Source organism: Lates calcarifer, linkage group LG15, assembly GCF_001640805.2.
Source record: "Lates calcarifer isolate ASB-BC8 linkage group LG15, TLL_Latcal_v3, whole genome shotgun sequence".
Classification (NCBI taxonomy): Eukaryota; Metazoa; Chordata; class Actinopteri; family Centropomidae; genus Lates; species Lates calcarifer.
This window is the reverse complement of record NC_066847.1, coordinates 9,015,703-9,237,456: the sequence shown is the minus strand read 5'-3', so window position 1 is coordinate 9,237,456 and position 221,754 is coordinate 9,015,703. Positions and strand designations below refer to the sequence as shown.

Sequence of the window (221,754 nt, the reverse complement as noted above, 5' to 3'; positions counted from 1 at the left end):
TAGAATTGGTTGCCTATCAAGGAGTTTTAATAAGTGGAAGACTGTGGCGCTATAACACAATAACTGAGTAGACTAGTCATTTGATTTTCTTTACCTGGCTTTAGCGTGAACACATACAAACACTTATCTTCATTTTTGTTGCCACATTTGTCTCAAACCAATCTGACATGACAGATTAACTCAGTATATTATATTTTTGATGATCAACATTGGTTAAAAAAGCAATGTCCTGGTTAAAAAAAGAGGGCAAAAAAGGGGCAATGATTTGCATTTAAATATTTAAACTAAACCACAAACAAAATTATATTAACAGTGCTAATAGACAGAAAATGGTAAAAATATAAACTGTTGTATCAATGTAGCATATCTACCTGTTCTCACCTATGACTGCTATATGAGCTTCAAAGATAAGATTACAAAGATAAGCTTCACAGTGACTTTCAATGAAATAAAGATTTTATGGTCCTGTTTTAGCATCATAAGAAAACATAAACTCTGCTTGTCACAGTCAGTGGTCATATAGCACATGTGGGGAAGCAGGTTGGTGTGGACTAAGCTTCATCATCTATTAAAGACATCATGTCAAATTAGGCAAGAAAATCTTACACTGAAACACACTGCTCATCAATCATCAATGATCCAACATCTCAACACCTGCCTTGTATTAGGTAAGAATAGATAAGATTAGGCTTCAATGACTTGAATGGAAAATAACTCAGCACACAAAAAACAAGCAGCCCACAGCTGAGGGAGGTTAACCTAGTTTGCCAAAACCTTAAGGGCAGATGTATGTAATTATTCTTAGTAAACAACAATAACTATGAACGCAAGCTAAATCCTGAACATGCATATTTATATCCATGAGCCTTTCAAGCTGTTTGATCATTATACAGCATTTGTCTACTGAGATAAGATGAATCTACAACCCAATTTTTAGCCATTCTGGTGGCACGTCTATAGAGATGGCTGGTCTGTTTGAGTCATCACTTTGGTCCAGAATGAAATATCTCAACAATTGATGGATTGATGTGAAATAAATGAATCCTAGTGACTTTCTTGTAGCACCCCCCAGCAGGTAAAATCTTTAACTTATTAAATATCTCAATATCTACATGATGGACTGGCACAAACTTTGGAACAGACAGTTATAAATTAGTTCCAAGACAATGCACCCATGTGACTGTGGTGATTCCCTGACTTCCACTAACACCACTATGACGTTGACATTTGGGAGTTTTTAGTGAAAAGTCTCAACAGCTATTTGCTGAATTACCATTAAATTTGGTACAGAGGTCCATGTTCCCCTCAGGATGAATTGTAATAACTCCATCATCGATTCATATTGTCATAATTTTTGTGAAGTCATAGACTGATGTCAGTATTATTGTTGAAAACACAGCAAGTGAGGGCAGTGCAGTGCTGAATCTGCAGATATGAGGCATGTTCCTGAGATGAACTAAGCTGCACTGAGGTGAGGTTGACATATAATCCCAGTGGTTTACTTCACCTGAAAATAGTAAGAAGATGATGAGTGATGGACGGTCTTAGGTTTTTGTGGATTTGTGGTGATTAAACTTGTTTATGTTTGCCACTGTATTAGTTTTCATGATAACTGAGTCCATCTAATCCTCACCTTGGATTATGGCACAAGTGATAGTAACATCTTATCATTTGTACTGATGAATATTTAACCAGCCCCCCCCCCCCCCCCCCCCCCCCCTTTCAAAAGCAGTGATTAAAAAGACACTGGGCAAACAGATGGTAAGTCTTAAGATGTTTATTAATAAAAGAAATTTTCCATCTCTACATTTTAAAGATCTCTATAAATGAATAGAGAATTAATAAATTAATAATGAAAATCAATTACAGTATTGACAGTTTTTTTGTAATATATTACCAATACACAAGTTTTAACTTTGAAATCATTCTTGCAAAACCATGAATAGTCATTACAATTCACCTAACATCAAACTCAGCACAGTGAATTGTAATGTAAAAGAGGCAGAAAATGGTTGAGTTGAATAAATAAATTGAAAAAACAAACAAACAGTAACACTGATGTTTTCCTTTGAGACTGCTGATCAAGGAACATGTGGAAATCCTCTTGTGTGTAGTTTCACACTTTACTTTGCTGCAGGAGGAAATGTTTTCACATGAATAGAGCAAGGAATGTTTTAATATAGTGCATAATGTCTACAAATAAAAGCTCAAACTCACCTTCATAGGAAGAGAATACAAGTCCTCACCTAATGATCCTTTGGTCTTATACACATCTGAACTCCTTTGCTTTACACTTAATTTTTCTAAGGGGTCAAAACAGAGGTTTGTTAAATCTTATGCTTCATTAGGTCATTTTTATGATTCAGATAATAGTCTTCTCAGATGAACACTCACCTTTTCGATGTGCTGGATAATTGTTGTTGCCACATCTGTCACAGGTATATATAACATATAAATGAATTAATTCATAATTCATGATGTATATTGCATTGCATTACACAGAGAAATGGCAAACCTAGCCTGTCTTGTGCTTACCTTTTCATCCTTTTCAGACAGAGCATAATTATTCCACTTGCTAATGCAATAAGGACACAGCATATAGCTGTTAATATAATGGCTCTTGTACCAGCAGCTGGGCAGTCACATTCTGAGAGATCTGAAAAAAATAGACCTCTTTCAAAGCAGATTCAAAAATATATCTCATATATCTCATTGGTGTTTTTAATTTGATACTGATTTATTTGTGCCAGTTTGTCTATTTTTGTCACATACCTTTGACAGTTAACTCATGTTGTGCTGTCTGACTCAGCCCTGTGACAGTATTCTCAGCAGTGCAGGAGTACATCCCACTGTCAGAGCTGCTGCTCGACTGTATGACGTACACAGCCTCATAGACATTAGCTGGCTTTCCTTTAAACAGCCAGGTGATTTTTGCTGATGGAACAGACATAGTGGAGCAGTAGAGCATTGTCAGATCTCCAACACGTACAGATTTGGGTCCTACAATGGTGGTGCTGTCAGGTCCATCTGTAACACAATGAAAGAATCAGATTGTATGAAATTACTTTAGTTTGGCTGTATTTTTGTAGAGGTTTTTGGTTATGTTGATGTATCCATACTTGTTTTCAGAGATTTAATTTGATCATGCGCTCTATACTTAGGATGGGGTTTGTAGCACAATTCCCTTTGCCATAAACTCACACTGGATGATGAGATTCACTGACTGGCTGATTCCATGACTGACACCATTCGACACGTTGCATCTGAATGGTCCCTGGTCATAGCGGGTCATGTTGTGTATGGTAAGACTGGAGCCTCCATTAGTGAGCTGAACTCTGTCACTGGCTGTAACCTCAGAGCTGCTGTTCAGCCAGAGGAAAGAGAGGGAGGATCCAGAGGCAGAGCAGGACAGACTGACAGAGCTGCTGAACTCCAACATCTCTGTGATGTTTGAAGTCACCACCACATTGAAAACTGGTACTGTGGAGGGAAAACACAACAATGTTCATTTTGTAAGTTTATTAAACTATGCAAAACTATTAATATCATCTATTTACAGTGACAAAAGAATATTCAATGAGATATGATTTCTTTGTATTTAGGGAGCAAAATATTTCTTTTCTGTTTAACTTATTGAACTTTAACTTACCAAGTACAGACACAGCTGTAGGCTGAGATGTTTCATATCTCAGAGTTTTGTTGTTGAAGGCCTGACAGCTGTAGTTTCCACTCTGACTCTCCTGAAGGTTCATCAGTCTGAGTTCTTGTCCTGTATCAGGAAGCTTGTCTCCATTCAGAAACCAGTAATACAGAGCAACAGGCCTGGAGACAGCTGAGCAGATCATGTTTAAATTTGATCCTTCTTCATAGTATTGTTGTGATGGAAGCCGCTTCAAATTAGTATTTTCTGGGCCGACTTGGGAAAAGGCATAAAACAGTATGGTCACCAATAAAAGAAGAGTGGTAACTTGAGGAAAGCCGTATATTGTGTTCAGCTTGGCTCAGTGTGAAAGGGATATTACTGTTAAGTACGTCGTCAAATGCAGAGCTGCATCATTAAACTAAATACTGCTATCATTTACTCAGTACCAGTCAAACACTGCAACAGTGAAACTGCAAGGAGCACAATAAAGAGGTATTTAGATTCACGATGGTGGTAATAATTATGATTCAAGCTGCAGGTTTAAAGATCTACATGGCATCTGAGTGAAGATGCTATAACAAAAGACAAAGCATGTATGGTAGGGTTTTTACTCACAGTTGATGGAGAGCTTCACTGGATCACTGGTGTAACTGCTGAAATTGTTGAACACATGGCACCTGAATGGTCCCTGGTCATAGCGGTTCACATTAATTATAATAAGAGTGGAGCCTCCATCAGTGAGCTGAACTCTGTCACTGGCTGTAACCTCAGAGCTGCCGTTCAGCCAGAGGAAAGAGGGGAAAGATCCAGAGGAGGAGCAGGACAGGCTGACAGAGCTGTTGAACTCTGACAAGTCTGTAGTGTTGGGGGTTATCACCACATTGGACACATGTGCTATGGGTAGAAAAAACTATGTTAGGAGTCATCAACTGAAAAAAGACTGTAAGTGCAGGGTGTTTCTTATATTTGCCTTTAGCAACCACAAATCATTCACTCCAACTTACTTTTCAGAACAGTTAAACCTGCAGGCTGAGATGTTTGATTTCTCATAGTTATGTTGTTAAAGGCCTGGCAGCTGTAGTTCCCACTCTGACTCATCTGAATGTTCATCAGTCTGAGCTCTGGTCCTGTATGAGGAAGCTTGTCTCCATTCAGAAACCACTGAAACCAGGCAGCAGGACTGGAGAGAACTGAGCACATCAGGCTGATGTCTGACCCTTCGTCGTAGTACTCTTGTAATGGAGACACTATCAGATTAATATCTTCTGGGCCAACTGTAGTAAGAAATATAAAAAGGTATGGCCATCAGTAAAAGAGAGGAAGAAGAACCAAAACATCCTTACGGATAATTAATACTAGTGGCTTGAGGCAAATGGTATATATGACATGTAGCTCTAAGTCTCAGTGTCAAGACTTATATCTGCATTATATCAGTCAATGCAGTCACACTTCTTCAGAATCAGTAAAAACAAAAGATCCAGGACAATAGCAAAACGTTACTCAGACATATGTAGCTGGAGATTTTAACAGCCTGGGATTTGAATCAACATGATAAACACGTCGATTTGTAACTCACAGATGATGATGAGGTTTACTGGTTCACTGGTGACATCACTGACAGGATTGAAAACACGACACCTGAATGGTCCCTGGTCATGGCGGGTCACGTTGTATATAGTGAGAGTTGTGTTTCTATCAGTGAGCTGAATTCTGTCACTGGCTGTAACCTCAGAGCTGCCGTTCAGCCAGAGGAAAGAGAGGGAGGATCCAGCGGAGGAGCAGGACAGACTGACAGAGCTGGTGGACTCCAGCATTTCTGTGGTACTGGCATTTACCTTTGTATTGGATACTGGCACTGTGGGAGAAAAAAATATTGATTATCACTGTATTTTTTAAATAATGAAAACATTCCTAATCTTAAAGATTCACTAAGGACAGTTGTGACTTGGTATAAAGACTCAAAATTAGATTCTTGTTCATAAGACATAGGCTGCATAAAAGTAGTTGTTGCACACTGTCGTAATGAAATAGACAAGCAGAGTTAAATTCTACACAACCTTATTTTAAACTTACTTAGCACAGACAGAGGTAAGGGCTGAGATGTTTGAATTCTCATAGTTTTGTTGTTAAAGGCCTGACAGCTGTAGTTCCCACTCTGACTCATCTGAATGTTCATCAGTCTGAGCTCTGGTCTTCTATCAGGAAGCTTGACTCCATTCAGAAACCACTGAAAATTTGCAGCAGGTCTGGAGACAGCTGAGCAGGACAGGATGACGTTTGACCCTTCCCCATGATATTCTTGTGATGGAGATAGTGTTAAAGCTGTGTTTTCTGGGCCATCTACAGTGTGTAGCAGAAGTGTAAAGACAAAACCAGAGAGTCACCAATGAAAATGTAAGAAAAAAGGAAAAATGCTTAGACAAAGCTGCTACCATTTGAACTTACACATTGATTTATATTAATGTGAAAATGGATAACTCTAGGATTTGAGGGTACGCAACTGACAATATAAGTTTGTAACTCACAGCTGATGGAGAGTTTCACTGGGTCACTGGTGCCATTATTGACAGGACTGAACACATGACACCTGAATGGTCCCTGGTCATAGCGAGTCACATTGACTATGGTGAGGGTGGAGCCTCCATCAGTGAGCTGAACTCTGTCACTGGCTGTAACCTCAGAGCTGCCGTTCAGCCAGAGGAAAGAGAGGGAGGATCCAGAGGAGGAGCAGGACAGGCGAACAGAGGTGGTGGACTCAACCAAGTCTGTACTGCTGGCAGTAACTATTATGTTGGATACTGGCACTGTGGGTTGAAAATATGACAACAATGTTTGGGGGGAGTCATAAATGGGGGAAAAAAGATTGCACAAATCAGTTTCTTTGACTTTTCTACCCTGTTTCTGTAGCAGGAAAATCCCTAAAAACAATGGTTATATTCAATGATGATATCAAAATATGCTTATTATTTTACACATTTACAGGATGAGAAAATTACATTCAGAATCATAATTGTAGAGTATATATATTGAGATGCCCTACCAAGATTCAGTTACTCCAGTGATTTGACAAAGGCCACAGAATTGCTGTATGAGGGCAGCAACAAGTTTTCAATAGCTTCTTCAGTGAAACAGAGATGTGTCAACATACCATGTAATACCAGTCTGCAGGTTCCTCTTTGTGGTTTTCCATCATTTGTTATAATGGTCACTGTGTATTCTCCGTTGTCACTGATAACCAGATTTCTGAGTTCCAGAGATCCAGTAGATGTGAAAAGGGTGATCCTATCTGTATATCCTGGTCCAGTTATGTTTACAGTACTTGAGGTTATTAGATTAAAACTGTTGCCATGGATATCTGAAAAACCCCAGGTGACAATCAGGAACGGTGTTTCTGGTGGAACCATTGTTGTGGTGAATATCACCGTCCCTCCAACAACTGCAGTCAGACTGTCTGGTAGCACACCAGCTCCATGGCTCACACCTGGAGGAGACAGGTGCAGCAAGTTTGGAATAAATTTGACTGAAACTTAGTTGACAAATACAAAGTGCATCACAATTTTTAGAATATTTGAAATACTAGACACAAGCATTAAATCAAATCCAGTCTTAAAAACTATCTATGCAAGAATGTGCAACTTGGACATGTGCAACTTCTTCACCGTTACAAAGAGTATCAAAAAATGTTTATACATTAAAACACTGCTGGCACAAGCAGTCATTTCACTAAAAGCAAGACTTGGTCTTAGGTCTCTAAAAGCTTATCTGTGTATTTCAGATGTCATATTACATAACAAAGACATGTGAACTCTGCTCTCCTGCAAGGAAGAACATTATCAAATTATATAAAAAAAATGATGGCTAAAGCATTTAAAATCACAGTAGCTGAATCCAATGCTGCAAATGAAATAAATATAATTTGTGGAAAAAGAAAGTAAACATTGGTTGAATAATGTTTATGAATAACCTGAATAATCATGACCTGACAAGAATTGTGTGTGAAAGTGTTATTTGAGATATTTATTTCTCTATGCAGAAATGGTAAAAGCTCACCTGAGATGGCTCCCAGGATGATCAGCAGTACCACAGATGTTTCCATATTGACTGCAGCCTCCAGGCACGTATAAAGTGTTTTCTCAGATCTTGGTACAGTAAATAAGTGTATCTGGGGGGAGGGACCATGGAGCACCTGGTACAACCTTTACTTTCTTTGTGGTGCTTTGCTCAGGACACTGATATTCATGACAGCAATAAAAACCAATGAATAAGAGCCTTGCAGATAATGAGCTGGGTGGGTGTCATTATTACCTTGTGATTTGTTATTATAAATCAAACCAATTAACAAAATTCAGGTACACTCATCAATCAACAGCAAAACCCTCATAAAATCAGATGGTGGAAATTGTTGTTGATCCCCTAAAACACCTCATTACTGACTTAGAAAAGGGTAGCAAATAGGCTAATATGTGTGCGTGCATGACACATATTTTGACATTATGTCTAATGTAATACCTACATGTATCTCACATAAATTACAGGGAAAACTGCAGTATGTCTTTCATTTAGACTTCATTTAGAATTCATATAGAATTACAGAATTTATTGTATTTTACATATATACAGTACCATGTATAGTGTCATGTATAGTACAACAAATATCTTCAACAACAGCTATGTTTATTCAAATCTATCATGGCTGAATATTCCCAATAGACTTAAATTTTAAACTTAAATTTTAACCTATTTGCTATAAATGTGTCTATTGCGGATCTATGAGTAGTGATAACTTTGACACAACAGAGGTGAGGTGACTTTTCGTCACCTCTGTTGAGGAGAGACATTATGTAAGTGACATTGTGACTTTATTTTTCAGTCTTGAAACAAAACAAAAGAAAGAAAAAAAAAAAACTCTTTAAAACTGTAGCCGCTAAACACGACCATTATGCTACATGCAACATCCGGGCCACTTGCTAACCCCGGAACCTGGATATTCATTTCCACGTGCCAGATTTGTTTGCAGGTGTACGGCCAGCTCTAGGTGCAGTTGCGTGCGCTTAAATTCAAACTAAAGAATACTTCCGAGGACAAAACTAAATGCAATGGCGGCTTATTCCATGGACTATTATGAGTAAAAGCCACTGTGACTGGTTTATGGTATTTATCCGAACCGGAGTAAGCAAACAAGGAGCTAACCAAACGGGCAGAAAGGCAGCAGGACCTTCTTAAGAGACAACAAAAACTATTGGCGTTCTCGCGGTTATTGCTCTCCACAGCCGATTGAGAAGGAAAACTTCTGCTGCTAAGGGACATGTTGATTCCAGACTTGGAGAAATGGACGTATCTGCGGATGATAGCTAACAGTGTATCTGCAAGAGGTGACTGAGGCTGGTTCGGACAAACGTTCAGCTCTCCATAAGGTAAGAGAAGCAATTACAACACCTGTGAGAGATTACAATATGCGTGTGTCACACCAACAATAAACATTAGCATCATGTTATGTTCCTGGACCCACTATGAGCTGAAATTATAATGGAGGCTGAGAGGAAATGGTCGTAATTTTGTTGGGTAATAAGCCCCGGGTGATAAAACGTATTCTAATGTAAAAAGACTGTGACATCTCAGAGCATTGTTATGAAAGGAAGGGTTAGGGTTAGTTAACAAGTTTAACTGGATTTTGGTCCCGTAGTTGGAGTAATGGCAGTTCCTGCCTGCTACAATCTGTGTTCAGTCAGTCAGACTCAATGTGTGAATATGTTCGAGTGTTTGAAATGTTTCATGTTAAAGTCATGTTTATTTGGAAAGCTGTAGGACATATTTCCATGCAGCTGTTAGGATTCAGCAACATTTTTTTCTGAATCTAATGACAGTTGTCAGGCCGTTTGCACATGTATCCAATCTAATCTATCTACACTACACCCACACAGACCTGATAACAGAGTAGCTCAGGTCTTGATAGTAAAACTAATAAATAATACCTAAGGATTTTTTTATCCTGAACTTCACCTTTGATTGTTGCATATTTAGTCATTGTAATGCTACAGAAAAATACATAAGATTTAGACAGTTTTTGGGAGCTTTTAACGACCTAAAGGGAGCAGAAGAATGGCAGTGATTAACAGAAATGAAAGCAATAACGGTATTGTTGTGTTGCTGCCTCTGATGACTTTTTAAGTTTTCTCATTTTCTGAATTCCTCATGCGACGTCTGAGCTTTGTCATACTCATGTTTGTGGTTTTGCTCCAGGTGGTGAAACAAATGAGTTGTGTTGCCACCTTTAGCTGTGACCATCTTCTTGCAAACTTGCAGAAAACTGTGGCATGCTGAAGGTCTGATCTCTTAGAGCCAAACCACTTAAGTTCTTAAATTTATTTTATAGTCTTTCAACCTCATAGTAGAGTAAATCTGTTACTGCAGTTAGAGCTACTTGTGAGCTACTTGTGAGAAATGATTCTGAGATTTTTTTTCATTTAATTTTCATCTATTTTTCATTTGGAGTTTAATTATATATACATTCACTCTCCTGCAGCTCTGCCTTTGGTTTCTACCAATTCCTGTATTCCTGCATTTTTATGATTACAATATATTGTAATCATAAAAATGCTTAATATAGCCTGTTTTAGGTGTCTCACCTGTTTACTGACTAATACAGTTCTGTTATTAAGGTATTCAACTGAGCGTGACATTACAAAGTGCAGTAACAGATTGCTGCAAAGTCTGCTTACAGATGAAAGTAGACTTCACCAGGTTGATGCTTTATGGCAAGATATGGGCGCCCCCTTGTGGAATCCAAAAAATGCATTAACAAACTACAGAATGTCTTACAGAGTTTTAATGAAAGTTTATTATAGTGACAGTATGATAAGACATTATCAATCTGTCAGAGAACATTAAGCACTTTATCATACCTGTCAAGGTTCAATGACACAAGAACAAAGTGTGTCAGGTCAGTTATACAACACCGAAGAGGTCAAGTAGTGTCAAGATTAATTTATTAAAGTTGAATCTGTCATGAGACCAGTCAACAGTCATGAGACCACAGCTGCTGTGGAGACTAATTGTACTTGCTCTCTTTATTGAAAAAAGAAATTAAGTATACTTGATGTCATTAAACATATTTAAACACAGTAATGAACGTTACAGCTGTATATTACTGAAGAAGATGATGAAAATACTGTAGGGACTAAAGCAGATGCAAAGGCGTTTTTTGTCACTCATCATTCATTTTATGTGAACATAAATTTTGAGACACAGCAGCAATGTTAAATAAAGAGAGAGAGCCTAAAATACACAGTTTTCATAGCTCTAAATGACTGATGAAAAAATGCAGTCTTTAGAAAGACATGAGTCCCACCAAGGTCAGGACAGTGCAAACCATCATGGACATAGAACCACTGATGGCAGTAGAGGAGTCTGGATCAGAAGAAAAAAACATTACTTTGTCTTCTCTGTTTACCCACATCAGTACAAACAGATAAAAGACATATGAAAGATAGAAAGAGAGCTCAAATACCACGTAGTATGTGGACATCAGAGGCCTCCAAACCAGTAATAGCATTACGGGCGGTGCACGTGTATTTCCCCAGGTGCCAATCTTCCATCTCATGGATATAGTACAGAGGCCCATACATCTTAATGTTTCTGAATGTCCAGAAGAAAGTTGCTTTTGGTAGCGAGTCAGCAGAGCAGTGAAGAGTGACACGGTCTTCAAGTTCTGCTCCTATTGGTCTCTGAACAATGGTTGGTCTGTCAGGTCCATCTGAACAGATGAGGAAGAAGAAGGAGATTGTTAAGGAGATAATGATGATGAGATGCAAGAAAAAAGCCTTATTGAACAATTGTAAGACGGAGCTCAAAATGTATATGAGTTACAAAAAACATGCTGTGGTATATTATGGTACAATTACACAAGTACTTACAATTCACCATAAGTCTGCATTTGGCCGATTCAAAACTGAAAGCATTGCTGACATTACAAAGAAACACTCCAGTGTCTGTCCTGTCCACAGGGTTGATAGATAACACTCTGTTGCCATCGTGAAAGCTGAATCTACCTCCAGAAACCAGAGGTCTGCCGTCTTTTAGCCACACTCTGGTAGACACAAAGCCATCAGCATTGCAGGTTAGGTTCACAGAGGTTCTACCTTCTATTAAGTTCTCTGTGGGGCAGGCCATGGTGGGTCTTGACACTTTGGCTGTGCACAAAAAAAGACGTTAAGAGACTGAATGACACCATACATAAGCTATGTGATAATGTAATAAAATTCAGTGTATAGTCTTAAAAGAGACATTTAAAAAATGATAGGTGATTTTCAGATTTCTAATTCCAAATACATTGATGGCTATACACAAGAATAATTTTGAGTTCATTCTTAGCATTAAAATAGGTGTCAGATTCATAAATCATACTTACTCTGAACCTCCAGCTTAGCAGTTCCCGGAATCTGCCCTGCTCCATTTGGGATGATGATTAATTCATACTCCCCACTGTCTTTTTCTGTCAGATTTCTCAGTACCAGAGATCCAGTAGTTTTATCCAGAGTGATCCTGTTCTCATAGCCTTGTCCCACTATGTCCACACTGGTTGAAGTTATTACATTGGTGGTACCATTGACGCTCCAAATCAGTGCCAGAAATGGTTCAGCTGTTGGTTTTACAGATGTTGTGAAAGTCACACTCTCTCCAGCTGCCCCACGAAGGAGGTCAGTGGTGATTATACCAGCTCCATGGCAAAGACCTGCCAAAATATAAACATAGTTAAGTTTCAGAACTTACAGTTCCAATGATGATTTGATCATCACTTCTGATGTATTCCTTACCTGAGGAGAGGAGCACAAGTATGGCTGAACTTAGAAATGTATATTTCATGGTGTATTACTCAGTTTTAGTCTTAGTCTTTGTCTGATGTTATCTGACCTACTGCTGCCTGTGTGAGTGCAGCAGTGGATTAAGTGTCCCTGAGACAATCTGCAATAAATGAAACATGTCATCAAAACGTCCGCAGGCTTGGCATGCTTAATGATTACCTCCACTAACCTTTGGTTATTTATTGTGGCTGTCCAGACTTACATAAGATAATAAAACATAATTGAATTTTCCAAATATCAGAAATGATGATTAGGATTCATTATTACCTGATAAAGTGGACAAGGACAAGAGTTTACAGCCATGCTAGAGACTCTGAGATGTACTGTTAAATGCTAATATCCACACACTAACACACAGTGACCAATGTTAACAATAATAATATAATAATAATTCATTTCTACAACAAAACAAAATGTTTTACATGCTCCGCCGAGATTAAACATTTCAGTACTGCAAATCAGACAATTAGAAATATTACAGATATAAAACAGAATAAAACACCCAACAATAATATAAGATAAAAGCAGTGATAATAAAATGCCTAGCACATGTTCAAAACTAAACACTGCATGGGCTTTAATATAAGGCTAGCACAGGTATAATAGATATACTGTTCACCATGGTCACTGTCTTAGTTTACCATGTCAGAAGTTTGCAAACATTTGCAAATGACCAAGTTATTGTACCAAATTCCATGGCAATCCAACTAATAGTTATTGTGATATTTCAGTCTGGACTTGAGTGGTGTGTATGAAGTCAGTGAGTCCTTAATTAGTGTAAACTCATGAGATGCATTAATTTAAAAAAAACAAAAGAGTTGCGCATACTGTACTGAGACCTACCAACACATCTACTCACCTTTGCGCTTAGAGTTTCTATTTTAGTTCAGCAACAACAAGATTGGTCCAAGTTATATCTAAAAACTAACTGTCATATTATTGGACAATATTTTTGATTTATGCACTCCTATAAATGTTAAATAATGGAATTATGAAATCATTCTGTAAATTTAAAGGATTTACTTTAGCTCCCCATTCAGATATTTTACAGTAGGGCACGTAGGTAGAGTTTCAGTATTTACCTGGACAAAATTCAAATAATTACAACAGCTATAGGACCACATTCATAGAGAGGAATGTCAAAGTTAAAAATTGAATTGTGATCCATGAAGTTTAGTCAACAATTAAGACTGAAATACAGAGGCACAAAGTCATGGAAATATATATATTTATTGTTTACAAGTAAATCAAGAAAAGCCAAAGCATCAGAATACACCTTTATTAAGACTGTCAACTTAAAAAAATCAGGTGATGAGTCTGCTATATTTTGAATTAACAACAAAAAACAATTATGTCACAATTAACAAATAATAAAAAAGAGACATCTTACACTTGACTTGAAATTTTATTTGAAAGACTCGCATATTCAATTATGCTATCAACAGATAATTTGCAAGCATTAGATATTCACTGTTGACTAAAAAAAATCTAGAAAATCACGAGTCAATTGATGAACATTGTGAAGCACTAAGCTACTTCTCTGACTACTTCTCTGTGAAAGAGGTCAAATCATAGTAATAAACTCACAGAGAATTATCACCCAATTCTTTAGTATTTATAGGGTCTCTCGGTTCATTATTTTTATTTTACGGCTCGCTACTTCACTGTTTTGGTTCACTCTCAGTTCTCTCTCTCTTATCAGCTTTGTTTTCAACTACTGTTTTAAGCAAGTAGCCAAAGTACTGACAATAAATGCAGAAATGCTACTTTTGTTCCGTAACAAATGTGTAAATGGCAGATGTTTTCCAGCACATTAGCATAAAACTTAATAAGGCCACAATAATAATATGTTGCTACATCTGTCATCTTGTTGTGGAGCTCTTCTGCCTCCAAGTGGCCAAAAAGTCAATTGATGTGACTTGTGAAATGTGGAAAAAAATAAAGTGGAAAAAAAACTTGAAGGTAGAACAGAAATTGTATTGATTCTTAAAAAACAAACAAAAAAACAAAACAAAACAACAAACAAACAAAAAAAAAACAGTGGTGTCTCCTCTTTTCTTGGTCCAGTTGAAGACTTAATGAGTATTTATTTTCTGATAATCTGCAGGACAAAAAAAAATAAACAAATAATTGAAGAGTCACTGTTTTGATGCTAAAATTAGTCTTCAGTAATTGTTGGTCTATGTTAGTTTTAACAGATTTAGGCCAAAAATGAAAAATGCTTTTGCCACACTCTCAAAATACATTTCTCCTTTTTCATTAAATTAGAGTGATGAGATCAAACTTACCTCATAAAGAGAAAGATCGTTGAATTGAAATGCTGCCTTGCATAGTAGTGTCTTGTCCTAGGCAAAATAAATAAATAAAATGTTTTGTTAAAGTGCATCTGATGATCCATAAGCCCAATTAATATGATTGTGATTTATTTATGTGATAGTTTAAAATGTTGGATGAGGTTAAATCATACGGTAACTTACTTGCTTTATGTAGCTTGGGATTTTTGTTAACTCTAAATATAAGAAATAAAGTGTTGTTAAAATGTGATCAGTCAAAAAAACCCCTAAAATTAATAATGAAGGAAAAAGAAAGAATGTTCAGTATTTACTTGTAATTCTACATGTCACCATGACCAACCATCACTTTTAATTTTACCACCGTAATTTGGAGGATTATCAAACCGAGTTTTGAAAGGATTTCATAACACTAACAATGGTTTTGACTCATGATGAGCCATGCAGTATAATCCCATGCAGTCTATTATTTTCACATGACAACAAAAAAAAGTTAAATTATTAAGTCACACAGAGACAAGATGAAGCGTCACTGAGGACAAACACAAAAGTCAAAACTTAAGTCAGAATATATAGAGATCATAAATTCTCAGACCAAAACAGCACATTGGTTAGTGACATTTGGCAAATATCAGCCTTTTTGTAATGTTTATTGAGTTTTGTCAAAAGTCAAAGTTTTATTGGGATTGATTTTTTTTTTTAAATTAAGACCAATTACTTACCACTTACTTTTTTTTATTATAATAGTAGACTCCACCAGCAACAGCTCCAACAACAACAAGACAAGCGATTACTATTCCAGCAATGCAACCGGCCGAGCAACTTGAAGGTCTTTCAGCTGAAATCAAATAGGATAGCAACATAATTCTCACATACTCATCATTTCAAAACTATAATAATTTCTCCCTTTTGTGATTTCTCACCAGTCCCTGGGGACTAGTGCAATTACATACTTTTTGAAACTACATAAACACTTTTTTAGCACTTTATTCTCTTTCTATATATTTTTATATATTTTTTCTTTCACGTGCATGTATGTATGTATGAATGGGCAAGTAGAGTAAATGGAATACAGTTTTTGTTGTAACCAGAGATGACAAATTTTGTTGTATGTTCACATGCGTAGACAATAAAGTAATTCTACTCTATTCTATTCCATTCATAGTTGACCAGATATCAGTACCTACAGTATTTACTTGGTATGAAAACTGAGACCTTCATATCCGCTTTTGGCTGCAGAATGTTTCTGTTTGGCAGTGTTTCATAAGCTTAAAATAAACCTGTTACATGTCACATAATAGGTAAAGAATGATCTGTGAGTAAACTCTTCAGGTAGCCTGCTACTCTTCAAATTATAATAATCTGGTATAATGTGGTATAATGACGTGAACTAATTGCAGAAAAGAAAATCAACAGTATAGAAAAACAACACCATTAGGTACCTTTTACAGTCAGTTCATGTACTGCAGATGATGTTCTGCTAGTTATACTATTCATCGCTCGGCAGGTGTAGTTTCCACTCTCAGAAAGTTCAGTGATGACTTTAGTGAGCTCAGCAGAATAGCTTATTATCTCTGTCTTATTCCACATCCAGGTGTAACTAGCAGATGGTGTGGACTCAGCAGAGCAGGTTAATTTTAAGGTCTCTTGCAAATATATCACAGTTTCACCTGTGATTTTAACATTTTCTGGTCCATCTGAAAAAAACAGAGATTTGTAGTGTTATTACAGAGCACAAATAATTTAATGTTGTTCATTAATATACTACTAAATCAAAAATCTTATGTCAGGTTTACAAACAAAACATAACAGGAGTACACTGTCATTCATGGCACTCAGCATTTTGCCACCCTGTGTCTGAAAAGTAAACACACTGTGCAACATGTTACTTACAATTAACAACCATGACGTATTTAGCTTCATCACTGCTGACAGGGTTGCTGATTTTACAGGAATATTCTCCACTGTCTTTTTTCTTCAGAGGTTGAAAAGACAACACTCTGCCCTCATTGTAAAGCATCATGTTGTCAGTCAGGATCAGATCTGAGCCATCCTTCATCCACTGTCTGGTGAAGACAGAGCCAGCAGCCTCACAGGTTAAGTTGACTGAGTTTCCATCAACTGGCTGGTTTGTTGATGATTTGACAGAAGCTCCTGATATTCTCTCTGTTAGACAAAAGATAAAGGATTTTTGAGAGAAATATGAAAACAGGAGCTAAAGTTACTCAATTACTGAGAGCTGACTGAGGAAATAAATATGACAAATAATCACTGCACACTTGTTGCCTGTGCAGATTACTCATCTAGGATATATCTTCTGGCCTTTGTTCACTCTCCTTTTAGCTCTATATTTAATCTCCACCAACTCCTCATGGAAACATCTGTCTCTTTGGCTGCTAAATGCTTCATTATATTCACTAGCTAGTTAACTTTGTCTGTCTGAACAGGTAGTGAACAGAGGGGTTTTAGAAATTTTAGCTGAAAACAGATGCCTGCTGTGGCCAGAAATGATGAGACTGACAGTGAATCGAACCAGTAAAGCTGTTGGCTGGAAAAACAAAATAATGGGCTGAAAGATCCTAAACAGGTTCACAGCTCAGGAGAACTGCTGAGACAGGCGTTAATTCACCCTAAGTTGATCACTGTGAGTGAACCCCTCCACATACAAGAAGTCATATAATCCACTGATAATGTAAAGATATTGATTATAATCAATGTACATCATTGGTTAGATTAAGGAATTGACCAAACTGGAGTTATGTTTTTGCATTATTATCTGTCTTGTTTTGTGTTTGTTATTAATTTAGCATTAAGGCACATATAGTACACATTTTGTCAGTGCAGTTTATGCAGGTGCTGTCTCGCTGACCCATTTTTCAACTATATCCACAAATCCTCTTGAATCCAACTTACCCAGTACAGAGACAACAGAAGTTTGAGATGTCTGAGTTCTCATAGTTATGTTGTTAAAGGCCTGACAGCTGTAGTTCCCACTCTGACTCATCTGAATGTTCATCAGTCTGAGCTCTGGTCCTCTAGCAGTCAGCAAGTCTCCGTTCAGAAACCACTGAAACTGGGCAGCAGGTCTGGAGACAGCTGAGCAGGACAGGATGATGTTTGACCCTTCCATATAGTATTGTTGTGATGGAGACCGCTTCAAATTTGTATTATCTGGACCAACTGAATGTAGGTGAAAGAACAACAGCAGAAGAGAAAAATCACAGAGATTAAATGTTAGTTACATGAAAAATTAAAAAGGCACATTGCACTGGATTCCATTAAGTTGAAATGGATGTGAAGCTGTAGTGAATGAAATTGAAGTTGAATGTGTTGCTATGTTGCTTTTAGGTGTTGTCAGATATAAGACTGAGCATATAGGTTAGTAACTCACAGCTGATGGAGAGGTTTACTGGTTCACTGGTGACATCACTGACAGGATTGAAAACACGACACCTAAATGGTCCCTGGTCATAGCGGGTCACACTGATTATAGTGAGGATGGCCCCTCCATCAGTGAGCTGAACTCTGTCACTGGCTGTAACCTCAGAGCTGCTGTTCAGCCAGAGGAAAGAGAGGGAGGATCCAGAGGAGGAGCAGGACAGGCTGACAGAGCTGTTGAACTCTATCAAGTCTGAGCTGTTGGCAGTCACTCTTACATTGGAGACTGGCACTGTGGGTGAAAAACACAATGGCCAGTTTTTGTTTTGCTTTTTCCCATCACCTAACATTGTTTGATAGAGCGCAGCAATGCAGAGACTGTGAATAGTCCCATGTTAATGATAGCGTGATAAAGAGCCGTGGCTAAACAGTCAAGGTGTGTCCTGATGATGTAACAAATTTAGTTAATCACAATGTGATAATGTTAGCACACATGCGACAAACCAACCAAACAAATTACAGAATTAAAAGCCTACAAGTAATCACTACACTAAGTTGTACAACACAGCATCAACCTGCAGAGTTTTTGGAGCTTTCCCTAAATCCTGCTAAAAAACTATAGAGCTTTGACTTGGATAGTGGACTCTAGTTAGATTTCACTTCTGAAATAAGGGCCTGAGACTTGACCTGCATTTGTTGCCATGTAATTTGACGTATTTTAAAATGAATCACCTTACTACTGTTGTGGGTTTATTTTTTCTTTCTGAGGAAAACAGTGGTTCAAAGTTTTCAGTTTAAGAACATGTTAACTTAGGTCTCCAGGAAATCAGCACAGAGACCTTTGAGCTCACAGTTAAAGGTTTGTCACAAAACTTACACACTATAACACTCTCTGTCATTATTATTATTATTATTATTATTAGTAGTAGTAGTAGTAGTAGTAAATGATATTCTTTGAATATTGTCTACTCAGCATTAATACACTGATTCACCATGCATCAGCTCACCATATACATCCAGTCTGGTGTGTCCTGACAGACTTCCTCCAACAGCTGGTATAATACTAACTCTGTATTCTCCACTGTCACTGAGAGCTAAATTCCTGAACTCCAGAGATCCAGTAGATCTGAAGAGGGTGATCCTGCCTTCATACTCTGGTCCAGTTGTGTTTGAAGCTGTGGTTGAGGTTATTATATCGTTAACACCAAAGGTCCAGGCCACTGACACAAACTGAGTTTCTGGTGGAGTCAATGTTGTGGTGAACATCACAGTGCCTCCCACAGCTGCATTCAGAGAATCAGCTGGTAACACACCAGCCCCACTGGTTAAACCTGGAGGATAGAGGCACAGATTAAAGGACAATGAGGGCACACTGTGATCATACTGCATGCTTTATCACGTTTCATTAAGATAAGATAAGATAATGCTTTATTAGTCCCACAATGGGGAAATTTACAATCACAATTTACAATTAGAAAGTCTTGGACTGAATTTCACACAGAAATCCCAAACTTTCATTTTCTGAGAGCCAGACACTTTACCCAGGTAAATTAGGTCATTAAATCATGCTGTTTGTTGAGCCTTTATACAATTTTTTAAAAATTTAGCCATGTTCTTAAAAGATGGTGTGGCCCCAATATTATTAAGTGGTAGAAAGTATGGGCAGTAACAGTAATAGCTGCATGACACATAAAAATACAAGAAAAATATGATGAACTCTGTTGTGAATAGTTCACTTTTTTTTTCTTAGCATTATTCTTATGCTGTATTGTGTTTAAAATGTTTTTGTTAGTTGGCTCTACTTGCTAAATCTTTGTTAGCTAGCAGCACCATGTCGATCCACAGAAATGTTAAAAAGTTTGTGGGGAACTAGTGAAAAAAAAACTGTATTGTACTGTATTTACTGTATGAAATGGTGATAGCTCACCTGAGATGACTCCCAGGATGACGACATATATCACAGCTGTTTCCATGTCATCTGCAGTATCTTCAAGAAAAGAATGATTTGTCTTGTGCTCCTTAACTTTCCCTCTGCTGATATTAGTATGTTGTGGCAGGATAAGTTAAGTAATCAGTGATTTCCTATCTCTGAAAAGTTCCTCCCACCTGCGCTGTTGATCATTAACAGTGTACACTCTGAGCAGAACTTTAAGTTTATCTCTTAGGTTTTATGTTGTCAAAAACAACATTTTTTCAAAGGGGTCTTAGTGTGGTTGCAGGTTTGGTCTGTATTTCATAGCGCGATGACAACAGAACAACTGATGGCAGGTACTGAATATCCTGCTTCGTAATATTTGCTCAGTCCAGTTTAACTTCCCTCAGCTCCCTGATCACAATTAACAGACTATCATATACAGTGTCATTAAATGTAAATGACATCCTGCATGTTGTTATGGATTGAAAATACCTGTTGTAGTTAAACTGCAGCCTGTTGTGTGTTGAATTTACAGTTTTACTTAGACAGAATGCTTGGTAACATCTTTTTGGGAGATTTGGAGAAATCTTTATTTTTGTTTATTTAAACCATCTACCTGAGAAATTAAAACCGTGGCCATAATGTGTTTAAAATATAATTTTAGATTAGTAAGTCACGTTCTCATTGTTGGGAACTTCAGCATCTCAAAGTCCTCCCAATATGGAAAACTTTCTAATGCAATCATGTCGTAAACATCCAGCAAATAAAATCATAAAAACGTCATCTATCACAAGATATGAAAACACATACAACATTAATTTCAATATCAGAGCTTTTATGGACTGAATGTGAAGTCAAGACATTACCCACAAACAAATGTTCATCAATTTTTTACAGTATCTTAGAATGTAGCCCAAAATTAAGAATAAAAACCAGAAGCACATAGTCATTGAAAGCCCACATGGCATAACAGCCAACTTCACACAAGTATTTATTGTTTGATGCTAATAAAGGAGAAGTGCTAACAGATAAATATAACTTTACAGCTGACAGGATGAAGCAATAAGTCTTACCTGTTAGATTCTGGATTAATCAAACTGAACTATCTGCACAAGACAACACTTTGTTCAGTGTCCTTATCCAACAGACTTCCAGCACAACCCCAGGTACACCACAGGAGGGCAGCTTACCACAGCTTTTGGCAGGAAGAGAGTATGTAGGAAGGTTTTCAATATTTACCAGGACAAAAGTCAAATGATTACAGTCTGATGGCCATCAGACTAACTAATTATAAATTGCTGTAAATGAAGTTTAGTCAACAATTAAGAATGTAATCAGGAGGCACAAAGTCAATGAAAGCCAATCCTAAAGTTTAACACAAACAACTTCACAGCAGTGATATAAATCTGCTATTATATTTATTGATTGTTGCAAGTAAATGAAGAAAAGTCAAAAGTATTACAAAACAGCTTTCTTAAGACTGCCAACTTCAAAAATCAGGAGATGAGTCTGCTACATGTTGAATTAACAAATAATAAAATATATATATATGAGAGACATCTGACACTTAATGACTTGCAATTATATCTGAAAGACTGTTACATATTCAATTACTTCATTGACAAATACATTACATATTCATAGAACTACATATTAGCTGACATATAAACATTTAATTTTAAGAGACTGAAATATTAATATTCTGATGCTTTTGTTAAAATTTGAATTATGTCTTTTCCAAACCCAGTATGTGTTTAAAAAGTTGTGGTTGTACGCAATAGCAGAGTAGAATAAGAGCAAGCATTAGATATTCACTGTATGTACAAAAATATTGAAAATTGTTGATGAACATGGTGGAACAAAAGCTTAAAGTTTAAAATGGATCACATGACTACTTCTCTGTGAAGGTGGTCAAATCATAGTAATGAACTCACAAAGAACTACCACCCAACTCTTCAGTATTTATAGTGTCTTTCAGCTCATTGTTTTGGATTTACAGCTCAGAACTTCACTGTGTTGGTTCAGTGTCTGTACTCTCTCTCTCATCAGCATTGTTTTCAACTATTGTTCTGACAAAGAGCTCTGACAAAGCTACTTAATGCCTCCTGAATGTCTGCTAGCAACTTTGCCAGATCAACTTAAAAGGTGATAATGTCAGTTTTGTGTTTACAGTTTTTTCCCCTGCCCAGAAGCAGCCAAAAAATATAGTAGCATATTACACTGTAGGTATTTTTCTTCAAGAGCTGATCGAGATCAAACCAGAACTAAAAGCAAAGTGAATAGTGGACCAGAAGTGCAGCAGAAATGCCACCGTTGCTCTATACTGAATGCATTAATGGCAAGTGTTTGCTAATACATTGGGCATAATATTTAGAAGGGCCACAATAATAAAATCAGTTCCTATTTATCAGCCACATTGTTATTGAGCTCTTCTGTCTCCAAGTGGCCAAAAAGTCAGTTAAAGCAGCTTTGAGCATATTTACACTGCTGAGTGTCAAACTGCAGATACATTTGGTAATCCTGTAACTTATGTGTCATTTCATTCTAATTTACTAATCTATTAAAAAAAAAACTAAAGGTAGACAAGAAATTGTATCTGTTAAAAAACAAAACAAAAAACCCAGCAGTGGTGTCTCTTCTTGTCTTGGTCCAGGTGAAGACCCTACAAGTGTTTATTTTCTGGTCATGTGCAGGACAAAAAATAAATGAATGATTTAAGAGTCGCCATTTTGTCTTGATTAACTGCATGCTAAAACTACAGTAGTTTTATCAGATTTAAACAAAGAATAGAAAATACTTATGGTACTCTCCCTTCAAAATACATTTATCCTTTTTCATTAAATCAGAATATTGAGATCAAAACTTACCTCCTAAAGAGAAACACAGTTGTTTATTTTACGTTCTCATATACCACTGACATGTTCTCATATATATTATCTTCTCGTTCTAGGAGAAAAATAGTTTTGTTACAGTGCATCTGATGAGCCATTAGATCAATATATGTTACTGTGAAATTATTTATGTTGTGGTAATAGTCTAAAGACAACTTACCTGTATTTTGTGGCTGGGGATTTTTATTGCGTCTAAATTTTAAAAAATATAACATTGTTAAAACTTGCATTGTTACATGTTACACAAAACTGTAACACTAAAGAAATAAGACTTAAGTATGTTAGGTTTGGATAATTTAATTAAAAGCATTCCCAAATTTTTGTTAATGTTTGTTGAGTTTTATCACTGGACTCACAAAATTAAGTTTTGCCATAATTGTAATTGATATACTTTTTTTTTTTTTTTTTTTAAGGAAAATTAATGTCTGGTTATATTTCAAATCCATTTTTTACTTACTTGTTTTTATAAATATAGTAGCCTCCACCAGCAGCAGCAGCTCCAACAATGACAAGACAAGCGATTACTATTCCAGCGATACAACCAGCAGAACAACTTGGAGGTTGTTCAGCTGAAATGAAACAGGATAACATCATGATTTTCACACCATTTTGTAAACAGAAATCACCTCATCCTCTCATAACTGTATATTAATTTCTCCCAATGAGTGTGATTTCATAGTTGACCAAATATCAATAACTGCAGCATTTATTTGGTTCAAAAACTGAGACCCTCATATCTCCTTTGGCTGCTGAATATTTCTGTTTCAATGATCAATTCACCGCGTTGCTTAAGCAAGGAAAGCAAAGATCCCCTGAAAAATCTTCAGAAAGCCTGTTACTCTTCATATTATCAGAGATATAATTATGTGAGTTAAGTGCAATATCAAAGAGGATCAATAATATAAGCAAACAACACCATCAAGGTACCTTTTACAGTCAATTCATGCACTACAGATGATGTTCCGCCAGTTACATTGTTCATTGGCACATGTTATGCTGCTGCTCATTGACCTTGAACTCAGTCATACAGGCTTTTGCTCCTTCTTGGCCACTATGTGCCTCCAATGATCATCATCTGGCACTGGTATCCCTGCACACTAGGAATTTGCAGTCTAGACTGTTCTCATTTGTGGTTCCCTGATGGTGGAACAAGTTCCCAAATGCTATCAGAGCAGGCACATTCCTCCCTATCTTCAAGAATCTCTTGAAGACTTAGCTCTTCTGAGAGGGCCTCCTCCTCTAACACCCTGACATGCTGAAATAGCACTTACTATGCACTTGTGGTGCACTTCTTTAATTTATGTCTTCTTTGCCTTATAGATTTAACTTTGCTTCGAGGTCTCCTACTTCACTGAAGTTTTAGTGTTGTCCCTCATGTAAGTCATTTGGGAAAGCGTCTGCTAAATCAGTAAATGTGATGTAATATAAAGGAACAAAAGATACTGAGTGGCTGAGAACACCTCATCCTTTCGAGAGGTAAACTATTGCTTTGAACTGTATGATGTGTCACGTGTATTTGATTGTCCACACTCATCTGTTATTTTAACATTTACAGTTTGAAATAAGCTATACTCCAGCTATATCGTCAGTATGAGCTAAATCTAGTACAAGGTCAGGTTGAAGATAGTGTGTCAATTCACACACATAACAACGAAAAAGAAAAATGTTTTATTCCAACTACAAGACTATAGTTGCAATCTTTGCCATGGAATGTGCTTTCCATTCAGCAGTCAATTGATGGCAGTGGAAACAATCTGTGAACACAGCACATAATCACTGTTTGAGTTGTTGCCTGTTCAGGTTACTCATCCAGGATATAGGTTCTGGTCACCTGTTGAAGATAAATCCAATATTCACTCGCCTCCGTGTTTGGTCTCCACCAACTCCTCAGGGAAAAATCTGTCTCTTTAGCTGCTAAATGCTTCATTATGTTCACCAGCTAGTTGTTAACTTTGTCTGTCTGTCTGAACAGGTAGTGAACAGTGGGCTTTCAGAGATTTCAGAGAGTGTGTTGGAAAAACAAAATAACGAAAAAGATCCTAAAAAGGTTCACAGCTCAGGAGAACTGCTGAGACAGGCGTTAATTCAGCCTGGGTTTATCACTGTCACTGAATGCGCATAGTCATATAATCCACTGTTAACATAAAGATATTGATTATATCCACTTAACATCATTGGTTGAAATAAGTAAATTATCGGATTAGAGTTATGTTTTTACATGACATTGTCTAATCACAACTGTGTCTCTGAGGTCAAGCAATCGTGTGTATTTCTTGTCTGTCTTTAAAAAAAAATAATTTAACATTACAGCACACAGCATTTTGTATATAGATTATGCAGGTGGACACAGTAGTGCTATCTCTCTGAACCATATCTCAACTTACCTAGTACAGAGACAACTGAGGGCTGAGATGTTTGAGTTCTCATAGTTATGTTGTTAAAGGCTTGACAGCTGTAGTTCCCACTCTGACTCATCTGAATGTTCATCAGTCTGATCTCTGGTCCTCTAGCAGTCAGCAAGTCCCCATTCAGTAACCATTGAAACTGGGCAGCAGGTCTGGAGACAGCTGAGCAAGACATGCTGATGTCTGTCCCTACCATATAGTATTCTTGTGATGGAGATGACTTCAAATTTATGTTGTCTGGGCCAACTGAATGTAGGTGAAAAACAACAGATGCATGAAAGATAAAAATGCATATGGCACGTACCCTGACTCATCTCAACTGATTAGTATGCACATCTACATCATTATACTACTATTACGACTATACATCATGTGTGTACATATGTGTGTGTGTATATATATATATATATACATATATATGTTGTATTTAGATTATGTCAGATATAAGACTGAGTGTGTAGGTTAGTAACTCACAGCTGATGGAGAGGTTTACTGGTTCACTGGTGACATTACTGACAGGATTGAAAACACGACACCTGAATGGTCCCTGGTCATAGCGGGTCACACTGATTATAGTGAGGATGGCACCTCCATCAGTGAGCTGAACTCTGTCACTGGCTGTAACCTCAGAGCTGCTGTTCATCCAGAGGAAAGAGAGAGAGGATCCAGAGGAGGAGCAGGACAGACTGACAGAGCTGAAGAACTCTACCAAATCTGAGCTGTTGGCAGTCAAAGTTATATTGGAGACTGGCACTGTGGGTGAAAAACACAATGGTTTAGCTGTTTTTTGTTTTGTTTTGTTTTTTCGATAAAGGGCAGCAATGCAGAAGCTTTAAATAGTCCCATGTTAATGATAAAGGAGGAGCAGAGGAAACACTATACAACAAAATGTCAAACACAGTAATACTAGCCTTGATGCAGAAACCTTTCAGCATGGTTGAAATCTTAAGATACATTTCCCCACTGTGACCCTGTTATATCTTAGATCAAAGAGCAGCAGAGGAGACTTGTAAGGCTGTGACTCATGCGCACATCCCAGAGTACAGCTGACCTTAACTGAAACTGAAAATGCGAGTGTTTATTTATTTTTGGTGACTATTATTTGAAGTCATAACATAATCTAAATGATTTTCTTTCAATCTTAGGGATTTCTCAAATATGTCACATCTATACATATTACCAAATGCAATTATTTTAGGATACTGTATGAATGAGCATTAAAACACATGAGAAACATCTGCTCACCATATACATCCAGTCTAGTGTGTCCTGACAGACTTCTTCCAGCTGGTATAATATTAACTCTGTATTCTCCACTGTCATTAAGAGTTAAATTCCTGACCTCCAGAGATCCAGTAGAACTGAAGAGGGTGATCCTGCCTTCATACTCTGGTCCAGTTGTGTTTAAAGCTGTGGTTGAGGTTATTATATTGTTACCATTAAAAGTCCAGACCACTGACACAAACTGAGTTTCTGGTGGAATCAATGTTGTGGTGAACATCACAGTTCCTCCCACAGCTGCATTCAGAGAATCAGCTGGCAACACACCAACCCCACTGGTTAAACCTGGAGGATAGAGGCACAGATTAAAGGACAGTGAGGACACACTGTGATCATACTGCATGCTTTATCACATTTCACTAGAAAGTATTGGACTGAATTTCACACAGAAAAGATTCTTTCTGCAGAGCTAGACACTTTACCCAGGTCATTTGGTTAAGTCATACTGTATGTATGTTGTTGAGTATACATCTAAATGCAGTGTGTATCTAAATGCTTGTTATTTAGTCTCATGTTCTTTAAAAAGGATGTAGGAGGAGAATGAAATTTTGGAAATACAAAAAAATATAATGAACTGTTGTGAATAGTGTTTTTTCCTATGCTGTATTGCAGTTTAAATGTTTTTGTTAATTGGCTCTATTTGCTGATGGGCACTGTCTAACAAGCTGTCAACTGGCTGGAAAATGTCCATCCACAGAATCTGTGAACCAAACTAATTAGTCTGTCAGCGTTAATATGACTATCAGTGTGAGAACATGTAAACTATCCATTTAACCCATCTTAACTTCCTAAATAAGCACAGCCCCAAAAGCAAACCAGGCAAAGTATAAAATATAAAACACTGATAATATATGATAATCATGTTAACATAACGATAACACTGCAACAGTTGAACAGTCAACCAAATAATAACATTCTGACATAGAGATGATGTGTTAAAATGTTTGTGGGGAACTAGTGAAAAACACTGTCTTGTATTTATTTTATGAAATGGTGATAGCTCACCTGAGATGACTCCCAGGATGACGACATATATCACAGCTGTTTCCATGTCATCTGCAGAATGATCAAGAAAAGAATGATTTGTCTTGTGCTCCTTAACTCTACCTCTGGCAGAATAAGGAAGTAATGAATGATCTTCCATCTCTGAAAAGTTCCTCCCACCTGCACTGTTGAGCACATTTGTTGATCATTAACAGTGAACACACATTTAATTTTAGGTTTATCTGTTAAGTGTTATAGTTCTATGTTATGAAAAACATGAGGTCAGGGGTTTGCTCAGAGGGCTCTTACTATGGTTGCAGGCTTTTTCTGTATTTAAGTGAGATGACAATATAACAACTTAAGGCAAGTGCTGAGTATCCTGTTTTATGATATTTGCTCAGTCCAGTTTAACTTCCCTCATCTTCCTGATCATAATTAATGGACTATCATATACGGTGTCATTAAATAACATCCTGCATGTTGTTATGAATGTGTGAATTTACAGTTTTACTTAGACAGAATACTTGGTAATCTCTTTGTGGGAGACTTGGAGAAATCTTTATCTTTCTTTTTGTTTATTTAAACCATCTACATGAGAAATTAAAACCTTATGTAGCCATTATGTGTTGGAAATCCATTTTTAGATTAGAAAGTCACCTCTCTACTTGTTCTCAGGAACTTCAGCGTGTCAAAGTCCTCCCAATACGGAAAAATTCAAATGCAATCATGTTGTAAACATCCAGCAAATAAAGTCATATAAACAGAGGTACAAAGTCACTAAAAGCCCATATGGACCAACAGGCAACTTCCCATAACAATTGAGATTCTGGAAATATTAAAAGTATTTATTGTTTGATGAAAGTAAAGGAGAAAAAAGTGCTAACATTTCGATGGTCTGCTACATTCTGGCACAAGACAACTAACTGTACTGTATTTGAAATATTGCATATTAAGTTATGGTATTCAATGCCAACGCATAGCCACATTACGGAGCAAAGCTGAGCTCATGAGATGCATTGATAGAAAGAAAATAATAATAATACTGATTCACCATTGCTTTTAGAGTTTCTGTTTTAATTCAGCAACAACAAGATTGGTCCAAGTTAAATCTAACAACTTACTGCCACACTATCTGGACAATACATCTGCTTTATGCACACCTGCAAATTTCAATATTAGAGATGATGTTAAACTTAAGAAACAAGATTTAAATGTGCCCTGTAGCCTCAGTAACACTTTGTTCAGTGTCCTTTATCCAACAGACTTCCAGCGCAGGTACACCACAGTAGGGCAGCTTACTGCAGCTTTTGGCAGGAAATTATTCTCTAGATTCAAATGATTTACTTTAGCTCTTTATTTAGACATAGGTAGATATTCAGTATTTACCAGGACAAAAGTCAAGCAACTACAGCAGCCATAAAACATATTCACAGGGAGGACAATCAAATTATGATAACTAACTTTAAATTGCTGTAAATGAAGTTTAGTCAGCAATTAAGAGTGAAATCAGGAGGCACGAAGTCATAGAAAGCCAATCCTAAAGTTTAACACAAACAACTTCACAGCAGTGATATAAATCTGTTATTATATTTATTGATTGATGCAAGTAAATGAAGAAAAGTCAAATGTATCAGGATACAACTTTGTTAAGACTGTCAACTTCCAAAATCAGGTGATGAGTCTGCTACACGTTGAATTAACAAATGATAAAAGAAATAAATATGAGACATCTGACACTTAATGACTTACAGTTATATTAAAGACATGTTTATTAATTTCATTATCTCTAAGTACATTACATATTCATAAAATTCATTAAAAGGATTCATGTGTTTACAGACTGTTTCCACTGCCCCCAAGAAGCCAAAAATTAGTTACTGCAGGTTTAAGAGCTACATACAGTAGCATATTACACTGTAGGTATTTTTCTCAAGAGCTGATAGAGATCAAACCAGAGCTATAAAAAGAGTGACTAGTGGACCATAAATGCAGCAGAAATGCTACTGTTGTTCTGTACTGAATGTGTAAATGGAAAATGTGCAGAATATTTGATAAGCCCTCAATCATTTTAAGCCAGGACTGCTACATCAGCCATGTTGTCATGGAGATCATCTGCCTCAAAGTAGTCAACAAGTCAATTAATGCAGCTTTAAGCACATTTATACTGCTGGGTGTCTGACAAACTTGCAGATACACTGGTAATCCTGGAACTGTAAAATGTCACTTCACCCTAATTTACTAATCTATAAGGAAAAAAAACCTAAAGGTAGATGAGAAATTGTATCTGTTCTAAAAAACAAAACAAAAAGAAAAACAACAACAACAACAAAACAGCAGTGGTGGCTCCTCTTTTCTTGGTCCAGTTGAAGACTTTGTAAGTGTATATTTCTTGGTCATCTGCAGGACAAAAAAGTAAACAAATGATTAAAGAGTCACTGCTTTGATTAACTGCATGCTAAAACGAGTCTTAAGTAATTGTTGGTCTATAGTCGTTTTAACAGATTTAAGACAAAAATGAAAAATGCTTTTGGTACTCTCCCTTCAAAATACATTTATGCTTTTTCATTGAATCAGAATAATGAGATCAAAACTTACCTCCTAAAGAGTAAGATTGTTGAATTTATTTGACGTTCTCATATACCACTGACATGTTTTCATACATCTTGTCTTCTTGTTCTAGGCAAAAAATTGTTTTGTTACAGTATGTCTAATCCATAAGCCCAATATATATGACTGTGATTTATGTGTATGATAGTTTAAAGTGTAGGGTGAACTTAGATCATATGACAACTTACCTGCTTTATGTGGCCAGGGATTTCTGTTGATTCTAAATGTTAGAAATAAAGCTTTGCTGAAATGTGATCACTTAAATGCTACTCAAAACTGTAACACTAACAAAGTGTGTTATGATTGGGTTATTTAATAAATTACATTTCTAAATAGGACATAATTGTAGTTTTTCTCAAATGGAGCTGCACCCTTAATTTTATCACCTAGGAGTTTAAATGTTTTTGAGAGGATTTCATAACAATAATGGCAATCTGACACAGTTAAATATTTGCACATGACAGTGTGTTAGTTGTACAGAGATGAGATGCAGCTCCAATGAGGAAAAGCATAAAAGTCAAAGCTAAAGTCAGAATATGTAGAAAACATAAATTACCAGACCAAAACAAAGCACACTGGCACATTGTTTTATCACTGGACTCTCAAAAAAGTTGTTGTTGTTTTAGAGAAATGGCCGCCTGGTCATATTTCAAAGCAATTTTTCACTTACTTTTTTTTATAAATGCTGTAGCCTACACCACCACCAGCAGCTCCACCAATGACAAGACAAACAATTACTATTCCAGCAATGCAACCAGCTGAACAACTTGGAGGTCGTTTAGCTGAAATAAAACAGGAAAACAACATAATTTTCACACCATTTTGTAAATAGAAATCAACTGTATAATAATTTCTCCCTTTGTGTGAATATCAATAACTACAGCATTTATTTAGTGCAAAAAGTGAGACTTCATTTCTACTTTGCCTGTGGAAGATTCCTGTTTGGCAGAATGATGTTAAGTTGCTCAAGCAAATATCCTACTAATATTATATTAGTATAATATATTATATATTATATATTATATATTTGTTAAAGGGCTATTTAGGAGACTTTTGCTTTTCAAACTAGTGTTGTCTCATAATCTTAAAATAAATGTGCCACATGTAGCCTGCTACTCTTCAAATTATAATAATCAGCTATAATGTGGTATAATGATGTGAGCTAATTAAAATATCAAAGAGTATCAACAATATAAGCAAACAACACCATCAAGGTACCTTTTACAGTCAATCCATGCACTGCAGATGATGTTCTCCTAGTTACATTGTTCATTGCTTGACAGGTGTAGTTTCCACTCTGAGAAAAGTCAGTGATGACTTTAGTGAACTCAGCAGAATAGCTTATTATCTCTGTCTTATTCCACATCCAGGTGTAACTAGCAGATGGTGTGGACTCAGCAGAGCAGGTTAATTTTAAGGTCTCTTGCAAATATATCACAGTTTCACCTGTGATTTTAACATTTTCTGGTCCATCTGAAAAAGACAGGGAGGTTTGTAGTGTTATTACAGCAGCACAAACAACAGTATTTTCCTCAGCACACTGGGCAAAAGAAACAAACAGTAATATTAAAAATGTTCAATAATTAATTTAAAAATCTAAAATGCTGTTTCAGGGCTACAAACAAAACATAACAGGAGTACACTGTCATTCATTGCACTCAGCATTTTGCCACCCTGTGTCTAAAAAGTAAACACACTGTGCAACATGTTACTTACAATTAACAACTATGACGTATTTAGCTTCATCACTGCTGACAGGGTTGCTGATTTTACAGGAATATTCTCCACTGTCTTTTTTCTTCAGAGGTTGAAAAGACAACACTCTGCCCTCATTGTAAAGCATCATGTTGTCAGTCAGGATCAGATCTGAGCCATCCTTCATCCACTGTCTGGTGAAGACAGAGCCAGCAGCCTCACAACTTAAGTTGACTGAGTTTCCATCAACTGGCTGGTTTGTTGATGTTTTGACAGAAGCTCCTGATATTCTCTCTGTTGGACAAAAGATAAAGGATTTTGTGAGAGAAATATAAAAATATGAACAGGCCTTCACGGACAGTGAAACTAGTGCAAATGGTCCAAAATGCAGTAGTGCGTCTAGTCTTTGGTCAGTCTAAAAGGACACGTCATGCTGCTGCTCATTAACCTTGAACTCACTCATACAAGCTTTTGCTCCTTGCTGGCCACTATGTGCCTCCAATGGTCATCATCTGGCACTGGCGTCCCTGCACACTATCTGTGAACAGCACATAATCACTGTTTGAGTTGTTGCCTATTCAGGTTAGGTTCTGGCCACCTGTTGAAAATAAGCCCAATATTCACTCTCCTTTTAGCTCTGTATGTGGTCACCACAAACTCCTCAGGGAAACATCTGTCTCTTTAGCTGCTAAATGCTTCATTATGTTCACCAGCTAGTTGTTAACTTTATCTGTTTAACTTTATCTCTTTAAAATGTTTATGATCAAACACATTATACAGTATAATGTATGATCTTTCCAATTAGAAAAGGCTTGATTTAAAACTTTGAGGACACAAACAAACCTATTTGCTACTGGATTTTAACATCTGCTCACCATATACATCCAGTCTGGTGTGTCCTGTATGAAATCCTCCACCAGGTGATATAATGCTAACTCTGTATTCTCCACTGTCAGTGAGGGACACATTCCTGAGCTGCAGAGATCCAGTAGTTTTGTTGAGGGTGATTCTGCCTTCATACTGTGGTGCAGTTGTCTCTGAAGTTGTGTTTGTGGTTATTATATTGTTAAAATCAAAGGTCCAGGCCACAAATTGGTTTTCTTGTGGAGTCAGTGTTGTGGTGAACGTCACAGTTCCTCCAACAGCTGCATTCAGAGAATCAGCTGGCAACAAACCAGCCCCACTGGTTAAACCTGGAGGATAGAGGCACAGATTACAGGACAATGAGGACACACTGTGATCATACTGCATGCTTTATCACATTTCATTATAAAGTCTTGGACTGAATTCCACACAAAAATCCCAAAGATTCTTTCACATTCTACAGAGCTAGACACTTTACCCAGGTAAATCAGGTCATTAAATCATGCTTTGTTGAACATTTATACAAATGTTATTTAGTCTCATGTTCTTAAAAGATGGTGTGGCCCCATCATTAGTGAGTGGTAGAAAGTACAGACTGTAGCAGTAATAACTGCATGACACATACATGTCTGAGAAGACGGTGAGGTTTTGGAAATACAAAAAAATATGATGAACTCTGTTGTGAATAGTTAATGTTTGGGAAGTTCTCTTTTGCACATAGGTCACACAGACACAGGCATTGATATGACCACCAGTGAGAAACTAATGTCATCTTTTGTAAGAACATATAAACTATTCATTTAACTCAACTTCCTAAACAAACACAGACAAAAAAGCAAACCAGGCAAAGTATACAACATCCTAACACAAATAATTTATAATAACTATGTTAACTTAATGATAACACTGCAACAGCTAAACAATCATCCTGATTATAACATTTTAACGTAGAGATGTGTTAAAGAAATTTCTGGAAGTGAAAAAAACAAAACAAACAAAAACACTTTCTTGTATTTATTGTATGAAATTGTGATAGCTCACCTGAGATGACTCCCAGGATGACGACATATATCACAGCTGTTTCCATGTCATCTGCAGAATGATCAAGAAAAGAATGATTTGTCTTGTGCTCCTTAACTTTCCTTCCACTGGTATCAGTATGTTGTGGCAGGATAAGGAAGTAATGAGTGATATCCTATCTCTGAAAAGTTCCTCCCGCCTGCGCTGTTTTGCATTTGTTGATCATTAACAGTGTACACTCTGAGCAGAACAACTTTATTTATTATAAGTTTTTCTGTTAGGAGCTATGTTTTTAATGTTATGAAAAACATGAGGTTTGTTCAGAGGGGTCTTACTATGGTAAGTATGTATTTCATAGTGAGGTAACAAAATAACAGCTCCCTGATCACAGTTAATAGACTCATATACGGTATGTCATTACACATAAATTACATCCAGCATCCTGTTATGGATAACATGCTGTGTGTGTGTGTGTGTGTGTGTGTGTGTGTGTGTTATTTTTATGATCATCTGTAGGACAAAAAAGATTGGTCAGTATTGGCCCATTGTAGGCATTGTATGGTTCCCCAGAGAGCTCAATGCAGAGCAGCTCAAGAAAAAAAACATACAAATAGTAAAAACACAAGTCAATAAAGACAACATTTTTACCACTTCACTAACACAATATTTAGAAAAAAAACTTCCAGTCTCAGTATTTGAAGTTACTCAAACTGGCAAACCTGATGTAATTAGTCAAGATGAGGAATACCAATGAAAAACAGTCCACTTATTTTAAAAAGTGAAGTTCAATTGCTGCCTTAAAAACATGAGTAAACTTGAAATGGCTGTAGGTGTAGACATAGATAACATAACATAGATAAAGTTATCTTAACTTAAAATTGTTAGTTGAAAAAGTGTGGAATTGTTGTTCTTGTTTGTTTGGCAAGATAAAGAAAGTTTTATTGAATGAATAATGTAATATATCTAGTTGGCTTAACTCAGTGTCAAGTTTAAATAAATGATCATTAGTTAAATATCTTGTACAACTTAAGTTGAAACAAAAGTTACCTTCAAGTTGGGTTTACTTATATTTTTAAGGAAGCAACAGTGCTTAAGTTTTTAATTTGAACCATATGAATTGTATTTTACTGTACACGAGTAACAACCACAGCATCAACTTCCCTGCCCCGGAGTGTTCATTGTGTTTTAGTGTCACATTGTTGTCATATAGTTCAGTTTTTTTGGGTGACTAGCAAGGTTTTTGTCTGGTTGTGTTGTTTCTATTTGGTTATATTAACTGAATTTGCAGTACATTTTCTTTACTTGCATCTAGGATGTATCTAATTGATGTATCTAATTGTGATTTTTCTGACAGTTATTGTGATTTGATTTGCAATGCAGTCTTGAAAGTCAAGCACCTTCATGTAAAACGTGATGGAGCATTACCATTTAAGAGATCAATTAAATATTAACTGCTCTGTGTACTAATCCAAGGATGAGAATGAAAATATATGAATCCAAAATGTATTTATTCCAACAAAAAAATGATATACACATACACATAATGAACTATAGAACAATTCTCACAAAACAAACAGTAGCACTACATTCGCTTGGCCTCTTTGCAGTAAATTTACACTAGTCATCCTGCTGCCTGTGGTGATTTTTCAAATGCTGATACACTGAGGGGGAATGACAGGAGAGTGACGGGCACACAGAGAGCCGATAGAGACAGACAAAGCTGATTAAAACGTTACAGGATTTGTCTCGGTAGAAAATACAAAATAGATACAAGCCTACCTTCATGTAAGCTAGTTTATTCTGCCATTTTCTCTTCCTTCTCTCTCTCCTTCTCGACTCAACGGGGTATTTTCAACTTTATAATATCAGCGCCGCTACAAAATATATATATAGCGGAAACACTGCAGACTTGTTGGCATCTTGGTCACAGCTCAGTTATCTCAAAATATGTTATAAATTCTCTACTGGCCTCTTGGTGTGGACTGGTGTTAAATAATCTGTAAAATATCGTCACTCCTACATTTTGTCTTGGTGATTTGCAATATTAACGTTCATGTTTCCTTTCGTCAGATTGTTTGCACTAACTCATTTTCACCACTAGAGGGAGACGTGTGGCATCTTTTGACCATGGAGCTGAAGGGCCATGGATTCAGTGGGTTGTTCTCGTCCTGCAGATGAAACACGTCAATACTGTTTCCGTGCATGAGTCACTTATTTAGTGATCGGTCTCAGTCTAATGGTTTTTCTCACCTGCACGTCTCAGGAAGAGTGACCAATGGATGTGTTATTTTTACTGTATGTTGTCTCTGCGACTTTTGCAGGTAAGAAACACGAATTTAAGAGCTTTAACGTATTCAATAGTACTTCTGTTAAAACTGCTCATCTAATTTAAGTAAAGTCAAATTTAGTCGGCGGTTGTTGGCCAGGGAGTTTACCTGTAAATCTCACGCACAAAACCACGAGTAATCTGCATACGCTATGTTCTAAATGCCGCTAATAAAGACTTAAAAACAAGTAAAATTAACATGTGAGCTGCTTCAGTTGGTTGGCAGACTATGACAATCACAGCTTTTTTCAGTGGTTTTGTCGCTTTTTATAAAAAATAGACATCCACAATCTGGAAAACTGTGACTACATCTAATGAAAATGGTTTCAGGTCTTCTTCAAATCCACGAGAACATACAGAGAAAACAAATTGCTGAAAATCTAATTATTTTGTGTTTTAAGTAGTTCATACTTTACATGTAGTCTTTCTCGTGTATCAGTGATAAAGTAAGCCGTGACCTTAGTTACAGTCCATCTTAAACTGTAATTGTGTCCTCCAGGTTTGTCTGAAGGAGCTGGTGTGTTGCCAGCTGATTCTCTGAATGCAGCTGTTGGAAGAACTGTGACGTTCACCACAACACTGACTCCACAAGAAAACCAATTTGTGGCCTGGACCTTTGATTTTAACAATATAATAACCACAAACACAACTTCAGAGACAACTGCACCACAGTATGAAGGCAGAATCACCCTTGACAGATTTACTGGATCTCTGCAGCTCAGGAATGTGTCCCTCACTGACAGTGGAGAATACAGAGTTAGCATTATATCACCTGGTGGAGGATTTTATACAGGACAGACCAGACTGGATGTATATGGTGAGCAGATGTTAAAATCCAGTAGCAAATAGGTTTGTTTGTGTCCTCAAAGTTTTAAATCAAGCCTTTTCTAATTGGAAAGATCATACATTATACTGTATAATGTGTTTAATCATAGACATTTTAAAGAGGCCTATTTGAGCTGTTATTGACCTCTAAAATTCCACTGTATAAATTATGGGGCGAGTTTTGAGTCTCACAATAGCAAAATCATATTATTTCACTTAGCTACAGATGCAGGTTTACTATGTCTTTATTTCGCCAGCTATGGTCATGAGAGCTACAGTACAAATACCTTAAAAAGTTTTGCCTGTTTAACAGTCTTACCTACCTATCTTATCCTACCTTTACAGGCTTATCATAATTCGCTTGTGTGAGAAAGGAGTTGATTTAACTGTTTTTGAAGGTATCAAACTGAACTGCATTATATTTAAAAGTAAGACTATTAAGAACTGACTGGGGATATCATATAGTTCAATGACAGGCTCTGGGACACAGTGTGAACAACAACAGAAAATAAACTTTAGAGTGTATAGCATAATGCAATTGCACAATGTGCTTGGTCTCTGGCCATATGATTATTGTGTGCATGGTTTAAATGAAAATTCATTCCTCATCATTGTAGTGTTACTTTGTTACCATCTGTAACACCTACCCTTTTATTTTATGCTGGCAACTACAGTATAAAACCATTGTGTTTTTCACCCACAGTGCCAGTCTCCAATGTAAGAGTGACTGCCAACAGCTCAGACTTGATAGAGTTCAACAGCTCTGTCAGCCTGTCCTGCTCCTCCTCTGGATCCTCCCTCTCTTTCCTCTGGCTGAACAGCAGCTCTGAGGTTACAGCCAGTGACAGAGTTCAGCTCACTGATGGAGGTGCCATCCTCACTATAATCAGTGTGACCCGCTATGACCAGGGACCATTCAGGTGTCGTGTTTTCAATCCTGTCAGTAATGTCACCAGTGAACCAGTAAACCTCTCCATCAGCTGTGAGTTACTAACCTACATGCTCAGTTTTGTATCTGACAACATCTAAAAGCAACATAGCAACACATTTTCTGCTGTTGTTTTTTTCACCTACATTCAGTTGGCCCAGATAATACAAATTTGAAGCCATCTCCATCACAAGAATACTATGTGAAAGGGTCAAACATCAGCCTGTCATGCTCAGCTGTCTCCAGACCTGCTGCCCAGTTTCAGTGGTTTCTGAACGGAGACTTGCTGACTGCTAGAGGACCAGAGCTCAGACTGATGAACATTCAGATGAATCAGAGTGGGAACTACAGCTGTCAGGCCTTTAACAACATAACTATGAGAACTCAGACATCTCAGCCCTATGTTGTCTCTGTACTGGGTAAGTTTGAATATAATGTTTTGTACAAAGAAATATGAATAAATGAAACATGTACCTGTGATAGTATCAGATAAAAGATTGTTAAATGTAAAAAAGTAGTACAAAACATTTGTGTAACAATAAGAAACAGTGCATGGATACACTTGCACTCAAGATACCTCTGTCATTTTGCTCATGCAGAGATAACTGAGAGGTCTCTGAATAAAAAATATTTAAAGTCATTCTAAATGACTTTCTGATGTGGCCAAGAGCATAGAAATTTTGTTAAAACTGCAAAGTCTTACCAAGTTTGCACATAGACATCTGTATTGCCACCTACATCTCACCTAACAGAGCAATCATAAAACCTAATTTCTTTCCTCCATTTAAAAATGTTCCCTTTTGTAGGCAGTGGCAAATGTAAAACCACTGTGTTTTTCACCTACAGCACAAGTTGCCAATATAACAGTAACTATCAACAGCTCAGACTTGGTGGAGTTCTTCAGCTCTGTCAGTCTGTCCTGCTCCTCCTCTGGATCCTCCCTCTCTTTCCTCTGGCTGAACAGCAGCTCTGAGGTTACAGCCAGTGACAGAGTTCAGCTCACTGATGGAGCCGCCATCCTCACTATAATCAGTGTGACCCGTTATGACCAGGGACCATTTAGGTGTCGTGTTTTCAATCCTGTTAGTAATGGCAGCAGTGATCCAGTGAACCTCTCCATCAGCTGTGAGTTACTAACCTACATATGCATACTCTTTATGCTGCACTATATACTAGCAAATTATAAAGCTGCGTTTTTTAGCTTTAGCTTCATAGTTGATGGTGTAATTAGGCTTCTCACTGAGCTAAGCTGCATGTCACGTAGCATTTTTTTTCTGGCTACTAACATCACTTTTTTGTGATTTTTTTTTTTAAACTCCCCATTTACTGCACACTGTAGATGGCCCAGACAATATTACTTTGACATTATCCCCATCACAAGAATACTATGTGGAAGGGTCAAACATCATCCTGTCCTGCTCAGCTGTCTCCAGACCTTCTTCTCTGTTTTACTGGTTTCTGAATGGAGACTTGCTGACTGCTAGAGGATCAGAGCTCAGACTCATGAACATTCAGATGAGTCAGAGTGGGAACTACAGCTGTCAGGCTTTTAACAACAAAACTATGAGAACTCAAATATCTCAGCCCTCAGTTGTCTCTGTACTGGGTAAGTTGAATTTAAGAGGTTTTGTGGATATAGTTGTGATATGGGTCAGCTAGATGACACTTACGTGTCCACCTGCATAATCTGAATTGGTTAACATGTGTACCCTGTGCTCATTAATGTTAAATTAAAAACAAACAAACAAACAAACAAAAGAGCAAGACAGACAATAAAATACGATTTTGTTGATGTTACAGGCACAGGTATCAGTAGACAATGTCATGTAAAAACATAACTTTAATTATAAATAGATAATTTACTTAATTCCATCAATAATGTGAAATGGCTATAATCAATATCTTTATATTATTGATGGATTATGTGACTTATATGAAGGGTTCACTCACAGTGACCAACCCAGGGTGAATTAATGCCTGTCTCAGCAGTTCTCCTGAGCTGTGAACCTGTTTAGGATCTTTCAGCCCATTATTTTGTTTTTCCAGCCAACAGCTTTACTGGTTTGATTTACTGTCAGTCTCATCATTTCTGGCCACAGCAGGCATCTGTTTTCACCTAAAATCTCTAAAAGCCCACTGTTCACTACCTGTTCAGACAGACAGATAAAGTTAACAACTAGCTGGTGAACATAATGAAGCATTTAGCAGCTAAAGAGACAGATGTTTCCCTGAGGAGTTTGTGGTGACCAAATACAGAGCTAAAAGGAGAGTGAACGTTGGACTTATCCTCAACAGGTGGCCAGAACCTATATCCTGGATGAGTAACCTGCACAAGCAACAAGTTCACTATGTCAACTTAAACAACGATTATGCATCAGTGTTAATCTTGTGGTTGTAATAAAGCACTTTTCCTCTCCGTTATTCTGTGTGTGAACTGACACTATCTTTAGTCTATTGTATCATGTATTTCACTCATATCAATGATATGGCTAGAGTATAGGTTGTTTGTTAACTGTAAAAATGTTAGAATAATGGATGAGTTTTGACAATCAAACACTTGGAACATTATACAATTTGGAGCAGCAATTAACCTCTTGCGAGGATGAAGTGTTCTCAAGTTCTTCATATTTATTTCCTCAGTCAGCTCTCAGTAATTGAGTAACTTTAGCTCCTGTTTTCATATTTCTCTCAAAAATCCTTTATCTTTTGTCCAACAGAGAGAATATCAGGAGCTTCTGTCAAATCATCAACAAACCAGCCAGTTGATGGAAACTCAGTCAACTTAACCTGTGAGGCTGCTGGCTCTGTCTTCACCAGACAGTGGATGAAGGATGGCTCAGATCTGATCCTGACTGACAACATGATGCTTTACAATGAGGGCAGAGTGTTGTCTTTTCAACCTCTGAAGAAAAAAGACAGTGGAGAATATTCCTGTAAAATCAGCAACCCTGTCAGCAGTGATGAAGCTAAATACGTCATGGTTGTTAATTGTAAGTAACATGTTGCACAGTGTGTTTACTTTTCAGACACAGGGTGGCAAAATGCTGAGTGCCATGAATGACCATTGAACATTTTTAATATTACTGTTTGTTTCTTTTGCCCAGTGTGCTGAGGAAAATACTGTTGTTTGTGCTGCTGTAATAACACTACAAACCTCCCTGTCTTTTTCAGATGGACCAGAAAATGTTAAAATCACAGGTGAAACTCTGATATATTTGCAAGAGACCTTAAAATTAACCTGCTCTGCTGAGTCCACACCATCTGCTAGTTACACCTGGATGTGGAATAAGACAGAGATAATAAGCTATTCTGCTGAGCTCACTAAAGTCATCACTGAACTTTCTGAGAGTGGAAACTACACCTGTCAAGCAATGAACAATGTAACTAGGAGAACATTATCTGCAGTGCATGAATTGACTGTAAAAGGTACCTTGATGGTGTTGTTTGCTTATATTGTTGATACTCTTAGATATTTCAAGTTCTGAAAGGATGAGATGATTTCTGTTGGTAATGTGAAAATCATGATGTTATCTTGTTTTATTTCAGCTGAACGACCTCCAAGTTGTTCTGCTGGTTGTATCGCTGGAATAGTAATCGCTTGTCTTGTCGTTGTTGGAGCTGCTGCTGGTGGAGGCTACTATATTTATAAAAACAAGTAAGTAGAAAATTGATTTGAAATATAACCAGACATTAATTTTTCTTTTTAAAAAAATATTGGTTATCAATTACAATTATGGTGAAACTTAATTTTGTGAGTCCAGTGATAAAACTCAACAAATATTAATAAAAGGTTGATATTCAACAAAGGGTCAATGTGCTGCTTTGACAGTCTGGAAATTTATGTTCTTTAGTTAAGTCAGTTTTATTTATAGAGCACCAAATCATATATCTCAAGGCATTTTTCCATGTAGAGCAGAGGCCTGTACTATGAAGCGAGGTTACTGGCTTATCGTAACTTCAGGAGTAACTTAAAGATGTCAGTTGTAACTTCCCAGTTAATCCATACTGCAAAAGCTGGGTAAATTTTATCCGGGGTCTGCTGCCATGGTAATTTATGCTGCATCTCCAGACTGCTCTGAGCAGGTTATGATCATGGTTAACTTGATTTTATCCTGAATAAGTACCCCAACAGGTGGAGGAATCAATGCATATTGACACAAGGACTGAGAGAGGCTGACTCCGCAGGACAGGGTTGTCTAAAGACTGTCAGTCTCCAAAGAAAAAAAATTATGAAGTGGATGGTAGAGATACAGTATATGGACCAAAGGATGGTGTGTTTTATGCTCAAATTTCAGTTATTTTACTTTCTCTTTTTTTCCTCACAGTCAAGTGGCAGAATTTAGCATCATAATTAAACAGGGGTGGGGGGGGCATTATTGTCCAGAAAGACAATATAAAGCGACAGGCTGTTGCAATTGTAGACTACATACCAAAATATGCAGTAGGCCTATTAATGATGGGAAATATTAATGCGTACCACTTTACAGAATGCTTATATTTCATCCAGGTTCAGATTTCCACTGGTGCTGCAGCTGAAATACTGTTAAAATGAAGTTCATACTGAACATAACAGCACTACATTCATACATTCATACAGCCTGAGTGTTCCAGGCAGATCATCATTAACAGTGAGTAATAGCTCATTTTCAGAGATGTGACCCACGTGTTGAATGTAAACAAAGAATATTAAGAGAATATTTGACAAGTGTCCCTGGCTTCGTTGGCAGCCGCAGTTTTACATTTTGCCGCTACAGTCTCTTTAAATAAACCAACAGAACTGACGTGCGCTCTTCATCTGAGAAATACAGTGCACGTCCGTTTTATATACCCATACAAACTCCAATTAGGTTAACACTGACTCAATTTACCAACACCTTAGCCACCATCATAGTACAGTTTTACACAGACTGAGGCAGCCAGGGTTGGTCTACCCTGACTTTCTTTGATAACCCAGTTAAATCAGAGCAGGTTAAATTCCCTTTGTAGCACAGGCCTCAGATCTATACAATACTCTTCATAATATTTACAGAGAGACCCAAAATATATTCTTTATATATATCCTGACTTTTGCTTTGATTTTTGTGTTTTTACTTAGTGGAGCTATGCCTTGTCTCTGTACAAATTGATAATTTTACTTTTGTTGTTGTTGTAATGCAAAACTTTTAAACTGTGTTGGATTATACTGTATGGCTCATCATGAGTTGAAGCCAACTCTGTCATTAGTGTTATGAAACTCTTTCAAAACTCTGTTTGAAAATCTTGTGAGTGAAAGGTTGCAGTATATGCTGCAAATAGTCAGATAATTCATGTCTAATGTGCAATAGTAATGACTCATTTTCTCTGTAAACAGAAAAATGACAAAAAAATCTAATAGAGACACCGACACCAGAACAGGTAAGTTAGTTACAAGTGTGTTGTACATGTGAGTGTGTGTATTTATTCAGTATTATTTACTCCCTTGATTGAATTCTTCTAAAGTTGTTTATTCCTCATGTTTTAAAGGAGGTGGAGGCCAGAACAACGCAGGATTCTCAGGAAGTCAGGTAAAAGTCATCAGTGGGTTTACATGCACTCAAGTGACCAAGTTACTCAGCAAAATCAGGCTTCAGCAGTATCTGGAATACATAGTACATATTATGCTTTTGTTCTGTTTTAGAAACATAAAATGGCAAAAGTTTCAATTCTGCAGTTCATACAAGCCTTTATTCATTATTCATTACTCAACATCATTAACAGTAGTAACAGTGCTAATAATAATAAATAATGAAATTTTAAATTATACTGTTATAATAATTATACTGTTAGTTCTGCTAACTGAGTTAGCAGAGTTAGCAGAACTCTTTTTACAGTTTGTTATTATACATTAGTGGCCAGTCTGTGATCAGGTTTGTGTAGGATGATTCAAAAGGCTCCCTCCCCCATCTTGCAGTTACCACAGTGCTCAACATCAGACTTTGAACCAGGAAGAAGGTATTCAGTTGACACAATGGAGTGGAAATATATGTGTCTTAATCCCACGCAACAGCTTGACGCAGCTTTTCCCATTCATACTTATGATTGGTTTTGGCAATGCCAACCAACTGTTTGATATTTTATCTGTTGTGATTTAACTGTAAATGTATATTTTACAGAATTTCAAACAGAGATGATGAGATTCCCTGAACTTTACTCAAAACAACTACCTAATACTTTTCCCCCTCTTTTTTTAATTTCTAGGAGCTGAACTATGCAGACATCAGGTTTTTCCAGAACAGCAATGGTGGGGCAGTCCAGCTGGGGCCACAGAGTAACCCATCAGAATATGCTCAGGTCCAAGTAAACAGCGGGTCTCCTGCAGTATCTTCCCTTCCTACCTATGAGGTCCACATGCAGCGAATGCAGATTCCTGCTGCTCAGTCTGGTACACAAACTTATTCTCAGGTCCGCAGGAACTGATCACATTGAATACAGTGGATCAGCTGGTCAGGTTAGACGAGGCCAGAAGCAGCTAATATGTTAGAGTAACCTGCACTTCCTCTCACTTTTTTATGGAAGACTAATTTGGACTTAGTTTACTGACTCAGAGCACTTCAGCAGTAGTTAATAATCAACCACCTCTGACGGTTATTGCCATGACTGAGGTCAGAAGACACAATGTTGCCCCATTTATATATAAATATCTTTCTTATTCTTTTGTTTAGGATTATATCTGTACAGTTGATGCAGACTCCAGTTATAAATATTCTCTTTGTGTGATTCCGTTGTTTTGCTTGAGTTTGACACTGGTCTGGTGTAAAATTTGACTGTATATTTTGTATACTTTGTATACTGGATGATTTCAGTTGAGGTGCCAGTTTGCAGCTTGTCCGTTCTTAATTCATTTTATATCTATTCAACATTTTAAACACAACAACGGTTAAAACAAAATGATGATACACACATACACGCACATATACATACGGATACACCTTTTGACATGTACGGAGAGTTGTAATTTGCCATTTGGGAGGGTTCTTGTTATCTGTCAGTACAAAGAAACAGTTGAAAGAGCAACAGAGACTGTAATTTAATTCCATGGTGATAAAATTCAACTTCTTTTATTATCCCATAGAAGTAAGGTCTAGCAGCCACAATAATCCACAATAATTAGCATGCAAATATAAGCAATAACAAGACATTTTCTCTCCTGTTGCACTTGAAGCCAATGAATTAACAGTAGTTCATAGCCAAAGTTGTAAAAATCAACATGAGATGTCTGCTGGTTATTTGCTGGATATCTACAAGTGCAATAAATGTGTAAAGTCTTAAAGTTTGTCCGGCAGGAATGCGGAAACTATGGCCTTATTCAAGTTTACAGTAAATGTTAGTTTCTATGCGATAAGATGATAAGGTTCTTTCTTTGCAGCATATCTAAAAGTCTCAAAACAACAGGGAACTAATTCAAATAAGTACTGTATTAGAGGCAGCATTTCTGCACTGACATTTTAAAAAAGGGTTTCATTTGTTAATAAAGCAGAAGACTCAGGGAAGGGAAGTTCAGTTCATAGCTGTTGTTGATAATGCCATGACATAGGATGAAATCAAGAGTGTTACCATTTCCAGAAATTTTCATTTCTTTAACACACTGAGTGAATTGAACCAACAACAACCAACAATCATGAAAATCTTCATCATCTGTATTATTCTAATCTTCACCTTAAATTGTACGAGGGAACTGGACAATTAAGCAATGCAATCTAGAGTAAAAAGGAAATGGGACTGTACCCGCATCTGCAGGCTATAGTGCATCACGTGTGAAAAGCATCAGACAACTACAGGAAAGTCAAGAGTACATGCAATAAAGATGTATTTGTGTTTGAATATTTATTTAGTTTAATAAATAGAGCCACACACTGTTTGGCACGCTCTACTTCAAAACTAACTATTAGCCAGCAGGCACTGATGCTATCCCCGTTGGAAGCTCCTTTTTGCAACATCCGGTAACATGCAAGGCTTCAGTTCAAGGCACAGAGTCATTTATCTGAAGCCTGGCTCCACATTAACTGCATTAGATTAGTTCCTCTTACTTTGTTTGACCAGCAATGCTGTTAAATAAACTGTCCATAATCTTCATAGTTTAGTGTTGCACAGTACATATTACTGAATCAGACTGTATAATTTAGTTATTGTATATAACAATGATTTGCTTTCATTTCAGAACAAATGAGACAGTGAAAAGGCTGACTCCCAACCCAGTCTGTGTCTTTGTCCTGGTTTTCCATCCCCCATTAGTTACTCATTACTAAAGATCAAACTCACTGTGACTTATTCACATGGTTGACTTCCCCTGCATTTTAAAAAAGTATTGGTTTACAAGTGTGACTTTTTCTAACCTTTTATCCTAATTTGTTGACCAGTAAATTCTCATTGGGTTCATCTGTTTGACCAGAACATAGCTTCTTCTTTTTTTTTTTCCTGTCACATGCCACACCAAAGTGAATGTGTGATGAATGATCAACCGGCTTGCCTTTTCGCCAAAGACAGAATTTGTAATTCTCAGGTCTAGATATTGATATTGTAATAATTGAATTGCTTACTCAGAAGAATAAACTATTTTTTTTAACTTACTGAAATGTGCAGCTCATGTTCCGCTCTAGTGATGTTTGTTCATTTGCATGTCCACACCCATCACAATAGTCTCTTTCTTTTCTCTCTTTCTCTTGTGCAGAGAAGGCACTGTGTCTGATTCTGCAGTAACTTATTAGTGCCTCTGTTTTCATATTTGCAGAGGTTCTGGTATGTTCCATAAATACAGTGAGCATGAAAAGAGTCAGATGAAACAATAGCTTGTGGTTGTTTTTTCAAGATACCTGCAATAATAGTGAACCATAAATCCAGCAAGAGTTTTGGAGAGGAAGTTCAGTGCACGTACATAAAAATGACTTCAACAAGGCAGTTGTTTTACCTAGTGCAGGGTAGTCAGAGTTTCTGACTAATAACTGTCTTGACTATAATGTGTTTGATATTGACAATTACTATGTGTCTTTAAAATACTTTCTAAAAAAATAGAGACCAAAGAGGAAATAAGAAACACTTATTTTACTCTTTCTTTATTAGTCCATGCAAACTGGTAAAAGTTGTTTTCATGTTTGCATACCCAGCAATGCTATACATTCAAAAAAAAAGTCAGCAGGAAGCAAAAGGAGGAATTTTTTTGTTGGCAAAATACATGCAAAATAGAATCCATTCCCAGAAATGATCCTGCATTTAAATTACAGCCATAAATTCAAAGTTCAGTATGAGTAAATATGTTCCGTCAATCTAACTTCATCACAGAAATACAACCTGAATAACAGTGCAATAAAAGTACTATTTTAATTTTAATGAATGCTGTAAATTATAGATTATGATGTTGTTCCTTTGTGCTCTTTAATGTCTTACTTACAGGTAAATGAACACTGCTACTAAGAGACAGGTTAGAGTGTTTGACTCGTCAGCTTTCACTGTTTGTCCCTCTAAGTCTTTCACCAGAAAAGCTGCACCTGTTTGGATGCAGACAGTATTTACTGACTTGTCTTATCACAAGTGAAAATGGGCTTTCAATGTAATAAAAAGTAATACTTACTGAAATAAATATTGTTTTAATAGGGATTTATATTAGGTGCACTTTACATTGTATATTTGCCAGGTAATAGGAGTCCAATGTGACACCTCTCCAGCCAAATAATGTCAGATGACTTGATAGAAGGTAGAAGAAAATAAATGACGGTGTTAGACTTAAGAAACTGCTGCTTTATTACTATATAAATACCTGTTTCAAGGTCTGCTGATAGGCTGCTGTGTTAATCAAACAATTCAGGTCACTCACTATGTATCCCACTTTACATACTGGCCTGTTTAAAGGAGGAGCAAACTATAACTGAGAAACTGCTGTGAGACAGTGCCATCTAGTGTTTCATGCAGTGATCTGTCCAACCCAGCTGTTTCTTCTGGTCTTGTCACTGTTTTTCCTGATCCATATTCATAGACTAAAAATTTCTACTAGAGTGTCAGATTTCCTGTCATGGTTTAGGTAAACTTCCTTTGTCATGGATTGTGCAATGATTTCATCATCAAGTACATTCTGGTGTTAGATGAAATTTGGGTATGACTGATCTGAACTATGGTGTCGTAATAGGTTAAGAGGATAGCTTCTTGTATAAGTGGTATAAAAAAAAGGAGGAACTTTAGGTTTTGAGTAAACCCACCATGGAGTCGAACATGAACAGCATTACCATGATGTCCTACTGGAAGAATCTTTGCTGTGTTTTGTTGGTGGTACTGATGGGTAAAGGTACTTCATTTTTTACATATACAGTTATTACAGTGATTCATTTAAAAGTCTTATACATGAACAATTAGATAGTTTAGTTTTATATTAAGAAAGCTGGTAATGTGATAGCTAAGGTGTTTATGAGGATCAGAAAAATTATCCTGTGTGCTAATGGGTTATTTTTTATTCTGCTAGCAAACTGACTGTGCTCCTTGTGTATCTTACTGCATATAACCATATTTAATCTTCAGGAGTCAATGATGTATTTAAAGTTTGAAGTGATGTACAAGTTAAAAAATGACAAGAGAGGATTTGCTTCTCTTTAAATGAAATGTGTTTAAATGTTAAGGATTTCACCCAGAATCTTCTAGAACACACAATAGAAAACCGTTTCTGTGTCGGAACTGATAGATGCTCTATTGGCAGGCATTTGTAACACGGGGGAAACAACAGCTTATGGGAAAGCAAACATGTTGTCCATCATAGGCCAACAAAAACTAAATGGTACATCATGCATTGTCTGATACTGACTCCTCCTCTCTGCCAGGTGTATCAGGTTTGGGGGCCAAGGTGAGGATTTCCTGGAGTGGCGAGGTGACCGCTGGTACCAGCACCACTTTCACCTGTTCTTCTTCTTGTTTCCCAAACTGCATCTACACCTGGTCCTTTAAGGGCCGTACAGTCAATGGGAGCAAATTAGCCTGGACACCAGATGGACTAGACAGTACAGTTGAACTGCAGTGCACTGTCCTCAATCCAGAAACAGGACTCTCCAGCAGTGCAACCTCCATTTTGGAAATTAAAAGTCAGTACAGTAAATCGATTGTTATACCAGTTGCACAGTGGTGACCAATTACTTTTACACATTTACTGTACTTCTTGAGCGACTTGTGCTAGTTACTTATTACTTTTCAGATTAAAATTGTAGATAATTAGCATGTGATGAGTTTTTAAAACCCCTTCATCTCACAATCCTTCCGATTTATCTTGTGCCCCTTTAAGGAGGAACTAATGATGTCATGATACTAATATGTCAGTCTTGAACTAGAACAAGTACAAGTAAATAATCTGAATCCAACACTGTAGCTGTGTCAGAATCCACTGTTATATATAGAAGCTACAGAGTTTGAGTTACACATAAATCCTCTCTATCTGATATCCTTTGTTACAGATCCAGTGTCTGTGAAAGTCAGTCCACCAAACAGTGTCCCATCTCTCAACCACCCACTGAATCTGGTCTGCCATGATGCGACATCAGGTGACCTCCATCACCCATCGGACCTGGTCTGGTACAAAGATGGACAGAAAGTGAGCCTGCGTGAGAACATGCGGCTGCTGCAAAACAACCTCACGCTTCACTTTGACTCACTGTTGCCGTCTGATGCTGGATTCTACCTCTGTGAGACCTCTCTACAGCAGACAAGAGTTTCCAGCCTGGGCTACCTGCTCAACTGTAAGTATTTAAGGACAGAGAAATAGTCTAAGCAAACAATGTAGAAGAAAGAGTTTATTTTTGCTTTTCACATGCTTGAGTGAACTTTCTAATTTTTTGTAGTTGATCCATGGAATGTCAGCATCAGCGGACCTGACATTGTGTTTCCCGGCAGACTAAGTCAGTTCACCTGCCTAATGAGCTGTACCTTAAATGTTGAGTGTACTGTCAGATGGCCATTTAAAGGAGGTTTCCCCATTGGAACCTTCTTGTCAATCCATGCAAATGAGCTCAAGTGGACCCCTTCTATACCCGGTACTTTCCAAAACTTCACCTGCGTTGTAGAAAATGTAGCTGCTGGACTCTTTGCCGAGGCCACCAAGACGGTAGAGGTTAAAGGTACTGAATGCTCTTGAGTCTACTGTCACATCCTTGCCAAATTTTTCCAGTCTTATGACTTGTTTTGTTCTGTTTGTCATCTTCACCCTGATACAGGCATTCCTGTCTCTGGATCTGAAGTGGTGCAGCTTCACAGACTGTTTGCAGTGATCCTCAGCCTGGGCCTGCTGGTACTGCTGGTATTCTGAACTTACTGTTTAAGCTTTACAACACAAACCTTTTTACTTATTTCTATTACACCCCTGTTCTTATTCATAAAAAATACCTGTTAAACCTTGTCATGTCAAAATTAGACTGCTTCACCAAAATCTACAAAGCCAAAGAACACAGAAAAAGTTTAGTGACCACATCTTCATTTACTCATCAGTTATTGTGCAACATTATAGGTGTAATAACATATTTGTTTTATGTGACAGGCAGAGTCAGAGCTAACGCCCATTCGACAATAAAACCTGATAATTTCCCAAATTACACCAGTACGTGTCGTGTTGTTTCATCATGACTTTGAGGTAATCTGAACACAACGTTTCACCCATCGTATATACAGACACAGTAATTCTGTTTGTATGAGGGATATTGCAATATTTGACTCCACTGATTGACTCCAGTTTTTCAGCAATCAGCTTTCATCACATAATTTCTTTTACTTATTTTGTTGACTACTTCTGTTTACTTGTTTGTTATTTTACTGATGCTCTTACTATTGTTTTATCCCCTTTGCTGCTATAACACAACAGATGTCCCAGCTGTGGGAATAATAAGGGATTATTTTATCATGTTGAAAAATGTTAAAATATAACTCATTGTATAATTAATGTTTCTGATGGTCACATGTTAATTCAGAACTGTCTGTCTGATGACAATGCCCATTCTTGGTGTTTCCTCCTCAGCCCTCACAAAGTGGATTTAGCATAATGAGGCTTTGTCTGACTTGAAGACTTGTCTGACCTTGTGTGTGTTACTGATTCACTCACACATTGAAAAGAGGTTTTTGTGAAGTCAGCTTTTATCTAGAGAATAAAATGTGTGAACCCTGACTCATTTCCACTAATGTGTTTGTAAAGCACCACGGTTTACGGACTCACCGGTCTCTCTCTTACCTTTCTGAAACTGAACAAATAAGACTGATAAGAGAATCACACAGAGCAAACAGATGAGGGAGCCAGAGGCCTTCAGTGTGTTTTGTATTTACAGTTGACTTGTGTGATACAACAATATTATCCATCTTCTTTGTGTTTCTTTTGTCTGGGTGTTAATTTTAGCCCTGTGTTTCAGGTGAAATGGGGAAGCAAAACTAGGGGACAAAAATAGGGAATCATTCAAGTTTCACTTAAATATTGCAATATCAACCAAATCAGTCCACACAGCAGTTGTATAATGGCCCCATAGAAGACACTCCATCGCATACACACACATAGTAAGACATTTCGGAGACTATACTTTGATTCGGGAGTTGTAGATTGGAATGAAAAACAAACTGTTTCACTGATAACTTGAACTAGTTTCCTGTTTTCTGTTTCTTGGCCTTTTCCTGCTTTACTTTGCATTTGTTTTTGGTTTTGGCTATACTGTATAATGTCCAAAGGGGGCACTGTGATCTCAGATACAAGAAAAACTCTTGCCTTTAGTTTAGTTTAGTTTAGTTTACACCTCCATTTTCCCCTTAGGCTCTTTTATGAAGGCAGTCTCCAGCCTGCCTTGTTTACTGTTATACATTCCATACACACATTTCCATACAAATTTGCCACAATTTGAATATGACACGCATTCAAAACACAATACATCAGACCACATAAAACACATAGTGGGATGATGACAAAACAGTACATTGTATATGCTCTATAAATAACCCAATCTGGTCATCAGTCTCATCTATTGTATGTGAGGTACATAACACAGGTGTGCTCAGATAGTGAACTTTGCACCACCACAGTTCAAATAATGCCACAGGTGTTTACTGAGTGGTATTGTGTAGTTAAATGGTTTGCCTGCTAATGCTTCAAAAGACAGATTTCTCAATGTCTGAAACAGATACGAGGTGCATTGATTGAATGTTGAAAATACTGTCTGTCTAAAAAATTAAGATTATAGATGGTTGTCATTGGTTGCTGTGTCACTAATTGCAAGATTCAGCACACTGAATACACAGAACGCCTCAGTAAATATGCAGTAGACAAAGCTACTGCGGGTGTGGGTGTTTTCATTTTGAGTGTGAAACTATTGAAAACGTGCAGTATCAATATGAAATCTCTGTCTTTGACATGCACACACACACATACAGAAATAAAACTGAGCTGAATGTGTCATTTTCAAAAAAAAAGTGAAACAGAACAATAAAAAAAAAAAAACACCCGCAAGCCACCACTCCCAAATCATGCCTCACATACCCTCTGTCATAATTTGTCATTGTCCTGATTGCCCATTTACAGAACTTCACCCAAGATGGTAAACGAAAACTGTAATGCTTCTTTTGTAAGTTTGATAAGAGTGGACCCATAATAACCTACAACACCTGCAGATAAGAACTTGGGTTGCTACTACAGGTATTTATGGGTAGGGGGCTGGACATGTAATGGACATGTATAATAGGGCAAAAACAGTGAGGATATTCTCAGACCATCGATAAAAATGGAGAAGAAAAGTGAAGGAACTTTGGTTATTATATTGCTGGCTTTAATACAAGGTAGACTCTTTACAGCTGCTGAATTTGTGATGGTAACAGTGCTGATTAAAAATGGAAGTGTAATGGTGTCTTTTGTGTTGTTTATATTACAGTAACTAACAAATGTTGCTCTCCTCCTCAGGTTTTCTGGCCTCTGGTGCTGTGGAGGTCCAGCCCTCTGTCAACCCTGCTGTAGTCGGGGACACAGTGACACTGTCTCTGTCTCCACTGGCAAATCCAAGGAGCGGAAGGTGGGCAGTGGGAGAGTCCCTCATCCTCACCTGGCTGGGGGACCAACAGGCGGTTGTCCCCACTTACAATGGCAGGGCATCAGTCAACGTCCTCACTGGTGCTCTCATTCTGACCTCCGTCACTGTGGCCGACTCAGGAGTCTACGTGGTGCAGAGCGATGACCCCCAGCTTAGGGCCAACGTTTCCATCACTGTTCTGGGTGAGACTAAACAGATGGCTGATGTTCAAGGCCGAGACTAACTGATTTTAGTGGTGAAAATACTCCTGATTTAAGTCATATTTTATAAGAGCAATATATCTCTTAGAGTATGGTATTTTGGAACTCGTCCTTTATTTTTATAATTTTTCTTATTAGTAACAGTATTTGATGAAAATGTAATATCTTTTTAAAGTAGTTTTCAGTGGATGAATGCTTTCTTTCACAGAATCCTTATTCACCGTGAATGTCCTGCATTATATTTAACCTCACCTCACCTTACTTTACTGGGTTTCATTTTGAGTTAGAGTTCTGGAGAAAGCTTTGATGAAACCATAGACATTGTTGAGTAAATACCATAAACTCCATGTGGGTGTATCTCCAACATTTACCCTACCTAAAAAAACAGCACAGTTTCTGACAATGTCACACAAAACTAAATCTGTTTTACTGGTAAAAAGAAAATGTAATAAAATAAGAGTCATAGAGCAGGACAGGATACGATCAATTTTCTGAGCATAGAAAGTCCTCATGACAGAAAACAGAAAAACAAGTACAATTATAATAACAAGCGTGACATTAAGAAAAGTAATCAAAACCTAAAACCAAACTGAGGAGGAGCATCACTTCACTTTTGCAGTTCTTTGCTATGAACTAGCAGAGCTAGACACATAGGGGGAGAGAAAAATTTGCTGATGAATTGTTTACTCTACCCTTTTTACTGAAACAGGTTCCTGGTAATGAAAAAGGTGGATTCCAAAACAGTGTTCAGACAGGACTTAGAGAGGTTCATGTGTCTGCCTCGTGATATTTGGACTGACAACCAGAAATATTACATAGCTGACCATGTACTGTGGCAGCCTGCATGTGTTTTGGTATTGCTCACATGACCTTGTTCTCTGGTTAGTCTGTATCTGTATCTGTCAACTCTCACCTCCATCTTGTCCTTTTCTATTCCCTCGGTTTCACAGAGCCCGGTTTCACATCACTGTTTACCCATACAAAAGAGTCACAGTCAGTATGTTATAAAACCTAGAACTATATGCTTTGTATATAAATATACCATCCTTTGTATTTTGCTAACACTTTTAGTAATGGTTGATACTTTGGTTTGACCTTTTGCCTCTGTTTGGCAGTCAGTGTACAGATACAGGAAAAATGAGGAGACAGAGGTGTATTTCAATGCTTTATAGATCAATAATCATCCTTGGTAAGAGTATCTTTTGTCTGGGGTTTATCCTCCAGCATGACTCTTGCTGTTCCCATCTCATCAAGCTCTTTGATTCAAAAGGAGTATTCAAACAAAAATGCTTTGGGCTGCAGTCTGTAGAATTGTCAGTTCAATAATAGGTCAAATGTGCTGTTGTAGATACAGTATTTATTTGATTGGAAAGTCATATCAAATTATCACCAGCTGGTCATAATCAAGTAAGACCCCAGTGCATGTAACTGCTTATACACTCAGTGTCCACTTTATTAGGTACACCTGTCCAGTCTAATGTAAGGACCATGGAGTAATCCAGTGAAACATTAACATTAATTTTTTGTATGGATGTTGTTCCTCTATTGCTTGCCCACAAACCTGCTCCATCACATCACATCTCCATCCTTTTCTCGTCCACTTGTCTTCCACAGAACGCATCACAGATGTAACACTGAAGGCAAATCAAACCGACTTTGTGGAGTTCAACAGTTCAGCAGTCATTGTGTGCTCTGTCTCCTCCGGATCCTCCCTCTCTTTCCTCTGGATGAACGGCAGCTCTGAGGTTACAGCCAGTGACAGAGTTCAGCTCACTGATGGAAACTCCACTCTCACTGTAGTCAATGTGACCCGCTATGACCAGGGACCATTCAGATGTGGTGTGTTCAATCTTGTCAGTAACAGCACCAGTGATCCAGTTAACTTTACCATCAGCTGTGAGTAGGACAATGTCATCTTAATCATAATTCACATAACTGACCCCTGTATAATCCTCCAGCTCCACTACAGAGCTCTAATCTGCTGCATGCCTCTCTTCTTCTGTCTGGCTCTCTTTCTGTTTCTCTCTCAGACGGCCCAGATAACATGGCTCTCACAGTGAACGGACAGAACACAACTTCCTTTTTGGTTGGGTCCAATCTGACCATGCTCTGTTCAGCACAGTCAAATCCTCCAGCTCAGCTTCAGTGGGCTTTCAGAGGAGAGTTAGTGAACACCACAGGTCCATTGTTGGAGCTGTACAGCGTCACCGAGGATCAAAGTGGTCCATACTCCTGTCTGGCCTTAAACAATCACACTAACATTAACAGCAACGTCACCTCACACGTCATGATTGCAAGTGAGTTTGTTAGTATAGTATAAAACAATCAACTTCCATATTTCTCAGTTTGTTCCCGGCTTCACCCTCCCCGTGGTTTGTCTCTACAGAGTCTCCGTTCTCAGGATCTGAACAACAGGCAGTCAGTGTGTGGCTCCTTCCCCTGCTGCTATTGGTGGGATTCCTCCTCTCATTGCCAGGCAAGGTGTAGCATAACTACATGTAAATACATTATATTTTACATTATACAGTTCATACTCCTCAAAAATATTTTCATTTATGGATTGGACATTAAATTCTCCATATTGATTATTTCATTATTAATTAATATGACTATTGTTTTCTCAATTAATCAATTAACCATTTAGTCTAAAAAAAAAAAAAGGGGGGGGGGGTAAGATAACAAACATAACTAATAATTTGAATAACTGCTTCTCTTTCACAGATGTTGGAGGCTCATCCAGTCCATGGATGACTTTGATGCAGTGAAATAAATTGGATTCAATCACATTGCAAACGCATTACTGATATCAAATGATATGCCTTTGTATATTATAATATAATTGCTAATCAAACAATGTCCTGTGGTTGATAAGGAGCTACAGGGCATTGAGCAGAAAATACTTTGCATAACCACAATCTCAACCACATACCTCAAAAAAGATTAACTGCACTTAACTGCCAAAAAACAATTTCATCATATCATTAATTACAGCACAAATGTGCTGTACTTTCAGGTCTTTGTTTGCCATCCACGTCCTGCATAGCCTGTCCATTATTTGAGTTGTTCAGAACAAAGCTGAGAAAAGTCCCCTTCATGTAGCAGTGGTTGATTTTTAGTCTCAGACAATAAGGAATTGTTCCGTTTTGTGGCTGAGCTCAAAACAAACATATCAAAAGCGTTATCTACTCCCAAAACAGGAAAAAAAATGTTACTTTCCAATGAAAAACACCCTTGCTATATTCTTTAGAGTTAATTTGCATATTTAAGAGTTTTAACTCTCATCTAATGGAAAATAAGAAAAACCTTCCTATTTTGTATTTTGTTCATGAAGAAATAAAATATTTATGCTTTGGGTCTATGGTTACATTAAACAGAATAAGAGGAAGAGAAATGTGAAGGAACAGATGGTCTGTTGTTCCCCTTTAAATCATGCCATTATTGTCATCATCAAATAACTCCAAGGTCAAAAATGTCTGATGGAAACCTAAACACATTAGTTAATTTTTTTTTCAAATATGCTTACACCTACACACTTACAGTATGGGAGGAAGTTCTGTGTACATTGTGCACCAGAGAACACTGTTCAGTAACATTTTTCAAGAGTGAGTGATTCTGTTGAATTGGTTTTTGATCATCTTAACTTCCAGTCATGCAGTGCACTTAAATATCCCCATGCCCACCTATGGTTTACAGAAAGTTGCAGAATGACAGAGGTTTACAGTAAATGAACGCACCTTGGTCTGTACTGGTAAAACCTCAGAGTGGATGAGGGCAAAACAAGGTGTGGCCAGGAAAAAAAAAGGTGCGTGAGGTGGCACGGTGATGGTAGACTAGGGATAAGAATTTGCATCAGAAGAACAGAAAGCCAGAGTGATGCAGAGCAAATATTTGTGCATGAGAAGGCAGCTGTGACCATACAATATCGCCACATCTGAATCTACCACAGCTAGAGTCAAGTCATTTAGTCATTTAGCCGAGGAGGACGTTTCCCACCAAAAAGAATGAGTAGGATGAAGTCTCCATTGATGTTTCTCTTAATTCTGACCACAATCACCTTTGCAACAGGTAAGGCTGAGATATATTAAATTTTAATTCATTTTACACTTTTTTATTATATTGATTCTCAGTTCAGATACTGAGGGCCTCAAACAGTTTACAGATCTTGATGATTAAAAACATTTTTACATGTATTACTTCAATTAATGTTTGTGTTTTTATGAGTTGTTTAACCAATATTTGTGTGTGGATGATGAGTACATTTCAGGGTGAGTGAACACATTGTCTTTTCCTTGCTTTTTGTCTCTAGATCATGTGTGCTGCCAGAGCATATATGCCTCTGAGAACCCCTTACCCGTGGGCAGCAATGTCACACTATACAGCCAGGCCGTTGTCACTACAGGTGTATGGATGTTCGAGACCAACCTCATTGTGATGATATTTCCAGGAAGTATAATCATACATGACACTTGGCGTGACAGGGTTTCGTACAATTCAACCAGTTCAGCACTGACTATAAAGTCACTACGACTGGGAGACTCTGGATTGTATACATTACAGACAGTGAATTCCTTTCGTGGTCAGCTAACGCTGTCAGTCCAAGGTAGGAACATTTTTTCCTTCATTTTTCATGTTTACACACTCACTCAACTACATGCTTACGTTCTGCAAATGCACAATGAATACAGTTCAGTCTCTACAAAAAACAAAACCTGTTAACCTGTTAATATTCAACAGACAACAATGAACAGACAATATTTGCATAATGCAGTGTCTACTTCTATGTTTGCAAAGCTCTGATTTGCAAGACAAAAGCATAGAGCAGCATGGGAGTTTGTTCCGGTCACCTTGAGTTTGTTTACAGCTAGTAGAATGAGTCAGCTTTGAGTCAGCCTTTGAGTCTTTGAGTCAGCTCAAGTTGGTCTCAGGTCTTAGTTTGAGTTTTAGATTTGAAGATGTTTTGTGATAAACCAAAATGTTGGCACCAGATTGACTGTCAACATGACTACAGTATATTCTCAGAGGCACATGAGCTGTGATCCCACATTTCAACAAACCTTGACAAGCAGCTTGTTATTTTCCTCTCTGCAGTGCCTATTTCCAACGTGACCCTGAAGGCAAGAGCAACCAACCTGGTGGAGTTCAATGACACAGCAGTTCTCATGTGCTCTGTGTCCAGTGGCTCGTCCCTGTCTTATGTTTGGCTGAAGGGCCACCATGAGGTGACAGCCGGCGGGAACGTACAGCTCAGCAATGGAAACGCCACTCTCACCATAGTCAGCGTGACCCTTTACGATGAGGGGCCGTTCAAGTGCAGTGTGTCCAACGGTGTCAGCAACGAAATCAGTCCCTCTGTATATCTGAACATCAGTTGTGAGTTTTAACGCAAGAAAGATTACATATAGACCTGTTTTTTTAAAAAGGAACTCCAATCCTAACATTAATTTTCCCTCTTGTTGTGTCATCAGATGGTCCAAGTAACACAACAATGATAATCATGCCCATGGTATCACCCTACATCTACAGGACAGGGTCTAATATCATGCTGTCATGCACAACAGTGTCCAAACCCCCAGCAATGATCCAGTGGATGTATAATGGGATGTACCTAAATGAATATGGCTCACAGATTCAGCTATACAACATTACAGAGAGCGACTCAGGAAGTTACAAATGTGTGTTTCACAACACAGTCACATCCAGGTTCAGCAGTGTGAGTTCAATGCTCTGGATGTTAGGTAAGGTTGGATTTGTAGCATTTTTAGAGGGGCAATTTTTTTGTTCCTTCGATTTTGTTTCTCCAAAAAGAACAGGATTGATACCACTCTCATATTTGTCCATTCAATATGGAGCATTATGGGGTTAGCTTAGCTTAGCATTAAGACTGGAAACAGGAGGAAAGTATGAGGCTGGATTTCAATCAGCCATAACTCTCATATTTCATTTGTTTAATCAATGCACACACATAGAAAATCAAGGAGTTGTGGCTTAGGTTGTAAATTGGCCAGGCACATATTTAAATCTTGCCATCACCATGACATTGCCAGGAAACCAGCAGAGATTTTATTGTCTTTGAGAGTAATAAACAAGATATAATGTGGTAAGTAATGAATTTAAGAGGTGGTGGATGGAGTTTGTTATATTAGGAGTGAGACAACCAGCTGCTGGTTGTGGTTGTTGCCTTATATTTAATAGGCAGATATGAGAGTGGTATTAGTCTTCTCATCTAACTCTCTGCAGTACAGAAAATAAGCTTAATTCCTAAAATCTATTTCTTCAGATTTTCTAGTGGCATATGTTGTACTCACTCAGCCTAAATACTGTACATATGTGAACTCAAAGTGCTCAATTCACTTCTCCTCCCATAGATCCACTAGAAGTAGTTGTGGTGAATCATACCGGTGGACCACCAATACTTCATGAGCCATTCACTCTGCATTGTGAAGTGACCGGAACTGTTGACAGAATTCAGTGGTGGAGGAACTGGCAGCTTATTTCCCCTAATGATACAATCATATTCAACATGAACAACAAGACAATGACGTTCAACCCAGTCCAATATTCAGATAATGGACAGTACAGGTGTCAGGCTTTTAATTCTGTAAGCAACATGACCAGCAGCCCCTACACAGTCGACGTAAAATGTAAGTATTTCATTTTCTGTTGCTGTCATCAACTAAAGAGGAATTAGATGAGACATTAGAAAATGTGGCCACATCATCACAATAATTCTGCATTAACTGAGTGGCTGTAATAGTCATGTGAAGGTGATTTAAGGTCATATCCATGTGTTTAGATGGACCGGGGATGCCAACTATCATGGGACCATCTGTGGCGAAGACAGGATATAGCATCACATTCAGCTGCCACGCATCATCAAACCCCCCCAGCCACTACAGGTGGTACTTCAATGATTATCCAGTGGCCAATACATCTGAGTATGTAACACCTCCTCTTACCAGAAATATGAGTGGGATGTACACTTGCCTGGCCTACCACGACATCACCGGCCAAAACAAGACTGCATACACGATGCTCACTGTTGTTGGTGAGATTTTGCTGGCTATTTTTATGCTTCTGTAAAAAATATTCTTATTCTTATTCTAATTATTCTTATCTTACTCACAAGGAGGACAAGTGGCTTAACTAACTAACTTGTGGGTTTTTGCTTTGTTTCAGACCCAATAGAAGATGTCCAAGTAGAAACAACAATGTATCCTCCCAAAGAGGGTTATCCATATATGCTGACATGCAATGTGACTGGACCTGCAGACTATATTTACTGGATGAAGGATGGTATGAAACTGCACAAAGACAACAGAACTGTTTTCAACATGGATAACAAGACAGTCACCTTCAACCCACTAAAACGCAATGATACAGGATACTACAACTGTATGGCTATGAATGCTGTTGGAAACATGACCAGCCCTCCTCACAAGCTCCTCGTGTACTGTAAGTATTTATGCTACTGTATGTGACACATTTTCATAACTGACAGTTTTATATAATGTAGAGCCATTTAAAGAAGGAATATTTATAGTTGCTGAAGCACAATATCATAAGAACCTATATTTCCTTTGCTGTTGCAGTTGGACCCGAGACACCCGTCATTCATATGCCAAGTTTTGCTGAGACAGGACAATTCGTGACCTTCACCTGCTCTGCCATGTCAGTGCCTCCCAGTCAGATCAGCTGGTGGTTCAATGGCACCGAGGTGGCCAACACATCAGTGTTCACAACTCACTGTTTGTCTTTAAACATGAGCGGAGAATACACCTGCATGGCATACAATAATGTGACGGGAAAGAACAGCACAAGTTTCAAGATGCTCACAGTTATTGGTAAGAAAACTTAAGTACTGGGAGGAATTAGATGAGACTTAAGCAAATGTGGCTTTTTCAGCTCAATTTGTGTGACTGTGTAAATGTTGTAATAGGATGACACACAGTCATGGTGCCTTACCTTCTTAACTCACTGTTTTGTGTCCACAGAGGCCATAGAGTCAGTGATGATCAAAAACAACACAATTCCAATAGACACTGAAAGCTTTACTCTAACCTGTGAAGTTGTTGGGCCCTACGACATGATCTACTGGATGAAGGACGACATGTACCTCAACATAAACAGCTCTGACGCTAACCCACACATGCACTACCACATTGAAAACGACACGCTGCACTTCACTCCGGTGACAATGTACAATGACGGGTCGTATCGGTGTGTCGCTGCCAATCAGGCTGCTAAACATAAAAGCCCCACGTACATGCTCCTGGTGAATTGTGAGTATTGTAGGAAACAATGTTAACTGGTTTATGAAAACTAATAAATGCAAAGAATGATGGCATTTTATTTTATATTTTGTATCATCATTTGGGTTTATGATAATTTGTAATACACAAACATCACCTATGATAATAACCTATGCATGTGAATTGTGTAGAACAGCATTCCATGTTCACATTCAGCAATCATATTAATTTTTGTGATAAAAGTGAATGAATGTATAATATTTACCAGAATAGTGATTATATTGTATGGTTAGAGTTTAGTTATTTAGACCTGTAAAAGTGACCATTTTGTGCCATAGCAACATGCTATAATAATATTCATCATGTTACTGTGCATCATTGTGATCAGCTCTCCCTGTCTGTTTGTAGATGGCCCTCTGAGTGTGACCATCACCGGTCCATCCCTAGGAACATCAGGCCTCAGCGTGTCTCTGAGGTGCTCTGCTGATTCCCGACCAGACTGCGACTTCTACTGGTTCATAAACAATACGTCATCAGAGGTTATAGGGAATCATGCTGTTATCACTTTCCCTGCAACAAAAGAGAATGAGGGGAACTACATATGTAAAGCGAGGAACCCTGTGACCAACATCACGCTGTACAAGACTAAAGCTTTCAGTGTCACTGGTGAGTGAGCAGTAGGTGCTGTACAATTCCAGATTTGCAACTATGACATACATTTCTAATAATCTCTCATCTTTTCCATCGCTCTCTCCCTCTTAGGTCACGCCTCTGCCATCCACTTCCCATGCAGAGGCAGTCTGATGTTGATTGGTCTGTTTGCCTTGCTGTTCAACTGAGTCATCAACACTGAGAAATCCAGTCAGAGTTAAAAGGCCTCTTGCGCCCTCTACAGTCTTTTTTTTAAAAAACAAAAAACAAAAAAACAACAACAATCTTACTGTAAAACTAATGCTGATTGCATGCTGACATTGAAATGGCAAAATTATCTTTTTATTGCTGTTTCTTCTTGGCTTTTTATGTTAAATGTTTTTATTATTAGCATGTAAAAATAGCTGTCACTGTCCTAGAGTTAGTTCAATAAAAATCTTTTCATATACTTTTCATAGTTTAACAAGGGGAAACAATGAAAAGTGTCTTAATCTAAAATATCCCCATTCTCTTTTGAAATTTTTCATGCTGAACACCTGTAGTTTTTTCTGTTAAGCATGATAATATTAAAAGTGTAAGCAAATGTATGTTTATCATACTTTGATTCACTGCATTTATTAATTAATCAGCAAAAAAACATCATCAGTTATGTGGGAACTTTATTGTGGAGAATACAGCGAGTCAGCGAGTTGGTGAAATGTTGCAACATGCATGATGGTGATCATTACAAAAACACTGTATGTATATATATATATATATATATATATGTGTGTGTGTGTGTGTGTGTGTGTGTGTGTGTGTGTGTGTGTGTGTGTAAGGATAGACATGATATAAGTCTAATGTCTTCTTAGTGTTGTTCACATGGGGGTACTCGGACGCATGTTCCAGGCGTTGCGAACCTGTTTGCACTTCCTCCGCTTATTACTTTTCTTCAGGTGGTTCCTTTTAACTTGTGGTTTGGATAATCCCAGACGGATGAAGCAATAGGGAAAGAAAAAAAACAGATTAAGTTCACTGTCCAAAATATTTAAAAATCTGTAATCAACTCTTATAAGATTATAATCAGTTTCAGTTTATATCAGGAATGTATAGTCCAAGATTTTCTTATCTCACTTATTACTATTTCTTATACTTTATTAGTTTTTAAATCTCACACACATGACAGAATGACACATGAGGACAAAAGAGCAGAATGGGTTAGGAAAATGCACTCTGCTAACACTGAGGTTCTGATTACATATAAAGCGATGAGACTCTGATTATATGTGTAATGTTGATAACGCTTATTTTACCTTTATATTTACATGGCCTGTTGTGTTGTCCTGGGGCGTTGGCTGGCTTTGCAGTCATCAGTGGTTCTCCAACAGCAGACGCTACAACATAATAGATATCAAACTTGAAACTTACTTAAAATAATATTATTAATAATTATTATAATAATAATATACACATAATAAGAATAACTAAATTAAATACAATTATGAAAATTTAACTCAACTGTGGAAAATATATTTTGAACAGAAATCTCACATACCATCAGTGACTGTGCTGCCAACCAAAGATTGATTGTGTGTCTCAGGAACACCTTTAAAAAAAAGAAAAAGAATACAATGCACACAATATAAACTTACTTTACAACTCACTGTAATATCTTATTTTGATAAAGTATTCAGTACCTTGGCTGTGTCCAGTGAACATTAGGAGTACAAGAACCACAAGCAGAAACATCCTTGGTCCCATGTTGTAGTAAAGCCAGTAGAGTATGTCCAAGTATGTGCACTTACTTCAGTCCCAGTGAGCGAATGAAATAGCTGTTGCAACTCTTTATAAAGGTTGGTGTTGATGTCTGAAGTTGGGATGTGGCACATTCATCAACTGCCAGTTGCATGGAATATTTCTTGCCCAACCAGCACCTTTACAGCGGGTAGCCGGAAATAAAATTAAAAAAAAAAGTACCTTTGTCAGTAAACCTAATCGTGATTTTGAGTGATAGCTCATTGTTGTGTGAAGGTGAGGGACCCAGTTCATACCCTTGTTTTTTAAGACTCCACAGCAACTGAGATGCCACTGTCACATGTAAAATAATGCTTGCTAACATCCAGGAACCTAATAGAATTTTATTTTAGGTGTGAGATAGTATAATATGTATAATAACTGTTTGGAAAGGTGTCAGTCTTATACTAATGTTGATATGGCTGGATGCACATAAGGGCAAAACGAGACTTGTTTCCCCATCTCGAGTTTCAGGAATGCAGCTCTCTACCTTCAGCCATGTCTGAGACAGGAACTAAACCATTCAAACAAAAGCAATACATCTCCTGTGGACAAAGTCTGTGTATATGCACTCTGGATGAACCTATTTGTCTTTGACACATGAAAATGTAACACTGTAGCAATGACAATAAATCATTACCAGCACTCAGATCTGATCAATCAGTCAAGGAATACCACAGCTATTTTATCTTCATGTTTAATGCATTCTTTCATCACTTACACAATCAGCCAACCTGAAGCATAATTCAGAAGCATTTTAGTGTGACATTAATCCTTTTAGATCGTGTAACAGGCCATTATGTTGCAAACAAGACTGAACCTGACACACAGGCAACTATAGATGTCTCCATGCGACTTCATAACCTACTCAAACACATCCATGTTTGCAACTAAACACAGCCTCTCACACCAGAATCTGTTGCTATTACAATGAGTGAAGCAAAAAGGTACGAGGACAATAGGGAGATAACATGACAGTAATGGTCAATCAAAAACATTTGGTCATTCAAATTAATAATGTACAAAAGACATAAGACATCACAACAGAGTAAATAAAGCTACTGACAAATAAACTCATGAAACTTAGTGAAACCGAGAAACCAAAGTGACAATTTACAGGAATGTCTTAGCCAGGGAAATTATTGTATCTTCATTTTTGTTAACCAGGCATATCCCTGCACCTAAAGAGCCACAGTCTCAAACCTTACCCAAATAAACCGTTCCAGTAGCCTCAGTCGGACAGTATGTTTTGCTGTAGCAGGTTTCTTCTAAAAAGCAGTTATCTGTTTATTTTCTAAGGTAAATCAAGCTGCTCAGATAGACTCACGAGAGCTGTAGCTGAAGGGATGAGATCTGGAGCGGATGGTTATTAATAAAGTTTTAAATAAGGTGCAGCAACTTATGTTTTGACCTACAGTATGTCTTCATTAGACTTAAAAGTTGCTACATCTTTTTAAAAGCTTTATTCATAACCACTGGACATGTGGATTTGTTTACATATTACAGATATCATTCCTTCAGGTTTAATTTCATTGTCCTGACTGTTAAATCCCTGGCTCTGCTCCCCCTGAATGATGCGCGGTTTTCCCCTTATCATATTCAACAGTTGTATCAAGTAGCATAGAAATGAAATAATCCTTTGGTAGGAAAAAAAAAACACTATTAGAACCAAAAGCTAACGGAACTGATGCTTACCAGGAATTGAGGCAGGACTTTTTCTCTATATAGCACAGCACATTTAATTTCTGACTGTTTCATAAACACCAAAAACTTTATGGTCCCATTACCTCTAACAGTGGTCACCAACCCTGGCCATGGAGAGCACTCGCACATAGTTTGTGCACCTCTTAGCCCTTAATAATTGACTTTATCCATCATTCAAGGTCTTTAAAAAAGTGTGATACTCTCTGGAAACAGGGACGAGGACCACTGCGGTAGTGTAAGTTTGTGCCCCTGGTTGCTCAGTTCTCAGCAGGTTTATCCAGCATGGACTTGAGATGAGCATGCAGGGGTTCGCACACAGCCTGGTAGCCCTGGGGAGTCAGATGAAGGTAGTCATACATGTCCTGGTGGGAGATGCTACCATTGGAGTGGACAAAGCCGGGGTCCACGTCGAGGAAAGAGGCGTGAGGGAGGGTTGACACGGCCTCCTGGACCAGCTCATTCACTTTGGCATTTCTATCCCGCAGAGGGTTTGGCAATTTACCTCTGGGCAGTACAGACTGGAAAACAGAAGTATGCATGATATTGTTAAAAAAAAGAATGGAACAATCGCTGGACATTTTTGAAATATTTTTACAATTTAAAAAGTAAAAGGACTGCTTCACTTTGAAACTCCTCAAATCAAGGTCACCTATAGTACAATTTAAGCTTTCTCCCAAACAAATGCAGCATGTTTTTTTTAAAGAATAGGTTCATCCTAATAAGTCCATCCTAAAGCAACACTCAGGTGCCAACGATGAAACTGTTTTTTCTTGCGGTAACCATTCCTCTTATTCACTCTTGCCATTAAAAGATCAATTTCTAATGCAAAACTACAATCCTTGCTCTGAGCAAAAGTTCATCTGGAGTTAATGTGAGGCTTCAGCAGTCTGCATTAGACAAATTAAGCAAGTATCTTCTAAAGTCAAAGTCTTTTTGATAGAAAAATCCTTCTTTTCATTACTATGCCTCTGCTGCAGCTCAGCACAAAAATGCTGTCTGGGAAAACACAAGGAGGAAATGTTGTATTTAAAAGACTATTAGTCTAAAAGACTTCCACATGATTTGATTACTTCAGACAGCTTCATGTTATACTATGGAAAATGTTTTTGCACAAAACGAGGACTGCTGATTTTGTCCCCCATCACTGCCATTGGAAACAGACAGGGATCTCTTGACTGAATGAAAAACTGTTTTCATTTACAAATGGGTACATAGGCATTGAGTTTAAGAGAGACCTAACCTCAACCTATTCTCAGAAAACTGAAATGAAACTAAAAGGGGTGACGTGACCGTGCACTGTGTTTGATGGTTGTATGAACTTCATTTGTCATCTTCAGAAGAAGAACAATTCCATCAAGGAATGTTTCAGAGAAAACCTACAAGTATAAGCGTGTGAGCATGGGGGAGCTTGTTCTTGATGACTTGGACGATAGCCATGATCCCTCCACAGATCTGTTCAGGAGTGTGACCATGATTGTTGGTGCCTACCCACAGCACCACAACCTACAACAACAAAAAGAAAGAGAGATTGCATGACTAAGCAGATGTCATTGACAGTTTGGGGTCAATGTACCTGGAATTGGAATCACTGCACAAAGTTGAGCACAATGAGCCTACTGTATGAATAAACAAGTATGATCATGTTCTCTATTTCTGGCAGCATTTTGGACCTTTGGGCTGATGTTATCCAGTTCACCGTTGCTCAGTCTCCAGAGCACATGTTGTGTTGCATCACCACCAACCCCAAAATTGAGGGCATGGAGAGGAGAGAACAGCTGCCTCCATATCTGCAGACAAACCACAACACGTCCATGTGACCAACACTATTTGAAGGTATGCACAGATATCAACAAGAACATGACAAGCTGTTAAACACTGTATGCAGAACAGAGACATATAGGACTGTGATCTGTGTTTTACCCCAAACTGGTGCATGAGCTGAATGAGAGAGTCTCCGACAAACAAGACATCTGGTTCTTTGTCTTTGCTGTCAGACACAAAGCGGTTGTGCTAGAGGGAGAAAAAAGGAAAAACAAATGTGACTTTTCCATTTTCAAAATCAAACATCCCACTAGATGCAAAATCAAAGGTTACTCTCAAAGATGAGACATGTCAGTTGAGGATAGGATAATTGATAATATTTTTTTTAAAGCAAACCTATAAAATATTTGTTCGTCGCAACTTCTAAAATGTGTGATACTCTAGTTAGTCATACATGAAAAATACTATATTGAATAACCATTTTCCGCTATGATACTTCCCTCATATCTACAGTCATCAAGTTATAAATTCATGAAACAGCGACAATGCAGACTGGGAAAACCCGACAAGTCATGGCGGTTGTTATGTTGTAGTTATGTAAAACTCAAGGGAAAAGTAAATAAACGGATAATAATAATGATAAGTTAACACACCAGAGACATCCATCGTCCATCTCCCTGGGTGTCCACACAGGGGGTGGGTGTGGCGGCTGGATTAGGGTCTTCTGCACTCATGACTTGACTCGGTCTGTGTTGGAAAGCAGTCACGTAGGGGTTTTGGTACTTTTGACAGCGGAAACAAACCGATAAATCAATATCCTATAGCTATAATTCCTGCCTAAATCTATGGAGCCTGGTAGTATTAGCCACAGTAGCTAGCTTACTTGCAGAAACACAAGACAGTTTAACAGACAGATAACGGTCACACCCTGGTTGTTATCAACGTTAAATCATGCAAGCCTGTATTGTGTAAAGTTGGAAAAAGCAGCGTTTCATATAGCGGTTACAATTAGAGATATTACTAAATATAGACTACCATCAAATCAAAATATCGTCAATCTCCAGTTCAGTTTCAGGAAGTAAATTTTTACTACAGTTGCATGTACCATTATGCTCCATAGGCAACAACATGTATATTTTTCTTTATGCCAGTATTATATAACATTTTATTAGTATTATGTGTTTTACAATCGATTTTAAAGCATACGATACGAATGAAGGATAAGTAAAGAGTGGCTCGAGTTTAGAGAAATATAAAAAAAATGAGATGGCTTTACCTCCTCACCCCTGGAAGTGGATTCGCCCTAGTCGTTGGTGTTCGTGGGAGTTGCTGCTGCGCAAAGAACTCTGCGGCCAATGTTGCCAGATTGGGCGGGTTATCATAATCTGGACGATTTGATGTGTGGTTTCCAACTATGAAAAGTTAGGCTATATCATGAGGTTATCAAACTGTAGGAAAGGGGTGGACGGAGGGAAGTGAGGTAAAGATCCCATATGAGGTGCGAGGGGTGATGGGAACGTGTGCATACAGGTGCTCTAAAAGCAGCTGGAAGTTAGTGCAGATACAAGTCAGAAGCTCACATCAGAATAGAATAAGTGTGATCTCAATGACTGACTATGGCATGATTGTTGGGCTGATCTGAGAATTTCTGAAACTGCTCAACTCTTGGGATTTTACTCAGAATGGTGCAACAAAACAAACAAACAAAAAACATCCAGCTAGCAGTAGTTCAGCCGATGGGAACACCTTGTTGATGAGAGAAGTCAGAGATAAGGCTATGGTAATTCAGATAACCACTTTAAACGTCTGTGGTGAGCAGAAAAGCATCTCAGAATCCACAACACGTTAAAAAGACGCTTCAAAACTTGCTTGAGAATCATCGAGTTTTTAGGGTTTCTTCAGTTTAATGGTAATCCAGTGACAGTTGTCAGGACACCCAATTGTACATAGCAAACATGAACTACCAATAGAGAAATCGGCGCACATAATTACAAAATGCTAACTAACGTAGGCTAAAAAAAAGCCCACCCGCAGTGTAAGTCAACGTCGTACGCCCTGTTTCTCAAATCTTTTAATTATACTCAAACTTAATATCATAATAGATGTGTAGAATGAAATTTTAAAATTAGGTTACTTTGACCATGGTTGTGCGGATTCTAGGCTCTGATTGTGCTACGTTTTGACAGTCAAAACTGGTAACAAAGTCTTCGGCATGTTGCCGAGCAACGGCAAATGCGACAAGAAATGACTGCAAACAGTTTCGGTAAGTTTTTCATTAATGATTTTAAGTTTGCAAAAAAATGTCTTTACAACAGATTTTATATTGCTATTGTCTCGTATGACGTGCATAACGTTAAGGTTAGTTACTCTGTTTAACTGCGGCTGGATACTGTCACTTCAAACAGGTGTGCTTAAAGTTAAATTGCACCTGGTGGTTGACGTTATTATCACCTGTTGGCTAGCTAGCTAACAGTTAGATTGAATCCAAACGTGTCTGGAACCGCAGAGACAGTTGCATGCATGTTGTCACACTCTCATATTTGGTTATATTATATTATATCAGTTTTACTCAGTCTTTAAAGAAGGTAAGTGAAAGTGTTCTTATATTTCCAGGTAGTTTGCTTCTGACACCTGAGCGTTTTTATTAGTGTTGGGCCATTATTAAGATATGCCAGACAAAAGACCAAGTATTTGATATTATATTGATTGTTTGCTTTCAAATTTCCAGGTAGGCTACAGTAGGATCACATTTGTAACCTTGGAGTCAGAAATTGCAACCTCGAGACATTTTGTTTATTGCTCACTTGTAGAAAGTGTGAGGATGCTCAAGATTCAGAGGACTCAAATATTTCCAAATACATCATAGTAAATGTCGTAGTTATTAATGAATTTGACTCAGTGAGGTCTGATACTGTATTTCTATCACCTTTTGCACTAAGAAAAGACTAGATGTCAACAAACCAGTCTGAATATATTATGGCGATGTAAGTTCTGCATAAGCCTGTAATATTAGCTCTGCCTGTAATGGTAAGTAGATAAACTATGTGTCAGTCAAGAGGGGCGAGGCTAGCTCTTACCACTGTGGCCTTTTCAAATTTAGTTCACAGTAAGAAATAGAGACTGTGGCTGTGGTAAACCAACATCTGAAGTGCTAACATCTTAATATAAGGCTTTATTGCAGCGCATCAGCTTCTGTGAGATATAAATAAAGGGTTTAACATGTCATGTTGCCGTAGACATGTGTGACACTGCTGGCTGAATCTGTTTTACAGCGGCTGAAGACTGTACATTAGTAATTTGCTTTAAAATCTAATAGCTCTTTGATGTGCAGCAACATCCTGTAGTGGTTACCTCACTCTCATCTATTTTCTACATGCATCATATTTCCTTACAGATGACTAACTGTGGTTATGTTTTCACAGAATTGGGTGCAGCATGCGCCGAATGTGTGGCAGGGCTTCAACAGACAGAGAAAATATCTTACATATTTTCAACAAACACTCAGAGCCAACAGATAAAAACTGTTGCTCAGTGAACAGATTCACTGCAGGCTGCAAATGTTTAAACAAGACAGATGGGCAGCACAAAATGAAACGACTGAGGACCCGAAAGGAGAGGAGTCAGATGAGAGGTGGTGAGAGAGAGGCCTCAAAGACCAAATTATATCACCATCACTGCCGTCGCCAAAGCAGTAAAGACACAGCACATTTCCATAGCTGTTGTCATAGTAGTTGTCATTGTCCTTCAAGAAGAGATGTGCCATTTCCAAATGTTGTTCCTGCTGCACAGGAGCCCAGCATCATCACAGACAGCCGCCTGATAGGACACCACGGCCTGTTCAACCATGAGGTGAAGTCTGTTCACATTGAACGGTTGTTAAGTGAGCAGCGGAAGCAGGAGAAAAGTGGACAGAAAGCACAGGAGAAGAACCATGCTATTTCACACCCATCCTTAACACCTCACATTCCTTTTCCACTCCCCAGCAATGATTTGTTGGGTGCTGATACTGATGAGGTTGTGCCATTTGAAAAGAAAGCAGAGTCTGCTACAGACACCCATGATGATTGCCAGGAGAAAGAGAAGAAAATCAGTCATGGATCAGATATTACACCTGGGCAGAGACCACAGCAACAACCTGACCTCCCATCTGGAAGCTACAAAAGCCTCAATGTAGTGATAATCAAGAGCATGAAGGCCAATTCTGTCATGCCTGAAAAGTACAGAGAGTCTCAGCTGACTCCCACTATTTCTCGAGACACTGTGAAGATGTTAAACAAGAACATAAAGACACGTATGGCTTCTACTCTCAAACCCACTGCAAAGAACCAGGAGCCTCCTGCTCATCAGACACAAGCTCATGGTCTGAGCCCAAGCCCACTTCAGCTCTACCACTCACCCACTGCTGACAACTTCGGCATACAGCACAGAAGGCAAGACCCTGGCTCTGTATCGAAGTGCGTCAGCACGGTGGCAGCACGCTTGTGTGACGGTCTGCATTTCCCACTTATGAGAAGGAGAAACCTGGTGGCAGAGAGCAGGGAGGTGCTGCTGAAGGCTCTGCGAGAGAGGCACGGACCCCGGCTTCAGGAAAACCTTTTCAGGCAGCAGCAACACCTCAGCTCTGGTACTGATCTCACAAAGGCAGTCCGGGATCACATTCTGGAGCTATCCATGATAGATGAAGATGAGCTCTTGCCCACAGGTAGGCACTAAAATAACAGTCAGTTGTTGGTATCCACATTGGTATTATCTTTTTATCTTAATATTCATAATGCCATTATTGTGGAAATTGTACTCTGATAATTGTCCATATTACCCATCTTTAAAGCTGCCCTGTGGAGTGTTTTTGTAAAGAAAGTTTTGTTTACATTCAGTGTTATTTACTTTGACACACTGAGTGTATCTTTGAGGCCTGACAAATGTGTTGAGTGTGTTTCTTTCCTCATAAAACATTTGCAAGGCCAGTTTTTGTTTGCATTGTTTACATCCATGTTCACTAGCTTGAAGTCTTCTTACTTGGCTTTTTTTGGCACGTTATTTTTGAAGACAGGCTTGAAAAATTTCTTGTTTTAAAAAGCAGCGATAAGCACTGCACACAAAGTTTCTGGCCTCTTTCTCAGTTCTATGTTCTTCTTTTTTGATATGTCAGCGTTTCAAGCCAAAAGTGCACGTCAGCCATGTTTTGACACCCACAAAACCACATCTTTCAAAATGAGAAGTATGCGTTTTAACTGGAAGTCCAGTCTACAGCCACATCAGAACATGGAACAGGTAAGTTTTTTAATTTACAGTGCCACCCCCTTATTTATGTTAATTTCATCCTTTCTTTGATCATCATCCGATAGTTTAAGATTCCCTTACTCTGGAATAAAATGCTTTCTGATGTTTCATGTGAAGATTTCTGAGTGGCTAACAAGTCCTGTGGATACTTCTGCCAGTCTTTTGGATGATATCCTCAGACCTAGTTGCTCTCCTCAGTTCTGCATGGACTTTGAGCCCTCTGGAGCTTCAGCATGTGATCATTTGTCTGCTCTCTCTCCTACTTCATGCTGGGGAGAAAAAGCCTCAGCATCTCAACTCTGGGACAGTTCCAACAGGCCAAAGAGCAAAGAGTTGTTTACGCTTGATTCCTTTGACAACAGCTTTATGAACCACACCAGAGCAGCTAGAGAGAGGAGCCATGGGCCTCAGCACAATGACAGCAACATACAGCCCTTCTTTCCTTACCAAACAGAGCTGCCAGATAGACACTCAGCAGAGCCAATGCACTTTGCTCAGGAGAGAGACCCCTCTGAAACTGACAGATACTCTTTTACTCGCACCTTCCCCACCCAAAGTCATAATCCTAATCAGAGCAACCGTTTCCAGACTTCCAACCAATTCAGTCACCCTGCAAGTTGCCCTCCCCTCAGGTCCTACCACACTGACATGACATTTTACCCCCCATCTCACATGCTTGAAAGAAGCCCAGCACCTCCCCTTTCATCTTTACCCAGCCCCGAGCTCTGGTCCTTCCCTCCTATGAGGCTGTATTAATGTGCAGTGAAACTCATGCATGTGAACATTTCTTTGGTGAGCAACAATGCTATCTTAATTCATCCCATTAAGACTTTTTGTTCACAGTCAGCAAAAATATGTGTTGTGTACTCATATTTTATTAAAAACTGGGTATTAAATGTAGTAGCAATAGCTGCATCTCCAGAGTTACCTTTTTTATTATTTAGTGGCATTTATTAGATAAAAAAGACACAATTATGTATTATTTGCATCTTTGGAGCATTTCTAAATTTACAGAACTGTATATTAACACATATCTCCATTAACACAGGTGCTGTAATGGGACTACTCCTAGCTAAGGATATGCTATTGTAAAAGCAGTAAATTTGTTTGTGTGTGCATATCGGCTATATTTAAATACAAGAAATCACATTTTTACAATTGTGCAGCAGAGAATTGCAAAGTATCAAGCATTGCTAAATATAAAACTATACTGATCACAAGATATTAAATTACACTGCTGATTCATGCTTGTATAAATGATGTTACTGTTACTAGATGCATCACACTATACATTCACACCATATTTTCATGACCATCTCCCTGCAGCGGAGAACTGAATTATTCATTTAACATACCAAATTTATCTCAACTAAATCACCAATACAATTCTCAAATTCTTCTCTTATGGTAGCAAGTAATAGTTTTCATCTGATGTCTCGAAATGTTCAGTTTCTTCACTTTTGGTAGTAACACAGTCTTTACTTATGACATTTCCTTCAATGACTCTGGTCCCAGTTCTCATTGCCCTATGTAGCTGATTCCAAAACAGTTCTTGGGCCTGCACTGGGTCAGTGCAGTCTGAGCCAGGCCACTGCAGATAAGTCTTTTTTAACATGACTTTCCTCATGCGGTGATAGGATGACAGTTGCCTCTCAGAGATAGGCTCCAGAAACACAAGCAGAAGAACATCTCTGTGCTCATCGAAGAGCCGGTAGCTGGCGAGCTGGATCTCCAGAGAACACCACTCACTTTGAAGGAAATTCCTGCTTACCACACAGATAGTTTTACGGCTGCTGTACACAGCAGAGACAATGTTGTCCACAATATCACGGCCCAGTTCAAAGTCCCTGTGATGTAGACAAAGTTTAAAAGACGCATTTCCCTCCATGTTGGGCACCAACTGGTCCATGACCCACTGTTCATCAGAGGAGTTGTAGGAAATAAATGCATCATATTTGCAGTTTTCCTCCTCTTCTCTGAGTCTGCGCCACTGCTCACTAAACCAAGAACGGAACACATAGTAGCTGTACTTCAATTTCCAATAGAGTTTGACATAAAGTAAAGGAGTGACTGTGAACAGGAAGATCACAACCGCAGTGCTAAAGAACAGGTACTCCCCTAGATCTATGTAACAAACCTTGGTATCAAAGTTGTAGAAGTTTGATTTTGCATTATGTTGGCATGGCAGATTGTAGAGGTAGACTACCTGGACATTTTGGTTATTTCGTGTCCAGTTTTGCAGCAAGCTGTTCTGGCAGGTGCAGCTTAGAGGAAGACTACGTATGTCAAGGTAGAGGAGTTTAGGTAAACTTTGTAGTGCATCTACATCCATGCTTTGCAGCGCATTGCGGTTGAGCTGCAGTTTTCTTAACTGTGTAAGATTCCCAAAAACCTCCTTTGAGAAGTTCTGAATGCCCATATTTTCTGCAGCCAATGCGGTCAAATTTCTTAGATTCTTAAAGACTCCTGGTTGTAGTTGTGTCACCCCAACACAACAGGTATCCAGGGTGAGGAAACGCAAGCCTGTCAGATCGTCAAATGTATCAGGAGCAAGATAAAAGATTTTATTGTTGGTGAGATACAGAAATTTCAGTGAGTAGAGGCCACGGAAAAGAGTGCGGGGTAAAATGGTCATGCCATGAGGCCGTTGTCCATCCAATTTCAGATCACTGAGTTTGCTGAGATTCATAAATGGTGACTCCATATTTTCAGTTAAGAAGCTAATCTTATTACTTTGTAAATCCAGCACTGTGAGTGTATCTTGAAATACATGATAGTGGGAACTGTCGATCTGTTTGAGGTTGTTTCCATCTAGATAGAGTTTGGACAGATTTTTTAGTCCATCAAGGCCTAATGGCTCAATGTGAGTGATCTTATTACCTCCGAGGTCCAATACACTCAGATTGCTAAGACTGTGGAAGGTCTTATTGAAAATGACAGAAACACGATTGTTGCGTAGGTTAAGGTTTTGCAGTCTAGAATTTTCTTCAAAGGTTTCAGGGAACAAATCAGTCAAGAGGTTATTGTCCAACCGGAGTGTCTCAAGCCTTTTTAGCCCTTTGAGAGCTTCTTGATCAAGATAGGCTATTGAGTTTATGTTAAGTTTTAGTGTCCTGACATTTGGTATATGACAAAAAGCATGAGGACCCACTGAGAGGATGCGGTTGTAACGATAGGACAGCTCTTCCAGATTTAGTAAAACCATATTTTGTGTTTTACAGGATTGGAGGGAGGTGAGATGGTTATGTTCTGCATTGAAGCTTCTTATATCTGTCTGTCTATTGAGAAAGTTAAGACAACCTATGCTTTTCAGTTCACTGCGGGATAGATCCAGAGCCCCTTTGATTTTAGGACAATAGTACAGTGTGTAGTTTGTCAGTTTCTCAATCCCGTTCATACCCAGGTGCAAATTTTTAATCCATCTCACCTTTTTTTTTAACAATTTGCATAGCTCCATTAGCAGGCTGTCGTTTTTTAGACCCGTGCCAGAGAAATCAACAGCACCTGCTTTGACATTGCTTATGTTTAAAAACGCCACGACCTTGACACTTGTCGAACGCAAACGCAGATAGTTTATATGTCTCAAATCCACTCCTTGAAAAGCCATCGTAGGGAGCCTAAAATTGTCTGACAAATCAAGCACCTTGAGGAATCCAAGAAATGAATGTTCGCATCCTAATGTAGACAGATTATTTCTACATATATATAAAGTAGTGAGGGATTTGGGTAGCGACACATTTGAGTGACTAAGGGAGGCCAAATTGTTATAGCAAAGGTCTAGTATCCTCAAATTCAATAGATGTGACACAGACTCAGCGATCCCTGAGAAATTTGTCAGAAGGTTTTGCCTCATGATTAAGGTGTTTAGTTTGGGAGTGGCAGAGAAAATGCCCAAAGGAAGCTGCTTTAATTTATTGTTTGCCAGTGAGAAAAAGGTGAGGTTGTGAAGGTCCTGAAACAGAGAAGGGTTGAGCTCTGTTATGCTGTTAACAGACAAATTTAGAGACTGAAGTTGATGCAACGTTCTGAAAGCAAATTGATCGATGGTCACTAAGTGGTTTTGGTCAAGTCTGAGGTATTGAAGCTCTTGTAGATGAACAAAGCTGTCGTTGGGAATGCACCCCACCTCATTCATGGAGATAGTGAGATTGATGACAGATGGCGGCAGGTCATGTATAATGGTAGACATGTTCTTTTTCTTTCGATTGACGCAGTTGAAACATGTTGCATTTGAGTACGGGTCTTCAATGCAGTTGTCAAAGCTGTAACCACTGATGAGTTGAACGGCAGCAAGAAGAGCTGTAACTGACAACAACTGATGAATTAGACCACCCATTTTGTCTTGTTGAGCTTTGTTGGTTTGGTTTGTTTGAATATGTTGAAAAGACCCCTGGGTTGTTCATTAGGTGAATGTGGTACAGGAATCTGAGGATAGAGAGGAGGATATAACACATATCACAAGTGAATTTGTTTTTCAAATCAGGCTAAAAGCAACATTCTTGTCAGCAACCTATGTATGAAAATTCTTACTTTCTAAGCAGAAAAAGCCAAATACTGACCTGTTATCACAACTCTTATTAAAAACGAGATGGTGACAGTCTGTCTGATAAAAGTTTAAGAGGAACAAAACATAATCAGATTTTATAGTTGAAATCTGTTTTTTATGCTCACTAATATTTCTTGCTTGATATGGCATACAAATTTGACAAGACAATAAAGATTACAACAGGACATTATCATTCATATTTGATTTTTCAGCTTTCTGGATCTTCATTCATCATTTTAGTTACAGACAGAGTGAGTGCTGCTGTTTGTAGCCCATTAGTAAATGTTATCAGAAATTGATACAGGCCAATTGGTGTGACACTGTTCCTACAGACAAAAGAGTTTGACTATTGACCAATCATAAGACTTTTAGATGTATGGTGTTGTTTGCAGTTTTGTTTTGCACAGCCATGTTTAAGCATTGAAATAAACTGTTTTATACACCAGTTTTGTTATACAGTAAAATAAACCCATTGTCCCCATATGGCAACTTCAACTTTTTTTTTGGATAATGAGGTCCTACTAAAGCCAAAAAGCTAGGGAAAACTATAACTGCATACAAAATCAATGCTTGGGTCTTAGGAGGTTAAAATAAAACTGACATGGAGCACCAAAGTACAATGCTAGTATATCTAGTGCTGTAAATTCCTACACTAAATCAAGTGGTTTTGTGTTGATGGTGTGTCTTACCAGAACCAAGCTCCAGTTTCTCCTTTAATAGGTTGAAATCAATGTATCCTCTCCTGAGGACTATACCCAATGTGCGAGGTGTTTGCCAAGAAATTTGAACCTTTAAGTGACAAGGATAACTCAGTTCCTCTTTCATAATAATTTCATATCCTTTTTCACTCTTGTGGTCCTCCTCCACCTGACATTTGTTTCATACATGATGCAGTTAAAAACATGCCATGTAAAGGTTAACGTTGGCTGATAAGCAAATGATTTGGATTTTAATCCTATGGGAATGGGAAAGTAATTATAGCGACATTTTGTGACAATCCTCTTGAGTAACAGTGGCATTAACACAAACAGGAAGACTTCTTAAATAATCCATATACGTTTTCTGTCCTAAAAAAGTAATTGCCAAATATCTTACCATATTTGAAGTTAAAGTTGATAACAGTACTTTGTCATGACAGCCTTACCTGCTCAAATGCTCATCTGGCCTTGCCTTTTCAGAAAGCTTTGTTGTAGAGTGACTGTCTTAGATTTGCACTAAATCAGAAAAAGGAAGTTGGTGTGACCCATTCTTTCCCTTCCACATTCAGTTCCAGCTAGTCTCACATACAAAAAAAAGCCTAAATCACAACATGATAATTCCACAAGGTTTTATTGAAATACTGTTGCTTGAATGCATTAATTGAACATACATAAAATACTCTTTTTTATTAAATGAATACAGTGATGAGTAGGTCACTGAATAATATAGAATGCAAGCAATATTCAGGTACAATTACACTCCAAAATAAATAATGTGTGTAAATTCATTGCTATAAACTTGTTGGTTGACTGTAAAGGGAAAGTCATTGTTGCTCTCAATCTTAGCATTTCCTTCTTTCCATGTTCCATTTCGATGTATTCACTAACTTGTTGCATAATGGCAATTTCAACACAGTGAGTCGCTGTTTAACTTATAATGAAAGGCAAAGGTTGTTGTCTTTTCTGGTCTATTGAAATATTGAATTATTTCTAAGTTGTCATTTTCTTTCACCTCTGTGAGTTTCCAAATGCCTGCCCACATATCTAATTTGTTTGAATAAATATATTATAGATATTATATACAATATTGTATAATAGTATAGAATAATAATGTGAAACAAAATGGCAGTTCAGTCTGATTATCTGGTTGTTATTGTTACATTGTCAGTCTTGTTCTACTGTATATACTTTGCCAATCCCATATTTAATTATGGTTAAAGCAAATTTGAATGTGAAATACAGAAATGGTGCCCAGACCAAGAAATGTAAATTTCCACACATGCTCTTGCCTTTTAATTTAAAAATTAGATGCAGTATCTCTTCTTTTTTTTTATCCTCTCATCTTCTGCTCCCGTGCCATCTGACACAGTCCACACAGAGGCAGGCAGGCCATGACAACCCAGTCATCACACACTGAGCCCTGGGGAAAAGCACAGGCGGAGTAAACTGGTGACAATCATCATGCATCTCATGATGAATCTCATGCATTTCTAGCTTATTCAGTAGTTGAGCACACTTACCTCAATGCGGTATCTGCTACGTATACTTGTCCTTAGAGCAATCATGGCGCCAGGAAGGAAGGGCAGGCAGCAGCTGTCTCCATTATCCTGAGCCACCTTACAGCCCAGGATACAGGGGACAAATGTTGCACAGAGACCTGGAGGTGAAAGATGTATTGTCATATTGGAGTTTGTTAAGGTGTTCGTTCATTCTGCTTATGTACATAAAATCGCGTACAGATGCCGCAGTCTTCACAGCAGTCGCACACATTTGAACTCCAATCTGATAATCCAGAGGAGGACACAGTGTACTGTGTTACTGTAACCTGAGGCTGCGAGTTGATTGCATTTGACTGGAACGCCATCGCTGCAAGTAAAAGAAACATAATGTGAAATGTAAAATGTCACACAGATCACATTTGTTAATCATGATTTGTCGCAACAATTGCGTGGTTATACAAAGTCACAATATCATAAAAAATGTAATGTCCAGTCCTGTGTCATTGAATCTTCGGCAGGTTTTCATTCTAGCCAAAAACAATTTAGCTTATTTCACTGATTGTGCAACATAAATCAGAGAGAGAGGCATTAAATTAGTGGTATTATTTAGTGTAATTCATTGTAATGAAAACCTGAAGACATTTCCGTGTAGCAGGACTGGACAAGTTTTGAGGAAACGTTGCTTCTCACCTGATCTCTCCTCCTGATCTGACACTGTAGATGGCCAAATGCTAAATCCAGAAACAGCCCAGCAAGAAAATGGCCACAGCTCTTATACCCGGCGTGACATCAGTCATACATCTGAGCCCAGTTTCTATGCTGATATGACAGGGCAAACAATAGCCATTTTGGCTGATGGAAACATGTGAGGACAAAACTCAAATGTTTAGTTTTGGGGCGTAGCACGCCTTTAAAAAGGGTGCACCTGGCATGACGAGGTTTTTATCAGCATACAGAAATTAAAGAACAAAGCAGGCATATAGTGCATATTTGTATTTTAGCAACTTATAAACTAGGTTTTGCCTTTAGTGCAGGTGTGGTGTGTGTACACACTGTGGGCCCAACTCTATGAATGGGAGCTGTGACCCTCAAGCACAGACCTGATTTTACTGCGACAGGTTAGAGCCACAATACATCTAATTGTCAGTGCATATGTGTTATTTGTATATTTCTATGGCATGTCCAAATGTACGCATGGGTCAACAGAAAACACTGGTGAACAGCACCTGACACGTGCATGTCAGTGTTACGTAAGAGAGCCTCCTTAAGAAATTTTTTTGTAATGATGTATCTAAGAACCCTCACTGCCTGTAGACTCAGTAATTATCTTAATGGAGTTCATACATAAACCACAAGACAGAAAAGTATGAAAGTGATCAAAGTAAAATAATAGGACATTGATACATTAAATCAAAACAATGGTTAAAGATACTAAAGAAATTGTAGATAAAAGTAAATTGGCCTGTAAGTAGTAGTAGTTCCTCTTTTTGGGGTTTCAGAGATCTCTGCTGTGAAACCTGATTAAATACAATGTATTTTCATATGCTTTTTATCTGTGATTGGTGTTTACATAGCACCGCCCTCCTAAATCTCAAATATGTCTGTCAGATTTATTGTGATTAGAGATTGTAACAGTTTGTTCATGTGAGGTCTGACAGGGATATAGACCTTTCTGGGGTATAACTGACCCTAAACATAATTTTATGTCACTATATAGGATAATATAAATTTCTATGTCTGTGAAATATTTCTTTAGAAGCAAATTGAATATGTATTTGTTTATACATAGCCTGTGTAACCTACTCAGCTATTTCCTTATTTTGGTATAGTGACACTTTACTGTCACTCAGTTTGCAAGCCCAGTGTGAGGAGAAGGGTTATACTATACTATACTGGGATCTTATCTTAATAAGATATGGAGAAAAAAATGCAATAACTGAATATTTATTTTTTTTTCGTTTTATTTGTACACATAGAGCCGACACAAATAATGTTGAATTAAAGAAAATATCAACAAAACACAAGGGTTAAACATATTAGCAATATTTAACCTTTAGGTAAGTGGGTTCTTTCTTTTTTAATTTAACATATGTATTATATAATCTCATCATGTGCACAGGTTTAGTAGATTGTGGTGATTGAAATTACTTAATTACAGAGTCACTTCTTGGTTGTACCATTAACCATTATTGGATTTCACATTTAGGACATTTTTGGCATAAATTCCTGATTTTTTTTTTTTTTTTAACCCATAAAATAACCAAATACATCCAGATCAAATGGCCCTGAGTTAGTAGGGTTGTCTTAAATCATGCTCTCACCACAGCTGGTATTGAGAAATCGGCATAGCAGATGATATTAAGGAAAAAATCTCAGATTGCAGTAGCACCTGCCAACACAGGATAGTACAGATACCAGCTGTATTGTTATGCTCTGCCATGACTCATGCCCTGCATGCATAATTTCACCTGCCTCTCGAAGATTAATTAACATCTCAAATGTACACATTTGAGCTTCTCAAGTGCATGTTTTTGACTTTTATCTCATGGTGCTCAAGTTTTCAGTCAGATCTTGGTTAAAACAAAAGAAAGAAAGTACTTTTTTAAAGTTTTCCTCTGTAGGCTAAAACAAAATTTCATTTCAAAACACCTTTGGAACAGAAGATGTCATTATGGTTGCTGATGAGAAGGCAAATGCCCCACAGGTAGAACATATCTTACAGATTTCGTTGAGATACATGACCTTTTAATAGAACAGGACAGATAAATTATCCATGTTGATCTATCGGTAATTTAGAAATACTGTCTCTATTTTACAGTTTGTCCACCAGAGAGCACTTGATGCTGACATATCTTTTTTACATTTTTCAAACTTCCAGATATCAAAAAGCAGCCTCAAAACTCTATATTTTCTTATATAAATTAGTATGTACACACTTTCTTAGGAGCAAAGGCAAGAAAGAAATATGTTTCTGCGAACTGTTCACATCATATAAACAAGATGACTATACCAGAGAGCAGCAAAACATCAGTGATGTTGCACAATAGTATAATTTACCAGAAGACCCTCAGTCGGGACAGAAGTAACCACAAGTTTGTTCAGTTCCTCTCACATTCAGCACATCACTTGTTTTTGAAAAGACATATAGTAATACTGAAAGGGGATTTTGCTAATTCTGTCCACCCCATCTCTATCTGGTCTAGTTTGTGGAAGTAGCAAAGAAGGGGCTTCGTGACGCATGTCTGCACTTCATTTCTTAAACCAGTCGTCTCGGCGTCAGCCTGTTTAAAATACTCTCTTAAACAAAAGTTTTCATCTTAACCTCCTTTAAATTTCTCCCCTAAACCCTTCTAAAGTTTTGAGGAGAAAAAACAAGTTGCAATGCGGAGGCCTTTGATTCCACTGCTCTGAAGCGTTTGCTCATGTGCACAAAGGTGTGAGGTCAAGAAATTATTTTGACTTCAAATGTGTAACCACACATATTTCCTGTTGTAGTTCTTCTTATGTGTTTCTAATCATCTATAGCATTCCATTCTGTGCCGGCCCCTCAGTCTGCATTCTGTCTTCTTTGCAAGATCTCAGAGGGTAAGTAAATCTTGTCCACCATAATAAATTGATTTGTTCATTTTGGTTTCTTGATTGAGAAAATTTTACTGCATATAAATGGTGAAATAGTTCTAGTTCTCACCTCTTCCAAGCTCTGTAAAGAAGATTGCTTTATACAGTATCTTGACAGTATTCTGACCTGAAAAATTCTGAAAATTTTATGATAAATAAGTTACTATAATAATCTGGGTATAATGCTTTATATCTCAAAACAAGCTGAATGTGAACATAGTGGAGACTGTGAAATTCCTGCCAACCAAGCACTTTCACTTCTCCTCCATTTGTGGAGGATTGTTTTCTAGTTTCTGCTTCTTATGGGTTGAATTCCCAAAACCTTTGTTCCCTATAAGCATTGTACATGCTATAATATAAATTGGGTCTGCATGTAGGTGCACAATCCTGAAAATAAAATATTTTTTCCATATGGAGTCCACCAGTCATGCGCTGTCTGTTTGTAAGAGCTGGCTGCAACCATGTTTTAAAAACATATGTCATAATTTCCTTGACACAGTCATCGATTCCTACTATAGCTGTTTGCGTCTGTCTAAAATGTGCAAGGATTCAGTTCCTGAAATGCCAACTTCTTCTTTCTGATTCTACCTCATCTGGGTGAGTGTAGACTGACAGAAAAAAGATGTTTAGCTAATGTGTTTATGAGAGGATTGTGTTCTCTTGACTCTTGGGGGGATTCAGGTGTTCTGCTGCCTCCTTGTTTGCTGCAAATATGAACGTCACGCCAACCACAGAAGATTACTGGGTGAGTGGCTGTTTCTATCATATAATATGTGCATCATTGGCCAGGAGACATAGTGTAGTCTGAGACCTCTGAAAGTTGTTATGTTGTAACATGAGCAAGTAAACCACCATGGAAGATAACATATTCCTCCACCAGATATTTTTAGATGATATTAAAACAACTAGTATATACAAGAATGATCTTTTAGTGTTTCTTTATGATTAGTCCTAATATAGAAATAAGACTCTTTTGACCTTCATGTTAAAAGTTGCCCTTAATAAGTCTCAAGTAAATTAATACAAAGGTTGTGAAATGATGAGACGTGAACTAAACTTGAATAACCCATCACCTTCGAGTATCTGACAGTTTCTCTCGTCAGCAGGACTATGAATATGAGGACAATTACACCACGTCCCACGAAAAGAGCAGGTCTGATGCAGCCCCATGCTTTCAGGAGGACATCTATGGGTTTGCACAGAAGTACTCCCCTGTTGCATACTGCCTGGTGTTCCTCCTGGCTCTTGTGGGCAACGTGCTAGTGCTGTGCGTGATCCGCCGCTACCGAAACTCACAGAGCGGCGGCGCCTGCGCCTTCTCCCTCACCGACACCTTCCTCCTCCACCTGGCCATTTCTGACCTCCTTCTCGCCTTCACCTTGCCCCTGTTCGCGGTGCAGTGGGCTCACCAGTGGGTGTTTGGCTTGGCTGCTTGCAAGATCTCTGGTGCCCTCTTCTCCCTGAACCGCTACAGTGGCATCCTCTTTCTGGCCTGCATCAGCTTTGACCGATACCTGGCCATCGTTCACGCCGTCAGCTCCGGCTGGAAGCGCAACACCTGCCATGCTCAAATTGCGTGTGCCATCATCTGGGTGGGCTGCCTGGGCCTGAGTGGGGTGGACATTACCTTCAAGCACGTAGCTTCTGTCAACACTGTGGGCAAGCACCAGCCGCTCCTGTGTGTGATGTGGTTCCCTGATAACTCCACACAGTGGATGGTGGGCCTGCAGCTGGTCAGTGTTATCCTGGGGTTTGGGCTCCCTCTGTTGATCATGCTCTACTGCTACATCCGCATCTTCAGGTCTCTGTGCAATGCCACTCGCCGCCAAAAGCGCAAGTCTCTCCGCCTCATCATCTCCCTGGTGTCTGTGTTTGTCATCTGCTGGGCACCGTACAACTGCTTCCAGCTGGCAGACAGCCTGCACAGGTTGGGCGCGGTGGCTGGAGACTGCCAGTTCAGCCACGCAGTCGACATCGGGACTCTGATCACTGAAAGCGTGGGGCTGTCGCACTGCGCCCTGAACCCTCTGCTGTATGGTTTCGTGGGGGTGAAGTTCAGGAGGGAGCTGACAAGAATGTGTAAGGGGCTGCTGGGGCAGAGAGGCTGGCTGGGGATGGAGGGATGGAGGCAGAGGAGGCTCAGGAGAACCACTGGCTCTTTCAGTTCTGCAGAGAGCGAAAACACATCCTTTTCTGTCATGGCTTGACACTGGTTAGAGAGACAGGAAGAGAAGAGGGGAATGTGTTGTTGTGTGTGAGAGATAGAGGTTTAATGTGTAGTGAAGTGTGAAGTGAAGTCAGAAAAAAGGAAGAACTGAATGAAAAATGCATGTTCAGTTTGATTAAGACTTAAATATGTTCTCAGATAGAAAGGTTTCCTGCCTGTTTCAGCTACATCAGGTTGTTGGTATAGTGCATTTTACAACACATTGTTTTCACGAATACTGTAGTAAAATTCTGCAATGAGGGTGGAGCACAGAGTAAAACAAAATGCAACATCCTGCATGCAGATGCTATCACGTCATCTTGTCATAAGAACTTGTCCATCGGTCAAATCCTGAGAAATATGTAGATTTCTTCATACTTAGAGAAACGCTTGTTCAGCACTTAAGATGCAGCCTGTGGCTTCAGTAGGTCAGACTCATTTCTCATATCCTCACTCAGTGGGTTTTTCTCATCAGATTCCACTTTCAGATAGTTTGCAGTAAAACAAGTTTCAGCTTATGAAGCAGTGAAAATGGTTGTATAGTTTGAAAAGTTGCCTGTGTTGAAATTCTTGTTTTTTAACATTCCATTTGTTTCACCTTTACAGTTGTCCTACCAGCTGTGTACTTCAAAAATATTACTCTACTGCATTACTACAAAAGAGGAAATGAACATTATCATTTAAAAAAAAAAATGTATGTGTTGTTAAAACCCAACCACTTTGTAAAGCATTTTTTAAATAATATTTTGTAATAAAAATGTCATGTCTATTATGCATCAACATCTCATCTCATGTTATTTCCCTGCCTGTTTAGTCCTGGCAACTTTCATCCAGCACAACATGAAGCTGCCAAGTGCACTGATAAATCTCATGGTAAATGCAAACATCAGTGAACATAAACATCCGTTAAAAATAGATTTAAGATGAATGGAGTCAGAATAAGAGTATAAGGAGTGGTGGAAAAAGTGTTATATTCTTTTACTCAAGTATCAGTACTGATACAGTATTAGTACTATTAGTACAGTTGTGTTACAAGTAAAAGTCCTGCATCAAAAATATTTAGTAAAAGTACAATGTATAATCAACAAAATGTATGTAATGTCTGACTTTTATTTTGACATAATTAGCATGCAGAATTATTTTGTTATAGGTGCAGCTTTATATACAGTTAAGTAGTTTAGTCCACTGTTTCCCAACCTAAAGTTTGGGTCCCTCCAAAGGGTCGCAAGATACATCTGAGGGGTTGTGAGATGATTGATGGGAGATGAGAGAATAAATGACAAAATGATACACATATTTGTGTTATCACTTTCTTTTCTCTCATCGCTAATCTAATCCTTTTGTGTGTTTGTTCTCTGTTTTCTTTTGATTTTTAAGTGAAATATAACGGAAACCTCTTTGGGGAGAAATGTCTCTTTGGTGGAAACAGCACAACTAACAACTCACAGATATCTGAAACACGATGGTGGTTAAAAACTGTACACACCTTTTTTACTCAGACATGTTACCTTTCTTTAGCTATCTTTATAACTGAGTAAAGCCAGAGCCCTACTAATATGTCTCCCTCATACACTGGTGTTAAAAGCCATCTTTCGGATTTTATTCGGTTTAATTACCATGATAACCGGGTGCTGGAGCAGGCCTCAGCTTTTATCCATTGTTCACTTTCGGAACACAAACACAACAGTTCCATCTAGTGGAGAGCGGCTCTCTGTGCGGCGCATTGTCTGACTTTGCTTTGTGTCCAGCGCTCTGTTGTGTGTGCGACATAGTTGCGTCAAGTCAGGCAACATGAGAATACGGAAATGCGGTAACTTGGCTTTCAAAATGAAGCACCTGTTTTCCTCCCTAATGACCTAGGCCATAGTGACCGCGCCATTTTTATCGTATCCTGTGCTTTTCACTACAAAGTAAATAGAGTTATAGATTTTCCTGCCTATTTATCTCGGATTCGTGTGTGTAAGCGCTGTGGTGACGTTGATGAAGGGTTTTATTTTGAAAAACAATCAACAGTGACGCTGTTTTTAATTGTGAGTTGGGGGATTTGGCAGAAGTGGTAACATGCGAGCAGGGTGACGGGTGGTCAGACGAACCAACAGAGTCCAGCGGGGCAGCGTCGGAGGTGCATGTAAGCACATTGCGATCTCTACTTAGTCAAATAGGCTACGAGATACAGTCGGTGTGCGCGCGCGCACTGTGTCCGTGTCGTAAAACTTCCAGCTGGTGAACGCCGCTTTTTACATCGTCGTTTTTAAAGTTCACCCTGCGGCTTTTGTTTTTGCAAATCACCCACCAATTCTCCCTGAGGTAAAAGCTTGGTGTCGTTACTAAAGTTTGCGCGCTCACAGAGAGTTTTTGTGCGTTTTCCGACTGGACCGTGACAGGCACCCGACAGTTGCAAGCGCTCGTCCGTCCTCCCTCCAAAAAACACATCGATCTGTCCAAAGCGGGTTGACCCCGGTGTGAAGAGATACGTGCAAGTTTCTGTGTTTGTTCCTTTTCTTTTAGTATCATCGGTTCCCGGCGCACAGACACATTGTTGCTCTCTGACTGTGCAGCTGAAGTCCTTTATGGTGAGTGAGTTACTAAATTTGCATATTTATTTGTTACTAAATATATTGTCTTTATAATGCATTAACTTTCTTATTTTAGTCGTAGCCATTATTGCAGTATTAATACTATTACTACTACTACTAATAATAATAATGATAAAATTAAGTTTTTCCTTTCTGTTTCCTTTTCGTCTCCGTGTCTCAAAACTCCTCCCTGCTGTAGAATATCGTATATTGATCCTTATCTCTGCACCTATCAGTACTTTTGCTTTTGTGGCAACAGATAAAAATGGCAAAAGTCTATCAAAAAGTCAGTTCGATTGGTGATTTAGGTTATGGATAGGGTAAGTCTTCAGGAAATGAATGCTATGTGATATCTAGATAATGTCCTTAAAAGCAACTAACATCAACATATGTATGTGTGTGGGTGTGACTGCATGGCCGAGGGGAACTGTGGTTTCCGTTTAATATCACTCCACAGTTGCTTCATCCAGTGACATCACACCATGTGAGTTATGTGTGAGCATGTTTATAAAGCTTCAGCTGGACTTCCCAAGGGGAGATTTTGAAGAAACTACTTAAGCTGATGATACTGAGAGAGAGACAGAGAGAGAGGAGTGAATAACCTGATATTTCTGTCACTTGGCCTCAGAGACACTGCAGTATTTTTGATTTCTCTCTGTTTTTAACCTTTTTGTGTCAGCAGTAGAAGAACATGGATGTGGACGTCGGTGGATTTCTTGACCAGAACACCACCTATGACTATGGGGACTATGAGTACAAAGAGGACTCTGAATCAAAAGGCAGCAAGGCGGTGTTGATCCCGGTTCTGTACTCCGTGGTGTCGGTTGTGGGCCTGCTGGGCAACGTGCTGCTCCTGGTCGTTCTGGCACGGAAGAGGCAATCTTGGAGTATATCAGACATCTTTATCTCCCACCTGGGTGTCGCAGACATCCTTCTGCTGCTGACTCTGCCCTTCTGGGCTGTACAGGCTGCCCACCACAGTGGATGGTCCTGCGGGGGATTTCTCTGCAAGTTCAGTGGAGCTGTTTTTGATGTAAGTACTTGATGTCCTGCAGATCAGGCAGAGACTGAAAGTGAAATCTTTTCAGTGCAGCCATGAGAAAGTTGTTTTTGGATGGATCTGCGTGTGGGTGTTTGCCCTAATTTCCTGCTAAATCAAGACTCTTGGCAGATAAAGCTCTCATTGTATTTAATATTATTATTTTGTTGAGCAAGTGCACTGCCCCAGTTACATTCACATTCTTCCAGGCAATTCAGCATTTCTGGGAAAAGGCGAGGGGAGAAGTGAAAGCTTAATGAAAAACATGGCTGAGGGTTTCTGTGTTACACAAGATTACAGTTTGAAGTTTTCCTTTTCTTTTTTTTAGATCAACCTGTATGTTGGGATTTTTCTGCTGGTTTGCATCTGTCTAGTTCACTGCCTGTCCATCGTCCACACTACCCAGCTCCGCTTTCTCAAGACCCCTGTGTTTGCTCATATCAGCTGTGCGTTGGTCTGGGTTATCTCACTGCTTCTCACCATCCCTGACTGGATTTTTCTAGAGGCTTGGAAAGATGAGGCAAAAGGGAGAACACTGTGTGCTCACATCTACTCTGGCTCACAGCTGCTTTCACGTCTGCCCCACCACATACTGGGCTTCCTGCTGCCCGCAGCCATCCTGATCATCTGCTGCTCCTGTATGCTGATATCGCTGCAGAGCAAATCTAAAAGCCCCCAGAAGCAGAGAGTTATCACAGTCATCCTGCTCATGGTGGTGGTCTTCTTTCTCCTTTGGATGCCATACAACATCACACTCATTGTGGACACCTTCAGGAGCCGCTCTAAGGAAACCCAAGGTGGTTCATCGGGGAATCCTTCAGAAGGTTCCCTGAAGGCAGCTCTGATAGGCACGTCTGCTCTGGCCTGCGTTCACGCCTGCCTCAGGCCTCTGCTTTACCTCAGCCTGTGTGGGAACTTCAGGAAGCGGATCCTGGCCACGCTGAGATGCACTACAGTCGAATCTAAAAGTTCGCTGTGGGAGTTGGGTGTGGGCGAGGAAGCCCTGCCTGACCAGAGTCATGAGAGGGAAGAACTGAAACAGATGACAAATGCAAAGACTCAGGTGCCATCAGCTCAGTGCTGATGAACAGACTGAATTGCAGAAGTGATCTGAATAATGTTCCACCTCTGTAGGAGGTTAGTGTTAAGTCATATCATGGGTTCAAGGGGTGGAGGACTGCACTGTGTGATGATGAGAAATCGATATTTATAGAAAATGACTCTCTCGCATTGCACTTTAATGTGAAGGTTTTAGAGCCAAGTCATGGTGACATATATTGTTGTACTCTTATTTTGTAATCACTATTGCACAACTTTAGCTTGTTACCCTAAATCATGAGTTTTTTATTCAGTTGTGTGTATATTGTGCATTGTTATTAGTATTATTATTCTCATTATTGAAAACAAACAGTTCTACAAACTTCAGATGTTAAACAATCATCATAAAACTAATGCCATAATCATTGATTCTAAGGAATATAAGCTCTTATCTTTGCCAGTGTTACTGTGCACTTGCATTAAACAGTCCGACACAGTTTATAACTTTAATTCTGATAAGGTAGCATAAACCGTTTCACTTTTCATTTGACATGTTATCTCAGACTAGTAAAGACTGTGTGGATTCCATGATTGCGCAGTGAGCGTATGGATTTCTATGTTTGGCCGTTATGCAGTGAGGGAATTTCCCCCTCCCGGCGAATCCCAGGACTCTTTTTAACTTTTTAGCTTCATTGTTGCAACATGGATGTGTGTCAACTGTGGGACACAAGATGACACAAACAGGTGGTGATGTCATCAGTCAGGTGACAGAGCGAGTCAGAGAGGAGGAGGAAGAGAAAAAAACACTCTGTTGTTCATAGCTCTCTGTTTATTCTCATCTGAAGACTGCTGTGTTGGGTGGAGAGAGAACTGTAGCTTGCTTTGTGTTTAAGAGAATAAAAAAAGAATGTTGTTGGTACATGGAGGGAAGAAGAGGAGTTGGAGAAGATAAAATCTTTTAGATCTCTGGTTTTACCACCACACTGTTGTGCAAGTTATGGCCTGCCAGGAAAACCTGATTTCTGGGCTCATGGGCCTGAAATAAAGTATTCTGTCACAACTAGGTATTCCTTCAGAAACTCTCCCCACAGTCATTTCACTCTTGAAACTGTTTCCCTTCCCTTAGTTGACATATTTTCCTTCCTCTTTCTGCTAACAGCAGCAGCACATCACATTTATATCATGATTTGTTAAAATTAGTCCTGAGTGAGTGTTATTTCCTGCTTCAGCTAGAGCTGGCCTGTCAGTGAAGATAGAGATAGAGACAAGTAGCTAGATGGGACTTTTCTTCAGTGAATGACAAACCCATCACCAGCATAAACAGAAATGTCGTCCACAAGACAGGGTATAGTGTGCTAAAAAAATCAAGGCACATGTTGACCACACACCACACAAAGTGTGATGTGTCTGAATGGGTTTGAAGCCAAGCTCTTTAATCCAAAGAACTGTGGAAGAGTTTGTGAAGCCATGGCTCACTTTGTTCTCAGCCACAGTGTCTCAACCAGTAGAGCTTCAGCCTCGTGACTGAAATGTTTAACCTGCCAATACACTGGTTGCTGCTGGGATGTTTTTTCACACCATCACCACCGATACCAACATCACTACCCTGTAGTTAAATATTTGCCTCTCATGCAAATTATCAGTAAGACATATTTTAACAGACAGTAGTGGTGGTGCATTGTGTTTCCTATAATAATCACATACATATTGATTGAATTGGAGACGTTTGCCACAAGGCGGAGCGTTTCTCTGCTCATTTTTGTTCATTCATTTCTTGTCACATATCCGCTTAAACCATAGGTTTGAGGATATGTGGCTGCTTTGTCTCACTTTGTTTCTATTTCCTGTCAGAAAGATGTAAGCTATTTCCACAGAAACCGCTACATGTGGGTTTGAAGTTTTGATTGTTGTTCCTGCATGTATTCTATGTGATCACTCAAGCTTAACCTCAGCTTAATTTCAACCTCATTTTAAACAGATGGAAACTCTTAGAAGGTTCTGTTCACAAGAAGAGAGAGAATAGAAAGGGATGTTGCGTTATCAGACTTCTCCTAAATTGACCTATCTATCCTTTATCTGCCATCTCTGTTAAAACATTCATTACTCATATGTAGCACACTTCTATAACCATGCTCCTAGCATTATAGGGGAAATTATGCAAGACTTTTTCATATGTGTTTAGATTACACAGTAAAGTAAGTACATAATTACAAAAGAAACCTAACACAAGAAATAGATAAAAACCCTGTATGGCATCTTGACTGGCTGCTTGCCAGCAGTAGAATCTACACATTGTAAGACTGGGGTTGTTAAAAAGTCCACATCACTATATATCGTACCCTTGTATGTACTCAGGTGGCCTTTTTGACAAGCCCCTAACTACACTTTCTTGGTAAATTTCAAGTTTTTTATTTTATCTTTCTAAATTACAAAATTTCACATTTTATTTATTAGTGATCTGTTTGACTAGTGTGTAAATTTACAACATTCCCTAAATGTTGTTTCAAAGCCCTCTCTACACTGTCAGGTATGTTTTCTGCCCAGAACGATGGCATGTTAGGGTGTTTAGCCTAAAACATACCAGAATCAGACTTAACACTTCTAATGTGTAATGACACATCTTCCTCAGAAGATTTTCTAGAAAATATCACTAGAGTTTGGTGATACACAATCCTGGGTGGGATCCAAAATTCACTGGAAATCCCTGCAGCCAAAAAGACTGCTTTAATGAGCAGCCTGCCGTAATGAGCACTGTCTGTACGAACTAGTCTACAGGCTTCAAATGGAAACAGAAACACAATTACACTTGACTGACTGTCTGTATCTGCAGTTTGATATGGTTTAGTTGTCTTTCTGTTTTATTTTTTTGTTTTAATGTGTGCCTAAGACTTCCTGGGAAACACTGTTGAAATTGTGTGGAGTCTCCTTGTGAAATATAGAAGCCTGTACTGAATTGTCACCTCATACCCTGTCTGTCCTGTTTCTGTACTGTAATGTTGGGAAAACCCTGGTAAATTATTCAGAAAATAAAGCTGTATTATTTATTTCAACATTCCATATAAAAACATGTTGAAAAATATCAAAAAATATACAGTAAAAAATATGGTAGAAATACATGTAAAAAAAATTAGCAGTAACAATACAGTAACAATATTCACTCCAGTATACGTTGTTAAGCTGCCTTATTTATGATAAATGCCTGGCAATCAGAAAAGGGAAATGTTATATTTCTACTGTACAAGAAAAATAAATCTGCTGCCCACAAACACAGGTGTATGACCTTGAGTTGCAGGATGACAATATTATTTTTGTTCTGCGGTCGTCTTCATGCACAGCTACTAATGCACTATAAACTACAGAAAATTGAAGGTAAGCATAGTCTCTGTCATTGTGTAAGTTTAAGTCACATTGTAAGCTTGTTCAGTTTTATCAGTATGCTTGTTAATATGGTCTTGTCTGTCTCAGACAGCAATGGAGTTGGAGGTGTCGGCAGACTCAGACCAGAAAGAGCTTTTCCTGCTGCTGACGGCAGATTGGAATTTGGCGCTTGTCTTCAGCTTGCAGCCCAGAGACCTCAGGATTTCCAGGAGCTGACGCCGGAACTTCACACCCACAAAGGCGTACAGGATGGGATTGAGGCTGCAGTGGAGGTAACCCACTGACGTGGTAACAGTCAAAGCATTATCCAGAGATGTTTTGACTCCACAGGTCTGGTTGTTGTTCTTGGAAAGAATCGTGTCCGTCATGAGTGTGATGTTGTACGGTGTCCAGCAGAGAAAGAAAACCACCACCACAGCCACGATGACCCTGAAAGCTTTCTGCTTTTGGAGGCCCTGGGTGCCGCACCGTAGCCGCCGCAGGATGCAGGAATAGCAGAAGATCAGGGCAGCTGAAGGAAGCAGGAAGCCCAGCATGTGGTAGAGCCCGCGTGTTCCCAGTCGCCAGTAATCTGATGACTCATGGGAAAATTTTAAGTAGTTGCGAATGCACTCTGTTGTGTCTCGTCTGTCATCTCTCACAGGCTCCAAAAAGATCCAGTCAGGGATAGAGAGAAGCAGGGAGAAGAACCACACTCCAAAGCAGCTGGCCTGAACAACCCAAGGATTCCTACGGGAGTACATCTGAGTGGCATGAACGATTGACAGGTAGCGGTCCAGACTGATGCAGACCAGCAGAAAGATCCCACAGTAGAAGTTGATCTGAGGGCGCAAAGAAATCAGTCAAAGAGAAGTGAAAAAAACTTGTTGCAACCTCTGTTTATATACTACAAAGAACTTTTCTATGATGCAGGTAGTTTTAGTGCATGCCCCTGCTGCATGCCTCTTACCGTGAAAAGAGTTCCAGTGATCTTGCAGAGAGGACCCCCAAATGACCAGCCCTTAGTTTGAGCAGCCTGCGCTGCATACAAGGGCAGCGTCACCAGCAGCAGGACATCAGCCACACCCAGGTGGAGGATGAAGGTGTCTGTCACGCTCCAGGTTCTCCTGCTCTGAACCAGAACTCCCAGCAGCACTCCATTTCCCAGGATCCCCACAACAAATGCCACAGAGTACAGAATCGGGATGAACACAGCCCCAAACTTCATGCCTTCCTTCACGTCACATACATCACCCCCCTCACAACAATCAGGACCGTAGAAGCTGCTGTTGACGTCATATAAGTCTTCAAAGCCATCAAAGAGCGATATATCTGTTCCATTCATTATAATTTTGGCACCATTCTCCACCAGTGAACCCTGCAGAAAAAGAGGAAGAAGAAATCTGCATTCATTTGGTTTGAGCATTCGATCTGTTCAGTCTGTCAGCCACATGGTGGTGCTATCTATCTATCTATCTATCTATCTATCTATCTATCTATCTATCTATCTATCTATCTATCTATCTATCTGTCTATCTATCTGTGTCAGTGTTTGATGAAGGGAAAGTCCAGACTGCTCTGTTTTATAAGCACAATCCTGAACATACTTGATTTTTGAAGACATTTAGAGAAAAAGAATTCTGAAGTTGGATTTTTTTTTTTATTTGTTAAAACTCTCCCAGCAGTATTTTGGACAAGCTGCACCTTGTTAATGACCTCTCAGGAGAACAGAAAAGAAGTGCATTACAGCAAATTGAACCAGCTCGTGACAAAGGCGAGCATTTAGTAATTTCAGTGCCCTTTGGATAGAGAAGTGGCACGAGCTAATATATTCTTGTGGAAGTGAACATTTTTAAGGTCTGGTGATAGGATGTCTGACAAAAATTTACCACTTTGTACCAGTTATAATGATATCAGTTCTCTGTTTAGATCAATGACAGTTTTGACCATTTCAGTCAAATTGTAAGGGTATACTTGCAGATGGGGAAGAGAAATTAATGCATGTGTCCAAGAGGAAGCATGTATAGATTCACTATTTACAGAGAGTTAAAACCCTTGTGGAACTAAAATATTAAACACAATGTTAATTAGCATCTATTCCTTGTTGCATAATTATGCTTTAGTCATAGTAAGTGGTTCAAAAGCCTTTTATCAAACAAAGCTGAGTGTAGATCCATTGCTTCAATATTAACAAAATACTTTTTATTGAATGGCACAATATTGTATTGGCACACTGTCAGCCTACAAACCACATCACACCGTGGTGTCTTTCTGTGAGTTAAAGGTGTGAGCACGACAAAATGTGTGAACAAAGAAAGAATAGAATAAAATAAAATGTGCTGCATCAAAGTTCAATTTAAGTTCATCTGTAATTAGCTAATCAGGGTAAAGATAACATACACAAAACAGGCGCACAGGGGAGCACTGAAGCAGGTGAAACACGTAGTGTCTGTATGATTTGCAGATGTGAATTGAAATAATCAAATAATAAAGAATACTATGCACCTGAGGATGAAAACCTTCCACGTAAAGGATGGTACATGCGTTAGCTAAGACTTAGGTAATAAATTATGACATAACTTACCCACTCATAATTGTCCGACATTGTGTTCTCCTCAGCAACTAGATTCATGAGGCTACACAGCAGAAATGAGCTGTTTCAGCGTTGCCAATAGCAATATGTCTCGAGCCAGAGAGGAAGGAAAAAGGAACCCCCTCAAACCACGCATGAAGATTCACAAAGTAGAAGCACAGTCATGCAGTTTGATGTTTTTAATAAAGAAGTACTGTAATTCATTCCTGACTTAAATATTTCTAGTTTACTTTTTTTTATCACTCCTTAAAAAACCATTATCTCTTTAAAAAGGTTAATTCATTGAAATGGTGAACAAACCAATCTGGCCACTAAACTAAAAATGATGATTATGAATTGCATTTATTTCAAATGCTTGGTTTAAATGACTAAGACTCTAGTGACCTCACATCAAGACATGAATATGTTAAAGACATAAAATACATAAAACACTCAAGATGTCACAGTATGAGTAGGCTGGTACTCTTTCCAAGAAGATGGGTGAATAGCATTTCTTTGAATTTGAGCAGACTGTGTCTAAAAACATTCGTCAGTTTCAGTTGGTTTGAACATTGTGGTTCAGAAGTGTTTAAAAGAAACACAATGTGCTGACTTTATAGAAAATTAAAGTGTACAGTATAGTGACACCAGCAACTACAAGAGAAGGTCTGCTTTTAGTCTGATTACTGAACATCAGCCTAATGAAAGCATTCACCTTTTTCTTAAAGAAATGACCTTCAACTTCCTGTATGAACCGCATGAGAGATGAACAGCCGTCACGCAAGTTGACCAGGTTAATTGCATGAGTGATCTCTCAACCTTGAAATCACTGGTTGCATTTCTGAACCACATGTTTAGATTAGATTAGATATCATTATTAACCTCAAGATTTGTCATCACACATAAGGTCAGATAACATATGAAACTACCAGTTAAGTAGGAACACCAGCACACAAACAAACACAAATTCAAAGTCAGCATTAGTTTAGCTTAGGAGCGTGCTTTGCCACCAAATTAAAAGCTAGCGTAATTACAAGAGCAATAAAATAAGCAATGTAAATGAAACTGAGCATTAGTATTTATAGTAAGAAACCACAATACTAGTATGACTCTAAAAATAATAATGACAATGATAATCTGACAGCACATCTGATTTGACAATTCACCTGAAAAAAGACAGTGAAAACTGTTCAACTGCATGACTGAACAGGGACATTAGTGTCTATATTCTGTGGTCATCCTGGTCATCTTTATCTTGTGGTTTTAATACCTAGATGTATTGGAACAATACGTACTGACACACTAACACTCACACCCATAATATGTAGCTGTGAGTGAATGAGACTGGAAATAATGAATGAACTTCTTGCTGCAGTTTAATCAGCCCCTCAGTTTGATATTAACAGCCTTATCTATATTATCGCAGCTATAGTTCCTCCTGCTGCTATTTATATATCATATCAGTGTAAAAATCTCTCAGATTGTTTTCACTAACCATTTCATAAGAGTATTTATCTTCTTCAAACCTCAAGATTTTTATCACACTTTTTTTTCCCCAGTATCACTCTTGTATGCACACAAGCATACAAACACAACACCTGCGACAGCACAGTTTGAAGTCTCATCTCCAGCGCAAAAAGTTCAGTTTGTGTTCCTGTTTTTTTTCACACCTTTTCTTTCCTCTTTTGCTTTGCAGCCTCTGTGCAATGTATGTGGTGAGAGGGGCTGATGGAAGTGCAAGCATCTGGTCATGACAGTCAAATCACTGACTTTTGCAGCCCACGAGCAGAGAACAAACAACGCAGGGACAAAATTGAATTGTGATTCACAAAAGCATTTTGCATTGAATGGAAACTGCATGCGTGCCTGATTTTTATTTTTTTTTTACTGCACATCTCTCAGTGGAATACAATGTGTCATAGTTTTTTCAGTTGTTTGGAGAGGGATAATTTATGATTTGAAAGCGTAAAGGAAACATCTTAGGGAACATAAATGATAGATTCAGTGTGACCTCAGACACAGCCACCGAAGTGTTTCGTTTCATTCTGATATCGATGTGTTAGCTGGATACCAAAAAGCAGAGAAATTCACCACAATTATGTGTGACTTCTTCCTCAGATTTTATCTTTGGTGAGGCCTTCCGTCTCAAGTGCCAGACAGGAAAAGAGTTTTTTCACTACCTGTTGAACGGCTGTCTTCTACAGCACACTAACAACATGATATCACTTTTTTCACAAATCTCTTTCAAAAACCTCTTTTGGCTATAAGAGATTTCTAGTTAAATAAAGTTCAAGTCTGTATGTTTTTCAGTAGGTGTGTGAGGTTGTGAGTGTACCTCTAAATTTAAACTTTGTTTGAAAGTACAACTGTGAAACCATGGAGACGTCACTTGAGGAAATGAAAGCACAACAATACAGAAAAATAAAAAAATTTCCATATTCTGGTTTTGATTCCTATAATCATGTAGTTTGGTTATTGCGTTGCCAAGTTTGAATAAAAATAATAAATAATAATTTTATCCAGCTGGTTGTGATCAGTGTACTAACTCAGCAGTTACAATCTCACTTCATTGCTGCATTGTCTTTTTGTCTTGTAATCACTGCAGTAAGATGGATAGAGGAATATAAAATATCAAAGCACCTTCAGATGATTATTTTTTCACTGCTGTTTGAACACCTGCAGAAATTGTTCTGTAGTTAGAACCTTTCCTTCCTTTTGCAACTTCTGGTTTTGACTAAAAGTGGTTAGCACTACCACATCTAGGTCAGAGTTCCACAAACATCAGACCCTGAATATCTCAGAGACCCTACAGAGGTGGCAGCAGTGATGTTTACATTGTATGTCCTGTCACATGAAGTCTGAATTTATTTATTTATTTTTTTTATTTTATTTTTTGTTTAGTACAGTTTTAAATGAGCAATTTGGTTTTGTGTTGCATACCGCTCATGTCAAATATTACGGTAGCTTTTCTGTCTAAATGCATTATGTTGTGATTTGGCCTTAATGCTAACTGTTTTATGTGTTAGTGATGTGGAGTCAGGGAGTTGACTTTGACACACGCACAATTGCCTTGTCCCACATGGTTTTTGCTTTTTACTTCTGCTCATATCCACTGTAATTGTCTTGCTCACTAATCTTAAAGGTGCTCCTTCTGATACAAGGGTTATGAGGCATTTTAGTGTGGACAGAAATGTGGGAAGGGCACTTTCTTATGTTAATTAATATGTTTTCAACCTTTTGGCTTCAAGAGGACTAAAAACTAAGGACTATGTGGCTCAGTGTGGAATACCAATTTTAACTACAGGCTTATGTTCCCTCTCAGGCACTGCGTTTCTCCAAGGATCCCTGAACACACTGCATTCAGAGTCCAGACTGTTCTCATTTGTAATTCCCCAACTGCAGAACAAGCTCCCAAATGCTATCATAGCAGGAGTGTCCCTCTCTATCTTCACGAATCTCTTGAAGACTCATCTCTTCTGAGAGCAGCTCCTCTTCTAACACCTCTAACACCCTGACATGCCTAACTAACCCTTACCAACCATTTCCTTAACTGAACTCCTTGTATTTTGCTTTGCTGAGTAGATTTAATACTTTAAGGTTTCCTACTGCACTGAAGCTTTAGCTTTGTCCCTTGCTGTTATAGTAATGTGTATTAATGTTGTTCTCCTTCTCGGGTTCTTGAACAAACTATGTTTATGTGAGGGGGAGTATCATGACCTTCTCTGAGCAGGCCCCCCTGCCTGGTGGGGGGAGTGAGCAGCAACACCATATGAGCTGGTTACAGTCTTCCTTTCACTCGGTTTTGTTTTGCTGAATTTAGTCTTTTAGTTTTATAGTATGTTTGCCTTGGAAAATAATTTCATTGATTTGCCCACAATGGCCTAATTCACCAAGAGATATTACAGTAATAACTATTCCAGTTGTCCAGAACAGTGGTTTAAAACCTCTGAAGGGTGACAAACGTATATCATCTCATGATCTACTGTCATGCCACTTAATTCTTTCTTTAACAATGAAAACATTTCTTAAATTGTGATTCATCATCAGCGTCAATGTGAGTTTGGTTTCTTTCTCTGCCCTGAAGTTTTACAACACCCACAAGGTCACAAAACTTCCCCCACTGGCTGTAAAACCCCAAGAAAGGGCAAAACTCACAAAACAAACAGGTGATCGCAACTTCATTTGTAAAAAGAGAGAACCCACAGCACCCCTGTGGATTTCCTGTGTGACACTCGTCACATTAACTGTTAGAAACTACATTTTCACCCTTTACATTTTAGCAGCGCAGCAAAAATAGTGATACACAAAAATACCTACCAATTTTTGCTCTATAGAAAGTAGCCTACGTGGCAAAAAAATGTGATTGATGTGCAGCCTCTGTTACACATTTTGTATCGCGTGAAATTCATCCACTTTGAAATAGGAATAAAGTAAGCATTTGTCATAACATTTAACGTTATATATTGGAGGCCTATTCTACTATCAGAGTGAATTTGAAGTCATATACTGCACATGACAACCTATAAGTACCATGAAATGTGCATGAAAATGGGTAGGGGGGCAAAGATAGCCAACAACCGTCATGCTTACACGTGCTGATTAAATGTGATTTTTTTTAAAAAGGTGGAAAATTTTGTCCAATATATAAACTCACAGAACACATGGGGGAGTGTAGATCTGCGTTTGGGCATAGAACTGTATTTTTCTTTTTTTTTTTCTTCTTCTTCTTTTTTTATTTCTTGCTTCTTGCTTCTGAGTTTTTATGGCTTACTGTAGCCATCACACATGTGGTTGATGGTAATGGCCATGCAAAGCTCCTGCACTGTTTTGGTTTCTGTTTTAAATGTTTGCAAAGATCCTTTAAAGGACACACAAACAAAGAGCACACGTCCAACAACATAGATGTCATGGTGAGCTTGAAAGTAGCAGTTTTACTCTTCAAAGTGTAAGAGGCAGTCATGCTAGCCACACTGCAGTGTCTCATATTGGCACAGTGGCTCCATCTGTTGGATGTCCTGACATCATGATACCCCAGAATGGTGTCTTAAATAAAGGACCTTTGTATAATTTAATTCAGTTAGTGATATGTGAGCCAGTCACTGAGAATATGTCTTTTAAAAAGAGGATATACAGATACAGAAATGAAATGAGAAAACATGGCAAATTGATTAAAATAGACACTGTAACTTTTGCTTTTATGTGTGAAATGATGCAATAAAGTTTGTCCATTTCACAACACAAAGTCTTTACAGTGGAGACCACACTGTGAGCAGAGTCCTAATTCCACTCAGCTTGTCAAGAACTGGGTCCAGCTCTACCCTGACATCTAATATCTAAACTCTCAGCAGCCAGAGCAAACAGGAGTGAGACACTGATAACAGAAAGCTCTGGATCCTTCACTTGCAAGTAAAAAAGTCAGGAAAAAAAAAACTTAGGCTCCTCAGAAAGAGGAAGACAGAGAGTGGTCTCAACGCACTCGTGATGCAGCATAATGATACAGCAACTGCTGTGTTATCAGTGACCAACACACATGGTGTCAAGGTCTTTCCAGTGCAGATTAAAAGTGTCATGTTGTTACTACAGCTTAATGAATATGGTATAAAAACTGACAAATCATTTGGCAAATAAATAAATCAAAATGGAAACTGAGTCTAAGAAAGTGTCAGAATCTGTTCAAATAAAGTCCACAATAAATAAAAAGACATAAACTGACACAAACAAATATACCATAACTGATCAGTGAACCTGTGTGCCATGGTGTGTTCATGTAGTCTCGTAGTACAGTATAAGGGAAGTTGGACAATATTAATGTTTAGAAGCGAGAAAAAGTGTGTATTTATGTTGAAGGGCCACAGTTCCCATACCCAAGATCCTGTCCGAGCCTATATAGCTGTATATACATCACTGTAAGAGAGAGGGTGGTTTTCTCACTCTGCCAGATATGCAAACAGGTGCAGAAAGGCACATCTGCACGGCGGCACCGACTGTCCATAATAACTTCTGTTACAACCTCCAGATGCACTAGAGGGCGGTGTTGGATGAACCTGTGACAGTTTTGCTGCCTGTGAGAAGAAACACGGAAAAGGGAGTCTGATTCAGGGAGGAACTTGGTACGCACGGTCTAGCAAGTGCAGTTTGTTGGTTTTCTACTTCCTCAACCTGTTCCCGTAACTGTTTTCCACTTTTGTGAGCGTAAGAAAACCAGTCAAGCCTTGACATATCACTCAAAGACAGGTTACTGTGTGTCTGTGTGTGTCCGACGGTTTGGGTTTTCTCAAAAACGAAAGTTAACCGAGGAGGGCCCGTGAAGCCATGGCTGACATGTCGGATGAGGAAATGGAGGAGCCTTTACCCCTCCAACAGGACCTGACCTGCCCTGTGTGTCAGGGCATCTTCCGAGACCCCGTCCTGCTGCCCTGTACCCACAGCTTCTGTCGGGAGTGTCTGCAGAGAAGTTTTCAGGTCAACAAAAAGTGTCCCGTGTGCAGGGACCTGTATGAGGAAGGGCAGGCCATCGCCAACCGTGCGCTCAGCAGCGCCTGCGAGACCTTCCTCAAACAGGCGAACCGGAGGTCGACCCAGAAACGTCCCAGCGAGGACACCTGTAACCTGCACCTGAAGCCGCTGGAGCTGTACTGTGAGAAGGACGAGGAGCCCGTGTGTGTGGAGTGTGTCAGTCTGCACAGCACACACAGGCTGTATTCACTGAGAGACGGAGCACCCATGTGTAGGGTAAAGTAGCCTGACCTGTTTTCAAAGCCTCAGTTTTACACTCGGAAAGAGCAGAACAACCTTCAACCGTGAAGATTATATTCTTATAAACTGTCCTAAAGAGGTGTTGATTCAACCACAAACTACAGCCTCCACAACCTCTCTTAAAGAGTTTCAACTAAAACTGGTGATAGATTTTAGTACAGGAGCTACTTGGTGTAATAAACTGCCATCTAAGTGTAAGTCACTGTAGGTCCCTCACTGCCAATACTACTGTTTGTTTTCTCTGTTGCAAACTTTTACCATCCATGACAACTTCTGTGAACACCAAAAACCTTGTCCTGTGCATTATTTTGTTAATATCCTAGTGTTCCCTCGCCTCTGGTTTCTCCTTAGGCCCTCCTTCCTGTTTTTTGTTTTCTTAACCTCACCCCTCACCCCATTACACTTCTTTTCCATACTCTTATAGCTTTTACACTCTTTACGCTCACTTTTTTTTCCCAGAAAATAATCTAACAACAAAAGACAATATGGATATCCCATTGTATGTGTGGATACAAGTGTAGCACAACACCAGTCATACACCTACATTGAACATCACCAACATCTTATGATATGATATCTCATATTATGTCTGCTTTTGTTTTTGCTTTTTCACCTTACAGAAGGAGCTCGGGTTCAAAGTCCAGATCTTTGAAAAGAAAGTGGAATCGTACAATAAAATGACACATAAACTCAGCAACGCAGTGGAATATATCAAGGTAAAGTCACTGACACTTCTCATGGTCTTCATTTTACATTTATCTAAGTATAAGCACCCCTTACATTGACTTTTTTTAGACAATGTATTACATTACAAATATAAAGTAGAGACTAAAGAAACTACACACTGCTGGAAGACAGGAAAGAGGTCTCCCCTCGAAAGGCTTTTTTGTGGATGTACACACTACACATAGTATACATAATTTAGTCACCTGCATGTTAGTATAATCTCTAGACTAATTTTCTTCCCTGGCTCAACACAGTATCAAGCTGGGCAGGCGGAGAAACAGATCAAGGCAGAGTTCGAGAGGCTCCACAATGTGCTTTACACAGAGGAAGCTCTGCGTCTGAAAGCCCTGGCTACTGAGGAGGAGGAGAAGATCGCTGCCATACAGGAGCTGATTGCCAGCACTGCCAAGGACATTGTCACTCTGAACGAGCTCATCGAGACTCTGAAGAAGGAGATGGGCAACGAGGACCTACCCCTCCTTCGGGTAAGAGAAGGCCCACGGACCCCACAACTTTGTGGTCTGTTGAGTTTTTTTTTTGTTTTTTTTTTGGTTGTTTTTTTTTGTCTTTGATGTTTAAGTGTGTTACAAGATTTTTACTGCATTAAACTAATTCCAATCACTCTCTTTTGTGTTTTAGAATTTCCAGAATTTGAAAAGAAAGTAAGTAACTGCAAAACTTGGATCTTACATGCTGTGTGCTTTGAAATCTCTAAATCTATTAGTCCACGTATCCATGCAAAGTAGACTTTAGTACATTTCAGCATATATGTAGAAAATATTTGGTTTCTGCTGCATTTTGTTGATGTACAAATGTCTTCACATTAACTTCACATATTGCATCTCTACTCTAGAGCTCAGTGGCCTCACATGGACCCTGGCCTCCCTGATGACTCTCTTTTGAACATGGGCAAGCATGTTGGTGCTTTGAGCTACAACATCTGGAAGAGCATGCAGGCCCATGTCAAATACTGTGAGTAAAGTAATTAAGTGGGAATTTGGAATGGTCAGTGGCATTCAGGACTTCAAATAAAAAAGAAGCAATATAACACAGTTGCCTCTTGTTCTGTCTGTGCAGATCCAGTGTTGCTGGACCCAAACACTGCCTCTCCATGGCTGTCCTTGAGTCCTGACCTGACCAGTGTGAAGGAAAGCTCAGAGCGGCTCACCGCCCCCGACAACCCAGAGCGCTTTGATCCCTGCATCTTTGTCCTGGGTGCTGAAGGTTACACCTCTGGGAAACACAGATGGGACATCATTGTTGGTGACAGCCCCAGGTGGATTGTGGGAGTATGCAAAGAGTCAGTGGCCCGTAAAAAGAAGTTCACCGTCTCTACGAACCGTGGTGTGTGGTCCATAGGACTCAGCAAAGGGGTATACTCTGTCCTAACACCTGAGCGTACAGAGCTGCAGGTGCAGCAGCGTCCCGAAAGGATTCGCGTCAAGCTAAACATAGATAAGGGAGAGGTGTCATTTTGGGATGGGGGAACAGCAAAGCACCTGATCACTTTAACACACAATTTTAGTGAGATGATGTTTCCTATTTTTGGCCCTGGGCTCCATAGTACTCCTATGACTATAGTTCAAGGAAAAATAGCTGTGCACACATCATAATGGGCTAGGAGGGTTGGGTTGTTAACCTAAACCTGTGGAACTAAAAATAAGAACAATAACCTTTTTCAAATCAGAAGCTTTTTAAAAGCATGATAAACTCAGCAACACTTTAGCAATTAAATCGTGATGAATTACAAATCTCATTAGAATGTCAAGTAAAAGATTAAAATCTGACAGTGACGAGAGAGGAAACATGATAAAACTGGTGAAGACAATCATTATAAACATGTTACATGGGGTGTAAAATATACTAAAATGGGATTACTAAAAGAATACAAAAGAGAGTACCATGACTAAAAGCTTCACAAAGGTTTTTGTAAGAAAAGACAAAAGTGGTGATTTTGACTTTTTGGCATTAGAGCCTAATGTCTGAAATGACTTGTAACAGTAGAGTATGTCAGAAATATTGCATAGAGGATAATACACAAAAACAAGCAGGCAGCAAGTCAGGATAGGTAAACCTACCAATTAAAGGCCTTGGAGCTGCATGATCCATAGGTTAGAGGTGAAAAATGGCTTTCTGAATAATGACGGCGTACGAGGAATTTGAAAAAAGTATGTGATAAAAGCATAACTGACTTTCTCTGCGGCAGCAAAGGGAAAATAATTTGATCTCCCTTAGCTGAAGGAAACTGAGTTGACTAATCTTTTGTCACTTTATCATGGAGAGACAGACAAGAATAAAAAATTCTACTGAAATACCTGGCAGCCTGGCTGAAGCTAGTGATCAATACTGATGATGAATTAAACATTCTCTCTTTACTCCTCATAGAGCCATAGGAAAGTGTGACACCCAGTCCTCAGTATCTGAGAGGTCAACCAAAAAACAAAAAAAGTTGAATGTGAAAGTAATTACTTGCTTGCTCATCCTACATCTGTCTTTGGCAATATGGTATTATATGTAAGGTGTATTGTGGTAGTTATTTGTCATCTTTGCAGACATTTGGAGTGATTTTATTCTATCCATGATCAGGAAAGGGCTGCGTTTGTGCTTGGGGAATATGTGCTTTAATTGTTTTATTACTTTTACTTTTTATTACTACTTTTAATGATTCTTGATTATCCTCAAATATTGTAATAAACTGTGCTAGTTATTTGTTTTGCTGTTTATATCTCACTACACAGTGTGGCTAGGAACTAGTCATACTCAGCAGGGCACAGCTTAAACAACTGAAGGATTATATATACTACTACAACCACTCTGAATCTGTACATGCAGAAAGCTAAATATGCTGTCTCATATGAACACTTGCTCAATAAAATGTGATAAAAATCTAATTTGTCTGGTTTCATCAATTAGACCCATATAAAAATATTTTTATATTCTTATATATAATATATTGTTATTCTTATATGAAATTCTGCACTTAAGTAGAGATTACATGGAAATTATATTTAAAGGGAAAAGGATGCCTTTACAGATGACTAGATTGCACTGATGTAGAAAACTAGCTGGTAAAAATTTTAAAACTTACTTACTGAAACTTACTTTGATTTATGTTGACCGTGTACTCAAATTGCAACTGTTATCCATTCGCATTTATGATTAATACAGCATTGTCTCTGTGTGGTCTGTATCCAGATGTTTAAATGTTATTTCCCATCTCCGCTTGAGGGCAGTGGTGGGACATGCCACTGCCTTTTGTGTTGGCAACCACCGGTTACTGCTCGCCAGCCATAAGCACCAAAACAACGGGCATCTGTCCATGAGATGGACCGCATGAAGTGCGTCGATGTTGTTCAAAGGCGTCGTTGTTAGCGGGCAGCATCTCCCTCTTGGGTAATGGCAATAACTTCTAGTAATGTAATCTCGTACATTACATAAAGATAAATTACTCTCAAGAGTGATTTATCCTGCAGCCATTGACGATTGCGCATCTGGATTTGGCTGAGCCTCTACCGCTAGCTAGCAAACAAGCTAGCAGAGCACCGTGCTGTCCCCCCAGTCAGCGGCTGTCCGCTGCGGTTCAATCCGAATCGGTCGCTACAAGCTAACTTCGTTAGCTGTCATTCGTGGACACTCGCTAACGATAAGTTGGCTCATGTGGTCGCTAGCGTTAAAAGGGTCACCGAAAATGTAAATTGCCATGGGACCAAAGAGACGGGAACTGGTGAGTACGATAATGTGAATATGCAAACTAACCGACTAACGGCCCTGGGCTGTTAACGGTATTCCGTTAGCTAGCTTAGCTTAGCACCCCGTTACGTTAGCTTTGTTATGATAGCCTGCGGAGAGCTCCTTGATGCGGGTACTAGTTGGTTTATTCCTAAACTACTTGGGTGTAAGATACGCAATTAGTAAACTCAGCGTTGGTGAATAGCATCTTTTGTGTATACCGCTACATGTATTGAAACATTCGTTTTTCCATTGTTATGTTTGTGACACTGGTGCACAGAGCTAACGCTACTGTAGATAGGGCTAACAGTTAGCTCCATCAGAATTGATTTTTTTCTAGAAGCTGCCTCTGAGACTCGTAACGCGCATTAAGCATTATAACTTGGCCACCTTTAAGTCTGTCCAATTGTGCAGTGTGAATAGCATTGCAGTTTCTAGAGGGGTTGCGCAGACCTCTACTGGGATTTTGCAATGAGATGGTCAGCAAAGACAGAACCGTGTAAAAGGGCCACACAAAGTTGTAGGACCACCAGGCGACATGACTTATTTTCATTACAAACAACCCTCAGCACTCTGTCGGCATTGTTCCTTTGTTTTGTGTAGTAGATGAAGTGGTAGAGCAAACTTAATTTGTACTTTCTGCATATGTTTGTTGCAGATGTGTCGATGACACAGGCTAAATGATTCTCATTCACATTTTGTCTCCCACCACCAAGGCTTTGCCAGTGATGGCCTCTCCCCTCCCTGTCTCCTTCATCCTGGTGTTACTGCTGTTGGCTGAGTCACCTGTGTGCCAGGCAGGGGACTGCAAGGGCCACAGGCAGGTGTTGAGGGGACCACCAGGCTATGTCACAGATGGCCCAGGAAACTACTCTGTCAATGGGAACTGCGAGTGGCTTATCAAAGGTATTATTACCAAGATAAGATATTGTCTTTGGCATGGCAAAATTGATTGCCAGAAACTTTCCTGCAACCTACAGGCAGTCAGTGTTTTAGCATGAGTGAGTGCTAGTTTGAGACTAAACACACTGATATTTACCTCCTGTTTTATATTTTCCAGCTCCCAGCAACAGTCACCGTATTGTCCTGAATTTTACCTTCATGGACACAGAGTGTACCTATGATTACTTGTTTGTGTATGATGGTGACTCCTACCAGAGCCCTCTCCTAGCCAGTCTGAGTGGCAACACTCTGCCTCAGCCCATTGAAGCCAAGTCTGGCAAGGTAACCAATTAAAACATGAGCAATGAGACACTAGCAATGTAAATATGGCAAATAACTTATCTTTGCGTCCATTATTTAATGCCCTTGTTCCAGATGCTGCTTCATCTCTTCAGTGATGCTAATTACAATCTGCTGGGCTTCAATGCAACCTACACTTTCTCTTTGTGCCCTGGAGCCTGTGGTGGTCATGGCCGCTGTGATTCCTCTACATCAAAGTGCCAGTGCCATCAGGACTGGGGAGGAGCATCTTGCACAACCCCTCTGTGCTCCAAGGACTGTTCTGTGAATGGCCAGTGTGACAAGGTAAGTGTAGGAAACTGGAAGACCTATGTAACATAAAGCAAACAGTCTTCAGTCAAATGGTCACTCATCCCCTAAATGCTTAAACTTTTTGAAACACTAATTACTGATCTTAATCTCTACATTTTCTATCAGAAAGGAGAGCGCTGTCTGTGTAACCCAGGCTTCCTGGGTCAAAGCTGCCAGCTTGGACTCCATGATGACGTCGGGGTGGGGCAGTGGTGGCGTGTGAGTGAGGGAAACCCCTACACACCTCCCAGGACAGGTTCTGCTGGTGTGTATCTGTCCTCCACTGGAGCCATGTACTTGTTTGGAGGTGAGAGTAACACACTTTATTTCTTCTGATGCTGTTTTAATGAATGGTTAATGGCTGTAAATAGCTAACATTTAGTGATGATACCCACCTTCCATCCCCCCTTTTAACACACAAGTTAGTTGTGTTATTCCCTTCCTTGGTAGATTTATTAAATTGTAACACTGTTGATCACTTCAGAAGAATTTTTACCAACTATCTGATAATGACAATAGTATATGTTTGAATATTTCTTTTTTTACGCAGGGTTTGATCTGAACAGAGCTCTTGGTGACTTGATCAAATACAATTTCACATCCAACCAATGGGACAGCAGGTCTTATGGTCACTCTCCTGTAAGTGCTTTGTAAATACACTCACACTTTTTTTTGCTTTGTCCTGCTCTTGTATCTCATTTACTGTGTTTCCATGTACACAAGTGACCTGGTTACGGTCTGTAGTAATGTGATCCCAAATATCAAATAAACAAGAAACCTGGTTTCCTTAAACCATGTAAACAGAGCTAGAGTTCTGCCAGAGAAACCTTATGTTGTGGCAGATGTTTGAAAGGAACCAAAATTAGCTGTGGCAATAAAAAAGATCATCCAAAGACTGGCATAAACACAAGCTGAAATATACAAGTCTCATAAAGTTAGATTCCACAGCTGAACAGTAGATCTTTTGTAAAACTCAGATACAAATGCACATTATTTTCACTATCGAGTCTGTCCCCTTGCTGTGTTGTGTGTTGCTGTGTCTTTCAAGATACCATGGCAACAAAACTCCACAGCCCACAGCAAGTGTGTAAATGTAGGTTTTATACTAATAAGGTTATTGCAATGCAAGTAAATGCGTTCTCACATTTTTTACTTGACTTGACTTCTCCCAGTTTCTTGCAATTTTTTTGTATATGTAAACATAGTCAGCTTGTACATAAGCACTCCCATTTATTATTTTTCAATTCAACATAGTTCTCTTCATTCCTGCACTCTTTGGCTCTCCTGTGTTGTCAGGTGGCTCGTCACTCCCACACAGCCGTAGAGTGGATGGGTAACATGGTTATCTTTGGAGGAGAGTTAGCCAATGGCTCCTTGGCCAGTGATGTCTGGATGTATCGCCCACTTAATGATGACTGGCAACAGCTCGGCTTTTCAACTACACGTGGCGCTCCTAAACTGGCTAATCACGCTGCAGCTGTAGTAGATGACTATCTCTATGTCTTTGGAGGTGGGTTTTATGTTATATTGTCATGTTGTAGTCTGTGTTTGGATAGGCATTCATTTGTCTCTTGAGAAATAAATCTTAATTAAACTTTACTTTTTTTCCCAGGTCGCACTGAGGAGGATATGTTTTCCTCTTCTCTGTATCGGTTTGGTCTGCGTGGCTCTGGGCGGTGGGAGACAGTTCAGCCCACCGGTGGTAAACCCCCGGCCACTGCTGGCCACTCCATGGTGTTCCACAGCCCATCCAGGACACTGTTGGTCTATGGAGGCCACCGACCCACCACTGCAAGGTACAAACCCTCTAATGTATGAGTATACTGGAAACAGTAATAGCTTGTTAAATTAAACACTCCAGTAAAAGATAAGAATAGTAAATAATTAGAAATAATTTAGATAATAAAACAAGTGGTAATCACTTGTTTTATTGATTATTTCATAAGAGCATTTTGATAATATTTCAACAAGCAAATCATAAAATATACAGAAACTTTATGATACTCAAAGCACCTTTGCTGTATATTTTTCTAAGGTTTAGTGTGAGGGTGAACAACACTGACGTGTTCCACGTGGACAGGCGGTTTTGGACATCCTTCCGTTCCCGTTTCCCAGCAACAGGCCCCAGAGAGAGAGCTTTCCACTCAGCCACTGTCATTGGGAACTACATGGTGGTCTACGGTGAGCATCGATAAAAATTAGCAGACACAATCTATTCAGCACAGTCCTGTGTATATTTATCTTCTTTTCTTCCTGCCTTTCTCTCCCAGGAGGGAATGTGCATATTCACTACCAAGAGGAGAAGTGCTACGATGAGGAGATCTTTTTTTACCACCTGGGCTGTCACCAGTGGGTGTCTGCTGGGGAGAGATGGTCACTCCGTGAGTTCTTGTAGACCTTTCTGTCAAAAACCTCACACTTTGAGACACACACACACTATTTCATAACCAGTCGTTACATGCACACCTCCACCTACAGTGTCTACAAAACTTTAATTTTTTTTGAAGGGGGGGATGCTGTTCGGGGGCGTTACTCTCATGTTGCTGCTGTGATGGAAGGACGAGTGCTGCTGGTTGCTGGGGGCTACAGTGGTGTTGCCCGTGGAGACCTGGTGGCTTATAAAGTTCCACTGTTCGTCAGTAGTGATCAAGGCGACAGGGTGAGTGAAGGTGTCACAATGTTAGAAAACGAGAACATGAAGTCATATCATTGGGAAGACTGGCAGATTGACCCAACCTGTATAAAGACTGAAAAATGTGCTGAACAAGAGTAACTAGAGATACTGAAATTGTTGTGTATATCTGTGTGTGTTCCTTTACCAGGATGCTGTTTGTGCTGAGGCGCTAGATGAAAGTATGTGCCTCAAGAACCCAGAGTGCAGCTGGTGTGAAGGCCGCTGTCGAGAGTATCAGCCCACAAATCCGGTAACACTTCCCTCAACACAACCTTACAACCTACACCTCAATCAAACAACTTCTGTCTTTGACTAACACATAAATATGTATAACAAAAATATAGTATTATATCCATTAACACGTTCCACTTTGATGTGTGAACTCTGTCAGGATCACCACTGCAATTTATAACTCCTGTTTTGTGTTCACAGTGTGGCAGTACTGGTTGCCTGGGCCTGGCGCGCTTCCTGTCTGACTGTCAGTCCTGTCTGGTGTTCAGTGGCACTCCAGCTTTTCTGGCCCGTGCCCCTGGTGAATTTGGCTGGTGTGTTCAGAATGAGTCCTGCCTACCAGTGTCAGGTGAGACCCAGGGAGGGAGGAAGGAGGGCAGAAGAGAAGGGCTAAGCCTCACACTGAAAAAAAAATAAAGATGTTGGGAGTTGACATGGGAGGGACTAGACTCATGTTGGGCGTGTTTCAGATATGGAGCACAGTAACTTGACTACACCCAGCTGAGTTTGGATTGGCCACTCAGATCATGATTTGACTTGCCTGTCCAATCTCATACTTCTTCTGGTGCAGTGAGGTCATGTGTTGTTACTCCTTTTGAACACACGTCACACAAAAGTCTCAGATCACATCGGTTTCAGTACAGTAGTACACTTTAGGAAACTGCTGTATTATGAGATATGAAGAGGTCAGATGTGTTTTTTGTGTGCTGACCTCTCCCTCTCGGTCTCACAGAGCGAAGTGCGTGCCGTGTGGACCAGATCTCAGGGGCGTACGGCTGGTGGGGGGAGCGTACCCTTTTCCTAACCTCCCTCCACTCCTGTCGCACCGAGAACTATGTCCCGGGACTGCACCTGCTCACCTTCCAGCACCCCCGCAACGACTCCCAGCCTGACAAGGTACGGAGTCCAAATCTCAAGTGCTAACTGTACTAGCTGTGGTTGTAACTACTTCCCTCTCTGCTTATACTTATCCCTCCTTCCTTCCTCCGACATTGCTCTGACCCCACTGCAGTTCTCCACCTTGAAATTCTGATTGTTTCTCCTTTACTATTCATTACTTCTTTGTGCTCTTGGCTTTTTAACCTCTTGATTCCAGTGCTCACATCTTCTCTCTGTTTTTGTCTGCTTGTTTTGCAATGCGCTCATAGAGAAGATTCCCTTTTTGAAGTAGTTTGTCAAACTTGTGGAGCAGTTTGTAGAGAATAGTGCTTCTGTTGATGTGTTTCCACTTCCATCCATCCTCTGCTATCCTCCATCCTCCTCACCCCTCCGCCAGGTTTCCATCCTCCGCAGCACCAACATCATCCTCAGCCCCACCACAGAAATGGACGTAGCCCTGCAGTTTAGGGGCTTCATTCACCCGTTGTGGGGCGCTCCTCCACCGGCACCCCCTCCCACTGAGACTGTCTCCATGTGGGCTCGCATCCAGAGGCTCCATTTTGAGGCTCAAATGGCATCAGGGCCAAACTCCAGCCAACTGGTGAGGGAAAGTGCATGTCAGCACTTCAAATTGGGTTTTTTAATCTAATAAAAAATGTAAAAGTACTGATAGGATTAGTAATTCCAAACAAGGTCCCATAATACAATTTTCACTAGACATAATTTAGTGATTTTAGATGTGGAATAACATTCTTGCTGTTGGAAGGCAGGCATCCACTCAGGAGTAATCAGTGCTGTATACCTGTTTCTTCTATTCTTTACTTGACTCTTCTCCACTTTTTTCTCTCTTGCTAATTCTCAATGCATCTTGTATGAGCAGGAGGTTGTGGGTCGTTGGGCAGCCCAGCAGGAGAAGGAGTTGAAGCTTCTGGCTCGCACAGATGGGAGTAGACTGTTCTCTAACCTAACCAGGGGCAACCATTACCTTGTTCAGGCAGAGGGCTACCTCAACAACTCAGGTTCAGGACAGACCAGTGAGATGGCACTGATCTGGAACAGAACTTTGCCTGGAGGGAGTGTGAGTACTGGCACAGTTAAACTTATGCTTGCATAAGTAGTGAAAGTAAAGAGATAAATATTTAAGTTGTTGTTCCTGGCACATTTATATCTGTTTTTTCTCTATACAATGAGATTCTTTCAAGTGTAAAACAAAAGCAGAAGTCTTATCTCATATTCTCTTTTCCCCACAACTCTCTTTCCTTCTAGGAAATCTCTTTCCTGTTCTTGGAGCCTTACCGTTCAGGCTCCTGCTCAGGATACATGTCCTGTCTGGCCTGTCTGTCTGACCAGTCATGTGGCTGGTGCCCGTCTTTGTCCCGCTGCCTACTGCGAGACGGCCCAGACCTCAAACTTTGCCCTGAGGGTGAGAAGGGTGAAGGCAAGGAAGAAGATCAGCGCCATCTGCTGTTGGCTCCTCAGCAGTGCACCTTGTGCGAAGAATACAGAGACTGTTCTGCTTGTACTCAGGTACAACACAAAGAACACTTTTGACAGTGTCACTATGCTGCAGAATATTATTTAGCTTGATTTGGAGCTATCCTATTCGGGACTCACACAAAATTAACTTTGGCCTGCAGGATCCTTACTGTGAGTGGCAGATAAACTCCAGCAAGAAAGGTGACTACCAGTGCAGTCGACGGGGAAGATTAGATGGATCTATACGTGACCCAAGGGGGTGTCCTAGAGTCTGCAACCAGTGAGTTTGAAAATCTGTATTTTTAACATGTAATTATAGATCATACATGATTTCCCCAAGAACCTACAACTCATCCCCATTGTCCCCCCCTTTCTTGTCATCTTTTTTGTCTTGCAAAGGAGAAAGACGTGTGGTGAGTGCCTCTCTAACTCCAGCCAGTGTGCATGGTGTGAGTCAGCCCAGGCCTGCTTCTATTTTGCTGCCTACCTCACAAAATACCCCTATGGAGAGTGCAGAGACTGGTATGACAGGTAAAATGAGGACATTTTTTCAAACTTTTTTTTATTGTGTTACCTGGGTGTGGACACACATAATAATTATTTGTAGTTGAACATATGGTTTCCTATTAGATTTAGACTCCAGTTAAACAAAAACAAGATAAAGAACTGGAAGTTTAACAAAAGTAATTTGGCATATTATGTCAGTCAGTGAGTAGAAATTAACTTTAGATTAATAATCTGGTATTCTTTATTCTCTTACCCCTCAGTGTTCATTCGGTTCCCCAGTGTAAACAGTGTTCAGCTTTAAACACATGCACAGACTGCCTGCGAACGTTCCAGTGTGGCTGGTGTGGTGACTACAACAATCCCACAATTGGAAAGTAAGTATGGTGAGAATACCTAGACAAGTAGACTGTACAGAGAAAGTACATATAGTGCCAACATACCACCAATTTCTTAAAAGTCTTTCTCCTTTTTATTATCAAATTGCTGAAATGTTAATAGTCGTTGTTTTTATTGTCACTCATCCTCTCAGATGTTTGAGGGGAGACTGGGCAGGAATGGATGATCCCTCTGTGTATAACTGCAGTGTGGCAGTGGCTGAAGCACGAGCTGCCAAGTATGTTATCTCTTATTACACTACTGCGAAATGATACAGTAAGCTATCTGTAAGCATATGACTTTTTTCTTAAAAGACAAGGGCTTTTGTTATAAAGGTAATCCTGTAAATATTGTGGATGGAGTGTTTCCCAAATGTTCAGTATTTGTCATAGTCCAGTCCTTTAATTTTGCTTGAAATCTTCATATATCTTAGAATGCTCACTAACTTTTATGTTGCAAACTATTGGAGTAATAACAACATGGATGGATGTATGGATGGATATACTATACCTGTCCAACTACATGTCTCTTTGTCCTGCTCTTCCAGCCCTGAACCCCAGACCTCAGCCCCACCTCGACCACTGGAAATGGAGATGGAGCTGGAGCACTTTGATGATGAAGAGCAAGATGCGATCTGGTCCTACCCCACCTGCCCTGATGTTGAAGAATGCAGGCTGGGCCTCCACAACTGTCACCCCTTTGCCACTTGCATCAACACTCCCACCTCCTACGAGTGCCACTGTGAGAGAGGATACACGGGAGATGGCACATTGCACTGCAACCAGACGTAAGAGTCTTAGAGTCCTAAAATGTGTCCCTCTGTTGATTCATGCTTCATCTTTCTTAACCTAAACTTATTCTTCACCTTTCCCATGTAGTCATCAGGATTGCTTTTTCAAATCTGCAAAAACTGACATTTTGACCTCACCCCACATTTTCCCCCCCTCCCACAGGTGCTACAATGAATGTCGTGAGGGTCAATGCAGTGGGAGCCCACGGTTTGAGTGTGAATGTTCCCTGGGCTGGACATCTGACCCTGCCACTCTGGTTCTGAGCGGTGTTGAATGTGATGTGGACTGTGGCTGCAACTTCCATTCCACGTGTATTACTGCCCCAGGGATCTGTGATGAATGCCAGGGTGAGACCTTAACAGAAGGATTTCAGTTGCTGTTTTTAAGTGCTGCTGTCCCATCAGGGTTAATTGAAGTCATACTCACATTTCATGAAACTGATGTTGACTTTCCTCCTCTGTCTTTCAGATTGGACTACAGGGCCTCACTGTGAGCACTGCCGTCCAGGTAGCTTTGGCTCAGCCCTGGCTAGTGGCGGTGGCTGTGTGCCTTGTGAGTGTAACGGCCATGGTGACCCTCTGCGTGGCTACTGTCACAACCAGACAGGCCAATGCTACTGCACCCACAACACTCAGGGACCACACTGTGAGTCCTGCCTGCCTGGTTACTATGGAGACCCTAGGTAAGGAGATCTTAATTATACACTTTTAGTGCAATAGCCAGTGTCAATTTCTTTTGTTTCTATACTAATTGAAAACAACTCAAAATCAAGTAGTGGAAAACAGTGAAAACTGGAAATATCTTTGGTTGATTTCTGTGTCTTCAGATTCTGTCATCATGACTTTCCCTTTCCAATAGGAACAACGGCACATGCTACCGCCAGTGCCAGGGCCGTTCTGTGCTGCTCTCCTCCACTACATCCTCCGCCATGCCTCTCTCCTCTTCTCTGGGATGGCGAAGTGGCACAGAGGGGAAAGGAGGACTTTCTCATTGTCTGTGGGTCCTGTCTGTGACTGAGAACCTGGCGCCTTGTCTGCCCAGACAGCTGTGCCCCCCTGTAGCCCTCACTCTTCACCCTGACTCCCACACATATTGTAGAGTGAGTACAAACATGACCTGAGCATACAAACAAATTAACACCTTAGCATCAAAAATTGTCAGTATTCCATCAACTGTCTTCACTACATTCCCTATGCTTTATTTTGCAGAGCTCATATGTCTATGTGTTTGATGGCCTTCCTCGTTTTCTGGGTAATGGAGTTGTACATTCAGATCACAACCTAATTGGAGCGTTTTGTGGCACCACAAGGACTCAGCCTATCACAGTAGAGGCCACTTCAGGTATACACCAAACTTAAGCTCTTAAATTTGTGGCATCAGCTTAACCTGTTAAGTTACTATTCACATTTTAACCATAATCACCATGACTGAGTTAAAGGCAAGTAAGCATACAAAGCATTAAGTCACTTAAATTTTCCCTTCTACCACCAGGTGTGATTTCTGTCTACTTTGAGGCCAATGTCTCCTCAAACAAACCTCAAGGCTTCAATGCATCTTTCTGGGTGCGGCGGTGTCACCAGAGCTCTGACGAGGGTGACGAGGGGTCACCCGTGTGTCCAGGTGGAACCCAGTGCCAGGGTGGGCTCTGCCAGTGCCCTCAGGGATACGGGGGACCCCACTGTGACCGGCCCACGTGTCCTCAGGATTGTGGAATAGCAGAAGGAAGAGGAGCTTGTAACATAGTAAGACTTTTACATTAAGAACTTTGTATTTGCCTTTATTTGATGTGTTCATAATAATCTTAATAGTGAGCTATGGAATAATGTGTCTTCAGCAGTATCAACTCCATTAACTTCAGGAATTTTGAAATACTAAAAAAATAAGAGAGTACATTTTCCTGATTTGCTAATCATCATTTTGTGTGTGTCTCAGTCTCTCGGAGTGTGTGTGTGCACAGACAGCTGGGCTGGCTCAGACTGCTCTGTTCCTCGTGACCCCAACAGCCTGGTCTGGGAAACACTGCTGGACACACAACTGACAGTGGTAGGGGCACAACATAACATAAACAGAAAAAAAATGTTTTAAACTGCACAATTCCTGAATTTTACTGATGCCAACACACAGTCATGTGTACCTTTGCTCCATAGAACCAGGCCCACAGGTTCCTCCACAGGATGGGCCACTCTCTGGTGTCTGGACCACAGGGCAATCTCTGGATGTATGGAGGACTATCTCTGTCGGAGGGCATTCTGGGAAATGTCTACAGGTAGGGACATGTAACCTGAGACTTTTATGAGCAGCATTAATGTCATGTAAAATACGTTTTGCATTCTATTTACTGCTTATAGCACATGTACTGTCTTTATGTGTATAATAATGCATTTTGTCTGTCGTTCATTTAGATACTCTGTGTTGGAGCATCGTTGGACCCAAATGTTGACAAGCTCTGTGGAAGAAGGCTCAACTCCTAGCCCTCGCTATCACCACGCCTCTGCACTGCTCACCAGTCATGAGTCTGGCTCTGGAAGCCATGGAGCTAGTCACAACTTCATGTTGGTGGTGGGCGGTGTCACTCAGAGTGGTGTTGCCATGGATACTTGGAGTCTCAATCTCAGCAGTTTAGTCTGGAGAGAACACAAGGTAAGGATTAGATTTAATAAGGACTTGTACTGTATCTGAAAAATAAGTAGAAGTATTTTTTTTTTTTACCTCTAACAAATGTAATTTTCCTCTCCCTCTGACAGAGCTCAGTGCTGCCCCCGGTGGCAGGCCATACTCTTACTGTACGCCGTGACTCCTCTGTGCTGTTGATTGGAGGTTACTCTCCAGAGAATGGCTTCAACCACCATCTACTGGAGTTCAGCCCTCATTCTGGGAACTGGACCATTGCCCCACACACTGGCACACCACCCACAGGTTTTTAGGCCTTCTGTCAATAAATCACTCACTGAGCACCACCACAAGTACAAAAATGTTTAATTCTTTAGCCAACCTGACAGAGAAATCCAGGATTACATATCGAAAATGGACAACTTAGATGTTGCAATAATTTTTTTCTCTTTAATCAGGTTTATATGGGCATTCAGCAGTCTACCATGAGCAGACTGATGCCATCTATGTCTTTGGAGGCTACCGCTTTCATGTGGAGACAGTGGAGCCTTCAGGCGAGCTCTACAGTTTGTACTACCCTAACCTCACCTGGTCTCTGCTGGTCCCTTCACAGGGTAATAAGGTAAGAAGCTGACCTCATCTCTCACCTCTTACAGGTCAGAAAATTAAACAAGCCAAGCAGTTATACCCTATCAGTCCACTGCATAAAGATGTTTTTTTTGTTGTATTATCTCTTTGCTACACAGCCCCTGTCCCGTTTCTTCCACGCCGCAGCCCTGATCAAAGACACCATGGTCATTGTTGGGGGAAGGACAGAAGCAGAAGACTACAGTAACTCAGTGTCTTTGTATCAGATCAACTGCAACACCTGGATACAACCAGGTGACCATCCTAATGTCTCCCTGCAGCTCCAGTTACGGTGATATCACATTTATCATAGCATTACCTAATCATATTTCATTTGTTTCCTTCAGTCTCAGCTGTTGGTGATCCAGTAAATCGTTCAGTGTCCCTTGCCATGACAAGCTGGGATGGCCGTCTCTTCCTGTCAGGAGGCTTCAATGGTGTCACACTGGGTAGACTCCTAACCCTGACTGTGCCCTCTGACCCCTGTGCCCTGCTGCCTACGCCAGAGGCCTGCAACACCACCACAGGCAGCTGCGTCTGGTGTAGGGGAAGCTGTGCTTCTTCTGACACAGCTGAGAGGTAAATTACCTGGCTGAGGGCAAATCAGTAAATAAATAGCATCTTGAATTTGAAGTTGTGTGCAGCTGCCAAGTAAAGTGCATCCAACTTACTCACTCACTCCTTCTCCATCAGAATGGGCTGTTTCACCAGCCAGTCTCCCTGTTCCCCAACCCCTCGCCAGCCAGACCAGTGTCGCAGACTGAAGACCTGCAGTGAATGTCTAGCCCGACACCCTAAGACCTTCTCAAGTCCATCACAGGTAACATACAACACACCTATTCAACCACTACCACCAGATCAAAGAGAAACAGTGACTGTCCAGCAACTAATATCTGTTCTTTATTGAATTTTCTAGCCTGCTCTACAGTGTAAGTGGTGCACAAATTGTCCAGAGGGGGCCTGTATCAGCAGCTCTGTTAGCTGTACTTCTGAACATGACTGTCGAATCAACCAAAGAGAGATCTTTCTGTCCAGCAACTGCACTGAGACCAGCTGTGAGGCCTCTGACTGCCCCAAATGTACTGCTTCTGGGAAATGCATGTGGACTCGCCAGTTCAAACGTACAGGTATGGGCAATAGTGTTGAAGAGGGAAATTGTGAATTTATTTTATTTTTAGTTGCATAGATAAGATGTCTGTGTGATCACCACATGTAGTAGCATCGATGACTTATTATTTTGGAGATATTTGTGTTAAATAAATAAAATGGTCCTTGAGGTTTCAGCTGAGTTTTTGAAATCTAGATTTACGACATTTTCATTAAGTGTTCCACTGAAACACATTGATTGTGTTGTGATTTCTCCAGGTGAGACGAGGCGCATCCTGAGTGTGAACCCCACTTACGACTGGACATGTTTCAGTTACGCCCTGCTCAACGTCTCACCCATGCAGGTGGAGTCTTCTCCCCCTCTGCCGTGCCCTCCGCCTTGCCACAGTCTGCATAACTGCAGCCTCTGTCTGGGCTCGAGAGGCTCTGACGGGGGCTGGCAGCACTGTGTGTGGAGCATGGCACTGCAGCAGGTATGACTGCCCTGTTTGAGCTTTACACAGTGTTTTGTGTGTTCATTTTTAAAAAGCATGTTCATATGCAGCTAACCTCTCTTCCCTTCTTTCAGTGCATGAGCCCATCTTTTGTGCCCCTGCGATGTGAGGCAGGTCAGTGTGGTCGACTGCTCTCTGGGGGGGACTCTTGCTCTCCCCAGTGCTCCCAGCTCACCCAGTGCTCCCAGTGCATTGCCAGGCCTCAGTGTGGCTGGTGTGCCACTCGGGGGGGCAATGGGGCTGGACGCTGCCTGCAAGGAGGACTTGATGGTGAGAAATATCTGGTGTAAACGTTTAAATGTTACATTATCCTCATACTGTGTTTCTACTTATCTAAACCCTGATCCATTCAACCATTCTTATCTCCCAGGGGTGAATGAGGGTGTTTGCCCCCTGAGAAACAGCAGCTGGTCCTTTCTCCACTGTCCGGAGGAGGATGAGTGTGCTAACGGCCATCACCACTGCAACAGCACCCAGGACTGCCACGACCTACCCCAGGGATACCACTGCACCTGCAAACAGGGTTACATACTCAGCAGGTGAGATCAGGAGTTCACATTTATGCCTGACACACTGAATACACCCGGAGAGTTGAATACTTGTAGTGTTTTTCATAGTAACTGGACAGGTTTACCTAAATCGCCTCTTCTTGGTTCTCTTCTGTTCAGTGTTTCTGGTCAGTGTGAGCCAGTGTGTGCACAAGGTTGTGTGAACGGGACATGTGTGTCCCCCGGAGTTTGCCAGTGTCACTTTGGCTTTGTGGGGGATAACTGCTCCTCTCAGTGCAGCTGCAACAAACACAGCAACTGTGCTGGTGTTAACAAACCAGATGTTTGTCTTGAGTGCCACAATAACACAATAGTAAGTGATTATAGGAATACACATCCACACACTGTGAACATGTTTTTTTTCCCACACCCATCTGTATGTATATTGATTTCTCCTTCCCCCCAATCTAGGGAAAGCACTGTGAGAAGTGTAAGCCACTGTTTGTGGGCTCTGCCAAGGGAGGCGGCACTTGTCGTCCATGCCGGGAGTTTTGCAGGGGAAACAGTGCCGTGTGTCTGTCCCGGGATGAACATAAGAAGGCCCTTGAAAACCCACGGCTCTTCCCTCTGGATCCCAACAGTGTAAGTGTTTGAAGTCCTTGTAGTCTTATTTGAGTTACGTGTAAAAGCAAATACACAAGTGAGCATGCTTACCTTTTCATCTTGAGCACTGTCTTTATTCTAACTCAGTGTTAAGTTTCAGGGGAACATCTCTCGTTTTCTCTTTATCAGATTCAGAACTGGGTGTCTGAGGGTCCAACAGAAGAGAATGCTGTGTGTGTGAATTGCCAGAACAACAGTGTGGGAGACAAGTGTGAGAGCTGCCTCAGTGGCTACTTCCTGCTGCAGGGGAAGTGTGAGAAGTAAGCAATGTTGCTGCTCAGCTGTCAGTTGATTCCCATGCTCTGAGAAAGCAAAATTACAAAGCATTTACACGTTGAATATAATAATCTCTGGCTTTATACAGTGCATTTCAGCAGTGCCCACAATTGCTATCATTTTGGGTATGCTAACATTGGCACAGTGCCATCAACATTTAATGCTTAGTGCATTGCACTACTAGATATTGATTCTTCTTTTTTCTTTTGATTGTTCTTTTAAAATCCGTAATCAGTAAGTGTTTTCAGATGCAACAGACTTTCTCCTTTTTACTGTTTGTATTTCATCCTTTAAAATGCTAGGATTTTTTTAAAACAACTGCTTGCATAACAATCTAGATGTCATAATGTATTGGGAGGAAGTGGGAGTTCTTGTGAAGAGACAGGATGTGTTGTGGTGTTCGTGTTTGTGGGGTTCTCAGAAGAGTCAACATGGTGGTTGTCCATAGAAAAGTTGTCAAGTTACTTCCAGAGTCAAGTGGCAAAGAACAATTCTCTCCTTTTCAGTGTTCACATTTTCTCTTCTTAAGTGTTTGGACTTTCTCCTCTGCATCGTAGGTGTCAGTGTAATGGCCATGCAGACACATGTAATGAGCATGACGGCACAGGTTGCCCCTGCCAGAACAACACAGAGACCTCCTCCTGTCTGAGCAGCCCTCAGAGTGACCGCAAAGACTGCTACAGGCAGCAGGTATGCACATTATAAAAATGATTTTAAATATAGAAGGGTTTCATTTTGCAAAATGATGATAACATATTCTTTAATTTTCTTTCTTTGCATTGATTAAACAGTATTTAAGACTAAGGGGGAAAAGCTTGTGACCTTGTGGCCTTTGTTCAAATTGTATTTGTTTTTCTTTTCCATTTAGTGTGCCAAGTGCAAAGACTCCTTCAATGGCACACCAGTGAATGGGCGTCAGTGTTACCGTCAGTTCAACGTTGACACAGAGTGCTGCTTTGACCCCACATCCCAGACCAACTGCTTCCATGATCCCACCATTCGTAACCTGCCTAAGGGTAGAACAGTGTTCTTTGCTGCCCAGCCAAAGTTCACCAACGTTGACATTCGGGTCACCATTGATGTTACTTTTGGTGAAGTGGAGGTGTATGTGTCCAACTCTCACGACACCTTCATTGTGGATGTGGACCGGTACACAGGGATTCACACCATCAAGATCGAGGACGAATCGGTATCGCGGGGGGCAGGGACTGGAGTAGATAAGGATTCCCCACCGTCCCCCATTAAGGTGTTTGCCAATGCCTCATCCAGTCTTGGGGGTCCTGTGCTATCCCACAACCCACTGCAGCTGCAAGCAAAAGCCCCAGGTGCCGAAAGAGAAATCAGGGAGGAGAGGGCCGAAGGACTCATCACCTACATCACTGTGTGGAAACCACAGACGGTGCTGATCGTCCGGGCTGTTCGAGATCGTGTGGTCATCACCTTCCCCCATGAGGTGCACTCCCTGAAATCCAGCCGCTTCTACATCGCTCTGAGAGGTGTGGGAACTGAAGAGAAAGAGGGAGAGTCCCAGGGTCTGCTGTTTCTGCGTCAGGACCAAGCCCACATCGACCTTTTTGTCTTCTTCTCTGTTTTCTTCTCCTGCTTTTTCCTCTTCCTGTCTGTCTGCGTCCTCCTGTGGAAGGTGAAACAGTTCCTGGACTTCCGTCGGGAGCAGCGTCGCCACATTCAGGAGATGACCAAGATGGCGTCAAGACCCTTTGCTAAACTCACTATATACCTTGAGCCGGAGGAGCCTCAGCTCATCTACCTGCCTTCAGCTGGTGGAGGAGTGGGGGGCAGCACTGTATCGCTTGCTCATGCCCGCACGGGCAAGTTAGGAGGAGTAGTGGTGGGCCAGAGGGGCAGGGCAGGAGCTGTCTCCTACAAACATGACCCAGGCTCTGGACCCACAGCCCACCACCACCATCACCTCACCCTGGGTGGAGGGGGCAACAGCGGTCAGCACCTGCCGCTGCACTACCTGAACACCCACCACTATGCCAGCACCACCGCCGGCACTCCAGCCTCACACCATCACCATCCATCCACGTACAGCGGCTACCAGCATTTCTGCCGCTCCGACCCCTTCCTCTCTCAGCTCATGGGTTTTTCCTACTCCTCCTTTAAGGTGGGACCCATCACCCTAGAGCCCACAGATGATGGCATGGCTGGGGTGGCCACTGTCCTCTTCCAGCTGCCTGGGGGCGTTTTGGCTCCAAATCGTGCCTGCCTGGGCTCTGCACTGGTTACTTTGCGTCAGAACTTGCAAGAATACTGCGGCCACGGCAATGGAGGGGGGCACCCAGGGGCGGGAGCAGGGCGCAAGGGGCTGCTAGGGCATCAGCACCTGACCACTATGGCGATGTAGGGAAACAAACAGAAGATATAAATGAAATACGACAGGGATAAAAGAGATGGAGTAAGTCTGTAAAGTGTTTGATATATAAAAAATTAATTTTTTGAAAGAAACATAGCTGCAAGGTAAAGACAAAGTCCAAAAGAAAGTTATGTCTGAGTCAGTTAACATGAGCATTTTGAACAGAGATGTACATACACTGTATAATGAATTATTAAGTGTCTTTTATTGTATTATGTATTGCTATACTGTATTTCAGTGCTTCACATGACCAAGCCAGCTGTCACTAGAATGCACTACAACTGCTATACGTATCAACGAAACAATGTTGCATCCTGTCTGTGATCACTAAAGAGGTATGAGCACGTGCGACAGTCAGTCTCATACAAAGACTGAAGCTGGATTGTTGTTAAAAATCTTCTCATCGACCAACAGAGGTGTTAAGAAAGACATCTGCTTCACTTTGGAACCAACATGTGCTTTATACCCCAAAAAGTGACAATCAAAATTGCCATTGAGAACAAAAGACTATTTTAATTGGTTCAGCGTAATGTGCAAGATTTTGATTGTCAGCTCAGCGCAGGAAAAAAAAATTAAAAGTTGCTTGTGAGATGGTTTTTATATCATAGTCGATATGAGTGATTCATAATTGTAACTCAGTACATGGCAGGCTTGTAAGCTATTATGTTTATGTTAAACAGACTCCTAAGTATGTTTTTGCATATTCATTCACCTGCTATGTTACATTGTTAGTAGTTTTTTTTCTGCTCATCTGCCTTCACTTCTTGCCTTGTCTGTGAGTCAACTGGCTTACACTTGTTATTTGTGCTAATAGAAATGTGTGGTGCAGCTCCTGGAGGATTTAACAATGACATATTTTACATTTAGTTTCATGAATTGTTTTTGTAAAAGAAAAAAATGAAGGATGTTTTCAATATTAGTTCCTGACACTATAATAATTTAATAACTCAACAGAACTCGTCCATAAAAATGAAGGTTATGTGTCCTTTTGAAACATTTAATTACATTTTGTTGACATGTAATGTATGTTGGTGTTTGGCTAGTTTTACTGGACCTTTTTTCTTTCTTCAGGCAACCTGCCTGCTTAGGTGATTGTATCAGCCAATCATAGCTACAATTTGATCAAAAAAAAAAAAAAACAGTATGAAAAATGTTACTCTGTTGAAATTACAGTGGTAATGGAAAGTGTCGTATAAGAAAGTTCTCCTGGTGAGAGGTTTTGGAAAGACATGACAGCAGTTTTATTTGCAATGAGACTGAATTACTTGTTCACTGGTCGGTGTTGACGTTGGTATTTTTTGTTTTCTCTTTGTTTTTCTTTTTGCACTGCATGGAGGCAATGAGCTCCATTATTCATGTGAAACACTAAAGAGTGGACGTCGTCCAGCCTCAGATGGCACACAGTGTCATGGACGACCTCAGAGTGGTGCTACTGGCTTCCTATCAAATGAAAAAAAAATCACGAGTGGTTTTGTCATGAACTGAATACTCACAGCATTAAGCAAACTAAAGCTCAAACAAATATTGTCACTATTTATAGCAGCCCTCCACAAATAAGCATTAATACTGTTTTGTTTTTGTCTTGTATCTTTGTGTATGTTTTTTTAACATACTTTATTTTTGTACATAACTTTTGTTGTGTTTTTTTCTTTTTTTGTTTTCAAAGAAGGGAACAGTGTTGTACAGAAGATTGCGTGAAGATTCTCTGTCCTGAGTCGGCTGAAATAAAGTCTGTGGAACAAGACTGTGTTTATATTTTGCACCGAAGAGAAAACCATGCTGCTCGTACTATTAATGCAATTTCAGAACGGTGCTAAAAACCTTACGCCCAACAGCATGTTGAGGACATGAGATCCATTGATGTAAAAGCACCAGTAGCTGGCTGAGGTAAAGGTCATTTTATAAATTTTTAAATGTTTCTGCACATCATGATTATTTTCAATATGAATGAATCTGCTGATTATTTTATTGATTAATCAATTAATTGTATAATTTGTATATATTCTGAAAATAATTCCATCACAATTACCCAGAACCCAGTGACACATTTACACTGGGCTTGTTTTGTCCAACCAACAGTCAACCCCCCCCCCAAATGAGTATAAATAAATGACAATTATTGAAATAATTAAAAGGAGAAAAACTACACCTTTTAGTTGTATATACTGTTCGGTTGTTTAAAACAAATCATCATATATAATCTTTATATGTTTTGTTTGTCAAATCCAAATTTGCTAAGTAACTAGTAGCTAAAGCTGTCAGACATTTGTTGTTTGTCCATATCCCTGCTTAATGAATGAACACATGGTAAACGACTGGCAGTGTGGTGTGCTGCATGTTATCTGAGGATTTTTGCCGCTGTCACTTTAATGTCACTGTGGGCTGTAACCTCAACATGACTGGACTGATGTGGTTGGTCAGAAACAGAGGAAGTGTGCTGCTCTTCCTGTGTTATTATCGCTACACTCTAATGTAGCCATTTAGTAAACGACAGCTTTAATATTTAAAAGCAGCTTTGGCTGAATCGTGTCATTAAAAACGGTAAGTGTTTTCTTTACAGCAGACAAAAGCCGAATAACGCTGACAGCCGTGCGGCTGCGAGGAAACCTCAGTAAATGACCCACGGTGCTAGCACTGCTGCTAGGCTAACGTTGCCGTCAGTGTAGCTTAGCTATGATGCTAACGTTAGATAACAAAGATTAACAAAATGGAGATGTATCTGTCTTTGCCCACTAAGATATTCACCTCAGTAATGTGCTCCTCTGGTCCACAGCAAACTAAAGAGGTGAAATCCTCATGGTGACAACATGAAGATGAAATCTGTCAAGAAGAAGTCTTTGCTGAACAAAGCAAAGAGAGGGGAGAGGCAACACGGTCTGGTCATAGTCAAAACTGAAAATCAATCAGAGCTGAATGGTGAGGTAGAGGAGGGCTCCAGTGAAGTTTACAGTAACGGAGATGGTCTCAATGTCCAAATCAAAGAGGAGCCGCATGCACAGGAGATCTGTGGGGAGCACAACGGAGACACATCAAGCTGTCCAGACACTAAACCTGACACTGTGACACTCAGGTCAGATGTTCACCATCCACAGGGGCACATAAAGGAGGAGTGTGACTCTGACCATCAGCCAGAATATGAATTCACTGGAGCTGCTTTCAAGGAGGAGTCTATAAAAGAGGAGCGAGACTGTGAAGAGGAGGCAGAAGATGTAGGAAACATGCAGGAGGATTATGGGGAGGGGGAGGAGGTCTGCACAGGTAGGAACCAGTTTATTAAAAAACACACAATATGTGGTTATCCTATCTTTGCTCACATATTCCTTCTTTGTATTAAATAGCCAATTTTCATTCTAAAAACATGTATACAGAGCATGTTGTTATAAATGTGATAGAGAACTCTATTTTTAATTATTTTATCACTACTGGAAGTGTGAAAATTACATTTGTATTTACTTTCTCACATAAAGGCATCTTGGTGTCTTGAGAATAGTTCAGAGATCATCTCAGCCTGACAAATGTGTATGTCTGGTATCTACAATAACTCAACTTTGGTTCTCCTAACTATTAATGATTATATTTTAAATTGCTAGTATAACAGGTAAATGTAAAATCTTAAAATTCTTCCTTTTTTCCTTCTTCCTTCCTTTCTTTCTCTCCTACTTAGAGTCATCATCTGACTTCTTTCCATGTCCTCACTGCACTGTCTCCTTCACTGACCTGGACTTCTTGGAGAAGCATGTCAAGTGGGTCCATCAGAGAGAGTATCTCGACAAACTGAAAAAATGCCTCTCAAGCCGCACGCTAAACCTCATTCCCAAACACACCTGCACCGTCTGCAACAGCACCTTTAACTCTAAAGTACACCTTAGGGTCCACGTACGCGAGGTCCATCCCTCCGCCCCACCTCGCCGGCTCCACCCCTGCCCAACCTGCGCACGCAGCTTCCAGTACCTGAAGAACCTGAAGAATCACTGTCAGCGCTGGCACAACATGTCTGTGGTTACCAGAGGAGGGCATCTCAGCTGCGCAGACTGCGGGAAGAGTTTCAAAGCTACCTGGGGCCAAGGGCCTCATTTGTGTCATGAACCAGATAACACAGAAACTGAGGATAAGCCAATCTGTCTGGACACTGGCGTGCAGTGTCCAGAATGTGGTAAGAAGGTACGCACACCTCAAAGCCTGGAGGATCATATGCGCACCCACACAGGTGACCGGCCGTTTGTGTGCAAAGACTGCGGCAGGAGGTTCGTTGAGCGCAGTGGTTGGCGGCAACACATGAAAATACACACGGGTGAGAAGCCATACAAATGTCAGGTGTGCGGGAAAGCCTTTCTGAGATCACACCACCTCAAGTGCCACCTCACAACACACTCTGGCAAGAAGGAGTATTCCTGCTCCGAGTGCGGGAAGGAGTTTGGATTCAAGTCAAGTCTGGATCTCCACCTGAGGACACATTCCAGTGAGAGACCGTTCCACTGCAATGTGTGCGGGAAGAACTTTAACACCCAGAGAAATCTGAGGGTTCACAGCAAACTGCACACCAATGAGAAAGCTCACCAGTGCGGCGACTGTGGCCTGAAGATTGGAGATCTTGGGGCTTTGAAAATACACCTTCGTACACACACCGGAGAAAGACCTTACCACTGCACAGTCTGTGGAAATAGGTTCATCCGCCTTGCACACTTGCGAAACCACCAACGCACCCATACCGGTGAAAGACCCTACAAATGCACTGAATGCGACAAGAGTTTCACTCAGTCTGGCGACCTGGTGAAGCACAAGCGGATACACTCTGGGGAAAAGCCGTTTGAATGTCCAGACTGCCACCGCCGGTACACCTCCTCCGGCGATCTGGGCAAGCACAGGAGGAGTCACACTAACCTGCGTCCCTACACATGTCAAGAATGTGGAAAAAGCTTTCGTTTGTCGGGACATTTGAAAACTCATATGTTAACTCACACAGGGGAGAAACCATATTCCTGCCCCAAATGCCTCCGTAGGTTTGCGCGCTCTCACCATCTCTCTGGGCACGTGGCTAAATGTCGCTGAGCTTTTTTCCTCAGAGGATTGTAAATAAGCTAGTCCTGATGTCATATGATAATCATGGAAGCTGTATACAGAGTACTACTAGATTTTTTAAATGAATGTGTTAAAGTGAAAACTAATATTGTAGATAATTATTTATATGAACTTTCTGTAACCCTCTCGACTCAGATGACTGTTTTAACTTATGACTCGTTTATTATTGCATGCAACTTTTTTACAGCACTATCTCAGCTCTTGTATGATTATGATTATTTTTTGTTTCTTTTCCAGAGTAGTTCTAGACTGGTTGCGCAAGACACTATCATAATTATGGAGACTTGAGGACAGGTTATGAGATAATGGGTTGGGTTTTTTTCTGCCACTGATCAATGCTGTACTATCTGTAAAAATGAAGTGTAATAAATTATTTGCAGAATGCATGAAGACTGTGTGAAATGCCACTGTATGTTAAGTCAGTGAGAGAACCCAAAATATTTGAAGCATCTGTGTAGAATGTGTGTTAAATGCTCACAACAAGGATGCCCGAGTATCACTAGAAACTGAAAACTGAAGAAGTGGCTTGTATAAAAAATACCTAAAAAATGACAAGAATGACATTTTTTAAAATTAATAAACTTATTAATCATGCTGTAAAGAGCAGCAGGATTAATAACAAAACAGTTATCAGTTATTCTGTTACCTTTTACAGTAAACATTTTTGCAGTTATCGTGGAAAAGCAAGTGATCTTTTGTTGGTCCTCCCGCTATGAATTTATGTTATTCTGTATTTAATTGGTTCAGTGTCTTACTTAAAATGAGCACGGTAAATGTAATTGTGTATAGCAGCTGTAATGGTGTATAGTATAAAGTTTCTCAACTTTGGGATCAGGAGTTGATCAATATTTATAACTAAAATTAAATCCATCATTACCATCTGCAACATTAGTTATTTTTATATGCTAATATAGTATATAATAATTTAAAATATATTTTATTCTGAAATGGGCCATTTTACATAATGAGTACTTTTACTTTGGTACGGTTAGTATCGTCTGATGCCAATACTTTTGTACTTGAGTTAAGTTTTGAACGCAGGACTGTACTTGTAACATAGCACTTACACACTTTGGTATGAAGAAAGTTTGCACGCTGCTCGGTTTGTTTACATCGTTGCTGACTTTTGCGTTGATCTATGGAACGGTGTATCCCGGCGGGGCGGATCAGCCTGTTAGCCCGGCGTTCAACGTAGAAGCTCCGCCCGCGAGGAGCAGACGGATATTCAAAAACATGCCCACTCTTATTTTAGGAAGAGTGTGTACGTCTTTCAAACTTGACAGTACGCGTTAGTGTTACAGAGTTTGTCTGCATCCCCTCAAATTCGGGTAAAACAGTACACGATTTGTCAAGTTCAGAAGTTTTTCTAAATCATTATTTGTTTGTTTATTTTGTTTGTTTTTGTTTCCCTGGTTAATCGTTTAGTCTATAGAATATTGATGATATTGAAAGGGGAAAACACAATTTTCAAACCACGCTGATGAGTTAAGTTTGCTTGTTTTGCCAGACCAACACAACGTTTTAACATACTGTCATATATAACAACAACCAGCAGCAAACTCCCTCTTTTCAGAATACGAAATCAGGGAATATGTGGTATTTTTACTTGATAATAACTGCAGTGATTTATTGACCATCAAAATAGTTGCCTGTTCATTTTCTGTCCATCGACTACTTAAAACAGTAGACCTCTCTAAAATACTTTACCCTTGATCGGAAGGTATTTCGAGTATCCTTAAAAACTCTACAAGCCGTCTGAGTTGGAGAAAATATTATTTGTATCTGAGTATGATTTAAGAAAAAAAGACATTTAACCTCTTTCCCAAGTTGCGCTCTGGTTCCCAATCAAAACAAAGATGGCGGCGGCCCACCTGGATAGAGTCACAACTTGGGAAACAGGTGAAAAGCGTTTTACCGTGTACCGGACGGTATATTTTTCTATCAGGCGGATAGAAGAGTATTTGAGGATTAAGAAAATACATTGAGAACAGTGGTGAGTATTAAATTACCTTGTGGGGTTTTCGCAGGTTAATTGTCTGATTGCCTCCGTAACCCACATGTATGCTAATAGAGACTGTATGCTAATACCTAAGGCACAAACTGGGCTAGCGCTAACGTAGCTAACAACAAATATTAACAAGCTTACTGCTGTATTATTTAACCCTTAGCATTTTGACAAAATAAGCAACCTTTAAATGTGTGACAGTGTGTGTGCAGGTCTTTAATTGATAAAACTCTTTAATATTTCATTTTGCCTACTCTCGGTGACCATAGTTATAAGAAGTGTTTTTGTATTTTGCTGTCTGTAGATATCAGATGGTTTAAAACTAAAGGTGAAAGTCAGGCTCACAGCAAACACTTTGACCATTGCCACAGCTGCAGTAACTTTGAAGCGCATTATTTCACAAGTGTTCAATAGTGTTGATTTGTACAAAACGTTAATTCACTTAAAGAAATCTCTCATTATTTTTGGTTTATCTCTCTCGTCCATTTTATGTTGCTAATCTGGGTCCAGGTCACAATGATTTAATTGTTTAGATCGTTAGAAATTATTGTCATGTACTGCTGGGAACTACTGAAAAAATATGATATAGCCATGAATAATTTTAAGGCATATGGCCCCATCTGGATTTCCATCACATGTTCATACCTTCACCAGTATTATGGCGAAATAGGTATTAAATTGCATTCTGTGTATCATTACAAAGGTCTGAAAAAGTCTTAAATTTAACTTGAAGAAAACTGCAGACAAGCATAAAGGGAAGTCAGAACATTATGCACTTTCAATCTCAGTTAGCCCTCATAAACCTGCTTTTACGGGTTACCTGTAAAAATATCTATACATACATATAATTCACATGCTTTATTGACAAACTAAGTCTAAGATTCTGTTTGTATGTCCTAGACTGTGGACATGCATTACATGTTTACTGTGAACTAGTCTTCTCCGTTGTCATATAATCAATAACCCTCTCTCTGTATTTAAACTGAATTGAGGAGATGTGACACATTTAATTTTATAGTGATACGTTTAGTTCACACTTATGTCAGAGTGGCCTTCATATCTGAATGCATGATGTAACATATTATCTTGTAAAATATCAAAATGATTTCAGCAGTAGTAACAGAGTTTAAACCTTTAGATTCAGAGACCTCTAGTGGCATTTAGGTAATTTCCACAAAACACACCAAAGAGGAGATGGGCATTGAATCACAGTCTCAGTTCTATTTAAGAGACTGCGTGATTTTTTATTTTTCAAACAACATTTGGTTTAAATTTGTTTGAGCTGCTGATAAGTTTATGACATAGCAGCCTCAGCGTGTTTGCACAAAGCATTAGTCAAACATTGTTAGTAATTTAAATATTTATTTATTACATTGACTGATAATATGAAGTCAAACTCATTGCTTAATTGACAGTGAATAGGTTAAATGAAATAAACATGAAATAGACTTTTCATTTCTCTGACTATAGATAATTTCTTCAACACTGAAGAGGAAGGCAGCAGGTACTTCCCAGTCTTCCAAGATGGGACTTCATTGTCCTCAAAAGACTGCAGAAACCAAGGAGAACACTCCTGCGTTGGGTAAGATGAAGATCCTGTCATTCAAAAGGGAACCAGGTTACTGTGGAGGAATATCCCCTGAGAACTCAAAAACAATATCTTACAGCCTGATGAGGGACACGCCCTTATTAACAACACGATCAAGAGAAAAAGGACGTCCTAAAACTGCACTCCACAAAGTGCAGAAGAGTTGAAAAATGAACAGGAGAGCATGAGCTGGAATGGTGTTGACTGTAAACAAGTCCAAGAGGAGCCAGCAGACCCTCAGATGCATGAAATCGGCCATGTAACAAAGTCTGGGAATTGGTAATTTGAAGGCCTGGAGGCATTTGTTAAAGGAGAGACTGAGCCACGCTTAACTGGACACTATGAGGCAACACACAAGCTGAGGCAGCGGAAAGCAACACAGGTAAGCCACCTCACATCTAATCTTTCACTAATCCTCCTCAGTGCAGCTGGCTCATTGAGGAGTTCCTTAAGCTTGTTTTTTTACTCATTAGAATATTAATTTCTTGCTCAGACCAGTGCAGATTTGTTTTAAGGATTCAATTTTTAAAAACTATTTCTATTGATTATTAAACCTTACAGGGATGTCTTCGTCGTTTAAAAAAATCCTGAATCCTCTAATACTGATAACTACATGTTACAGTAACCTCAATATCCTGTAGATAGTCACCACAACCCAACCAAGGGTTGTCCTTAAAATTCAACAGTGCAAGGTTGTTTTTTCAGTGAAGATTCAACATGGACTGTGTGGAATGTCAAGTGATTTTTCTGGTGATATGCTTAACTTTTGAAAGACTGTTTGAAAGTTTGTTTTGGGGGGAAGCAGCTTATACAGTAGGAACGGTATGATGGAAAATATCAATGATTTTGAAACCTTGACTTTTTCAAACCACGGTTTACCTTGAAATGGGTAACTGTTCCATGCCTATGCACAACATATCAGTTCACATCCTCAGGGGTCACCCTCCAATACTTAGATTGTAGAGTAAGTCATGAGGACAGAGATCTCATACGGATATACACTCAAGATTCTAGCCATATAAGTGTGACGTGTGCAAGACAAAAATCTCCGAGATGAGCTGGCAAGGCTATAGTTGTACAGGATGTGTTAAGCACTTAATCAGCAGGGATAGATTAAAATATTACCAGAGGATCCATTAAAAGATAAACTGGTGTGTGGATTGTGGGCTAAAGGTGGCCAGCTTGCAGGAACTGAAGGTTCATGCACGATGACATATTGAAGAAAAGCCTCACCATTGCAAGGTGTGCAAAAAGAAATTCAAACACCAGGTTCATTTGCACAACCACTAGTGTATCCAGACTGGTGAGAAGCCATAAGCCTGAGGCAGGCTTCATGCAATTTAGCGACCTCCTCAAGCATGAGAGAGGACACTCATGGGAAAAACCCTTTGTGTGCACAGTTTGTAATTTGATATTCATCTGTAAAGGGATGCTAAACACACAGTGCGATCCACTCCTGATATACGTCCATACAAGTGTGAGACTTTCTACCTGAAGTACAACCTAAATGCTTGCTAGAAGATGTGTTTAGGGAAGGGACCATTTCTGTTACTCTGCAACTTCTCTTACTATGGTGGTAGCTTGGAAGATGTTAACATACAACAGTATCATCACAGAAATCTTATGAATTATACCAGTGGTTGGTTTATTCACCCTGGATTTACACAAATACCTACTGAGGAGAAATACTTGCACACAGTTACATAGTTCACTCCTAGTTTATCTGGTTGAATAATAAATAAATATTTCACCCATGCTGCCTTTATTGCAAAGCAAAAATGAAGAAATGTCATTGATAGTTCCGCAGCAGTTTGTTTTTTCTTTTTTTACTGGTGCCTACTGTTTACACAGCATGATAGACTACAAACATTTTGAGTTGTGCTTTGATAGCATACAGCATATATGAAAAACTGTACAGATTTATTGAAAAGTTTTTTTTACACTGAAAGGGTAGTAATGCCTGTCAGATATGGAGATAAAACAGTTTTAGTTGCAGCATATTTACGTGAAGCTGAATTCTGAAAAATTTTCAACAGATAATACTTTATGCACTTATCAAACTTGAGTGACAGGAGTAAGTTAGGCATGGGTAAGTAGTGTGCACAAAAAACACTATTAAAAAAAACAAAGGAAACTTGGGTTTCTCATATAATAAAAGAAACACTGGGACGCTAAATAAATAACTCAAAAGAAACAAAGAAACTAAATCCAAAACGTAATAAATGACAGATCTCTAAGAGGAGGAAAACAGGATTTTAAAAATTAGATTCATTAAAAACAGTAATGAAAAAAAGATGAATTGTTTTTAGTGTTCTAGATTACTTTGAAATGCACTGTGTATTTTTTATTATCTCACTGTGTCTTTCTTTATTTCCTCTTTGGATGGGAGTGTATATCCACCTCTAGCAGGGCAGCCATCAGAGGAAAATCTTGCTCACACATTTATTTACACCCAGGATATGCATCACTAGGACAAGGGCCACAACCAAACCTGTCTCAGTCAATTCAGTGGGAATTGGTCTATTATTTTTATGTCCGCAATTACGAGGACAGAGCAGTAACTACGACTCCGGCACAGATAACAAAGATATATTTAGGAGTAAATAATATTGACTGTACCTTTGTTTAAAGCTGGAATCAATACTTCTTAAAGCGTGTCCATTTTTCATTTAGCCGCGTCATGTCTGTGCAGAGGAGGGGTAGAGAGATGAATGGGTGGATCCTCTAATTCCCCCTGTTGCAGTTATCATAATTGTTGAACAACCACGGTTTTTAAAGATCTGGTTTGAGGAGAGGCAGGCCACACAAAGAAAGTTAATAGATTTGGAAAATTGAGATAGATTGCACAGCAGCCGTTTTTGGAATGTTCCATCGGCGTGGCAGGCAGATGGACAAATATGATCCAGGGATGAGGAGGTGGGGAGGTTTGAGGGAGGGAGTTGGGGGTGGGTGGGGGGTAACGCTGCAGCACACAAACACGGGAGCAGCAGAGAAAGCATCCTGACAAATAAAGGTGTTACTGTTTACCCTTTCTGCACAGCACGTTTGTATCTCATCGTATGATGTGCGATAGGCGGATGCATCACAGTTTGAGGCCTGCATCAGCTTTAGAGTCGGCCGATAAATTCTCCCTGAAAGGCCGCGGTAAACCAGCAGTAGTTCCTCTCTTGCGGCACCAGGGGGAAATGGATAGCTGTGGAAAAGGATGCTTCAGGGAATAGGCGAGCTCAGGAAATGTCTCTCACTCTGAAGTTCGGGCCATTTGCTAGAACTACAAGCCTGTGGTCAGCATTGCATATAGAAAAGATTTTTTTATGTCCCATTGTAAAGCAACACCATACCTCCTCCATCATAAACAGTGTTGTTTCAGCTGATAGTGCTCCCTGTGTAAGACCTCTGACCCTGTCATTTGTCTGCTGAAGATGGCTTTTAGAACCTCCTAAAGGATATTTTACAGCAGTGATTTATCCAGAGGGGCCTACATTTGTTTCCATCCGTTTTGATATCGGTCATTGTTTTCACATTTGATGCATTCAGGGCTTTTCTCTGCTCCTCAGAAATCTTTCCCAGATCCAATTTTCGCCTTTCCCATGTCCAATTTTCCCTAATATTCAGATGATTATGGCGTGATGCTTTCCTTCCCTCCTTTCAGCATTCTACTCTTTTCCTCTCCTGCTCCCTATTTTCCCCTGATTCTCTTTCCCTCTCCTCCTTAGATTCTGACATACAGCTACACGATATGAATGTTTACAGTGACATTATGTTTAATCAGCGCAGATCTAGACACTCTACAGTGCCTGAGATTCCACTGCGAATCATGCACAAATCAAAACATAAAGCCTTACATTTACTTAGCCTTTCCTATCGTAAAGCCAAATGGCAAAAGTATTTTCAATCTGGCCCCTTTGACAGACAGTTGGTAGTGTTTTAGGTTGCAGTCTGAGAATTGAATTACCCCATATTGAATCTTATAAAAGTCCAGTTGAGAGGATTTTCTTTTTGTGATGTAATTTGAGCTATCCAATTTTCCTTGTATTTACTGTCTAGATTTTTGTCAATTTGGCAGAGGAACATATTGTGTGCGTTGGCGCTGGGTGTCACTGGTGTCGTCACGCTACAGTGGTTTTGGTGTTGGCTGGCCTCTGAGGTCAGTGTGTGGGAAGAGATGGTGGCTCTGCAGGGCTTTGCGGCAGCTCTTGGCCTGTCCCTTTGGGCTCCGACGGGCCCACATCCACTCCTCTCATTCATGAAGGGGTCAATGCACGGGTCAAAACACACCGTTTGACTCCCTGCAACACACTGGTGTGTGTGGGCGTAGATGAAACTGGGTATTTTGTGGGCCTTTGGTAAGCTGCAGCTGGTAGCGGCTCTTACTTCTCTCCCTCTCAAGTCCAAATGTGCCTAAAAGCATGGCTCACACAAAGGAAAGGAGAGAGAAAACGCCATTAAATTGTGTTGCATTGAGTGCTGAGAGTGGGCTGCCGAGTTACACATAAAGGGATGGAAAGACACTGTTTATTCCCTATTAGTATCACCACATTGACAGGTTGGTCAAGGGGTAAGGAAGACTTCTCTCTCCCTTGACCACATCTAATGCTAGCGCCGAGAAAACTACGCCGGTCCGCACTAACGCGTTCCCCACCAAGCCGGCTGCTATCGTGGTGACTGCTGGAGTGGATCCCTTGACCACGGCCTCCCTCCTCCTCTCATCTCACTGTAACCTCTTGCTCTCTCTGTCTCTTTAGTGGAGGGATAGAGATGTGGAGGGCGAGAGAGACTGACAGTGTGCGCTCCCCTGCTCAGTAAATATGAACTGCACCCAGCAGACAGACTCATTCATCACAGGGGGAAAGGGGGGGAAGAGAGGGGGGAGGGAGGTGGGGGTGGCTGGAGAGGCAAGGTGGTGGGATACAGAAAGGACTAAGAGAAATGTCCAAAAGACAGAGAGAGGGAGAGGAGGAAGAGGAGGAAGAAGAGAGGTGGGAGGAATAGGAAGCAGATGGAAAGAAGATGAAAGAAAGGAAAGTGTTCTGGGTGAAATGAGTGGGAGAAAGAGATAACAGGCTGAGAAGGGGTGGAGAGAGTCCTGGATGATTGAAGGATAAATAAAGGATAGTGGATGTGCATGGGGAGGAGAAACCTCAAGCATGGGAAAACTGATGAAATACAGGAGGACATTTTATATCTCATCACCAGGAGATCTTGTGTTATGATCGCTGCCTTTTAAGCATCTTGTTATGAGAGCAGCATTAATTTTGCTGCCCTGCAGTCAGGAAGCTCATGTCTCACTCAGACTTGTTGCTTTTCACATTTTGACCTTGTATATGCACATATCCTAGATGTGTGTACTTGGATCTGGAGGTCATGTTGCACCATTGTGAACTCAGTTCTTTTTCTTGCATATTAGAGTATAAACGCCTGAGAAAATATGCTAGTTGTTTTAATTCATGATACTGTTCTTTGAGCATATGGCTGGCAAGACTCTGGCTTTTGTCAAGAAATCCCATTAAAAGACAAAATCAATCAATGCATTTCCCAAGCAGAGTATCAAAACTGAGGCTACAGACTAGAGCAATGCACAAGATGTATTTGCTTATTGAGATACATGCAGTATTTACTGTGCATTGATCATTGGCTCCCCCATCAATTTAGTCTTAATCGAAGAGATTTGTCTCTAAGATAAACACTAGAATTGCAACTTAAATTCATTGAGCTGTTACATATTGTAAATAATGTACATCCAGTTACAGCTGTCCTTCAAATGTACTTTTATTTTACTGAAGACAGTAAAATGTAGTTTTGTTCTATTGAAGTTCCAAATGCACGGCACAGCAAATGCAAGGAGACAAAAACAACAACAAAATATTTCTTGAAAATCCCAGAGTCCTGTGCCCTTTCCGGTCCATGTCTTCAATTTCCAACAACTTCCCCCTCTTCACTCCCACCAAAACCACCTCCTCTCCATCTTTTTTCCACTCTGCAGAAAGACAGGAGAGAGGGAAGATGATGTGTGACAGATGCCATATTTCGACTTTCTGTCAGGGAGATTAATATTGACACAGTGTGTTTCTTACCAGGGGCTTGTTGACTGTGTGTGTTGGGCTTTGATTTCATTATCCTCTGCTCAGCCACTTTTTTCTTAAGAATCAGACAATAACAGATGTGGTGACTGAAATAGAGACACTGATATTGGAGGGGCTGAGTGAACAAGTCATATTGCCGGGTGGGTCGGCCATCAGTCCTGTTTGCTGTGGAACTGTAAACCCCCCAAGGATACCCAGAGCGCAGAGACCCTTCAATTTTATCAACCCCTTTAGCTCGACAGTTGCATGGGCCGCAAGCTGCTGTACATAGTGTCGTGGTTGTTGCCACATATATTGGAATGAAAATATGTTATAGTTAGAGCTTAGCAGTATATCATGATTATACTGTGGAAAGTACATTTACCTAAATACAATTCAAGGGTACTTGTAATTTGATTTGTTTTCTATTCTACAGCTCTACTTAACTATATTCCAGAGGAAAATACTGCACTTTTTTTTTACAAATATACTCATTAATTGTGTTGCATATTAAAACTGTAAAAACCTATTTGAGCATATAATAAATGATACACAGTGGTGTAATGTTGACATATGAGAGTTTTAAAAACTTAAAAAATAAACAAACAAGCATTTGCAGTAAGGATGCCTTAAATTTGTTTTATCTCAGCACTTTTACTAAGTTATGTACCAAGCAGGACTTTTTATAGTTAAAATGTTGTCAGTGCTCTTTGTTGGACAAACTCTAATGGAATCCCTGTGTCTAAATTACCTCAAACATATCTAGCCATTCGACTGTTTGCATGCTCTAATATCATATTGGTCTGGCTCTGATATGATCTTGCTCAGATTAACGCTACTTGTAGCGGGTAAATTAAAAGCTGCTTATACATTCATTCATCAGTAGTTAGGAGTGTTTGATACATCAGTGGCTGATATATTAATATTTGATGCTTAGTAATTTATAAAATGTGATTATTGTTCAGATATTGGAATTTCCAGTGATAATTGCATCCAATAATGTAAAACCTTTTACAATAGTTGTAGACTCTGGGATGTCACCTGAATTTCTGAAAGGGGGTTATACTTTAAGAAAAATAAGCTATGTTTGTATCATTTCACACAATTTTGCAACAGTGAAGGTTCACTAGTGATGTTTCTTGTCAGTCCAAAAAGTGAGTCTTTGTTGTTTTTCTCACATACTTTACAGTTTAGAGTGTTATCAGTTATTTCATTGGTATCAGCCTCAACAGGAGTCATTCTGTCTGTATAATGAGTACATAGTAAGTGTGCAAAGTAGTTGTGCTTCTTTTCCTAAAGGATCTCAACACCTCTCCCACCACTGCTGTAGGAGAGTATCACAGTTGGTGGTTTGGTCATTGTAATGTTGTGATTTATTGCAGCTCATATGTTGACTTCCATGGTCTCAAAGCTTGCGTTAGAGTTAACTGATGTAGTTTTCTGAAATGGTTTGACTAGATGATTGAGAATGATGTTGTCAAATATCAAAATGTTTCCATTTTTAGGTATTTCTGGTATTCCGTTTCTGGAATCAGCCCTGCCCAGGGTATGAAGGATAGATCATGTGTGGTTTGGAGCTGGAGAGGAGACTGGTTGTTGCTGGTTTCAGGATTTATTCCTCAGTCAGATCTTCCTAAACGCATGTGTTGTATGATCCTCTCTTCCCTCATTCCTTCCTCCCTTCATTGTCTTTTCTTGCCTGTTATGGGGCTGTGGACTGACTCATAGATTTGGCAGAGAGTAATAAAATCTGATTGATTCAAATGTAATTCCTTTGTTGATTTGAGAAATCTACAAGTGGCTTCATGTCTCCGGGCCAAAGCTTCACTGGCCTTCATCTCCAACTTGTAAGCCTCTGAGAACTTTTCTGACGCTTATCGAAACATTTCTGAGGTGGATACAAGAGATGGATCCTACAGCTTCCTGATTTTGTAATTTCAAAGCGTGGGGTTTGCTGTTACTGGGAGAATAAAATCAATAGGCCTCTGTGGAGAGGAGTAGGTATAGGCTTGTAGTCCTATGATATGAGAGGGGGAATCCGAAACAGGAAATGCAGCCGAAGGAGGAGGAAATATGGAGGAGCAGAGCAGCTTCAGCGAATAAACAAATAGAAAAGCAAAGCAGGGGGAGATAATGCTAGAAGGAGACAAGAGACCGATGGGGGAAACAGTTGTCGCCAGAGACTTTTATTGACTTTCCCCCCCTCCTTTGTCCACGTGACTACCAGATAAATTCACACAGAGAGAGGGAGAAGGGTAGTGAGGGGAGAGAGAGAGAAATGAGAAAATAAATTACTCTGGAAAGATATGACGATAGGCTACACGCGGCTTTAAATCTAAAAGGGAATTCGCGACACACTCGACCAATTTGTCACTGTGCTTTTTGCCTCTTTTCATTTCTTTTTTGGTACTTTTCCCCCCTATTATTTTTCACCCCCTCAATACCCCGATGCCCCTAATTTACCCCACTTTTCCCTTGTAGGCCTGTCCAATTCTTCTTCACTCCATGTTCTCCAAATCTATTCCCCAGGATCTACACATTGTCTACACAGTGTTTTTTCTTCCTGTCTTCCTAACCTACCTGTCATAAAAAGGTGTTCCCCACACACCCAGCTCTTTATGTGTCTGTTTGTAATTTATGACAAATCCATAAATCCATCCACCTGAGCTCATCCTTCAATAGGTTTCCCTTCATCTGTAACTACAATCTGATCTGTGCCTCCTCCTCTTCCTCCTCCTCCTCCTCTTCCTTCTCCTCTTCCTCCTCCTCTTCCTCTTCCTCTGCAAACATGAGTCTATCAAAATCTGAAAGAAAGGAGGAAATTAGATGCATCGTAAAAAGAAAAAAAAAAGAGTGAGCGGGCACACGTTAAAGGATGGCTGGAAAAGAGGTGGAAGAATGGAATGGAAAAGAGAAAAGAAAGAAAACGCAGACTTAAAGTATACCCCCCTCTCTTTTATTTAATTTAGACGCCAGGCGAAAATCGATCCTGCCATTCGATACGCAATCCGAATCAAGGCGAATTAAGCGGGCGGAAATTAACTCTGAAAATATTTTTGATGGAGTGGCTTGTAGTCTCTCGGCCAAATGGACTGCAAAGTGGAACAAATGACAGGGGCCTAGTGGTGGAGACAGCGCCGCTCCATCTTCCATTAGGCCGTAATGGGATAGGTCCAGCCCCCTAGCTCGACTCGGCTGCATTAATCAAAACAGCCGCTATATGAAGATTTATGGTTCTCCACTCCAGCGAAGCCAGAGCCGGAGCCAGTCCTCGCTGTGTATGTTTGAAGGAGGGGGTCGGGAGTCTCCCTCCCTCCCTCCCTTTCTCTTTCTCTCTCTCTCTCTCCTCTCTCTCTATACATCCTATGGACTTTGCCCCTACCTGTGGGCCTACACGCATCATGCGTGTCGCGCCTTTACGCACACACACGCGCCTTTAATCCAGGGCCTGTAATCGCATCTTGTCATTTTTTGTCAACAGGCGTGTCAAACCCTGATTCTTTTGTTGACTTGGTAATATATCTGTAATAGCCGGTTTATATGGATATGAGCATGGTACTTAATCAAACATTATGTTAAGTGATGTGGTAGAAAATAAAAAGGGCTCTGTGACCTTCAGAGGTAAACCATAAACAAAAAGCCAGATATCTATAACACACGATGTTTTTTTTCATTAAATGTATTATGTATGCTATATAATTATATTTTTTATGAGTTTGATGCCTCATAGATTTAAAATGTCAATCAATTCATCTTCTGATCTCTGTGGGTTTGCCCCCCACAGCCCCGGTTTGATGTTTTGATTTGTTATTTTCTGCTTTTCCAGTGTTTTTTGAGGGTCTTTCCTGTGCAGCTTCTCCCCTCTGAATCTCCTCCCCATACAGCTCGCCTGTTGTCACCTCTTACCCTCCCAACATAACAAACAGCAGACAAACAAAATGGGCATCCTCTGGCGTTCAGCAGCGAGACTTTAGATTACAGCCCCGTATTGCCGCGGCTCCTCTCTCCATGGCAGCCTATTAGGAGAGTATAGCCCGGTGAGCAGGGCCACTGCTGTGACGAGCCAAAGGGACAGACAGGGGGAGACAGTGTGACGGAGAAGAGTGTGGCGGCTCAAGCAGATTGGAGCTGGGATCCATCCAAAAAACTTCAGCCAAGTTTTGATGAGATGAGACTGATCGGACCCACTGCTGAGAGACCCTGTTTTACTTTGTTCTTCTCTCTCTCTCTCTCTCTCTTTATGTGTGTGTGTGTGTGTGTGTGTTTCTTCAGGAGGGGGAGGATGGATGAACTCTTCCCAATAGATGGATCACACCTCTATCTCTCCACACACACACACACACACGCACACACACATGCAATTCTCTATTACTTAACTTTCAAAGCTCTTTCCTATTCTCCTCTCCCTTAACCTCTGTATCTTGTCAGTGTTTTTTCCCTGTTATTTGTGTCCCCTCTCCTTCTCCTCCATCAGCCCCCTATCTTATTCCACTTCAGTCTTTATATTCCCTCATTCCCCATCCTCTGTCCTCTAACTCTCCCGTGTGGATAACGAAACCAGCACGGAGACATCTCTATATCCATCTATCTATCTCTCTTTTCCTTTTGCCCTTGCCTCCTTTCCCCTTTTCCTTTCTTCTCCCTCTTTTCCTTTTGAGCAAAGGGGAAGCTCGCTGCCAGTTTCAGTCTGCCAAAGGGTTTATTTAAATTAGAAACGCTTCAGTCTCCTCACTCCCCCTCTTTTCCTTTTCGTTTTCTTTACCTCATTCGCTTTCTTACCTCTTTCTCTCAGCTGGGGGGTGTGGGGGTGACTCCCACCTTTCCCCACCGACAGCCTCTAGGGTCCCGTCAATGCCAGGCAACTTTGTTTTGTAGATGGAAGTGGTGGAAAGCGGGGTTGGAAGGAGAGAGGAAATGAGGAAGAGGAAAAGTAGAGTTGGGAGTGTGGGAGTTGGAGAAGGGTCAGGGGAGACCTGTTAGTCAGTGTACTTTAGTTCCTTCTTCCTCTCATGGCTCATTCCACCCAGATTAGGACCTGTAAATGGCTTTAGGCTACCTCACCTGGCTTTGGATCTCCCCGTCTCGCAGGTGTACGGGCAAACCATTACCTCTCACTCTTTCATTATTACACTCTCAGAATCTGTTTTGTCCTAAAAAGTCTCTCCCTTCCTGCTTTTGTTTATTTGACATAATTTCTTCCCATTCCTGCACACTTCTTATTGCCACATATCTCCTCCACTGTCTCTGTGACCGAGAAGGGTCAGGCATCACACCTAATCATCTCTTCCGTTAACAGTGACCCATCTCCCTGATAATCCTTCCATCCCTTCCTCCTGGGCTTTAATCCTCCCCTCTCAAACCCACCCCCTACTACCCCTCCTCCTCACCCATTAACACGCAATTATTTTGGGGGGCCGACACGGACGCGGGGGAGGAAACGAGGTGTGGAGAACACAGAGAGACGGTCCCTCTAATGGCTGAGTGACACCAGACGAGCTCATAGATCATGGAGATTATTAATACCACTGTTAAACACCCCATTCAAGAGCCCGGTACAGGCACACACAACCAAAATGTGCACACACCCACACACACACTCTCAGACCCCCCATCATATCTCATTCCCAGCACACATCTTCATATGAGCTGTCATTCATGCTTGGTGAATCGGCATCAATTTCATTTGAGTCATTTAAACAATGCCGGGTGCTCATTACAGCGTGCGGTTGAGGGGTAGAATCAGATTTACAATTACAACTCTCATTGGCAGTGTAGACTATTATTCACGAGGTCGTTTCCTTATGATTCGCCTCCTGTGATATTTCTAATGATGATAATTCCAGGTTTGATCTGATTATCGCATATACAGTGAGGTGAGAGATTCTCTGTGACTTGCTGGTAATGACCAGGGAAATGCGGCCTTCATATATCAGCGGGGGCCCATCTAGGGAGAGGAGATTGAAAGGCAGGAAGGGGGTGTGTGTGTGTGTGTGTATGTGTATGTGCGCGTGTGTGTATCAGTGACCTGTCCGTTTAACCGGTGAGGTTCTAAGGAGATGGCAGGGGGAGCCAGGCGTCCCCAGAGAGTAGGGTCTGGGGAAATCACACTCTCACTTTCACACAACAACCTGGAGGCTGCATAGCAGCTGGCAGCAGCCAATACACACACAGACACACACACACACTCTCCCACTCTCCATATCCTAGTTTATATGCAAAGAGACTCCTAAACACACTCAATCTGTGATTTAGGGCCTGTGTAAAAATACAGAATTCAGCGAGGATCACACATCCAGCTCCTAAACAACCACATGATCTGTTAGTCAAAAACATCAGAGAAGGGAATCTAAAAATAATCCAGGTTTTTATCCTTTATTGATAATATTTATTGATAGTTTTGTCAGGCACTTGAATGATCTTTTGCAACATCCCTATTTTCTACACTTGCACGAACCACCCAATAACAAAAGGAGTTTCTAGTCAAAGCAGGGGTGCAGAATCTTACTTTAGTGTGTTACTGCTCCATTAACTGATCTCAGGTCTCCCTTTGAGCTCTGCTAGTGCCAGCTCATTGATTCCTTAACTAATCGCTCTAATTAAAATGCCTTTTAGTCATTCAGTGGTTTACATGGCAGCCTACTGTTTGCATTCAAGGATCAATTGTCACACAAATATACAGAAATTTCTGTCAACAGTTTCAGTGGATTGTCCACTGTTTTTGGCCACGATCTTCATTTTTTTTTTTTTTTTTTTTTGTGCAGATGTACCTTTTTTCAGAAAGTTACAACAACTCACACTTTAATTAAGCATGATGCTACTGGTTTGAGCAAGTTCAAGGCCTACACAGTGTATGCAGAGGAAGTAGCCACCAGGCTGGCTGTTCCTTAAAATACTTTGTCACCTGAGGAAATTGGTTTCCTGTTTATGCTGCATGTAATAAATCGGTCTCTTTGTCTATGAATGATTCAGGCAGAGAGAATGTACACCCTCATTATTTGAAGAAATTAGAATAGTATAGTCATTAAATAATTAAATAATTCTGCCAAAGAATTATACGTTGTCTCAAGCTGTCTTATTTTGATGGATGTCTGTTTATGACTCGTTCCGCTTAGAAATTCCTACAACATTTCTTTCCTGATAATATATCAATTTATCAGCAGAGATTTTTATGTTAATTTCCTTCCCCCCAAACCTCCCCCCTAAAATAAAGTATCTCACTCCTAAACGATCTCGAACTAATTAAGCAAGCGTTAATTAAAAATTCGAGAGAGGATGAACGCGGTAGAATTGTTATGGAAACGTTGAAGTTAATCAAGCTTTCAAATTATTGATAACATCCTTAGAACAGTGATCGATCGGGAAGACATTAAGTGGCAAAAAATTAAATAAATAAAATGAAAGCAGAGTGGGCGTTCAGATTTGATGGGCGCTCGCGTGTGTGCGCGCGCGAGGCAAATGTGCAAAAACAATTAGGTCCATAATACATAATATTAGTCCGCGTGACAAATAGGATATCTTTTGTGTCATTCCAAACTTGCTTGTGTGCACGGGCGAGTCTGTGGCGCGCGCGTTCGAGCGTGTGAGTGTGTGTAGTAAGTGGAAGGGGGGCGCGTGTATGCTTGGTTACGGGGTGTGCACGCGCGCGCGCGCGTGTGTGTGTTGGGGGGAGGGGGGGTCTCTTTATCACACAAACGCCATTAATCAAATGTGTACGTTCAAATTGCATTGTGAACTCCAAGAGACCGAGATATTGACGTCTGTTGATATGAATATTTCCCTTCTTTGCACGGCTTCGCGCCTATTTTAAAAAGCAGCGTGCTTCCCCTCCCGTGTGTTTACATGTTTCATCCCCTGCCTGCATGTCTGTTTACGCCGGTGTCAGAGCCTGTGTGGCATGTACTTACAAGGCGCTTCATCATCCCACCAGCGATAGGAGCAATTCACCCATAAAGTGGGTCTTTCGCCCATAAATAATATTCAAGTCGCTCTATTGTTAAGTGAAAAGTTGACTGGTGTTTGATTTTTTTTCTTCTTTTTTTTTCTTCTTCTTCTTTTCCGCGGCGACCTCGGGTTAGGACTCATACATCACGGGATGACAGCTATAGAAAGGCCCTAAATTAGCAACTAAATCGAATATTGATCAGCTATGTGCGGCCCTGCGAGTCGCGCCTCCTTGCCGTTTTTTCCAGAGAGAGAGAGAGAAGGGGGGGCGTTTGGTGGAGTGAGGGGGTGAAAACGAGAGATAGAGGTGGGAGGAGGGGGTGGGTGCGGTGAAAGGTGCCCCCCCCCCCTCTCTTTCTCTGTTTGAGTTTAAGTGTTTGTGTGTATTTTATTGTCCATTGCTTTGGACTCAGAGTAAAAGCATCTGTCCTGAAATTGGATGATTATTTTTATATATGCAGTTTTTGCACAACAACAACACTAATCTCTGTATCTCTCACGGGGTATAAGCAGACTCCGTTCATTTCATGCTTAAGCTGTCCATCCATCTAGGTTACAACCTCCATACCTGCCCCTTTCCCCGGCAAGCCAGGTATTGCTCCTTATTGTCTACATAAAGTTCAAATGAAGTCCCTCATTACCCACTTGCCTATTGGCTCCTGTTTATGGATCATTGACTGTGTTGGCGCTGTTGCATCGACTTCCCCCTTATCCCCGCTGCTGGGACGAGTGGGGGGTCGGCGGCGCGCACTTGCTCTCGCGGCGGGGACGCGTTTGATGAAACGATCAAGAGGTTTCTCTCTCTTTCTTTCTCTCTCTCCCGGGAAGCTTTGTGTGTCCGGGGCGGCGATGAACCAAGCCCAAGGCCGGGGGAGTGGGTGGTCAAGGTTGCGCCGGGTCAGTGAGATTAGCCCCGGAATGCTCTATAACAAAGGGCCGGATCGTCAGGTGCCGACAAGTCTGCATCAAAGTATCGGGTGTAGGACAAGTGGGGCGTAAGACAGGGATGAGCTGCGGATTACAGCGGGCTAATTGGAAAGGATGCTTTCAGTCCATTAATGGCTGCTCAAATATAGGCCAAGGTTTCCTAGTTGCACTTGTTTCCTCTCTTTTGACCAAGATTTAGAATTCAGATATAGTCTGTTTTTAGGCTGCGAACCTCGGCCATATCCTATTAGGTATTTTTGATCATTTGTAGGTAGTGATGGAAGAAGTACTGACACTCTTAACTTAAGGAAAAGTAGCGATACAAAGCTGTAACCATACTCAGGTCTTGCATGCAAAATGCACACAAAGTATCAAAAGCAGGATAATGCAGAATGCTCCTTTCACAGTGTCATGCTATTCTATATAATGCTCTATTACAGTAATGGATTACTGTAACTGATATATGAACATGTAAGCAGCATCTTCATGTTTTAGTCGGGCCGAAGTAGATCTCAAGGAAGTTTTAATCGAAAGCAACTGGACTTAGTTGTAGTCTAGGAAGATGTTTCACCTCTCATCCAAGAGGCTTCATCAGTTCGTGTTCGCATCTGACTAGACTGGGACTGGTCCAACTGATACTTTACAGACTGTTGGGTGGGTTCAGTCTGTAACAATGCATAACATTTATAAGCAGTTAATTTTTGTTTTACAAAGCTTCATGTGCAGACTATTAACCATAGTATGTCAAATAGATGTGAAGTACAAGTGCAGTATTTGCCTCTGTCAGTGTATACTAAAGTTCCTCCTCATGCTACAACACCAGTAAGTTTAATTTATGTATTGTTTTTAAGGGGGAAATATGTCTATGTATAGAGGATAACAACATTTCTAAAGCAGTCTCACGAATTACCTAGATTCATGAGTACTATTATTGTGTGTAGCCAGGTTCTACTTGCATCACACACACACGCACACAAAGTCATCACAGCCTTGGACGTGGCCTACGATATGGACTAATACAACTTAAGTACTGTGATCACTGCAGGGCCACTCCAGTGCCGTGTCCCACCGTGTGTGTTCCCTTCGCTGTCCATGGTTCTGAATTTGCCGGTGAATCCACCGTGGACACGTGTTCGCTGTCCAGGGTGCTGAAACCACCCTGCCGCCATCATTCTTTTCGTGCTTATTCAATCAAAAGCTTACACGACTCTTTCTGATGCCCTTTGAACTTCCTTATAAGCCTTCTTCCGTTCGATAGGCTTTAAGTATCACTAATCTATCCATTTCTAGATAGGCTAAGTCAATAAGATTTCCGATCAACGCCCATTCGTAACCAGCTCACCGAAAACCACACGTCGTGCTGGCGGGGTCGCCTAGCAACCGGTCGTTTAGCTCGGCGCTTCCCAGGCTTTGTCATATCAACGACCTGCGAAACAAGCACACATTCCCAAACGACAAGTTTTTCACCCAGACTCGGTCTCAGAGGATTTTTGTGGCAGTAAATGCTACAGTAATCGCTACAGATTATATGACAGTTTATATTGTCAAGAAAGCAAAACCTCTCATAAAAATCTGCATAATTAGACTTTTCTGTAGTACTTTTTCACTTCAAAACGTGCAGTGGGTAAAATAACTCTGAAATTTAGCGTCTTCAACCCGCTTCTGAAGAGCTCTACTGCTTGACAGTATAATTATATTCGGTTATTATTAAGTAGGCCTATCCTTACCGAGCAGGAAGGCAGTGAGAGGCAGATGAAGTTAAGTTTGTCGGAAAGACAACGTGCGCCCCTCCCTCCTTCACGCGCCTCTCGGGCTACTAGCAGCTCCTCAGAACTCCGCTCGAGGACATTCCGGGAACCATCTGTTTCCGGCAGAGCATCGGGCGCGGGGCACGCAGGAAGCGAGGCTCACAAATTTGCGAGGAAAGGTGGTTGTCTGCCAATGCGCTCGTTGTGAAATATCGCCCTCCCCTCCCTCTCGCTCGAATCTCTGTCGTGGCGTACACCTAACAAGAGAAACGAAGTGTTGCCGAACAGAAAGGAACACCAACCTAATAACTCGAGAAGAGAGTGTCAGATTAGTGTACTTTGTAGAGACACATCACTGATGAAGGGACTGGGAAATTGGTTGTGGTACATTTCACTGTAGGGCTACCTGTTCACACCTCCACAATCTACTGTTAATGGCAGTTAGGGCTGGTTCATGCAAACATGAGGAAAGGTGGTTAAATAAATAATATTAAGGGAGAAATTAAGAGCTCTGTGGTTTAAATGCAAGAGCAGCGTGACACTGTTGGTGGATTTGGGGCTGATCCAGAAAAATGATGAGATCTCCACTTTCTCCCACTTTAGGGGGTGTGTTCTCTCCTTCCCCTGCAAAGGTGAGATGATGGGGCCTGCAGATGCATCACCTGAGACCAAATGAACCTGCATACACTTCACAGTGAGTAAAAAGTGTTAACAGGGTTGTAGCCTGAGGCCAAAGGCAGAGGTCTTTATTCATGTGCAGACAGAACACTACCTCTCCTAAAAAACATTTAAAAAAATGTACACATGCAGTAATCTTGTTTGACTGGGCAGAACAGAATTTAAAAAATACAAGAATTCTTGATACATAAATGAAATATATATATATATATATATATATATTTTATTATTATTATTTTTTTCCCTACAGTTCTGTTCGCAACATGGTTGACTTTTCTCTGAGCATGGAAACGACAGAGTTTAGATGAAATAATGTAACTCACAATTACAGACACTGCTACAAAAGTGTATCACGTTAGATACAAGACCAATTAGCAGCTAGAAAACAGGTCTGGCAATTAGCGCTTTGATCTGTGAATTTTCAATGTAACATGAGGCAACTAACAGAGCTCAAAAGTGGGCAAGTTATTTGTGAAAAAAATTGCATCAGTCAACAAAAGTGCAAAATGATTTAATCACTCAAACTCAATTTACAAATATGAATAATGACCACAAGGTATTGTGAAATGGATAAGATGAGCATATGCAATTCATGCAGCTTTAATAAAAACTTCTAATGGCAAGACAACCTGATGTAAACTACTTTTTCCTGTAAAGGCTTTGATGAAGTGGTGGTTATTTATTCTAACCCTTGTCTTTGTTCACAAGTTTTATGTACGTTTCTCTTTGCCATATTGCAGAGGCTCGGAGAAGAATGTTATCACATTTGGAGAGTGATATTGATTAATGAAAACCTTTTTGTCACACACTGAGGATACGGGAGACTGATCACTAGAGATCAAAACAAAGGAGAGCGCCAGGTAAGTGCAAACAAGGAGGAACAATAAGTACAACTGACAATGGGAGACACAATGTTGTTAGCCAGAACATGACTAGAGAGATAAAGAAAAAAGGAGGGGGAAAAAATCTTATAAGGTAAAACAGAAAAGTACCACCAGGAGGAGAGGGATGGAAGTGGTAGAAAGAGAGGGATAGAGAGGGAAAGAGGAAGGAAAGGAGAAATGAGGGATAATTGCATTAGAAAGAAGAGAGGGCCAAAAGGAAGGAAATGATTAGAGGAGAAGGGACTGATATCCGATAGAAAGAAGGAGGGATGGGTGGGAGAGGAGGGCTCACTTACCGCCCGCCGTTCAATACATACTGACACTCACTCTCTGTGTCAATACACAAACACACTGTGTGTGTGTATATGTGTGTGTGCTGGTATAGGTCTGTTAATCCTAGTCTGGCGTCCTATCTCGTTTGTCCCATCCGCAGTCTCTGAGGAACATTCATGTCAATCTCGCTTGTTCTTTCTGCGTCGCGGGTCGTCTTCTTCTGGTCAAACTTCCACGTTGCCTTCTCCAGTTTCCGATCACACCTATGAGAACTGAGCTGATTATGCACAAATGCTATTTTAACATCTCTCACCTACTATTTAGATGTTTAATCTATCTGTCTCTGATCTCTTTTACATTATCAGAAGCTGAAGGCCTGTAACTTCACAAGAGTCCAAACCATCATTAAATATTGTCTTATTTGGTCCTTCGGAACATAATCCACCTTTTCATCATTTATTCTTTCATCTTCATATTTCTCTTTGTTCCTCTGTCTGGCATGTCCCTCTGTGTTTCTTTTTTTTTCTTTCACCTTCTATTTATCTTGCTTCAAAGTTATATTATCTTGCTGCATATCTCCTGTGCCTCCCCATCTATCAACCTCCTTCCCCTTCTCTCACTTCTCCTCTCTCCCTCCCTCCTGAGTTCCCTCTTTCCAGGCGGCCTACCTTTTTGTCATTGACCCCTGCCCTGGGTGTCTGGGCATTGACTGGCTCTCTCCGTGTCACTGGAGCTCCCTGTCAATACTTACCAGGTTTGGCCACCCTCTGCGCTGTGGTCAGAGAGTGGGGGAGAGAGGGAGATACACGAGATGCTCCACAGCACCGGGAGATAAAATAAAAATGAATGAGAGGGAGAGTAAAACAAAGAGGGATGGAGGAGAAAATGATGGAGAGAGGCAGTGCACGAAACAGCTGGTCAGCAGCCCTATAAGGTTGTTACACTTTAGTAGAGCCTCTCACTTTCTGGCATGTGAAGCTTTACAGTATATGAGCTCATGAAGGGTGTAACACCATCATTAGCTGCCCCAGATATCTGCAGCCTTCACATACCATTCTTTTTTTTTTTTTTTTAAGCAAACTATAAGTCTGCCTTTTCTTTTTCTTTACAAGAAAAAAGGCCAAGAATTAGACATTAGCACATTCGCTAACAGTAATCATTTATATTTCTATATATTTATATATTTAAACTATATCTGTTTAGTCAAGGATATACTGTAGCTCATGAAATGGATCTAGTAAAAATGGTTGTAGCTGTTATAAACAAACATTCATAAAACTTAACTATGAGATCTTACAATCTCACTGACCTCCAGCCTATATCTACAGTTCATATAAAGCACAAACTTGGTTTATCTTGATGGTTGCCTTTATGTGTGTCTGTGTGTGGACAATGCACATTAGTTAACATCTCTGTAAAAATGCCAGTGTTAGTCAGCCAGCTAAATTTCAACTGCATTCTTTTGGCAAGATGTTCTAAAAACCAATAAAACGACAAGTAAAAATCAATACAGTCACAAATATTGCATCACACAACCGTCAGACTCTACAGTGACAGCAATAACAGCAAAATCAGCAGTTATATTTGGCATATGTCTATCACAATAACAACTCAAATACATACACTGGCATGACAAGTTAATAGCACTTTTTTCGACCTAACTCTCTTCACTTTCAAATATAAAATGTAAACATGACATACAACGTAGAATAAATAATTAAGAATGGATGAAAAAAATAAATTTTAACCAGTTTAACCTGCACATATTTTTAATTTTTTAATTATTTTTCCAAATCAATTGGTACAACTAGTGCATGTAAATACTCTCAGTTGGCAGTTTATTAGGTACACTTAGCTAAAAGTAATGCAGGCCTGTAGGAAATCCTGCCCACATGAAGGTTGCAATGTTCAGTTTGTGTTGGAACTGTTGAATGAGCTTTATGTTAATTTTGGAGGCTACAGTTTGTGGACAGGTGTTTCTGTTATTTTGTTCAGACCGGAAGCACCTCTCTGTATAACGTGATGCAGTTCAACAGCACCACAAACTGCATCCTCCAAAATGATCACATTGAAAATTGAACATTACAACCTTCATGAAGGAAGGATTTATTTCAGGACTGTTGTATTAGACTGCGTTGGTTTTAGCTAGGTGTACCTAATAAACTGCCAACTGATAAAATGTCATTTAATCTCCAAGTAAATCTTGGGAAAGGGAAAAGTCAGTTTTAAGGAAATTGTTGTTGAGAACAAGAGGAAGTCAAAGAGCATGATGACAGATTTAGGATTACAGCTAGATACATGATACTTACTGAGAGAGACAGATATATTGCACATTCCTACTGCACACTCAGGTAAACAGTAATAAGTGTATGTGACATCCCAAGTCATGTAGTAGGTTGTCATCATAAATGTCATTCTATACGTCCTCATCCAGAATTCATACAGTATTATTTATAAACTCAACGTGAGCGTCACTCCCTATTTTACAGTCTACTCCATCTGCAGCACGCTCGGCCTCCCATTCCCTCTTTCCCTCTTTCCTCTTTACTCTTTTCATTTCCTCTAATCTCTCACTCCCCCTTGCTCTACCTCCGTGTCACTTTGATTTCCCTATCCACTGGCCTGTGGGATGTGTGTGTGTGTGTGTGTGTGAGTGTGTGAGAGAGAGAGAGAGAGAGACAGAGTGTGTGTGTGTGTGTGTGTGTGTGTGTGTGTGTGTGTGTGTGTGTGTGTGTGTGTGTGTGTGTGTGTGTGTGAGTGAGTGAGTGAGTGTGTTGTCTGTTAAGAGAGCATGACTTAATTGTGTAAAGCAGCTTCACAATCATTGTAAGTGAATCAGTGGTTGTGTCCTTAAGCACATCAGTATATGTGGCATTGGAATTACATGGAATGTCTCATGTAATCCACGTACCTCTGAAACACACGCACACATTTTCTATTTTGGTTGTGAGTGTCTCAATGCATTCCCTGCTTTGTTTAAACTATATTTATATGGATATCAGCATGAGGTTTTTCATGCATACGTATATGGCTGTCTAAGTATGTGATTGTGCATATGAGTGTGTGTCCATGCATGTTTGTGTGCTTGTCAGTGTGCGTTTCATGTATATGTCTGTGTGAGTAAATATATGTGTTTTTGTACTTGTGTGCATGTGTGTGTGCACAGACGCCTCTGCGTCTGGGCTCGAGCCTGGATGGGCCTGTCTATATGAGAGTAGACAGTGTGCGCGTGGAGAGCAGGGGAGTGAGAAGGACGTAGCGGCAGTTGGGGGGGAGAGAGGCAGCGCCAGGCCGAGGGGCCCCCCTCTCGTAGACAGTTTGACTGATGACATGCATTAAACAGTTAATCTGTCTGATTGAATGTTTGCTTCCTCCAAATTGAAACATTAAACAACAAGGCGAGAGAGAGAGGGAGGGGAGAGCCCGAAGAGGAGAGAGGGATATGGCTTCATCTATTGCCCAAATCATGCAAAGCATGAGACTGGAATATATAATACTGTCCTGTGAGCCAGAGAGAGGGGGAGTGAGAGGAGGAGAGAGATTGGAAGGGACAGAGAGAGGAGTGTGAATGAGGGAAAGAGAAAACGAGTGAGGGAGAGAGATGAGAATGGAAAGGTTCAGGGTAGGTGGAGGGGAGAGAAGGGTTTGCAGGGGGGAGAGAGCAAAAGAGAGAAAGGGATCAGTGAGATGGAGAGGATGCAGCAGAATAGGCCCATAGAGAGAAGCTCTGCAGAGCCAAAGTTCTCCTTAGCTGACAGCCCGAAGGAGACAAAAAGCATTAAACAGCATCAGTTTAAAGGGATTATGTTGGTACTATAAAGAGAGAAACGCTTTAACAATTAATGCAATTTTGTCTCTTTTGAACCTCAAACAGATCCAGAAACAAACTTCTTTTATGGAGGTCTAAATCATTCATCTGTCCAAAAAGCTTTGTTGTCTGGCTTAATGCTCCAGACAGAAAGAGGAGGCTCTTGTCACTGTTTCCTAACCTGGTTTTACTTCCTGGGGTCTTGACCCCTCTCAGGCATCTTGGAACCAGCTCTCTCCCAGTGGGACTATTGAAGAATGCAGGGTGCACCCTTTTCAGACTACATCATTATGTACTCATAGATGACATGTATTTACTAATGCATTCATCTCTACATTCATCTCTTTATCCTCAGCCAGAGAAAAGAAATGCAATACACCAAATACACAAAGAATAATAATAACTGATTTAGTTTTAATATTCTTAAAGCCTGTCAGTGTTTTGTTCATGGTGGTTCAGTGCTGAAATACCATGAAGATATTTCATTTTATCTGACGTACTGCATCAAAGAGACTAATCTGATTTCAGATTTTGCAGCATGAATTTATAAGCAGAAGAAAGAGACACTAACAGACAGACATATAAACAATAGGTTAGCTTAGAACAGAGCTGTAGCCACAGAAATGCTGGTAGCAGACTGGGAGAAATTGGGTGACCCCTAGCTGGTAATGTGATATGTCATTTAGCCTTAGCCCGACCCTGTCCCCTCCCGGGGTTCACCACAGTCACCATGCTCTAAATGGGCTTCCCTTCCCTTTGTCTCAAGTGCATATTCTCCTCAGTCAAAATGACCATCATTTTCTCCACCGGCTGATTTTGGTCCAGCTCTAAGACTGAGGTATAATTGCACAAACAGACACCTACTAGGTCTTGATGAGCACATGAGCTTAAAGCCACTTTACCACCCAACAGTCAGCAGCCAGAGAGAAAGAAAAAAAAACAACGGTGGAAGATGAAAACATTAATGGATAGGTTGCAGGATGGACGGATAAATTGATAGATCTTTTAGAGAAGGTCAAACTTCTGTGCCCACACGCGGGACCATCATGAAGAGAAGAGAAATTGATTGCCGCTCACAAAGGCGCTGAAATGACTAGAGAAATTATTTTCTGGGCAATGAACATTCTAGGAGGGGGGGGGGGGGGGGGGGGAGCCGAGGGAAAGTGCAAACCTTTCTCAAAGGGTACAAAATGGCTCAAGCAAGCTGCTGTCAAGTGGAGTTGTTGGTGAGAAAGCTCATTGAGTGGATCTTCAGGTAGATCCCCACAGAGCCGGCCGAGGGGTTATTTGTGCGTGTCTGTGTGTATGTGTATGCATCCATGTAGGAAGTGTATTCCTGCATGTTTGCCTGCATGTAGTGCAGGGTCTAGAAATTACTTTGTGGTATCTTGTAGTTAAAGGAGAAGTTATCCAAATTGCAGCAAGTCATCCAAATTAAACAACAAAACATATTTCATAATTGACATACTGAAAGTGTTTTCTATCTGACAACATTAATGGAAGGACATCTTGGAACCAAATAAAACAGTTGATTTGACACTGCTATGGTGAGGATTTATTTAGGTTAGGTTTATGGAATTAGGGAGTTACTACTCTGTTAAGATTGGAGAATAATAGTAGTCATGGTTAAAATAAACCAGTGTTGACTGGAGGAAGGGAACAGTTTCCTCCTCCATCAAGCCAACCATCAACCCTTTGTGGCTCTATAACAATGACATACCATTACCTCCATAATTCCTCCAACCACTAGAGGTCTTTGTCACTCGGATGTAAGCATTATATTATTTGCTGAGTCCACTGAATCAAGTCATTTTTCTTGGTAGGTCCGTGTCTCAAATCCAGAGTCCAAGGAATAGAGGGTGTTGTTAATTGTACAGGCAAATTTTTGATATATAGTTTTGGTCAGTATAAATAAAGTAGACTTAAGTTACTGAGACTAGGTCCATTTCTTTCTGTCTTAAAACAATACTCATGTGTCCATGTGTATGCTGAAAGAGACACTCCCGTCTCTTCTTTCTGCTTCTCTGTTGTAAAAGCTAAGGGACATAACATACAATGTTACTATCCCTTTGCTGCACCTCATCAAGGAAACATGAAGGAAACAGGAAGTTCTTTACTAATAAGACTGTTTACATGAATGTTAACCACTTAAAAGAAATGCACAGAATGAGGATTTCGGATTCTGTGCCTTATCTCTTTTCTTTCCTACCTTAACTACACCTTTCACATCAGAGTTGAGGGTGCTGAGTCCACCAATTTCTACAACTTCCCAAAATTTGACAATCACGTCCACTTCACGCAGCGCTCGTTTCACCCTTCACACAGTTATTTTCATCACTTTTTGTATGTAGAAATGAGTGCAACACTGTTAATCCCCTTAAGGTAGAGACTGTCCCAAAGTGTGCGCTGTTATCCCCATTTGAACAATTATCACCTCTCGCCCCTTTCTTTGACAGAAGGCTTTTCACCCAGCCTTTGAGTGTGGCTGTTTAGAGGAGCTATAAACACTTTTTCCTTAAAATTGGGTCAGACAACACGAACTTCAAACTTCACATTAGAGTCACACTAGAAAGGGAACTCTTCAGGGCCAGTATAGAGAGGAGGAATGATTACAGTGACAAACCAGTCTCTCAACATATGTATGGATTGTTATTACTGCATTATAACAGTCTTGAAAAATCTGAACCAATCCCATAAGTTGCTCAAATTCTATTAGTGCAGAATATTTTCGCTAAACCAGTGATTTTTACATTGTACTTTTCCTGTCATACTGTCACAAAGGCCTCCAGTGTCTTCACAAGCAGTGCTCTTGAGATTACTTCACCACTGGTACATTAAACACCACCCCTCATGGGGGTATAAGTGAATGCAAAACAATAAACAAACTGCCCCCAAGAGGCTGTAACTAAATGACTTTCTATCACATTACAAGAGTCACAGTAGTTTAGCGCTCCCCCACTAGACCCCACCCCAAAAATTACAACAATAAAGAATTAATCTCCTTCACTCTTGGGGTTTGCACTAAGCCCCCACCGCTGTCTTTCATTTGATGAGTGATAATGAGTGATCCTTTGACACATGAGGCTTTCTTCGCACTGACTTATCCTTGCACTTGGCAAACATATTAATTCCCTCTTGGATAAGCAAATCTTTGACTTCTACATCTATAGCCCCATCACCAAAATGAACGACCCTCCCATCTTATGACAGTCCCCCCCTTTTTGATGACAATGAGGCCCCTTCCTCCCCCTCAGCTTGCCTAATGACACTCAGATTTATAGAGGCCTTCACCAGCAGCCCAACAAATGACCTGGCATCAGGACCAGAGGAATGGAGTACAGTGGCAGGATATGTAGATTGGGGATCGCAGACAGAGATGGATCAGGGGGCTTATGTGTGGATAAACAGAGTGAGGTTGATTGCTAGCACAGAGAGGGGCCATTACAGCGAATCCGCATGCTAATCATAATGAATCACTTACTTATTAAGCGTTAATTATGGCACGCAAATACATCCCGTGCAGGCTGGCAAGCAGGGAGGCAGGCGATGGTGCCTGCCACTGTTCTGGGGGGTACAGGAGGCTGCGATGAGGCCACATTAATTTATTCTTATTTATTAATTTCCCTAATTAAAACAACAAGGCTGTGGAATAGAAGTGTTTTCTTTGGGTGAAACAAATGAAGGCCCTGGAAAAGCGATATGAAACCAGGCGTGGAATGGTGTAAACATTAAATCATGTGAAGTGATGGTGCTTGTTCAGCTGTTCATTATTAGAATAGCTTTATCCAATTGGGCTGCCCACTCTTAACCCCTTTTCTTTGTTATTATATCACACAGCAGCCCTTCCACGGTCACAAGAAGTACACACACATACACAGAAACACTTGTGCTGTGGTGATGTAGATGGCAAATTTCATCATCATTATTCAGTAAATGTTTTACTTGCCACACACAGGATCACAATAAGCCACAGTTGCTCCTTGAAGGCATCCTCCTGAAATGCCATAAAATCAGACAGAAACGCCCCATCTTTCCCATTTGATTGTCAGATGTTTATACCTTCTCTGTGCGACTGTACAGGCCTTTTTACTGGAGCCAAACTGCTTCTCCCATTTTCTCAAATTCATTCATCTATCACATCTATCCTCCTACCTCCTTTTCCACTACGCCTTTCTCTCAATTTCCTCTCTCTCTCTCTTTCAGTCCCAGAGTGGCCCACCTGAGCGGGCGGGGTGCGGTAATGGCGTTAATGCCCGGTAATACGGGCCAGATATTATAATCTCAACACTGTCACATTGCGTTAGCCACAGGAGACTGACGTGTCAATGCCACGGCGAGCAGGTGACGCGCGGGGCTCAGGAAGCGTGGCCCGGTAATCGCCCAATACAGACACATTTATTTTAGAGTTGAATATCTTTACCATGCCGCTTTTGCCGCAGCGCAGCGGGTATTTAGGAGGGAAACTTGTGTCAGTCCGTCGGTCAGAGAAGAGGCAGTACATTTTATCTATACCTGGGTGCTGTTAAACTTTATCATATGATGAATATCAAATTCAATGTCAAGTATAGTCACTTGTAAATCATTGTGGCCAATGGCATTCTCAAATTAACTGAAATCAATAGAGGATTTGTAAAAACATTGTAATTGCCTACATTTTTTAGTCTTCAATAATTCATTATGGTGCCTCAATGGTATATGCAGTGAAACTTTGTTGTGCAGCTTTGCAGCATCAAAACTACTGGTATCACATTTGTAATATCCATCTAGGATTTTTGCCCTTTGTGTCTGTGATTTAAAGGCCCTTTAGTATTTTTCTGACCATACATATATGATTGAAAAGTTTGACTCATAAACTGCAAAAATGTACTTCCTTTGAGTTCACCTGATCATAATTGAAAATACACACCCAGTTTCCTGCAGTATGAACATGACTGATGACTGAATAAAACATTATAAACTTATAAATTCAGTCACTGTCTTGGTTTAATCAATGTATTTAGTGACCTGAATCAATTAGAGATTAAAAGTAGGATTCATATTTAACTTTACTGTTAATATTACCGGCTCCAATTCCTAGTTGCTCCCAGCATACTTAATCACTGTGCAGGGGACACCTTTACAGCATGATACAGATGCAGATAAACAAATATATGAAGTTTAAGCAAAGTTAAACATATAGGAGCTATTATATACAGTGTGTTCTGAATTTTGGTGGTGATACTACACTTATGTTTACATTTGCACTTTGTATAAAAAAAAAAAACCTTGAATCAAGACAAGTTTGTTAATACAAGTCTTCAAGTGCTTCATATTCATTATCACAAACTGCAAAATACAACACATCACATTATATCATCTGTATTACAAAATACACAGACGATATGTAATTCAAATCCATACACCTTATCATATACTGTACATGTCATAAACCATATTTCATATTATTGTACTTACTACATCATATACTGATCTTCATCAGCATACAGCAGATAATGGGCAGTGAGTCAGTATGAGGGTGTCTGTCTTCATCTGACCTGCATGCTTTTGGATTGTAAGAGAAAATGGGGAACTCAGAGGAAACTTGTGTGACACGGGGAGGACAAACAAACAAACTCCACCTGGGTAGAAATCCAGCACACCACAACTTCTACTTGTGAGGTAACCATGTAACAGTGTGTGAGGTAAACACTGCATCTTTGAAATTTTCTCAGAAGGTAAACTTAAAGTGGACTGGAACTTTGGTACTGGGACACTATAGACAACATATCTGACAAATTGGCACTGCATTTGAGACACACCATTGCGTGTTCGATGTTAGTAGTCCTGCATTTGCCTTTGAAAACCAAGACCAGACTATCAAAAAGGACATATAAAAGGTGATGTAGGATCGCTCATGCCAAACAGTGTTTATCCACCGTAAAAGATCTGTAGCTGCTCTGTCAGTAGGCCTCTACCTTTAAATATTTTTTTTGGCCTTTCATGAAAGTAATGGCAAAAAGAAAACGATCCATCCCTCACACGGCAGTCTCCAGTTATGCTCTCATGGGTGCATGGCTCGTCAGTGATTTATGCGTGTGTGTAATTGAGTGTTAATAAAAAGTGTGTCCGGAGCGCGTGTAATTGTGTGTTTTCAGGACCCACCATGTGTGAGCTTGTGTGTAATTGGGTGTTATCGATGTTGTGAGTGTATGTCGGAGGGTGAAAGAGCGAATGGACAGGTTACAGTGTGATTGCAGTTTGGAAAGTAACTTAAAATTATTTTTTTTTCACATTTTTTATGTTTTAAGGCAGGGATATTTATATACCCTTTTTGATTCTGAAGAGACTTAGTAAAAGGAATAGCAAGAAACACCAACAGCCATTATTTTGTGTGAGAGTATGGCATTAGGAAACGTTTAACATGTTTAAGCACCTAAAGAAAAAACTTCAGACATCAGTTAATATTCCCAATTCTTGCACACATTAGCAGAGTGGGTTCAGTGTACAAAAAAGCATGTGTATTGTATAATGGTAAAACAATGTGAAGCATAGGTTAAAAAATATATAGTTAGGGATTTTGCATATTTTGTAATAGTTTCAATATGTGTGCATGCTGTATTTGTACATATATATGTGTTTAGAGTTGCTAGAGCAGAATAGGTGTGTGTATGTGTACATATAGTGTGGTGTGGGTGCTGTTTAATTGATGCGGGCTGGCCATCGATCCCTCCCGCCCAGCCTAATGAAGGCCTGATTGGTTTGTGAGGGCTGGCTGGTTCTGCTTAGCTGCCTCTGCCTGCTGCCCTGGCTGCACACACTATAACACACACACACACACACACTCGATTCGGCATCATTCTTTTCTTTCTCTTTCTCTCATGCTTTGTCTCCCACTTTACATTTCTGGTCTGACTTTCTTTTTGTCTTACTGTCTATAACTCTCTCCAGCTCCTTCTCTCTTTTACTCTTTATAGTGGTGCAATCCTAAAAATGACATCTCAGTTCCCCATAATTTAGAGCAGACTGCTACACTTACTGATGATGAAAATTCATTTTTTGGTGAAATTTTGAGATACAACACTCGGTGATCCATTAGCTATGACCTTTGTGTGCTCAAACTTGACCTTCGCTGTGTAAAATCTTGGCCTGTTTTGATAGATTTGCAAAACTTTGCAGCTTAAGTGTCAGTACAGTGATTTTATGCTGACATATTCCCATGTGTAGATATCCAACAGACTTGTAGAACATGTGAATCCTCCTTCACTCTCTCAGACATGATTCATTTTCTGTCCCTTGTCTCCATCACGGTTTCAGTGGTGTCAGTGTCTCTGTCTGCCTTTATCTGTCAACCAGTTCGCAATCCAGTCAGTCAGATGTCACAGTGCTTCTCCCGTCATGGCAGCGCCCATAAATGTCTTTTTGTGTCACGCAGCTCACCAGAGACACAGGTATTACACCGCCCTGTTAATGGCTTTGTCAGATGGCCTTTTCACAGAGCCAGTCACGAAGACAGACAGGGGACTGCTATCAGTCTGTGTCTGTCTGTGTGTGTGTGTGTGTGTGTGTGTGTGTGTGTGTACATGTGTATGTTTCAGTCACAGGCATCAGGACTTGGTTCAGGAAATAAGAGGCCACCCAAGTATCCACTAGAGTCACATATCAGCAAAATTCCTCTGAGTGGCTTTTCAGTCAGGCAGCAGAGCAGTTGTTGCCGTCTGTCGCTGTTTATCCTTCAGCCCATCATCATACTTAATAATCTGTTGTATAAAAAGCTAACCACTTTGAAAATCATACACAGACACCACAGACATACACAAATACACACAAATGCATATTTCTGCACATTTTATTATTTTTGGTTCAGCATTACTGCCCATCTTCTCCTTCAACAAGAGATTACCAAACATTAAAGATAGTATGTTTAATGTTTGGTAATCTGAAATTAACATGACAGATCAAGATGTACTACTAGCAGTGGATTTAGTGTGTAGGGCTTGATTATATCAGAGACTGGTGTCAATATAACCATTGAATACGAATAGAAGGCTTGTTGTGTGTGTTTTTTTTATTGTCTTTTTGGTGGCCTTTTGGACAAAATATTCTCAATTTCTCATATCATCTTAAATACAGCAGAACAGCTGAAACCATAGTTTATATTCACTGTGTCATTTGATATGTGTTAGAATGACATTGTAGATTTCTGCTCTTGAAAAGACATCACTAAATGAAATTAACAGAGAAATAAAGATACTGCTAAGTATGACACATATCTAAGAATTTGTGCTGAAAATATTGATCCAAAACACGCTGACCGTGGATTCAGTTTCTCATGGTTCAGTGTGGTTTAAAGGATACAAGTGGCTTTATTATTATTATTATTTTTTTTTTTTTCATTGTCAGCATAACCATACACAAATAATGTATTAGCCTGTTGACAGTGGGAGTCTCTTATCAGTTTTTGTCTTGCCCGTTCATAGGAACACAAATAAATAGTTCCATTATTCCAAAAGGCTCAGTCATTTCCTAAAACAGCTGGACACTGTAGATCGTAGCAAATGTCACTCAAACAGGAGTAAATATTTTTTGCTGGGGAATATTTTTAGCAGCACGATTATACTTATTTTGTATGTGTGGCTAGTACTTATGTGTTTTTAGTAGCTTTCAGACAGCAGTGAAAGTCTTTCGCACAAGTTACATCAGGTTTTGTCTATAAGCAGTGTGTGTTAGGATCAGTTCATTGATGGTTTTGGTCTTTTATTTGGGATTTATTGACATCAAGAAAAGCACAGAATGTTGACAGCAGTATCTTTTGAGGACAGCTCACAAACAGTATTAGAGAGCAAGCGGCACAAGACTTACTCTACACTGTCTCTATAGAAATACTCTGTAACTGTGCGGATTTCAGCAGTTGCAGTTTTAGAGCAGAAGGCTATAGTGAGCGACCAACAGTGCATTGATCAAACTGCCTTTCAACCTGTGGTGCATCCTTATTTCAAGTCTGTCCGTCTGGTACGGTAGCCCACACCTCTGGCCTCATATACCACAGCCTTCACCTCGCCAGCCTTCGCCAACAAATACACAACAGCATACACTGGGATAAGTGGTGTGTGTTTACAGCTTGTTCATTTCCACTCTCCAACTCTCAGCAGAGGAAAAGAAAGGGGGTGAATGGGAAAAAAGAGAGACAGAGAGAGAGAGTGAGAGAAGGGTAGAAACGATGGGGAGAGAGAAGGGGCTATCGGAAAGGAGAGGGAGGGCTTGTGGGGAGTGTTTTTGTCCTGGAGAGAAATAGCCCTCTAGGTTGTAATTGGAGGTAGAGAGAGAGGGAGAGAAAGAGAGCGAGGGAGAGGAGGGAGGAAGAGACAGGAGAAATTGCTTGGCTGGGGCTGTGTGGGATGATAGTGTTTTTGACAGGTAAATAAGGCTGTGATTGTCGACAGTTACACTGCACCTCGCTGACCCTCACACACACCGGCCTCCTCCATCTATATTTCACTCTGACACACATGCTGACTCTCTGCCTCTCTCTTGTCTCTGCCGGCGTGCGCGCACACACGTCCACGCGTGTGCACAAAAACACTGTCATCACAACTTACATTTTTGTTAATATAGACAAAAATACATATGTTTACAGTGATGACCAGCTGAGACTACTTCATCAACTTCCCTTTAGTTAAACAGACAAATCATATGACTGAACATAGAAATTCAAGTGCTGCTTTAATAATGCATTAAACAAAAGCAGCCTACTTTTCTTTATATAGATAAATCCAGGGTGTTGGCAAAATAACAGGAAATAGGAACTTTACCATCAGAAATAACAACAGAGTTCATTAAACACCTCTGTAGCACAGCTGCAACAAAAACAGAGCCTTACAAACGCAGTAGGTTGCAAGGCTATATTGAATTTGATTGTACACGTGTTCACATTATTTTGTCCAGCTATAGTATACATATAGTATCTTCTTCTGTCTCCTTTGTTTTTAATCTTCATTCACAGATATATAGATAGACATACAGACAGACTGCTGCTGTCTCTGCACCACCACCAGTAGTATCTATTCTTCCTACCCCCTTTTCCCCTTCCTTCCATCTTCCCATTCTCTTTTATCAAGTCAACAGCCGTCTCCCCCTCCCCTCCTGCCTGCCCTTGCCTCCCTCCTCTCCTCTGTCTCCTCTCCCCTCCCTCCCTCTCTCACTCTCTCTCTCACTCTCCCCTCTCTCTCACTTCAATCTCAAGTGTTTTCAATTTTATTCTAGAGTGGAATTAACTACCCCCGATGTCAAATTGCCGACGAAATCGATAATAATATCTTTACAAAAGAGGATATTCCAGTCTCTCGCGTCGGCTTTTGAAAAATGGAAAATTTAGCCGAGATTGATTCATTAGTTGACACGTTATAGGACGGTATAAGTATTGATCGCGGCCTGTCATGTCCCATCTCGGCTAATCGAAGCTGAGGCGCTCTGTCGATGGGCGCATTTTTCATAATTCCGTCGCCGGGGAGAGAGACCAGCCGGCAGAGGCGACTGCAAGGCACAGAGAGAAAAAGAGGAGAGTATAGGGGAGCAGAAGAAAGATAGACGGGGGGAGAGAGATGACTTGGGGGGAAATAGGTAGGGGGCAAAGAGTGGAAGAGCGAGAAATAGAGTGAAAAAGAGGCATGGGGTAAAAAAAAGAGGAAAAAGGAGAGAACAGTTTTGTGTGTCTGTGCGTGTGCGCGCGCCTATATCCGCGTGTCCATATACAGCATCTCCAGCCCAGAGGCCGCGGGATGAGGGCAGGAGAGGGGAGCCACGGGGAGGAGAGGGTATGTTAATGGTGCAGGTATTGGGGCGTAGATAATTAATGCATTAACTAATTAAAGTCAAACGGGGGAGATAAAGAGGTGGAGGGAAGTACGAGGGAAAAGGGAAAAGACGGCGGGATGGAGAGAGGAGAATTAGGGCGACAACAGGGGAAAAATGGGTTTTAATAGCGAGCGAGGAGATGCGGGGAGGTGTGAAAAAGGAGAGATGAGAAGGAGGATGAGGGGAGACCGAGAGGAGGTGTTGGGGTGGCGGCGGCGGTGGCGGTGGGGGAGCTCGAGAGGAGTGGAGGGTGTGTGTGTGTGTGTGGGATGGGGTGGGTGGTGGGGGTGAAATAAATAGAAATTGAATGGCTTGGGTGCGAGCAGAGAGAAGTTCTGAGGCGGAAAAAAATATAAAGAGGAGTGAGAGAAGACACAACGACAATGATGGAGAAACTTTTGATAGTTGTGCAATTCGTTTGGAAAGTTGGCATTGGCGTGCTCAGGACTTATAAGTCCAACATAATGCCACTCCTCTGGCAGTCTTGTCACGAGTTGCACAAATCCAGGGGGCCCGTCAATCAACAAAAAGGGGCTTGTTGGAAAGGGATGGAGTCTACCTGTTTGTCTTGAGGTCTCAAGTCTAAAACCCCCAGACTCCATTGTTCCCTATTGAAGACAGAAGACTAGATTATAGGTCATCATACATGAGGATTCATACAGGTTTCAGAATAAATGCCAAAAAGGTGCATTCGCTTACCACAAAGAAAAATTCCTTCCATAAGTCAAGAAACAATAGCCAGATAATGCATGTGCACTTTATCTTTTAGACTATCTAAAGTCTTGCCAAATTCTACAAAGGTTACACAAATAAAATGTCAAGAATTCATTTATTCATCATAAAGTAATGCCATAAATGAAGAGGCAAGATGTTCAGAGTCAGTGACATGAGCTCACCTTTTTGCCATTATATAACCACTCATAGCCAACAACATGCCATGCATCATGTTAAGTTCTTTAGTTTCAATAGTTGTGTCTCTGAAACATTTTTTGGCCTCTGTAGGACAAACAGCCAGATTATAGCTCACCATATTTTACAAAAAGCCATAAAGGTTTCATAAATAAATTGCCAAACATGGATTCATCCATGATAAAAGAAAATCCGTCTGTAAAGGAAAACAATGCAGTTTAGTGAGAGGTTCTCAAAGAATCACTGGATCTTACAGCACCTCAAACGTTTATGATTATATCGCAATTCACAGCCAAATCCATGCCATTTGTCATGTTCATTTCATTCTAGTTTGGTTGGTCGTGACCTCTAGAACACTTTTCTCTGCGCATTTATCTTTTGGTCCACCAAATTGTAGCTCACCAAATACCAAAATTTCATTTATCCACCACAAAAGAAAATACTGTCCTGAAAGAAAACCAGATAGTTCAGTGGAAGAGGCTGCAACTGGATCTTACAATAGTCCAACCAGTTGCCAAAAACACAGAGTGTGTCATGTTAATTTCTGTGTTTAGGCTGGTTATTGCATGCCTTGTGATCATTTTCAACATATTTATGATCCTTTTAAACACAGTGTATTTTGACAGCGCAATGCTGGGTCAATAAGTGTCTTTGTGGGCATGTAGTGCTGGAAACCAGACGCACAGATGCGCTGAAAATGACACATCCATTGTCAGAGTGAAGCCGAAGCAGATGGCTCCAATGAGCCCATGTTCCAACATCCAGGCGAAAAGCAATGTGAATCTCAATCCCATAATTGATTTTGATAAACTAACATGCATGGTGTGAGGAAGTCCTCTTGCATTGAGAGAAAATGGGAGTGTGTCCGAGAGGCCACCCCCCCCCCCACACACACACACACACACACCCAAATCAGCAATGATAAAAGTGGAGCTGAAATGGGTTGTGGGATGGAATCAAGAGAAATGAGATACACCAAATTAGAAGAGATTGGCCTGATGGACTTGGATTAGAAGGAAAAGAGGTATATAGGGAGGGGATGACGAGAAAAGGAGGAGAGTGAGTGAGTGAGTGAGTGCATATGTGGGAGGTGGGGAGAAAAGGAGGGGAGGGAGGGAGGTGGAAGGGGGGTGGGGGGTGGTCTCGGTACTTGGCAGTCTCTGGGTATCTCAGGTTCTCTCCGGCCGGGAAAGCGGTCGATATTTAATTGTTATTGCTAGCATGGAACGCACGGAAGCGGGGCCTGTACGAAAATTTCTCATTTATTTGGTATTCTTGTTTTCTCTCCTTTTCCTCCCTCACACTCGCCGCCCACCCCCCTCAACCCCCACCCCTCTTTGCGGGGTGAGCTGGAGGAAAGTGAGTGGAGGTGGGTGGGTTTGGTGGGGTGGGGGAGTCTTGTGTGCACACTGGGGGCAAATGGAGAAGGTGGTGGGGGTTGTTGAGATCCCTGGATGAAATCTGAAGGGGAGGGGGCACTGCGTCCTCTTCTCCCCCAAGTTTAGTTTCTGTCCCCCGACACATCATATCCACCCTCTATCACCTCCACACACACACACACACACACCCTCCCCTCCCTTCATTCCGTCTACCCCCACCTGTCCAAAATGAAAAATCCGTCATTTTCATCAAACGTCCAACCAAATATTATCTACACTCCATTCCCAAAGATCGAATCTTATTTAGAGGCGACGAGATTCGCCATCTGTTTTCAAATTTCATTCCTCCATGAACTTTTATTTTCCTTCGACTTTGGACAAAATTATAACCCGATCGATCCGCTTTTCTGGCCACCACCCGTCTACATATATATATATATTTTTGCCTGTGCGGTCTCTTCTCACTGTGCTGGTCAATTTTCTGTCTCGCGTCCACACGGGGAACACGTGCAGAACACCGTCTGCGGCTGATAGAAACTTAAACGCAGCCGCTGCTGATGTGAGGTGGAGGTTCAGGCTCAGGAACCGTCTGCTTTTCCTTCCTTCCCCCCCCCCCCTTCTCTCCCTCCCTCTCTCTCTCTCCCTCTCTGTGCGTTCTCTCTTCCTCTCATCCCTCCCTTGCGCCCCGGATCTCTCCGCTTCTCGCGCTCTCTCCCCTCACACCTGCCTGTTTCTCTTTGCTTTCTCCTTCAAGCTTTGATTTCTAATGCTAATGTAAACCACACCACACCAGTTGCGGACATTAGCAGGTTGCAGCGGAGTTCACTCCCCCCCTTTTTCCCCCTGTCAACTTTTTGTTGCTCCGAGGACAACTTTTTTCTGTGCGCTGCTTCCCCATTTCACTCATCTTGATTTCCCCCCTCTCTCCCCCTTCCTTCGGGCGGTATTCACTCACATTGCCACTCATAGATCATGCAAGTGTAACTCTTCACCCAGTGTAGTTTCATGCAGGAGGAAGGATGCGCGGTCCGACCTGTTAAATCGCCTCGATTACCATCAGTCCTCTGCGCACGTCGGCAGGATTCCCAGCAGCCCAAGTGGGAGCTACTGGTCAGGTCAATGAAGGTGCATCGGTGAAGGTAAGCGTCCTACTTCCCTATTCTGTTACCGACGAGTGGCATTAATAATTGAGAAACGCGTCAGAAATATGATTCTCGTGAGAAATATAATGCACTTTATCGAGAGGGAAACATGCGCACCTCCTGCAGAAATTGATTGATGTAGGCGGTGTGTACGCTCGTGCGCCGGAGAGTTGTCGAACAGCGCGCAGTACGCATCACGTCTCCCTAAGAACAGATCGGCAACAATCCCCTACAAGGGTTTCTACTTTAAAGTGAGAACGTGTGTTTGTGCTCTGCATTTGCGGTTTACATCCTACTGCGGCTTCGGGGACCGAGGCGATAAGGAGAAGGGCTGTTGCTCGACAAATATGAGATGAAAAGTGTAAGGGCAGCCGGGAGAAGTGGAACACAAACTTGGGGAATGAGGATATTCACTTGAAAAAGTTGCCAAGTCAAAGCGGCACAGGTGGGTGTGCGTGCACACGCGCGTGCACTGGGATATACTCCAGTATCTGATAACTTGTAGGCTATTTATCCTGTAGAATTGAGGATTAATCCCTCTGTATATACTGTATACCCAATGTGCACAAACATCTATCCAACACATTTAACTTTTTTATATCCCATAGCTTAAATCAAATGTGGGGAAATTTAACTTATGGATGCTGTGATAAAAGGGAATTTCACTCAGTTTAAGAACTCTGCATCATGTTTTTGTGGCCTGGGGTGGTCCGTTCGGTTTTTGTGATTGTGAAGAACTCCATCCCAAACACAGAGAGCAGAGGAGTGAGGCTCTCATCTTTGATGTTCAGCTGATATTCACTGTGGAGCTGTTGCTTTGATACAGAATGGGAGATTGACTTTGTGAACTCATGTAATGTTTGGCTGAGCTTATAACATGTTCGCAAGCTTTATGTTGTGTTCATTTCATTAACAAAACAAGGGAATGTACGCAAGAGGTCAAGGTCAGGCTCTTTCACTAACATATGGATAACATCCTTGAGTAGTTTGCTGTCTAGCTGTTTTACACCATTTTTTCTGATGCTTTTACATTTTATCAAGCAAACCAAAATTCTCTCATACTGACTTGTCAGCATGGATTAAATACTGCACTGATGCTCACTGGGAATGTTGTTAAAAGTGTAAAACTGCTTTGGCGTCCCAAAATCCACCCCTGGATACTGTCAGCATGACCTTTTCATTGATTTCAATTTCATGTCACACAAGGTCAGAAATGTCCCTGGTTAAACTGAAATGCCTTTAGCTGTTTTTTCACCCTCATTTATAGAGCATGTATGAATTTATACTGCTCTTAATGTGCAGGGAAATTAGTAATGGCATCTATGTCCGTTTTAGCCAAGCAGCTACAGATGAAAAATGTCGGTTGGTGACAGTGCAACTCTGCTGCTGCTGTTAAATATTAGTATGATGCAGCTTTTAGACAATGACAAATGATTTGCAAAGCACACAGTGCTAAATCTAAAATGAGTCTAATCAGTATAAACTGACAAATGACTGACATGATGAAATAGATATTGTTTTTCACTATATAGTTACAACACCATCTTTGTGAACAGACTGACTAAATGTGACCAAAATCAAAGATAAGCTTTCTTCACAGGAGCTAGTATACATCTGAATCTAAACACTTTTAGAACATATATAGATTATTGTTTTGAGTCAGTTTTGTGTTGGTCTGCTTCGCTTTTGCAGCTTTGAAAAAGCCTCAACAGCTTGTCAAATGCCAGTGAGATTTCAGTGAGAGGAGATGCAACGTTTCTTTTTTTGACTTAATTGATGAATTATTGCGTTTCTTAAATACTTATCACTAATATACAATGCAATTTATGAGTAGCCTGTTAAAATGTTTCCATTCTTTTCTGAAGAGAATGTAGAGTTTATGTCATAAATGTTTGCTTTTGCACAGCCAGTCAAAAATTACATGGACCTGTCCCGACACACCCTAGTTCTTTGGACTATTCAAATTCAAATAACACAGTTCAGCATTGAAATTCAGTGTTGTTCTCCTTTAAGCAATTGAAATGTAGCAGAGTAGCCTCGCTCAAGACTTCGTAAACCTAAATATCTCCCTTCATCACGGAGAGAATCTTCCTTTTGTCGACTGGGGAATGTTTGGATTTCCTGGACTCACATCTAATCTGTAACACCAGCACCCTACATTGGGAGAGTGACCCTGCCTGAGACTTCTTAAGTCTGAATCCCTCACTGGAGCGGGTAGGAAGATGTTTAGTTCCCACTGCAATCTTGATATATATTTATTTCTAAATGACCATCCCTATATCCCTGCAGTTTTCAAGTTCTGCTGAAAGAGCCTCCTATAGATGCTGATAATTTGCTAATCAATATGGTAGTTTTGTGCTTATTCTACACCACATTATATCCGCAACCTCTGTATGAATTGAGGTTCTCCTAGGCCCCACTGCAAGGGAGCATCCTTCCATTGATTAGGTATTAGCTGCACCACCTCTTACGCCCAGCCACTTGTTTGCAAACGGTGCTCTATTTCTGAGGTATTCAAACGATCACTAAGCACAGGAGCCAATATTTATAGAGGCTTTAACAGGTTCATTATCGTCAGCGGGGATGGTTCCACCGGGGGGGATGAAGCACTCGTAAAGGGCCCAGTGGAGTTAGTCCCCATTCACTGAGCGTTTGACAGTACAGTCAATGGCTCCAATCATTCCTCATCTGCTTTATGGTCGCGCCGACGTTTATCGCTGTTATGGGGTTAAAATAAAAGCATTAACGGATGCGAACAACAGGGGCTCTACTCAGCACAGACCTGCATTTAATCAAGGGTCACTCTGTATAAAGTCCATAATCCACTTGGTGACTATAAGTGTCACCCCAGGGTTTGGCTTGTACGTACACACTGTTGCTTCAAGGGATGTTATCGGTGAAATACATTTTGTTTAGAACTCTGTCGTCCTAAGATCTTCGTTTTTAAAAAATCTGACAAAAAGCGTAATTTTGCCAGGTTTTTAATGCACGTCTCAATAAACAAGTAATGCTGCATTTCTAAATACACTTTCAGACAAACATTTTTTTCTCATCCATAATACAGATATTTTCAGGTTATCTTTGGTGTACCACATTGACAATCAAACTTCCTGCGTTTGTGAACATCACGTCACATGGACTCCAGGTTCTTCTCTCTGTCTTCCTTCATCTTGCTGTACATGGCACAAATTTAAGCATTAGAGCTTGTGTCTGCTCATTTGTCTCTCCCTCCTCTTTCAAATCATCATTATTCTTTTGTGCCCCCCTTAGTGCCTCCCTCAGCCCCATCCAGCTTCTGTTTGAATTGCGTCTGTTGCTAAAAGTACCAATTTGTGTTCCCCGCTTTCTTTCTGCTACCTTCCCCGTCTTCCACCCAAAGCAGCTTTCCTTTTAGACAGCATGCCCCCTGTTTTGGAGTCACTGACCCCCCTCAGCTCTCTCCTCTCCCTACCCCGTCTCCCACTTAACCCCATATTTCACAGCTGAACTACGGCTAATTTCCCCCCAGTCCTCCGAACAGCGCTCTCTATACTGCTGGAGCACGCTTAATTACCCACAATTAAAGCCAAACGCTAACGAGAAAATTGCTCTGTTATGAAATGACTTCAAAAGGACTAGAGTAAGTAGAATGGATTGGAGGAAAAGTTGGGTGGTAGCCTCGGGTGGCAGGGGAGAGCTTCTTTGCTGTGTTTTCCCCCCTCAAGCTGTCTCAGTGGAAGGCAGTAAGCAAAGATTCCACTGGCAACACCCAAAGCTGTAGACAGCAATATTAAACAGCTAAACTCAAGTGTTGGCACTGAGAAAGCAAAAGTATTCTCTTCAGTAATGGAGGAGAGTATGTTTGGAAGCTTGGTTTTAAAAGGCGGAAAGACTGGTTTCCAGTTTGGTTTCTATAATCACAGCAGTTCAAAATATGCAGAATGTCCAGTGTATATCAACTTGGATTTCATGTATCGCCCATAACGAAATATAAGTCACATCAGGTTTCATGATTACACAGGGATAACACCAGTCGTTACAGCTGGTGTGACCAATGGATTTTGAATAGATAGCCTGCACTCTGTATGATATGAAATCATAGTCATTGTCTAAGTTGATGCTTATTACATTTCGCCTATTGAAAGTGGCAACCTGTAATGGCTGTACATGCCATGGTCTTTTGAAATCCATGACAAATAACAGACATTCAAGGACACATCACACAAGCATGTGATGTAATTATGAAAAAGCATGTGCAATATTGTAACTAAGATGAGTTTTGGGTTCGAGTGACCTTAAACAAAGTGCTTGGAAAAAGATGTTTTTGCATCACATCAAATTTGATTCACAGACAAAGATTTTAAAGGGTCAATTCACTAAAATGAGAAAAAAAACCACATATTTTCTCACTTACCTCTGGTGTAATATAATGCAAATAATTGAATTTTCATTTGCACAGATTTTGAGATTTCTGTCTCTGAAATATCTGCCTCCTCCCTGTAACGATGGAGGTGAATGGTATTTCAAGTTTGGTGCTCACAGTGTAAAAAAAATTACATTTAACAAGGCAAAGAGTCTACAGCCATGCCAGCGCCCCTGCGAGAGTCTGCTAACTTTAGCATTCAAACATGCTTACAGAAACAAGCCTTACATGCTGTAGCACGAAACAAAGACAACAAATTGAAATGTTGACCTCAGGTTGTGCTAGATTAAAAGTTAAGGGATGACCAAAGTTACTACAATTCATCAAGAGGAGCATGTCAACATGTTTAACTTAAATGGGAATTTATCTAGTTGTTGTTGTTGAGGCGTTTTTCTCATAAGCGCAGAAGAAAAGTCAGTGAATCAACAAAGTCATTAGACTTCATCCTCTTGGTACTATGTATAGCTGTCAAAAAATTCATGACAGTCTGTCCAGAGGACCTTTTTCACAGCCAACATTTTGGCTTGTTATAGCAGAAAAACACTGGTATAATTGATAACATTAAAAATAACATCCTGGTATTGTGCACACGGGCTCACTGTCAGTGCTTACTAGGACACTTGATGGAACTGAGCCATGGCTAACAGAATTTGCTTTTCCTGCCATAACAAGTCAGAATGCCAGGAAAAAGGTGGATCGACAGACAGACTGTCATCGCTGGCCACTATTAACAGGGCTACAAAAATATCAGCAGGAACACATCTTTCTAGAAAAAATCCCCTGTGAGCGTCATTGTTAGCAGTTTCTTCACAGTGGGACTGTTCCTCCAGTTGGGAATCGTATGATGTTCATAGTGAGGTCTTGAGTAACCTCTGCTATATGGGGCAGAAGTAGAAATCCTCAATGACTTATATGTCTGTGAACACAATGAACCAAAGATATCTGTATGGCTAAATACCACTAGAGGCAAATTATAAATATATATTTGTAATCTGTCACATTTTATTTTGCTACACATGAAAACACATGTTAGAGAGATGACAGGTGGAAAAAAATGGCTGATAAGTGCGGCCAGGACAAACCCCTCCTGTATTTAATAAGGTTACACTTTGATCACAAACACATTCTTGTAACATAAACAGCATTATCTCGCAAAGCCCTGCTGAAGCAGCTGAGCTGAATTGAGACACCCAGATGTTGCGAGTGTATTCGGCACAATATATACCTGACCACAAACCCCATTCCCTGTCACTGAGGAATAAGCTGAGCCCTCCACACCATCAACCACCCACCTCACCCCACCCCAATCCAATCTACAGCCGGCAAAACGAAACAAATAAACACTAATTTGGATTATTTACGTCCAGTTTACACCACATGACGCGAGGTATGAGAGGGAGAAAAGAGAGCTATATGGTGGGTGGATAATTGTAACAGTGGTAGTAATAAGTGCAGCGGCTACAGTGATAACAATTAGATTTGATTTCATTTGAGAATGCCTCCACAGCTGCTCCCCACTCACCCCCTTAACCCCCTTCTTCCCCTTTTTCCCTCCCCCTTCTCTCCTCCTCCTCTCCCTCCCCCCTCGCTCCTCTCCCCCTAGATTAAAGTGGGTGTGTTAATTCCGTGGTGTAGCGATCGAACAGCTCTGGCAACAATGGGAAATGGGCTATTGATCAGAACAGCTCAGATTAAGACTAGGCAGTAGAGCTCTTTCTTGCTCTCTTTCCCCTCCTTTTCTCTCCATTTCCCACCTTCTTCTGCCTGTCTTCCTGTCTGTCCTGCTTGTGTCACCCCCCACCCCATCCCACCCCACTCCTCCACCCTCTTCCCCAGGTTCCTCTCTTCTCACTCTCTTGTCTTTTGCACCCAGAGAGGAGAAGAGGAAGGAGAGTCTTTGCATGTATAAGAGAGTGTAAGAGTCTATGAGGATTTCCTTGTCCTTCCTCCCTGTCCCTCCTTTCTTGTTCTCACTACTCCCCTCACTAATGTCTGTGTTGACAACAATCTCCACTAACCTCTCGTCCTATCTCTGATCATCATTTTGTAGCTTTATCTGAGCCAAAGGATGCATAGTATGGAATATAGTAGAGCCTTTTAACAGTTTACTCTGCTTCAATTTGACATCCATTCACATGAGATTTTATATCAATCAGTCACACAGAGGCCCCGTGTTGTGCCACAATTAAAATCCACCCTATCAAAATAGCCCACATGCCAAAATTAGCTGTCATGATCGGGCCGCGGGACGGAACACATTGGATTTGCATTGAATAGATATAAAACATACCAAATGTGAGGAGACAGCAAATCCATACAGTGAAAAGTGAGCTAAGAATCCCCTGCTCTACTTATATTAATTAACTCAGTCAATGGGGATGTGATAGGTCAGTTATTCATCCTCTTCCAGCGCCTCCCTACTCTGTCACATATACCTCCCAGGTGTCAAAGGCTCAGACGCTCCCAACTGCTACAACAGAGATCAGTGGAGGACGTTAGAATGAGCTTGTCTGAGATCAGTGGTTAGAGGTTACTGGCATGTTTCAGTGTGCCTGCATCTGCTTGTGCCCTTTTGAATTTTAGAGGTGAAATACACAAATGCAACAAACACACACACATATAACATGCATGTACGCATACTGACATGCACCAGCAGCACATACACACACACACACACACACACACACACACACACCAGTGGTCACATCAATATTGCCATGACCCTCAGGGGACTAGGAGTATTGGCAAAGCTTTCATCTGCTGAGTGTGTAAGGGTGTCTGATATTCCCTGCCATTGACACACATATACACACACAGAAGCCTGGCATACAGTAAAAGAAAAGACAGCCATACACACAAAGAAATACACTCTGGGCGTAGCTGTGTGTAAATGTGAACCCAAAAATCAGGACATGGAGTTGAGTGAGTGTCAGCTGGAGGGGTTAACAAGCAGTGATAGAAGGCTCAGATCAGCAGTCGACACTAGAGGGCAATAAAGAGGTGCATGGGCTGTATGTGGTGATGTATGTGTATGGCTTTGGCTCCGACCATGGCCATGTTTTACCAGCACTGCTTCATACATTCAAACATTTATGGCTCCCAACAATTTAGTATGACATTTTTTAGTTTATATATATACATATACATATATATATATAGGGCTGATTCAGATAAGTTACTCAGTAATCAATTATTCAATCAATCTGCTGATTATTTTTGTGAGCCGGATTAACATTTGGCCTATGAAATGGCTGAGATTAGTGGAAATGCCTTTCACAATTTCCAGAGATGTTCAGATTACTAGTTTTGTCCAAACAAGAGTTCAAAACCCAAAGATATTCACTTTGAAATAATATAGATCAGAAAAAAACATAACATTTAAGGAGTCACAAAAAAAGAATAACCACCAATACATTTTCTGTTGCTCTAATTTCAGTCAACCTATTATCACCAATCAAACTACATCCTCTCACTATCATTTTATATCTTGCCCATCACTCAGTCGAAACAATGCCGTCTTCTTAAGATATTTTTACTTCACTCTTGCTTTGACCCATACCGTGTTCAACAGTGGGGGCGTGTGATGTCGGGAGTACAAGAATTTGACCTTATTCCACTCAGACTCAACTAGACCCAGACTAGACGCCCAGCAGAGCAGAGCATCCCATACTTCCTTCCATCTTCAGCTGCCTTTTACCCATCCCTCCATCTCCACCCTCTCCTCTCCTCTCCTCTTCTCTCCTCTCCTCTCCTCTCCTCTCCTGATTCCCTTGTCATAGACTCTGCTTCTCTGCACTCAAGTGAGTTCCATTGGTTTACCTAATTGATTATTAAGTTGCTGATTGGGGATCAATTAAATAATTAAAGTTTGTTAAGGGCAGAGTCAATTTACTGGCATGAGAGTCGGGGCATACTCTCCTCTACACTCTCTCTCTCTCTCTCTCTCTCTCTGTGTGTGTGTGTGTGTGTGTGTGTGTGTGCAGGTCTGTGTGGGATTTCATCTATGCAGGCAGTTGATAGAAGTCATGCTATTGAGTTGAAGACAGATAATGAGTTTCATCGTAATGTGGATTTTGCTGCAGGGAAAACGTTGGCAACAGCTTTGAATTTCTTTCTTGGCGATCTGCTAAAGCCAGGCTGACAGGTGGGGCTCGACCTTTACTGTGGCGTTTTGGGCTTCCTCAGTATTCATGGAAGAAAATGGTAATATTGTTGTGACTAGGTAGCAGTTTACTCCACATGAAGCTAGAAAACCTCAGTGATTCTTCTAGTTTCAGACTTGAATCCAGTTCCAGTTTCGACTGAAGGTTTCTTGTCATAGATATCACTGTCAGGCACAGTTTCCTTGGCACCAGCAACTCCTTGAAGTGGCTGGTTTCCCTGTTTGTTTTGGGGAGAATTGCAGCCTGATTCAAGTTTAGCAGCTTTTGGGGTCAACATGTTGGTGAACACAGAGTCACTCCTTAGTGGCCCTGAGGTGAGACGGGGATGGGGGGGTGGGGATGGGGATGGGGCTCCTCCAAATAGAGAAAACACACTTGCAGACACACACACACACACCATTACACTCCACACACTCTCTCACACACGCACAAACCTCATATATGAGACACAGGAGCGGAAACGGGTCGAATCCTACTTCAAATTCTCTTTCCTCTCGGCTTGTCGACCGGGGAAAACAAACCGACCCGAGGCACAGCGAATGGGGATTTACTAATTAACTACTTACACAGGCGCGCGCGCACCCACACACACACACACACACATACACAGAGGGAGCGAGAGAGAGAGATGCACACCTCCTCTCTTCCCTCCCTCCCTCCCTCCTCCTCCCCCCCTCCCTCTGCTCTCCTCTCCGGGTTCAGGCTGGTAGTAGTGCTGCCTCTCCGGTCGCTGGCTCGTTGCGCCGTCAGAGTGAATGCGTGTGGATAGACTGGTCGCACTTCAACCGGTGAGAGCTTTAACACCACTAACCGCTTCCCGAAAATAAAAGCCGGAGGTATGTTGTCCTCTTTGTACATTTTATTACATATAATATGAGCTTTTAAAATTATTATTTGGTAATGAAATAGTTTTTCTTCTCTAGGATAGAAAGTTGTGGTTGTTGTTTGTTTGTTAATTGTGTTTGAAAAATATGTGCTGATAGATTTGTGCTTATTCATTATTGTAATGATTTAGCTTTTATAGGAACCGTTATTTTGCCTGTATTGGGATCAGTTTGATTTGCCGTGTAACCTCGCAACCAAAAGTTGGACCGTGCGCAGGCATTTTACGCAGGCTCTTATATTTACAGTTATTTGGATTCTTGGATTTTTGAAGGTCCCGTCTTCTTTTTGGAAACAATATGAAAGTTTAAATGCGCTTCCAGCTTTTTGCGAACACACACATACGTGCAAGAGAGGGAAATAAATATCTCGGGTTTTTTAGCGAGCATGAGTGCAGGTGTGAAAGTCTCGCCAGCACTTTGATGCGTTCAGCTGTCGGCGTTGGCCCGGATTAGCCTTTAAGTGTCTCTATTTGTTAAGGCGTCCAGCCCTCACCTCCACACCGCCGTATCAATCAGTCAATTAAGCAGCCACTAACACACGGCGGGCTGCACGAGACCTCAGCCGGTGCATCTCTCTCTCTCTCTCTCTCTCTCTCTCGTGCATCTCTCTGTGCGCGTGCATGTGAGAGACCCCCCCTTTAATTTACCTCTATAAAGATTGCTAGAGAATGTATGCATGTGTGTGATTTTTCTGTGTTTCTACCCGTGCTCTGTCCTCTGCTTTGGGATGTAATCGCACGTGCTAATACCTTTGTTTATCATTAAAAAAAACACTGATCAATCAATTATTTAATTCATTGATTGTTTGCGTTCACATCTGGGTCGATAGTAAATTCATTTGAAGTTCACTAACCTGCCTTGAAGACTTGACTTTTGAAAGAATTTCCCGCAACAGATTTTTTTTTCAAGTTTATACCCAGTTCTACACAACAACAAATCCCCCCCACCCCACCCCCACTCTCTCTCTCTCTCACACACACACACACATCCCTCCCAAAAAAAAAAAAAAAAAAAAAAAACAACCGAGCAGCTACAACTCTTGTACTTTCTGTGACCGTCCGTCAATATGTTCACCCAAGGAAAATGCTGAAGTTTACTCTATCAAGACTAAAGCCGGTGATTTGTGTATTTGTGTGTTTTCAGACTCGCATGGGAGTTTGTTTCAGAAGTGGGCGCATCGATACAGTGCGGAGCCAAACTTGAAAAAATATATATTTGGAATAATCTCTATGTGGATTCGCTGGACTCTCTCTTAGATTTTTTTTCTTCTTTTTAGGTGTTTACCCCCTTACAACTTTGGTGCATATTTATGTGCGCCGTGGGGTGTACTCCATCAATTATTTGTGCCAGTATATTTACAGATAAACAGTGTTTGTAAATCAATACATGCATGTAACTATTGCAGATTAAGAGATCGATCAATGGATCCGCCTTAACCCCAACCAATGCTGTGCTTCTCTTTTTTTTCTGCCGTCAATTATTCACATCTAACTTTACACAACACCAGCCCTTCTTAAAAAAGTTTAAAAACTGTGTGTATGTGTGTGTTAATGTGTGCGCGCGCGTGCATGTAGACCGCGTGAGAATGTGTGTGTGTCTGACAGAAATACAGAGGATTAACACGTGAGGAAGGTTTAGGTTAAATTATTTAATTTGCAGTTGCCAACAAATTAATTTACCAAAAACATAAAAGAGGGATAATAATAATAATAACAGTAATAATAATAATAATAATAATAATAATAATAATAATAATAAATTGCAATTAAATTTTCTCATCAGTGTCCAACCTTTAAAGCCAATTTGTTTTTGTCCAGCTTCATCCTCCCTCATCTGCCTCCGTGTCTTGGCCTCAGACAGCTGCTCGTGCCTGTGTTTTGTTTTCTCTGTGTGAAGTTTCAGGCCAACGTGTTGAACCTCTCTTCTCTCCATGTCTTCGTCTCCGCGAGCTCAGGCCGTTTAATTGGATTAGTACTTCCTCCCTGGTTTTGTGCCGCTGCTCGGCCCGACCGCCTCATCCGTCTCTCTTTGCTGTCAATACTTGGGTGGAAATATTTCCGACATTAAATGGCATTTGAGGAAATTTTCTCCCCCACGTCACTCACCCTCCCCTCCTTCATCCTTCACCTCTGCTCGCCTGGCTTTGAACTCGTTAACCCGTCCAATTACATTAGTTATAATATCAGCTCTTTAACGCTGCTGCTGTTTATTGAAAACAGACTGGGCAGACAGAAATTATAAATATGTCTCCAGTCACTGATAATATTTCTCTGCCCCATTCATAATAATAATAATCGACAGAATTAGACCTGCTGTTATAAAGCAATTATCATTAATAATAATAATTATTATTTATTATTATTGTTGTTGTTGCTATGTAAGAACAAGCCACTAATAACAACAATAATAATAATTAATAAGAATAATAATTATTATTATATCTATCGAATAATCTTCACGTAAGCGTTAATTTCTCAAAGCGTCTTGATTTGAACTTGAAACTCCACCTTTTTCACTTTAACTGTAATTATGTTATTAGATTGTTCACAGTCGTTATATGATTTAATGTGCTCGGATTAAATGTATTTAGGCTACATTTGAATAAAAATCGTTTTGAAATAAATATAGAAGAAAAACACTGCTCTAAACAGCTGAGGTTTTGTCCGTAATTCACCTGTAATTGATTCGCCGTCACTTATTTTCCAAAGAAAATAGATATGTGCTGTTTCTTTTTTTAAAAATGTATCTGTTCTTTTCATGTTGATTTTCTTTATAGGGTAATTATTATCTCTAAGTTAGTTAAGTTTTAATGTCCTCTATATGCTCAGAACCTAACCAGCTTTTCGGGTTGTGATCGTGATTCTTTCGTGTAGAATTAAGATTTTAGATAGAACCTCCATTCCTATGTGTTTTTTTCCCTTTACTTTGTTTTTTTTTTTTTTTTTTTCATTTTTCCTCCTTCCCCTTTTTTTTTTGGAAATAGACTATTGGTTTTCTTTTATTCATCAAGGCAGTCGACCTATGGGGGCTCTCACCTCTCCTCATCTCCATCTCATTCGGAAAAGAAACTTCTGACAGGTGCGAGAGGCTGGGTTTGATTTTTTAAAAATGCTCTCATCCTTAATGTGTTGTCATCTGGAAAGCAATTTCGTATGATCAAAGTGCGGCTAGTTAGTGCGGTCAATATCCTTTCCAGCAAGCTTCTCATATATCGATAACAAGACAGCAGAGCCTCTCGCCGAGCTGCATTCAGGGCCTCTGCATCCACGCTGTGCGCAGATAAACCGGGGTACATCCCGTGCGTAAAAAGAGCCATAACCTACAGTATATACATTTCATTGGGATCTAATATAAATACAGCAAAATTATAAGTCAGTCTGGGGATTTTGCTGGAAAATCTTCTGCTTGAGGAGACGAATAAATATCAACGAGAGCGATAAGGTCATTCATTAATAAGCGCCAAAGACGCACCATATAAGTGACTGTAGAAGTATTATAGTGATTTTTTTCTCATAGTGGCATCACTTCCTCCCCCTCACTGTCTCCGTTACTGTACGGCAGTAAAGAGTAAATCAGATGATTGATCTGTGGTCTACGGGGCAGCAGTGGTCCTACGGGAAAACAACACAACACATGCCACACATATTGCACATTAAAATAAGAAAAATATTAACACACACACTTGTCTGGTGAGGAGGATTTTGCAGCCACAAAGGGAATTAAATTTCTTATCTGTTGTTGTTTTTTTTTCCCAGTGACAACTTCGCGCAGTGCGACAGCGGCACTCTCTCTCTCCCCCCCCCCTCCCTTCCTCGCCTCCTCCCTTCCGGGTCGGAACAAGCGGCGGCAGCGAACAAACTCCCAAGTCCAGTCCGACAGGACGGTGATCGGGCTTCGGCCTCAGGTGCATCTCTGAGGCGGGGCGACGCGGAGGTCCAGGTGGGTGAACTTCCCTCCTAATCTTGATCGTCGTCAGCCTCGCAGTGTTTCAGTTTCCATTTGCTCTCCTTGCCGCTTTTGTTTTACACGTGCTTCTATTTGTTTTTTAAACCAGGCAAATTAATTGCACAAAAACATATTTTTATATAATTATAGGGAGCTGAAGTCACTTAAGGTCAGTGGTGTTGTTGGTTTAAAATTGAAACCCACAGCTGTCTAGTTTGTGGAGATAAAAACTGTGAAACAGTTTGAACAGTAATTTTATTTTTTAAGAGCCAAAGATATATGACTCGTAGACCCTCTCTCTGTGACTGTTAGAGATTCACAGGGCAACACATAGTAAGAATTATGAACAAAGACATTTTGATTGTGGTATAATGTTGAAAGCTGATTGCCACGCTCAGATGCTTTGATCAGCTTTGGAGGCTTTTGTTTTTTTTTATTGGAACACTTCTTTCTCTTTCTTGAAAATGTGTTGGCAGTGAAGTAGTGCAGACCTGTTTGTGAATAATCAAAGGTGTCCAACGTGCCATGCGAAAGCCTTCGGCCATTACCAATCACATACAAGATTCTCCTCCAGTCTGAGCTCTGTATGAGCTCTTCCTCTGGCTCCTCTGTTCCCTCCTAATTCTTCCTGTCTGATATTAGCCCCTTGGCGCATCTTAAAATTTGGATTTCATTATTCATTATTATTCATTACTGTTTGCTAGTAGACACACAGACACACTTCTACCTGTTACACTCTGAGCATATAGGGCAATTGAAGGACTCCTCTGTATCTTTCCCGCCATCTCCAATCCCCCCACCCCCCATCTCCCTCACCCCCCCTTCCCCCTCCTGTGGCCCTCATACCCCATGTCGTCGCTCGCTGCCACACCTGGTAACTACAAACTTGTACACAACAATAACAGCCAGATGTATCCATCTATCTCTCTATCTAGCCTGTCGGCAGTTAGTGGAGTGGCTGAGAGACTTGCAGGCGTGAAAGGTCAGTTAATCAATGGCGCACAATTTGACAAATCCCAGCGACTCTTATCATCCTCACGGGCGTTTAGGGCCGAAAGGAGGACCACGGAGATAAATGCTTAATCCCGACTGCACTACGAGAGAGAGAGAGAGAGAGAGAGAGCAAGAGAAGACAAGCACAGGAGGGCTGTGAAGCAGATGGACATGCAGAGAGGTTGAGAGGTTCGTGGGTGGAGTGGGGTTGGGTAGTTGGGGAGTGGAGAGAGAGGTGGGAGAAAGAAGGAGATATTAGAAGTGGCTCAAAGCAAAACTGGAGGGGGAAGGCAACGCGCCCATGTTTGAAAAGGACAGATTCTTCTTTTCTCTGTCACAGTCAAAAGAGCAGGAGACTTCGCAGCTCTCAGATCAACCCGAGCTCGCCTCAGGCCGGACAGGCCATGCACATGCCTCCTGGGCTGACACAGAAATCCTGGTTCAGTCTCAGTTATGGCTCCGCCGCTGTGTGTAAAGTTGAGAAAAACCTGAGGAAAACAAAGGTGTATGAGTGGTTGAATTCTCCTGTGGCATGTTAGCCCGCCTGCAGCAGTGTGCAACCAAGAGGAAAATGAGCTTTTGTCCACAAGGCTGGCCTCTTTTTTCCCTCAGTTTTTTGAACTGCAGGGGTTTGGAAGGTGGCACAATTTCTTTGCCTTTATACCCTTAACAAGGATCATCTCAGTATGGCAAAGTGTCACTTGTTTTTTTTTTTTTACTGAGCTGTAATGCACCTCTTTTCCTTCTTATTTCTTGTTGTGGTTTCTTGCATTAATTCCATAAAGGGTAAAGATCAAAATGGCGTCATTGTCACCTGTTCTGACTTCTCAAATGTGTGTGTGTGTGTGTGTGTGTGTGTGTGTGTGTGTGTGTGTGTGTGTGTATGTGTGTGTGTGGCACAAGTGGACTATCCATCTGTGTGCATTTTCACATGGGTGCTAGAGAGCTGCTTGAGCAATCACACAGGCAGGCGCTCATGTCCTTTATCTCCATCTCAATACAAGTTCAGTGTAATTCAATTGAGATTAGTTGCACTGGCATGACAGCAGATCCCTAGTATTGCCAAAGCACTTAGGAGGCAATGACAGGACCACATCGACATGCGCCTAACACATACACAACACCCTGCGACTGGCCAACCTTGTAGAGAGACTGAGATGCACACACACACACGCACAGGGAGAGAAAGTGGAGAATGGAGAGACAGAGTGACAGCCGAGTCAAAGAGGTTCAGGCAAAAATCTCAGGATGATGAAGTTAAGGGATCATAGAAAGTTGTCGAAAGACCGTGAAAAGAAGAGGAGAGAAATTATGAAGGGACCCGGATGACGAGCTGAGATGAAGCATGACAGAGTGCATCCAAAGAGATGAAGGAATGATTGACTCACAGAGAGAGTGATGGTGAGAGACCAGAGAAAAGAAGGAGGGAGGCAAAATGGAGAAAGAAGGAAGTAGAGGAGGTGACAGAGAGCAAAAGCAAAAAAAAAAAACAGAGAAGCGAGAAATGCCGAGAAAGAGGAGGAAGGGGAGAGATGGAACGAGCAGAAAAAAGAGAGAGGACAAGAGATAAAGGGAGTGAAGTAGGGGAGGGTGAGAGAGGATAAAATGTATAAGAGTGATGTACGAGAAGAGGGGAGAGGAAGAGATTTACTAGAAGAGAGATTAAGTCAAGTTGTCCCCGGTCAGTCATTAATCCGATTTAAGAGCAATTAAGGTGAGACTGATTCCTTCCTAGAGAGAAAGAAATAGATGGAGAGGGTGAAGAGAGGGGGGAGAAAAAGAGGAGACAGCGAGGGAAAGACGAGAAGAGTGATTGAAAGAGAAAAGTGGGAAAATAAAACAGGTGTCTGGGCTCTGAATGCCAGTTAGTGGACAAATTAGAGGAAAAGCAATACAGAAATACAAACAGAAAACATGGGATATGTACAAAATTTACAGAGCCCTAATATTTTACTATGTGTACAAAATATGACTTAAAATTAGAAAAAGGTAGAGAGGCTTTTTAAGGTCATACAGAGGGTAAGGTTAGAGGTGAAATAGTTTTTTTAATGTAGTATGTAGGTTTTTGGTCTTACTGGTATCCTTTGAATGATGTATACTCTTTTTTTGAACAAACCATGGATTTCCCGTGAGATCAAGATTGCACATAAGCAGCTCCTGACACTGTTGACAGAAGCTTAATGTGAAAGCAACCAAGCAGGACCTCCAGTTTGCATGCCAGAGCTTTGCCTCCACCAGTGAGATTGTTCCTCTGAGAGCGGACAGAAGTTGTAAAGCTGAGTTTAAGGTGGAAGCGCAGTGGCTGTTTCCCTCCCGTCAACATGAGACAGGGAAGGGCAGAGAGGAGAAAAAGACAGAGACGGAGAGTGAGGGACAAAGTGGATGAATCTCCTTTGAATGAAAATGAAAAAAAGAGCACAGAAGCAATGAAGGTAGCTCCCCCTCCCACCGTTCCTCCTCCTCTTCCTACTCCTACTCTAACAAACCCCTCCAATCCCTGCTTGGTGTGCTCTGTTGTTCCAGATGTGTATCAGAGGTCTCAGGGTCGACACAGGGGTCCCTCCACTGCTGTAGCATTTCTGTGTCTATTGGGAGATGGTGGTCCTGATAGCTCGGCCGTCTGACACGTACACAACAGTACATAAATCAAACGCACACATACGCGCACTCACTCCATTTATCTCCCACTCAAGTAGCGCGGTGATAGCAGCCAACTCTGCATAGAGTCAGAGAGAGGGAGAGGTTGTGGTCTGTCTTGTTAAGTGGAAAAGTAATGGGTGGCTGTAAAAAGGTTTACTTCTGTTGCTGCCATCTCTATTGTTCAGGCCTTTCCAGTGTCGGTGCCTCTTTTGTTTGATGTGTTTGAACAGTATATAGCACACTCGGCCGCATCCATAATTGCTGTTCCACATAACTACAGGACAACAGTGTGTTATTATGAAGCCTGTTAAAGCAAAGAATGGGGCAAATTGAATGCTGAGGTCATAGATTTTGTTGTGCAGCATTTTAGGCATCTGAATGGAAATGGTTTTACATGATTTCATTGACTCACATCAGTGTTGAATACATCTGTTTTTTAAAAGCAGCTCACCATCATAGGGAAAATTACCTTATTCACATCTCCTTATTTTGTTTTCATTTTTTTATCCTGGCTTTTCTCCCATCAAGATTCTTTCTATTTTTCTATGTCGCATCCATTGCAGTTTCTACCAATCTGTAGCCCATCACAAGTCCCAGATTGAGAGGCCATTTGGCTGCTGTTGACAGGAGGGAGCAGCTATTGACAGGGCCCTGCCGGGGAGGCGTGTCTCAAGTCCCACGTCCAAAGCGTTTGTGGCGTTTAATACACTGTAGCAGTGGTCCTCGCAGCCCTCACCCTGCATGCTACTGCCATAGGGATCAATATGCACTGGGTTAGAGAGAAATGGACCATCTGATGCACACTCAGAGAGGGGGATGAGAGAAAGAGAGTGAGAGAGACAGAAACAGCGGGGAGGGGTAGGGTAGCAAGGGATTTAAAGGAAAAAAAGAGGAACAGGCTTGAAAAAGGGGAGATGGTGAGACCAAAAGGAGGAGAAGAGAAGAGAGGAAATGATTAGAGGCACAGTTTAAAAGACATGGAGGCAGAGTGCTGATCAGCACGTAGATAGATAGCAAGGAGAGAAAGTGGTCAGTGGTTGAAAGAGACATTCAGCTGGGAGAGAAAACAGATTGGAGTGAACGGGGATAGACACTGAAAAAGAGGAAGACTCTAGACACCAGGGAGGATACACACAGGAAAGGAAAAAAGACATAAGGGAAGAGAGAAGTGGGAGATAGGAAGGGAGAGGGGGGTAGATGAAAGGAGGGGGGGAGAAAAACAGAGAGAGAGAGGGGTGCGGGGGAACGACAAGGAGGAAGGGAGGGGAGGGGGGTAAAATTTCCATCAGGTTTTCAATTGGGGCAGATCAATAGTGTATTAGAGCTCACCTTGACCCCGTCTCTCCCCCTTCTCCCCGGCCCAGCACACAGGCCAAGCTACTCTCCCTCACAGCAGGGGACAGAGAGGGGGAGAGATTGCATTATGGCCTCCCTTTCTTAGACCAAAGTGGCAGAAAATGGCACAATAAAACCAAGAGCGGACAGAAAGAAAGAGGAAAACTAAGTCGCGGCAGGCAGAAACAGAGAAAGTGGGAGACAAGGAGTAAGAGGGAGCAGGGTGAGCTGGAGGAGACACCAGCAGGTGTTGACATACTCGTTTTGGATGGAGCTTTCTCAGAGAGGAAACTGGTTGGGTGCCAGAGTGTATGCATGTAGACATGACTGAATCTACTGTACACAAGGATGAGCTAGAACTCACATGTTGTCCACACAAAGCTATGGATTCATACGAAGTACAGGCACAAACACACTCATAGTAAATACAAATAACATAATGGTGCAATCTCTTAATGTACTCACAGGGACTGTGTAACCTTGATAGATAGTGCTCTGTACTGCAAAACACAGTATCCTATGGGGTTGTATTTCTGCTGTCTGCTGGGGTCATACTGTCTGTATGTGGACGTGCTCACACAGACTCATGGATAAGTCAGACCTCATGGGACATTTCCAGTTGCACATCTGTATTTCTGTTTTACGAGTGTGATATTGTGGAGAAATTAGTGGTTTTATGCTCTACCATGTGTTTCCCTTACTTTGCCCATGATAGTCTTACCCTGAGAAAACAAACCTTAAAGTGGCATTAAGTCATTTCTTACCACTCTGCCACAAACCTACAGAAACACCTCATGTATCAGCCCAATATCCTAGAAACTACATCTGCATCCGATTCGTATCCATTGAGCAAGTCTAGTTCCCTTTTTGTATTAAGGGAAGGGTGCGGAGACTGGGTTGGTGAATGGGTGTGTAGTACATCTGACTTGTAGCAGGAGGAGGTTTAAGTCCCTTTGCATTTTTAGTAGCCATGTCTGTGATCTTTCACTAAAAGGAATCATTCTGTAGTTTCCATGCTGGCTTTGGGCATAAAAAGAAAATGCTGTCATCTTATGTATTCTGAGGTTTTGCAGAATCATCCAAAATTGATGTTCTTGTCCGGTTACGGTGTTGGATATCCTCAGAGCTTGTCAAGAAGTTAGACCTAACCTGTTAGCAAACGTGCTGACTTAAACAGCCAGCAGACACAAGAGAAGTACAAGTATCACAGTGGAATTATGTTTACCTGCTGAATGTCTTGTAGTTAAAAATTTTCATTACAATGGCTCTCTAGCAACTTCTGAGAAAAATATTTTAATCTCAAGTCCTTTTGACTAGTTTTCAACTACAGGTTTATTTAATTTCCTGCCATTTTATGCTAGCTACGTGGCGTACATTCATGTTTTTTTTTAAGTATGTTAGATTTAAATTGGTGCATATCATTAGGAGTTGTTATGAGAGCTGTGAGACTCAAACATGCAGTGTATTAGTGAATCAGAGAAACAAAATGTAACAAAACTGGCTGTTGATCCTCAGTGAGTTCGACAGTACTACAGCACTGCAACGACTAGGTGTGTCATTTTCTATGGGATGTGATGCGAAAACTTCAGCTTTTTGTAGAATTTCATATGACCTGCTGTGAGAATAAGTTGCACACAAAACATAAACACAGACATGCAGGTATAAGGCTGGTAGGGACACCCTTCATCACTGGAGGACAGCAAAATGTGAAGCTGTTTGACAGAAGCAGGGGGCAGAGGGAGCGCGTTGATGGGGGGGGGGGGGGTGAATAAAAAAAATTGATCTGGGAATTTAGCATTTAGACACAGTTTACAAAGCGATATAGAGGGGAGGCACAGGAGCAGAGGGGGCCGTGCGGGGGAAGGACACTTAACTTTACAATAGGTCAGCGCTGCCTATTTGACTAACTGTAACCCTGACATCCTGCCTTGTGTGCTGCTCCATGCATATATCCTAGAAAATAAACACAAAATACAATTCTCGGATTCTCCTCAACGATCCATCTTTGGGCGAGCGTGTGATTTAGCTGTTTAGACAGGAGCTTGTTTGTAAAAGCGCGGACCTACTAGCAGCACCATCCTCATCTCTTCCCCACATTTCCTAATGCTGTTCCTATTGTCACCCATCCACACTCCAGTGCACATGCACACGCCAAGACGCCCGGCAACAACACACAGATGCGCGCGCGCGCACAACGCACCCTATCTCAGGCACACACACAGAGCAACACACAAACTCTGTCCCACTCGCTGAGGGGGAGAAAAGGAAAGAAAAAAGGAGAGAAAAAAGAAATCGATCGCCGGGGATAGCGGTGCGCGTCGGAGGATCGTATCTTGTCAAAATAATATATTACCCTCATCCCCGCCTGATCGATGCGGTGGATTAGGGACGGAGGGCTCCCTCTCTCCCCTCCTCTCTTTCCCTCTCTTCCTCCTCGGTGCTTGGTGCAGTTTAATATTTACCTCCGTGAAAGAGCGGCCGCGACGGCTCTCAGCCCTAATTGATTCCGACACATGGAGCTCTGTGCTCAGGCTGCGGATGAGAGAGGGAGGGCAGGCTGGAATGCAGAGGGAGAGATGAGGAAGAAAGAAAAGAAAGAGCAAAGAAAGTATGAATGAAAAAGAAAAGAAAGAAAGAGAGGAGGGAGGAAGAGAAGGAGTGAAGGAGGCAAGGGTAAGACAATAGTGGAAATAGCTAAATAGTGGAAAATGTGATGAATGCATATGCTTATTCAAACAAGGGAGGACAACACAACATCCACAAGAAAGAAGCTGCGGGGTAGAAGGAAAAGGCAAAAATGAGAAGTATTCAGGCTTAGAAGTGGATGGATTAAGTTTTCAGTGGTGACAGAGAGGCAGAGTGACAGATGAACTAAAAAGCAGGGAGGAAAATCAGGGAGGTCTGAGGAAATATAGATGGAAAAGTGTAAGATGGAGATTGGAGGGCCACGGGGTAGAGAGGGATAGCAACGCGTGTAGCACAAATGGGGGTAGAGAGGGATGAATGGAACGGATAGTGGAGAGGAAATGAATCAGGAAGAATGAGGGAAACGGCAAGGAGTAGGTGGAAATGGGACAGCACGTGAAAACGGCTCTGGGAGAGCCGCAGGAAGAGAAACGGGAGGGATGAGGGCCGAGGAGACCAAATGAGGGGGGATTAAGAGAGCGACGTTAAGATGGATAGAAACGGAGGAGTGAAACATGACGGCTGGAATGTAGAGCACCAATAAAAAGGTAGAGAACGGGGAGGGAAGAGATAGGGGGATGATGGAAAAAAGAGCCTGGCGCAGAGGTGACAGAATGATATCAGGTGGGATAGACAGAAAACAGGAGTGATAGCGGAGCGAGAGGCGGGAGGGTAGAGAGGGACCATATTTTCCGTTGAAGGAACTGGCCTGTCATGCTGTTCCGCCAGCGCAGAGCGGCTCTATAAAATACAGGGAGCAGGCGGGTCGTGTCGGGTGACTTATGTGTATATCTAGGCTTTGTCAATATTTCTTTCTGTCTTCCTTCCTCTGTGCTCCCCCTATTGCTCCCTCGCTCTCATACTCTTGTTTTTCCAACTCCAATTGTGCTTCCAGTGTCTCTCCCTCTCTTTCTATGTGTGTGTTTGTCCCAGTTAAGCACTCACTTCTTCCTCACAGAAGCATTGTTTGCCTCTGATCCTGTTCTCTCTCTCAGGTGGGTGCAGATACACAGAGGGTCTAAGTTTTAGAAGTACTTCGCGCCTTTGAGCGTTTGCTCCCGAGCCAAACATGGCTGTGGCACAAGACTTGAGGACTTGGCAGGATTATATCCCCCAATGATTCTCTATTATTGAGACAATACAGGCAGGACAATGAGCCGTCACAGTTAAAATTGACATCACTGACAAAGCGCCAACAGAAATATTCTCATAAAGTCTGCCTCCAGCCCCCCAACCCCACCCCCACCCCCAAAAAATAGGGAGGCAAACACTGGTGTTTCACATCTATTACACCTTCAGTCCCTGTTTTTCACTTTCTCCTCTGCGTGAGTGCATGTATGAATGAAGCACAGAAGCACCGGGTGGTAGGCTGATTTATTCATGTGGTCCCAGGGAGGATTGCACCTCCTCTTCCTCATTTGGCATGGCTTAGTATCCTGAGCACAGGCCTGCGGAGACCCAGGTCCATGGGGGGGCCTGACATCCTGCAGATACACTGCCCCCGTCTACAACTGGTGGACACGTGCAAATTACCCTGCTCTACATTTCATGTATATTCATTAGGAAAACACATCAAAACTTCTCAGAGCAGGTCTGTCTTGCCAAACGTGAGGTTGCTGCCCTGTTGCCTTCACTTTCTGCCTTGATTTTGTTTTTACTGATGCCTCCACCACATGTAACTTTTAAGCAGTTTGACTCCAGGTGGGACTTGACTTGAAATTCGTATCAAGAGAGAGAGAAAAGAATGAATTTTGGTTGACGCTGTCTGTAAACATCTCTGAGAAAGATATAAAAACACTGTTCAACTTCTCCACAGATTGCGATACAGATCTATTTTGAGTTGCCGTCATGAGTCCGTGACAACTGAGTGTCACTGTGGAAACAGAGAGGAAAAGAGATACAGGACAGAGAAGTTGCACCCGACTGAAACAGAACTTATTTATTTTTAGAGAATAAGCCGAAAATTTCCAATCCACCTCCATGACTTCCTCTGTCTCAGTTCTATTGTTTCTTTTTCCTCCCCCCCTCTCTCATTCTCTCTCTCTCTCTCTCTCTCTCTCTTTCTCTCTCTCTCTCTGTGTCGCTGTGTCTGTTCTTTATTTACACCTCTCCCCTGCTCTCTGCAGTGGCTCAGGGAGCGGTAACAGAAGTGTCACTTGTCATTATTGGTCTAATTCAGTAATCCGTCATCGTGCACTCACTGTATGCAGCGCATTATACGCCGGCACAGCAGGTGTACTACGCACTGAGGTGGAGATTCGATTTGACACGCACACACAGGCGAGAGGGCCGACGGGGGCCGGGGCAGACGGGGGCCGGGGCAGGCGGGCGCTGAGAGTGTATGTGTGTGTGTGTGTATGTTTGACTGTGTGTGTGCCTGTATACAAGAGAGTGGAAGAAGGAAACACAGATAGAAAGATGGAGAGATTGAATTTCGGTGTGTTTGTGTGTGCGTGTCTGTGTGCGCATGGATATATGAGTTTGTATTGTAGTTTCAACAGAAAGGACTGCTGGTCCAAGACGTCTGTGCACTGGGAAGAGACGCCAGAGACTGGATAGACAGAGACAGCTGAAAGAGTAGAGAAATATTAGACATTAGAAACAGTAGCAAATATGGAAACAGTAATAAGAAAAGTCAATCATAGAGTCCGCACAATAATTCATTTAGAATCTGTACTCGTCGAACTTGGTATTTGGTGCATCTTGTTTGTGTTTGAAATATTTTTCTTGACTTCAATCTTTATGTGCTTGGCTATGTGTCGAACACGTTTCATGACCCATAGCTCCATGAAACCCAGTCAGCAACCAATAGGGAAAATGACGAGTCATAAAACAAGGCTATAACTCACTATAGTGTAGAACAGCGCTGTTTCAAATACAGTGTTATTTTGATCCTTGATATTTGTGGTTCCAGATTTTTACTCAGTTCTATGAACTATGCAGGTTTTTTAGTACCATTATGTAGTTTTACAAAGTGGTTCATTATGAATTTATTTTAGAAAGTTTCAGAAGAACTTATACTTTAGCAAAATTACTAAATAGAGTGTTATAATTAATGACTAAAATGCTAAATTCAGCCTATTCTATCTAATCCATAAAAAAGCTTTGCTGTTAAAATTAAACTTTTTGTCATGCCAGTAGTTAATTTTCTTTTCATTTCTCACTTAACAGCCTGTCTACTTAGCCCCCATTTTTTTGTTTGTTTGTTTGCTTTTATTTGACAGTTGTTATAGACAGAGAGAAAGGAGCAATGTCATGTAACAAACGTTCACAACCAGATTTGAACTCGCAGCACTGTCAGTGTCGTAAACCTGTCGCCGCTGAGATGCCCCTCTCCCCCATTTTATTATTAGGTCATACCCATGTTATTGTACCACATATATTCTATAGCAATGGACACACAGCGTTAAAGTAAAAACAGACAACCTATAGAAATGTAACAAGAAGCTTCACTGGACAGATGTTAACCAAGGTCTCTCTCTATACAAGTTGTCTAAAACAAAAACTTAAAACTAGCTGCCTGGTGCCAACCGGCATCTGTGCCATCCCAGTATTTTATCAAACTTATCCCACAGTGGTGGAATAAATCCACGGACAGAGATCCAAATATTAGCTCTTTTAGATCTTCAGTATCAACTTGAGCACTCCTTAATGAATACTTATGAATCCCAACAGAGTTATGGGTGTTAGGACCACCCCATCAACCCCAAATTCTTCTTAAATAACTCTCCCAATACTAACCCAATAGTTGCAGTTGAAATAATCTGATAATGATATATTAACTAACACATGCAACATAAATGAAAAAATTTGATACAGATCCCTTTGATTTACTTTAATTGTGACCAAGATGTGCACTAAGCAGAATATTTTACAGTCAAAAAATTTACTTGTCATCGCTCTCTGGTGGACAAACATGAATGTGACAGCGATTCTAAATGACCTCAAGCCTAGTTTTGCCTTTCCTACCAGGGTAAACCTATCAGGGTTTACTGTAATTGCTTGTTAAATACGGTATGCTGTACACTGACACTACAGTAAGCTGATATCGGCTTACTCTGCCCTATAGAAATATGGTTATGCTAGCTGTTATGGGACATTCACATTACTCCAGACAAACAAGATTCTTTCGCTGTGCAATCTGCACAGGTGGTGCGATTATAAATCCAGTACCCACACTGTAGGCTCCAGGCATGTCTGTCCAGTCTCGCTGCTGATATCAGGCCAATATCCAGGACCTCATAATGAGGTTAGCTTAACCATTCATACATATTGTGTGGTCTATATTGAGTCCTAATTACCTGTCCCAGTGACACCATGATTATTTGTTCTATTTGAAGAGTGACATTTTGTCGTGCAAAGGCGTTTTGTGTACCTGCTGTGTGACACTAATTAATCACGGTACACTCCTTGAAATTCAGACAAACAGGCTTGTAGTTTGTTCTCCATTATTGATGGCACCTCTGAGCAGCGGCAGTCACCAGCTGCACTCTACTCTCAAAGGTCAATGCGTAGCAGGTTAAAATTCAGCAAAGCTACAATTTCCCACGTCACATGTTATTGATTGCATACATTGTGGTACGTGGTACAGGGTGATCCCCACTCAAAAATAAATGGCTCAGTTGAGAACAATTGCAAAGCAAAAACATTTTTATGCAATAATGTCAATCTCGCCTTCCGGGGGTGGGGGGGGGGGGGGGGGGGGGGGCGGGGGGGGGGGGTCAGCTGCACTGTGCACTGAGTAAGAGAGGTTTTTTTTGGAACCACTGTGAGAGGGATAGGGTTTAAGGTTTGTGATGGTGGAGCTTCCCCTTCTCTCTTTATCAATGGCAATTTGTATGTGAGGGCTCACCTCTGTGGTCCCAATGGGCACGGCGGATTTCATCAAGTTCTTAACCCCACAAGGCTACAAATCCGGTTACCACTGTAAGTGTTTTAAACTGTTTAAACTATCAAAATGCTCCATGCTGAGTCCCAAGCCGTGTTCGAGTCACACCCAGACCACACCGAACCATATGACTCTAACTGCATTTACTTGACTTTTTTCTCTTGTTTTATTTTTTGCTTCATATAACACCTGCCATTTCCACCGGTTTATCAAACTCCAGATCTAAGCAGACTCCAAGGGGATTCAGCACTATTGGTTTGTGATAGTCTCAAGTTTTTCTGTTGGTTTTATTGATTCATTTTCATCATTCCTTTTTTCATTAAGAACAAGTTACCCAAAGATGAGTCATTTTTATGTGATTTGACTATCCTCCAACTTTTTATCTTTGGATTTTTACAATCAAATCAGTTTGTGTATCAGTGTGGGCTCCTCTACATGACTGTGGCTGCATTATCATTATTCCAATGTTATTGTAATATTAATAATCAATACAAATGTATACAGGGCTTTAATTCTGTCATATTTGTGATTATATCATTTCAATTAAGATAATGAACCATCACAGTGTTGAAGTTAACATGAGTCTTGTGTCCAGTTGTCCAAAACAGTACTGGCTCACTGGTTAGTAACATTCACATATACTGAAACTTAAAACGGCCGTTGTTTTATTCCCGCAGGAAAATGTTTCAAGTTCAAATGAGAGTGAGGACCAATTACTACACGAAGAAAGAGGCAGAGAAATTATTTAATGAGAGGTGCCTCGAGCTTCCTCAGACAAGCCAAATAAGGGACAGCCTTCCTCCAGATACAGCTTACATCTCTGCTCATTTTACAAGTACGGTCATCACGACATCCTTTCACATTTTCACCACACAACTATTTCCCCAAACATCGCGATAATCCGGTTTCGCCTCATTAAACCTTACGGTCAGTTCTCACTAGAAAGAAGCGGGAGTCAGGGGCTAGTATTTATTTATTTCTTTTTAATGTATGTCTGTGTGATTTGATACTTAAACATGGAATAACCTGTAGCTTCTAACGCTCTAACAGTAACTCTGAAACTCACCAACTGGAGACAAAACATCCGTAAAAGTTCGCCGAACTTTAATGAGAAAGCTGTTTATCGATGATTATTGTGCGCAAAATGTGCAAAGTGCGGACTTTTCGGGCTCTTGCCACAACTTCATCTGTGCAGCCTCATTCCTTCCCCACTGGATCCCCACACCTTCTATATACAAGGACAAACAAAATCTGACCTAGCCTTGTTTGCGTATTCCATACAGACAACTGTATTAAAACATAATTTAATCTCAGCCGTACCAATTGATTCTTTAGTCTATTGACAGAGACTTGAAAAATTGATTGTATGTGCCTGATGCTGATCAACGACTGGAGGTTTATTTTCTATTATATGATCAGGGGCGGTCAATACCTGCCACCCCCCAAACGCCATGGTGTGCCCTAACAACCATCACATTAACTGTACTCAGATGTCAGTTTATCCACATTATGGTACATTTCTCTCACTTGCTCTATAACACGTATATAAAATGAACATGAACAATCTGTACATACATTGATCCTGTAAAGACCAGGCAAAGATTTACAGTTGCTTCGCCTTGGTTTAATGCCTTATTACTATATACTAAAGCATCCTGACAATGAATTCAATTAATAACAAACATGATTGTAAAGAGAAAGAAGTGAGTGAAGGAGAGGAAGGGAAAGACTCGAGGGGAGGGGAAAGACGTAAAAAAGTTGAAAAAGGAAGGAGAGCGGGGGGGGGGCGATAGGAGGGAAGTAAGGACGGAGTGAAGGAAGGAAAGTGTTTGAATTATTATCCTGTATATGCTTGAGTGGACACGAGACAGAGAGCGGGGGGGGGCGAGTTGTTGAAGAAAAAGATGAGAGGTGAGGAGCCCGAAGGTGGGGAGGGGTGGGGTGGTTGGTGTGGGGTTGAGGGGGCTGATGATGAATGGATGGAGAACAGGGATGAGAGACGGAGCAGCATGAAAGAGTATATACGGCGCGCGGTCCCGCTCCGAGGATGATGAAACGTTAATTAAAGTAAACGAGCTACCTGAGCTCCCCGGCTAACCCCCCTGTCACACTCTGTCAGGAGACAGAGGGGGAGGAGGTGAGGGAGGGTGGAAATTTGACTGAATAGGGCGAGAAGTTGGATAATCCAGCTGTGGCTTTAGTTCAAGGTTGATTGCTGTCACAGTTTGCGGGCACAGGTGTCATGCGTGTGCAGACCATGTGCACCAATTATTAATGGGTCAGATTTCTATCCTTAGCCTGTATAAACGTGCATTTTTGCATTTATTTCTTTATTTTGGGTTAGTTACTCCTTGTTATCCACTTCCGCATTAAATTCCTCTGATTGCTTGTGCAGCGTTGTTGGTTTATGTTGCGTTGAGCTCTCTATTACTGTGACTTCACATCTAAAAAAAAAAAAAAAAAAAAAAAAAAACTCAACCTAAAATGCATTCATCGGAGACTGCGAGTATATGAATATGCGTCTGTCCTTAATTGCAAAATCATTTTTATAGAAAAAAATAGGCCCCAATTCTTTTAAATCACAATCTCTCCTTTCATACCTGCGCGCATGTTCCAGCCAGTGTATATAAGCCTTATTTCCCGTTCAGTCCACGCAAGGTTTATCCACCAAGATCACCTTTGTTTCTTTTTAATGCTCATATTCATTCAATTAATCTGAGCTCTAATTCGTTTATATATTTATTTACTCGGTCCCGCTATCACTCTCTCCTTTTTTTCATCTCTCTCCAACGATTATCCTGGCGTCTAATTAGAAATCGATGCTGCTGGGCCGGCGGGTATTTGCAATGTGTTTGTGGACGTTGAGAACAATTCCCCGGACAGAAAAGACTGAGAGAAGAAAGAGAGAGGAAGAGGAAACGCTACACTACACTGCACTGCACTATATGCACACACATACACAAACACACACACACACACACATATTCTGACAACCGACTTTAGTGCTCGCAGCTATTCTTCTTTCTAAAAAGCAGTAGGCTAAGTAAAAAGAAAAAAAGGGAAAAAATGCAAGGAAAGGAAAATGAAAAGAAAATCATTTTTTAACGACTGACGCGAGGGATTTCTGCAGAATTGTTGAGGAGTGTTTCCCCGTCTTTTAGGAAAACAAACAAATCTCGAAGTGGAAAAGCACTTTAAATGTGATGGCCTGCATCTCACCCCCAGCCTGTGCTTTGCCAGAAGTCGAAGGAGCCAATTCATCAGAAAGTTATAACATTCATTCGACAGTGGCTCAATATGAATACATTATTATTATTATTATTGATATTATTATTGATAATAATAATAAAATAATATAATAATATATTTAAATAGTCATTGAAATGTGGGCATTAATCAAAAAATAAACTTTTTATTTTGAAGGGATGTGCAGTAAGATTAAGCAAAAATCGCCTGAAATTTATTTTTCAAGCTCCCCGCCCCACCCCCCAGTAAGTCTAAATTTCCTTTTGGATTTTGTCTGTGTATAATGATATCACCTTCCTGAAATAAGCCCATAATAATTTTAATTTTCCAAACATTAAATTGCATTTGTGCCTCTAAATACGCCTGCATATATGTTGGAAAGTTTGAAAGTCTGTGGGGCAAATTATATTAAAGTCTCAGTGGACTTTGCCACATATTTTTCATCATCAACATCATCATCATCTTTTTCTTCCTTTCCTTCTCCCTGGACCGGTCATTACCGTCGCCGGCGCCTGTCTGATGCTCATACCGAGCCGGAGTCTCATCCTCTCCGCTCCGAGTCCCGCGTGAAGAGGAGTCGGAGAAGAAGCGACGGGTTAGCGCCATTACCAGAGCCAATCGAACCTAACCGGATTAGCAGCTGCCAGATGAAAAAAACAAAGTGTTTCAACCAAGTGGAGGGAAAAAAAGAGAAAAGAAATGTAGGGAATGAGAGCCTCGCACTTTTATTAGAGTAGCTTTACACCACGGTGTGTTTACCGTCTGTGCTCTGCGTTTTATTGGCTCGCCCCATAATCTGTTTTTCAGACACTGTTTCTCTCTGTTTTCTGTGTTCATCATCCCAAACAAGATGCATCACTCTCTCTCTCCCCCTCTCTCTCTCTCTCTGTCTCTCTCTCTGACTCTACATGGGTTCACCAGTCAGGAAGTGTCATATCGGGAAATACAGTGTTGGAGTGTCACCCCCCTCTGCATGATGAGGAAAACTGAATAACTTGCTTTTTCTCCTTGTTGCCTCACATTTCGTCAACCCCTGTGATGCTTTACTTGTGCCAAAACCATCAGTCTGGGCTCCCTGGTGTGTGTGTGTGTGTGTGTGTATGTGTGTCTGTCTGTGTGTTGAGGTTTTACGTGTGTGTGTGTGTGTGTGTGTGTGTGTGTGTGTGTGTGTGTGTGTAACCCTGTTAGTGTCTGTGTGTCTTTGTGGCTCTGTGCAGTACAGCAGTAAGCCATATTTGAGTCTCCATCCTTGCATTTTCTGTCAGTCTGTCTGTCCATCTTGCACGCTCATTAAACGTCCCTCACACACACTCCCTCTCTCTCTTTTTCTCTGAGTCTCTCCCTCTCCCTCTCTCTCTCTCTGTCTGTCTCTCTCTCTCCCTCTCTCCCTCTCTCCCTCTACTCCTTCTTCTTCTTCTTCCTCCGCGCCTCACGCTCCCCTTGCCCGTGGCTATATGATCGTGAAAAATGTGTTTACAAAACTCGCTCTCTCGCAGATCAAACCATACGGACGAATCAAAGACTTTGGAGAGAGGAGAGAGAGCCAGAGAAGAAGCGAGGAAAGGGAGAGAGAGAGAAAGAGAAATAGAGAGAGAAGGGGTACTAGCAAAGGGTGTGTGGAGGCCTTATAATTTTAAAATTCTCTGTGTTACTCTTTTTTTTCTCCTCGTGTGTGTGTGTGTGTGTGTGTGTGTGTGTGTGTGTGTGTGTGGACGTCTGCCTGTATCTCCTTTGGTAATACAATATCTTTAAGGCCCCCAAAACAACTATCTGTGTCTCACAGTTAAACATGAGATAATGCAATATTGATGTCTCCTTGTCTTTTCTATAACGCAATACTGGGCCCATTCTGGCTGGACACGCTAACATGGGCCGATAGTGCCCTTGCACTTAAAAGAATTACTGTGATCCTGTAATAAATTTTAAAGGGATGCTACACAAATATCAAGTCCCTAAAGGAATATCGTAGAGTTAGTGGAACCATAGGAGTTAAAAATGTCCCAAGGTAGCGTCAGGTCACCTTTCAGACTGAGTATTCAGTACAAGACAAACATCAAGTCCAGACTGGACTGTGTTATCAGTTTGTTAGGGAGAGTTGCTTCTTTATGCGTCTGCTTTTCAAGAGAGAGATTCAAGACATGTTTTCTAACATCAGTGTCTATAGATGCTTTTCCAAGTCCTTGTATCTTCACAGTTCATGGGCGCTGTTTGTGCGTCATTTTGTCAATGAGCCAGAGGTTTGGATACATTTTCTAGCTTTTTTAGTTCCTATTAAGAAAAAAAAAATCCCAACGTCTGACAGTAGGCGATTGTCACCATCTTGATAAAGGCTGATTGACTGTGTTGGTTTGTGTAAACACTGAGAACAACAATGGAAGTAAGTCCAAGGCTTTATTGCTCTATATTAAAACTCAATTATATCCCTGTTTTATTTGACAGAAAATTAATGTATCGTTTGGGAAAATGCAGAGCCATTTTACATAGAACCAAGTTATTTTTGTTAAGGTTAAGGTTTGTGGGGTTATTTTTTAAATTAGTTCAAAATTAGGGGAGACCAGGTCTGTCAGAGGGCACAGACTGCATGGGGAGAAGATCCCCACCCACCTTTGTGTTTATGACAGAGGTTCATTGAGAGGAGATAGTGTTTCAAATAATTAGAGGACACAATGAAGAAATTGAAAAGACAAACAGTGGGACACAGGGGGAGAGGAAGAGGAGTGTCAGTTAGAAGGTGAAGGGGGTGAGGAGAGGAGAGGAGAGAGAAGGGGAGGGAGGGGGGCAGACAGACAGGCGGGGGAGCGATTATAGCAGGGTTTATGTATGAGCTATTGATTGAGTCGGTGGTGACTTCTTGAGTGGTTAATTCGGGAAGTGAGAGCGATAGAGAGAGTAACTCACTGACCAGAGAAGGGGGGGTGGGGGTGGAGCATGATGAGGATGAGTAGAGAGGGAGAGAGAGGAGTGCATTTCCTCAGGTAAAAGTGTGGAAAACAAGGTACTATTTTGCAAGGCATTATGTTGTGGTTCTTCTTAGTATTAACCCTTGTATATTGTTGAAATCTGCTTTACTTTATTGCTGTTTAAGGTCCCACAGACCCCTCTGCTATATGAGAAAAATTAAGATGATATTTTTTGAAGTCATACTGGACCTAAAGGTGACTAAATACAGAGGTGACTGCCTATTACAACAGCCAAAGAAATATTTTATGATTTGTTTGGTATGTGTGCTGTACATTAACAAATATAGTGCCCTTTGCCTAAAAGTCATTCATGGACAAAGAAATGTACACTATGTCACCCTGGGGTTAAAGCATAGAGTATATGGGTCAAACTCACTGTTAAACCTCTTACAAACAAACAAATAAAACTTCAATAACACAAATTACATTATTTGGAATGTGTGAGGGGTTAAAAGTGTAAAAACCACAAATTTAGAGCATATTACGATACGGTAATAAAATTATATTAAGTATGTTGTCTTGAACTGTTAAAGAGGGCCTGGGGACTCCAGGGACCCAAACAGAGTATGAAACAGGACACAGTTACATTGCTGTTATAATCATACAGTGCATAGAAGCAAATTAAGCCTCTGTCACTATTAGTATTACTACAATGTTCCTATAGAGACTTGCAAGCAAGTATAGTCTCCTTTTCAAGTTATTTAAAATTAGAGCAGTTGTAAGCAATGTGTTTTCACATCCTAAACAAAGTAAGTTACATTTTAAAACAGTTTTGTTGCCTTTTTCAGGCTACTCTTCAGACATTTCAGTCACCACCCCACAGATAAACAGGCATGAACTCTCACACATGTTCACACACACACACACACACACACACACACCTCTTCCTCCTCTATAGGCGTGAAGTTGAGCCCATAGGATACTCATCTGCTCACTGGAAACAACAGATGGTTCCCTTGTTCTCACTGTATCACCTTGTCTGAGGAAGGCAAAATGAAGAGCAACAACTTGAACTAGGAAGCAAGGTGGTGTGCGCGCGTGCATGAATGTGTGTATGTGTGTGTTTGTAGTGTTAAGAGTGTGGAGAATCTCCGTTGTAGCCTATAGATAGATTGGTTATTATTCTAAATTAGCAAGGCATCTCTCATAGTTTGTTTGCTGGTAGGATATCCTGCAGTCAAAAAGCTGTGCGTGTGTTTTGCGTAAATGTATGTGCGCGCGCGTGTGTCTCTATGGTGTGTGTGTGTGTGTGAAGGTCAGCTCGCCGGCGCAGTTTCTTTTCCTATTTCTCTTCCCTCTCGCGCAGGTTTTGATCTCTCAGCCGCGAGATCAAAGGCGCTCTCTGGCTATTAGTCAGCGCGAGCCATTGATCCCTCATCGATCCACGCGAGACACAGCCGCCCCGTGAACACCGCGCGAGGCTCCCCAAAGCTCCTCCCGCGCGTCGGGAGAGGAAGAGAGGGAGAGGGCGAGAGAGAGGGAGAGAGGAGAGAGGGAGCACGCAAAGGAGGGAGGTGGAGCAATGTGTGTGTGCGCGCATGTGCGTGTGTGTGTATTTTTCTACTGGCGCGGGCAGAGCCAAACTCGAGCTTTTTCTTTGCCGCGGGACATGAAACAATGAGGCTCGAGCCGGTTTTAATAAAGCGCGCTTTCCCTCCTTTCAACTCTGGCGCGAGGCGGACGAGCCGGCAGCGGAGAGCGATCGATAATTAATGACGATGAATAATTTAACCCTATCGATTGATACTTTTTTCTTCATCCTTTTTTCCCCTTCTTTTCCTTATTTTCTTAAGGCTGGCGTTCCATACCATACTAATACCGCTATCACGCGCTCACATCCTCATCTCCACTCACCTCTTCTTAAACTTGTTGGAGTTCTTCATCTTTCATGAAAGTCTAAAAAAAAAGTTTCCTTATTTATCAGTCGCTACTGTAGCCTGTTAATGACCTCAGCCAGTCAAAACTTCACCTGACTGTTGTAGCTAAAGCTCCAAAACTTCCCTCCATGAATGAAACCTGCTTTAAAGGAAAAAAGCTGGTGACATACTGTATTTTCTTAACATTAATTATGTGAAAAAAACAACAACAATGAATTGATTCAGCGAACAATTAGTATATCTTTGTGCCAATATTCCTCCATTGTTGTCCAAAAACTATTAAAACAAGAGCACATATTGCTTCATTGTACTGTAGTTTGTTTCGAATGGCCACTTCACTGGAGCACCAAATGTGTATTAATCCACAGCTGAAAATAGTCACTAATAAATGTACAATGTTGGCTAAAAACTACAAAGTCCAGCTTTTTAAAGATTAAAAAAAATGAAACTACATATCTGTGGCTCATTTTTAAAGGCTGACATCTCCAGAAGGGAAAACTTGTTGTTCATGTTTCTCTTTTGATAGGATTTGTCCTTTAAGCATTTGCACCAGAAGTCTTATGGGATCAATTAAGTTACATTATGGACCTAATTATTCTCATTTGTCATATGGCTGGGTTATTTAAACATATTTTCTGACCTATTATCTCTTGTCCTTGATCTTGCCACGTTGGCTTCACAGACTCTATACTTGCTCATACACATACTGAATTTCAGAGAATGATATTGTGGTTTGGTGGTCCTGTCAGGTGAACGCCTGTCTTGGTGTGAAGGACCCAGTATTAGTTTTGCCCCTGCAGTGTGGAGCAGTGGGTGCTTTATGGGAGAACAAACACAGTCACAGAGCCTCAATACTCCTGTAACTATACATCTTGGTTAAATACACTGACAGTACTGCACTGCTGCCTATTCTTATTACAGAAACTATAGTGAGTTTTAGCTGCCATCAAAAGCTGTAGTGCAGCCAGTGTTAGTGTGTACAGCTCTTTGACTCTTGAACACTTAACAAAAAACATTATCAGCAATCTCAGTTTTAATCTGCTGCAGTTTGAAGTGATTTATTAATAGAAGTACAAAATGCACCAAACTGTTACAGGTGAAAACACTTATTTCCAATATAGTCCCAGCCAGGTGTGTAAACAGACATAATACATGTCATATGAAATTTAGAAAATAGAATATATAAACCAAAACTGCATCAGGACCTATTAGAATACTTGGTAATCAATCATATTTATGTGTGTCATTGTACTTGATATAATATCCTACAAAAAGCTCAAATTTGTGCACCATATTTCATAAAATGATAGAAATAAAAAATAAAGTTTTGGGGGCTATAGAAAGGAAAAATATTTACTTACAGTAGATTAATTTGGTTAAGGATTAGGTTGTAAGGTTCAAGTTTTTGTCCACAGAGTCCAGAAGTTTGCATTTTTTAATTTTTGGTGCAAGAAAGTAGGACTTTTCTGTGGGGAGATGTAGGCTCTGAATGTTCATACCTTCAAAAAAGCAATATATTATTTAAAAATATGTTTTTAAAAAAGCCTGGATATTAAAACCACTGGGTGATAAAACAAACCTAAATCATTCGTTATTTATCATGCATGACATATTGTGATTGTTAAGATGAGAATATTCAGTTAAATGAGAAGAATTATGGGCTACTATGGTCATAAAATTTGGTTCAGCATTGACTTTTCATTCATTTGGATGGACAGGTTCTTTTTCCCTCTTCCTGACCAACCCCCCCCCACCTCCCTGCCTCTCCTCCTCCTCCTCCTCCTCCTCCTCCTCCTCTCTCCTCTCTCTCTCCCCTCCTCATCTCTCCTCTCTCCTTCTTTCCATCTCCTCTAACAAACCCATAGCAGAGTCCCTCTGTTCTTCCACCCTGAGGCTGACCAGTGTGTCAGAGCTAACCAGGGAGAGGAACAGAGAGAGAGGGAAAGACAGAGATAGCGGGAGAGAGGCAAGTAGAGAGAAAGGGCGAGAGAGAGGGTTCAGTTGGGCCTTTTTCAGGGGCAACCAAAAAAAGGAAGATGAGACAGATGTACAGAGTCCGTTTCATCTAGTGGAAAAAGAAAGCGGGAGAGGCCAGACTCTTCATGCCTCTCATATTTTTCTATCTTTTTATATCGCGACCCATCACTCTTTCCTTCTTTAGACAGCACTGGAGACATAATGTTGCCTGAATGTCAGGCTGCCCCCCTTCCTCCCTCTACCCCAGTCACTCTGCAGAATTTCAAAACATACTTGGTACTACAGTATATTCCTCACACTGTTTCCGTTTCACTCCTGTCAGTGGCCCACTAACCTTGGCTTCACAACTAAACCAGTTTTGCTGACGGCCCTGGTCCTATAGATTACCACAGCCTTGATGCAAACTTCAATCACACAGTCGATCAGTCAGCTTTGTCTAGAAGGAAGATGTTATGGTATGTTATGTTCCAGCTCCACATCCATAAACTGATCTCATCCAAACACCTGAAACCCATTAAATTCTGATGCTCGGACCCCTTTGAAATTAATCTTAATTTGTTGTGATACATCTTTTCTAGAACAGTATTTAGTTGTGCTAAAAACCAGACTGTTGCACAACGTTTGTAGCTAAAATGAATGTTCATTTGATACGATTTTCTTCATTTTTTTGAAGACCCCCTAATTCTAACCATGTCTTAATTGTGGGTTAGACTTTTCCACTTATTCTATTATCTTAGATGATGTATACCAGTGAGCAAAAATCAGGTGAGATCATGTGGCTCAAATGAAACTAATAAAAATGTGAACTGTGATGCAGAACAGAAGGTATATAGTGCTTTACTTACAGTCCAGTGTAAGAGCGGGGGGACAAGGGGCTCAGACCACAAAAACTATATAAAAAAAGGACAAAGTAAACAAGTTTAAAGCTACTATTATCAATATTTTTTAGTAACAATGGATCAGATCATTAAGTGTAATGTGAAAGGGTAAAATTCACATTCAAAATTATTGCCAGGTAGTGTTGTTCCATCGTCACTGTGGACTTTCAGCTAATTGTTTTGGTTTTTGGCTCCACAACTTTACTGTTTTGGTTCACTCATCAGTTTCGTTTCCAGCCACAGCATGCAGCTTTTTTCAGCACCAAACAGCAGGTAGACAAAGTTAGGAAATAGTTCATGAATAAAGTGGAGCATTTATCAGCTAAAAAGACCCACACATTTTGCTCAGGAGCTGGTTGAAAAAAAATGTCTAAAGCAGAGTGAATATTGGTCTTACTTTCACCAAGATGCCTGAAACACGACTGTCAATGAATGATAATGTTGCTCTGTATCTGCTGGATGTGTAAATAAGCAACTGTGAGCTAACAAGTTTACCATATCAACTTCATGGTGATAATATGTCAATATTGCATTTGCAGCTTGTTTCCACTGCTCCCAAGTGGTTAAAAAAATCTGCAGGTCCAAAGAAGGTTTTTAAAGATGTCTCTCACACTTTGCGGGAGGCTGTTTGAAAGTTGCAGCAAAACGGCAAATGCACAATCACCTTTCAGCCTTGACCATCCTTGACCTAGCATATGTGTGTGAATCCTTGCATCTCTGCAGTGTCCTAAAGACACAGAAAAACCTGTCCCTAAAACCCAGCACACTCTTTCAACAGTTGACTGAATTATCAAAAGCTTCTGACTCATCAGTACACCAGAGGGTTTGCAGCAGTAATGGTCTGTTTGCTAAACCTAGTGTAGGCCCACACTTCACAACATGTGGAGGAGCACAACTGAGGTTCCCTTTGAGCGGTGAGCGTGCTCTTGTCAGGATGTGATTGTGTGCGGTAACTCGTGCCCCTATTGTGTGTGTTTACTATTGTCACTGATAACTGAGTGATCCATCATCCACACTGGGTTTTATGGGTGGCCTTTTGTGGGGGAGAGGTCTTTTGTTTGGACTGTTGTGTCCAGTCGCTCTGTGCAAAATAAAAATTCACGTGTTGTGTTTTTGTCTTCACACCTCTCTGTGCTCTATCAGCACACCAGCATCTTTAGTAAACAAAGTGAATTCTCTCTTTCAGCTCGGTGAGATGTGTGTTAGTGTGTCTATATTGATTCAGTCAATATCTATGGGCTCCATGTCTTATTTTGTGTGCTGCTTCTTATGGTGTTTGTGTGTGTGTCGGGCTACCTGAATACCTGCGTATTTGTGCCATATCTGCTTGAGACTGTGTGTTTACTGTGCATGCACAATCCATTACAATCTATGAGCGCCTGTATCTGACAGTCTGTGCATGCATGTGTGTGTATGAGTGTGTGCGTGTGAGGAAGAGTATTCCCTGGGCTGCTAGTTATAATGTTTCTGGGGGTGATGGGGGGAACTTGAAAGCCCTGCGCTGCCCAAATCAAAACTAACAAGGAAATGATGGGGGCTCCTTTATCTCCTCTCTGGCCTGGGGGGCCGAGGGGGGCGAGAACGGGAGACTGGGGAGGGAGGGAAAGAGGAGGAGGAGGAGAAGGAGAGGGAGGGAGGGAGGGGAGGAGGAGAGGGAGGTGGAGGGAGGGAGGGCAGCCTGGCTTCCTCTTTGATTTGTAAAAAATGCATTACCTCCGAAATCAAACGGAAAATTACTGCGCCGAAGCAAAACACACAGAGCAGGAGAGAGGGAGAGAAAAGGAGGTGGGTGGGGCGGGAGCAAGGGAGGGAAGGGGAGAAGACAGTGGATAGGTGTGTGTGAAGAGGAAGGAGGTGGGAAAGAGGAAAGGAGGATTCACCTGTATGGATATGCTGTTGGATCGGAAAAGGGAGGATGGGTATGGATTTAAGGCAGGGTGCGTAGGTGGTATGAGAAGTAGCTGGAGAGACCCTGACAGATAGAGCGCACGTATACATCATCCTCGGAGGACACCAGCTCATACATGCTGTGGACCAAGAGAATATGGCAAATGAAAGAGATGATGCAGTACTAATGACCTGTAGCCTACAGGGAAGAGGAAACTTATAGATTACTACCTCAAACACAAAGAATATCTTATTTTTTAAAGACTCATACGAATCTCTGCAGAGGCCTTCAAGCAGATGAACAGGCTAGATATCAGGATTTCTATGGTTTTGAAACAGAGCCATTTGTAATTGTGCAAAGGCCAATGTGTGATTTGATATCCTAGTGGTACACTGAATACAAAATGATCTCCATTGCAGCCTACATGTAGTACAGTTTTGTGAAAAATCCCACATGAAGGTGAGCGAAGACACGATATATGGTTGTTATTTGAACCCTTACGATAACTTCGTCTCATTATGGGAAAGGGAGCGCAGGCAGAGACACAAGACAGAGAGATAAAAGATGAAAAATAAGGAATGATAACATGAATGATATGGGGGGAAAAAAATATGTGAGTGAGATAGGATGAATGCCAACTCTATATTTGAAGACAGAAGGAGCGGCTGAAAAACAAGAAAGATGAAGAGAGGGAGGAGAGCAAGAGGGGCCACAATCCAAAGGCTAGAAGCAGGGTGAGAGCAAATAAGAGATAGATAGAAAGAGAGGGTCGGTCAGAGAGAGTGAGAGAGAGTGAGAGAGAGAGAGAGAAATGCCTGGAGTTAGCAATAATAATTTATACAAACACACCTTAATAATTCACGTTCCATTTCAATGCTGGAGGGAAAATCCAAAATTCACAGAGCATAATTAAATAGAGGCAGAGAGTGAAGGGAGAGATAGAGAGGCCGGCATTAAAGATACCAGTGTAGCAGCAGGGCATCTCTTCCATCTGAGCTTTGTAAAACAACCCTGATGAAACTGTGATATCCAAACTAGATCCCGTCTCATAGTCCCATCACCCCTCACTGAAATCTCCTTACCTTCTCCTCCTGTCAGCAGACATCTATATGCATTTATTTCAGAGACGTTATCGTTATTAGCAATCGTCATTCTAATGAAGCGACCGACCCCTCCCTCAATCACACATGCACACAGTATTGTGTATGATGCATTCAGATCACTTGTCAGCATATAAAAGCATGAGGCAACGTGACAGAGTGAAAATCAACAGATTTTTTTATGTTTTCACACACACCTGTGGTGCTCAGTTGGTGTTTGTAAAACAAACGGTGCAAAATAACAGTTGAGGTATTAAAAAGAAAAACGTCAGAAACATCTCAGTTCTTACAGATTTGAATCCATTTTTATTGTCAGAGAGAGAAGTTAATCACTGTTGCTTCCTGTATGTTTACCAGACACAGACACAAGCACATTTACCCAGTCACTGTACACATTTATAGTTTTAAGGTATTTGTTTTTAACTTCAAAATTTCCATTTCATACTCTATCATATGTCTACTACATTTCAGAGGTAAATATTGCACTTTTTACCCTACACTACATTTATATGACAGCTATAGTTACTAGTTACCTTACGTATCAAGAGTTTGCCTTCCAAACAAATAAAGAGCTTGTAAAATATTATGCATTGTTACAGATTAACTGTCCAAAAGCATATGAAGTAATTAGATTTAGCTTCACCTCAAACAACAACAACAATACACACATTAATGTATCAGTAGTAATAATCAAAAACTATAATATATAACACAAGTGATATTTTGTCAGCATAATGAGTGCTTTTATTTTGTCAGCTTTAAGTACGTATGTATGTATGTATATATATTCATCAGTAAAGAACTCAATTTCTTACATATGCAAACAAAAAAAATTGTCATCACTGTCACAAAAAATGCTCCAGAAAAAGTCAGCGCTACATTTTTTAACTAAAAATATAGCCCCTATATCATCATATGAGTAAAAAAATGAAATGGACTTCTCACCAAAATCACATAACAAGCAAAGCCTTTCCTCTTTAGGGAGACCATTAAAGCTAACCCTCAGCAGTGGTGTACTCCACTCTGCAATAACCAACCCATATTATATATTTAAAAACCCTGTTTTTAATGGATAATATGGCTCAACTTTGACTTGGTTTTCAAAAATCTTTTTAATTCCTCCTGTTCATAAATGCACTATAGGGATGTCCACCCTGTTGCATCAGGCACAGCCTCAGGTGGCCACACAAGATTACATCCTTCAAACACCTGATCTCCACCAAACACATATGAAACATAACCTTGCCATATTTCATTAATATATTTATATCGATTTAAGGTATGTTTTTGAACTCATATTGCACCTTTAGACCCTTATGCAATACCTCCATTTTCAACAAAGTTTGCACTCTTCAACTCTAACTGCAACTTCAACTAAAAAAAAATAAACCAAATAAACCTGCTGGGTAGCTGTCTCTGGCTTCAGCAAATAATTTTCTATGAAATGCCATTTCATGTTCCTCTGGTTGCAAGTCAAATAATCATGCTTTTCTGACTTTCCTTACCCTCTGTGCCATCTTTGTTTTGTTCCAGGTGTTGCGGAGGCATGGACTGTAACTGCGTCAGTGATCTGCTGCTCCCCCCGGTGCCCGCACTCTGGACACCAGGTTAGTCCCAGCATCATGCATAGATGACTGAAAGCAGGAAATGTAATTTTAATCTTTCTTTGTTGTGTCAAGGTTTGCTTGAAGTTTTTAATTAACAACAACATCAATAAATTTTCTAATCTACACCCAGGTCATGTGTATAAACTGGGTGAAACGAGATGCCCAAAACAAGCAAACATAGTTCTGATCAAACTTCAGAAACATCAGCATCATCATCAAAATCACATGTTAAAATTCATCTAAAATGATTAACCATACACACGCACATTGCTAAACAAATTGAGTCTCTGGTGGTAATTGGTTGTATGTCTAATGTTTTTACAAGGCTAGTTAGTGCCAGATTCACTTTGGGGTGAGTCAAAAAGCTACTTAGCTCTATCGGTGATGTGCATACAGTCGGCTTTTAGAATTCAGACCCGAGCAGCATCAATCAGACCTCTCCCAGTGAGCTGTCATCATCCCACTGACCAATCTGTTGAGGCTAGAGGGCATTAGCACAGACTAACATTGCTCAAGGCACGTGCTGTGATATTAAACACATCATCCCTCACCTCCATCACTCATCAGTCATTCAGACAGCAACACCCCCTCCCCACCCACCCACCCACCCCCCTCAGCGAGGGACAAACGACAGGCCCTAACCTCACCCTTCTCTCTCTTTCCCGCTCCCCTTTCTGCCCAGGGTTCGCCTTCCCAGACTGGGCCTACAAGCCCGAGTCGAGCCCTGGCTCCAGACAGATCCAGCTGTGGCACTTCATCTTGGAGCTGCTGCAGAAGGAGGAGTATCAGGGGGTGATCGCCTGGCAGGGGGACTACGGAGAGTTTGTCATCAAGGATCCGGATGAGGTGGCTCGGCTGTGGGGGATAAGGAAATGCAAACCCCATATGAACTACGACAAGCTGAGCAGGGCACTGAGGTATGATGGGAAAAACAGTATTACACCAGTGTGTCTGTGCATGTGTTTGTACATGATGTGCTGAATGTCAATAAGACTGTTAGTATCAGATAAATCAAGATGTGTATCACACCACAGTTTACATAAATTGTTTACTCTTCTTGGACTGAATCCTCACTCACGTGCCTCTTTTCAATGTTGGTAAAAATGGAAAGATAAAGGTGGGACTTTTCCTCTGGAACGTCAATACCCTCAATTTCTCCTTATCTGTGGACATCCTAATGGAAAGTTCACCATTGAGCTGCCAAATAAAAAATTCAATAGGGATTTCAAAATTAAGCTCCAGTCTGAAATTGCTTGGACTTTTTCTTCAGAACAGGCAAACTGCTAAGCACAGAACTTGCTGAAGGGTGATTAAAACAATATTGTTCACACATTTCAGTCCACACCTTCAGCATTTTACACCTCCAACCGCTCACACAGTTTTCTTATGCAAATACACGCTACCCCAACTTGTCCCCCTACCCCAGCCCCCCTCCCTCTGCTTTCCTTTGGCCTCTTTTTAATGGGGGCTGTCGTCAGAGTCTAATTGTTATGAATTGGCTGGGGCCACAATTAGCCTTCTTAATTAGCCTCACTTAATTGCTCAATTAAGGGCCACGGCACAATTGCCACGCAAAGCAAAACACATACACATCATTGCACCGAGTGCAGCCACTGTGGATACATGCTGATACGTACGTGCTGCTGTGTTTGTTGGTATAGCGCGTCTGCATAATGAGGCGCTGCTCACCACTATTTAATGCTGAGGTGGTCCAGTGCGTTCTGTGTTTGGTGCACTCGCTGCGGTCACTTTAAAACAAAGAAATCCTAAGTGCTCAAAGATTTATAAAACATCCGCAGGTTTTTCAGTTTGCACCACCCCACACACACTCAGCTCCTTCACCTGAGCCAGATGGCTCTGTGTTTTGCTTTAACCGCCGATCAGCCTGGCATCCTGGCAGACTGTACATTGTTGACACCTCAGTGGGTGGCACAGGAAACTGGGATGACGATGGTTCGACATGCCCAGCGGGAGACACCTGAGGTTGTTACCATGGAGACTCCTCTTGTTGTCCTGCCTCTTTGTAAATGTGCTAAACAGTAACAGTTTCTTGTTAACATGTACATTCACATGACAGTTTCAGAGCCCATACTGCTTCTGATGATTCATATTAAACACCAGGATGAAAACAATTCTTTTGTTATTACTGTCACTGTAAAGTGTAAAGTAAATCATTTTCACTTTAACAGTCACAAGTTTGAATAAAGTCAATATGTATACTTAGTAAAACTTGTCACCATTATCCGTATTGCATTGTTTAATAATCTAATACCCATATTATTTTTTAAACTGATAAATTGCGCATGATGAAAGAAGCATTTTTGTTTTGTTGTTTTTTGTTTTGTAGCTCAATGTTCACTGTATGTTAAGAGCCACAGACACTCTAAGGGATTCAGCTTTTTGACTTTTTGTGTGTTAACAGCTGAATAAAATTTCCCTTTAAAGGACCACATTGTATTGAGTCAAGGCAGGCAGACATGAATTGATTTGAGGAAGGAGGAGATGAATAAAAACAGTGGGAAATCAGCATAGCTCTCGCCCTGCAGCACTGTAGTTGTTTACTTACTCTTTTCTGTTAGTGATGAAATACAAAACCTTGATGTGAGCATTATATTAATCCTTCCCTCCTCTTTTCCTTTTCCTTTTCCTCTTCCTTTTTCCTTTATTCTTTATCCCCTCCACTCCTTCCCTGCTTTTGATATCCTCTCCTTCTTCTTACCCAGGTATTACTACAACAAGCGCATTTTGCACAAAACCAAAGGGAAACGTTTCACCTACAAGTTTAACTTCAGTAAAGTCGTGCTGGTCAACTACCCCATCCTGGACATGGCCAACTCTCCCTTCTTTCTGGCCCAGAATCACTTCAATGGGGGCTCCACCACACCAGACTGCACCCCAGAGGTACGAAGGGTAGACTTGAGGGACTGGGGAGAGGGTGGAGGGATATATTTTGATATATTTTGTAAGATTAAAAAAATGCAGATAATGCAGTGTCAGTCATGAAGAAAATGAACATAAATTTACAGTCTGACACATGAGAAATCTAAATTACATTCATATTTTTGTCTCTATGGCAGGTAATAATAAAAGCAGTATTAAAATACACAGGGAATAAAAAGAAGAGAAACCTGGAACAAAGAAAGAATAAGGAGAAATGGCAAGACACACAGCTCTACTCCTTAATTTTTTATTAATAGTGATTTAATTCAGGCAACAGAAATCCATTTCTCTCCTGCGATTTTGCCGTTGTATTTCTCAGACCCCTGCTGTGCATTTGATTTCTTTCTTTTTTCTTTCTTTTTTTTTGTTACAAGAGAACGTGTGGTATTCATTGTATCTATCTTTTATTCACTGTATCTAATGGTCATCGTAATAGAATACAACTCACTTATTATTTGCCCTGTGAGATTGTAAAATTTTTACAGAGATAAATTGTATCAGAACACAGGAAGACGGAGGCATGAACAAAAATGTTCTAATTTAGTTCAAAAATAATGTTATGACTTCACTTAAAGGTCTATTAAAGTGATGAGATATTTAGAGTTTTTTTTAAAAGTTACTTTAATTAGGAAAAGTCTAATAATAATACAATGAACAAATCTATTAATTTTTTCTACGGTGAATTATGTATATAGCCACACAGATTGTTTAAAGAGATTTTTTTAACTTGGGTGTAAGCGCCAGTGTGCAGATAATTTTACTTTAAACAAGTAATGTCCTAGAAAGTGCACGTAACTTGAAAGTACAGTAAGAGAGAATCATCCATCATTTGTCTGTGCCATCCTTAAGATGGGATAAGGAGAGGCAGACTCTGAAGGCGACAGTGGAGGGGGACGGTTTTAACTTGTCCTTAAAACAAAAGAAGACGTTATCCCCTCCTTCTCTCATCCCCGTCTCCGATGGCGTATCCATCTGTCATTGATTGAAAATGAAAGAAATAGAAAGCAAAGGGGTCGCGTCAGATCAGATCAATGGTGGGTCATTAATGCGGTTTGTTAAGCAACGTAGATCTCGCAGCTTGGGAGTACAGTCTCGCCTTTCAAACTTGGGGCTGTGGGGTGACAGATACTATTGATCCACAGTCCTGCTAGGGGAAAAAATCCCCCTTTGTCCCCTTGATTCCTGAGATTCAACTGTTCCATTTTTTTTCTTTTTTACCTTGTCTGCTTCTCCTTCACGTATTTTACACATCGACACACACACACAGCTGCCCTACATCCTGAATGGATGTCATTCTCTCAGATCGCAGTCCTATTCGTCCTGTGTCCCTTCACACAAACTGGCCCACAATCCCTCTCTCTTCTTGTCATTTATCCTTTGTGCCCACAATCTTAATTGCTGGTCTCAATTTGACTCTGTACTCTTCCTGCCTTTGAGTCTCTGAGCCTCTGCGTCCTCCTACCTCCTGTTTTTTTTTTTTTTTTACCCCGACTCCCATGGCACCCCTTTTTATCCTGTCCTTGCTGCGACTGTGTCGCTGTTTGCATCACACTCTGCAGGGTGCTGCTGTCAACATGTGACTCTGCTCCGCATTAACACGGCAGCACCATAAGGTCTGCTTTGCAGTAATACATGTGCTTTATTTAGGAGGTTATTTTCATGGCACAAACTCTCAACTCTCATTTTTAAAATGAATTTCTCTTTTTCCACTCTCCCTCTTTGTTGATCAGGCCATACAGTCCCTGTTTCCTCGTTTGCCAGACTCCGGCAGAGGAACATCCCTGTTTGATCGAGGGACCGCTGCACCGGGGCCTGAAGGAGACAAGCTGAGACTGGACACATTCCCTTTCCTCAGTTCAGGTGAGCGGACAGAGAGAGAAAAACTTTGTCCAAAACTTTAACTGCCATTGTGAAAAAAAAACCCCAAAAAACAGGAATCTTTTAGTATCCTAGAGACAAAGCCGTCTTCATGAGGAAAAAGAAATGCTTGTGCAGAGGGTGTATATAAGGTGTGGAGGCTGTGTATACACAGAAAGTCAACCTTCTTAAACAAAGGGAGGAGGTGAAGGTAGAGGGAGTGGAGGATGAGCAGAGAGAGGGATGAGGATATAGTGAGGCATGAACATTTATTGTTAAAGGAAATAAGAGAGATGGCTGTCCCAACGCGCCGCACAATGAGGCTGTGCTTCAGGTGAGAGAGGCCAGGCTAGCTCGTGAATTATGCATATCAGCGGTGGTAAGAAACAAGTTGGAAGTCCTCCACCTTTTTAGGCATGATTGTCCTCTGTCTGTTTCTCTGCACGCGAGTGTCAACAAACAACAGCGTGGACTCGTGTGCGTTTGCGTGATCGACGCTACGTACACGTGTTGTCTTTGTTTGTTTTTCCACATGCTCTATACGTGCATCAGAATGCATACGATTAGTGCAGAGCTAGAGAGGTAGTGTGTAAACAGATGTACTCACACACACACACACACCACATCACACAACCTGCCCCTGCAACCACCCCCCTCCCTCCCTTTCCTCCCTCTCCCTCTCTGTTTGTCCTCAGGTCCTATTCCCCCCCTTCCTCCCTTCTCACCCTCCTCTCCCTCCCATGTGTCCCCGCTGTCCTAATCCCTTCCCAGGCAGGAAGGCCCTAATTGAGGGTGCAGGCTTCAGTTTGTGGCCTGTGGGCACCCATTACTGTGTTTTCATAAGCAAGTGAGGCCTGCCTGACTGATTCAATATTCATGTGTCTGCCAGCTACTCCTGGCCCAGCACGCAGAGACTTCACCACTGTCAAATTAGCCCTGCATAGTAAATAACAGAGTGAAAAGAAAGAGAGGGAGAGAAAGTGAGGAAGACTTGGAGAGATGGAGGGTGCAGCAGAGAGGGGGAGAATCTTTGAGTTGGTTGTCAGTTGGAAGGAAGTACAGTAGGTTGAGAGGCAATGCTTTTGTTTGTTCATTAAAATTGAATTCCAGCATCACCTCAAATTTACCCCCTTTTTCTGTTACCGAGTGATGCTTACAAGGAGCTGAATTCAAATACAGTGCAATATTTAATTTGCTACACCTTAAGGATTTTTGCTTAATCTAAAATGATACGATGACACGTCAAAACATTGAAAGAGGGGAGGGGTGAGAGATAGACAGTTTTTCTGTCTGTCAGTCATTTAACCTCTGGAAGTACATGAACTAGTCTGCTGATGCATTCTTTATTATAACTCCAATAGATTTTTCAGCAAGGTGACTGTCCCCCACTGTGATGATGTGCAGTCAAAAGAGTGACAGCATGTCTCCAGATATTTCCTTTTCAACATACAGAAACAATACACCATTTGGAAGATGTAAACTCTGCTTGATTAGCTGTTTGTTTTTTTAATGTAATTTTTATTTTTTTGGTTTTCACTGCAGTGCAGAATCTTTGTGTTCACATCTAGTTTGCAGCAGTGTATAGTGGGTGTATTACACAGTACTGGCATGCATAAATGAACCATCAGGTTTTTTGTTGAAAGCAACCATGTTAGAGTTGGCCCCTGTGGCTTCTGATTAGAATTGCTAATCCTGCTGAGCATAATTAGTGAACATTCTTGGATGTTGTATGTCAAGAAACCTTTGGCCCTTCTGAGCTCTAACCACCATCTCTGGATTTTCTCTGTCCTAGGTGCCCCATGCTACTCTAAACCTCCATCCCTGCTAGGCCCGTACCCTCGCAACCCACCCTTTGACTACCCCTGGGGCTTCAACCCCTACCTCCCAGGGGCCTTCTCTCTCAATAACTGCCCCAAACTGCCCCCTGGCTCCCTCTACCCCTCCCAGTTTTACCCCAACCCTTTGCAGAGCAGCCTTTCCCAGCTGCCTCACCCCTTCTCTTCCCTGCTCCCCCCAGGGGAGGCAGGTGGGGGCGAGAGGGGAGCAGCAGGGCAAACTGGAGGGACAAATGGCACAGCGGGTGGTCAGCCGGCCAGACTCTGCCTGCCACCCTACCCGGGGAGCCTGTCAATGGGTCGGACGGACATTGGCAGCGGGGCGACGTTGGGGGAAAGGGAAAGGGTGGAGGCCAATCCTGCGGGCACGGGGCTCAATCTGGGGCTGGGAGCGGTCGGGCTGGGAGCCGGGACTGGGACAGACCAGCAGAGCCCCACAGAGAGGAGGGGGGGGGTGAAGCAGGACCCGGAGTCAGACTCAGACCTGGAGATCACAGATCTGAGCGACTGCAGCTCGGAGAACGAAAACGAGCACGAATTTGGCATCAGGAAGGAATCCAGCCTGGCGAACCGACCACAGATCGTGTTGGATGGAAAGAAAGGGAGTGTGCTGCCGCCCATCTCTTCTCTCCCCCCGCCAGTGTCCCCGCATCCTCTGAAGACCCTGATTCCTATCACTCCTCCTCCGCCATCCCTGGCTCCGACGCTTTCCCCCTCCATGGCTCTGCATGAAAGACACAGGGAGACAGACACTCTCAAAATGATTCACAGCTAATACATTTTCTCCTGCATCCGCCATCTTGCCAGTCTACACTCTGATAACTCTCTTCTTCTCTCCTTTCATTTCTCTGAGACATTTCTCTGCTTTAAATTATCAACTCTCCGATCACTCTTGATAGATACTTTTTCCAGGAAAGGCAGTTATGTTCTTTACTTCTAAAATTACTGTTTCCCTGTTTGCTGTGTAAGTTTTCACTTGCCTACAGTCCATTACACTGCCGACTTATCCATCTTAGAACATATGGGGCGTACAGTTTTTAGGGGTATCGGCTGTCTGTATCACCAACTTGTGCTTTCTGTTTTGATTTCTCACACTAAATGATAGCTCAGTGGTTTGTAGACTTGTTTACGTGTTGCCAGCGGTACTCTACAATTTGCTGTCCGCCACCGAGCTATGATAGAAGGCAGCGAGGTAGTAAATTACAACACAGCAATGCCTGCCTTGACAAACATTAACAAACAACATCCCTATACTAACAGAACAGAACAACAAATAATGCTCAAATCGATCCAATTTTATACATTTGTCCTGTAATTCTTGAGATTTGGATATATATATATATATATATATATATATATATCACTATGACTTTTGAGACATAGTCAAATACTGCCACCTAGTGGTCCTTTCAGTCAATGTCTCATTCAGAGAGATCATCTTATCTCTGTTAAGCTGTGCTTGAAATTGTTGCCCTTAAGTTTATTTTGCACTTACTTTTATATGATATTGTTTACTGCAGGTTAATTTAAATGATAAAAATCCATATTTCTAATAGTGCTCTCTGTGGTAGTCTGTGAATATTTATTTTGTCCCGTGGTTCAAGTATTTCCTACTCATTTTCTATAAGGAAAGAAAAAGAGAGCAGAGGGAGCTGGGCCAATCTAGAAATTTGTATGAATATTTCTGTGTATATATTTTAATATGTGTACATTACATTTAATTATTATTCACTATGATAAGATTTAGCTGTATTGTTGTGATTTAATTCAGTATTTAAACATGTTGGAAAAATTATAAGCTTAGGTGTATCAAAGTTTAAATTATTAATGGCAGAAAATCTGCGCTCTGAAGATGTTTTTCTATGATGAGGACAGAGGTCACACTGGGAATTGTCTCTGATTTTCTCAACCCCAGTTAATTGTGCCCTTTGGTCATTTTTGCCAGATGCCCAACGTACAAACCCTTTGGGTTCAAATATATGCCAGTAGACTTATTTTTATAGTTAGCATTCACCCAGTGTAACTGTACTGTAATTAGTCAAATGTGAATAATATTGGTCTTTGCATTTTTTTTTTTTTAAATCCTCTCCCGAAAACCTTGTTTTGATTATTTTTCAATCAATGCTTTTTGTCCATGCCAGCAGCGGGGCAATTCAGTTTGCTTGAGGACATTAAAAAGTGGAAGAAAAAAAAAATTTAAAAACAGTTTTTGACCAACATCCTCTCTCCGGCCCAGTTTCTCAGCACAGAGTGAACAATAAACCATATTGTACAGCTTCATAGCCTTTATAGCCTATGGTTTGTCAAACAGTGGCGGTATATGATTAGTTGTGAAAGCTCTATTGTAAAGTTAACGTAAAGCTCTATGTTTGTTGAGTTGCTACAGGAAAGGCCTCCAGTCACTTCCATGTGGAATACACTGACTAACAGCTGTAAATACTGTTTCCTTTGTGTGTGTATGTGTGTGTACACATCCAAAAATGACAATGCAGTGGTTTTACCTGTCATCTCTCTTTGTTTTACTGTAAAGAGGAAAAATGGAAAGTGCAAAAAAGAAGAAAAAGATTAATATCTTCAAAAGCAATAAACATTATTCTGGATAGTGGACTGTTGTTGACTGTGAGCTTGTTGAACTGATCTGTTGTGTCACAGTGAGCAGTGAAAGGTGACGTGGCAGAGATTTCAATCATAATCACATTTTTAGATGTTAAGCTTTTTATTACAATGAACAGACCTCACTACTATTCTCTTGGACACCACAGTATATTTTGAATATTTGGAATGAAACTACAGTTTTCTATCAGATCACTTGATATCTTCTATAGTTAGTGAAAGTAATTAATTAATTAATTAAATAATTTGAAGTTTAATAATAAAACAAAATTTCTTTTCCATACCAGAAAACCATGAAATAATCAGCATTAGTTTAAAATGGAGTTACACTGTTAAGAAAATGACAATTTTTAAATTGATTAGTTTGATTTGATCATAGCAAATTGATATGGATTTCTGTTAAAACAGCCCAAATTTTGTTTCCATTTAATCGAATTAATGAGAGTATTAATTGAATGAATTGAGACGAGTGATGATGAAATTAATATATGGACTCTTATGGTGATGGTGTCACATTTGCTTACAGCACAAAATTATCAGTCTGAAACAAAATGCCATTATATTGCATACAATCGGTAATATAATCTGTAATTAAGTTTATTATTCAATATAAATTTAGAAATTATTCATAATAAAAAGATGTCATCCCTCTTTGTTACTAATTTGGTGTGTTTAACTTATTGTTTTACAATTTGTTCCTGTTCCTGCCAGTAGAGAAGATAAAGAAAGGTCAGGACAATAATAAGAATAATTTATTAATCAATTGTCACCAGTCTCTGGTGAACACAGTTCTGTCTGTTTGATTTGTCTGTCTGTTTCTGTCTGTTCTAATCACAGTACGGTGCATACACCGAGAGACATCCACACAAAACATCCAAGTGCAGCCATAGATATATGTGTATGTATGGTATGTGTACATACCAGTAAGTGTCAGTGACAACACAGTGTATGAGCTCAGAAAACACATCACAAACACTGTTGCACAGTTTGAACAAGTATGGCATGATCCAAAGCACAAAGAGCAAAGGGGGAAGCAGACTGTAAAAGGTAGAACTACAGGGTCCTCGGTATGCTGCAATTTGTTGTCAGCCACACCAAACCTCTGTGTTACACAAACATATTTTCATACTTCAGTGCTGACTGATACTAAAAAGGTTGGACTCATGTTTTCTGACATAAACACACAAACATTGCTCTGCCATAGTTCCAATTAAGAGTATAGACAATGGCAGTTTGTGCTGAATGTCCCAACTGCAAACACAGAACAGCACCTTTCTCTTCGTCCTATCAGTTTGAGAGTACAGGTCAAATTAGATCAGATGGGAAGGGCCCAGGTCCAGTGTCTGTCTTTCTCCACGGGGTGGCGTATGAAAGCCAGAATAGAGAAGCAGCCAGTGACCAGGCAGGGATTAAGTTTAGTTTGGGCAGCCCACTCTTCAAACAGATACCTTGATTTCGCGGCAGAGAGTTGTTCTTTATGTTGCTTAAACAGCTGCGATATCTTCAGAGTGACTTCACAATTGTATGTGAAGTGTATTTATGGGCAGCTAGATAATGGCAGATCAGCTGTGAAAATAGTGAAGTGAAATAATATGCTTGATGCAGTGGAGTGTGATTGTTTTGGAACAAATAAACGACTAATTTATGAGGAAAATAAATGTTCTGTTTGCTGCAGGCGACTTGGACATTAATATTGATGATCAGGTGGGAATCGGGTTTAAGCAACAAAGTTCCTCTGAGTTAATGGAGGTAATTT

At 40.7% G+C, this 221,754-nt stretch overlaps 17 protein-coding genes and 1 non-coding gene across 32 annotated transcripts; 10 read left to right on the top strand and 8 right to left on the bottom strand.

Annotated features, from left to right (window-relative positions):
- Nucleotides 1–1,767: 1,767 nt before the first annotated feature.
- On the bottom strand, nt 1,768–7,838 carry LOC108880676 (carcinoembryonic antigen-related cell adhesion molecule 5). The gene is made up of 14 exons (XM_018672298.1): nt 7,694–7,838; nt 6,792–7,124; nt 6,169–6,447; nt 5,717–5,983; nt 5,220–5,498; nt 4,648–4,917; nt 4,259–4,537; nt 3,650–3,916; nt 3,202–3,480; nt 2,773–3,027; nt 2,536–2,656; nt 2,395–2,429; nt 2,218–2,303; nt 1,768–2,131 (listed from the first exon to the last, which is right to left on the bottom strand). Exons 1-14 carry the CDS (start codon nt 7,737–7,739, stop codon nt 2,117–2,119), a joined length of 2,811 nt encoding a protein of 936 aa, XP_018527814.1. The 5' UTR covers nt 7,740–7,838; the 3' UTR covers nt 1,768–2,116.
- A 2,622-nt stretch (nt 7,839–10,460) lies between these two features.
- Nucleotides 10,461–12,618, bottom strand: LOC108880703 (carcinoembryonic antigen-related cell adhesion molecule 20). The gene is made up of 5 exons (XM_018672350.2): nt 12,457–12,618; nt 12,051–12,374; nt 11,557–11,832; nt 11,151–11,396; nt 10,461–11,050 (listed from the first exon to the last, which is right to left on the bottom strand). Exons 1-5 carry the CDS (start codon nt 12,503–12,505, stop codon nt 10,971–10,973), a joined length of 975 nt encoding a protein of 324 aa, XP_018527866.1. The 5' UTR covers nt 12,506–12,618; the 3' UTR covers nt 10,461–10,970.
- Nucleotides 12,619–13,721: 1,103 nt separating this feature from the next.
- Nucleotides 13,722–33,983, bottom strand: LOC108880689 (carcinoembryonic antigen-related cell adhesion molecule 5). Of its 7 annotated transcripts, none has more exons than XR_001960520.2 (10): nt 20,101–20,247; nt 19,181–19,504; nt 18,187–18,465; nt 17,709–17,975; nt 16,689–16,961; nt 16,238–16,492; nt 15,518–15,633; nt 14,982–15,013; nt 14,793–14,849; nt 13,722–14,605 (listed from the first exon to the last, which is right to left on the bottom strand). XR_001960520.2 is itself a non-coding variant. In XM_051076175.1 (10 exons), the coding sequence occupies exons 1-9, from the start codon at nt 33,900–33,902 to the stop codon at nt 14,794–14,796; spliced, it is 1,638 nt and encodes a 545-aa protein (XP_050932132.1). In that variant the 5' UTR covers nt 33,903–33,983; the 3' UTR covers nt 13,722–14,605; nt 14,793. The 7 variants fall into 7 exon arrangements, 6 of the variants coding, with proteins under 6 accessions (XP_050932132.1, XP_050932129.1, XP_050932133.1 ...); XM_051076175.1 differs by lacking the exons at nt 19,181–19,504; nt 20,101–20,247 and adding exons at nt 26,630–26,950; nt 33,857–33,983 and having other exon boundaries at nt 15,525–15,633; XM_051076172.1 differs by lacking the exon at nt 20,101–20,247 and adding an exon at nt 33,857–33,982 and having other exon boundaries at nt 15,525–15,633.
- LOC108880698 (uncharacterized) lies at nt 29,391–31,572 on the bottom strand. 3 transcript variants are annotated; one of them, XR_007814651.1, is made up of 4 exons: nt 31,475–31,572; nt 30,445–30,476; nt 30,245–30,325; nt 29,391–30,046 (listed from the first exon to the last, which is right to left on the bottom strand). It is a non-coding gene; the product is annotated as an uncharacterized LOC108880698 (transcript). The 3 variants fall into 3 exon arrangements; XR_007814650.1 differs by lacking the exon at nt 31,475–31,572 and adding an exon at nt 30,927–31,465; XR_007814649.1 differs by lacking the exon at nt 31,475–31,572 and having other exon boundaries at nt 30,445–31,465.
- Nucleotides 33,984–36,001: 2,018 nt separating the features above from the next.
- LOC108880677 (carcinoembryonic antigen-related cell adhesion molecule 5) lies at nt 36,002–46,516 on the top strand. Of its 2 annotated transcripts, XM_051076121.1 has the most exons (11): nt 36,002–36,156; nt 36,661–36,978; nt 37,690–37,906; nt 38,978–39,039; nt 39,254–39,520; nt 40,632–40,904; nt 41,086–41,340; nt 41,461–41,569; nt 43,265–43,308; nt 43,417–43,457; nt 44,131–46,516. In XM_051076121.1, the coding sequence occupies exons 1-11, from the start codon at nt 36,111–36,113 to the stop codon at nt 44,347–44,349; spliced, it is 1,851 nt and encodes a 616-aa protein (XP_050932078.1). In that variant the 5' UTR covers nt 36,002–36,110; the 3' UTR covers nt 44,350–46,516. The 2 variants fall into 2 exon arrangements, with proteins under 2 accessions (XP_050932078.1, XP_050932077.1); XM_051076120.1 differs by lacking the exons at nt 38,978–39,039; nt 39,254–39,520 and adding an exon at nt 38,067–38,333 and having other exon boundaries at nt 37,690–37,968.
- A 1,525-nt stretch (nt 46,517–48,041) lies between these two features.
- LOC108880702 (carcinoembryonic antigen-related cell adhesion molecule 20) lies at nt 48,042–51,052 on the top strand. Of its 2 annotated transcripts, none has more exons than XM_051076122.1 (5): nt 48,042–48,205; nt 48,732–48,989; nt 49,356–49,637; nt 49,740–50,015; nt 50,112–51,052. In XM_051076122.1, the coding sequence occupies exons 1-5, from the start codon at nt 48,121–48,123 to the stop codon at nt 50,201–50,203; spliced, it is 993 nt and encodes a 330-aa protein (XP_050932079.1). In that variant the 5' UTR covers nt 48,042–48,120; the 3' UTR covers nt 50,204–51,052. The 2 variants fall into 2 exon arrangements, with proteins under 2 accessions (XP_050932079.1, XP_050932080.1); XM_051076123.1 differs by having other exon boundaries at nt 48,052–48,199.
- Nucleotides 51,053–52,800: 1,748 nt separating this feature from the next.
- On the top strand, nt 52,801–62,633 carry LOC108880659 (carcinoembryonic antigen-related cell adhesion molecule 5). Its single transcript, XM_051076396.1, has 16 exons — nt 52,801–53,128; nt 54,761–55,042; nt 55,177–55,443; nt 55,533–55,622; nt 55,868–55,907; nt 56,840–56,859; nt 57,453–57,746; nt 58,235–58,516; nt 58,612–58,881; nt 59,512–59,787; nt 59,940–60,191; nt 60,323–60,598; nt 60,736–60,987; nt 61,138–61,425; nt 61,804–62,061; nt 62,158–62,633. The coding sequence occupies exons 1-16, from the start codon at nt 52,801–52,803 to the stop codon at nt 62,232–62,234; spliced, it is 3,552 nt and encodes a 1,183-aa protein (XP_050932353.1). The 3' UTR covers nt 62,235–62,633.
- Nucleotides 62,634–64,500: 1,867 nt separating this feature from the next.
- On the bottom strand, nt 64,501–68,671 carry pafah1b3 (platelet-activating factor acetylhydrolase, isoform Ib, gamma subunit). Of its 2 annotated transcripts, none has more exons than XM_051076124.1 (6): nt 68,561–68,671; nt 67,938–68,031; nt 67,444–67,533; nt 67,194–67,310; nt 66,904–67,026; nt 64,501–66,041 (listed from the first exon to the last, which is right to left on the bottom strand). In XM_051076124.1, exons 2-6 carry the CDS (start codon nt 68,016–68,018, stop codon nt 65,781–65,783), a joined length of 672 nt encoding a protein of 223 aa, XP_050932081.1. In that variant the 5' UTR covers nt 68,019–68,031; nt 68,561–68,671; the 3' UTR covers nt 64,501–65,780. The 2 variants fall into 2 exon arrangements, with proteins under 2 accessions (XP_050932081.1, XP_018527871.1); XM_018672355.2 differs by lacking the exon at nt 68,561–68,671 and adding an exon at nt 68,320–68,381.
- Nucleotides 68,672–68,817: 146 nt separating this feature from the next.
- On the top strand, nt 68,818–73,349 carry si:dkey-250k15.4 (chemokine (C-X-C motif) receptor 3, tandem duplicate 2). Of its 2 annotated transcripts, none has more exons than XM_018672305.2 (4): nt 68,818–69,547; nt 70,707–71,986; nt 72,434–72,555; nt 72,682–73,349. In XM_018672305.2, the coding sequence occupies exons 2-4, from the start codon at nt 70,720–70,722 to the stop codon at nt 73,318–73,320; spliced, it is 2,028 nt and encodes a 675-aa protein (XP_018527821.1). In that variant the 5' UTR covers nt 68,818–69,547; nt 70,707–70,719; the 3' UTR covers nt 73,321–73,349. The 2 variants fall into 2 exon arrangements, with proteins under 2 accessions (XP_018527821.1, XP_018527823.1); XM_018672307.2 differs by lacking the exon at nt 68,818–69,547 and adding an exon at nt 69,718–69,869.
- A 70-nt stretch (nt 73,350–73,419) lies between these two features.
- On the bottom strand, nt 73,420–77,896 carry tlr21 (toll-like receptor 21). Of its 2 annotated transcripts, XM_018672297.2 has the most exons (3): nt 77,800–77,896; nt 77,124–77,167; nt 73,420–76,989 (listed from the first exon to the last, which is right to left on the bottom strand). In XM_018672297.2, the coding sequence occupies exon 3, from the start codon at nt 76,898–76,900 to the stop codon at nt 73,967–73,969; it is 2,934 nt and encodes a 977-aa protein (XP_018527813.1). In that variant the 5' UTR covers nt 76,901–76,989; nt 77,124–77,167; nt 77,800–77,896; the 3' UTR covers nt 73,420–73,966. The 2 variants fall into 2 exon arrangements, with proteins under 2 accessions (XP_018527813.1, XP_018527812.1); XM_018672296.2 differs by lacking the exon at nt 77,124–77,167 and having other exon boundaries at nt 77,800–77,889.
- Nucleotides 77,897–79,094: 1,198 nt separating this feature from the next.
- Nucleotides 79,095–79,672, bottom strand: cnfn (cornifelin). Its single transcript, XM_018672362.2, has 3 exons — nt 79,546–79,672; nt 79,329–79,465; nt 79,095–79,228 (listed from the first exon to the last, which is right to left on the bottom strand). Exons 1-3 carry the CDS (start codon nt 79,670–79,672, stop codon nt 79,139–79,141), a joined length of 354 nt encoding a protein of 117 aa, XP_018527878.1. The 3' UTR covers nt 79,095–79,138.
- Nucleotides 79,673–82,796: 3,124 nt separating this feature from the next.
- cxcr3.2 (chemokine (C-X-C motif) receptor 3, tandem duplicate 2) lies at nt 82,797–85,905 on the top strand. Its single transcript, XM_051076119.1, has 3 exons — nt 82,797–82,892; nt 83,607–83,670; nt 84,032–85,905. The coding sequence occupies exons 2-3, from the start codon at nt 83,638–83,640 to the stop codon at nt 85,130–85,132; spliced, it is 1,134 nt and encodes a 377-aa protein (XP_050932076.1). The 5' UTR covers nt 82,797–82,892; nt 83,607–83,637; the 3' UTR covers nt 85,133–85,905.
- Nucleotides 85,906–87,014: 1,109 nt separating this feature from the next.
- Nucleotides 87,015–93,050, top strand: LOC108880701 (C-X-C chemokine receptor type 3). Of its 2 annotated transcripts, none has more exons than XM_018672347.2 (3): nt 87,015–87,704; nt 88,387–88,740; nt 89,075–93,050. In XM_018672347.2, exons 2-3 carry the CDS (start codon nt 88,399–88,401, stop codon nt 89,828–89,830), a joined length of 1,098 nt encoding a protein of 365 aa, XP_018527863.1. In that variant the 5' UTR covers nt 87,015–87,704; nt 88,387–88,398; the 3' UTR covers nt 89,831–93,050. The 2 variants fall into 2 exon arrangements, with proteins under 2 accessions (XP_018527863.1, XP_018527862.1); XM_018672346.2 differs by having other exon boundaries at nt 87,021–87,704; nt 88,390–88,740.
- On the bottom strand, nt 92,812–95,947 carry cxcr3.1 (chemokine (C-X-C motif) receptor 3, tandem duplicate 1). The gene is made up of 3 exons (XM_018672339.2): nt 95,726–95,947; nt 94,112–94,519; nt 92,812–93,983 (listed from the first exon to the last, which is right to left on the bottom strand). The coding sequence occupies exons 1-3, from the start codon at nt 95,771–95,773 to the stop codon at nt 93,246–93,248; spliced, it is 1,194 nt and encodes a 397-aa protein (XP_018527855.1). The 5' UTR covers nt 95,774–95,947; the 3' UTR covers nt 92,812–93,245.
- A 5,821-nt stretch (nt 95,948–101,768) lies between these two features.
- On the top strand, nt 101,769–106,086 carry trim35-28 (tripartite motif containing 35-28). The gene is made up of 6 exons (XM_018672331.2): nt 101,769–102,445; nt 103,090–103,185; nt 103,450–103,680; nt 103,835–103,857; nt 104,049–104,167; nt 104,273–106,086. Exons 1-6 carry the CDS (start codon nt 102,026–102,028, stop codon nt 104,806–104,808), a joined length of 1,425 nt encoding a protein of 474 aa, XP_018527847.1. The 5' UTR covers nt 101,769–102,025; the 3' UTR covers nt 104,809–106,086.
- Nucleotides 106,087–106,440: 354 nt separating this feature from the next.
- On the top strand, nt 106,441–125,776 carry megf8 (multiple EGF-like-domains 8). The gene is made up of 44 exons (XM_018672265.2): nt 106,441–106,919; nt 107,641–107,830; nt 107,985–108,148; nt 108,242–108,451; nt 108,584–108,764; nt 109,008–109,096; nt 109,754–109,967; nt 110,070–110,253; nt 110,493–110,638; nt 110,728–110,838; nt 110,965–111,116; nt 111,280–111,381; nt 111,564–111,711; nt 112,096–112,259; nt 112,639–112,842; nt 113,122–113,319; nt 113,508–113,768; nt 113,879–113,997; nt 114,117–114,248; nt 114,485–114,598; nt 114,754–114,837; nt 115,147–115,386; nt 115,553–115,737; nt 115,859–116,072; nt 116,249–116,489; nt 116,599–116,731; nt 116,882–117,132; nt 117,323–117,433; nt 117,538–117,656; nt 117,793–118,030; nt 118,135–118,306; nt 118,459–118,622; nt 118,747–118,882; nt 118,975–119,206; nt 119,321–119,447; nt 119,544–119,754; nt 119,993–120,207; nt 120,303–120,498; nt 120,599–120,767; nt 120,897–121,089; nt 121,188–121,358; nt 121,509–121,639; nt 122,213–122,345; nt 122,524–125,776. Exons 1-44 carry the CDS (start codon nt 106,896–106,898, stop codon nt 124,021–124,023), a joined length of 8,673 nt encoding a protein of 2,890 aa, XP_018527781.1. The 5' UTR covers nt 106,441–106,895; the 3' UTR covers nt 124,024–125,776.
- A 661-nt stretch (nt 125,777–126,437) lies between these two features.
- Nucleotides 126,438–129,501, top strand: LOC108880684 (gastrula zinc finger protein XlCGF57.1). Its single transcript, XM_018672312.2, has 3 exons — nt 126,438–126,573; nt 126,806–127,290; nt 127,697–129,501. The coding sequence occupies exons 2-3, from the start codon at nt 126,840–126,842 to the stop codon at nt 129,079–129,081; spliced, it is 1,836 nt and encodes a 611-aa protein (XP_018527828.1). The 5' UTR covers nt 126,438–126,573; nt 126,806–126,839; the 3' UTR covers nt 129,082–129,501.
- Nucleotides 129,502–182,500: 52,999 nt separating this feature from the next.
- Nucleotides 182,501–219,990, top strand: erfl1 (Ets2 repressor factor like 1). Its single transcript, XM_018672264.2, has 6 exons — nt 182,501–182,673; nt 210,680–210,753; nt 211,436–211,670; nt 213,477–213,654; nt 215,424–215,553; nt 217,343–219,990. The coding sequence occupies exons 2-6, from the start codon at nt 210,693–210,695 to the stop codon at nt 218,158–218,160; spliced, it is 1,422 nt and encodes a 473-aa protein (XP_018527780.1). The 5' UTR covers nt 182,501–182,673; nt 210,680–210,692; the 3' UTR covers nt 218,161–219,990.
- The last annotated feature ends 1,764 nt before the right edge of the window (nt 219,991–221,754 follow it).

Coding starts and splice junctions, on each gene's coding strand:
- LOC108880659 (XM_051076396.1), top strand. CDS start 52,801: ATGTTGCTCTCCTCCTCAGGTTTTCTGGCCTCTGGTGCTGTGGAGGTC. Junction 58,882..59,511: donor TTCAATGCTCTGGATGTTAG/GTAAGGTTGGAT, acceptor CTCCTCCCATAG/ATCCACTAGAAGTAGTTGTG. Junction 62,062..62,157: donor TAAAGCTTTCAGTGTCACTG/GTGAGTGAGCAG, acceptor TCTCCCTCTTAG/GTCACGCCTCTGCCATCCAC.
- cxcr3.1 (XM_018672339.2), bottom strand. CDS start 95,773: ATGAATCTAGTTGCTGAGGAGAACACAATGTCGGACAATTATGAGTGG. Junction 94,520..95,725: donor TGTCGGACAATTATGAGTGG/GTAAGTTATGTC, acceptor CTTTTTCTGCAG/GGTTCACTGGTGGAGAATGG. Junction 93,984..94,111: donor TCACTGGAACTCTTTTCACG/GTAAGAGGCATG, acceptor TTGCGCCCTCAG/ATCAACTTCTACTGTGGGAT.
- LOC108880677 (XM_051076121.1), top strand. CDS start 36,111: ATGGATGTGTTATTTTTACTGTATGTTGTCTCTGCGACTTTTGCAG. Junction 43,309..43,416: donor AGACACCGACACCAGAACAG/GTAAGTTAGTTA, acceptor CATGTTTTAAAG/GAGGTGGAGGCCAGAACAAC. Junction 43,458..44,130: donor CAGGATTCTCAGGAAGTCAG/GTAAAAGTCATC, acceptor TTTAATTTCTAG/GAGCTGAACTATGCAGACAT.
- LOC108880702 (XM_051076122.1), top strand. CDS start 48,121: ATGGAGTCGAACATGAACAGCATTACCATGATGTCCTACTGGAAGAAT. Junction 48,206..48,731: donor GGTGGTACTGATGGGTAAAG/GTACTTCATTTT, acceptor CCTCTCTGCCAG/GTGTATCAGGTTTGGGGGCC. Junction 50,016..50,111: donor CAAGACGGTAGAGGTTAAAG/GTACTGAATGCT, acceptor ACCCTGATACAG/GCATTCCTGTCTCTGGATCT.
- cnfn (XM_018672362.2), bottom strand. CDS start 79,672: ATGGCGTTCCAGTCAAATGCAATCAACTCGCAGCCTCAGGTTACAGTA. Junction 79,466..79,545: donor CTGTGAAGACTGCGGCATCT/GTACGCGATTTT, acceptor TTTCACCTCCAG/GTCTCTGTGCAACATTTGTC. Junction 79,229..79,328: donor GTAGCAGATACCGCATTGAG/GTAAGTGTGCTC, acceptor GCTTTTCCCCAG/GGCTCAGTGTGTGATGACTG.
- LOC108880703 (XM_018672350.2), bottom strand. CDS start 12,505: ATGAAATATACATTTCTAAGTTCAGCCATACTTGTGCTCCTCTCCTCA. Junction 12,375..12,456: donor ACTTGTGCTCCTCTCCTCAG/GTAAGGAATACA, acceptor ATATTTTGGCAG/GTCTTTGCCATGGAGCTGGT. Junction 11,397..11,556: donor ATGCAGACTTATGGTGAATT/GTAAGTACTTGT, acceptor TCATCTGTTCAG/ATGGACCTGACAGACCAACC.
- LOC108880701 (XM_018672347.2), top strand. CDS start 88,399: ATGGATGTGGACGTCGGTGGATTTCTTGACCAGAACACCACCTATGAC. Junction 88,741..89,074: donor TCAGTGGAGCTGTTTTTGAT/GTAAGTACTTGA, acceptor TCTTTTTTTTAG/ATCAACCTGTATGTTGGGAT.
- cxcr3.2 (XM_051076119.1), top strand. CDS start 83,638: ATGAACGTCACGCCAACCACAGAAGATTACTGG. Junction 83,671..84,031: donor CAACCACAGAAGATTACTGG/GTGAGTGGCTGT, acceptor TCTCGTCAGCAG/GACTATGAATATGAGGACAA.
- tlr21 (XM_018672297.2), bottom strand. CDS start 76,900: ATGGGTGGTCTAATTCATCAGTTGTTGTCAGTTACAGCTCTTCTTGCT.
- LOC108880676 (XM_018672298.1), bottom strand. CDS start 7,739: ATGGAAACATCTGTGGTACTGCTGATCATCCTGGGAGCCATCTCAG. Junction 4,918..5,219: donor AGTAAACCTCATCATCATCT/GTGAGTTACAAA, acceptor TTCTTACTACAG/TTGGCCCAGAAGATATTAAT. Junction 4,538..4,647: donor AGGTTTAACTGTTCTGAAAA/GTAAGTTGGAGT, acceptor TTCTACCCATAG/CACATGTGTCCAATGTGGTG.
- megf8 (XM_018672265.2), top strand. CDS start 106,896: ATGGGACCAAAGAGACGGGAACTG. Junction 114,599..114,753: donor AACAATCCCACAATTGGAAA/GTAAGTATGGTG, acceptor TCATCCTCTCAG/ATGTTTGAGGGGAGACTGGG. Junction 114,838..115,146: donor GCTGAAGCACGAGCTGCCAA/GTATGTTATCTC, acceptor CTGCTCTTCCAG/CCCTGAACCCCAGACCTCAG.
- erfl1 (XM_018672264.2), top strand. CDS start 210,693: ATGGACTGTAACTGCGTCAGTGATCTGCTGCTCCCCCCGGTGCCCGCA. Junction 211,671..213,476: donor AAGCTGAGCAGGGCACTGAG/GTATGATGGGAA, acceptor CTTCTTACCCAG/GTATTACTACAACAAGCGCA. Junction 215,554..217,342: donor ATTCCCTTTCCTCAGTTCAG/GTGAGCGGACAG, acceptor TCTCTGTCCTAG/GTGCCCCATGCTACTCTAAA.
- LOC108880689 (XM_051076172.1), bottom strand. CDS start 33,902: ATGGAAACAGCTGTGATATATGTCGTCATCCTGGGAGTCATCTCAG. Junction 18,466..19,180: donor CACCAGACTGGATGTATATG/GTGAGCTGATGC, acceptor TTTCACCCACAG/TGCCAGTCTCCAATGTAAGA. Junction 15,634..16,237: donor ACATGAACTGACTGTAAAAG/GTACCTAATGGT, acceptor ATTTGATTTCAG/CTGAAAGACCTTCAAGTTGC.
- pafah1b3 (XM_051076124.1), bottom strand. CDS start 68,018: ATGAGTGCAGAAGACCCTAATCCAGCCGCCACACCCACCCCCTGTGTG. Junction 67,534..67,937: donor ATGGACGATGGATGTCTCTG/GTGTGTTAACTT, acceptor TTCTCCCTCTAG/CACAACCGCTTTGTGTCTGA. Junction 67,311..67,443: donor AGCTCATGCACCAGTTTGGG/GTAAAACACAGA, acceptor GTTTGTCTGCAG/ATATGGAGGCAGCTGTTCTC.
- trim35-28 (XM_018672331.2), top strand. CDS start 102,026: ATGGCTGACATGTCGGATGAGGAAATGGAGGAGCCTTTACCCCTCCAA. Junction 103,186..103,449: donor ACGCAGTGGAATATATCAAG/GTAAAGTCACTG, acceptor GGCTCAACACAG/TATCAAGCTGGGCAGGCGGA. Junction 103,858..104,048: donor TTCCAGAATTTGAAAAGAAA/GTAAGTAACTGC, acceptor TCTCTACTCTAG/AGCTCAGTGGCCTCACATGG.
- si:dkey-250k15.4 (XM_018672305.2), top strand. CDS start 70,720: ATGCGCCGAATGTGTGGCAGGGCTTCAACAGACAGAGAAAATATCTTA. Junction 71,987..72,433: donor AGATGAGCTCTTGCCCACAG/GTAGGCACTAAA, acceptor TTGATATGTCAG/CGTTTCAAGCCAAAAGTGCA. Junction 72,556..72,681: donor CACATCAGAACATGGAACAG/GTAAGTTTTTTA, acceptor TTTCATGTGAAG/ATTTCTGAGTGGCTAACAAG.
- LOC108880684 (XM_018672312.2), top strand. CDS start 126,840: ATGAAGATGAAATCTGTCAAGAAGAAGTCTTTGCTGAACAAAGCAAAG. Junction 127,291..127,696: donor GGGGGAGGAGGTCTGCACAG/GTAGGAACCAGT, acceptor TCTCCTACTTAG/AGTCATCATCTGACTTCTTT.